Source organism: Theobroma cacao, chromosome 4, assembly GCF_053813885.1.
Source record: "Theobroma cacao isolate CCN51 chromosome 4, ASM5381388v1, whole genome shotgun sequence".
In the NCBI taxonomy this organism is placed as follows: domain Eukaryota; kingdom Viridiplantae; phylum Streptophyta; class Magnoliopsida; order Malvales; family Malvaceae; genus Theobroma; species Theobroma cacao.
Window position 1 is genome coordinate 38,344,673 of NC_142642.1, and position 205,136 is coordinate 38,549,808.

Genomic DNA, 205,136 nt, shown 5'->3' on the forward strand with positions numbered 1-205,136 from the left:
ATGCTCAGCATCTAGCGACTTTTCTTACCTATAACATGAAATAACATGATCATGCTGTATATAAACTGCCACAATGGATAAGCAATAAAGACCACAACTTCCCCATCAAATATTGCTCTCATTAAAATGCCTCTTGTCCCTTGAAATGACATAAGGAAGCATATCGCCTTATTGGCATTTGCTGTAAAAGAAAACCAAACGTTCACTGCAATCAAGGAAATGCTAGCATGTAAAACACAACAACAGATAGACTCCAGATAATTCACACTAACCAACACATTGGACAATAAACATAACTTTCATATGGACCACAACAGTCTTCCTCATCCCATTTAAAACTGATGCTAAAATCCGGGATTGGTAGCAAAAATCCAAAATCCCCATATCAAGTGACAGGTGTAATGATGTAAGATCCAGGGAGGTAGCATCCCCATCATTAACAATTTCTCTAGATTTTAACAATGCTTTTATTCAAAACTGCTGCTCTTACAAAAACATTACATAAATGATGAACGCATTCATGTGAGGCACGAGTATGCCAATGCCTTCTCCTCACTGAGCTCTTCACCAGTCAAGTCCAACTTCTTCCTTGAGAATTCATCAATTGCCAGCCCTAAGACAATAAATGAACAGAAAAAAATAATTAAACTGTTCTACTTCAAATATTCTTGAAGAAAAAGTTTGCAAATGAGCAATCACTGTTACGCATAGATACCAGAACTACTTCAAACTTCCTAAGCAAATTGAAGCCGAGGATAAAAAGTATAACCACAATAAAATTTCAACTAAAAGGGGACACTACACGTCAGCAACAAGTGATGGTATGTTTCTGTAAAATTAATGAAAGGAACACAGCTTTTTCTTCCCTTTGGGGGTTTGGAAGGTGTTGGAGGGAGGGGCAGGCACAGGCAAAGTGAGTTACATGATTAGAAACATGAAAAATCCATATCTAGTTATTCTTATCGGTTAAACCATGCTGACATAAGGCTATGCTTAATTAGCACAATTAACACAACATAATGGGATCACGTTTTGCTGTTTTCTGACCTTGCACAATTTTCCATTCTCCATTTTTACAAGTTACTGGGAAGGAATAAATGAGCCCAGCTGGTACATTATATGAACCATCAGAGTACACTCCCATGGATACCCATGTGCCCTACAGGTGCAACCAAATGAAGCAAAAAAATGAGATCATGACCATATAAAATATCATTGATCAACGTATTTACAACATTACCAACCTCTGGCGTTCCGAGGACCCAATCACGTATATGATCACAAGCCGCACTGGCAGCAGAAAGTGCACTTGAGAGTTTCCTAGCTTTGATGATTGCAGCACCACGTTGTTGGACAGTGGTTATGAATTCTCCATTCAACCTTTAATAAACGAATAATTTCAAAACAACGCTTCAAAATCTCAGTTCATATAAATCTATTACATCAGCTAATTGTTTATGGTATCATTTTCTTTACCATGCATCATCTTTTACAAGCTCACGAACAGGCTTTTCCCCAGATGGAGTCTTAACAGTTGCATGATTGACATCAGGGTACTGAGTTGATGAATGATTACCCCAGATAATCACATTTTTAACATCACAAACTTGGACATTTAGTCTCTCCGAGATTTGACCCAATGCCCTGTTATGGTCCAGCCTTGTCAAACAGGTAATGTTATTGGCAGGGATTGAAGGTGCAAATTCCTTCAGGATCAATGCATTGGTGTTTGCAGGGTTAGCAACAACCAGAACCTGAAACAAACAGGGAGTACATGAAATCTTAACCTATAAACTGAGCAACGTTTGAGGGCCACTAAGAAACTTCCAAGTTCTCATGACAAGAAATATATGTCATTGTATAATGGATAGAATGCAAATTAGTTCATTTAAAACAACTTTATGATGTTACAAAAACATTTGACTGTCCAATCATGCCAAATCTGCAACAAATCACAAAATTCAAAATACGCTTCAAAGGCATACAAGAAAATAAAGTTTACAAATTTCAACAAATCATATTGCTCCTATCTACAACAGGTAAATGGTAGAAAAAAAATGGCATTTTAACAATATTCACATATTTTATGCATGAAAAGTAAATAAAGTTAAAAATGGAAATAGAAAAATCTCATTCGCAGGTGATCAAAATGCTAGAACTTTCAATTTGAAATCAGTTTTATTTCACCTTGCAGTTTGGAGCTGCATGCTGTTCCAAGGCAGAAGCCTGGGACTTGTAAATTGACACATTCTTTGACATAACATCTTTCCTTTCCATTCCTTCCTTCCTTGGGAAACCACCAACCATGACTGCGATGTTGACCCTGGTGCATGCTTCAACAACATCAGTTGTAGCAACAACACCTGTCAAAAAAATTTTTTTTTGGTTACAGCCCATAACTATATAACAAATTCATACAAATTTCGAAAGCAGTATTCATAATAAACCTCGACAGCATCATCCAATATTTAAACAACATGATAATGAACATATACCTTTTAGAAGAGGGAAAGCAGCATCCACCAACTCCATTTTGACTCCATTCAAAGCCTCTGCTGCAGGTGGGATATCAAGCATGTGAAGGATCACAGGCTGGTCAGCACCCAACATGACTCCCCTAGCAATCATGGGCACCAGAGCATACCCAATTTGTCCTGCAAATACCAAAACAACATGTTTCTAATAAATCTTTTGGGAAAACAAAAATGAGAACATTTTGCATAAAATTTACTGTTTATGATCTAAGCAAGTCATATATACATGTATCAAACTAGCATAAAAAGCGTATACTCTTTAAAAAGTTCAAACTTTTAACATATAATCTTCCTCGAGTACTAGTTTAGCTACTAAACTTAGATCCACGTTAAAATAAATTACTTTTGACTAATTCTAGGTTTAGATCAATCATTTCTAATCCAAACAAAAATCAGTCCAATCGCAACCTCCGAAATAAAAAAGTTAAATCTAGATCATGAATAACTAGATCTGAAAAAAGAGACCTGATTTAGCCAATAAACTTTACTAGATCTGAAGAAGATTGAATTCGAGCTAAGAAATGTTAAGAAACGAATCCGATTGGTGGATATCTAACAGTACCTGCAGCTCCAGTAACGAGGACGCGAACTGGTTCCTTTTCCATTGACGGAGATCGATGAGAAACAACGACGATGTCGTTCGGAGAGAGTGAGCTGAAGATTTTGAGTCGAGGGACAAGGAAGGATAAGAAAACGCGAAGAATCAGATATATTTATGGGCCAAGGAAGTGATATTGCCAGGGAAATGGTGATAATAACAAGGGGTGTTTCGGGGATTGCCCGAGGCTTTAAGACGCCGTCGTTTTGAAGGAGAGAATATATGCCGTCGAGATGCGGACAACTTTGTGGAGCTGCGTGGGTCGTGTCATGTGACGACAAGTATCATGCCTGGGGTGCATCAACTTTCAATATCTAAGTTAATGATTTTTTTAAAACAAAAAGTTGGTTAGGCCTAACGTTGTGGCTTTAAGCTGAGCTGATGTTGTACCAAACGGTCCAACGAAATTGTAGTCCACAACTGTCAAATACTCAGTCAGATATTTTTAACTTTAAATTAATTTTTTTAATTTAAAGTTTTTTTATATAATAAAAAAATTTTGATGGTATAAATGTTAAATGATCCGATAAATGAGTAAAATTAACGTAATTTTTTTTAAAAAAATTTATATTATCTACGTACAATAATATTACACTGAATAAAGTTTCGTGGGCTTTTTGTCTGCAGATGCAATTACTCTTATACAGTTAATGGGCTGAGCCCAGTAAAAACCCGACATAAGTTTTGGCCCACGTTAGGGTTGGGCTATGCCCAAACTAGACTTGGACGCCAGTAGGCTGGAGCCCCTGGATTCGAGTTAAGAGTCGGCTAAGGATTTATTTCTTTTTTTTGTTGGTTTATTTAAAAACTATAAATACAGAAAATCAATCATAAAGGATAACCGGCAAATCCATTATCCTTTTTCTTCGATTAGGGTTTACTGAGCGCCAGATCTACGAGAGTTTTCCGATTGAATTTGTGAAATTTCATCCTAAAAATCACTAATTTCTGCTCAGCTTTTCTCGATTCAACCATGGCTACCGCATCAGGTATGTTTTTTTTTTCTATCTCCCCCAAATTTCTCGTTTCTGCTTGTTTCGATACCCTAAAAGAAAAAAGATCTTTAACTATAATTGGTCTGATTAATTATTTTGGAATGTCAGTTGCATTTAAATCAAGGGAGGATCATCGGAAACAGCTAGAATTAGAAGAAGCTCGAAAAGCGGGGCTTGCACCGGCTGAAGTCGATGAGGATGGAAAAGAAATTAACCCTCATATTCCTCAGTATATGTCATCGGCACCTTGGTATCTTAATGCTGAAAGACCAAGTTTGAAGCATCAAAGGAAATGGAAATCTGATCCCAATTACACGAAATCTTGGTATGATAGAGGTGCAAAAATATTTCAGGCAGATAAATATCGAAAAGGTGCTTGCGAAAAGTAAGTGAACCTTTTGTTTCTTTTGCTTTGTGTGTTAATGTAGTTTTAAACGGAATTAAGATTTTAGACAAAGCATATGTGGAAATTATTTCTGTTATAGTATGATTGATCAATTTTATTAATTTGGAGTGGAAAGGAATTAGAGTTCTAATTGATAGAGATGAATTCTTGGCTAAAGTGAACCTGAAATTGTATGTTCAAAAATCTCTTGCAGTATGAGTTAGTGCTAATTTGGTGCCTCCTATTGTTTCTTTGAAGCTTCCTGCTTACTTGACAAGAATAGGGTCACATTTTAAATGGTCCCTTCTGTAGTTTTGTGTTAAGTGTAAATTTGGAAGTTCAAATAGATGTTTAGTTATCCTGGTATTTAATTTCTCATGTAGGGAACTATTTGTTTATGATTAAGCTTGTGAGGTTCCAAGATTAAATTCAGTTAGACATGTTTATAGCTAACTGGATAGGTCTAGACTCCAGTGATAGGGTTTTTAAATGCCACATCAGGCATTAGCTGGGTTGTGCTAACTAGATAGAAATTCCCATTATTGCTTTCAAATGCAAAGGGTGCTATGAAGCTTTTTAACTGATCATGTAGGAAATTGGAGCTTCATATAGTGCTTATGTCCTCTGAAACTGTTATATGGGAATAAGTAGTTTAAATAACTGTACTAGTTTATTTCACCTTTTCCCTCATACTTTAAACTGTCATAACACCATAATTCATGGTTAATGTGTTTTTTTAATTGCTTGTTGTAGCTGTGGAGCAATGACACATGATTCAAAGGCATGCATGGAGAGGCCTCGTAAGAAAGGAGCAAAATGGACAAGCATGCACATCGCACCTGATGAAAAGATAGAGACCTTTGAACTGGATTATGATGGCAAGCGAGATCGATGGAATGGTTATGATGCATCCACATATGCCCGTGTCATTGAAAGATATGAGGCAAGGGATGAGGCTAGAAGGAAGTATCTGAAAGAACAACAGCTGAAAAAGTTGGAGGAGAAAAATAGTAAAAACAATGGGGAGGAAGAGGTTAGTGATGAAGATGATGATGATGATGCTCTGAAGGTTGATGAAGCTAAGGTTGATGAGAGCAAACAGATGGACTTTGCTAAAGTCGAGAAGCGTGTTCGTACCACGGGTGGAGGGAGCACGGGTACTGTCAGGTACATCTATTATTACCAACCCTCAGCCTTATGTTTCTTTTTTCCTGCTTAAATTATTTGTTAAGGAACTCAATTTCTTATCTGCTATATAAAACAATCATTCTTACTTCATATTTGCCTTTATCTTTTTTAGGAATTTGCGTATTCGGGAAGACACAGCGAAATATCTTTTGAATCTTGATGTTAATTCGGCTTATTATGATCCTAAAACTCGATCTATGCGTGAAGATCCTCTTCCTGATGCTGACCCTAATGAGAAGTTCTATGGAGTGAGTGTCTTGCAACTTTTTTTTTCCTTTGATTGCTGTCATAATATGCCTTAAAGTTAATTACATTACGTGATTCTGACTTGTTCTTTTGTTAAATTTGTTACTTTGCAGGGTGATAATCAATATAGAATGAGTGGGCAAGCTTTGGAGTTCAAGCAGCTCAATATTCATGCGTGGGAAGCATTTGATAAAGGTCAAGATATTCACATGCAAGCTGCTCCATCTCAAGCTGAACTCCTGTTCAGGAATTATAAGGTCATCAAGGAGAAGTTGAAATCAAAGACTAAAGATACCATCATGGAGAAGTATGGCAATGCAGCAACTGAAGAAGAGATACCAATGGAGCTCCTCTTGGGACAAAGTGAGAGGCAAGTTGAATATGATCGTGCTGGCAGAGTTATAAAGGGAATGGTACGTATGAAACAAACTTTCAGCTTATTCTAGTTAGGTTTTGGTTTTCCCCTTCCGTTGCTTCCATTGGTGAAGATTTCTTGGACAAAATTCCAAGCTTCTTAACTCTAACACTCCGTCTGTTTCACTGAAAATGAACTTCCGGAAGTTGTTTCCTACATTTTCCTATGTTTTCCAAGGAAAACAACTTGATGATCAACTGAAATTGAGAAATTGTCTTCCTTTTTTCCATAATCTGGAAGACAATATCCTTTGGTAACCCAACATATCCCGACTCATTCGTCACATGAGAGATCCATTCACCCAAACCTGCCGCTGCCCGTACCATCACTGGCAACCACCAACTGCCATCCTTCCCATCACTGGAAGCCACCAACTGCCATCCTTCTCTATTTTTCCTTGCTCAATTTTCCTCTTCTTTTTCCATCTTCACCAAACACAGAAATTTTTCAATAACCAAGGGCCTAATGAAATCTATTAAGTTCTTGTTTCTAGGTTTTATCTAGTTATGTGATAGTACGATTTTAGTTTTAATATATGTTTTAATTTAAAAAAGCTCTTTATTCTGCTTTCTAATAGTTCTATATTTTTTTCCCCCTTCAAACTTTTTCTGTAGGAAACATTGCTTCCAAAAAGCAAGTATGAAGAAGATGTTTTCATTAATAACCACACAAGTGTTTGGGGTTCGTGGTGGAAGGATCACCAGTGGGGCTACAAATGTTGTAAGCAAACAATTCGGAATAGTTACTGTACTGGTGCGGCTGGAATTGAGGCTGCAGAAGCAGCAACAGACTTGATGAAGGCTAATATTGCACGTAAAGCAGCCTCAGAAGGTAGGTGCTGCATAGTGTTTACGTGGATAATTCAAATTAATGCTTCAAGTTGCACTTGTTCTTTTAGTGATGATCTTTAAGCTCATATCATATTGTTGGAAGTAATTTCGGTTCTCTAAATTCCTTTAAGAGAAGTCTATATGGTGATGCCACTGTCTTCTTTGTATCCCTGAACAACTGCTTTCCTCTTTCAAGTTCAACTTGAAAGATGGTGCTATTTTTAATATCATATTTTTGGCTCCAAGTTTAGCACCTGCTGTTTTGTATTTAATCCTTACATCTCTATTCTAATTGGAATGCCAACTTGAATGCAGATGCTCCTGCTCCTGCAGAGGAGAAGAAACTTGCTACCTGGGGAACTGATGTTCCTGACGACCTTGTTCTTGACGAAAAACTTCTCACCGAGGCTCTTAAGAAGGTAAATGTGGTGGGAGAATGGTAATTCTTCCCAGCTGTGTACCCAAAAGATAGGGAAACCTTGTGTGAATACTAAATTGAATTTGGAAGGATATTTCAGGAATATGATTTACATATCCGCTTATTGTTTATGCATGTTTTGACTGGCAGGAGGATGAGAGGAGGAGAGAGGAGAAGGATGAAAGAAAACGCAAGTATAACGTCAGATGGAATGACGAGGTAAATGGTCTATTATCAAATGAAATTTTCCAGATATTTTCTGTCTCTTTTAGTTTAAGTTAAAATTTTGTATATTTGTAGGTATATTTTGCCCTGTTATTAAATCTTGTGATTTCTTTTGTAGGTTACTGCAGAAGATATGGAGGCATATAGAATGAAAAAGATACACCATGATGATCCCATGAAGGATTTCCTAAACTAGTGTGTTATCTTTTAGATATGTATATAAACTAGAGTGTTGCCCGTGCAATGTGTTGGGGGATTATCTTTTTTTTTTTTTTTCCCGATATTGCTTGAAACTTTGTAGAACAATTTTGTTAATAAATGTAAGAAATTAATATCAAGCTTGTAACTCTCCTTGTCGCCTCTTTCAATTCATAGCAAATTTGAGGAGCTTCGTTTTTGGTCATGGCTTTCCCTGTTTGGATCAAATACGTGATTTCTTTCTGTCATCTTTTGGTCTCTCTATCCATTATATGAATCGATTTCTTCTCAGAGATGTACTGGGGTTGCATCTCCTGATTTAGCTGAGTTGGAGTTGAATCCCCTCCGGAAAGGCTAATTTATCATGTTATCGTACTTGGAAATGAATCTTTGGATCTCTGTGGAGCAATCTGTTTGTTGTAGCATTGCCTGGCATGATTATGTATAAATTCACCAAATCATTGATCTAAAGTTATGGCATCCTTTCTATTTGAGGCTGATTTCAGGATGTTACTGATAATATCTTGGTTTCATGGCGGAGCACCTTATGGATGGTTTTGGAGTCTCATGCTGCTTTCTAATCCATTGTGGAAGGTCTACTAAAAAGAAACCGTTGTTGGGTATTTCGAAATGTGAAAGTCAAAAGAAATTCCAAATTTCACTCTAAACTGTCAATTTGGGTCAATTGGGGTTTATTTGATTTTTTATTTTTATTTTTTATTTTTGTATTTAATATGATTTTTTGTTTAAAAACAGAAGAAGAAACCGATCGGCTAAACTCACAACACCCAAATCATGCAAATATTAAAAAAAGAAGAGAGCGAGTTCGAAGGGCAGACCCGGAACATGATAACCATATGTAGACACAACAGAAGAAATTTAAACACTACAATAAAGTGGGAAAAACGTAGAAAAAAGAACAAACAAAAACAGATCAATAATTTCATGAAATAAACAGAAAAAATAAAACTCAGATGTAAGCAAAACTAAAAAACAGAAAAGGAATCGAGCTAGTTAATTGATGGATGCATGATCTTTACGCTAAAATAATAAAGTTGGAATCCCTTTTTTCAATTAAAAAAAACCAAAAATTATATCATCTTAACAGATGAAAATGAAACAACAAAAAGAAAATCATCAAAGGAAAGCAACAAGAGCAAATAAACTAAAACCAAAGCAGCAGCCAAAGACGCGAAAAAAGGAAACGAAGAAAACCAAGAGGAGAAATGAATAGAGAGGCAGAAGAACTGAAGGAAAGAGAAGAGAAATCTATTGATTAAAATTCAGAAACTTGTTAAGCCCGAAACAAGGAGACGCTAGCCAAAGCTCCAACCAGGCGTCCCAGCAGAAATGCAAAGTGGTAACTTTGTGGCAAGCTGAGTTACATATGGTATATTGTATATGTCAGTTTTGATCTACTTCAACTATTGCATATCCTTTTTAATATCATGTAAATAAAATCATCCAAAATGCACACTATCTACATGCACAGTTCTTGGTGCGGCTGTATTGGTCATTGTGGTGAGTGATGTTGTAAAGGGTATTTGATCTCTGTGTTGTCGACCATGGTGTTTTGGTTGCCTGTTGTTTCATTTAATTCGTACACGATCATTTTTGTTGATCGGGCTTGCGATGGAGTAAACGTGGTTGATGAGTTTGGCTCCAAGTCAGAGCCTTGAAATGCAAATATTTCGTGCACCACACTCTACATGCGCGCAAAATATTACATGGTAACCTCCAAATATTGGTGAATTCAAATTTAACGTTGACGGTTCTGACCAGAAGTAAAACAGGACCTGCGGGGTGCAGAGGTATTGTTCAGGACTCATGAGGGTATGTAGTTTGTATTTTGTTTGGACAACTAGGTGCACAGGACTCTAATTATGCGGAGATAATGGCCATTACATAGGCTCTGTGCATGCACCCCTCTTCACCCTATGCTGGTAAGCACCGACTTGTCATTGAGATTGACTCCATTGTGGCAACTACTTGGGTTGAGAAAGTGAATCATAGACCCTGGAATCTTAGGCATGTTTTAATGAGATAGACACACTTCGGGCTGCCCTGGGAGGATGGGTTATCCAGCACACTCTTCGTGAGGGGAACTCGTTTGTAGACATGCTTGCCAAATATGGTATCGACTGTGAGACAATGTTTACAACATGGTGGTAGCTTGTTTAGCCGCTTTGCTTTGATACGTGCATTCTTTTTTCCATATGATCACTTATTGCAAGCTTAGTCTATAATTGTGGTTTATGTATTACCAGCCTTTTGTAATGCCTTGTTTTGTGTTGCTGGTGTAATTGTACGAATGTGCTCTAATTGTATCTTCTCCTGCAATTTTACTGCATCATTACTGCCTTGAGCAGTTCAGATGTACTTCTACTGCCTAGGCCAATTTATTTAATGAAATCACCTTATTGGTTGAAAAAAAAATGAGGAGAATGAAGCACGAAGCTACGATATAAGCTATGATGCATATAATCGAAAAGAATATTCGAATCTTATTTGTTGAATAGATGATTATATATTTAGTATTGAGTTAAATGCTCGGATTTAGAAGGCATGATATCAAATGCTGAAGAAAACATGACTGGTACAAGCATAGATGTTTCATTTATTTATCAGAAAATGCACAACCAAACATTTATTGTATCACTCCAAAGGAAAAGAATGGAAAAACAAAATCAGACATCCCTGTATGAGTAGGAAAGAACAGGAATACAAATCTGCAGAAAATTTTCACACAATTTTCCAATCTATACAATGATCAAAACCCATTTAGTATAAAACAGAAACTCTGTCCACTCATAAAATAAAAGGAAGAGAAAAAAAAAAAAAAAAAAAGGGAATCAGTAACCAAAACCTGCAAAGCTCCAATGTATATATCACTTTCATGTTTTGCATTTAAAAAGAAGAAAACATGAAAGCTAAAAAAGATGAAAATGGATTCATGCACTTCTGGCCAACATCTCCTGGAAATCAAGATCACTCCTTTCCTTCTCAAGCTTTCTGTCTTCATGAAACTTGCCTATGAACTCGTCTGCTCTTTCATCCACTCCCCTTAGATGGGGTGATCTCGCTACAATAGCATTCCATGCATCTTCAATACGATGAACACTGCTCTCGTCTTCTTTGCCTTTGCTTCGCAAAGCCTTGTCACCGACCACTTCATTTCGTCTGCTCGACTCCGCCTGTGGTTCAACATGCTTTGCTTGCATTGACATAGGCTCTGCATAGAGCTGGTCTATATATATAACCTTACGGTTCTTGTGAAGCTGGTTTTGGTAGTGTTGGTAATGGTAGAGGTGGTTGTATTCATACCGGCGAGGACGGCTGGAGGAATACTTTGAAAGAAAGCGTTTCCTGAGAGGTGCAAAGAGACGAAGCGAGCAGAACTCAAGGAAACGATGACTTGCTGCTTTGATGGAACTTGGGACGTGGAAGTTGTGGAGTTTCGATCTGACTTTGTTCGTGAAACTCCTCCAGGCCTTTCTGGCTGGTTTCAGCTTCTTTGTTAGGTTCAAAGGAGGCATCAGAAATGTTAGGTTGTTTTGTTCAGCAATTAAGGCGTCTTTGAAAGGTGAGGCTGACCGAGTTTTTCTGAACTTGAAAGAAGATTTATAAATGAAGACTTTTGCACAGGCAGGCAATCAATGTACCATGGAAGAAGCTTTGATTCTCCTTTTCCTCTATTTGGGTGGCGTGAAATGTCCTCTCTTTTGCTTTATATTTGCTGGAATGCCACTTTTCAAGTGTGGGAGCCAAAGGAATTGAGTTGGCTTACGTTTCTTTAGAATGGCATAGCAGCAATTGTAGCCAAAATGAATGTATTTTCTTGGTCAATCAGTCTTTGAACTTTCGGCAAATTTGGAGGCCAGACTTGGGAGGGCAACCTTGGGTCCTAAGTTTTGTGTGAATATTGGTTGAAAGCGATCTCTTTCAAAACCGCACCAATTCTTTACTTGTTTAGTGGAATGCCACTTTAAATTGGGATGGTTTGTGGGCTCCAGTTTTCGTGGAGTAAGAGGATAATGACTGCATGTGATTGGTGATTGACTCTGAGGTTAGAGTTAGACGAACTATACCAGAGTAAAAAAAGATCGGAATCTCCTATATTGTTTGAAAAAGTAAAGGAAATTCATAGGTTGTCAAGCCAAAAGGCCATGATTTTTTCCCACAACCCTTTTCTCTTCTTCACAAATCTTATTGCAAGTTTACACTATCAAGGTAAGAAGTTGGATTCATGGTTGTAAACCATAGTCAACAAGAAATTCTTCCTAGCTGACACTTTATCAGATATGTATGGATTCTATGGAAATAGAGCAATAGAAAAGGTGAGCCTAGAGCTAACCGACTCACTTTGTGAAGTTTCCCCCTGCTGGAAGCATCATGATCATTTGTTTGATTTGATAATCATTGTTAATCTTTTTGTGAATTCATGGTAAATGATGGTAAATAAGTAATTTTAATATTTAATTTGTTTATTTAATATTTAACATATTTTTAATTTTATTTTATTTAGATGATAAGTAAATATAAGTTAAGAATTTACTTTTTTTATATTTCAAGAAAGTCTAACGTAGATTTCTTAGACTTTAAGAAAGTTTAAGATAAAATATTTTTTTTATTTTAATTTAATTTACTTGCACTCTAATTTTAGGTCAAGTAAGATTAGGTTATTATAATTATAGTATATTTAGGTTTAATTTTTAGATAACATATTTTTTTGAATTATTAAATACTATTATTTTTTTTTTAATTTGAGTGTAAGATTTTGCATTTGAAACTTAATTATTAATTTTAAAAACTCTATTGAGTATTAATTTTTATTTTCACATTAACTCACTGTGTTAGTAAAAAAAGAAAGATAAGATTGTTTAATTAGAAAATTTAAAAAGTTATTAGCACCAACCATTCTTCATTTCTTTTTTTCAACCACTAATGCAAACAATTAGAGTAAAAAGATCTCCACAATCTTGCTGCTGTAAGCCATTATTCCAATCAACAGACAACACCCTGGGCGGCCAACAGTCTGCCTTGCTGTGGTAGGTTTTTATTTGGTAACAGCACAAAGGCCCACCAACTCATTAATTAGATAAGGAAAGGGACAAGACAAAGCCAGATATTCCGGTTGGACTTAATGAATTTTTCCATGCAGTTTTTTCCAGGACCTGTGGATTAGATAAGCTCCTTCCTTGACCCTGTTAGCTTTTGGATGACCACTGCAAACTTTGATTAGTAAGTTTATTTGTTTATAATTAACGAAAATGACCCACCATGGCAGTTGTTGACCCCAATCCATCAGGTTCAGTTCTGTACTCAAGCAGCCTGCATTCAATCAGATAAGGAGCTAGTACTGGAGTTTAGCTACAAGGACCTTTTTCTTGTGATAAAAATGGCATCCAAAAATACTATGGGGGGGGGGGGGGGGGGGGGGGGGGAGCCTGTAAGGTCAACTGTTTATCAAAAAGGAAGAGCGAATCTTGTTGAAATGGAGCAATACAGGCTCGAACTTTGACACTGATAAAGACCTTCCATGTCCCAACCATGTGTGATGTCTGCTGTGCTAATTTCATTTGTTTATTTGGGTCCCTCTATGGCTCTCCACAACTTTGTTATGAATGGTAAGGGGGACTTGGGACTTGCCTTTCCAACTTGTAAAGATTGCAAATAACTTGTCGCTTTTGCTAAGGAAAGCATCACTCATTCTCATTCAAGCTTTGCTTTACAGCTCATGGAAAAATCTTTGTAAGTTATGATCATTCTGGTACAGTGGTACCATAGCAATAGAATCCTAAAGCTGAAACTCGTATCTAGCTAGCTAGATGACCCCTTTCCCACCCTTTCCTTCTAGGATTGGAAACCTCTTCAGTTTTAATCCTATGTCCACTTAGAAATTTAATTGGTTTATTTGATAATTTTTTTTGAGATTATTTCATCCTTTAATTTATTTTTTTCTTTTCTAATCAAGATATTTTTCTTTATCTTTTGATGAACGAAATTAAAAAAAAAAAAGTAAATAAAAAAATACACAAAATAAAGTATCAAATATAGACGACATTGATCTATATTTTTTGTACCACAACCTCAGAAAATGAAATTAGACATTCAACTTAAGTCCTTCCAATCCCAATTTCCATACCTTATGCTGCAGTGTTTGTTTGATTTGGACTTTGCTATGTACCGCAGCAGGAGAAACATGTTCTTGCAATTTTATAATGTCAAAAAACAAAATTTTTGGGCCATAACCCATAAGTGATCCTTCACTAGTTTCAATTGTAAATCCATGGAGCGATTGTGGGCTGGGCTTTAAGCGGGGTTCAGTGCTGGTCCAAAATTGAGTTTGGACTGTTTATTAGGTAGTATTTTTTTTATAAAAAAAAAGCGCCTATTTCTATTATTTGTTTCTTTAAAAATTGGTATAAAAATTAAATAAATGTAAATAATTAAAAATTAAAATTATATTTGATTAAAAAGAATTAATAATTTTAGATAACACTGATTTCGAGAGAGTAAAATGAGTATTTGTTATTCATGAAATAAAACTTTTAGTTTCTAAAATTTTCCAAGAATATTAGCATGTAGTTTTGTACCTAGATGCAACTTCTAATTTTTTTTTTTTAATTTTAAGAGTAAAAATAATTAATAAAAGTATAATAATCAAATAAACCTAACCTTTTCAAATCATGTTATTTTTTATATTTTTAATTAATTAAAAATTTTTTCTTTAAAAAATAAATTATAAAAAAATAAAATTTACACTATACTCTCTAAACACGAAAATCATACATCAATCATTAAATCAAATATAATCTTCCAGTTGAAGTCACTCTTGAAATATTGCCCTGCAAAGTTGAGTTATCCGTCATGCATGACGTTGGTTTCTTCTCAGGATTGAGTCATGCATGACCTAATAAACTTCTACTTAGACTAGTCTCAAAAGTGGATAAGTCTCCTTAGGAGCTTTGATGCGACATCGATTGGTTGCCGGCCTGTGGCCAAGTTCCATTTTGTCAAAAAAGTGCCAATGTTCCATCACGGTATTCAATTTGTATAATGGGAATGGCTTATATAAATACAAAAAACCAGCTAGGAGCCTGTAAACAAGAGCAAGAAATTCTTATGGCAACCGAAGAGGTGAAACTTTTGGGATTCTGGGTTAGCCCATTTGTGTTTAGGGTCGAATGGGCACTGAAAATCAAGGGTGTTAAGTACGAGTACATCGAAGAAGATATCTTTAATAAGAGCACCTTGCTTATGGAATTGAACCCAGTTCGTAAGAAGGTCCCGGTGCTGGTTCATGATGGGAAAGTGATTGCAGAATCCTTTGTTATTCTTGAGTATATTGATGAAACATGGAAGCAAAATCCATTGCTGCCTCAAGATCCTTACCAAAGAGCACTGGCTAGATTTTGGGCTAAATTTGCTGAAGAGAAGGTACCAATTACTTTTAACATTATTGTTATATTAATCTTGGCATATATAAGAATTTCTTTTTCTTTTTCTTTTTGTCTTTCTGTCAATTTTAATACATTTATTTGCATGGAAATATAGATTTTGGAAGGTGCCTGGAATGCTTTGTGCTCCCAAGGAGAGGAAAAGCAAAAGGCTTTGCGACAAACCATAGAAGCCATGGAGAAAATAGAGGGAGAACTTGAAGGGAAGCAGCAGTTCTTTGGAGGGGAGAGCGTTGGGTATTTGGACATTATATTGGGTTGGATCTCTTACTGGCTTCCAGTATGGGAAGAAGTTGGATCCATGGAAATTCTGAACCCAATCAAATTTCCAGCCATCACTGCCTGGATCAACAGGTTCCTGAATCATCCAGTGATCAAAGACAAACTACCACCAACCGATAAGATGCTTGTTTATTTCCACCAGCGCAGCGAAGCATAAGCTTCTACATCTCAAGGGTGGATTAGTGTTTAACTAATCCTCTTGTCAAATGTTATATGTTTTGTAGTTTAATAAAATCTCTTGCTTTGAAAAGAGATTTTGAAGGGTGATAAATATTAGGATGTGATTTTGTAACTAGATGCACCTTCTAATTTTTTTTATTTTTGTACTTTTAAGAGTAATAAAAGTATAATACTCAAATAAGCCTAACCTTTTCAAATTTATGTTGTTCTTTTATTTTTAATTAATTAATTGGGACGAGAAATCCTTTTTTTTTATTTGGAAAATAAGAATTTGAATTTTATTCTTTTTAGGTATGAAAATCATACATCAATCTCCAAATCTTGACTTAAATGTGAGATTCCTTCTACAGAATAGACTTTCCTGTTGGCATTATTCTTGATATTTTTCCCTGTAAGTTGCTCATCAGTCATGCATGACGTTGGTTTGTCCTTTATTGACTCATGCATAAGCTACTAAACTACTACTATAAATTGTATTAGACTTAGTCTCAGAGTGAATAGGCTTCCTTTGATTATTTTGGATTTTAGCCACTCATATTCAAATGAAACTTTTACAAAATAATGCCATAGGTAACGGATTTCAAACAAATGTCAGGAAGTTGTGATTTGGATTTTACCGACCCATTCTAGATTTCACCATTGTAGATTAAAAAAAAAAATATATATATATATATATATAGACAAGGAGCTTTGATGCCACATTGATTGATTGCTGCCACTGGGCAAGTGCCATTTGTCAAAAAATGCCATGTCCCATCGTCGTATTCAATTTGTATACTAGCAATGGTATGGATAAATGCAAGTACCAGTGAGGAGCTTGTAACCAAAATCAAGAAATTCTTATGGCAACCGAAGAGGTGAAGCTCTTGGGGTTCTGGGTTAGCCCACCTGTGTTTAGGGTCAAATGGGCGTTGGAAATCAAGGGTGTTAAGTACGAGTACATAGAAGAAGACATCTTTAATAAGAGCACCTTGCTCATGGAACTGAACCCAGTTCATAAGAAGGTCCCGGTGCTGGTTCATGATGGGAAAGCGATTGCAGAATCCTTTGTTATTCTTGAATATATTGATGAAACATGGAAGCAAAATCCATTGCTGCCTCAAGATCCTTACCAAAGAGCACTGGCTAGATTTTGGGCTAAATTTGCTGAAGAGAAGGTACCAATTACTTCTAGCATTATTGTTTTTATTAATCTTTTTTGTTTTCTTCATCTCAATTTTAACACATTTATTTGCATCGAAATATAGATTTTGAGAGGTGCATGGAATGCTTTGTGCTCCCAAGGAGAAGAAAAGCAAAAGGCTTTGGAACAAACCATAGAAGCCATGGAGAAAATAGAGGGAGAACTTGAAGGGAAGGAGCAGTTCTTTGGAGGGGAGAGCGTTGGGTATTTGGACATTATATTGGGTTGGATCTCTTACTGCCTTCCAGTATGGGAAGAAGTTGGATCCATGCAAATTCTGAACCCACTTAAATTTCCAGCCATCACTGCCTGGATCAATAGGTTCCTGAATCATCCAGTGGTCAAAGACAAACTACCACCAACTGATAAGATGCTTGTTTATTTCCACCAGCGCAGCAAAGCATTAGCTTCTACATCTCATGGGTGATTGGGGTTTAACTAATCCTGTTGCCCAATGTTATATGTTTTGTAGGCTTCTGGATTATGATTTTGTTGTTTAATAAAATCTCTTGCTTTCAAAAAGAGCGTTTGAAGAGTAATAAATACGAGTAGCTGTTGAAGAAGCTGTGCACAACAAGTATTTGATGAAATGCTCAGCTTGCTAAACCAGAAACAGAGCAGAGAATGGAAAAAACAAAAAGTACGTTACTTGTCCTTGCATTGAGGTTCTTTTATACAAAGCAAATGACATGATTAGTCATTGGTTTAGTTACTTAACATATAATACTTACAAATTTCCATAAAACTGGGAACGAGCTAAGCTAACGTATCAAAAAGGCTTTAGAAATCCATTTCAGCAGGTCTGGCATGAAGTATGGCAGTGCAGAAAAGTATCCCATGCCGTCTTCAGTGCTTTAACACAAAAAATGAAAAAAAGAAACTTTTTGCACCAAGGGAGTTCGTCATTAGATCGGTAGAGCCTTGACTTCAACAGTAACAAACTGTAATGATGTTGTCATTGAAGTTGCTGGGTTTGGTTCTATTTATAGCAGAATGTTCTCTCTTTGATCTTCTGAATATGTGAACTCCACTTTCATCCTAAGAAAAATGGAACCTAGGGATCTACAAACTAAAACAACTTGGATGGCTTTAAAGATCCGGTCGGCATGGTGGTTCAAAGCAAAAGTGCCTCATTTTATTTTCATTTTTGATGACTTTGTCACCAATCCTACTTGTGCTTGTCATCAGTAAAACTCCAAGAACAGGATAAAAAAGGCCACATGATCTCCCCCTTCTCCTGGCTAATTCAGATTTAACGTGGATGGCTGGGAATCTAGACCTGCTAGTATTGTAGGGTGCTACTGATCAGGATGGAAATGTTCAAGGTTAGTACTCAAAATCCACTGGTAGTGCAGATTCTAACCGCGTTGAGTTGCTTGCACTTCTACTTGTCTAATTCACATCTTTTTTCTTTTGAAAGTTCAATATGTATTAAAATCTGAAGAACATCAAGCTAATTCACATCTTTTGATTATTGAAAGTGATTCCCTTAATGCTGTTCTTTGAGCAACAGATCTTTCTGCTGCCTTGGCGATTGCAGAACTTTTCTAACCATGTTGTTTTATTAAGAAATCAAATTGGTCAGGTTGATATACTTTATCATGTACCTAGAGAGAGCAATTCAATGGCAGATAAGTTTTCAAAGGCAGATTAATACGTATCAAGAATTTGGTAGCTTGGGTTTGAGTCTAGAATTGTTTTATTTACTTGATGTAGCCACAGTTTGATGTTTCAATTCTTATGCTGACTGCTTTTCTGGGATGGTATTCTGTAGCAAGTACTCACTTCTCGGTGAATTGTTTGATTATGTTGTCAAGGTGCTTGGTGAATGCTTCTTAGAAACTCTTTGCTGCTTCTTGCAATTTGATGATCTTTGTGGGCTTTTGATGAAGCTGCAGGCTGTTATTTTCTTATTTAATCATTTAAGGATTTATGTTTTGGATAATTTGTAAGGATTGGATTGCCAACTTAGGTTTTGTTGGCCTATCATTTTGTTGAAGTTTGTACTTGAACTTGTCATTAATAAAACTTCTTATTCCATAAAAACAAGGTACAGAATTATTCCAGTCTTCAACTTCATGCCCACTAGGGCTTTTTATTCTTTATTTTAAACTTTAAATAACATCCAAAAACAGGGTAGCCTCCCTGAAGCTTTAATCACTCTGGTGCTGTGACCTAGAAAAGGGGCAAAACAGAGAGATCTCCTGCCTACTCTCTTAATCTCCTTGCATCCTCCCTGGAGATATTATAAGAGTTCGCCAACACACCTAGTGGCATGGCCTCGAAAGCTGAGAAACATCCAGCAATCTGGCTGATCTGCGCGTTGGCTTCTTCAACACCGCAATCCATTCCAATCCAATCCTTGAATGCCTGCCTTCTTCAACACCGCAAAGTTTTGGGGTACAACTATCATCTGACCCTCTTCAACCTGGTCATCAAATACGGTGTCCCCATTTTCTCTCACAATTTGGAACCGGCCATTACCTCTAGTAATGTGAACAATGCTGTGTGCATTAACGTTCCAGTAAGGAGCGTAGAAAGCATTCTGTGCAGTCATTTTAAACAATGATCATTAATCTTTTAAAGTCAAGGAAGAAAAGCCTTGTCCAGTTGTCCTGGAAGGTTTAAACTCAGAATTCAATATGCAACACTAGTATAAAATAGTCCTTACCCTGTAAAGGACTCCTTTCTCAGCACTGAGTTGGAGGTATTGGAGGATAGGGAGGCTATAGCTGTTTACTGTGGAGATGCGTCCGCCGCGAGGGTTGAATATATCAGCGAGTGATGGATTATTAACCTCATTGTGCAGAATGTTTCCTGTAAGTGTTGGAACTTCCTCTACCTTTCTTCCTTGTCGTCCTTGTTCTCTTTTTTCTCTTCTTTGTCCTCTCTCCTGTTCTTGTTCTTGTTCTTGCCCTTCTTCTTCCTCTTCATTTCCTTCTTGTCTCTGTTCTTCCTCTTCGCTCTGTGGGCTTACAACATCAAACTCAAGCTGACATTTGACAATGGCTCCCCTGTTATCTTTTTGATTCTGCAGCTTTCTTACTAGCTTGGAGTCAATGCTGAAAACCTGTGCCAGGATCTGCTCCTCAAAGCCATTGAAGATATTGTTTCCACTGCTCTCTCCCTGTTCGTGTTCCTGTTACTGGCCTCTGGCGTCGGCCTTGGCTTTGGCTCTGGTATCTGCTTTGACTCTGACTCTGACCTCCCCTTACTAATTCTTCTTGTGGGTTCCCAGCAAGGAAGAATTTCTAAACACAAAAATCAGATAAAAAGTTTACAAAAATGTTCAAGAAATTACAACATGAAGTCGGATACATAAGCTAGCGGGTGGTTTTTGTTTCTTACCCTGAAGTTTAGATCAAGCTGGTTGGCCGCATTGGCAACGTCAACAAGTGAGACCAAAACGAGCGGGGATTCCCCATTGTTGTAATCCAGTGTGCTACTCCAGCCCGTAAGGCAATGACCTCACCCTCCTTGATCTGTCGAATCCTTTGATGCTGATCATTGTAGCTCTGTTGCCTATCCAGTTGAGATTGTGACTGCTCTGATCCTGATTGGTAAGTCTCAGGACAACCTGGGAAGACCGCTCCTCGAATACCCCTTCCTGCATTAACCACAACATAACAGAACTAACGATCCATTTTCATGTTCAAAGAAAAATATGTCCTTGCTAAAATTCATAATTGATAAAGAACATGCCTTGAACTACATAAATTAGTTGAGGAGCATTGTTGAATGCAGGCAAGAGGAGGCCTCTACGCTGGGTTTTATGTGGAATGGCTGCAACACCTGGCACACTGGAATTGGTTCTCGTTTTGGTCCCGGAACTCAGTGACGCCAGCCTCTGACCTGTACCTGTATTTGGGCTCGACAGCGTTCACGTTCTGGATTTGGCATTCAGTTCGGAAGCGCGGCTGGCGCTGCTGAGGCTGGCTTTGAATGTAGGCCGGTAAAACTGAGCAGAACAGACACTGAAAAGAAGAAGAAAACAAAGGCTAAGAGAGAACAAAGATGAGTAAGCCAAACGGCATGAAGCGAATGGTGAGTGAAACTTTGCCTTGCTGAATGATGAAGACACTAACAGAAGGCTGGAATTTACAGGGGAAAAAAAAGTAGATTTAGCTTTGGGACGTGACGAAGGGTTTGGTGAAATAATTTGGTATTTAATGCATGCCAAGTTGGCCTTATATCAAATCTCGTGGCTGCAAGACCCTAACTTGTTTACACATCAACAAGTACTCTGTTTCATACTTTTGTTACGTGATGATCATGCTCAAGAAAAGGCATAAAACTTGGTTTGTTTTGTACTGGGAAGATGTATCTAGCTTCGTCTGTGGACCTGATTTGGAAGCAGAGAGAATGTCAGTAAATTATCCTAGAAAAGAATTTTTGCAGAGCATTTTGTTCTTGGTAATACATTGTTAATTCCATCGTTTCATCAGTTTATAGATTAATTTGATGGCGATGACCAAACGCCACTAACACATAGATAGGGGGGTAAAAGAAAAAAGAAAAGGTTGAATAAGCAAAGGGGATATAGAGAATAAATTTATATATGAAATTGCAAAAAAGTTTTCATGAGTTTGGAATCCTTTGGTGGAATAATTTGGTTTTTTATGCATGTAATTTTGTTCATAGGTACGTACAATTTTTTTGTTTCATAAAATAGTCTAAATTATTTCACAAGTTGTAACTATGAATCTAAACGTGATTGGATGTAATATTAGTTTAGTGAATTTAATTTTTGTATAATAATTTACAAAAATTAAATTAAATTTGTACATTTTTTAAATTTGTAATGTCGGTTTAATCATTAATTGTATTAAAATTTTGTATTTGATTGATGTTGAATTTGATGGTGTGAACTAATTGCATAATTTTTTATTACTGCATAAAAATTACAATTTTATGAAGAGTTATAGCCTTTGGATATTACTAATGCAAATATGTATTACACACAAGTAATATTATCTCTGATTATCTTGGTGTGGTTTAAGAATCATTGTCGCCCAAATCAAGCCTTTCCCTGAGAAGGAGCCTTGCCTCTTCCCTCGGGATACCATATGAAGCCATCCAGCACTGCCTCAGGCAAAGGCCTTGATAGCCGGGGCATTGCAGCATCAGCCTGCCACGTTCTTGACTGCTATCCACTTTGTTCCTTGGACGATTATGGTGGTTGCTTTAAACGGTTCTTTAAGTACCTTGAATTTTGTTCTGTTTAGATTTTAGCTGGCGATTTGAGACTGCAATGAGCTCAGACTCACCGTCATTGTAAGCCCAGTCCGGTAATCCACTGGTAAGGCATAGATATCACCCACCTGGAGTCGTTGAATGACTTCAAACTTCTGATGATGCTGGCCCTTTTGTTGTCCATTCTGGGACTGTGATTCTGCACAACTTGGGAAAATCGTTCCAAATTGCTCACAATTCACAATAATATGAAGCAATGAACGTGTAGCAGCCATGAACCTCATAAACTAGCTTATGAGAATTGGCGAATGAAGGCAACAGAAGGCCTTTGCTGTGAATTGTATAGCGGTGGGCAACAACACTACAAAGGCATATGTATGAGAATCAGCCAGGCTTTCTAATGCATATATTTATCTATATCGATGGAGATTAGATTTTTAGACAGAAAATTTGGTTTTATTTAACTCAGCTCGCTTACAAAACTTACATTGTTACGCACGTATAAATACATGCAAGTTACAGAAACTAAACTTCCATGCCCCCACAAAGGCTTTTTTTTTAAAAATTTTTTTCTGATTCCAGATTTTACACTCTGAATTTTATTATTACTGCAGCTACATCCTCTACGAGAGCTAGCTTATTTCATTTACTGCTGTGACTCCTTCCTAGGGCTAAACAGAGACACCTCCTGCCTGTTCTGCTTCAGCCTCATCGCATCCTCCCTTGAGATACCAAACGAGCTCGCCAGCACGTCCACCGGTATTGACCTGAAAACTGAGACACGACCAGCAAACTGGCTAATCATGGGATTGGCGTTTGTCTTGAATGCTGTCCGCTCGAATCCTTGCCTGCCTGCCTTCTTCACCACAGCGTGATTCTGGGGTACGATGATTACCTGACCCTCCTCAACCTGGTCATCGAATATAGCGTTTCCATTTTCTGCTACAACTTGAATCCTTCCACTGCCCCTGGTGACGCATTGGTGTTCCAGTGAGGAGCGTAGAAAGCATTCTGCACATTTTAATGGAAAAGCAAAATCATTAATTATATAGATAGTAGTATTCTTTCAGATTATTAGTTATTAAGAGTTAGAGTTTTACCTGTTTTCTGAAATATATAGTCAATGACTCATGTTACCTTGTAAAGGACCCCTCTCTCAGCGCTGAGTTGGAGGAATTGGAGGACGGGGAGGTTATAGCTGTTAACCGTGGTGATGCGTCCAGCTCGAGGGTTAAAGACATCAGCAAAGGGAGAATCAGTCCAGTGTCTTAGCCTCATTGTGCAGAATGTTTCCTCTAAGCCGTTGCATGATCGACTCCCTCCCTTTCGTCCTTGTCGTCCTTCTTGTTTCCTGTTGCCTCGACGTTGCTCTCTTCTTTCTCTTCTTTGTCCTCTCTCTTCTTGTCCCTCTTCTTCTTCTTCTTCTTCGCTTTCACTTCCTCGTTGCCTCTGCTCTTCCTCTACACTTTGTGGGCTCGCAAACCGAAACTCATGCGCGACTTTAACGATGGCTCCCCTGTTATCTTTTTCATTCTGTATCTTCCTTGCTAGCCTCGTGTCAATTCCGAAAACCTCTGCCAAGAGCTGCTCTTTAAAGGCACTTAAGAGATTATTTCCACCGCTCTCTTGCTGCTCTTCCTCCTGGCCTCTCCGGCTTCGGCCTTGGCTTTGACTCTGACCTCCAGTTACTAACCCTTCTGGGGAGTTACCAGCAAGGAAGAATTTCCACATAAAAAAATCAAATAGAATTTTATAAAATGATCAAAAAGTTAAAAAATAAGAAATCAAATTATGCCACTGTTTTTAATTTTTTAACCTAAAGTTTTGATCGAGCTGGTTGGCCGTATTGCCAACATCAACAAGCGAGACCAAGACAAGCTGAGACGGTCCATTGTTGAAAATCCAGTGAACTACTCCAGCTGGCAAGGCAAGGATATCACCCGTCTTCAACCGTCTGATCTTCTGGTGCTGATCCCAGGAACTCTGTTGCTTATCTCCTCCATGCTGTGACTGCTGTGATTGTGATTGGTACGTCTCAGGACAACCTGGGAAAACCGTCCCTTGAATAGCCTGGCCTGTCTGTATTGAACATAGCAAACATGTTAGCAACATAACAAAGTAAAATACAGTAAAGTAGCAGAATTGTATAAGAAACAATATAGTAGACCTGAAACAACATAGATAAGCTGAGGAGCATTGGTAAATGAAGGTAATAAAAGGCCTTTGCGGTTGAATTTATGGCGAAGGAAGGCAACAGCAGCACACTGGAATTGTTCTTCATTTTGATCCCAGAACTCAGTGAGACCAGCCTCTGACTTATAACGGTACTTAGGTTCAAGAGCATTCAAGTTCTGGAGTTGGCATTGGTTTTTGTAGCGTTACCGAGGCTGCTGCTGCTTTTGTTGGCTCTGGCGTCGATTAGTGACTAGACCTATCTAAGCAAAGCAGCCCTGGAAGAAAACAAGAAAGCAAAAGCTAAGAGAGAGCAAAGAAGAGTAATTAGCCATAGAGAGGGAAAGCGAATAAAGACTTTAAATTTGATTTGGTGAAGAATGGAGCTGATTGTGGTTGGTATTTATAGAGGGAAAAGTGGGGTTAGGGTTTGGGACGTGGCGAAGGGCTTTGGTGAGTGTCTTGGTTTACATGCATGCGTAAGTGCCTTCACATGCTTGCATGGCTGACGATGGCCTAACTCGTTTACACATAGTTTGGTTCTCTTGGCAACGTGGTGTTGATCTCTGAGAAAGTGAAAAGAGTTCAGGTGGTCTGTTACTGTTCGTGCTTTTGGAGTATTTCTTCGATGCCTTCGAGATGCATGAAGTTCAATGAAGCTACGGCTTAATGAGCTTGATGGGATTATTTGACAGAGCCGAAGTCTCATAACTTGGTAATGGTTTTTCTGATAACTGATGAACGTTTAAAGTGAAGTAAATATCTGGCTTCGCTGTCATGATGTCCCATACATGTGTTGTGAGAACAGAAATCTTCTATAAAACCATGTAATTCCATAGAATCTTTAAGTCAAAAAGGGATTATTTTATTTTTTTCAGAAAAAAAAAATGGCTCATGGGTAAGTTCAGGCTCTTTGGTCCACGTTTCTCATATCAGGAGCCAGGGATAAGAATAAAATATAAATAAAAATGCTTTCCACTTTAAAACTGAACAGGACAGTTACTACACGTTTGATTACAAAAATAAAATAAAATTACTATTATGTGTAAATAGAATAAAGTAATAATAGAATAGAATAATTATTATTTTATTTGATATTATGAATGAAATAGAGCAGAAATTGCTATTATGACTTATTGCAGTATCTGATTGGTAGAAATAAGATTGAAATAAGAAAGGAATAAGTGATAAAAGGACAAATATACCCTTGATCATATTAACATTTATTTTCATTAAAAAATAAAATTATCCTTATTATCATTTAAATACACATTTATCCCAAAAGGTAATTATCCATCATAATTATATTTTATCTTAATTACTAAAAATAATTATAACTTACTCACATATTTTTATAAATAGATAATTATTTTAAAATATAATTTAATTATATTATATTTTATCCATCATAATCAATTAAATTTGTGTATAAATGTTTATTTTTAGTCAATTCTTCACATATTATGAATCATTTACACTTGTGTTAGAAAAAATATTGGAGAAGAAATATTTGAAAAAAAATGAAAAAAACTAGTAGAAATAGAAAATCATGTTTTTTGATATATTAAATAAATGTTTGTCTTTGAAATTAAAAAGATAATCTTCCATTTTTTTCTAAAAAAAAAAGTAAGTTATGTCTTTGGATATATAAAATAGAAAATCATATCTTTGAAAATAGAAAGATGGCCTTCAATTTGTTCCTAAAAAATATATAAATTATGTCTTTTAATAGATTAAATACAAATTCCTATTACCTTTTAAAAAAAATCATTTATTTGAACCCAACATGCAGTAAAATAGGGTAAAAATTACTATTATGATTTATTTTAATATTTAATTGGTGAGAATAACTTTGAAATAATCTAAAAATAAATGATAAAATGATGAAATTATCTTTTTTTATAATAAAATTTATTTTCATCAAAAACAAAAATAGATTCTATTTTCATTAGATATCAATAATTTATTATTAAATTATTAATATAAATTATTAATATTTTGAATTTATTATTAAATTATTGAATAATTTATTATTAAATTAGTTGGATTTTTAATTTTAACAATTTGAATCATTTTTGTCTATTTGTATTTTTCATGTCTTAACCTTTTAATTTACATTTTCATTAAACATCAATAATTTATATTGAATTAGTTATACAATTTTTACTTTCATTATTTTAGTATTTTTCTCTATTTGTATTTTTTATTTTTTAATCTTTTAATTTCTATTTTCATTAAAAATTAAAAATTTATTAATTGATATGTTTTTATTTTTTTCATTTTTTATTTTTTTCTCATATTTCCTTTCTCTCTTCAGACGTTGGAGAGCTAATTTGGCGTTGACCTTGGCTATATCTAGCCATTGAAGCACCGATCTAGCCACTGAAGCCACCACAGCGGAGGACGACAGCGGTTGTGGAGGAGGATGGTTGCAAACTTGCTGAGAGAGAGGGGAAGACCCACAGTTGAGATAGTGGCTGAGAGAGAGGAAGAAGACCGATTGAGAGAGGAGGGAAGATAGGGGAAAATCGACTGAGAGATAAGATGAAGACAGGGGAAGGTCGACTGAGAGAGGAGATGCTTTTCGGGGGAAGGGCGGCTGAAAGTGCTGAGGAAGATGAGGGAAAGAGAAAGAGAAAGAGAAAAAAAATTAAGTTTTATATGGAACAGAGTCGTGATATTATGAATCAATTAAGGGTATTTTAATCAAATGATATTTTTAACTTATAGCATGTTTGGTTGGGGGAATAGCTAAGCCATTCCCCTTTTATTCTCAAGGAATTTTGATTCATTGGTTTGGTTGAAAAATGATATAAGAAATAGCCATTCCATAGGAATGGCTATTCTCCAAAATCCTTTAAAATCAAGGAATAGTTAATATCACCATTCCTCATGGTATTAGCTATTCCATTATTGAGGAATAAATTCAAAATTTGATAAAGACAAAAAATACCCCTTACAAGTTTGAAAAATTATAACTTCATTTATATAAAATATTATTTTTCTCTCTCTCCTGTTTCTCTCCCTTGATTCCAACTTTTAATAAAATATTAATATTTTAAAATGTTAATATTAAATTATAAATAAAATATTAATATTTAAATTATCAATTAGTAATAAAATAAATTATAAATTATTCCTATTTAAAAACAAAATATATTAAAAATAAATAAACATAATATCATTTGAATTATATAAACAATATTAATAATTAAATCATCAATTATTAATATTTTAAATAAATTACCAATTATTAATATTTAAAAAATAAAATAAAATAAAATAAAAAATTAATCATAATAATATTTAAATTAAATAAAATATTAATATTTAAATTATCTATTATTAATATTTTAAATAAATAATCAATTATTAATTTTCAAAAATAAAATAAAATAAAATAATTGATCATAATAATATTTAAATTATAAATAAATATTAATATTGAAATTATCAATTATTAATATTTTAAAAATAAAAAAAAATAAAATAAAAATTAATCATAATAAATATTTAAATTAAATTAAATATTAATATTTAAATTATTAATTATTAATATTTTAATTAAATTCTAGATTATTAATTTTTAAAAAATCTAATAAAAATTAAATGTCATATAAATAATAAAGGATGTTTTTGTCTTTTTATTTTCTATTTTTTTCTTATTCCAAAATTATTGTTACCAATCAAACACTACAATAAGTTATAATAATTATTCCTGTCTTATTCCCTTTGTCATACCAAATTAAGTAATAACTATTCTATTCTATTCTCACTTCATTCTATTCTCACATAATAACCATTCTATTTCATTCTTATCTATTTCACTAACCAAATGTACCATTATTTCTTAATCACGAAATAGAAAATACTAATGGGGGCTGATATTAGTCATTCCCACTCCAAAGACAAGAATGAGGAATTTCTATTCCTCACCTTGTTTGACAACCAAACAAGGGATGAGGAATGGCATGGGAATAGAAGGGGAATAGTTATACCAAACGTGCTGTTAATGTTTAGATAAGGCCAAAGGGCATAGGAGGCGCCACCTATTCAAGCTTCGGACACGATGGCCTCCCCTTCACCCTTCTCTTCAGCCACTCCATTTCTTTGCTACAACAACAGCAAACTTTCCTCCGTTCCCTCTTTTTCCTTCCTTAGTTATTCACGCCAGGCGGTACAACATTTATCCAATGCTAAAAGAAAGCGGCTTTGGCTCAGGAGGAGCTGTTTTAAGTCACCCATCAGTGCCAAAGTCGCCCAAAAAAGCCCCTTGCAGTATAGGAAGCTTGGTGATTCTGATCTTCAAATCAGTGAAATCACTTTGGGAACTGTGAGAGCCTAGCTTTCTTGTTAATGGGTATTTTTTATTTTGCTCAAAGAATTGTTTTCTTTTTTTTTTCTTCTCTTGTTTTGTTGGTTTTGAATTGTTGGTCTTTTTTTTTTTATGGAAGTAATTAATGTGAATAGAAAGACATTTTTTGCCCTCTAAAACCTTCGGCATTTGCAAGTATAAATGTGTCTAAAGGGCTCCCTGCTTGAAAGGAGGAAAATTGATAGAATCAGTAGCCAAAGAATGCCCCTTGTTAATTTGGGAAATTATATTATGGAATGCTTAAAGAATGCCCTTGTTTTATTCTTATAATTGCATATGGTCGATTCTTTGTCTCCCAATTCATGTGATTATCTCTAATTATGCAAGCTTATATTGCTTCAGATGACATTTGGAGAACAAAATACAGAGAAAGAAGCTCATGAAATGCTCAGTTATGCCTTTGAAAATGGCATCAATGCTCTTGACACTGCAGAGACTGTAAGTTATTTTCTCGTAGAAATGTAACAAAAGCACAGTAACGCAATGCAGAATCAATTGAGATGATGCATAAACACGTCCAAATGAAGTGCATTCTTCATGCTACTAAAGTTTCATCTGCAATATCTAACCTCCCCTGTTTTGTTCAAGAAATGTCAGAAAAATATTCAGGAAATCTCTTTTGTTGTCCCCTGTAGGGGCATGTCTGACTACATAGTCTATATGGGAAATGCTCTTAAACATTTTGAAGATTTAGTTTGATGTAGTTGGTTTGCCTACATGGGCTATATTTTTCCAGTGCAAGTCTCAGAGCGAGTTCTCTCAGATTTCTTTACTCAACTGCAGTGACATTAACTCTCTCCCTCCATCCCTCCCGCCTGCTCTTTTGATTTCTCAGTACCCAATTCCCATGCGGAAGGAGACAAATGGAAGAACGGATCTCTACATTGCTAGCTGGCTGAAGTCTCAGCCCCGTGATAAGGTATCTTTTGTGTTACTGATGACTTACTGATATATTGCAGGTTTTCCTGCTTTAGTTTTCTGTTAACCAAAATTTTCCTCATTAAAGAAAAAGATACATACATACATACATACATACATACATATAAATATAAATATTATATATATATATATATTTATCTAGAGAGAGAGAGAGAGAGAGAGAGAGAAGAGGTTGCATGATATATCTTTTTCCTATGCTTTGTAGGATATTTGTGATAGATTTTAATGAAAATTTTAAATCTTCAGCTTCAACTTCTTTAGGTGCTCAAAAGGTATACTTGTCATTCCAAATGCTTTCCCAGAAAGCTGACATTGCAAAGGTGGAGATAGCATCTGATTTTACAGCTAAACTTTCTTAAGAGGATAATATTTAAATTAAACCTGTTAATATGCTATTTGAAATAGAATGTCATAGAATATTGCTAAGATTTACATTTTAGTTCTTGAGATGGTTTTTCCTTTATGAATTCTGTACAAAAGGTGTACCAGCAACAATGAGACTTCTGAATGGTAATATTTTTCATTGATTTCTTAGTGAACTTTTTTAAAATTTTCGAGATAAGCAAATATTCAAAATACTCTTGGATTCATGTGTCCTTAATGAATCACTCAATTGTTGTTAATAAATGCATGTTTCTACTTTCTAGTGGCGTAAATAAATGATCTCACCTAAGTTGATTCTCTTTCCTCTCAGCTTTAGTAATTGATTTCTGAGTATTGGTTTCTATGTGCATATTTACAGAGGTTTTGAACATTTTCCAAGAAGGTGATGTTGCAATGTACATTGCATATTGTATGCTGAATAGTTTACATGCTTTCAAATTGATATTTATTATGATCCCCCATTATTTACAGGTTATTTTGGCAACAAAAGTAAGTGGCTATTCAGAGAGATCAACTTATCTGCGTGACAATGCAAAAGTTTTACGGGTTGATGCTGCTAATATTAGAGAAAGTGTAGAGAAAAGCCTTAAGCGCCTCAACACCGATTACATTGATTTATTGCAAATTCATTGGTAAGATTGCTGTTTTTCAAAGTGCATCAATTATAGTAGGTTCTCTGCCTTTTTCTTTTCTTTTTTTTATTTTTATAAAACCATACACCATTTTTCACCTTTCTATCTTTTAAAAAGGCTACAGGCTGAATGGTTATACTTCTCATTCTTTAAACTGCCGATTCTGGGTGAAGTCAGGAATCTGGAGGCATTCACTGACTTTGCACTGTAGGCTATGTCTTATCTCCAGCATAACTTCTTGATTTCCTTTTCCTTCTGAATTGGTTCGTGTCTACTTTTTTGTCTGCCTTTTTCTCCAGTAATAGGTAAGAGAAATATAATTAATATAAGCTCACTAATGAATCTATATTTTATTTAAGAAGCTATGTGTTTCTCTGACTGATCATGTTGTCAAATTTTCTCTAACTAATGGTTTCTGAGGTTAATATTCTATTTCAACATTCAATCAGGCCAGATCGCTATGTGCCACTGTTCGGTGAGTATTTTTATAACTATTCAAAATGGAGACCAAGCATACCATTTGTGGAGCAACTTGAGGCTTTTCAAGAACTTATTGATGAAGGGAAGGTAATGCTTTCCTAAACTAAGTTAGATATATATTTAAATCTTCTTTGAGCTGACTATTTATCATCATATAAAACAGCATAGGAGTTAACCAGAGTGCTGCTAAAACATCAATTAGCTTTTTGTGTTCTGAATATGAAAATCTAGCTTTGTAGTGAATATCAATTGATAGCTGCTTTATCCCTACTAGAAAAATAGTTGTGTTAGGGTGTCTGGATATGCTTAGTAACTGTAAGAAGAACAATAAACTGCACAAGCTTGGCATTCTGAAATATTTGATCTTTTGTCTTCCATAAACTTACAGTTGCTTGATGATGTGACATATACTCTATGATTGGTATGGATGCTTTTCAATTTTAGGTACGCTATATCGGAGTTTCCAATGAGACTGCGTATGGAGTGATGGAGTTTGTTCATGCAGCTAAAGTCGAAGGACTACCAAAGATCGTTAGTATCCAAAACAGCTACAGTCTGCTGGTTAGGCGTTTTGAGGGTAAAGCTCATCCTGAAATTATATAAGCAAAAATCTAAAAGGAACATATAGTTACTCCGAACAGAGTTTTGAATTCTGGAACATGTATTTCTCCCCTTTTAATATTCCTTCCAGTATCTGGTTGTCCATTGGGCTATGCAATGCTTCTTTAATCATTCTTCAGCATGCACCTTCCTTCTACACTTGGATCCATGTTCAAGCGTTTTAATCATTCATCAGGCTTGCATGTGAGGAATAGTTCATCTGGTTTGCATGTGAGGAGGCATGTTAGAACTTAAATATAATAGTTGGGCCATTTCCTATCAGCTTAAGCTCTTAGAACATTGGTTATTCAACTTAATATGGTATTAGAACAGGCACTGCGCTTGTTCGTTAGCCCTTTTCATCATAGGTTTGTTATGCCTACATGTGTGAGGAGAAGTATTGAAGTGGTGACATAAAAAATCCCACATTGATTAAGTTGAGGGTAAGCTGGACACTTTAAAATAACAAAAGTTTCTCCACCTATCATCAATTGGTTTTAGGTTCAATCCTCATCTTAAAATTTAACAACTCCTATCTTATATTTTTCTTTACATAGATATTTCTAGACTTAAAAAGACCGCCTTCAACTACCTACAACTGCTTGACATCTTGTTATGAAACACCCTTCAATCAAGTCAGTTCTGGCAATGCTTAATCTTGATGCTCCTTCAGGGACTCCGTTTGAGCATTGCTTGTTTATAAAAATTTTTAACTTTGTGTTTTTGCAGTTGACTTGATTGAAGTTTGCCATCCAAACAATTGCAATATCGGCTTACTTTCATATTCTCCACTGGGCGGTGGAACACTTAGTGGAAAATATTTAGATATCAATTCTGAAGCTGCAAAGAAAGGAAGGCTGAACCTTTTCCCTGGCTACATGGAAAGATATAACAAGTCAATTTCCAAGGTATGTTGATGGCAGGAATGCGGCGAATAATATATGGATACATTATAGAAAACTTAAACCAAATTTTAGTAGCATGTCTGATGGCAGATAAATAGACCCACTAAGGATCTAGAGCTTTCTGGACGTTATTGCTTTCACCTTCATCTGTTTATACTCATGAGCATCGGACGTTCAGTTACTATATTTGGAAGGAAAAATCAAAATGCATAACCACATAAATGCAAGTCTTGATGACACATTTTGCTATTTTGGTTGGAATTTCAGGAAGCAACAATACAATATATCGAGACAGCCAAAAAGCATGGATTAACTCCAGTTCAACTTGCACTTGGATTTGTGCGAGATCGTCCATTTATGACCAGTTCAATCATTGGGGCAACCTCGGTCGACCAACTGAAGGAAGACATTGATGCTTTTCTGACAACTGAGCGGCCTTTGCTACCAGAAGTAATGGAAGATATTGAAGCAGTCTTCAAAAGATACAAAGATCCTGCCATTCTTTGAGAGTACTAAGTTGAAAACATGCCATTCATTCATATTGTTGCTTCATCCAACTCTTTTGCCATAGATATGCACATTCTTTACAATTGCTATGTATTTATTCATTTGTTTTTCTAGGGAAAGAAGCTACATGCATATACGACAGACAACCAGGGATATTATCATATTTTATATAAAAAAATATTGAAATAAGAAAATTAAAACTAGAGTTTAGGTTTGGCTACGTGGCAATGAAGAGAAAAAGAAAAAAAAGAAGTTAAATTAGTTGGGAGGTGAAGGTGGCAGCAGAAAGAGAAGCGCGCCAATGTCTCGCCTCTAACTGCTTTTGAGCTGCAAACCTCCCTATACACAACATTCCACCGCTTACTTTCCTCTCATTTCGCCTCTTCTCTCTCTCTCTCACATTACAGATCAAAGAAACATTCATCAAACCAATAACAAAGTAAAAACAATTTCATTGCAGGATCAAATCAAACAACCCCATTTTTACAGTAAATCAATGGCTCATCTTTTTTGAGTTTCGAAGTGTGGGTTTTTTTTTTTTTTTTTCTATTTGATCCAAAAATAAGGAACTGGTGTTTTCTTTGTTCTTTTTTAAGGAAAAGATATTTGCTTTTGATGACGAGTTGTTTTGGGATTTGGTGAATGTTGGGAAAGTCATATATTTCCTTTTGATTGTTAATGAGAGGCCAAAGCAGAAATCATATGCATCTATGAAGACAAGAGCAAGGGAGTCGCCGTTTCACCACCTGATGCTTGAGCGTCTTCTTCTTTGGCGGTTTCCTTTCAGTTTTTTTAAATGGAATGGCAGATCCTGTTAGTTATGGCAATTCTGAGCGTGACATTGAGCAAGTAATTACTTCCCTTTTTCTTCTCTTTTTTTTTTTTTTTTTGTTTTTGTTGTTGTTGTTGTTGTTGTTGTTGGAGATATGAAAGACGTCTAAGAGGAAGAGGATTGGTACCTTCGACCTTAACTTTTTATAAAGAAGGGTTATTTAAAACGGTCAAGCCTCGCCTGAGTTGTTTTCTTTTCCTTTTCTTGCAATTAGTTAACTTTTATTCTGTCTGGGTTTCAAAAAAGTGAAGGGTAGAAATGAAGGTTTCAGTTATTGGTATTTATGCTGTTTTTTTGAGGTCCATAAAGAAAGGAGAAGGAGAAAAGGAGTTAGACATGTGATAGAAATTGTAATCCCTTTCATAAATTTGCCATGTGGTTTGCTGTAAGTCGGTAAAATGGGGCTGTTTTCTTGAACAATAAGGCTATTGATGACACTCAGATTCATGTAATTATGAGTTTACTTATGACTATTTGTTCAACGAGCAGAAAATCTTAGATGAAAGCAGGGGAGGATTCTGAAATAAGCAAAATGAGAACAAAAGCTTATATTAATTCTGATTTAGCTAAGGGATAGTAATCCGATAATTAATTAGTATGATGTTGGCAAATTTTTCTTTTTGGTTTTCCTTTTTTAAGAAGAAAGATTCTTAATTATACATTATAGAATAGGATCATAGAGATACTGGTTCCTGTAGAGTCTGAAAATCTAGCAAATTTATATATGGGTTTGACCATGTGAAGATTGGTAGCTACAAAGTCAGAGTCCCTAGTTTGCTCGTTTACTACTCAAAAGAAAAAGTTTGGGATTTCACGTATGAATGAGGTGAAAAATAAGAGACTGAGAGCAACAAGTTAAAAGAAACAAAGGGATGGAATAAATCCCCTGGAAATGATCAAGAATATGATGCCGAGTGACACATTTTCTTTATCTGTGGAACTGCCTCAATCTGTTGCCCCTGCCTGGAGCATCTGCATCTTCATGTCTTCCATGATCCTCATTCTCTTAATGTATAGCAAAATCTAAAAACATAAAATAATTTTGAGGGCTGGTTGAAAGTAGCCCTTTCGAAATCCCAAAGTGAAACACATTTACTGTTAGTCGTATAGAAAAAACATTCCTGTTTCACTCATGCAGACTGCAGATTTTGGCATTATTTTTTTCTTGGTTTCATTTATGTCTAAGATTTGGATCTCTTTGTCTCTTATTTGTTTTGTAATTTCTTCCCCTTTGTTTTGAAGGCACTTATTACTTTGAAAAAGGGTACTCAGCTTATCAAGTACAGCCGTAAAGGAAAACCCAAGTTTCGTGCATTTAGACTTTCTCCGGTGAGTTATTTTCTGTCAATTTCAAAATCTTCAATTTTATTTCATAGCAATGTACTTTTTCAGCCTTTTTCCCACATCAATATATTGGTTTAACAGCATTACACTTTAAAAAAGTAAGTAAATAAGCAAGAAACATATGTTAGAAGTACATTTATGTAGTCCTTAATAAATGCATGTGCATGTGAATTCTCTTCTATTTCCTATTTTTAATTTTCTATCTGGCATGCTGTTATTAGTAGAAAAATATATGCAGTTCTCCCTCTCAGTAATCTTAAGTGCATATATGATTTCAATTTTAGCTGTATTAACAGGATGAAACAACACTGATATGGTTATCACATGGAGAAGAAAGGAATCTGAAATTATCTTCTGTTTCTCGTATCATTCCTGGACAACGAACTGTAAGCCTTATGTCTGCATTTCAGTTTTCCAGTTAATGAAAAATGTTGCAGTTTAATTAGCCTTCTTTTCTATGTTATGCCACTAAGATTTCCATGCAAAAAAAAAAAAAAAAGGAAATAACTAACCACTGTTTGCGAACTGCTACAGGCTGTTTTTAGAAGATATTTGCGCCCAGAAAAGGAGTACTTGTCTTTTTCACTTCTATACAATAACGGTGAAAGATCTCTCGACCTGGTTAGTACTACTTAACAGTTAATTCTGCTATATATTTATATTCAGCTGAATGGTAAATTTGAATCCAGTGATTACCATTGTCTACCTCCATAGATCTGCAAGGACAAAGTTGAGGCAGAAGTGTGGTTTGCAGGGCTCAAGGCATTGATTGGACAGAATCGTAATAGACGAACCAAGAGTGATTTCAGTGATGTGAGTTTTCCATTCTACCTATGTGCACTAAGTTGGCTGACTGAAGCAGTATTTGTTGGAAAATCCACTTAGAAAATAACGCAATTGTGGCTTGAGAATTTAGGAGAGACTGGCTCTACCAAAGTACTAATTCATTAGTTAGATCACTAACTTGGGAATATGGCAGCAAACATTTTGACTCTTACCAATTTAAAGTGTAACAATCTACATGACATATTTCAAGGTATGAATTAATAAGGACATCAAATCGAATTTGATAGTCTTTTGAATGATACACACAGTGTGAGCATCCATTATTACATGAATTCAGGGAATGCATGCAATATATTGTTGCCTATGCTTTAGATTGAAATCTTTTCTTGCTAACTTCCATGTCTTTATGTCAGCTACAAGGAGATTTCTTTCTAAATGGCCGCCCATTTAGTGCAGCTCTAGAGTTCAACAATAGTATTGCCCATGGTAGGGTGTCTATAGATTTCGGAAGCTCAGATGTGGGGTCAGAACGTGCAAGTATGCAGTTGAGAACTAGTGCTGGAGATGGTTTTCGAATTAGTGTTTCAAGCACTCCTAGCTGTTCAAGTGGTGGATCTGGTCCAGATGACATAGAATCATTAGGTGATGTTTACGTATGGGGAGAAGTTTGGTCTGATGGAGTTCCACCAGATGGGTCCGTAAGTTCAGTCCCTACAAAAATTGATGTGCTAACTCCTAAGCCCTTAGAATCAAATGTAGTTCTTGATGTTCATCAGATAGCTTGTGGCGCAAGACATATTGCTCTTGTAACAAAGCAAGGTGAAGTTTTCACCTGGGGTGAGGAATCTGGTGGGAGACTCGGTCATGGAATTGAAAAAGACTTTAGCCACCCCCGACTCGTTGAGTTCCTGGCAGTCAATAATGTGGATTTTGTTGCATGTGGAGAGTACCATACCTGTGTTGTATCCACAGCTGGTGATTTATTCACTTGGGGTGATGGTACTCATAATGCTGGACTCCTTGGTCATGGAACTGACGTTAGCCACTGGATTCCAAAAAGAGTTTCTGGTGCATTAGAAGGACTGCAAGTCTTATCTATCGCCTGTGGCACATGGCATTCAGCTCTGGCAACTTCTAATGGGAAGCTATTTACATTTGGTGATGGAAAATTCGGTGTTTTGGGCCATGGAGATCGAGAAAGTCTTACATATCCAAAAGAAGTCCAAATGTTGAATGGACTAAAGACTATTAAAGTTGCATGTGGCGTATGGCATACGGCAGCTATTGTAGAGGTTATAGGCCATTCAGGTGTTAACGTTTCATCAAGAAAGTTGTTTACCTGGGGTGATGGTGACAAACACCGGCTAGGTCATGGAAGTAAGGAAACTTATCTACTTCCAACCTGCGTCTCTTCACTAATTGACTACAATTTCCACCAGATAGCTTGCGGACATACTATGACTATTGCACTTACTACATCAGGTCATGTCTTTACTATGGGTGGTACTGCATATGGTCAACTAGGCAACCCAAGTGCTGATGGAAAGTTACCATGCCTGGTACAAGAAAGACTGGTAGGTGAATTTGTTGAAGAAATTTCTTGTGGAGCATATCATGTTGCTGTCCTGACATCAAGAAGTGAAGTGTTCACTTGGGGAAGAGGTGCCAATGGAAGACTGGGACATGGTGACACAGAAGATAGGAGAACTCCAACATTGGTTGAAGCATTGAAGGATAGGCATGTCAAAAATATATCATGTGGCTCAAATTTCACTTCCAGTATATGCATCCATAAATGGGTCTCTGGTGCTGACCAGTCAGTTTGCTCTGGCTGCCGACAGGCCTTTGGTTTCACTAGAAAGAGGCACAATTGTTATAATTGTGGGCTGGTGCACTGCCATGCTTGCAGTTCCAAGAAAGCATTGAAAGCAGCATTGGCTCCAACGCCAGGCAAACCTCATCGCGTTTGTGATGCTTGCTATGCAAAACTTAAAGCTGCTGAAGCTGGTAATACTTCAAGTTTGAATAGAAAAGTTGCTGGTCTCCGCCCCTCATTAGATGGCAGGGAAAGAATGGATAGGGGAGAGATAAGGTCTTCTAGGCTTTTGCTCTCTCCTACCACAGAACCAGCTAAATACCTTGAGATCAGGTCAGGAAAACCTGGGGCCAGATATGATTCTCCTTCTCTTGTCCAAGCTTCGCAAGTTCCATCACTTTTACAGCTTAAAGATATTGCTTTTCCAAGTTCACTCACTGTTATTCAAAATGCCTTTAAACCTGCTACTCCTCCACCAACGCCACCACCTCAGTCCCCCATCAACTCAAGATCTAGTTCACCGTACTCAAGGAGACCAAGCCCTCCACGCTCTGTCACATCTACATTTTCAAGGAATTTTATTGAAAGCCTAAGGAAGTCAAATGACCTTTTGAAACAAGAAGTGGCAAAATTGCAAAATCAAGTACTAGTGATATACCTTTTTGTTATCTCATTATGATCATTACTACACTGCTAGTGTTAACCTTGCAACCTTCCATCAAAAATAACTTTTCTCTTCTTTTGAGCAATTACAGATGAAAGGTTTGAAGCAGAAATGTGATTCACAAGACACGGAGATGCAGAAACTACAAAAAAATGCTGAAGAATCTGCTTCATATGCTGCAGCAGAATCATTCAAGTGTAAAGAGGCCAAGGAAGTTTTGAAATCCATCACAGATCAGGTATAGTTTAGTTCACTTAAAATTTCCACTAGATATAAACCACTGCTCGATTTAAATCCTAATCACACCATCTACAACCTACTGATAATACAAATCAAAATTCTTCTACAGTTGAAGGAAATAACAGAGACGTTACCTCCTGAGATTTTGGAAAGCGAAACCTTTAGAGCTATGCATACTCAAGCTGAAGCATTCTTACACTCGCATGGAACATCTGAAGCTGCTGCTTCTTTGCCAGCCAGCTTGGAGTCTTCACATGTGCAAGACCAGAGGGTGGAAGATAATGTAGACACTGCTGCGACTGTCCCATCTAATGATAGTGGAAGTTCTATTACAAGAGAGGCAGCACCTCAACAAAGCTCACAAATAGAATCAAGTTCGTTAGAGGCTGCACCTCAACAAATCTCACAAATAGAATCAAGTTCGTCAGAGGCTGCACCTCAACAAAGCTCACAAATAGAATCAAGGTCGTCAGAGGCTTCAGCAATTAGAGGTGGAGGAGAAAATGAGCTTACTGAGCAATTCGAACCTGGAGTTTACATCACCTTCTTTTATGACCCAAATGGTGGCAAGGTCTTCGGACGAGTTAGATTCAGGTACTTCACTAAATGGTTGATTCTACTGAAATTCCACATGCCAATTCATGCATGGATCAGCAGAGAATTAATTTTTCTTGTGATCCCTGGAGAATGAATAAGATTCAAGACCATATTCTTCATCCTTTGGACAGAACAACTCCATTTGACTAATTCTGTTTTTTTCATGTGATGATGGGTCCCACATTAGACAATTTAGCTAGACTGAAACGGTGTCACAATGAGAAGAGGATAGCATAGTTGTTAGACAATTAGAATGGCTGGTCATCAATCTTAGTAGCTTCAGTTTTGTACAATCACTTCAAGAATAATTAATTAAGCTCTGTACATCATGGGGCAAGTTATAGAATGTATGTACTGTAAAATATAATTAAGAATTAAGATTTAATTATATAAATTAAATTATATATTATATAAATATTATAATATATTTAATACGATAATATGATTAAAATATAATCAAATAGAATGAAATAATTAAAAAAATGATATAATTATTGTGTTGTATCAATGTTAGATGTTTTGTTTACAATCTCACTGCAGGAAAACAGGATCAGAGATAGGAATAGATACAGAATGCTTACACAGCATACATGCATACACACATACAGGCACACATACATGCATAGACACAAACATACACGCACAAAGAATGCACCATGGACACGTATACATGCCTGGATAACCAGATTCCCCTGACGATCCTTTCTACTTCTGAAAACCTAAGACCAACTAGCATTTATTGTACAAGACTTGCATTGAGATTGGTCAGTGACTTGCATGAAGAGCTCTTAATCTCAATGCCTTTAATTGACTCCAACATTTTTGCAGTAAACGGAGGTTTGCTGCGCATCAGGCAGAAGAGTGGTGGGTCAGAAATAAAGATAGGGTGCAATTGAGGTATATTATGCAGGTAACAAGACCAGCTTCAGCCGCGTCATCCCTTACTCCACCACAACCTCCACGGCCACCATCTCCAACACCTGCTGATGAAACCAATGAGGAAGCTTCCCCTCCTGAAACTTAGTGATTTGGCAATGTAGAGTAGAAAAAGATCATGCAGCTACTATGACAGCAGCATTTTGATCAACAATCAAGCACGGGATGTATTTTGTTTTTAGAAAGGGTTAGGTTTGGATGTTTTATCCAGGAAAGTAGGATACAAAAATTCTGCATCACTTTGCCTCAACAAGGCATAGAAACAACTCCATGCTCCAGACATGATGACTCCATAGGTGTTTACTTTAGAGGCAGAAAGAAGTACATATAACTCTTCGTATTCATTCTTCATTTCTTATCTGTTGTCTTCTAAAATCTTTCTAGTGAGACATTTTAGCTGTTCAGTATATAAAATTTTTAATTTGACATTAGTGAAGTCACTTTTTCCTAATTTTTTTTTCTTAAATTAAAGTATTGAACAGTTTTTGTTATACTCAAACACATAATTACTTATACATACATATATATATATATATATATATATATGTACACTTTTATGTAACCGTCATCTTACGTTTATTTAGATTAAAGGTTAATAAACTTAACTTTCAGATTTTTCTTTCAAATTCCATAGAAAAATAGAAAATCTAATGAGTATAACAAATAAAAGGGTTAATTGGGACAGTGAAAGAAGAGACTATACACAAAGTAAAATATCGTTACCACTCATAGAAAAATTATTTGGGGTGGTGGGAATCTTAAGATCAATTATTTAACATATCAAACCATGTTTGTATCCATTAATTATTTGGTGGGTTGATGATTCTAATACCAAATATTTGGTTGAGAAAATTTGTTTTGCAATATTTGCATTAAAGCACTTCACAAATTTATGGCCATCCAAGTTGTTCACGTCGCTTTGATAACTTGCCAACTACATTTGCTAGCCGAACTAACCATAGTTATTACATCTATCAAGAAATTGACTCAATCTAGACTTTTTGTTTATAGTGAGGAAAAAAAAAGAAATATTTAGATTTTGTTTAGGATTTTTTTCTTGTTAAAAAATAAAATTAACTTTTTTTTTAAAAAAAGAACCTGTATATGTAAGTAGGGATCCAATGAGAGGATAACACGTGGCAAAAACTTTGTCGTTAAGGAACCGCGCTCCCGGCCTTTAGTACACGTCAATTCAGTTTCCTGCGCAATGACTTAGCGAAAAAATAAATACAAAAGTCATAATAATTAAAAAGACTAAAAAATATTTTAATTTTATTCCTCTGACTTTCGAAATTCTCCTCTGCTAAGAAACCTTGATTTGAAGCTGCTTTTCAATCTCTCGATCCTGGCTTTGGATTTTTTTCCTTTTCATTTTCCGGGAAATAGTTTTTCCTGGAAAAAATAGAAAACGCAGAGTCCAATTTTCCATCGTACCAAACGGAAGCTTTTTCTGAATGGGGCAACAACAATCGAAAGGCGAGTTGCTATACAATCAAGTGAATTACGGCAACACTGAAGGGATCAAAGCTCTTTGCCGTGAAGGCGCAGGCCTTGAGGTACCAACTAATTAATTCTGATTTTTTTTTGTTATTTAAAAACTGATTAAATTAGGTCTTAATCGATTTTTTTTGGTTATGGATTGGCAGTGGATTGATAGAGAAGGGAAAACGCCGTTGATTTTAGCGTGCTTGAATCCGGAGCTTTTTAATGTGGCCAAAACTTTGATCGAACTCGGTGCCAACGTTAACGCTTATCGTCCAGGTTTGTTTTTTTAATTCATTTCTCTAGGGAATTTAATTAATTTTTGTTTTTTTATGAAATTAAATTTTGAGTCTTGCTTCTAACAAATAAATTTAACCTTTTTTAATCACTCCCGGAAGCAGAGATGTATGATATTGAAGAAACCTTCTTTATTTCATTTTTGCATTTGAAATTTTTGCTGGTAATTTTCTCATGGTTGTTAATAGCCCGGTTTAAAAAGGATGACATTTTGGTAAAGTAAAGGAGCTTTGGAGGCTTTACCAGAAACGAATAGAATATTAACTGATTTTATTTTTGGTGTAATTTGTGTTTAGGTCGGCATGCTGGGACTCCCTTGCACCATGCAGCAAAGAGGGGCCTCCAAAATACAGTCAAAGTACTTCTTTCACATGGAGGTTATTCGTCTTATCCATTTCTGTAATGCTATGCGAAACCAAGTTATTAGTTGTTACAGGACGAATATGTTTGATTTGAACTGTGTGGATTAGTCTTATTAAGTGACTTGTTCAAATTTTCAGCAAACCCGTTGGCGCTGAATGATGATTGTCAAACACCTCTAGATGTTGCTAGGGTGAAAGGACATGTCAATGTTGTGCGGGCAATTGAGGTATAAATGGAAGTTTATTTCTTATATTCTATATTTTTATGACATTCTCAAAACTTTGACATTTATCATGTATACTAAGTGCTGCCTGAACTGAGATTTTTTTGCCCTCTGATGCTGTGCAGGACCACATATGCTTATTCTCTGGTTGGATGCGGGAGTTTTACGGGCCAGGATTTATTGAAATGTTTGCTCCTCAATTGGTTTCAAGAAAAGTGTGGGTATTATTATTTGGGATACTTTTTAATTTTGATTTTTTTTGCTTGTTTGCTTCCTTATGCCATAGAAGCAATATGCCTGGATAGTTTCTTTAATGAAAATCTTGATTTTTTATCAATCAGTAGCATTCTTTTTTCAAGCAAATTGGTGTATCTTCTCATTAATGTACTTCTTGCAGTTGGGTGGCTGTTTTACCAACTGGTTCCCGTAACCAAACAAAGCCTTTCAAGTTGGAGCTGGCCATATATTCCAGTTTGCAGGTATTGCAACTATAATTTATCTCTCCTTTTTTAATCTAGAGCAATACAGGTTCTAAGAGTGCAAAAAGAGGTGAATTGAGCCAAATATCTTCTCAGCTAAATCAGAATTCTGCCTTTGTCAACCTGAATTGAAGCTCAAATGATAGCTGAAATAAGTCAAAAATCCACAAGCTTGGCTTTAATTAGCCTGAATTTGATCATCAAGTTAGCATTGGCTTTCTTAAATAATGAATTTTACTTACTCTTGATTACCAATGTGTTAGATGTTAAATATGTATATAGGCTGCAAGCTAATAGTTGAGGTCCTTTTCTACCACTTGTTTGGGTAATGGGCTAATGAACAGGATGCCCAACCACGAACAATTATTCCATTGTGGAGAGCTAATTTGGAGGAGCCAAAGCTTAACCAACCTGATCCTTCGGTGGCAATCCTTGATAACAGCACCAGTAATTTCTCTTGCTAATATATCTAGTTGTCAATCTTTTTTGGCTATGTTTTGGAATTTGAAATCAGATGGGTTTCTTAGTTTCCATATTTTGATTGATTTTATCTTCATGCATAGTCTCAAGACGCGGGAGGCGGAGGCGAAGTATTTACACCTCCCGAGAGGCGAGGTGTAAACCTGGAATAATAGCTAGACTTAAGCATGGTAATTATCAGTTATTTACAACTATATAGAAAACCCTGAAATTGAATGAAGTTGCACGTAAAATGATAAATCCAAAGTTCTTTAATATTAGAAATTAGTAGGACTTTAATTGCTGCTTTACCATACTCCAGCCTCCGTTATGTTGTGCTAATAAGTAGGTGAAAACTGGTTACTCACTTTGATGCTTGGATACTACCAATAAGTATTTGTTTCAGTTTTTGGATGATAATGTATATTTTCTTTGTTACAATTCACATCACTGTGTTCTGGTTCTTTTCCAGAAACACGCATTAAACTTGCACCTGAATATGAAAATGACAGACAGAAGCTTCAGTGGTTTTGTGATGCATGCAAAGGAATCCCACAGGTACTACTCACCCTCTATATTCAGATGTTTCATTTCTGCTTCTTGTTTGTAGAGCCATGCAGAACTTATAGCACTGTAACTACAGGAGCAAGTTATTGTCAATCAGAAGTGAATTCTTTTATCATCACAATTATATTTCCTCTAGTTTTTTTACAATAATACTATGAATTTCCTGTTAAAAATTTTTGGGTCTTCGAAAAGAAGTTACTGTAGCTAAGTGAAGATGGAATCAGTACACGATGGAGTTTATGTTTTTGAATCTGTTTGCTTGAGGGAATTGAACTGTTTCTCAGAAGCAAATTAGGATAAGTGTGAACAGAATTTTTTATTGAAACTACACAAACATTCTATAAGGTATATGAGATGTAGACTTTTGTTTTTGGGTTGTGAGGGTTTTGGGTTCCAGAGTTTATGCAGTAACAAGTAAAACCTCAGTGTAGTTGTTCATTTACCCAACTTTTAGAAATATGAAACTTTTGGTGTCTAATATTTCTGGCACGGTAAATGTCCAGTCAATTTTCAGTCTTTCACATTAAAACTCCATGTAATTGGAATATGTAGGCAACAGGTCCTGCATTTCTGCATAATTCTCAGCCTCCGGCTGCTCAGGCAACTGCCCCACAAGATGCAGAGGATTTAGAATTAGCAATGGCAATCAGTGCCTCTATCCAGTCAGCTATTGCGGAGACACCCAATTTCAATTTGCATTCTGGCAATGAGGCTGGTTCATCCACCAGTTGGAGTAGCTCTGTAAGTGCTAGCAATCACAGTGGTTCAGTAGCAGCGATGGCATCTACTCCTTCAAAAGCAAGCATCAGTGAATGGTCAATGACTGAACCTGGCTCTGGTAGCAATTCAACTGAGGGCACCGGGATCCATAATAATAACATTTCTGCTGTCCATAAGACAGTGCAAACCTCAGATTCAGTCCCATCAGCTCCACCAGCTGCGAATGAGATCATAGAAGATGATCCAATTCAATATCCATCAATTGATTCCAGTCCGATTGATATGTCTTTCAGTCCTATTGATATGTCTTCCTCAAATATTGAAAGCGTACCTGCAAGTGCAGATCAAACAAAAGAAGACGAAGTTCCTTCTTCATGTGTGATATGTTTGGATGCTCCATCTGAGGCAGCTTGCGTCCCTTGTGGCCATGTTGCCGGATGCATGTCTTGTTTGAATGAGATCAAAGCCAAGAAATGGGGTTGCCCTGTATGTCGTACCAAGATTGAGCAGGTTATAAGGCTCTATCGTGTTTGAATTTCACATCTGAATTACTTGTGTAAAGCTCTAAAGGTTTTCTCTGATTTCTGCACCTCGAATAAGTTTGTTTCCTTTTGGAGTTTACTAGTTTGTAAACCTGCCCATCCGGCTATTTATTTTTGTAAAATTATATAATCAAAAGTTACTTTAAAAAAATTCATTTCATGTATGTTTGCAATAAAAAGAAAATTATGAATAGATCCCAACTCGAAATTAACTTGAAATTCCAATTTCATGACCAACATAATGATCTAACAAGACCCTTTCAATTATCATCTCTATCTAGTGCAAGTAGCTGTGGATTATGTGGAGTTGAGGAACAGTGGGAGATTGAGCCACTTCTGAAAAGAGTAAAGAAGAAATTAAAAGGCAAACTGTAACTTGATGCGAACGTGACCTATTGCCACCACTGGCATCGTGGAGAGTTGGCAGAAGCTAGTTAGGCGCTTAGTCGGCATACTTTTTACACTTCGCATGTACTCAAAACATCCAAAAAAAAAAATGAGCAAGGCTCCTTTGCAAGACATCCTTTGTCATGTTGGCTAGCTCTTTGATTTACTCCAGAAAGTGGACGGTCATGACTCATGTTTCCTTAATTGAGTGTGATCTACTTATCAGCCATTCATATTGTTTAAAGCATTCCACTGATGTTGGTTAAGGATAAACCAAGATGGGGCCCCTCTCACTGTTTCCATGCACTTTATGCCTTACTCATGTCTTTTAATCATCAAGGTGCAGAATTCCCTGTTTCGGATGACTCCTGGGAGGCCTATAACAACCAATTGGGATTGATGAAATTGGGTTCAAAACCCGTCAAAAGCGCTCGGCTTCATCTTTCTTTCATCTGTTTGCTGTTCACTTGGGATCGGGCAACTATTTAGGCTTCCAAGTTGCGTTTCATAATGACAAATTGCATGACATAGTCACATGTCGTGTAAGTTCTCCTGAGTCGAATCCGGAGACCCTGCTTGGTCTCTCTCTACCTGGTACGAGCTTAAAGGGCAGACTGAGAGGCTACAGGACTAGTTTCGGTGATCTTCCCTCCATATGTTCTACTGCTAGAATCCAAATGCAAATGCATAGTTGTTAGAATGTGTAAAAACCAAAAAACTTTGGCCTAATCCTATAAATCATATTGGCCTGACTGACCATGCTGAACGTCAAGAACAAAACCTGCTTGACCTTTTCCCCTCCTAATTAGATGTTGAAAGGAAGCTAAACTGCTGACAACTACTTATTAATTGAATCAACCCAAAACTCTTTTGCAATGGCAAAATGCTTTCCACCTCATTGTTTCAATAGATATCCTCGCCTCTCTTGTCACATGCAAAGAGCAAAGGAAGTAAAAGGGCATTTAAATCTTTGATAACTCTCCCAATCTTCCTCACACAGAACCTGTCCTTAATTTGTACTAAACCCAAAAAAAAGTTGGAAAGCAACTTCAAATTACTATAGGATATCCATATTTTGCACATCCAAGGCTTATAATAGCTTTTGACTACACTTCAAAGCAAGTGGCTCTCTTGGAATTAATACAAACAGAGAAAGAAACAACACGTACATGAATGGTACAAGCCAGTACTGTTTGTTTTGTTATTACTTGGTCAGTAGGCAAGCCAATGTTTGGGAGGTAAATGGTTCTTTGACATGTTATTGCAAGAAGAAGCCAAGAATCATACAAACAATAGGAGCAAGAAAAAATTGTCCTCGACATTGAAGGCAGACATAAAGTTGAAAGATGTAGGGGGAAATGTCATTCTTAAGTATAAGAGAGTATATAACTTTTCCCCCCCCAAGGAAAAAATTTTCATCTTCTTCTAATTGTGAAATTGTTAATAATCTGGGAAAAGATTCCCATTAACTTGGGATGATTAACGCCCGTACGATTTTATTTTTTTTTTTAAATTTTCTCTTCACATTTTTGAGTGCTCCAATGGGCACTTTTTTGGTGCACTTCCTTTGAATTCATGTCCACCACCCCCACCAAATGAAGCTCATACTTATGTTTTAAAATAATTTGAATAAGGTTTTAATTGGGTTCTAAAGCAAAGCTTTTCGGAACATAATATCTTCCCCATTGGAAAAAGATTGAAAGATAAGATATCTCTCAATTCTACTTTGCTTTTTGCTAAGAAAAAGAAAAGGGGAAGCTAATTCGGGTAGGCTTTGGCCCCTTTGCCCGCTTCCCGGATCTTTTTTTTTTTTTTTTTTGATCTCTCCAGCTAGTGAATAATCCTTGGGGTTAAAAGGACTAATCTAACCATGTTTGTGCCATATACGAATAACACGAATGGATCAAGACATTGATTAGCATATATTTAAAGATATTCCATTGGTTCCTTTTAGATTAGTAAAGAAGGGAAATGAAGAATACGAATTTTTTGCAGTCCATGTTCACTAACATCTTCTTGTCTCCAATGGATTAATCCTACTTTATATTGAAATGTAGTCTTAATTTACTCATTAGTTTGAATAATTCAACTGTAGACTCGATGCAGCATTACAATTCGATCTCAACATGGATTTTATAAAAAGTTTAGAAATGATCTTAAATAATTGAGGAATAAGGAGCAATTGAAGATACTATATATGATAAGAGGAGGATATGATCACTCAAAGGGAAATTTGTATAAGATAAGATATATATATATATATTATTAATTTTTATTTTCAAAAAAGAAATTAATATGTCTCACATTTATATAAAGTTTGCACAGTAAACAAACATGTAGCCTTTTGCTTAGTGTTAGTGGCATACTGCATTACTTATTATAAATAGGACTAGTTAAAAAGTACAGGAAGAAGAGCTTTTGATGCATTGGTTGTAGTTTTCACTTCTTTTTACCAAATCATTGGGCATGTGAAAACACTCACAGGAGTTATAGGGTGAGTGATACAGAACTATATATATATATTCTCACTTTAAAAGAGATAGGTATCTAACCATTAAGCAATTAAGCTAATGGTTCGAGTAACCAAAAAGAAAATGGGTCAAGTTGATACTTAAAAGGCTAGCTATTAATAGGATGCTGATTGATTTGTTCTTGTGATAGAAGTGGCCTTGGTTGAAGCAAGGAACAAGCAAAAAATGGACCGGCAAAGCATTCCTTTGACAAGTTGACAAAAATGCAAAGTTCGAACTATGCCTTACAGGCCAAAAGTGGCGACCACGAATCTAGGCATCAAATCTGCACTTGTTCGCGGGCCAATAACTGTACTTTCCATCTCCTTCAACTGTAACAGGGCGCAATTGGATAAACTCCTTGCTACTGGGAAAAAAGGAATAATGTTTAAGAATAACCAGGTTTTGCAGTAAGCAGGCACTTAGCAACATATATGAGAAAGGGAATTGCAAAATTTCTTTGCTACAATCCAATCTTTGATGAATGAGTGCAAGTCTTTTTCATTCTGCCATTGCTTATAGCTGTGTTTCAAAATCTCAATCAAAGGTATACATACCCTTTGGAGCAATCAACCATGTTTATAATGTTGGCGGAAAACCCTTTTGCAGGTGTGGAAATGGACAGCTTTCCCTGATCAAACATGTTGATGATTGTGATATTGACCATTGAAATTTCAGGCGACAGTTCCCTTTGGGACATTCTCCAACCCAGATTGCGTATTTAGAATACATTATAGGGTCTTTGAACAATGGGTTTTTGATGGCAGTGATTGTCGAATAATTGGTCGATATATATATATATATATAATTAATTTTCATTTTCTAGAATATATATATATATATATATATATAATACGTAGTAAAGTCAGAAAAAGAAATACAATATTGACAATTAGGAATAAAGTCTTTTCCCATTATAATTGAGTGAGTTACCTTTCTCACCAAAACAATGGTAGCTTAAACTTTGAAATGGATCATTATTGCGTGGGATGTGCTAACAGCTAAGGAAGCAGCACACAGCCCACATAAAACACACAAGTATTTTCTTTCTTTTAAAGTAGAAAAAGGGAATGGGGAAAATGAACTTCTCCCTCTTCCTCACTATTTCTTTAGTTCTTGATCACCATGTATTTATCATTGCCTCCTATCCCTGTCACATAGCATGAAAATTCACATGCATATATTTATAGTTAAACACAAATTAAGACTAAAGGTTAGCAAATAGGGAGCGTGCATCTTTCTCTGGAGAGAGGGCATGTCGAAATGTATTTGAGTCATTTCTATTTGGGCCATTCCATCATTTTCCACCTTTTGCTCTTTCTGCCAAGAGTTGTTACTGTAATATGCTTAAATTTTTTTTGTTTCTTTCTTTCTTCAAACAAAAGCTCCAGGTCTGCTGCAGCAGCCTCAGCTTGTTCCTTTAGGTAAAGACCAAAAGGTTCGTTGTCAAGGACATGGCAAAGTGGAAAAATTGCAAATTTCCCAAATCGGTTTTGGTCCATTAGATCAAGCAGTCTAATGGCAGCCAAATCTTGGGATTGTTTTTTTGCTAACCCTAGGGCTCAAAGCATTGCCCTCATGAACTGTTTGTGAGGAACTGTGCTTGATGGACTGATGCTTTCAGGTGATGCAAGTTATACCTCAAATGAAGTCAGTGAAGGGCAATGCGGTCATTTGGGAAAAGGTGCTGTCAATCAATGGAAAAAGGGTGAAGAAACAAAATCATGTTATTCCCTCATATTTTTAACCCAATAGCTTTATCCTGTCTCCATCCATCACCTTTCTCTCTCATCCTTCCCTTACTGTTAAAACCTCTTTCCATTTCCATAAAAGCCCTAGACAAAGTTTTTTCCACTTACCCATTTACCATTGCCTGTTCTCTGTGATGTTAAAACTTTTGCAGCAAGGGAACTGAGAGTTTGCTTCCCCTTTTTTCAGGGAAAACAAAATTAAAAATAAACAGAAAAACACTTATATCTGCCAAAACACCACCCTCAAATGTTTTTTCTTTTTTTCAGAAAACAAAGTCAGGAAAAGGAAAAGCCCACCACATAGACATCATAAGCCTTTCAAGTTTTCTAGGATTGATCAAACAAAGATTCAAAGAAACCTCAAAGAAAAGAAAGGGACTAGACCCAGCTTGCCCCTATATACTATTCTTTTTTCCTCTTCCTATATATTTAGCCTCATCATCATCTTCTTCAAACTCCAACCCCTCTCTCTCTCTCTCTCTCTCTCTCTCTGATCATGGCATTATTGAGTCCCAGGTGAAATCCACCTGTTATCAAACACTTTTTGGCTCTGTCTGTCATTCTTCATCAACCTCAATCCCCACAATCAAATAATAAATATTGGATTCCTAGACCTGTAAGCTTATCAGTCACTGTTCATCTTCCCCTACTAATCAAAGTTCCATCTCCCTTAATTTGCTTTCTTTTTCTGTCTTTCTCATCCCTCTTTGTTTCTCAGTTACTCTTCCCCTTGTTTTGTTTTCCCCTTTTTGTTCCACTCCTGCTCTTCAAGCTGCCTAAAACCCTTGATTAAAGCAAGTAAAAAGGATCACCATATCCATTAGTTTCCCTATGGATTCTCTTCAGGGCTTTGAAACCTCGACTGCAAACCCTTCCACTACTTTAACCCCAAATTTCCCTACAAACCTTTCCATCACCACCGTGACCACCACCGCAACCACCATCAACACAAGCCCTTCTGCAGCCACCTCCTCCTCCCCTTCCTCCTCTTCCTCCACTTCTCCATCCACTCTTAGCCGCTATGAAAACCAGAAGCGCCGTGACTGGAATACTTTTGGCCAATACCTCCGCAACCACCGCCCCCCTCTCTCTCTCTCCCGCTGCAGCGGGGCCCACGTCCTGGAATTCCTCCGCTACCTTGACCAGTTCGGGAAAACCAAAGTCCACACTCAACTTTGCCCTTTCTTTGGTCATCCTAACCCTCCAGCTCCATGCCCCTGCCCGCTCCGCCAAGCTTGGGGAAGCCTCGATGCTCTCATCGGACGCCTCCGAGCCGCCTTTGAGGAACACGGAGGCAAGCCTGAAGCAAACCCTTTTGGGGCTAGAGCCGTTAGGCTTTACCTACGTGAGGTTCGTGATTCACAGGCTAAAGCCAGAGGCATAAGTTATGAGAAGAAGAAAAGAAAGCGACCACCTCAAGCTCCACCTCTTCCACCTCCTAATGGAAATCAAAATCAGTAAGAAAATCTTCGAAAAAGAAAAGACGTGATCAACGAGCTGCATGGGAAAAGAACATGGTTTTTCCAATGTTTCTTCTTCGGTTCATCTTTTTTTATTATTTATGTTATCCTATCTAATTAGTATAATCTGCAATATCGGATGCTATATATTGTCTTAAAAGTCTTTTCCTTTATGTTATTATGTCAGGTACTGCACCTTCCAGTAATGGATATTACGCTACATCTTTATTAGTATTTTTTTTTATCTTTGATTAAAACAGTAGTTGTTTTTACTAATAGTCGTCGCAGTAGCAGCGGTGTATCTACTATTTGTAGTTAAAATCTATGTGACTTAACACCCATTTGTCATTGATATGTACTTTGATAAGCCATTTGTGACAAGTAATAGATTTGTAGATCAAGTTGTGTGTCTTTTCTTGAATGGTAAAAACTGTATTTTCTTTTAATTTTATTAATTCTTTTTTATTTTTTACAAAAGTTTTTATAGTATGGCCAATGGGGTATTTGGCAAATCAAATCAAGCACTAAAAAGGGTGTGCAAAGAACCATGTGTCAGGTGAGTAAAAGAAGAATTCCTGTTTTAGTATCATCTATGTTCATCGTTTTTCTTCTTTTCTTTTTTTTTTCCTTTCCTTTGCTTGTTGCTGTTGCTTTTCTTCTCGTTTGACAGAGATTACTGCTTGAATGGATATAAGAGTGGAAGACAAGACTAAGCCAAGCAGCATCAAACACTTCAAACAGTTAACTAAACAGTAGTATACATGTTAGGCTTTTTAGAGTTTATGGAGGTTTCAAGTTTTCAACAGCTAATTAAAATCTCATTAGTCCACTCATGTCCAGGGAAAGAAGTTGCTGCATGCTGGAAGTAGGTTAAGGTAACCTTTCACATATCAAGCTCCAATAATGGGGATAGGTCTTTGTCTTGAATAGTCTATGGCAAGTTGCCTGATTTAGATATTGGGCAAATCCATCTCCCACTTCTCCATTCTGTCAAATCTGTTCCCCCAAGGGGAGATATTTATTTATTAAGTGGAAGTCCACCGTCACATGAACCCTAACAAACAGTGAAATCTTGTTAGTTCTTCACTGAATGCAACATGATTTGATATAAATTTTTGAGAAGGAGACAACAACTGTCTAATTGTAGATTATCATATCTGGAATCACACAAATGTTGAATAAGTATATAGCTACCGCCACTAGGATTAGGTTAAAGATATTAGTCTGATATGACAGGTAACAGACTCATCATAATAAGCCTAGTTTTCCTTCTATATATCAACTCTCCACACTTAAGTTCTAACCAATGCAGTGCACTATACTGGCTGCCTATTATGCAAATTATTGCTTGCTTGATTGCCTTTTTTTTTTTTTTTTGTTTCTTGAAGGGCACAAGATTGTAGTAATATCGAATAGGCGTACAGCAGAAACATCTTAGGGAAGAGGGGCAGAATTCGCTAAGGAATTGCCACCTCTTCTTATTCATCCTATACCACAAACAACAGCACAGCTTAAAAACATACCAAAACAAAGGCATTGCCACGAGACCAGATAAAACAACCACACCAGATGAACATTTTGAATTCTCATTGCTTGATTGCTTATATCTTTGTTTTCTCATTGGTGCTCGGTTTCCATGAAACCATAAAGGCATCTATGTGAAGGAAAAGTTCATCTTTGAAACATGCTTTTGTTTTGGGTTTTATTCATGCATCTTAGAGATAAAGGCTAATGGCATCAAGTGTAGACGATGCTAGAGATGTTATTTTGATCTGTTTTCTATAATGAATACCAATTTTTCTGTCTAGCTAGGTTTTCTTGGAGTACATTGAGGTATGTCCATTTGAATCAAGGGTTTCATAACTACAAGAATAAAGTAAGAAAGAGTGGCATCTTTTGATGACAAAATAAAATTATTTTATGATGCCATGGGATTATATATTAGTCTTTCACAGTTGGTTTACTATACCTATCAATAATATTAATTTGAACCTTTATTACAAAAGGCTATTATTTTACCACACATGGTCATCATTAATATAGGATATATTTAAGATTCTGCTGGGACCAACGTTGATACTGGACTTTGCTTTTTGTATTTTCTGGTGCATTTAGAGAATAAACCCAGCATTATAAGTAAAAATCATTGAAATTCTTGGATGCAAAGGTATTACTAGTGTTGCTTGTGCAATGGTTAATTATACTCATTCGGGATGATGCTTATCATGTTAAAGGTGAATGAGGATTATGATGATTTTGGGTCTCTACCTATCTACAATCTTTTTCACTTGTGATGAAACAATGGGGTGTGTTGGGGTGGGGGGTGTTTCCCTTTAATATGATGAAGAAATCCATTATCCTATTGCAGTTATATAAGATAAGGAGCCTTCCCAACATGGAATGAATTTAGACCCAATTAGGTATATGATCAATTCTTGATATATGTTTCTTGTCACCTCGGTCTAAAATTACATGAGACATATATATATATATATATATATATATATATATATATATATATATATATATATATACATATTCAAGGATTAGTAGTTGACAAGGTCTCAAAACGACATCAAGTTTTAATATCAATTTTTTATTTCTTTCAAAATAATATCTCATTAATGAGGTGTCAAGATTTGATAACTTAATAGTATATAGAAACTATACACTGTCAATACGTCAAATATTTTTTCTATATTCAATTGGCCTAGATTAAATTAAGAGTGCATTACCCTATTGAAAAATTTGATTTTTAGGTCTCTTTCTTGTTTAATTGATAAAAGTATTAGTAACTATTGTCTTGTTGGTGGAATGAGAAGACTCGAAGCCAAGTAATCACAATTGTTTGCTTCAGTCTTGTGGTTCAAATGATCAAATTCCTTGGATTCAATAGTCTTCCACACCCCTTGAAATGATGGAAATGCATGCCTTTGTATGTATATATATTCCATTTCGAGCCTAATTAAGTTCAATGACTTTGAACTATATATATAAGAAAAAAAAAAGCAAACTTTCAAGATGTTCCAAGTATAATATTCAGGTGTCTCGTAATCGAGCTTATACTTATTCTTAGTCAAGTCAAATAACTATCGATTTTAACCTTAATTGCTATGTAATTTCTAGACTTATCCCTTGCGGTTCAATCTAGCTCTGATGGTTTTTGGCTTTATCAATGATGTAATAGGTTGATATAAAGAAAAAGACATCAAGAGAGAGACATAGTTCTTAGATATATAGGCAGCTTGTAAAAGTGAGCAAAATCATTTCAAATTGAAAAAAATAGATCAAATCGAAGTGAGTTTAATTTTTTTTATTCAATTAGAATAGTTTTCGGGGTGATTAGTTAGTTGGGGTGTTTGGTTTAGCATTTGGTTGGAAAAATTCTTACAAGAAACATGTTTTTTAAATTGATTTTACGGTTTTTTTTATTCGCTTTGGGGTTTGATGAATCGATTTTAAGGTTTTTTAAATTGGTTTTAGAGTTTGATGAATTATTTAGGATTTTTTTTTATGCTGGAAGTTCTTGCAAGGCTCAACTACCCTGTAAATGTTTTATTGATAATAGTAAAAAAGAAATACAATAAGAAAGGGGACTGAATTCTTATCTTCATAATTACATGAGTAAAAAAAGATAGAGTTCCTAATACAGGGATTACCATCTTTGTAATTATTTCTGGTGCAAAGGATAAGTAATTGACCTGTGTACAAGGATCTAGGTAAATTTTAGAAAAATTAATAATACAAATAAAGATAAGAATAAAAAAGAGGAATATTACTTTTTTACATTTATTTAAATCTAACATTCAATAAATCAACTTTATCTAAGCGCAAGATACCTCGTAGTTTCCCAAAAGCCACAGAGAAAACTTGTAGATTTTGATGCTTGTGCCCAAGGTTAGCTAATAAATCAGCCGCCTGATTACTTTCTCAGAGAATATGAGACAACCAATAAGAGAAATGAGAAACAGTTTTTGAATAGAGGCCAAAAGATACCTGCTATCATGCGAACCACGATATCCCTCCTTAAGCATTTGGATCACCACCATAGCATCCATCTCAAATCATATCAGTGAAATACCATAATCATGGCATAAAGCCAGTCCTTTATATAATGCTAATAATTTTGCATGAGTAGAATTTTTTGCTCCAAAATTTTCAGAAAACTCAAATATCAATGAACCTGTATGATCCCACAGAACTCCCCCACCTGCTGCATTCTAAAAATTATGTTTAAAACTACCATCAACATTTAGCTTAGACTCACCTGTCAATTGTTTTTGCCAAGAGACTATTTTTGGTGGAGATGGTGAATCCTTCTTGAAATCCAATCCTCACACTTGAGCAATCTACAAGTCTCCCTTCCATTGCCATTTTTGTAATTGCTTCCCATGAAACGGCTGGTGAATGAGCTTCAAAATTTGCCACATCACTCTACTGGAGTACATCCCTAGGTTTTTATGTTCCGCATCATTTCTTTCAACTCATAGAAACCACAATATGAATAAAAGCATTAATGTGCATATGTGTCCCTGTTTAGTGTGAATCAATTTAGGGTTTAATCAATTGATTTTAGGATTTGGGAAATCAAGTTTAGGGTTTCTCGAGTTGATTTTAAGGTTTAATGAATCGATTCTAGTGTTTGGTGAACTAGTTTTAGAGTTTCTTGAATCGATTTTAAGGTTTCGTGAATCGAGTTTAGGATTTTCAATCTAGATTTAGGATTTCTATTGAGCTAGGTTTAGGGTTTTTGGTGAACCGAGTTGAAGGGTTTCAAAAAATCAAATTTGGGGGGTTTTAGAAAAAGAAAAAACGAGTTTCAAGGTTTTTGAGTTTAAGTCGGGTGTTGTGAGCTAGTTTATAAATTTAGGATTAACAAGAACAAAAAACATAAACGGCATATAAAGAAATTAAAAAAAAATCACAACAAAAGAAAAGCATGACAAATTAAAACAGCAATAATAAAATAATGAAATATGAAATGTTCTTTTACAATTATCTAAAACAACAAAAATGGAACAAAAAAATCTAAAAAAAAAAATAAAAAAGCACAAAAAGAAAACAAAAAGAATTAAAACCCAAGCATAAAAAAATCTAGTATTTATAAGCATTATTTTAAAATTTGATAAAATATTGTAAAAGAATTGTTGTAGTTTGTTTTGTAAAACCGGCTAAAGTAGTTCGGTTCTCAATAAGTACGTTCAATTAAATATATTAATTCAGTTTGATTCAGTTCTATCATAAAAGTAAGTTCGGTTTTTTCAATTTTCAAAATTTTAACATCGAACCGATCGTTTACACACCCTTAATTGCTTGTAGTCTTTGAAAATCACCAAATTTCCAACTTATTATTGAAGTGTCTATATAAAAATAGTGTTAAGAACATAAATTTAGAGTGTTGTTAATCTAATTATCATTTGATTCTTCATGAACTCAAACCCTGAAAGCTTGAAGAGTCATGATTGGCTTGAATGTTGACCCAAGGTGTTTATACCAAGACCGAATTAACTTTGAATTAAGCATTAAAGATTATAGATTAAACAAGTAGGTAGATCACAGGCAATATTCTTATACATATACAAGACTTAATTACTAAGACATTTGCTTATGATTTGGAGATCGAACTCTGGATATACATAAAAATTTGCAAAGCTCAATGTAATATTGACCACGTTTTCAAGTAATTTGCAACGTTTTGGATAATGTTACATATAGATATCATGCACAAATTCAACCAGAGCTTGCTTTGGAATTGGAAGGATTTCTTTTGTTCTTCCTGCCACTTTTACACACACATATATATATATGGCGCTTCTTTCCGTAAATTTACCATGGATTTTCGCAGCTTTGCTCCATTTCTTGAATCCATCATGGTGCATATACAAGGAACATTCCAATTTCCAAGTTAAGCCAAAGGAATGAAGAGAATGGGTACTGGGAGGAGTAATTAATTAATCAAAGAGGAAAATTAAGAGGGTTAGCTAGCTAGTTTACCTAGCTTGGTAGGGAGTAGGAAACAGATGGGTTGTTCCCAGATTCACAAGACAGCTAAAGTTGAAGTTTGGTAATGCAAGCAAGAATTATAAATTGGAATCCAATTCATTGAACCTAATATTTGGCGACGGGTCCCATTTGGAGGACTTCTTTTGGCAAGACAGCGACACTTTCGAAAATCCTACAAATGCATGGGGAAGACGCCAATTTGATACAGTTAATGAATTGTACTATATCTATTATATTCAAAGGAATTTCTTCCAAAGTAGAATGACGGATTGACATTAACGGCCACTCAAAAGTTGAAAGGCATATCATTCATCCATTCATGCTTGATTTACATTATTCTGCAACTTGATTTTAATTTCTTCAGAATCCTTTTGTAAAATTATCTTTACTTTTTTTATTTTGACACGTTTTTGGATATGCCATTAGTCCTCTTTTTTTTTTTTTTCTATTTTCCTTATGAAAAATAAAAAAAACTATCCTATATCAAGAATCTATGAAATAAATTTTGAACTTATAAATAAGAGTTTATTCTTATAAATATATCTTTTGGATTGAAAGTACGGATCATGATAAGCGATATTAAAATTTACTCAACAGAATTATGGATTTAACATCAATAATAAATAAAATGAGTTTTGAACCTCACTTAACAGACATATTTTTAGATTGAAAGTGTGGATAGTAAAATTCAGACTTAATAAATTAATTTATTCTTTTCATTACTATATCTATTTATTAAATAATGTAATAAATATATCTATAAAAGGTTTTTTTTTATATATATCTTTAACTCTATTTGAAAATAAAAGAAATTATATGCGTAAACATACATTCTTTTCATTCTTCCATTTAATATACTAATATATTACCATCATCATTGAAATCATACATAGTATTGCATTAGTAAATCTTGGCAACTATATTAAAACTTAGTCTTGATCCTTTGGATAACGAGTCAAGGTGTAAGATTGAACTCCTTCCATCTCTTAATCTCATCCAATATTGAAAAATTGCACAAGAAAACATTTTCGTTGTTATCTATATACTTATCATCTTTCTTGATAGTCAATTAAACAAATTCAACATCACCACCAACTCTCAATATTGTCCTACCCTTTTGACAGGACCAGTATTCAGTTCCTGTTTTCAATCTCTTACCACTTACCACAGTCACTTTCATGAATTTTCACATTGACCCAATAAATTTTTTTTTTCTTTTGTTAGATAAATAGGGAACAAAAATCCCAAAGCATAGGCTTTCGTTGGGAAAGTTTTCACCTAAAGTCAGTGGGAGTATAAGCCTTCGAGAATGTGATGAAAAGTGAAAACAGACCCATTAATCCCACATATTGAGACAAACAGGGATTTACCCTTGGCAAGTAAATTCGTGACTGCACAAACCCTTAGGTTTATACTTCATCCTGGATCCATTTTATCACCAAATTAATCATGATATGCAGATGAGTTCTCTCTTTCATTAACTTGGGTTTTTTTTGTTCTCTCTTTCTTCTGTGTATCTTTTCCCTGTTAAAATAAGCTTCAAAACTGAGAAGAACAGTGAGTGCAATCAGCAATGCCAGTTTAAGAGAAAACATCTTTGACATAAAGAATCTTAAAATATATATATATATATTCCCAAAAATGAAAAGGGGGCGAGAATTATGCATCCCCCTCCAGTCGCTCCCAGTTGACAAATAGAAACAGCTCCCCCACTGTTACAGTTTTTACCCTACTGCCTACTGTGGCCCCTCTCCGCGGCCCTCGCACGTGCTATCCTGTCATTCATGTCCCCCTTACCCCGCTCCAAAGATCATGCCCTTTCATCCAGTTGATAACATGATCTCGTCTCTGATTTTGCCACGTGGATGAACGACGGCCCCTGACGCATTTGCCCCTCTTGATGATGTTTGGGCCATGAGTAACATGAAAGTTTGTCAACTTGTCGTGTCCAAGTCAGTAAGTTTCTGATGTACAGCAGTACTACTCTTTTGAAACAGTCCCTGGTTTTTCTTTAGCAGCATGTTACCAATCTCCATAACAAGGGCTAATTGACAGTATTGGATTGTCTCAAAATAATTAATTTTGGCTTCTACTTACCCACAGTTTGTCAAGACTGATTTCGGTAGATCAAAGAATCTCTGTAATGTAAGGTTGAGAGAGTACTTGCCTTCTACAATGTAGCTCAAAGAGCCCCTTTATATAGTAAAAGACTATGATTTCTCTCCCCTTCAGCTATATATCAAGGAGGAAAAAGGGTAACATAAAACTCAAATGGTGGAACATGGTTGCTAGGACAAAGATTCATTGATCTATTCAAATTATAGATTAGTGGTACATTCACATGGAAGGGAATGCAAAACCCTATTATCTTATTCAAAATGTGTCTAGAGTGCTTAGTTTGAATTACTTTTTGGTTGTTAAATAGATTACTTCTATCTAATCATAAAGAAAAAAGTATTTAAAAAATAATGGAAGGAAACCAGACAATCTATATACCAACAAGAGACTTGACATCCTATGTTAGAAAAAAGAAAGGTCTTTTTTTTTTTTTTTTTCTAATTTGGTACTATTCAATTTCCACAAGTTTTCCACTTGCTTTTAGAGACTGATTTTTCTGTCTCTTGTCTCTTTTGGCATCACCTCTAATTTAAAGACTATTAGCTGAAAATAAATATTTGAGATGTTAAAAAAATAAGGGTATGTTTTCTATCATGTGATCATATGTCATTAACGAACGAAAAATTCTCTATCCATTTGGTCTCGCGTTCGGTATTCTTTTTATAATTTTATGTCACATGTCTAGTAAATTTTTTATAATAGAATTTAGGGTTTAGAGTTTTTATTTTAATATAATATAAGATTAGACATGTGATATAGAATTATGAAAAAAAAATTAAGTGTAGAGAGAAGGATTTTTATTTGTGGTTAACTACTTAAGTTTAACATTATAAATTAAGGGTGGGATAAGATTAATTTGGATAAACATCTTGATTTGGATTAGTATTAGCTAGTTCATAAAAATAATAAAAGTCACTAATTATTTTGTTAGTCTGGGATTGGAAGCCCAAAAAGAAAAACCGAGACAAAGGCCCCAAATTTTGCACAAGGCCTGGACTTGGGCTAAACTTCACCATCTAGAACAAATGAACTATTCATTTGTGAACCGTGGCTCTCATAGCTAAAGACCCTAATAGCCCATTTAAAATAAAGCTATGAAGCTTCAAATGATCTTGGATGTATCAAACTCTTAAGGCATCAAATTCGTGTAAATACGTTTATAATCCGTATGAAATAAACTAACATAGATAATTATGAATTTAATTTTTTCTGAAGAATGAAAATAAGATTATTTACATTTTCAGCATTATCATTTTTGTAATCTTTTTTCCATTAATTTAAATTTATTTATGATTACAAAATAACTTACAAAAATGACATCTCAAATTATAATTTTTATTTCTCATTTCGATCAATGGAATAAACCAAAAACTATAAAGTAAGTGGAATATGGTACGGAATTGAACTACAGGACATAATGTGAATTAATTACTTATAATTAATAGTACTAAAGAATTCAATTAATGCAAGTCCTTCACCAATATGTTAGGGGGTAGCTGCTCTAACCCTACGCAAGAATCCCAAAATGTACGTACGTAATATACATCCCTATCAACCGATTTGTCTTGGGTATCATCTATCGTTGCCTTTCATTTTGTCAGACTAGTTTTGAAAGAAACTTTTTTGGTTTGGGGTGAAGAAGAAAAAGGCAAAATATTATTTCAACACTCACATGAGTCAAAAGATGGTATAAATCCAATAACCAATGAAGCAAAATTTGTCCAAAAAAAAAAAAAAACCCCTAACATCACATCATGTAGAGTCCCATAAAGTATAAAATGGGGCCTAACTCGACCATATATACATTCATGAATCAAAGGATTTGAGGAATGTTAGCTACACTTACTTGGGCATAGCAGATTTTCTACATTCTTTCATTGCATGCAGTGACTCCTGAACCCCTCTTCCATATGAGAAACTATGATAAGTTTATCATAAACACTGGCAACAGTGATGTGATTGAGACTAGAGTGTGAATATACAATCATGGATGGATCCAGAACTGAAAAATGAAGTGATGGTAGGTGCATATGCATTTACACAAGAGCCATGAGTGGAGGAAATGAATAAACTATACACTTATTTAATGTTTAACCGACTTGCCATATGTAAACGCAATCTTCTTGTTGCTTTCCTTGCCTTCATTTTTTATTAGGTGGTTTCCAAGGATGGCATATGGCAGCCAAGTAACTAAGCAAAAGCATTGAATGGGAATGGGAATGGGAAAACTGTGCTTTCACAGGACGGGGGCTGTTATTGTGATTTAAAAAAAGGGGCAGCAACTTTCAACTTGCAACTTGCTGAATACATAAGGTGGGGGCCAGTTTCATATAATAATAATTAAGGATGTGACTATGGGCAAATTTTTGATGATGATGACCCAAGTTGGGATGCTAGCTTGGAAATTCAGCAACTATAATCCATCAACACCGACATAATTTATTAACATCCTAACCTGTATTTAATAATAATAATTCTGATTTTATCATGATTTTTTTAATTTTTTCCCTATAATACATATAAGGTGTGCTGTGATCTATAATTCAAGTCCAAGACTTAACCAAAACTTTAATTTTGGTTTTTTTATAACTTGGTAACTTTCATTTCTATTTTCATTAAAACCAACATGTCAAAATCAGTAGCAAGCAAAGAGAAATTGATTAAGTTGTAATGGGATAGCATGCTTGTTGCCTTGGTTTGACACCCTTTTTAGTTGGCTTTGGGGATGTTTCCTTCTTTAGTTTTCACATCTTAACTATGGTTTAACTCAGTAATTTATATATGGATTAATTTCTACTAATGAATTTTTACTTCAACACTATGTATTTTTGACCAATTGAAAACCCAAATTCGCACATGATCTCAAGAAGTTAAAAAAAGGGAGTTAACAAACATGGCAAGTGGTGTATGCTTGTTTCTTGCTTTGCTTGTTGTGTGGATGTTAAATGTTAGCATTAAATCTAGTAAAATTATTAATATAAATCCATGAAGGGCTTGTCTTTGATATCATTGTTCATTGAATATCAGATTTGTTTAATTAATTTTATCTTCCCTATCTCTTATGATTCCCAAACACGACATTAATCTTAACCAAATTCTTTAAAAAAAAAATAAAACATTAACCAAGTCATTTTCCCTTTTTTTTTTTGACAGCATCAAGCGCAAATCCTATTCTGGACAGATAGATCCATACATAGATCCTTTAACAACCTTAGAAAGATAACAGTGCCCTTCATATACACACACACACACGCACACTCTCTCTCTTTCTCTCACAGGTATAGTACCTCCTCAATCCTTCCCTTCTTTCTCTCTCTCTTTAAAAATAGCAAACCTGAAAGGGAAAGAAAAATAAAAAAGGCAGATTCTTGAGATCTAATCCCTCTCTCTTTGTTGCTTTGTTTTGGTTCTTCATTTAGGGAGATAACCCACAGCATCTTTTTCTGAGATCTCAACTAGAGTTGCCCAGTTCGTTTTCTTTCTTTTTGATTGAAACCCAGTAAGCTTTTGTTCCTTTTTGAGCTTGTTTTTGCGAATACGTTTCTGGGTTTTCATTGAAATTTCGTTTCTTGCTTTTTGATGGGGGGTCTGATTTATGAGTTTTGCTTGCTGTTGCTGTAGTTTTAATGGGTCAATCTCAATTTTCTATCTTTACTTCAAGAATGTTAGGTTTTTTGGTTCCTTTGGAATCAAAGTTTGATTCTTGATGGTTGAATTTGATAGTTTTGATGCTTTTTCTTAATGCAAAAATGTAGATTTGGTCGAGTTTTTTACTCTGATCTGTTGGTTTAGTTCATTAGAGTTACTAAGTAGCTGTCGCTCTCATGATTACCATTGTTTCAATTCAGGGGAAAAGGAGCATTAGTTGCTTGCTTTTTAGTGCTTTTTCATGGATCAATCCTTTTCATTGCTTGGTTGTCAATCCACCGCTTACAACTATAGAGAGTTAGCACCATTTAGCATTGTTCCTTCCTTTTTTTTTTCTTTTCCTTTTTCTTAATTATGAATAATGAGTTTTTACCTATCGATTATGACTATTAATATGGATCTGAATCTGCTACTCAAGTTTAAAGCTTGGTTTTGAACTTTGTTACTGAATCTTCTGCAACACAATGTTTTGAGCCAATGGTAATGGATTGGTGCTCATTCACCAGATTAATTAGGCAATCCTTAGCAGTGTTAAGGAGTTCTTTTTCTTAGTAAAAGGTGTTTGATGTCTCATTTATATTATTATATTTCCCATTTTGAACTGGTTAGATTTGAAGCTAGTCGGTTGAGACTTTTAGACTCCTTAATGGTTTCCCTTACTAGTATAGTTATTTTTTATTTATAGTGTCCGCAACGTCTAATTAAGCTTGCTTTGTTCATTGGTTGCTGGCTTTGCTGCTGTTTTTTTGCACCATGTTACTGATTAATTGATTATTTAAAGTAATAGTATATGATCTTTCAAACTTGAATTTCAAAATTTTATTCTAAAGGGGTCGGTCATACAGGAAGCAACTTCTTTAACTTGTGTGCATGACTCTTGTGCTGAAGAGAATCACCTGATGGTTTCTTACTTGTCTGTTTACAGGTTTGAAGTCTACGGTGTTTCTTTTTGACAAGTTTTGAAGTGATTTTCACCAGTCATTCAATTGATTAGAGCCTGATGGTAGCAACAAAACAGATTTATTTTGAAAAGAAAATTTGATGTGAGATAGATTTTGGATAAGGGGATCCTTATTGTGACAATTTAGTGCTTAATTGAATTCTCTTTGTGGAGAATCTTATAACTAAAGAAGGATGAGGGGAAGATCTGATGGAGGCCAAAAGAAGCGTTTAATCATCGCTCTCTGTGTTGTGGCAATTTTTCTTGGTTTTCTCTATGCATATTATGGATCTATTTTCGGATCTTCAAGCCGTGGTGCTGCAGCTCTAGAATATGGCAGCAGATCTTTGAGAAAACTTGGATCATCTTATTTGGGTGGAGATGATGACGCTGATGGCAAGCAATATGAAGGAGAAGAAGATGCCATACCGAAAACTTTCCCTGTAAGTTTTTTTACTGCTGAAGCATGTCTAAGCACCTTCCTCCGTTCATCTATCTACCCCTCAGGCCCTCCTTCATTTTCCCCTTTGCTTCTTGTCTTGGTTAGTTGCCATGGCATTTAATTTCTCTGCTTATGCCTTTGAAGGTCTGTGACGATCGACATTCAGAAATCATTCCCTGCTTAGACAGGAATTTAATATACCAAATGAGATTAAAGCTGGACTTGTCTTTGATGGAGCACTATGAACGTCACTGCCCCCCTCCTGAAAGGAGATACAATTGCTTGATTCCTCCTCCTCCAGGATACAAGGTATGGAATCCCATAAGCTGAGCAATCAGAACATTGTTACTGTATATTTGTTATTGCGATGGTCATTATCAGATTTATCATATATTGACCTCTTTTAACTCATGTGAAATTACAGATCCCCATTAAGTGGCCTCAAAGCAGAGATGAAGTATGGAAGGCGAACATTCCCCATACTCACCTTGCGCATGAAAAGTCTGACCAGAACTGGATGGTTGTAAAAGGTGAAAAGATTGTATTTCCAGGGGGAGGCACCCATTTTCACTATGGAGCTGACAAGTATATTGCTTCAATTGCAAATGTAAGATGGCCGATGCCTATTGATTTTGGCCCAAAAGAAAATATTTTGGAACATGATCAATGATCTTGAATTCCTATTATAGAATGGTCTTATGCGTATGTCTATTTGTGTTTTCTGCATCATGTTTTGATTCCTTCTTTCTTTTATTGGAATCAATTCTTCAAATATAATGGCCCTTATTAATACTTCCCAAACCTATGAAAGAAGCAATGACATTTCTATGATTTTGAATGGGCAGATGCTCAACTTTTCGAACAACAATTTAAATAATGAAGGAAGACTTCGAACGGTTCTTGATGTTGGCTGTGGTGTTGCAAGTTTTGGAGCATATCTTCTTTCTTCTGATCTTATAACAATGTCTTTAGCGCCCAATGATGTGCATCAAAATCAAATCCAGTTTGCCCTGGAAAGAGGAATTCCCGCATATCTTGGTGTTCTGGGAACCAAGAGGCTCCCTTACCCAAGCAGATCATTTGAACTTGCTCATTGTTCTCGCTGTAGGATTGATTGGCTTCAAAGGGATGGGATTCTTCTTCTTGAGTTAGATAGGTTGCTTAGACCTGGGGGCTATTTTGCCTACTCATCTCCAGAAGCTTATGCACAAGATGAAGAAGATCTCAGAATATGGAAAGAGATGAGTGCCCTTGTGGGACGTATGTGTTGGAGAATAGCTGCAAAGAGGAACCAAACTGTCATTTGGCAAAAACCTTTAACAAATGATTGTTATATGGAACGAGAACCTGGTACCAGTCCCCCCCTCTGCCACTCTGATGATGATCCAGATGCAGTTTGGGGTGTGCCAATGGAAGCTTGCATCACTCCTTATTCTGACCGTGAGTATATTTCTTTTTCAATTTTACTAGCATTAAAGTCTTTTCCCCCCTCCTTCAGTTGATATTTTCTTCCTTTTTTATTTATTATTATTTTCTTTTGGAGGATGCTGATGCTTAAATGCAACTTTGAAAATTGTCTCTCGAACTTTGTTTTTGATTATTTTGGAAGTTGAGTTTAGCTCTTTATTTTACAGCATTTTCATAGTTAGATTTTATTTCTGAAGTGATAAAACTGATCCACTGATGGTTTTGATATGTCTTACTTCCACTGATATGTTGCTTACCTACTTTAGTAAACATGAACTGGTTTTTTTATGACTGCACATCATAAGTGGTAAGGCTTACATCAAATTGTGATGAGCTGAAATCTTGATTTATTGATTATGTAGTTGAGTTTCTTAACAGTAAGTTTGCTTGGGTTTTAGCTTAAGGGGTAAAGGGAGAAGGATGGGAATCTTACCAATAAAAAGGGATATTGTCTTGAATTTTGGGAATTAGTGGTCTCTGCTTCCATTTTAGTTGAATAGTTTTTCTTCTGCTTGAGTTATGTGGTATCTAGTGCATTCCTTCTGCTCATTTTATTCTTGCTGAATATTTGTCAATTATATGATCTAATTGTTGCTGAAATACATGTGACTAGAAGCTATGCTATATTTTGCAATGGAAAACTACAGAGATTCTTTTAGTTGATGGCTTTAAAGGGTTAAAGCTTTAAAGTTTATTAAAGTTTATCTTAACTAAAACTTCTCTTTGTTTCTATCAGATGACCAGAAAGCCAAGGGGAGTGGATTGGCTCCTTGGCCAGCCAGATTGACATCTCCACCTCCCAGGCTTGCTGACTTTGGTTATTCAAGCGAAATGTTTGAGAAAGACACGGTAAGGCAGCATTATTCATCGATGCCTTTATTTATGGTTTCTTGTGCTTATAATGTGATTTATGCGGCAATGACTTACAGTATAGACACTAATATAGCTTTTGATATTCCCCAGGAAACATGGCGCCAGCGGGTAGAGAGTTATTGGAATCTCTTGAGTCCAAAGATTGAGGCAGACACTTTGAGAAATTTGATGGACATGAAAGCAAACATGGGATCATTTGCAGCTGCTTTGAAAGGCAAGAATGTTTGGGTGATGAATGTTGTCCCTGAGGATGGACCAAACACAATTAAGCTGATATATGACAGAGGCCTGATTGGCACTACTCATAACTGGTATGCACTAATTAACTTAGAAAATTTGCATAATTAATTGGGAAATATGTAATTTATTTTTCTTTTCTGTTAAGGGCCATAATTTTGTACCTACATGTCATGTCTCCTGTTTTTGCATACTGTACAACCATTCGTCTCTTTAGAATGAGGTAGAGAGGGAGAGAAATTATTGTCAGTGAAAGGACTACAAGGTGTCTCTGGTGAAATGGAACCTTTAACAAAACACAGCTATTTCCCCATTTTTTTTTAATAAATTAATGTCACCTGTCTGGCCTTTTCTTAAGAAAAAAAATGCAGTGATGCTTTTCCCTTTTCATCTCATAAAGGTCTTTTCCTTATGGCTGGTTAAATAGTGAAATGAATGTTGAACATAGAATGTAAAATTTGCATTAACTGGGTTAATTATTTTTGCAGGTGTGAATCCTTTTCCACATACCCTCGAACTTACGATTTACTCCATGCTTGGACTGTCTTCTCTGATATTGAGAGGAAAGGCTGCAGTGCTGAGGATTTGTTACTTGAGATGGATCGCATTCTCAGACCAAATGGTTTTGTAATCATCCGGGACAAACAACCAGTGATCGATTACATAAGGAAGTACTTATCAGCTTTGCACTGGGAAGCAGTAGCAACAGCTGATTCCAGTTCAGATGCAGATCATGAAGGGGACGACGTTGTGTTTATTGTCCAAAAGAAGATGTGGCTGACAAGTGAAAGCCTCAGGAATTCTGAATAGAAATATTTCAGCCTCACGATTTCCCCATTCTCTCCCAGTATCTTCTGCAGCTCCCAAGGGATTAAGAAGCTCTCCCGAATTAGTGATGCAGTAAACAATTTCATTTTGTAGCATTAAGCAATGCTTCACATTATTTTTTTTTGTTTAGCCCTTTTTTCTTGTAATGAATTACTTGACAAGCCATAAACTGGTCACCATCTATAGGCTATTCATCAAAATTTTTTTATCCCTCGCTTTTGGTAGTTGTCCAAAGCTACTTCAGCTTATGACTAATAATCAAATACAAAAATATGTAATGCTGAAGTGCATAAGCACTGTGGCTTTTAACTTCCCATGTTATTCCATAAATGAAATATCTTCTCTGGTTAGGCTACCTTTGGACCCTTGGTCGCTATCACTGGCAACGAACATGGACTTATGGGTTTGGGATGGGCTGTCATGAACAAACTCGGGCTTGGGACAAAAGGGGTGGTGAAGGATGGGATTTGGTGTCTGGGATGATATTAGTCAAACGGATGCGATAACTTTCGTGCCTGACGAATCTATCACCAGCTGTTTCTTTCTAGTAGCTAGCCTGTAATAGCAGAGATTCGTCTTGAAGATTTACACTGATTGCTTGAGTGGGGACGTTTAACGTACTTCACAAGTTTGACTAGCAACATTTCTAGCTATTGTTTTCCTCTCACAACTGTGACGCTACTCGTCTCTTTGCCTTGTCTTTTGGGGCCCCCTTTACCTATTGGACAGACTAGCAAATGCTAGGAATCCCCACTTTTCTGGCCTATAAAATCTAGAGAAGGAAATATAACAGTTAAAAAGCTAGACCAAGTTCATTGACCAGGAAGCAGGAAGGATGTGAATGTTCCCTGGATTAGATTCCATCAGTTCTCCCTAAAATTTTCCAACATTTGACGTGAATGCACACGCTTTCATGCATTCACAATGACTCAACAAATCAACCCATTCTTCAAATTTTCAGGCAGTAACTTGTTATTCATCGTTGAAAGAAAAACCAACCAGTCAAGAAGAGGATCTCGGTATAGCTTACCTAAATAAGGGAGTTGAATTTAATAACTTATTATTGCCTAACTGTCGAGCAAACCACATATCCTTAACGTTCCATAAATACTATGAAGCCATGAGCACATGCATTGTCCTAATTTTTCCTACTGTAAGAAGTGGGGATATGTTCCCTTGCCATAGCCATTTGCCATTGCCTCCCAACATCTCCTCCAAGTTCCCAATCCCTGTGTCAGTTCCCATTGGCCATGGTCTCCAAAACCCAACCACCTCATCTATATGTGCCAGCACCTATCATGTTAGTAGACTTGGATATCCCCTTTCAATGGGGACATATATACAGGACCCTTTCATGAACCTCATGACTGTCTGTAATAACAAATTGTTGTTTCTCTTGTTCTACCTTTTTGTTTTCTTGTTCCCTGGGACCAGTGGCCTAGTGGCGTGTTTTTCTTCTTCGTTTCTTCTTTTTCCCCCCTTGTTGCCAAATGTCACAAAACCTAAGAGCACCCATTGTTTCTTCATGTGTCCCTCTTGTTTTCTTGCCACTTGGTAAGGAATAGAGGCTTACGTCTAGAATGCATGCAATATTTGAAGTCCAGTACCTGACACATTAATGATAGTTAGAAGTAGTGGTGCTATTTTTTTTCATTGACTTCAATTTTGCAAATATTAGATGAAATGATACTTGAGGTCAAAGACAAAAAGTTTTCAGATTAGGACTTGAACCCCAGCCTAAAACCCCTACTCTTCTACTCTTACAAAAAATTGGTTTCTTTTGAAAATCCAACACCTCTTCATGACATGATAAATGCTCAACCTAAACTTTGGTTTTTCTACAAATTTCCTCTAAGGGAAGGTAAATGTACAGGATCCAACTTCCATTGTCTCTTCAATCTCGTTCAAATCATGTAAAAAATATGTGAAATTCTTTTCTAAAAGCTTCCTTTAGTAATCGTAAAATAATTTTTTGGAGAAGATGTTTTTAGTGAAAGGTATTCAAAATAGATTTTTGCTAACCAAATTATCATAAACAGAACTTAAATATTGATGGTATTTCATTAATAGGACCTTATAGTCTTATATATAAAATACATGTAATTGAATAGTGGGTTCAATTTTATCATCATATCCTCCTTTAGGCTTTAGCTAATTCATGGGTAGCAATGAGACCCACTTCAAAGCCTAAATATCAAGATTAATGGACATTGTTTAATTTCAAGCAAATAAATGCTCTAGCCATGAAGGGGGGGGGGGTGCACAAGCAAATGGCAATTTATGATGTACAAATAAAGTAATCCGGTGGGGGCATTGGGACAAATTAATGTCTATAGCTTTCACATAAACATAAAACCTTTTCCTCTTTATTTTGAATTTGGTGCCTACCCAAATGCCTTAATAACATACTGGTCCCCAATATGATGCCCTCCTTCTAAGGGAACCCACACCATGCTCATTGCTGATCAACTTGCCACTGGCCCATTGCTTTGCCTTTGCTTTTCCAAGTCTTATCCTTGGTTTAGAAGAGTTTATTGATTCATTTTGTGGAGGGAAAAGAGCATAGAATTACCTTTCAAGCAAAGATCAATTTGTTCGTGCTTTCCTTAAGAAGAAGAAGTAATAAGAAATCTAATAATAATCTCATAAACCCAATTTTATCATAGTACCCATTGAGGCAAATTTTGATTATAATACTTAGAATATTTTCCAAGATATAAATGTCATTTGAATTCAAATATTTAGGGAAAAATGGGAATTAATTATAATTTATATGCCTATATCTCATGCCAAAATCAATCCATTTACTGTTAAATTAAACCATATGGGACCATTGGCTTTAATCAAAGTGAAATGTAAGCCTAGTTTGAACCTCACCTACTGATGAGAAATTACAAAAAGAAATAAAAAGAAACTTCTTTCTCTCTCTCTCTCTCTCTCTACCATGCACTCATTGGAATCATTCATACTATGTTAGGTTCATACTGAAATGCCTTAGTTTTGAGGGCATTTGACATGAAAGGAAATTAAGACAGAGCATAAATGTCTTACACTAGAAGAGAAAAGGGCCAAAAGGAAAAGAGAGAGAGGGAAAAGGTAAATGAAATTGTAAAGCTTTTGCATATATGGCTTTCCAACTAGGATTGCTTCCATATTTTCCAACCCTAAAATATAATATTAAAACCCTAAAGGCAACATCATCAAAAAGTCAAAGTAGTTTTCCATAAAGTTAAAACAACTCTGACTTTCTTGAATAAGAACAAAAAAAAAAGAAAAAAGAAGATAGTAATAAAGTTTTTGAATACTAAATTCAATCATTCAAGTCCTACATATATTGCATTTATGTGTATCCATAAACAGTATTCACTTGTACTTCCAGAAAGACATCAACTTTTTTTTTAATAATAATAAAGTAATGGAAGAAAAGAATTGGAATTCAGGGTTTGAAAGTGATGGGTTATGTCATTATTTTGTTTGAGTATAAGCATCATCCAATCTAATCCTTTGATCCTCCCTTTGACACACTCTTCCCATGATATAGTTGGCTGTACTCCAACAAACACCTCCCAACCCACTACCAAATTTGCTTCTTATTTAGCCAAAAAACATCCAACATATCTTTGTCTCGCTCTCTCTCCATTGCACCACCCACCTTAATGGCTGATAGTAATAAGTCTTTCAAGTTGTGCATTTAGGTTAAAGATTATCATAAAAGTAGAGGAGGAGGAGGAGGAGGAGGAGGAGGAAGAAGAAGAAGAAAAAGAAGAAGAAGAAGAAGAGAACGCGTCAAGTGGTACCTATCCATTTACGCGTGTTCATTCTTTTTCAATTACGATGCTGACCCTTGACTAGGCACTTGTTACACTTTGGTTCACCAAAACAATGAATTTCTTTTTAATCATTTCGTAAGATTTAAAACCTTGCCTCGCACACAAAAATGATTTTAGATTAAAATTAGTCGATTTCATTTATTCGGCTTCTTTAAGATATAATAAAGTTTATCTTAATTTAGCAATAAGATATGAATATGCTGTCTTATAATTTATTTAGTGACGAAAAACGGTTAAAATTAATCTATTCAACTAAATTCCTCATTGATTTTGTCGAAGAAAAAGGTGTAGGGACCCAAAATGTGATGTCAATGGATTGTTGTATAGGGAGTGATGACTGCCATGTGCGGGTCAATGGGTCAGATTGCTGTGTTCCCTCTAATGGAAGAACGGGGGTTGAGGTGAGAAGTGGTGCCTGCGGCAACTGGGAAGGGCATACCGACACAGGGTGAGGGTCACGTGTCAAGCAGGGCCTCTGTGTTTAAGGCGGACATCAAGGCTTTGAATGTGTTCTAAACAAAAAATAAATAAGTCATTGTTTGGGCAATTATTCTTGACAGTTCTGTAATCAAATTATTTGGAAGTGGTCCAGCTCATCTCTCTATACGCTCCCATGATCTTTCCTTGTTACTTCAACAAATTACCTCTAATTCCCTTGTAACTCAATCCTCTCTTTTGTCAACCCCCAAAATTCTTGCACTTCTTAATTACAACTTCGTGAAAGATTTTTTTTTTATTACTATTAAATAAAAATAGGATTCGTTAGAGAAATCATATAAGGATGTCAATGAGTATCTTATAATCGAACACCTTATATTATATTATCCGATTCGAGTAAAAAAAATTAAAATATCGTTTAAGTAAGATTCGGATGATAAAATTATTACTCGTCGTGAGTTTGGGTAGAACTCGAACAATAGTCTTAAGATACCCACTAAATCACATGTGTACAAGTAATAAATAATACATCTCATTTACTTTCTTTTTTTTGGGACAATAGTTTTCACTAAAATAAAAATTTTATCTTAAGACTTGTTATTGAATTACTTATTTTATAGATTAATTTGAAAATTTTTAATTTTATGATAAAACATTTTAATTTAATATTTTTTTTGTGGTGTGTCATTAATTGGTGCATAAGGGTTAATGTGAAGGGATAATGAATAAATTAAACTAAGTAAGAGGGAAAAAAAGGAGAAGAAAAAAAAGTTGAAAGGAGGTATGAGAATGAAATTGTCCAATGTCAGACTTTTTTTGACAAATGCAATCAATATGGAAAAGGGTCCTACATGGTCCACATCAGCCATGAGCATAGAGCAGCAAACTTAACCCAACATCATTTTAATATCCAATTAATTAAATTATAATTTACAAAGAAACTATCCCTGTTTTCTTGACAGTGATCCCAATAAATAAATAAATAAATTAATTAATTAATAAATCCAAACAGATAAAAAAACAATTATTGATTAAATAAAAAATAAATCTAAAAGAGAAAAAAACAGAAACTGAAGGGTAAGAAGAGAGAGAGAGACAGAGAAAAAAAACCCAGACATAACTGAGATAGTCTTAAAAGACTTTAAATATATGTAAATATAAATATAAATATAAAATAAAAAGCAACTCAAAGCAAAGGCAAAGGCAAAGGCAAAGGCAAAGCTTCCAACTTTTCAAAAGCCTAAACAAATCGTAACAAAATGGGGCTTCAATTTCGTCATCGTCGCCTCAATCTTCTCTTCTGTCCGCGTCCTCTTTCCCTCTAGGGTTTTCTTCACTCTTCTCTACAGTTCGTACGCTGCTGTTTGTTTTTTTTTTTGGTTTTTCTTTTTTATTTCTCTCTCTTGCCCCAATCGAACTCTCCGGAAATCAATCTGCCCATCGGGTTCAGTTTCTCCTGTGCGTTCTATTTAATTACTACAATTCATTTTATTTTCTCTCTCTGTCTTTTTATTTTTTTTGATTTGAGGGGTTTTGATTTTTTTTTTGTTTTTTTATTTTTGGAGTTTTAGTTCTGAGACTGAGTTGAGATTACGATTTTACTCTACCTGTTTGGTACGTGAGAAAAAGTTGGAAAATTGAAAGGAAAAGTTTTCAGTGACTTTTCGGGAAGTTCAGTGTTTTAGATCGTTTCTGCCTGCTCAATTATTGCTTTTGATTCTCGGATATGTGATTTTCGGTTCTTAGATTCGGTTTAGTCTCAGATTTTGAGTGTTCTGTTTGGTTGGTGAGAAAATGTAGTAAAAAGTTGGAATTTTTAATGTTAGGTATTCTTAACTCTTTCTCCAACAATATCCGAGTTGAATTGCTTTGAATTTTATTGATTGACTGAATGCTGACTTTAGATTTTTTTGGAATTAGGTCTATTCTTTTGGTACGGTTTGTTTGTTAGGTAAGGATCCCAGCATCATTGTATTTTATGTTCTGAATTGATTATAAAAGTGTTGGGAGATTAAGAATGTTTTTATTTGTTCTATAAGTGTTTTAGATTGGTCACTGTGAATCAATGGAACACTGATTTGGCTGGTCTTTTCTTTGGTTTGTTCTTAGTTAGGAATTGGGTTTTGAGTTGGGGTTTCATTTGCTGTTGGGTTGCTTGGAAAATATAGGAAGAACCATGTTGGTTGGTAAGAATTGTGCATAACTTAGTTGGCTAACACTCGCATGTTGCAACTAATTAAGCTAACCATTGTAATTGAATGTTTGGTGAGACATTACTCACCCTCAGTGGATTATGAGGTTTCTGATAATTGGCATGTTCTGTCCAATGATCAGATTAGTGTTTGTTTGTGTGTCAAATCCTTTGACAGCTGATACCAACCTAAAATTGTGTTTTAAAAGTTACTTGGTTTTCCTCTTTTCTGTTTTTGAAATCTTAGCCCTCATTCTAAGCTAATGTACTGTTATTTTACTCTTTTTCATTGCAGAATGTGTTTGTTTGATATTTGTGTAAACAGTGATGTGCTAAAGTGAGCAAGTTTTTTTCTGGAAGAATAAGATAGTTGATAACAAGTTTACCCCTCAGTATAGCAAGCTAAAATGTACATTTAGGAGTGTGGGTTCAGAAGGGTTGTATTTATCAAGTAAATCAATGGAAACTGCAAGGTGTTGGTTTAACAAGTTGAAATCAAAAGATAAGTTAAGGCCTTCAAAAAAGAAAGAAGCTGCAGGTAATGCAAAGGAGGGATCAAAACCACCAACAAGTGAAGAGGCACCATCAAATGTCACCAAACAGAGGGTAGCGGCTGCAAAGCAGTATATTGAAAACCATTACAAGAAGCAGATGAAAAGCCTGCAGGAAAGAAAGGAGCGGTATGATTGAAATTCTTCCAGTCATGGCAATTATTTATTGCCATGTAGTAGTTACTGTTATGGTTACATAACTATGGTACTGCAAGCAGTGTAACTGTGCTATATATTGTAGACTGACAATTTGGAAGAATCATATCATCTTGAGATGCTTAATAGTAAGTTTTGTTTTGAAGAATAGGGATGACAGTTTTTGGGTAATTATGATTTTCTGCAGACGTGATATTCTAGAAAAGAAGTTGGCTGATGCTGAAGTTTCTGAAGAAGAACAAAACAACTTGCTGAAGTATTTGGAGAAGAAGGAAACAGAATACATGCGCCTTCAGAGGCATAAGATGGGTGCTGATGATTTTGAACCATTGACCATGATAGGCAAGGGTGCATTTGGAGAGGTATTTATATCTTTGTCACATTGTACATCATCACATAGACTACTGTAGTTGCACGTTTGCTAGTTACTGATACTTTTGAATATTTTTCACTATGGTTTTAATCTCTCTTGGGGTTTACCTTCATTCTTTGTTTGTTTTCCAACTCTTGAACAATTTGATCAATTTATTAATTGGCTTTCACTTTTCCCCCATTACCACCCCCCCCCCCCCCCCCCCCTTCCAAAAGAAAGAATTTTGCCTTATTCACTACTTGTCATCACAGGTTAGAGTCTGTAGGGAGAAGGCAACTGGTCATGTATATGCCATGAAGAAGCTTAAGAAGTCAGAGATGCTTCGCAGAGGCCAGGTTCACAATTTAAAGCTTGCTATATGATTTCCTCAATATGTTTTGGGATGCTAATTTGTTAGTTTGCATTTTAATGTTCAGGTTGAACATGTGAAAGCTGAGAGGAATCTACTTGCAGAGGTTGACAGTAATTGTATTGTTAAACTATATTGCTCTTTCCAAGATGAAGAGTATCTATATCTAATTATGGAATATTTACCTGGGGGAGATATGATGACTTTACTGATGCGGAAGGATACATTAACTGAAGATGAGGCTAGGTTTTATGTTGGAGAAACTGTCCTGGCAATTGAATCTATCCACAAACATAATTATATTCATCGGTGAGTTGAAATGACATTAAACCTTCATATGCTTTTATATAATGGTCTTCCTGAGTTTGCACTAAAGGGTACACCCATTCTGTGTCACATGTTGCAGAGACATCAAGCCTGACAACCTGCTACTTGATAGAAATGGTCATATGAAATTATCAGATTTTGGATTATGTAAACCGTTAGATTGCAGTAATCTCCAGGAAAAGGATTTTTCTATGGCAAACAATCTCAGTGGGGCTCTTCAAAGTGATGGACGGCCTGCAGCACCAAAACGAACACAACAAGAGCAATTGCAGCACTGGCAGAGGAACAGAAGGATGCTTGTAAGTTTTTGGCTACTATGTATGTAATGCAACATTTCTCATTGTTATTAGTGATGGTTCTATTGAGTTTACAGAGCAAGAAGTTCTGGACTTGTTTCTCCTTTATTTTACATAATTCAGGCGTTCTTTGATTTTGTCAAGCTTGCAAGGCTTATGGCTTATAGCTGTTAGTTGCCTTAGATATTCTAGAAAGACCACAAGCTCACATCTTTTTCCTGCTAAGCTCATTTTGGAAAGCTTGCTTTGCTTTGCAAATTAATATTTTCTTAAACATTCAAATATTGTAATATTTCAGGCTTACTCTACGGTTGGTACACCTGACTATATTGCCCCAGAGGTTTTGCTGAAGAAAGGATATGGAATGGAATGTGATTGGTTTGTATATTAAACATGTTTTTCTTGTTTGTAATTTATTTTTTGTGAGATATGTTATAATGGTATTGTTGGATACTTTTCTAGGTGGTCTCTTGGTGCTATCATGTATGAAATGCTTGTCGGATATCCACCCTTTTATTCAGATGAGCCGATGTCAACTTGTCGGAAGGTAAGTTTTTACCATTTTATTATTATGCTGTCGTGATTTGTGATAATATTTTTATTTTATCTTTCCGCATTTACATCTGAACATTGTTTGTCATTAGCTTCTATGTTGTGACTCTTTATTTTGCTTCTTATTTTCTTGTTAGCGATGATAAGTATTGTCCCTTTTTCAATATTTTCCAGATAGTAAATTGGAGAACGCACTTAAAATTTCCAGAAGAAGCGAAACTATCTCCAGAAGCAAAAGATCTTATCAGTAAACTTTTATGTAATGTTGAGCAGAGGCTTGGCACAAAAGGCGCCAATGAAATTAAGGTGTTGTGTGGTGTGTTCTGTTCTAGATTCTTTGATTCACTTTTAAAAGAGAATGCAAATTACTAAAATAACTGGCTGTATCTGTTGTTTCCAGGCTCACCCATGGTTTAAAGGTATTGAATGGGACAAATTATATCAAATGAAAGCAGCTTTTATTCCTGAAGTCAATGATGAGTTGGACACGCAAAATTTTGAGAAGTTTGAAGAGGTAGATTATTGTTACTGTGTCTATAAATATGAAATAACCTGTTTAGAAGTATTCTTATTTCTTCCCTCTTTCATGCACCAGGCTGACAACCAAATTCCTAGTGCAGCAAAATCAGGTCCATGGAGAAAGGTTAGTGCGAGTACATATAATTTCAACTAAAATGTTTGAACTTCAAGAACTTGACTAGTTAGTATCTTACAAAATTTTTATATACTTTAAACTCCTGCTACTACCATTCACTAGGACTGGCTCCGTTCCTACCTATGTAACATGGAATTTAGTAAGGGTAATTGCTGATAAATGATGTTTCCATTGCTCACTTTTAGAACATAATTTTGGGTTTTTCCCTTTGATACAGATGCTTTCATCCAAGGATATAAACTTTGTGGGTTACACTTACAAGAACTTTGAAATTGTAAATGATAATCAATTACCTGGCATTGGTATATTGCTTCCTTCCTCTATTTATATTTTCTTGCCTTATGTTCCCTTTGTTTTCCATGTCTGTAGTTTATCTCGGTACTTTTCAAAGTACTTTAAATATAATAGTGAAGAACATTGATGCGTGTTTTTCTTTACTGATCTCTCTTCTCTTTCTAACCTAGCAAATATCTTTGTATTTGACCAGTTCTTATTTAATTCCATTGTGCAGCTGAATTGAAGAAGAAGAGCTCAAAACCCAAGAGACCCTCCATCAAATCCCTTTTTGGTAAGATATTATCACTAATATTAAAATTTTTGGTGGGTTACAACAGTTTGTAGCATGGTTGTTCACTTGTGCTAATCGTGGTGTATATTTTGCAGAGGATGAGTCAGCTGCCGCTGCCAGTCAACCTGTTCAAGGGAGCTTCTTAAACCTCTTGCCTCCGCAAATAGAAGCCCCGGAAAATCATTCCAGAAAGTGACCTCATCATGTGCCATGGGCTCAGATATCCAAAGCTAAAAGAGCTTACTGTTCTCTGGTGAATTTGCTTTGCCGCATCTTACATTTTCAGATTTTCAGTGAGTTTTAGGGGCAAAGCCCCAAAACAAGTGGTTTGAGATATCAGATTGGCTCTAGAGTCAGCTAGGAGATTGTTTCTTTTGTAAAATAATATCTGAAAGTAAATATTCTTTCATATTTGTTTTGTGTATTTTTCCCCCACATTTTATGTCAAGCAGAGAGAAGTTCCTGTACGATAATCCCATCGTTGTTTTTCCATGTAATTATTGCATCTTTTGCAATTCACTTGAAAATGGCTAAATCTTTTTCTGGCGTTTATATAACCTACAGGTTTTAGGAACTTAGGTCTTCAACCAAGACAACAATCACTTTGTCCACGTTGTTTCCTGTTACTCCTATTGTTAATGTCACCAACAGCGAATTTCAGTCAGAAATATGCTTTGAGGAAAAGTCGTCTTACGTCTTTCCCAATCCCCACCAAGTGATACATGCCGCTCTGTAACAGGGAGTTTAGTAATGCCGTTTGAGGGATTTTTTGAGATTCTATCCGTACAAGCTGCATGTAGCAACATGGACCATTTCTCCTGGGGAATGGAAATTAGACACAACATCAAAAACCATGTTTTAACTAAGGATCACAGTCGGCAGACACATGATGCTGTCAAACATATCGTAACATAACATAGTTGGTGTCAAATCCAAGCCCAAATGATCACTACACCAGGCTGTAACCCTCCTCTTTTTTTGGTCAGAAACCACCAAACCAGGATCTAATCCACACATATTACAGATAACCTCTGAATAGAAGTGGGAGAATGCTTCAAAGGATGCCAGGAAAAAGGGTGGTGGGACGATTGGAGAGGAGAGAATAGGAGTTAGGGGAGAGGCATCTCCGTAACAAATTACAAATAATAACAGTTTCTTTTCATCATAAATTGAATTCAAGGAGAACATATGAACGACATAGATTTACCAACAACAGAACCAAGACTGACTATTTACAAACAAAATTTTGATTTCATTTTATTCTGAACTATCATCATATGGACAGTAAAAATTTCCCTATTCTGCAACTGCCCCTACACAATTAAGGCACCTGGTATTCTAAGCTAGAAGCTCCTCGTAGAAAGCTCTTGACATTCCCATCCGGAATCCCTGTAACTAAATACTACTGTCTGAATATGGCCTGCAGGAGTATATGCATACAATTGTGCCACAAATAACACTAGTTTGAGCAAAAACCATTGATTAATACACAGGACCAAGGAAGCACTGCCACCTTCTCTTGTAGACCTCTGAAAAAGCAAAAGAATAACCAGAAGTGATTTCCTTGAACAGACTATGCTAAAGAGATAGTAGCAATAGACTCATAGGAACATCTTCAAGCATCTAGAAATGATCTGTTTCTTTAACAACATACTCATTCATAAGGATTATTTTAGTAACAGAGACCCCCCAATATGAATCATCTAGATATGCAGTTTGTAATGCATCATTCTGCATCCTTTTCACAAATTAAAAAGTTTAAAAAAAATAAAGGACTGTGAAAGAAAACAACCTCATTTGTATGCATTTACAACAACAGCACCTCTCCAGAACATACCTAACTACTTTCAAAAGGGAGCCTCAAATGATTCATCCCAGATATCTCCACTTCCATTTGAAGCATCCTCAACATCTTCTTCCATGGAAAGCCTAATATATTCTCTATGTGCAAAGCGATCCCACTCTGTCAGTGTTGGATTTTCACGCTCCTAAGACAAATATATCTTGTAATCAGCACCTCATGAAGAAAAGTTCCTCATAATGATGTTAATGTTCAAAGTTAAAACATGCATTTACCTGACGAATAAGAAAAGGATCACGACTTTCAAAAGCAATAAATTTATTGAGATTGAAAAGAATGTTGAAAACATTTCCAGAAAGTTTGCAGCCTTTCAAGTCACGTAGAGTGATGTAGCCCTCATTCTGTAATCAACCAATCATGTATTAGCACTAGTAGTGCAGAAATATGTATGTCAACTTGCAATCAAAAAGACAAAGATGAGTCATCAGTAGAGAATCCAGGAATGACCTCTGGTCCAATCATGTCAACAATTTGGCACAATATATCCTCAAAGAGCACAGGTTCTTGGGCCATGCACTCCATCCTGCGTAACTGCTCCTCATAAAAAAATTGCATTTCAGTTGGTGTGAGCACCCCATTTCCATCCAAATCAATGCATTTAAACCTGAAACAAACAATCTCTCTAGTCAGGTAACATTGTCTTTATTGATAATACATAAAATGAGGCTAGTTAGAAAATGCAGCAAAATTTTATCAAACAACCTCATGCTCATAATCGAAGAGGTTGCAACATTTTAAGTAGATTAACACTGCTATAGAACTATGAAGAACAACAATACAAAGAATTGCCAATAAATAACAACAGAGATTGACAACACATGGTTCCTTAGTTTCTTGCAGTACTTCATCATTGCATTAACATTTAAAACTGGTAAGGGATCATCAGCAAAGAAAGTTTTTCATGTGCCTCAACTAAAGAAAAGGGGATGAAATATACCAGTATTCCAGACCAGGTTCTGAAGATTTATCTTCCTCTGACAGTATAAAGTAAACAAAATCTTCATAACCCATTTTCCCCTCAACCTTACTTCTAAATTTCCTTGGAATCTGAAAGACCAAAAAGATTATTATCTTTCTTTGTTCTTTGATATAGACGGAAAACTTCCCACTCAAAGCTGAACTGATAGTAGTAACATATAGAAAATAGTGTGGCACAAATGCAAACCTGAGAAAAAATTCTATCAACAATCCGGTACGTAAGAGCATGGTTACCATATCTGATAAGGTTTTCGTTATCGATCAAAAAATCATGGTCGGTGTCGAGCTCCCAAAACTTGCAGTATATTACATAAAAGTGTTCATAAGAGAAGTACCTGCAATAAGAAAAGAATTAGAGTAAAATGTTAATTTATCAAGTTATAGAGAACAAAAAACAAAATGATGAATGTGAACATAGGTTCTCAGAAACCATATTAATATCATAAAAAACTTCACAAAAATTGCATGCTGTCAGCTGACTGATTTACCTTAAAACCTTGTTAATATCTTCTTCATCATCCACATGCTGCAGTGCAGCAATTAGGTTCCCCCGCTTCAACTCCCGGAGGGTAAGCCGACCAGTTCCCGATCTATTTATATAGTAAAATATTCTATATACAACTGTTTCAGCTGTAAAATACAAAAGAAGTTGAAACATGTAAGAGCACAACTATATCAGGTTACTACCTCACAAGAATCAGAACTTGACATTGACAGCACAGTCCAAACCTAAAAGTTATAATTTACTTCTGAGGCAGGTGGCAGTACGCTAAGTAATATTGTAATAATGCCATTGTTAAGGTACACCTAGCACCAAATGCTAGAACTAAGTTACATTTAGTCACTACTATATATTGAATGTACAAAACCACAAATGTAGTAAGCCAATTATCAGATAAATTTGGGGCCTGTTTGACATGTGTGAAGCATGGATTCTAGACAGAAATAAATGCTCTAATTTGAAATGAATTGAAAAAGATATTCGTTCAAATGATAGTAATCATACCATATCTTTCCTGAAATTCTGGGGTGTTTTGTAAAAACTCCAGCCCTGGATGAGATGCCAAAAGTTCGTGTAAAACAGGTTTGAAATCATCCTGCATTCAATACCAATTAATTAAAGAAGGCACAAAACCTTATTACTTCTGCAACCACAATTTCCCCCCTTCAACAGTTAGTTTTAATGAGGCACGTCAATGTGCATTTATATAATCATATTTCTTTCTTTCCTTCTTGTTTCATAGAGATGTACAATCATATTCAAGTAATATTCATTGAAGAAGCTGAATATTACCTGAGTAAGGTATCTGCGATCAGGTTGCTTAAGAATTGTATACATTCGGGTTGCTAAATCCATTGTTAACATGTTGCCTCCAATCCAATAATCGACAAATTGATCCCTAAAATTCATTACAGCATACATAAGCACACATCTATTATAACTTGTTTAATTTAAAAACAGATGTTAAACCATCTAGGACCTTACAATTTCATAGTTCAATTATAACTGATTATGTTTCATAGACAAATCAAGTCTCAGATAGCAAAACAAGGGCATAAAACATACATAATAAAATTATCTGCAAGTTTGCAAGAGGATCAGACTGTTCATTGACACCAAAAACTACTCAAGCTTTCTTTAGCATAAAGGACAAACAAGAGCCAGTAATAAACCCTCCTAAACCCTAACCAAGAGTCCAATGAATCTGGTTGGTCATATTAAAATCTACAGTGCAGTTCTAAACCTCTACTCAAACCATTGCATTATTAAAACTTCTGAACCAAGTCAATCAAAATCCATTAAGGGAATTTCCTGTAATTAGACCAGTACTTCCATCCAATCCTTCTCTATACTGCCAATCACAGCCTTTCTTAAAGTACAGTAAAAGACTAACCCAAAAAGAGATATAGACCACAGAGACCCCTACATGGTCAAGGCCTCAAGGGTCATAAAGCACTACTTCATGCTATTCCCGATTCCAGAGCAAGAAATCCCTAGTAAAAGTGGGGATTGCAAGGGAGTGAAACACCACAAAAACCTTGTGGATTTAATTGGTGTTGCCACCAACGCTTTGTTTTTAACAGCATTATTTGTAGCAGGTCCTTCATCTATTATTATCCATGACCATGAATAAGTAGTTCTGGTCCAACATAGATTTCTTCAGAAACAATACCACTACACATCATGAAACTATAAATTCAAAGGTGCACTCATACATACCTTGTCACAATACCACTGTTGTTGACATCAATTTTTCTAAACAGAGTGGTGGACAAAACTGACGGTAGTTTGCAAATATCTTTTGTTATCGCCTTAAACTCTGCCATGCAAGAAACAGTACATTTAACAACAGCAAAAACCAAGAAAACATAAAAATAGAACCTGACTAAGACCCCTTAAGTGTTTTCTCACCATGAATGTGCAATCCCAAACGACCATAAAAGTACTGATCAATCACAAACAAACACTGCTCTTTCAATTCATTTGGAGGCGGACGGCCATTTTTAAAATAAAACTACAAAAACAACAACATTTTTTTTAGAATTCTATTATCAGAAGGCGTTATATTCAACTAAAACATTTGTAAAATTTATGGGCTAAGTTCACTTTATACCGGTGGTATGACTTCACGAACTGGCTCGCTAACTATTTTGAGAGGCGAACCTAAAGAAGAAGGGCCAGACCGCTGTTTGCCAATACGAGGAGAACCAGAAGTACTACGCGGTGAAAGCGGAGGAGTACTTGCAGCAGGAAACATGGAAGGCAATAAATTGGTTGTAGAACCGGTCAAATTCCCCGTGGCATTCAACGACGACGTCCCCGTTCTCGCATCAGTAAGCAAATTCTTAACCTAATTAATTTTTTTAAAAAAAAGGGCAAAATAAAAGGTTAAAAATAGAAACTTAAATGAAAAAGGAAGATTACTGATTGGTAAGAAGCGTTACCAGGCGACCAGTTTCCGGGAGGGAAAGCCAGAGGGAAAACAGTTCTTCTGCGAGAAAGGGATTGGATTTGAGAGCTAACGGGGAGAGCTCCGGGAGCTGAAGTGAATCAGGGTCAAGAGATGCCACGTCACCTACCGCCTCCACTTCCATGATTCTTCTCGAATTTTTTCCTGAATTCAATCCCCCCCTAACAACAAAAATTTCGGTTTTTGAATAATAATAACAAGTGAAAATCAAAAACCCTAGATCACCACGCTCAATAGAGAGGAAAAGATTTAAGCTTTATTTTGAGTGTTGGAAATGGATTGAGCGAGGAACAGTTTCAGCGTATCTTGCCCGGAGAAAAGAAGTGAATTTTTATTTTCTAATCTTTTTGGGGGAATTATTGTTATTATTATTATTATTGTTATTTTGTCTGTTGGGATGAGAAACCGAAGAGCTTTTGAGATAGTTGTTGTTTTGAGTTTCAGCGGAGAAAACAGGGACGAAAAGGAAGAGGCTTTGCTTTTACAATGGCAAAGTGCCTGCTTGTTATGCTTTTCCTTTTCTTCTCTGCCATGGACTTTTACGTGGCATTGCCACGTCATAATCTAACATGTGCCCCCATTATTATTATTATTATTGTATTTATGGGCTTAATTAATTGTTCATGTATTTATATAATTTCATTCATGTGAATGAATCCCATTAATCCAATCAAAGTAGAAGAAGCAAGGGATCATTGTTTGGATGCCATCAAATCCGCACATTTTCAATGTGAAAACAAAGCTATGGTCAACTATTGATGCCCATTGCCATGCATCCATTGTTGTTGTCTTTTAAAAGAGAATTCCCCCTTATTGCCCTTTTACTTTGAGATTATAACTAAGCTAGGCCTCAATGGCTATTAAAATGATGGTAAAGGTTAGTAAAACAAAGCCTTTTGTCACTTTCAAAGTAAAGTGGAGAGAGAAAGGTTTAAAAGCAGTGATTATCATGTTATGGTCACTACAATATTGTAATGCTAAAATCAGAAACATCATTCATGTTTTACAGATACTGGCAACATAAAATGCGAAAAGATATAAACAGAGTAAGCCAGATCACATAAAGCCAGAAAGTCTTTGCCATAATAGACTTCTAGGCATAGTTCTCTTCTTTTGCTTCTGAAAGAAAGAAATATTAAGTGTTTATTAGAGCTAGAATGTTGGAAACATATGAACAATTCCCTAAAGTGAGATCATTTATCTCTTTCTTTAATGAGTCTAGGACTCTAGAGGCATCATAATGGCAAGAATACCTGACGAGGTACAAGAGGAATGAGTCGAAAAGTTTTCCTGAGGATGAACTTCTTCATGAGATTGTTGTGGATGGAACCCAAATGGACACAGATATACAGAGTGACTGTTTGTAAATACCATTATAGTTGCTAAGATCTCCATCAGAGACTAGAATAGGGAAATTAAGCCCTCAACACAAGCAAATCCTCCCTAACAGATGCATATGCCATTTATTTCCTTTTCCCACTCCCAATTGTCAAGAGCTCAAAGCTCCTGAGGGCATCATCACGACCACCTCTTGTGGCTGCAGTACGAGTAAAAGTTGATGATTTTGATTCAAACCCAGGTTGGACCCTCTGAGTTGTTGACAGGCGACCACTGCTTGAGACCAATCTGCTAGACCTGTTCTCGCTAGGCTCCCCAGAAGAGCTAGGCCGACTGCTTGATACCACAGCCCTCTTTGAAGTACTACCATTTCTTGAGGAGGAGCGACCCTTTTCTGAATCAGGTTGCTGAAAGAGAGAAGTTTTTTTGAAAAAAATCATAACTTCTGTGGCAAATAGCTAAGGCATCCAAACTTCAATTTCCTTGATAGAAAGTGAAGTTCAATGGCAAACAATACATGAAATGTACAGAAAAAATCCAGAAGCAAGGTAGCTAACCACATCCTTCGATGATGGCACATCATCTGAAGATCTGTATCTAGACTGATCACCATGCAAACCATTCCGTCGACCAAGTACCCCAACCGCACCTGAGAACCTTTCTCTTATCTCTTGGCCAACTAGAGGAAAGAAAGATATATGCTGAGCATTAAAAGTTGGTTTATTTATGGAAATCAAGATCAAGAACACGGCAAGTCAGGTTGTTCAGATCCGAAATTCTCAATTACAATGTTTATGTTAAAAAATTTGTCACCAGCTAAATTATCAAAATATATTCTGAAACCACTTTGAAAAGGAACAGACCTGACGGCCTTTCTGTTCTGTCAGCAGATACACCAGGGGGATTTAAACCTGGCTTTGGGCTTGGCTGTTGAGGAATGACAAGAAACATGATATAAGAATCTCAATGAAGATATAAAATTACTATTTCCAAGAAAGTCAAGGCCAACAAATTAAAGATCACTGACCCGTGCTCTTGAGCTAGAGCCAACCTGTGGATATCTCAGGATGGTCCAATCAAATACGTAGTCAAACTGATAACCTGCATCAGTTGGTAGTCAAAATCAATTAATATCGGAGTTCAATCAAGCAGATTCCAAGATAAAAGATCTTCTGCAAGCAGATTCAATCAAGCAGATGATGAACTAATGGGAAGTCTGATTCAGTTTTCAAAATTAAACAAATTATAAGGGTGAGCAATATTTGAACAGCGAGACTTAAAGTAACAAGTTAACCTTCTCGAATAAAAAGGTCTCTAAACAGCCTTTTCAGGTACGAATAATCTGGTCGGTCTTCAAACCGTAGTGATCGGCAATAATGAAAGTACGATGTGAACTCAGAAGGATATGATTTGCAAAGGACCTGAAATGGCATATTACTTGTCACACACACATTCAGTATTCAATTGCTAGAACATGCAGAGATTTAGCAGGAAATAAGATTCAGCTTCTGATTAACCAACTTTTCCTAGTTTGGTCTCAAATATATGTACAATAGAATTTCCTGGTATTTACAGATTGTAGAAGCAACAAATGGTACCTCTATGGGGGTAAGCATCTTCTTTTCACTAATCTTGTCATACTTCTGCTTTTTGGTGCCAGCTTTCAGGCCCTGCCATGGAAGGCTGAGACAGAGAAAAAAACTAGGTTAAAAAAATGTGACTCAACATTTAAAAGGTTTGTGAACTAAGCAACCCCGTTGTGTGTTCAACCAACCTTCCCCTGAGGAAGTACATAAGCACATAACCAAGAGATTCCAGATCATCCCTCCTGCTTTGCTCTGCAATGTAGAGCACAGTTGGATCAAATATAAAGCCAAAATAATCCACAGCAACAGGTGTTTGCTGAAAGTAAAACCCATATAAATATTAGATGCAGTTAAGTACACGCACCGACTCCAAGGTGAGTGTTAACACTTGCATATCGAGCTGTTCCTGTAAGATTCTTATTTTCCCTATATGAAGAAATGGATAACTTAAATGAGTGTCCATGGCTAGTGAAAAAGGCTTACAAGAAGAGAAAGTAGTACAATATGACACCAGTGTGGCACATACAGAATGATTTGTCACTAGAGAATTACGCATGCGAAATAGGAGCAATCCGTATTGGAAGAATTAATAATTGATGACTCAAGCTAAAAGCAGAATTAAATATCAAATTTTTCTCAAAATGATTAATGATAAACCCTAATTGTTTATGAGGCAGCCTAAGTCTAGAAATCCCCAACTTGAACGCATTAGGTATGCAGATGAGTGGCAAACATAACTAATGAAAATTTTAACCATCTCATGTTCTTCTAAGCCATATAGCCTTGCTATGGGAACTCATGATCAAATCTGTTATCAGGAGAATTAAGTCATGCTTAGGGTTATAAGTTAGGACCAATAGATGGACAATTTAAAAGAGGAAATATCAAATTCTACAAATATAAACATCAAAAGTTGTTACCTGTATGGTATGTGCTTGTATGTTTGAAGATCCCTATACTTTTTTGCAAGGCCATAATCAATTATGTATACCTGCATTGAAAAGGGGGAAACAATTGAATTAAGCAACACATACTAGCTCATCCTGTTTAATGAGAGACTCAAAAGGTACTCTTATGTCTAACTGAATTTCAGTCAAGGAAAATATAAATATTTCAAATGCAATACAATATAGTGTGAAAATCTCATCAACATAATCTCATGCCTCACCAGCTATTTATAAATCCAAAAAACGCTTGCACAAATATACATGGGCAATAAACAGAAAAACGCACCTGATTTGCTTTGCGCCCTAAACCCATCAAAAAGTTATCAGGCTTTATATCACGGTGAAGAAAACCACGAGAGTGCATATACTCAACTCTATTTATCTGGAACAACAACAAAAGAACAAGCATTAGTAAGGCAGCCAACTGATCAGATTAAAGTTCCCTGACAAAAGTAGCATACTTACTAACTGATCTGCAAGCATCAAAACTGTTTTTAAAGAAAACTTCCGATTGCAATAGTTGAACAAGTCTTCGAGGCTTGGTCCAAGAAGATCAATAACCATAACATTGTATTCACCCTCAACTCCAAACCATTTTAGATGGGGAATACCCACTGCACATGTAAAAGAAAGTAAGATAAACATTATTCACTGGGTCCAACTTACCAGAATAAAGACAAATGGAGAGAGTGAAAGAAACAAAACTTACTCCCTCCTTGAAGAAGCATGTACAGCTTCGACTCATAGTGAAGTTGGGGATGCTTTGTCTTAACAGATTCCTGAGCAAACAAGAGGAGTACTTATCGGGAAGAAGTAGGAGATTCAAAATTTCAATCACCAATATAATGAAAGTCAATTAAAATATCCAATGGCAAAAGAAACAATAGAAGTGTAACTACAATCTAACAACTGAACAGTTGAAGAAATTTTATAAGAACTTGAGCAGATCACCCAAAACTCAGCTCAAATAAATCGAGCTTTACTTTTTCTTACATATCCAGTGATCAACCAATACAATCTAGCAAAAACACAGAAAAGAAACAAAATCTCCCCCCCCCCCCCCCCCCCCCCCCCAACCACACTCACACAAAAATAAAGTTGGGGTAAAAACAGTAAAAAGCCAAACATTACCAGCTTAACCGCCACTTCCTCTCCACTTTGTACATTAACTCCTGCAAATCCAGAACACAAAATCAACAAAACAGCCGAAAGGAAAAAAGAAAACAAAAATAAAAAGTCATAATCGTAATACCTAAATAAAGTTCACCAAACGACCCACTTCCGATCTTTCGACCAAGCTTGAATTTTCCACCAATAATATGCTCCATGATCTAATCTCACTCAAAAACAAAAAAACTGCCCCTCCCCTCTTATTTCACTTTATTAATATTGGAAAACTTGACTTTCAACAGGGAAAATGGCTCAAAACCCTTCTCTTCAAACTAACTCTCAGATCCACCAAAATTCTTATCTACCAACTCCAAAATCAAAACTCAGATTCTAAAAACCTTATAAAGCCCTCCAAACACTCGGAAAAAAAATTTATAAACCCTATTAGTGACTAAAGGGCTAAAAAACGGAGAAACTTGATTGAAAATCTACGGGATACCCATTGATCAGTGAACCAAAACAAGCGTTTTGGGATCATCAAGCTGCATTCTCTAGGTGGGAAAAAGGTAAAGAGAAAAAGTTGGGTCTTTTTTCTAAGAGATAAAACTTAGGAGTATTAAAGAAAAAAAAGGGTATATTTTGATTGCCCCATAAAAAGGGGAAAATGGAAAAAGAATCTAAAAGGAACGAATTTATCGGCAAGGATTTGGGTGATGATCTATGGATCTGGGTTAAGGACACGGATTTAATTTTCTCGGGAAAAAATATTCATTTGAAGGAAAGAAAAAAGCAATACCCTTTTATTTGGATGAGAGAGAGAGAGAGAGAGAGAGAGAGAGAGAGAGAAAACCGGATGATTGAAGAACAGAAAGGTGGCTGATGATATTATGGAGAATTTTCTATATTTTTAATTTTTTTTCTACGAAAATTATTATTATTATTATTATTTTGAGTAGGATTAAGTTTATGATGATTGAGAGAGAGAGAGAGAGAGAGAGAGAGAGAGGGGGCCGTCTTTTACTGTTTCATTGTCTCATTTGTGGTACTAATAGACAATTTCAACATGGAAGATAGGGAAAAAATGTTTATTAAGATAATAAAAAAAGTAAACCTTGTTGGGTTGGGTTTTATAGGTGTCTGCCTTGTTAGGTTTCGATAATATTTTTTTTTTGTAGCCATTAAATATAGTTTAGAGTTCATTATCACATGTGGTGTATCACTTTTTGATTTCTTGGTAAATAAATTTCAGATGTTGCTTCAAATTTTTCTGAGAGATGTATTTTATCCTTATCATTTTATTTCAAAGCAAAGAAAGTTTCATGATTTTCCATTACAATTACCCAAATTGAACTTCTTCTTTTTTGATTTATTTACTATATAGTTTCCAATAACATAGCAATTTAGCAAATTTGGGATTATTTTTGTTTGTAAAAAGTGTGACAATTGATTTTGGGTTTGCCATGATCACATCTAGGCTTTATATATATATATATATATATATATAGAGAGAGAGAGAGAGAGAGAGAGAGAACAAAGGAAGTAATCAAATATGGGAATGCAATGCAATGGTGGCAGGACAGGGGCAGGCTGGCAGGGGATTGGGTAATTGGTAAGGAGTTAAAATTGTCAATCGGCCTTCACATCTGCCTCCCCAACCTCTGTAAGAGCAGACACCTTGTAACAAATATTCTTTTCTTCTTTTTTCCTCTTTGAGTGAAAATGTCTGAAGAGTCTCTCGGTAAATATATCTACAAGGCCAAAAGATGCAGAATTTTCAGACTGATTTTTGGCATAAAAATCCAAGGCAGCTTTTGTCAGTGGGGTGCATATTTGCATGTCAAAAAATATGCAGTGTAGCTTTCATTTGTTCACAAACAGATAAATGGTTGGTAACTGAATTGACCTAAAATTTGTTTATTAAAGTTCTGTGGTCCAAATTCCACCAATTTGTCTGCCTTAACCCTTCCAGTGTGCATGCTGAGCAATTGGGGTAGACTAGGATCCAAGTAAACATATATCACTAAATACCAGGTTGAGTTTGGGCCATCTACCTATCGAAGGGCCACAAAATTTTTAGTGTTATTTTCTAACAATTAAGGCAACATGCCAATGTCCAAATTAAATTAAAAACAAAATAAAGTAAAATAGAAATGTGTGATCAAAGCTGTGGTGTAATAGGAGTTAACTCTGTTAATTGGTTCATTAAAATTTGGGGGATAATGTGAGGAGAATGAGTCAGTGCTATCAAAAAGATAAACATCTGAAATGTAGGTGAATTGAATTATTTGGGAAATGCAGCAAATGTCCTTCATTTGGTATTAAAGATGAAATGACAAAACTAAGGCAAGCCAGCCTTTTTCTTTTGTGGAACACAAAGAGACAAATTAGAGTATTAGACATTTGATTGGATTGAAAGCTGTAGTCTTATCACCAAAGAACAAAAAGATTTAAGGATGTAACAGCTCTAACGCCACTCCATCTTCCCAGCAATTTGAGCCTTGTATTTCTATATAGAAAGAATTGGGATCTAAAGCTTAGGTTGTTTGCTTGAAGACTAAGACAAGCAAATTTTACTAGAGAAAGAGAAATCAAGCCATTGAATGATTGATATACTATTTATAGCTGTAGGGCAAAATAAAAAGAAAAAAAAAAGAGAAAGAAATCCTAATATGAAACCTCGTTTCTAAAGAAAAAGTGTGATTGCCAATAAAGATGACCTAATGGCACATTGAAGCTTCTCATGCTATTGGATACTTACTTTTTTATCATCCCGAAAGTTGAAACTTCAACAACAGTGTTAAGTAATTGATTAGATGGATTAGCTAATGTCTGATTTTGATACAAGGCCAGCCATATTATCCAATATATCCATTTATTATTGACTCCGGTGCAATCAGAATACCCCCAAAATGGCTTAGTCTTCCTAATACTTTCAGCTGAACCACATGTCTCAACCAATTTTGGTTGACCACTCCCTCTTGGAAATTGTCCTAATCCCCTGCTCCATTCCTTTGATTCTTCAATTGTCGTTTTGCATTGAACCTGCAAAGTTCAAACCAACAAGAGTTTCCTCACAAGGAATATTTAAGTGGTAAAAGTCATACAGGAATTTGTTTACTCGGGAATACATACTAACCATTTGCCTTTTAATAGTTTAGAATAAAAGCTTGTGTTTCCAAAAACAAAGTGGCTTTGGTACTTGGGAATTTGCTCATTTTAAGAAGGGGGTTTGGGTACAGGAAATTAGCTCTTGTAAGCACCAAAATGAAAAATGTCAACAGGAATACAACCTAAAAGCTGCATTAAAAACAACATAAAGATTCATTGAAAAGGTATATGTAATATTCAAGTAGCAAGGTACACCAAAGTTAAGCCTCATCAACTCTGGATAAGGCAGTAAACCCTTTTTCTCACAAAAAGTTAATCCTAATAATCTTAGCCTAATCAGCAGAGACTAAGAGCATACACTTCCTAACATATCATTTCAATCATCTTCTCTTTCATGCGGCAGACCACATGGCACAAGCATTTTCTGCACATATAGATCACAAAGAATTCAAGGAGAGAGCAGTTTTACAGCGAACAATTCCAGCCACATGCTGTATACTAAATGAACAAAAGGAATAGAACAAATACAATAAACATCTATCTCTAAATATTCAAAGATACATTATCAAACAAAAGGATAAGATGAAAGTTGCTATGCCAACCCACTAACTCAGATTGAATCAAGTTTTATAGTTCATCATCAAACAAAATATACTATTACACTCAGATACCAAACTTAATATGGAATGGAAACTCCAGATCATTGCCCGAAAAAGGACTGAACTGATTATTCAGGACGCCTAATGAATGCATGCATGTGTATCCCACCTAGAACAGCCACTAGTAAGTCCAACAAGAATCTAAGACTCTCATCTAGGACGTGGCACACAAGGTTCCTAAGTAAGGGTAACTAGTGAAGGAGCAATTGTGACATCCACTTGCAAGATGTGCAATCTTCTCTACAGGCAACACAAAGTGTACAGAACTAACTCAGCACAAACAAAACACTATCCCAGCTTCCCAACTGTTAGCAGTTAGCAACATGAATCAAAGCCATACCATTTCGCTTCACATTATAGGCAAACTCTCAAACTCATTGAATCATATGCACTTTCCACATATTCCTCCGATCCTCCTATCCTCTTACCACCTAGATATTTGGACCAAATAATTCCCTTTCAAGTCACAAAATACTGGTCTTTTACAACACAACACAAAGTCTAACCAATTCAATACCCCAACAACTATTCAAAATCCCAAGAAAAAAGAAAGGAGAAGCAACTAAAACAACCCATGTTCCATTCAAATTCAAAAACCCCATAAAAGATAACCAAAAACCCAAAACTATAAACAATCAAGCAAGAACATGAAGTATTTATATAGCTCACAAAGACCCCATACCAGATACCCAATTAATTAAACAAAAAAAGGAGAATTTTTCTTTAAAATTTCTTTTACCTGCATGAAATTGTAGCGTTCTCTTCCAATGGATTCATTTTCAGCCACGGCAAAATAAGCCAATATTGGGCAATGCCCAATGTAAGAGGCATAGCTATCTCTTTGGATATTCACTGCCCATTCACTGCACACCAAATTCAACAAATCCAAAAGTAAAAAAAAAAAAAAAAAAAACTTTGAATTCTTAATATTATACTTTAGGGTTTAGGGAAGATTTAATTAAAAGATTAGGTTTTTACCTGCATTTCCTTTCTTTTGCTTTTGATAATAGCAAGAACCAGCGAAGAAGAAAGGATTGTTAATTTAATTTAACACCTACATGGCGTCGTTTCCAATCGCAAATATCGGTAAACAAAAACGACGCCGTTTAAAGAAACAGAAAAGGAGGACTGAAAGGAAGGCATTGGGCTGATGTATAAGGCCGGAGACGAAGTGCTGGATCAGGCCCAAATTGTTTTACTTTGAGTTGCAAGTCTCATTTTATTATGAAACTGATCGAACCATGACTATAATTAATTTAACGAATGAAAAATTGCATTGGTGTTTTCATCCACAATCTAGCCTTCCAATATCTATAATTCAACTACATGTTATAATTAAATGTTTTAAAGAGGAAAGCTTGAAACAATTTATATTAAAATTTTAATTTAATCTCAATTATTTATGTGCAATATATAAATTTAATTATGATATATGCGATGATTATTCATATCCTTAATATCTACAATTAGGTAATAAAGAGTAAATAGAAGTAAAGTTGTGGTAGGTAGAAAATAATTGAATGTACAACAAGGATACAGCTTAATTTTTAAAACAATTGTCTACTTGGCCTAGAGGGAGGTCCTTGCCTAAAATGGAATAAGCATATACATGAAAAAGTAATTAATTACATGTCTAATTTGTTGATTGATATGATTAAAATTGGTAATGACAGTAAGACAGCCTAAAAAGGTTTATTATATTTAGGAATGCAAGCGAATTCTTTGAATTTGTTCATATTATCAATATAATTATCATAATGTCAGTATTTAAGTTTTCTTTTCATCAATGGAAAGATATCTTAGAATAGATAGTGTGCATTTATAAGAAATTAATGATATGACTAAGGGAAGAAAAAGTTGGGAGACTTAATAAATATTTTTAGAGCATACAAACCAAAATAATGGGTTTTCATAGGAATATTCAAACCTAATAATAATTTGAACCTTTTTATGTGAGAAAACAGGTAATATCATATATAGTGGAAGTGTTATTATTAACTTTCTTTTTAAAGCCCTTGACAATGATAATTCTTGAGCCTGCGCATTAGTTTCTTCAATAAAAGCACCACCTCACATTCCAAATATGCAGTCTAGCATTAGTTTCCTTCCCTTTTTGGCTTTCTTAGTTGTGCAATTGGGATTTTATGATGTCATATATTAGTCAAAATTAAATCAATAAAATATTTTTTTCATGAACTTGAAAGGGAACCTTAAAATGGTAACCTATTCTTTTTACCTATATATATCGACTGATACGTAGCCAAAATGCCATAGCTACTGATCTTGCTCTTGATCTCTTTCCCTCCTTATTTCTCTCTTTCCTTTTTGAAAGGTTACAAGTTTTCTACCACAGCCATGGCTGGTTATGGTTGGAACTCAAGGAATGCAAACATGCATGGGCTTCACCATGCAAGGCTTGAGAGTGATACTAACCTAATTGCTTGCCGAATTTGTGGTGGATTTTTCAGGGGTGTGAAAGCTTTATTTGATCACATCGAGGAGCGTCACCTATTATTTGATGAGATTGCTGCAAGAAGGCAGCTTTTACTAAGCCAGTTACCGTCCACCCAAAGTACCCCCGTTACCAACCATTTCAACCAAAATCTTATGCTACCTATAGCAAGGAACCCTTTTCCCATTGGAACCGATACTGGATACCCTGATCTGCAATGGGCTGCCGCCCCATCACATGTTTGTCTGGGGTCTAGGAACAATCACATGCCGGTGATTCAAACACAGAAGCCAACAACTTATGGTGGTGCGAACCAAATGATGGTGCCAAGGCCTCCAAATCAGTGCTTCACCAGGCCCTTTCTGAACCAGTTGGAGGCAAACTTGATAATAGAAGGAATGTCAACATTTGTAGATAGGGAAATGACTGCTAAATTTGAAGATCAACAAGGGTTGGATCTGACCTTGAAACTTGGAAGGGCAGATCAGGACTAGGGTTCCTTTGATTTCTTTATAGACTAAGCTATCTAAATTATGATGTTTGTTCTTATGATGTTTTTACTATTGCTATTTGTCTTGGTTGCCATAGAGTTATTTAGTATGTTAATCTTAATTTGATGTTGTATTTGGATTGGCTTTAGATATTTATGAAATTGTAATGAGAATTTATCTTTTTTCATATTGGAGAATGAATTTGTAAGGTTGATTATATATTAATATATATTCAATCCTATGAATTTCGCGCGAAAATTTAAAATACTATCAACGGTTCTTTTTTTATAAATTTAAAATCATATTAATTATGATTTTAAAAATTATTTACTTTTATTGTCGAAGTAATTTATCAATTAAGTTTATTTACCATAATGATCATTAATTATTACGTGGGGAGAGAAAGAGATCGGATATATCAAAATTTGATGTGAAAACTCAAAAAATTTTCTTTTAAAATATACTTTTTTTTGCAATAATCATCTATTGCGCACAAAATTAAATTGTTATGAACAACCTTTTTACAAATTTAAAATAAAATTGAATATGTTACAAAAATTAATTTCTGATCTAAATAGCTATCAATGGCTTTTTTATAAATTTAAAATGAAATTGATTATTTTATAAGAAATTAATGATTTATCTAATTAATTTTTCTTTTTCTAAAGATTATATTAACATGTTATACAACTTCTTCATTCCTCTATTTATTTTACTCAAGTGCTTTTATTATATTGTATTATGAAAAGTTGATTTTCATCATATGAAAGTACTTTTTCACACCAAAGCTATATATGTTACCATGTATATAAATTTTTCTTAATCGTCTTAAGAACCTACGTGAGAGAAGAAAAATTTACCATAAATAATGTGAAAATTTGCTATATATGTTACAATATATGTATATTCTTCTTTAATCATCTTATGAACTTACGAAAGAAAGGAAAAATCTACTACATCATGCAAAAATCTACTATATATGTTACCTTGTATATACATTCTTTCTTAATCATCTTATGAACCTATATGCACAAGGAAAAATTTACTATAAATTATGTGAGCATTTACTATAAATTATGTGAGCATCTACTATAAATTATACTGATTGAATTTCGTCATTCTCGTCCCAGAGTCTTTATACAAATTTCGTTCGACTCTTATTCTCGTTTTCATATTACTCCTTATATTACTCCTTAGAAATGCTTGGCTCTAGTTGAAACTTGAAGAATGGTGGTTTCAACCAAAATTTACCAACTCCCTTAAGCATAATACAAAAGCGATATGTATTATGTGATAAAATCCTCTATGGCTATGGCTTTGATGCTCTCATTAACCATTATGTTTCTTATATAAATGTTAGCTTATGAAAGGAGGACAATCAATATTCACCACAATGGGAGGAATTATCCTCTCATTCCCTTAATGCAAAATTTCATTCTACCTCCACCTCATTTAATTCCTTCATCCTTCCAGTTGAGAAACAATTTGCTAGATCAACATCAAGCACATGATCCAAGAACCTATGCTTTAAGGCACTGTATAGCCTCACAATCTATCAACTCCTAGCACTCAGAACTTATGCCCCTAGTGTTGCCTTGATATTGGTATCATGCTCACTCTTCCTGCTCAACAAATGGAAAATCGAAACCCCACAGATGACAATATGTTGGCTCCCCTACTGTGGGAACCAACAACTTGCCCTTTTTTTTGATTGATTTGTCCATTGATGAGGATGATGGCAACACAAATTGTTCTAATGGTGACTTAAACATTGACTTGATCTTTGAGAAAACCATTATCTTGATGAAGAGCATTACAGACTTCATCTTTCAATTATAATAGGATTACTAGTTGTTGTTGTTGTTTTGTTTCTTTTGACATGGCAATTGTCTTTCATTATTCGGTCTGGCTAAGAATTGGACCAAGAAGATAAATAATGCTAAGGTTAATATTAACCTGCTATAGACCAAGAATTGGAGTGTCACCCATATCCCTAGGAGTGCTAATGACATGGTCGATAACCTCGCAAAATCTGGTATCCTTGATCAGCATGATTTTCATGGTTATTGGTTAGATGCAACTCATGAAAAGCCTTGTTTCTGTTTATTGTTTGTGGCTATCGTTTGTGAACCCCTCACTGCCTTTTTGTTATGCAGTTGGAGAAGGACTTTCGCTCTCTTTTTGGCATCAGCTGGATGCTCTGTATAGACTCATTGAGGCCATTGGTTCCCCTTATGGTCCTCCTTTTATCAAATCATAGCTATTGCATTAAAAAAAATAACTAATTAATTATTTGGGTTCATAGCTAATAATTAGTTTCTTATTTCCATATATATAAATAGGATAATACATGATAAAATAATTAATTACATGTTTAATTGCTGAATGTTCAGATTAATATTGGAAATGACAGTATAGCAGCCTAAAAAGGTTTATTATAATTACGAATGCAAGCAAATTATTTGAATTGTTCAAATCATCAATATTATGATAAATCAAAATCAGACATTCTTTTCATCAATGGAAAGATATCTTGGAATAGATAGTATACCTAAAAAATTTGATGATATGAATAAAGAAAGTAAAAATTTTTAGAACAAACAAACCAGAAATAATGGGTTTCCATAGGAATATTCAAACATAATAATATCTAAACCTTTTTTCTTTGGAAATACAGGGAAAGATATCAAACACTTAGCCAATTGTACATCAAACCCAAGCCAAAACATCTCAGACAAAATAACACAGCTGCACAAAATCTCAACAAACAACGAAAACAAAAACACAAAGAATCATCCTCATATGCTTAGAAAACAATCAAAACTCTGCCATGATCCACCTAAGGTCCAACACGCAATCATCCCAACTATGATCCAGCAGCATAGTTGAGGGCCACATTCCTCGCCACAACAAATTAGTCAGAACAAAAAACATGTGGCAGCATTACATAGCATCCACTCAAAGACAAACAAAATGCGCCACCTCAAGCATGATAGACACCAAGAGATTCACTTATCCTAGATATATAATCACAGATTCACTTATCTTGAGCCTAGGCATTAGATTCTCCAATAAAAGCACCATCCCAAATTCTAAATATGCAACCATTGATTGGTTTCATTCCCTTTTTGGCTTTATCATATCAGCTAGAATTAATTAAAAAAATAAATGCGTGAACTTAATGGAAACCCTTAAAATGGTAACATACTAACATGTTCTTTTTACCTATATATAAATCGACTGAAATGTAGCCAAAATGCTATCCCTACTCATCTTACTCCTGATCTTTCTCCCACCTCATTTCTCCCTTTCTTTTTGAAAGGTTACAAGTTTTCTGCCAAACACCATGGCTGGTTATGGTTGGAACTCAAGGCATGCAAACATGCATGGGCTTCACCATGAAAGGCTATATCCTGATACTAAACTATTTGCTTGTCGAGTTTGCGGTGATATTCTCATGGGCAAGAAAGCTCTATTTGATCATGTCGAGCTCCACCTATTATTTGATGAGAGTGCTGCAATTAGGCAAGTTTTACTGAGCCACTTGTGGTCTGCCCAGAGCATCCTCTTTACCAACCATTTCAACAAAAATTCTATGTTACCTATAGAAACATGCCCTTTTTCTATTGGAACCTATATTGGATACCCTGATCTGCAGTGGGCTACTGTCCCATCACCTATTTGTTTTGGGTCTAGGTACAACCACATGCCACCGATCCAGACACAGCAGCCAACAACTTATGGTGGTGCAATTCAAATATGGGTGCCAGAGCCTCGAAATCAGTGCTTCACCAAGCTTTTTCTGAACCAGTTGGAGAAACCTTGCTAGATGAAAGAATGGCGACGATCCTTGATAGGGAAATTGTTGCTAAATTCAAATATCAACAAATGTTGGATGTGAACTTGAAACTTGGAAGGGAAGATCAGGACTTGTGTTCTTTCGATTTCTTTATAAACTATGCTATCTAGGCTATAATGTTTGTTCTTATAATGTTTTTACTATTGCTATTTGTCATGGTCACCACACAATTATTTAGTATGTTAATCTTTAATTTGATGGTGTACTTGTATTGGCTTCAAATATCTATAAAATTGCAATGAGAATTCACCATTTGTCATATTGGAGCCTGATTTTCATAAGGTTATTATATTATGTACATATATTTACTCATAAATTTAGCACGAAAATTTAAATTGCTACCAACGGTTATTTTTCATAAATTTAAAAATATATTAATTATGACATTAAAAATTAATTACTACTATTGTTTAAGTAATTTGTCAATTAAGTAGTTGATGTTGTTTACTTTATGATCATTAAGGATACATCAAAATTTGATGAGAAAATATAAAAAATTTTCTTTTGAAATAAAACTTTCTACCATATGCATGAACTTGCGCGCAAAATTTAATTACCATCAACGGCTTTATAATTTTAAAATGAAATTGATTATTTCATAAAAATTAGTTACTTATCTAATTAATTTTTTAATAAAAGTGATTGATTTTATTTGTTATATGATCACGTCATCATTTTGTGTAAAGAGAGAGACGGGATATACATCAAATCTTATGTGAAAAATTCATGAATCTTTCTTTTTTTAAGAAAAAAAATCTCTCAATCATATGTATGAGTATCCTATCTCATTCAAGTTCTAAGTTGTCAAGCTTTTAAGGAGTATCCTTTAATAAATTTAGATGAAAAAAAAAAAGAATTAACAGTGATCGAATCATTATCTTTCCAAAATGATGTGTAAGGAGCCAGGTATTAGGTGTACAATGCATTATGAATAATATTATTCGTTGGCTCTTAAAACGGAATGATCCAAGTTCTTGAAAACATAAGGCTTCTATATATAGTCTTTGCTTGTTTCCATTTTTTGAACCTATTTATAATAAAATCATTTTTTATTTCTAAAAAAATGGAGAGTAACGAACAAAAGATTGAAACATAGAATCGATTTATACCGGCATGGCCCATTCCAACATATTTAGCTTGAAGATGTTTGAGCTGAGAATTTATGTTAAACCTATCACTTGCCTGAGAGAAAAAAAGAATTGTTAATGTTATAATTAAATGTTTTTCTCGAAAGAATTTATATTAATTTTTAAATTAATCTCAATTATGTATATTGGATATACAAGTTAATGATATATGTGATTATTGTTCAAATCCTTAATATTTACAATTTGATAATAAAGATTAGATAGAAGTAAGTTTGTTATTCATAAATGTGGTAGGTAGAATATAAATGTACAACAAGGATACAGCTTATTTTTAAAAAAATTGTTTAATTGGCTTAGAGTGAGGTCCCTGCCTAAAATGGAATAAGCATATATAAGAAAAATAATTAATTACATGTCTAATTTGCTGAATGTTATGATTAATATTGGTAGTGACAGTAAAGTAGCCTAAAAAGTTTTATTATAATTAGGAATGCAAGTAAATTCTTGGAATTTGTTCAAATCATCAATAATCATAATTTCAGCATCAAGCTTTCTTTTCATCAATGGAAAGATAACTCAGAATAGATAATATGAATAAGAAAATTAATAATATGACTAAGGAAAGAAAAGTTGGGAAACTTAATAAATATTTTTAGACCATACAAACCAGAAATAATGGGTTTTCATAAGAATATTTGAACCTAACAATAATATGAACCTTTTTATTTGAGAAAAACAGGTAATATCATAGTGGGAATGTTATTACTAACTTTCTTTTTAATGCCCTTGACAATGATAAATCTTGAGCCTACGCATTCTTTTCTTCAATACAAGCACCACCTCACATTCTAAATATGCAGTCTAACATTAGTTTCCTTCCCTTTTTGGCTTTTTTACCTGTGCAATTGGGCTTTATGATGTCATATATTAGTTAGAATTAAATCAATAAAATATTTTTTGCATGAACTTGAAGGCGAACCCTTAAAAGATGGTAACTTATTCTTTTTACCTATATATATATCGACTGATACATAGCCAAAATGCCATACCCACTCATCCTGCTTTCGATCTCTTCTCCCTCCCCATTTCTCCCTTTCTTTTTTGAAAGGCTCTGCCAAAACCATGGCTAGTTATGGTTGGAACTCGAGGCATGCAAACACGCATGGGCTTCACCATGCGAGGCTAAAGAGTGACACTGACCTAATTGCTTGCCGAATTTGTGGTAGAATTCTCAGGGGAGTGAAGGCTCTATTTGATCACATTGAGCATCATCTATTTCTTGATGAGACTGCTACAAAAAGACAGCTTTTTCTAAGCCACTTGCCGTCCGCCCAAAGTACCTCCTTTACCAACCATGTCAACCAAAATCCTATGTTACCTACAGAAAGAAGCCATTTTCCCATTGAAATCAATGCTGGATACCCTGATCTGCTGTGGGCTGCTACCCCATCGCATGTTTGTTTTGGGTCTTGGAACAACCACATGCCACTGATTCAGACACAGAAACCAACAGCCTATGGTGGTGCAACCCAAATGATGGTGCCAAAGCCTCAAAATCAGTGCTTCACCAGGCCCTTTCTGAACCAGTTGGAGGCAACCTTGCCAATGGAAGGAATGTCAACGTTAGTAAATAGGGAAACGACTGCTAAATTCGAAGATCAACAGGTGTTGGATGTGACCTTGAAACTTGGAAGGGCAGATCAGGACTAGGGTCCTTTCATTTCTTTAGAGACTATGCTATCTAAACTATGATGTTTGTTCTTATAATGTTTTGGATTTTTACTATTGCTATTTGTCTTGGTTGTCATAGAGTTATGCTATTTTTATCAATTTTGCAAATTGCACTAATGAGAGAAAAAAATTTACAACTATAAACATCTTTCCAACAGCATTCTTCTGTTGTTGAAAGTCATCAGTTCGAAAAAATATTACTCATGAAGGGAGCTCAAGACCCCTCTTGGCTGTTATATTAACCAGAGGTAAACAAATAGTTAGATGCATACATATAACAACAAAAGAATGGGCAGAAAAGAAATTAAAATGAAAAATAGAGAAGGAACTTGTTACTTTCCATTAGGATGAACATTCTTATGGAAAGGCCAAAGATTTACCAGACGCTCAAGCACCGATGCATTTTTGGCAAAGTAGCCTGAAAATCCGGCTGGGGTGGATGGAGGAGGGAAGTCTTCTGCTGGCATTGCAAATGGGCGAATCATCTTTTCCATTTTCTCTAATGTAAGGTAGGATCCCACTTCTTGCGGCCTTTATGGACCCATTATTGGCAGTGTGTGCTCCTGGTGCTGTGAAATCGTTCATCTCCAGTGGTGATAAATCTGCACCACGGCTGAACGTCAACTGAATACGGAGCCTTCTTGGGTCTTCCAAAGCTACCTCTGTGTTCTCAAACATCTTTATCACAACGTAACTCATGTAGTCCAGCTCCTTCGTTTTATACAAACGCTCCAAAGCTGTCTGGCAAACGAGACTAGCTTCTCCCTGAAGAGATTCATCCAGGGTACTGTAACGAAGTACATTCATGAGAGAGTGGATATGAGCTTCTGATGTGAAGTAAAGGCGTGTTCGCACATTGGCGCTCAGGTGTCTTGACATTTGCATACTTTGGGTCCAAATGGTATTTGGTCTCTTTATCATCACCATCATCATCTTCATCCATTGACATTTCATTTGTGATGCTAGATCTTCTTGTGTCATTAGTCTTGGTGAAAAGCTTTGGTGGAAAATCTTTATCTTCCTTTTCAATCTTGGTTGATTTTGAGCATTTGTCTTGATTACTCTTTAACTCAGCAGCATTAAGAGCTTCCTCATGAGCATTCCTCAGATCAATCAAAATTTTACCCAACAAACGGCGGGTAATCTTAGAACTAAATTTTAGCTTTAGATATAACCTATTCAATTGCAATGAGAATTTATCTTTTTATATATATTAGAGAATGAATTTGTAAGGATATTTTTTATATATAGAATTAGAGATTTCGTGCGAAAATTTAAAATACTATCAATAGTTTTTTTTATAAATTTAAAATTATATTAATTATTATATTAAAAATTAATTATTTTTATTGTTGAAGTAAATTATCAATCAAGTTTATTTACCCTAAGATTACTCATTATTATGTGGGGGAGAGAGAGAGAGGATACATCAAAATTGGATGAGAAAACTCAAAAAATTTTCTTTTAAAATAAATTTTTTTACTATATGCATGAACTATCTATTGCACACAAAATTAAATTGTCATCAACGACTTCTTTACAAATTTAAAATGAAATTGAATATGTCACAAAAATTTAATTACTGATTTAAATAACTATCAACAGCTTCTTTATAAATTTAAAATGACATTGATTATTTTATAAGAAATTAATGATTTATCTAATTAATTTTTCTATTTTTAAGGATTATGTTAACCTGTTATACAACTTCTTCGTTCCTTTACTTATTTTATTCAATTGCTATTTTTCTTATACAAAAAAAAAAAACTAATTAATTATTAAGTTTAATAACTAACTCCACATTTATATTTAGAGCATGCATGAAAATCCATAATATAAAAATGAAATTTTTTTTCTTATTATAAACATTCCACTCCGTAGGTAATTTTAATTAGATTATATTATGAAAAGTTGATTTTCATTGGATAAAGACATTTTCACAATAAGATCACAATAAGGTTATAATGTTATCATGTATGTAAATTTTCTTTAATCATCTTAATAACCTACATGAGAAAAGAAAAATCTATCATAAATTATGTAGAAATTTGCTATATATATATATATATTACAATGTATGTATATTCTTCTTTAATGTCTTAAGAACCTGTGTGAGAAAGGAAAAATCTACTATAAATCATATAAAAATCCACTACAAATGTTACTTTGTATATACATTCTTCCTTAATCGTTTTATGAACTTATATGTGTAAGGAAAAATTTACTATAAATTATGCGGTCACTTACTATAAATTATACTAATGGACTCTCTTCATTATTGTCCCAAAATCTTTATACAAATTTTTTTCAACTCTTATTATCGTTTTCATATTGCTCCTTAGAAATGTTTGGCTCTAGTTGGAACTTGAGAATGGTGATTTCATCCAAAATTTACCAACTCCCTTAAGCAAAAGACAAAAACGTTGTGTATTATGTGATGAAGTCCTCTATGGCTTTGATGCACTCGTAAACCATTACTTTTCTCATATAAATGATAGCTTATGACGGGCGAACAGTCAATATTGGCCACAATGGGAGGAATTATCCTCTCATTCCCTTGGTGCAAAATTTCTATCCACCTCCACCTGGTTTAATTCCTTCATCCTTCTAGTTGAGAAACAATTTGCTAGATCAACATTAGGCACATCCAAGAAACTATGCTTGAAGGCGTTGTATAGCCTCATAATCTATCAAGTGATAGCACTTAGCACCTATGCCCCTCGTGTCACCTTGCTATTGGTATCATGCTCATTCCTTTTGCTCAACAAATGGAAAATCAAAACCCTACTGGTGGCAACACGTTGGCTCCCCTGCTTTGGAATCCAACAACTTGCCCTTTTTGTGATTGATCTGTCTATTGATGAGGGTGATGGAAATACAAATTGCTCTAATGATAACTTAAGCACTGATTTGAGTCTTTGAGAAAACCGTTATCTTGATGAAGGGCATTACAGACTTCAGCTTTCAATTGTAATAGGATTACTAGTTGATGTTGTTGTTTTGTTCCATTTGGCAAGGCAATTGTCTTTTTATTATTCAGTCTGGCTAAGATTTGGACCAAGAAGATAAACAATGCTAAGGTTAATATTAACCTATTATGCAACTTTTTTCTTCCTCTACTTATATGTTCAGTTGCTTTTTTTTATACAAAAAGAAAATAACTAATTAAATGTTAGGGTTCATAGCTAATAATTAATTACTTATTTCCATATATAAATCGAAGAATACATGATAAAATAATTAATTACATGTTTAATTTACTGAATGTTTTGATTAATATTGGAAATGACAGTATAGCAGTCTAAAAAGTTTTATTATAATTAGGAATGCAAGCAAATTCTTTGAATTGTTCAAATAATCAATATTATCATTAGTCAAAGTCATACATTCTTTTCATCAGTGGAAAGATATCTTAGAATAGATAGTATACATAAGAAATTTAATGATATGAAAAAGGAAAACAAAAGTTGGGAAACTTAATAAAAATTTTTAGAACATACAAATCAGAAATAATGGGCTTCCATAGGAATATTCAAACCCAACAATATCTAAACCTTTTTCTTTTGGAAATACAGGTAATATCTTAGTACAAACACTTAGCAAATTATACATCAAACCCAGGCCAAAAAATCTCTGACAAAATAGCACAACTGCACAAAATCTCAACAAACAACAAATACAAAACACCAAGAATCATCTTCATACGCTTAGAAAACAATCAAAACTCTGTCATGATCCACCTAAGGCCCAACACGCAATCATCCCAACAATGCATGTCATTTCCAAGCACAGAAAACATATCTTAGATATATAACCACAGATTCACTTATCTTGAGCCTGGGCATTAGACTCTTCAATAAAAACACCACCCAAATTCTAAATATGCAGCCATTGATTGGTTTCATTCCCTTTTTGGCTTTCTCATGTCATCTAGAATTAACCAAAAAAATAAATGCATGAACTTAATAGGAACCCTTAAAATGGTAACATGTTCTTTTTACCTATATATAAATAGACTGAAATGCAGCCCAACATGCTATCCCTACTCATCCTACTCTTGATCTCTTCTCCCACCCCATTTCTCCCTTTCTTTTTGAAAGGTTACAAGTTTTCTGCCAAAGACCATGGCTGGTTATGGTTGGAACTCGAGGCATGCGAACATGCATAGGCTTCACCATGAAAGGCTATATCGTGATACTAACCTTTTTGCTTGTCGAGTTTGTGGTGATATTCTCATGGGCAAGGAAGCTCTATTTGATCATGTCGAGCTTCACCTATTACTTGATGAGAGTGCTGCAATTAGGCAGATTTTACTGAGCCATTTGTGGTCTGCCCAGAGTATGCTTTTTACCAACCATTTCAGCCAAAATCTTATGCTACCTACTGAAACAGGCCCTTTTTCCATTAGAACTTATACTGGATACCCTGATCTGCAATGGGCTGCTGCCCCATCGCCTGTTTGTTTTGGGTCTAGGAACGACCACACGCTACTGATCCAGACACAGCAGCCAACAGCTTATGGTGGTGCAATGCCTCGAAATCAGTGCTTCAGCAGGCCCTTTCTGAACCAGTTGGAGAGAACATTGCTAGATATAAGAGTGGCGACGATCATGGATAGGGAAACTGCTACTAAATTCATAGATCAACAAATGTTGGATGTGAACTTGAAACTTGGAAGGGAAGATCAAGACTAGGGTTCTTTTGATTTCTTTATAGAATATGCTATCTAGGCTATGATGTTTTTACTGTTGCTATTTGCCGTGTTCACCACACAGTTATTTAGTATGTTTTTTTTTTTTAAAGATAGTTATTTAGTATGTTAATCTTTAATTTGATATTGTATAGTTATTTAGTATGTTAATCTTTAATTTGATATTGTACTTGGATTGGCTTTAGATAATTATAAAATTGCAATGAAAATTTATCATTTGTCGTATTGGAATATGATTTTTATAAAGTTATTGTATTATGTATATTTATTCACATTTAGATTTCATGCGAAAATTTAAATTGCTATTAACGATTTTTTTTTTTTATAAATTTAAAATTATATTTTTTTTAAATCGAAGAATTTCATTAAGTGGGAAAAAGTTCCCAGCAAAAACAGAGGGATTTTTAGCCTATATGTTTCATAAACAAGACGTATTGGCTCAAAATCAACCTCTGGTAGTACAAAAGAAAGCAAAATCATCCCTTGCTATCCAAGTATACACAGATCCTTTAATAAATTTAGTTGCAAAAAAAGAATTAATGGTGGTCATATCATTAGCTTTCCAGAGATGACGTGTAGAGAGCTAGTTATTAGATGTACAATGCATTATGAATAATATATATATATATATATATTTTTTTTTTTTTTGAAAGGTGTATTGTCTATCATTCATAACTGGAGTAACAAAAGCATTAACCTCTAGAGAAATTAAAAAAAAAATTCTGTGGCAATTTCAAGTCTATACACACAAGACCTTGAGCATACCAACCCAAATTGTCTTTGTGGAGATGCACCGGCGAGGACAAATCCCACCCAATATTCACACCACCTAAATTCATCCTAGTACCGTCCACCTGTACCAATACAAGGAGCAAATTAAAAGCAAACAGAGACAAAAATCATCCCCCTTCCCAGAGAAGGTGGGAAACACAGCCCTTGCAAAACAGAGCCAAGAACAAATATTAAAACCATCCTTCTTTCAATCAAAAAGGCCCACACCCTTCGTTTCTCAGCCTCGTAGACACACAAACCAAACATTGCCGCAAAGTCTCCCTTGACAAGACATTCTAAAGACAGAGTTAGTTAATTTTTATTTAAAATTATCGATAAAAAAGAATAAAAGTTAAATATTTTTGAGATTAATATGTTAAATTTAATTAATTATCAAAAGATTTATAATAGATTATAATTTTATATAATATGTAAATAAAAAAAAGAAAACTTACAATAATTTTTTAAGAAAGTTATATCCAATTATGTTTTTTGAATTTAAATTTATCAATTATTAAATCTATACTGAAAAAATTAATAATATTTTTTTAATATAAATAACTAAATTATATACAAAGAAACGTATTATTTATTTTGTTTCAAAGTTTTATTTTTACAATTTTATAGTTGAAAAAGATTAAAAAAAATACACTCAACATTCAATATTTTCTTTTTTTTTTACTGGAAGCGAGACTTTTTGTGTTGTGTCTAGTCTCTGTTATGAGCAAGATTTGTAGGGTGGTTTGAGTCCTTTATGCAGTGGGAATATAGAATAAAGACTACAAGCCGCCTCTTTGCCTTGGCCAAGGGCTTTGAATGAATTATTACTTTTCAAAAAAAAATTCAATATCTTTATTTTTTTATTTAAATTTAAAATATTAAATACAAAACTATAATACATAAAATATAAATAGTTAAATATGATATACAAAGTTTCACCCAATAATTAATATATAAATAATTAAATAATATAAATAAAAAGAAGAAGATAAAAAAAAAACTTTACCTCTTCTTAATTTCACATTATAGTAGTAAGTGGTTTCCGTCCTTCTTTTTTCAAACTCTTAAGTTAAAATTTTTTTTTTTTAAAAAATGAAGTGTGGTTTAGTGGTGAATTACAGAAAAAAAGTAAAAAATAAAAATAAAAGGACAAAAGAGCAGAAAAAGAGGAGATTCATTTATCCTTCTATCAATTAATTTCTTAACTTTCAAAAAAAAAAAGAAAAAAAAAAAGAGAGAAAAAGATGTGGAGTAATTTAAATAAGGATAAAGTCAAGATTTGTGGAGTCATTTTATTATTATTTATTTATATTAATTATTAAATAAAAAATTATTTTGAGAGGCATTAAAAGAATATAACAAATAAAAATTTTCAAAAATTTTGAAAAATCATTAAAATATATAATATAATAAATGAAAATTTTCAAAAAATTTTATGGGGGCTGCATTACCCTCCGCCCTTGCACCAACCCTACCGTAGAGAACATGAACATCCATTATCAAAAAGAAAACAAAATAGACACAAGTTCATGAAAATATAAAGCTTACACACATGTACATATATATATATATATATATATATACATATATACATATAAATTACGTAAAAATTCGTTATATATGTTACCATATATGTACATTTTTCCTTAATCATCTTATGAACTGTTATGAGAGGAAAATTTCACTCTAAATTATGCCGATTAACTTTCCTCATTCTTATCCCAGAGTATTTCTACAAATTTCTTTCAACTCTTAATCTCGAATCCATATTGCTCCATAGCTTTGTCTAGTAGGAACTTTGAGAATGGTGGTTTCAACCAAAATTTACCAGCTCCTTTAGGCATAATACAAAGACCATGTGTATTATGTGATGAAGTACCCTATGACTTTGATGTTCTCATAAACCATTATGTCTCTCGCATGTTAGCTTATGAAGGGTTGCCAGTTAGCATTCACCACAACGGGAGGAATCGTCCTTTCATTCCCTTTGTGCAAAGTTTCATTTTTCCTCCACCTTGTTTAATTCCTTCATCCTTCCAATTGAGAAACTATTTGCTAGCACAAAACTGGGCACATCCAAGAAACTATGCTTTAAGGCATCATTTGACCTCACAATCTCGAGTTCGAGCACTCGAAAACTATGCACTTCATGTTGTCCCTTTTGTTGCATTGGTAAGGATCAGATCAAGCTCCGTAATCGATCCACAATGGTGGTTGCATAATGCAATTATGGAAAATCTGCAAAGGGAAAATCAACTCCGTGCTCTTCTTATCCAGCGAAGGAGATATCATAACCTACGAAGGAGAAACCTTAATCAAAGAGAGGAAAATCAAATCCTTGCTAATGGAATCATGCTCGCTCCTCTTGCTCAACAAAGGGACAATCGTAATGGAAACCTTGTTGATGGCATCGTGCTCGCTCTTCCTACTCAACAAAGGGATAATCGAAACCCTATTGATGGCATCGTGCTCGCTCATCCTACTCTGGTGAACCAACAATTTGTCCAAGATGTGATTGATCTAACTGTTGATGAGGACAATGGCAACACAGATCGTTCTGGCGATGACTTGAACTTGGATTTGAATCTCTAAGAAAATCATTATCTTGATGCAGGGCGTTAAAGACTTCAGCTTTCAATTATAATAGGATTCCTAATTATTGTCGTTGATTTTTTTTTCTTCTTACATTGCAATTGTCTTTTTATTATTTAGTTTGTCTAGTCTACCTTATTTCATCGTCGTTTCATTAATTTGTTGTTATTGTTGGTCATGGTTTGCATTTTTCTGTTCTTTTGTTTCGTGGTGTCCCATTGTATGTAAATAAGTTCATTATGATTAATGAATCCTTTTGTTCCCCAAAATTTTATTTTGGCTTGTTAATTATTTCATGAGATCTGATAAGGATATTTTTTCACACAGATACTTATAAATGGTAAGCGTAGTAACAAAATCCTACTTTTTACAAAAGATTAATATATAAGAGAATTAAAAAAGAAAGAAACGTTATATCTAACATCATACTGATTTTGTCAACCATAAAAAGCTTATTCTTATCGACGAAAAAAATGACAGCTGTATGTAACGAAATGGTAATTAATTTAGGTTATCTTTTTCTTTTTACTTGATCCGACCAAATTAGTAGGGTTATTCTTCTTTGAATTGTTTGTAATTGATGAAATATTGTTCACTAAAGTTGATAAATTGTTTTAAATTGATTTTTATTTTTCCTTGTAAATTGTGTAAAGTCGATTTACCTTTAAATTATCTTTTGGGTTCAAGTCTAGTGCCTACACTAAATTGTTGCTTAATGAATGGTCTAATTTCCATAACATATAGCATAACACTTGAAAATTTTCTCAATTATTTAAAAAATTTTAAATAAAATTTTTTATTACATTTAATCAAATACTTATATTTTTATTTTGAATTAAATAAATCTTTAAAAATAATGTTTGACTAATGTTATTAATTAAAATATACTGATTACTTTTATATCACGTGACATGTTGATATATTATAATGAATGACGATGTGATATAATAACATAATCATATTATATTTCTTACTTTCTACGTCATTATCATGTCAACGTTTTGTAAGTATAAAATGATAAATGATATTTTAACTAATAATCATTAGTCAACCGTTAATTATAATGACTTATTTGACACTAATTAAACGTAATAAAAAAATATTTTTTTAAAAAAATTTTTCTAAATAATTTAAAAAATTTTCAAACATTATGCCTATTAAACAATAATACCAAACATCAAACATCTTACATGTGCTAATTTCTTTTCTTTTTATTTATAGTAAATATAAAAAAATGAGAAGAATAATTATGAGTGTATTCCCATGAAACTGATGAACTTTAAATAATATAATAGAATCCATAGGCTTCACCATTTGGAAAATCCTAATTTTCTGATGGATCAAACGTTTCCCCTTGTCAGTGAATTTCGTGATATCTTTCAAAGACATTTTAATTTAGAATTTTCCCTGAAACATCTGAACTAGAATCATGGCTATCCACACAAAAATGTTGGTCTGACTTTCTTCTCATAAAAATTCTTCATGATAGACTTATTTTTAACTAAATAAATAAATAAATTTCTGAAGAGCTGAGGCATCTGGTTTCTTCTGCTCTTTGGGAAAAATATAGTTTAAGTTTCTATCCATGGGGACCTCGCTGCTAAACCAGATTAAGAAACAGGCTTCATTTTTCCTTCAAGAAAAATACAAAGATGCAAGGATGGCCTTAACTGATGTGACTGCTGCAGAACTGTAAGTTCCCATTCTTTTTCTTTTTCCAATGATCAAGTAATTGATCGTCATTTTACTTTGACATAACGCAAATTCATAGAAGATGCAGTGATGGTGTAACCCATTAAGAAAAACAATATTTAATTAACATCATAAGGAGAAAATAAGCTAATAAACTATATTTATCATGTTCTTTAATTTCATACAATAAGTAACATTAGTTTGGTCATTATTTTATGATCCTCTTATGAAGATTGGCTGAAGAAGCAACAAATACTGATCCATGGGGCCCTGATGCTAGAACAATGACTAAGATATCCGAGGCATCATTTTACATAGATGATTATTGGAGAATCGTTTTCGTTCTTCACAAAAGGTAATGAATCCAACATTTCGACAATAAAAAAGAGAAACCAAATTTTATTTTCTCATGATTCTAGTACAATCTTGGAAAAATGAACTCATCACGATCATATTCTTGATTAAAAACAATCCTTCTGCAGGTTGGATAGCATTGACTGGAAGCATTGGAGACAATCATACAAATCGCTGATTCTCCTTGAGTTCTTACTAACTCATGGCCCTGCAGAATTTGCTGAGGAATTTCAACGTAACAGTGATGTTATTGAAGAGCTGGGAAGATTTAGATATGTAGATGAGAAGGGGTAATTAATCTTCTTCTTCTTCTTTTTGAGGTTCCCCACATTTATCTATTCAATATGCTAAATATTTTGTATGTTGCTGTTCTTCTTTGTGTTAGGTTCAATTGGGGTCTTAACATGCAAAAAAGATCAGATAAGGTGCTAGAGCTACTAGGAGGAGGAGATACGCTTAGAGAAGCAAGGCTGAAAGCCCTCAAAATAACGAAAGAAATCCAGGGATTTGGTAGCACAACAACTTCTCCTTCCTCAGCATCTTCTTCCTCATATTCATCAAGAGCTTCATCTTTTGGCTCATATTCTTCCACATGGAATGACATAAGTGAGCTAGACAAATTTGAAACCCAAATATTGCCTACAAAAGAACCTGTACAACACTATTCTGAAGGAGGAATCCAAGAGGAGAAGACTCCTGAATTCCCCTCAGAAAATGAAAATTTTAGCAGGCTGCATCTTTGGGATTGTCCTCCAATTCAAGAAAAAGGGTCCTTGTTGGAATCTGAAGGGGAAGAAGATGAAAAATCAGATGGTTTTATCAGTGGAATATGCTCAAAACTTGTTGGTAATAGTCCTTCAAAAAGAGCTACGGGTCAGAAAGTGGCACTCATCAGGAGCATTTCTGATGCTGGAAAGGTTACTAAAAATAGGTTTGGTCGCCAGTATTCTTTGAGACTTTGATCAAGTCATGTGAGAAGAAAAAGTAGAGGATATGTGCTTCTTTGATAAATTCTAGTATACTTCGTTGTATATAACAAGTTTTACCACACAGAAATTTAACTTGTAAGTAACAAATACCCTAATAATGCTTGTGATATAAGTATCATTTTGCCAGGCAGAATGAATTAGATATATATTTTGAATAAGTTTAATTATGAGTCTTGAAAGTATATATTAGCCCAATGCTTGTAGAAATAGCCACTTGATATTTCTATTTTTTTTTTGGGTGTTACTATGTTTTCCCCATTTTTTTAATAATCAATTTATCTATATGCAGGATATAGAACAAATTAAGGCAATTACAAAAGGATAATGTCTTGGAAGGAAAACAACCAAATTGTAGATTCAAATTATTAGACAAAAATATATAAATAAATAAAATGAAAAGAAGATTTCCTTATTCCCTTCTCCAATGTAACTAATGATATTTTTTTTTCCTTATTGACTTTGTAGGAACAATTGAGTAATACCATTGTTGTCCTTATAATTAATAACCTCATAATTGAGCTGTATCAAACAACCATGTTCCTTAAAGGACTACTACCTTAATGTCAAAAATTAATACCAACTTTTATTTGTCTTTTTGTGTTTTAAATACTTATGCTTGCTAGCAAGCTTATGTCTCATATCATTATGCCCTTCAAAAGTTCGATACTTACAAGTTACAGACATAAAACAAGCTTCCCAATTCAATGGTTAAACTTTTTCTCTCTTCTTTACTGCATGCCAGCCTCTTTTGTCATCCCTTTTTTCTCCTATTTGCTGCTCTCCTTCATTTCCTCTGAAAGTTGACAACTACCATCTAGCTACTTTCCAACTCACCTACAGCTACAAAGCTGGAATTTAATTAATATTCATAACCAAAATTGACAAATAAATTGCAATATAAAGTTCCTACACAAATTTGGGAGGCAACTTTTGCCAAGCATCCAATAATTTCTTGACATGCAAGTCTTATAGATGAACTGTTTCTGTTCATAGAGTCAGCCAAAATAATTATTGCTCTCCATCCAGAAATACCAGCTACATCTTAGAGCTAATATTATATATATGTGTGTGTAGTTTTGTTTACTGGGTCACATTTTCCTTATCAAAATATGCTTCATAACCAGGTCTTTGTCTATTTTATCTGCTTGGTGATAAGGAGGCCTTAATTTATTTTCATTTGCAACATTTATTCCAAGTGGGTCATAAGGGATTGTCATTTGTTCTCTTTTTTCCTTTGACATGTTAAGAGAACTAATTTTTAATTGCCATTCTATATTTTAATTAGGTTTTTGTTTATGTTCTTGTTGGATTCCACAAAAACATTTGCAATATCTGTTCTGTATAAATTTCCTTTTTGGAAAATTCTTTTGGGGGAATTATATCCACAATTCTTCAATGGAGAATTTGGACAAAGGTTAGGTGATTATATATTCTTGTTGAATTCCATAAAAGCATAGCAAAGACAGTGCATATGATTGCAGGTATGAGCTATGTTGTGTTTGTATATGGATTTTCTTTTCTATTTTTTTAATTTTGCCTTTGTTCTGGAATATGAATCATATCCCCTTGTATTACCATAATGGACAAAGGTAGGTGGTAGAGGCCAGATAATAAACCAGCCAGTCCTCCTTTTTGAAATCTAATCTTCTCTTATTTCTATGGTAGGTTAGAATCTCATAATCCTTCCATTAAGATTTTGAGAATCCCTCCAGGATGTCATGCCATTTTCAATAGAGCGCTTCTAAAATAGAGAATTTCATATTGGATTTCAAGGCATTTTAAAGAATAAAAAATAAACCTGACAAGATAAAATGTGAATGAAAATCTTCTACTTCACTTTATGTCTCTAAATAAAAATAAAAGATCTTTATTCTCTAAAATATGTGCTAATGGTAGTTCGAGTCAATTAGGAAGGGACAATCTAAGCATGTTGGTTAAGAAATATGCTACATCATGATAAGCTAGCAACCTCATTAAATAAAAATGAAAAATTTTAAAAGTTTTAAAAATAATAATTTGAATAATTTGGATATGAATATAAATGACATAATGTTTGAAAAAGTTCAAAAACCATTTCTGAAATTTTAAATAAATTTTTATTTTTTTATTAAATTCAATCAAGCTATTACACTTTTATTTTGAGTCAAATAGACTTTTATAATTAGCGATTAATTAATTATTATTAGTTAAAATGTCACTTGTCATATTTATATCTACATGACATTAACGTGAGTGATGAAAAATATCATATAATTATGTCATCACATCATTATCTATTATGACATGTCATGATAAAATAACAAGTGATAATTTAATTGACTAATAACAGTTAATCAACTATTTGTCATAAGAGTTTATTTAATTCAAAAAAATATAAGAGTTTGATTAAACATAATAAAAATAAAAAGTTTAATTGAATTTTCTTAAATTATTTATGAATATTCTTTAAATATTATACTAATAAAAATTCTTTGTCTTTAAAATTTATATTATTTACATTCACTATCATTTTCTTCTTTCTTCACATTTTTTTTTAATTTGGACCGTTTAGCATAGATTAATTGGTTCCACAACTTTCCATGCAACTGTTAATTGTTTGTAGACATTTGTGACAATGTTCTGCCTTCCATGAAATACATATATACTCCAATTCTTCTAAATTTTCCAAAGGACTAAAGGAATATATATATATATATATATATAAACATTGGGGAAAGAGAATGGGTCAGAACAAGTGAACCAACTACCCACAACCAAAGGACAAAATTGGAGCTGTGTTTAATGCAAAATTGGGGAGAATCAGGCCTTTTCTTTGTCTAGGGGTTGGAGCACATTTGGACCTACATATATAAAACTTAAAAATTAATTTAGTTATTAGTATTTTTCATTATAAATTGGACATTAGCATAATGACTTAATTCAAAGTAGACAGGAGAGGATAATGATAGAGACTACAAAGAACATGTCCCCCACGAAATACCCTTTTATTTTCATTTTAGTTTTTTTAATTAGTTTTATTTTTAGATAAATATGCATTACTTGCCAATTAATAATAAACTAAACAAAAGGTAATTTGATGCCTGTTTGGGGCCAGGGGAACATCACAAATGATGCTGTTAGAAATTTCTATAATTCATAGCTTTATACATTGAATGTGCCCAACTTAAAGTATTGGGGGTTTTAAGTTTATGGAAGGATTATTTTAAAGAATCTTTCAATTTTGTCTTTATATCAAACTTAGGTTTTGATTTTGGCACTTCATCACATGTTGACATCACATTTCATAACCAAATCCAATCCTTTATTTTTAATCATAAAAAATTAATAAATTGTAATTTTATCGATATATGACAATAGGAAGATTTTAAATTATCATTTATAATACATTAAATTTCAACATGTACTGTGAGATTACGAGATTTAGAAAATAGAATTGCCAAAAAAAAGACTATCATTTTATGAATTTAAAAAATGACAAACCCATATCCCTAATTTTCATCGATAAATCTAAACCAATCCTAAATGAAAAAAAAGACATACCCATTATTATTTTTTTGTTCATATATAAATAGAAAGATGTTAGAAAAGGAAAGGTGAAGATGACCATACGTAAAAAGGGTTGCATTTGTGTGACATCTTTAGGAGATGATGGTTGATAATAGAACAAAAAGGAAAAGAAATAACAATAATAAACAAAGAAACAAGAGAAGGAACATGAGTGAGAGATGGGGATATCTTGTTAATTTTCGTTTTCATCCACAAGTAAGAGAATCCTTCACCTAATCTTCTTCTTCCTTAAGTGAAAAACTTGTTTGTTTAGGCATATGTTCGTAACACACGTGAAGATCTAGCAAAGGTATGAAAAAGGAGGCCCCAAGACAAGATTATGAGCAAAAAGAAACACCCAAAGTAATGTAAACATTGCAATGGCAATGTAATGAAAACAATGTTGAAGAAATCAATGGATTAGGAAAATAGAAGGAAACAATTTGGAAAAGTGAGGGCATCTATGTAAAACCACTAATAATCCCATTGACAAAATCTTCCATGAGGGCTTTTCCTTCATCATGTTATCCCAATCATTGATTGGGCAAAAGAACCTTTTCCTCATCATGGTCCAGATTCCCCCTCACTAGGAAAGATTTGGGAATTGTGATTGGCTTAAGCCTTTCGAATTATGATGGCATTGCCACTATTATCTTGGACTTTCTATACCTCATTAGCCTTTTTGCATTCACACCAATAATTTTCTCACACTATCTTTGCCATACACATATCACATGAATATGAATTTGTATGGAGGAAATTATCACTTTTAGAATACCATCACCACCTTTGTAGAAAAAAGATAAGATTCTTTTGCATCATTGTAATAAAACGATGAGAGACACAATCTTTTATTTCATTTGATAATTTATTTCATTCACGATTAAAATTTATTTATTTAATAATTTATATTTTTATATTCTCAAATAAAAAATTTTGATCGGTTGATAGAATTGTTTAGAAAAAAAAAATAGTATATTAGTACTAAAATCAAACAGCCATCAAAATTAGCATGAACCCACTACTTAAAACCTCATTAGTAAGCCTAATAAAAAAAATAAAAAACTCATTAGTAGGAGTGGCATTCAACGTTACCGTTGACAAAAAGCAGAAGGTTATTACCGTTAATTTACCTATTTAATGATATTTTGGACAGTATAATATTTGTCCTTTTCGCTTCAGCATCTACCCATACTTGTCGTCAACTTTACTTAAGTTTCTAATTATACCCCTCAACGTCTCCTTTATTTTGCCCCAACAAAAGTTTTCTGACCGAAGCGGTATCAAGTAAGTAAATGTTGGTTTTTCTTCAGTTTTCACTTTCTCAGTTGAATGGCATCCTAAGACTTCAACAAAACAGCCTTTGGATCCTCTGGCTCTCTCTCTCTCTCTCTCTAAAAAGAGACCCTTTTTTTTTTCACTTTCTCTCTCTAAAAACTTCTCTGTGTCGCTGAGAACTTACCCTTTTCTTGGGGCCTTTCTGATTCTCTGCAAAACTTTTTTCTGTTACTAAACTGAGCTATCTTTAGAACCCAAATGTCAAAATTTTTTCTTTTTTGAAGATTTTTGTGATAAATTGTAAGCTTTTAGATTGATAACAAAGTCATTTCACCTTCAAAGATCTGTCTTTTGAGGGGGTAACAATGAAGTCTTCAACTCGGCTTGACTCAGTTGTGTTCCAACTCACACCAACTCGAACCAGGTAACAATTTCCCTTGATTGGTAGCCAATACTTAGCTTGATAGAGGTATTAAGCATGAGTCTATTTTTACTATTTGAATAAATATTATTTTCTTATTTTTTTGATAGAGGTATGTTTTATCAGTTTGAAATGTTAGCAGTAGTCCTTACTGGGTGTGCATTGGTATATGTTTAAGATTTTGAATTCAGCATAAATAATGGATGTGTTCATATATAACCTTTGTAGATATATTTTAATATGTTCTTCTTTACTTTCATCAGGTGTGATTTGGTGATATCTGCAAATGGAAAGACAGAGAAAATAGCTTCAGGTTTGCTTAACCCATTTCTTGCCCACTTGAAGACTGCACAAGAGCAGGTGGCCAAGGGGGGTTATTCAATTATCCTTCAACCAGAACCTAGCATTGATGCAACTTGGTTCACAAAAGGAACAGTGGAAAGGTTTGTAATTCTATTTGGTGCTTCTTTCTTACTGGGATTATTTGCCATATCATGAAGATTGGATGAGCCTCACCTGTTTTTTTAACAAAAGGCTATTTAGTTGTTATTCCAGTAAGAAATTGGCATTGGAGCACTGCTTTTGTGCTATGATGGTTGAGTCTGTCATATCTATCAATCATGTTGAAGAAAATGGCTCTAAGATAAATCTTTTCTTTCCCCTTTAAATTGGCATGAGAAGCTAATCTGTTTTGGCCTTTTCAGGTTTGTTCGATTTGTGAGTACTCCAGAGATCTTGGAAAGGGTGTATACCGTTGAGTCTGAGATTTTGCAAATTGAAGAGGCTATTGCAATTCAAAGTAACAACAATATAGGATTGAGTGCTGTAAGTAAAATCTTTTGGAAGTCTATCATATGTATACCATAGAGATTAATTATACTTGTTCTTTTTTTGACAGGTAGAAGATCATCAAGTAAAACCTTTGGAAAGCATAGAAGGTACTCTTAATCATTTTTAGCCTATATTCTTCACTTCTAACTTCATCTGAATTAGTTCCATTTTTAATGTAATTATGGATGGAGTGGTGGATTAAAAAGTCATATTTCATATTTTCTAGTCATCTTGTATCTATGTTCCTTTTTCCATTCCAGAGTTACTGTCATGCTAAGAAAGGTTGTTAGTGCAGTATCATGCTTGTTCACATCTTTCATTCCACAATTCTTTCATGAGTAGTTCTGAAATTTTTTGCTTTCATTTTTAACTTTGTATTGGTTCTTGCATCACACCTGATGGCTTTGGACAGGCAGCAGGGTTACACCAGATTCCAATGAGGAGAAAGCCATTGTCCTCTACACAGTGAGTATCCACTAGATAAATCTTATCATATATTAAATCTTTTCATAAATTTTTTTAACTTTTTTTTTTTAACATTCTGGCAGCCTGGTGCACAGCCATCTGAAGCGAATGGGTCTGCTGTGCAGGAAGGAAATTCTAAGTATGTTACAGTTTTGGTTGCACGAATATTTTTTAATTGAGGATAATGAATTGCATAATATTAGTAGTTTTTAGTGATCACTGCAAATTTTGCATAGTTTGATATTTATTTTCCATCTATCTGGTTTCCTAGAAAAGCTTAAATTAGAAAGAAAATTAGGGATGTCATGAATCCAAAAACCTTATAATGGTAGATATTATCACAGTTCAGCATGTAAAATATCAAGTGGAAGTGCCTTGAATTTCATACTGATCTGACAGACAAGATAAATAACTTTTTCATGTTCCTGGGGTTGCTTAACCTTCCAACTGTATAAGGTGTACGTAATTGAACTTGGCTAACTCGACTTTTGGGCTACTTAAGCTCAAGCTTGAATGAACAGTGAAAGAGTCGAGCCTGAGTATTCTTGGAGTCTATCCCAAGTAGCATGCGAGTAGGCTTGACATGGTTACACCCTTGTCTGAGAGGATCTTCTTTGGGGGACCACAGGGGAATTTTGGGGGAATACAGAAAACATGGCGCTTTTGGGGAGAGGATGTGGAAGAGAGGCATATTAGATTCTTTACAATTTACTACAATGTTTTGCATAACTTTCTGTTGACTTTTTCTCTCTTTCACTACATGTATACTGAAATTGTTTATAGTTAAGGGGTAAGAATTCAAAAAGTGATTAAAATGTTTGTAGTTAATTAGATAACCACTCAAGACAGCCGAACATTTTATGCTTTGCTGTAAAAGAGGAAAAAGGTGAAAAGAATGAGACAAGTGGCACGTTATGTCATGTTAACAGTGAAGAACAGAGTGTTGAATATCATGTCTTTTTGTATGTTTAATTTGTTGGAATGATCTTAAGACCATACGTACATATTGTTTTTACTTTATACTAGAGTTCAACTTTTGAAAGTTCTGGAGACACGGAAGACAGTGCTGCAGAAAGAGCAAGGTATGGCCTTTGCACGTGCTGTAGCTGCTGGTTTTGACATTGATCACATGGCTCCTTTGATGTCATTTGCTGAAAGTTTTGGAGCCTCTCGTTTGAGGTAAGTGGAATTCGTGGCAACTTAGTTCCATGCATCCATGTATTCATATGGGTGCTCACATTCTCATATATTGATTGCTTGTTTTTCCTAGCTCAAAATTAATTGAGTTTAAGATTAAGTTTTCCACTGTGAGACCCATGAAAGAGTAATTTGTGCACCTTTGAATAGTCTCTTGATTAAGTTCTTTATTTCATTGCAGAGATGCTTGTGTAAAATTTACTGAATTATGGAAAAGAAAGCATGAAACCGGCCAGTGGCTTGAAATTGAAGCAGCTGAAGCAATGTCTAGTCGATCTGATTTCTCTGCTATGAATGCATCTGGCATTGTGCTTTCCAATATGATCAATAAGCAGAAAGGGCTCAAGGAAGCATGGCTTGAAATTTCAGAAAATAATGGAAAAGCTGGGGTTGAGTCAAGTACAGGTATGGGTTTTAGATATGTCCTCTAGATAAAATGTTAGTTGATCCTCTCTTCTATATAATGGGACACATTGCTCTGATATTCTCTTAGTAACTCATCAATTTCCTTCTTGAAGTAGAGGGATATTAATTTATTTTATTTTATTTTTGTATCCTATGGGTCACAGGTTACTTTAGTATTATTGCTATTTTCATAGAATGTTACATATTTCTCTCTGCTGTTGACTTGTTGATATTTCTGTCAGTATGTTCAGTAAATACGTGCATAAATGTTTTCTCTGTCTGGCTATTGCTTGATTTTTGTTCTTGTTTATAATTCTTATAATTTGGTTGGGTTATTTAACAAGAGGTAAGTTTTTCCCTGTCCAATTTTCCACCCACACCATTTGCTTGGGCTTGATCCCAGGACTTGCAAACTCTCACCATCATCAGCCACTTGTGTCATTACTTTGCTGGTTACTAGAAAGTTATCTAAGTTGGAATGTCCCTGTTGTGACATTCATCCATTTGCTTTTCAGACCGCATTTGTATGCTTGACATTTCATGCTTCCTACATTCTCCAAATTATGAATTGAAAAGTAAATAAAATTTATTGATTTGGCCAGATGAGAGGCCTCCAATGGATCAACAAACCCCTGGCCGTCAAGAATATTACCAAGCCCAGTTTCCCATGTTTCCTCCCTGGCCTATCCATTCTCCACCAGGTGGTATGCCAACCTTTCAAGGATATCCTATGCAAGGCATGCCCTACTACCCAAGTTATCCAGGAAGTCCATTTTTTCAGCAGCCTTATCCATCAATGGAGGATCCAAGACTAAATGCTGGTCAAAGAATACAGAAACGGCATTCAATGGAAAGCAGAGATAGCCATACTGGATCAGAAACTTGGGAGATGGAGAGAGCAAAATCTCAAGATGATGAGGAGTTGGACAATGAAACTTCAGTAAGTCCAAAATCAAGAAAGAAGAGTAGTAGGTCAGGTAAAAAGCAGTCAGGAATGGTGGTCATTCGGAACATCAATTATATCACTTCAAAGAGGCAAGATTCTTCAGGTAGTGATTTGCAGTCACATTCTGGCTCTGAAGTGGAAGAGGAAGATGGAGATTCGGAGCATAAGAACTCTCTGAGATCCTCGAAGGGGAAAGGAAGTCGCACAAAGTCTGTTGATGCATTGAATTCATTTGATAGGGAAGAAACAGTTCCTGGGAAGGAGACAGATGGGGGACACTGGCAAGCATTTCAAAATTATTTACTTAGAGATGCTGAAGAAGAAGAACGTAGAAGTGATCAAGGTATGTTTTCAGTGGAAAAGGAGGTTCGAGGAAAGAGAAGACCAAATAGATTGGGTGAAGACCCTTTACTTTTTGGTGGACGAGAAATGGGTCAATTTGAAGAAGGGAATACAACTGACATGGATAAAATTAGTGCAAGTGGCTCTCGCATGCCTCTGGCATCAAATGATCAGTCTTTGATTTCTAGAAGAACCGGTCACTCTGCTGATGGTAGGATTTTCATGGATGGTCAGATGGATTTATATACTAAAGAAATAGATGGTAGGAGGGTGTATAGGAGGAACTTAAATGATGATTTTATAATAGATAGGCAGCAGAATCAGTCAGATTTTACAAATTCTCCATCAGATGCATTGGCTGTTAACGGGTTTGAACGTTCATCCAACAGTTTGGAAAGAGGATCATCAAATAATATAGATGATTCCTACATAGTTCCATTCAGGTCAACTTCAGTGACTGAAGTTGGAACTGATGATCGAAATGCTATCAATATGGATTCTGAGTTCTCCTTGTCACTTCAGAAAGCAGAAAATATATCTAGTAAGGTTGGAAGTCAGGTCAACTATGAACCAGATGATTTAAGTTTGATGCCTGAACGTGGAGCAGAAATGGGGTCAATCGGTTATGATCCTGCTTTGGATTATGAAATGCAGGTTCATGCTGAAGATGGTAATTCAATGAATAAGAAAAATAAAGAGGGCATGCAGGGTTCTAAAAAGTCAGACAAGGACCGAAAATCAAAACTAATTGCTGATACTTCAGATAGAAAGAAGGCTGTAGGGCCTATAAGAAAAGGAAAGCCTTCAAAACTGAGTCCTTTGGACGAAGCAAAAGCCCGGGCTGAGAGGCTAAGAACCTATAAAGCTGATCTTCAGAAAATGAAGAAGGAGAAGGTACGCTTTGGTGCAAACTGAATACTTTGAATGCTTATAGTACAACCACAGCTCTCTTTACCAGCCAGCTTATGTGGTTTATGAAATAGATTCTTTATTTGTTAATTCATTTTTTTAACACTTTTTCAGGAAGAGGCAGAGATTAGACGACTCGAAGCGTTGAAGATAGAGAGACAAAAGAGAATTGCTGCTAGAGTCAGTTCTATCCCTGCTCAGTCATCAGTGCCATTGCAAAGCAGGAAACAACTGCCATCAAAACTTTCCCCAAGCTCTCGTAAGGGATCAAAGTTTACTGATGCTGAGCCTGGATCATCATCCCCACTACGAAGATCCATCAGGACTGCTTCTGTGGGATCAACTGATTCTCACAAACCCTCCAAACCCAGCAAATTGAACAATGGAGCCCACTCCAGTGGAAATAGATTAAGCCAGTCAGTTTCATCACTGCCTGAGCCGAAGAAAGACATCGGCGGTGTAACTCCTGATGCAAAAGCATCTATGGCAAGGATTAGGAGATTATCAGAGCCAAAAACAAGTAGCAGCCCGCATGTTTCTTCAGTGAAGTCACGGAACTCTGAACCATCATCAAAAACAAAAGTATCAGGCGGGCCTGAAAGCAAAAAAATATCAGCAATTATAAACCATGATAAAAGCAAGATTGCTTCTCTTCCAGAACTCAAAACTAGAACAACTAAAGCACCTGATGTTACCCACAGCAAATCAGGAGGAAATGAAATGACACAGAAGGTGAATGGAAGTACTTCTACTGCCAAGGTTACTGAACCAAATAGGAACAAGGACAAAGTTTCAGTTCATATTGATGGGGATGACAATACAGTAATTGAGAAAACTGTTGTGATGCTTGAATGTGAGAAACCCTCCATTCCCCCAGTAAATTCCTTGGAAGGAACTACAGCAGTACAGAAGGAACATGATGGCATCTTTAAAATAGGGAGGCAAACTGAGATGGTGTCAGATTATGCTGCCATTCGTGCACCAGTTTCTCCAGTGAATGTTGATGCACTTGATAAAGAACCCAAGATACAACAAAGACCACAAGCTTATGAGGTAAGGTTTTTAAGAAGTTCATTGACAAGGCACAACTCTTTTTTAATTGATGTAGACTGGAGATTTGTAGTTCTATATACAAATCATCAGTTGGTGATATATTTCTTATTATCATTGTTGCAAGGTCACGCCACTTAATTATATTTCTTCCTCAACACAACTTATAAATATATTGATAATTCAAACGTTTTAAGTCATCTTTTATCATTTAATCACAGCAAACACTTGTAGAAGACTCGCCATCCTTGTAGAGAGCTCATCAAAAACTTGTTCTCAATCTACTTCCATTGTGATGTCAGTTCGATGCCAAATTGTTGAAACAATCTGTTTTAATGAATTTTCTTTTTCATCTTAACCAGAGAATAAATATTATGTGCCTCTGAACGTGAGTCTTCTTGACAATATGATGTACAAATTTCCAGGTTCAGAAGGGAAGTGTGAGTAACATTGAGAAGGAATCATCAAAATTTAAGAGCTCAAGTGTTTCTGAAAAACCTTATCAAGCCCCTTTTGCTCGGGTCTCTTCTTTGGAAGATCCATGTACTGAAATTTCAGAGTATGGCAGAGCACCTCCAACTAGCATGCAGGCTGCAGCAATGGAGTCAGAGAATGTTAGAGCTCATGTAGTTGATTCTAAAAACTTGAAACTAGAGAAGATTCCTGAATTTTGGGATAAGCCTCAGGTAAAGGAGTCATCCAAAGGGTTTCGACGGCTGTTGAAGTTTGGAAGAAAGAATCATAGCTCAGCTACAAGCGAACGTAATATTGAATCAGATAGTGTCAGTGTTAATGGTTCTGAGGCTGATGAGTTGGCTGCAAACACTGCGTCTTCTAGTGAAGGTAGTTGCCTTGTGTTTCATCCCTTGTGCACTTTGATGGATAGTGATATACAAAATGCATGACTTCTTTCAAATTCTGATAAACTATTTGTTAATGATTCTGCTTAAAAGAACATACCATTTGAAATTAGTATTATTTGGAACGAATGAGTTATTTGCACTTTAGTTTTTTGGAATTGTTGTCCAACATATTTGATAAGCTGCAAGGCGAGTCATGAGCTCCTCTTGCAAATCTGTTTTCTAATATACTTAGATTGTTTAAAAGTTGTCAGCCTTACTAAATTTCTTTTTGTTTTATTTTTTGATAGGTAAAAGGCAACTACATAAGAAGGATAAGTGAGTCAGATATTGGATCAAAATTCACTGTGAAAATGTCATGACATATGGGCTTTAGGTTTTATTTAAAGTTTTTTAATTTTTTGAATCCAATGCAATTATAGAAAATCATTTTGACACTAGGTGGGTTAGGATTTGGTCTAAGAGGATAATTTCCATCGAGTTCTGTGGGTGGGTGTCTTATTAGGTGCATGGGAGAATGTTTGGTTCCAGTATGAAGCTCTGAAACTGGGTATTTTATCATCAAAATATAAATGCTTCGGGTTGGTTTATTCGGTTTGAGCACTGACAATTGTCAATTACAAATTGGCTGTTGCCAATTAGTCAGTATCTACATGTGCTAAGACTGATCAATTTACTTGCAAATCCAAAATTGCAATGCTAGAATACTGAGTTTTGGTCATCTGATGTTTTTATTCTAGCTTAGTTGATATTTGGTCCTGAAGCTGACTAATTTTCTGGTTGTTGTCAGTTCATATGTTGAAGAATCTGATCTCTCAGGATGAGACCCTGACAGCCGGCAATACTCCACAAAAGTGTAAGTAGTTGCTGCTCCTTGTACCATATTTATTCTTTGATTTCTTTTCTCCCCCAATGTTTACAAGTATTAGTATTTTACATCATTAAGGTGGATAATCTGACATGAAGCACTTTATTTATAATCATGCAGCTTCTCGCACTTTTTCCTTGTTGTCTCCATTCAGAAGCAAGACTAGTGAAAAGAAGTTGACAGCTTGACGATGAAGGTGAAGTGGCAAAGCTTGTCTTCTTTTCTGTGGATTTGGCTGTGAATTGTTACATATATATTTTTAATTTATTTTTCCTTGCTGCTACGTGAAAAAATAGGTATCATTAAAAATATTTTTGTCAAAAAGTTCTTTCTGGAGCCACTCTCATTGGTTAATGTTCTTCAGCTGAATTGGTTTGTAGCAACATCTCCACATGATTATATATACTTTTTTTTTTTTTGATATCCATGGAGTTTTGCTATTGTTTACTGTAAATGATAGTTCTTGAGTCTCACAAGGATGAGAGTTTTGCCCACCAACCAAACGAAACCACCCACTTAAACAAAGAATTCACTTTTATTTTATCCCCTACATTTGTAATAACTATGGAGAGGTCAATTCATTGGTTTGATTATGTATTGTTGGTGTAGAACAGTAGAAGTTTCTTATTCTTATATGCGAGGTTCACTTTTGGGGTCTATGGAGGTTTATTTTGTTTGATAAGAGATAGAGTGTATCTTATCTGCTGCTATTATCAGATTGTTGCCATTTCCATTTTATAACCATGCAAGATCAACACAACAAAAAAAAAAAAAAAAAAAACGCCTCACTTGCAATTCAAGGGTTCATTGATACATAAACATATGGCAAACTCAAGATAAAAACACAATACCACTAATCAAAACGGATGACGACGCAAGATATACTGTTCTTGCTCATTCTTGATAAAGCCTCCTTTGTTAGCCACTCAGCAGCTTCTTGTGGATCCCCAAGATGCCTGATAAGATTCACTGCTTCTTGATTTTTCATCACCTGGAACAAATTGATGACAGCAAATTGTATGATGATGAATTGAAAGTAGAATGGACAATTGTATGATGTTTTTGGTGCTGTTATTGGGATAAACTAATGAGGTTAATGATATTATTGCTAGTTCAGGGATAGGAAGTGTGGAAGTATAACAACTGACATGCAGTTTCTTCTTTCTGGTGCCAGGAATGAGAGGCAGTTTAAGCTTGAAACACAATGGGCAAATGCCATAAATCTTTCACTTTCTTTTGTATCTTTTTATGTTTAATGGAGCATGGAAAAACGCATATCTTACCTCCCATATTCCATTGCTTGCTATGATGATGAATTCAGTCTCAGCATCGACCTTTTCAGCCCCAACAAGAAGTTCTGAGCTTTTACCGTGCCTTATCGCTGCTGCATTAGTTGAGTCGCATACTAGCATGCGTACTTTAGGCACAAACATGGGACCCAGCATCAGATAATGTCATTCACAAAAATGTATAAAGATATCCAAAAACACAGTCCCCACACCCAAAAGTAAAAAAAGAAAGAAAAAAGAATCAAGAAGCACAGTTTTTGCAGAATTTTAAGGGAGGTGATGAAGGATTCTAGGAAGATAGCTATCAGAAATTGGATTTGTTTTTGTGATACCTCACATCATTTCATCATATCTTATATGAATACAATTGTTAAAATTTATATAATAATTCAAGTCTATTATTGTTAATAACTTGAATTTAAATTTTTAAAAATAACGTGATTTAAGTTGAAAAGTTATCTAATAGATAACGTTTCGAAAAGTTTGATTCTAAGATTTATGTGAGGAACAAACTGTTCAATACCTGGAAATAGTCTGCGAGTCCAATGTCTTCTGGCTCCAGAATGGCGCTTGCTACTCAGCTGATGAGCCACACCATCTCTACATATAACAGCTCGGTAGCCACCCAGGTTGGCTGTTACAAGCTTTTCTCCATTGATTAGCATCACAGACGCTGAGCCAGCTCGCAGTGTCTCATCTTCTTTCTGTGCCTCTCTGACCTTTGCTCTTGCGCCAAGATATGCTCTTCTCATTGTCTCTTTGCTCTTTCTATGTACTTGAGACTGCAAGGCACATTGTGACATAAGGCCAGTACTGTACAATTCATAATAGTCATCATTTTTTTTTCCATGCCAGTAAAATTCGATGTTTGGTAATGAACTGGAGTACCTCTTTAGGCTTCTTATCAAAGAAATGAGATTGTATGTACTTGGTAATTCCATCCCCAATCCGAGCATCAAAAACTCCAAAGAACCACAACTCAAGCTCCTCAATTTGCTCTCTCTGTACCACAACCGAATCAAAGTCCGAATCATCCGAACTGCCTCTGAGTGACTTATGATCCACAACATGATAGCCATGAGAGATTGGCATCATCCAAGAAGGCTTCTTTTTAATCCCATTCTCCCTTTTCTTGCTCCCACCATCTCCTACCCGAAAGCGTCTCAGCCTAAATGCCTGCCCCATCAAGCCAAACACATCAAGAAAAGCCAGTGGTTGTTATATGAAAACTGCTTGATAAAAGAGGCTATGTTGTGAGTTACTAGCTCAAAAGATGGTAACCTTTTATATCCTTATCAAACAAATCTGAGTTTTAATCTTAGAGACACTTCATTTCTCTTTTCCTACGTTTTAAAATGTGTTAGAGTGTGCATCACTGCACAAACTCATACAGAGGTGATGAAGAAATAAACCCAAAGAAAGATACCCTTTAACCAAAGACTTTAATTTCTTTCTTCAAGAATAGATATGATCATCAAAGAATGGAAACTATAGACCAAAATAAAGAAAGAAGTTGTTAGCCTTGGCGTTACCTTAAGCTTAAGGCGGAGATCTTTTAGTCCCATGTGTATCCTTTGAAATCTGACCAAAAAAACTTGAGGAGTACTGTTTTAATGGCAAGAAGATGATCACATAGAAAAGAAAGCATTGAATATTTTCAAATGGAGAAAATGAGAGAGAGAGAGAGAGTGGGAAATGGGGTGGGGGGACTTTAACTTGTTAAGGGAGGGTAGGTTTTAAAGTTTGTTTGATAGGAGGAGGGATGTTTTTGAAGTCAATAGGGAGTCTAAAGCTGTTGAGATTATTATGTCTGAAATTTAGGTTAAAGCTTTAAATGAGAAAATTTATTGGCTTTGATTGTATCTGTTGATGAAATTTACTCATGTAACGGTCGTTTTCTATGCTCTGCCCTTTTCTTTTCTCTTGTGAGAAAAGGCAGGTGATACTAATCCCTCTGTGTGACTCTTTCTTAGTAGAAAAATAGATAAGAAGACAAGAAAATTAAGCCTTCTCGGTTGGGTAGATAAACCAAATTATCCACTGCTAAAATTTTGACATCAAACAAATCTTACTGTATTCATCTTCATTCATGTTCTCTTTTCACATACAAGGAATTTCATTTACTTCAATAAATCTTGCATGTTTCAACTTTGAACCAGCGATTAAAGGTTCTTAAGAACATAACTCATCACTTGTTTCCTTGATTGATCCTGTTGGATATGCTGGCAAGGTTTTTAGAGAAAAATATAACCTTCGGACCAACCAAGTTCTTATTACCCTTAGTAGAAGTTCTGGTGAACAATTTATTTGAAATTATTAGCCATAATTATTCATGCTTTTAGCTTTACCTATCTTGAGTTCAAGTCAATGAATGAGAAGCAAAGCAGCATGAAAGAGAACGCAATATTTTGTCATGGGTCATGCCTTGATGCCCCTGGATGGCCCTTTACGCCAAAAATGCAAGAAAGTTACACTTTAACTGCTGAAATAAACAGTGGTTATAGGGTCCAAGGGAAGTTGGTGTGCAACCATTCCAGAAGAAAACTAAAGCCAGCATGACAAAATCAATCGTAGATAATTTAGGTTGCAGATAAATCCAATTCAATCCCATTGTTAGTTTTGAAGCTGAGATTGATATTAAATGATCTGATGCATCCACTGCTGCAGTACCATGTCCAGTTTCTGCATTGATAATCTATTAACTCATTGTTCTGATACACAGAAACACTTCTGATCTGGTCTATTATTCACTTTGAACTTTGACCCACAACTAAACACATTCGGAGGTCATCAGAGATACCAGATGGAAAACATTCTACTTTCCAGTCAGGAATTCATGTTTCCACATTTTACTCTCAGTCTCCTGGACCTTAGGCTCAGGACTGCTTACCATAGTTTCTTTGCCCTTTGTGTGTAGACTGGAAAATTCAGAAATTTTGGGGAGAAATGTGAAAGCTCAGATAAATTAACAAGAATTTCATGAATATGTGGCAAATTCAGGCAATTGAAGACCCTTTTTACCCCCTCTTCTCCGCTTGGTTCAAATCAATACAAACATTCTAACCATGACTTTGAATCAACCAAGGTTTCAGAGAAGCCTAACCAACCAATCACTCCTCTTCAGCCATTTGTTTCTAGAAGCAATGGTTAAAAAATTTGAGGGTGATTTCAATATCTTTGACAAATTCTAGTCTTCAGTCTGCTGCTTGATCATTGGCCAAGAAGCCTTTTGTTCTCAAAATTATTTGTCTGTTCTTCTGCGGAAAAGACAAAGTGATTAACATTTTCCACACGTTACAGTCCACATTTCCAGTGCGATGGAACATCACTGATCCAGATTTTGATTAGTGAAGGACCATGCCAGAAGGAAAAACAAAATATCTAGAAACACAATTAAGTTAACTTGTCAGGTCATATGTAAATTCACGTGTTATGATCTTGATTAACTCTTCAAAGACTTAAATTATTAATTAAATTATTTTATTTCATTCTCTATCAAAATTAAAAGAAATTTAAGACCTTCTATTGTAAAATAACAAAACTAAAAGTAAGGTAAAATACACTTTAACATCTGTCAATTTTAGTTATAATTTCATGTAAATTCATTAATTTTCAAAATATATAATTCGTTTCAAAAGAATATTTTCATTAAACATGTAAATTCATATATTAATTATTTATTAATATTTTTATTAATTTAATAATTTAATAATATTAGAAAGATAATTTTACTCTATATTACTTTACTTCAGTCAATCAATCACCCCGTAACTAAATTTAATCAAAAAATATCAAATACAATCAGATCACACTTTCTCTTAAGAATCATCGATCAGGGAGCACCAGATAAGGAGCGTGGCGTTTTCTAGATTTGTTGCTCTATTGGGGTGATTGGTTTGAATAACGGAGCATTGTCAATTCATCTAAAAAAAAATTAAAATATTTTACATTCGAGTATTAAAGATTTTTACATTATTAAGTAAAGTGTTTATTTTGAAAATTATTAAACTCGTATGTAATTACGATGAAAAGATTTGTTCTATTTTACCTTAAAGTAAAATACTGTAATAACAAAGACTGCCGTAAAAAGTTAAAGGTAAAATAAGGATTATTTTCCTTAAACCTCTCTAAAACCTTCTTCCCTTCACGGTGGAGGTTGGAAACAGGAGACATTTCCCAAAATGCCAATTTCTCGGCTCCTTCTTCCAAAACATGGAGGACCAAATTTCCATGCCAGAGGTAAGAACCCATTTGGGAAAAACATGTTTTTTTTTTCCTTTTTAATAGTAGTTTTGTCAAACATTTTCTGGGTTTTCACTAACAGCAAGGAACCGGTGATAAATTATTCCAGGGCTTACACAATCAACAAAATGGTGTTCTTTTTCTTCTTCTTCTTCCAGTAGTGGGTCTAAGAAATCTTCTTTTTTGAAAGGATTAAAGCCAGCAAAGGAGGGCACAGCAGTTGATAAAGAATCAAAGAAGTGAGCTTTTCTGTTTTTACTTTCTTTTGGGTGATATACTGATAGAATTCTTTTAATTGAAGTTTAGATGAATGAAATGTTACTTTGTTAATCTGGTTCAGGATGTTACTAGCCAAGAGCAAGAGCATTGATAGTTTTCTCCACCCACACGCCCGGTGGCAGTGGAAGAAGAAAGGGCCGGGGGGTAGAGGATGCACCTATATGTACCCTTCTTGTTTTCTGTTTATTGTTTGTTTATTTATTTTTTTCTGTGTGCATTGTAAATAACACTTTCTCAGCTTAGTGAATGAAATCGTGTTCACAATCAGTTGATATGGCTTGTTTAAGTGGTCACTGATACCATTTTGTTCTACAACTGCTCTATGCAGAGAAAGAACGTCATGGGTGAAAGGAATTCTAACAAACATAAAGCAAACGATCCTTGGAAGTTCTCAATTTCAGGAACCCATTCTAAGGGAAACATCAGATTCTGAAGTTGACATGACAGCTTCTGAAGTTACCATGACACTAAATTTCTTGAGTCGCAAAATGTGCTTCAGTTGCCGGAAGTCACAATGACTTATCCTGGTGGCACAGAGGGTGTTTCAACCTGTTTGACAACCAATGCAGTTGGGAAAAATGCTTTTGAGGGTGCAGTTGTAACTGCAACTTCTGAGGTTAGTAAAATGCATAACAATTCTGATAATGCTGGACTTAATGACATTCAAAGTATAGCTCAGTCTTCAGAAGCTGTAATAATTTCTCATGGCAATGAAAGCAATAAATTAAGAACTTTAGCCTCTGATGCAATGGTGGAAGACTCTTCAGTGAAGATTGATCAATCAGGAAAGCTTTCAGATAATTTTGATAAAAAGCTGAAAAATTGGTCAAGCAATTTGAAGAGGCAATGTCAGATGTACTTGTTGAGTGTGACAAGGAACAAAGTCAATGTGCTAAGGATTTATATGACTTGACACTAGAGCTGACTAACGAAAAACATAAAACATTGTCTGATGGTATAAATGACTCATCTTCATTTGAAAATATGAACCATCTACTGGGAAGAGAACTGCAACTTTTGTTCAAAGGCCAAATGCAAGCACTAATTCAGGCGAAAAGTGTACGGTGTCTGGTTCTTTAAGTGCCAAGGTGAATGTCTTAAATAATCTAATGTCAGAAGAAATGGCTGGTAAGTTGCATGATACTCTAGCACCAACTGAATTTTGAACAGGGAAGGAAGTAGAGAAGGAACTAGAAATCCAGGGCTTAATTGAAAGGATCAAGGGGCTATTTGGAGAACAGTCAACTATTAAGTCTAGGGAAAGTACTATCTCCTATGTAACAGATCAACTCAGCAATGGAGAGTTCCTTCAAAATGTCCAGAACCAGGCTAACTTGCAGAAGTCTGATGTTGAAAGAAGAAAGACATCTTTGAAACAACATCATATGAGCAGTGAAACTAAAATATCACTTGACAAGAAAGAAGAGTCATGTATTCCTACAGAGTCCATAAGTGAGAGGGAGGAGGGTAGCAGTTTAAATTTACCCAACTCTGATCATGTAAAATCAGGACCAAACTATCCCGTGCCTCCTTCAATTAGCAGAGAAGAGCTTAATAGCAGTTCACCTATGCGTTCCACCAAAGAAGGATCTAAGGAAAACATGGTACTGGACAGATTTTTAACCCAAAATATTGAGAAGCACAGTATCCTTGCAGCTTTCTGTGATTGCTGGCCAATTGTGAATGTAGAGGAAGTTTCCCTTACTAAACAGAGCATGTTCAAAGATTTTGTGGTGCATTTTGAGGTCAGTTCTTTGATTTTATTCAGAAATTCCTTGCTCCCCCTACAAGAGGAAAAAAAAATTGAAAAGGTTCTAAGTGCCTTTCTTTTACTTTATTTTCTTTTTTATCATATTTATCAATACAAATGTCCTGGGCATCAGGAAAAATGCAAGAGCTAAACTGAACCAAGGTCTAATCCCTAACTAGTAGTGGTGAGCCAGATGAAGTATATATAGAACTTTTTACTTTATGAAGCATTCAATTTTGTCCATTTAGAATCTTAACTATCTATTCTGGCTTTATTGCAGACAAGGGAAGGTTACCAAAATACTCTCAAGAAAACTGACCTGATGGTTCTGAATGCAGAAGCCTTTGTGGAGGCATCTTCTTCAGAAGACATGGATGATGCAATTTCCATTCCTGATCTGATTGGCGATCCTGATGCTCCAGTTGCACTAGTGAAGAATCCTACAAAAACAGTTAAAGTCAAACAACTGTCTGAGGATATAAGCTCACAACAGCTAAAGGAAGCTCTTGCTTTCTGTCAATCTGGCATCTCCAGCTTTTACTTGGGTTCCACAAGTTCTGTTTTATACGTGGAGTTTGAGGTGAAACGCTTGTCCCTTTACTGTTGGTGTCTAGGAATTGTAGTGTATCTTCAGGTTCTGTTAAGGGTTTGTGCATCTTCATTTTTGTGTTTAAATACCTATTTATGAAGTCTCACTTGCCAGACAGAAGATGCCAAAGAGGGCACTTGCAGAACATTCCATACTTGTATCAGGAAAGGAGCTGCCAATCCTCAGGATTGATGCACCAAGGACAACAGTAGTAAGAATATCAAACGTTAAGCTTAAGAGCAAAGTCTGGAAAATATGCAATTCTTTTGGACAAGTCAAGTATATGGCAGAAAGAGCTAAGGGCATCGTTGATGTGCATTTCGTTCTTGCTGAATGGCCTAACGTGCTGAATATTGTAATAGGTATGTTTAATATTTAAACTGTTATAAATAATCAACCAAAGCATTATTCTAATACATGGTAGCATAAGTAATCAACCAAAGCATTCTTCTAATACATGCTTGTGCTGCATATACATCCGGTTTGAATGGAATGGTAGTGAATAAAAACCGGTGGCTTGTCCAGCCAGCTCCTATCTTTCCCCCTGCAATTCTCCGGGCCCTTTGGAGTCAACCAGAAGAAAGGAGACATGTGAAGTCCGTAATGTGCAACTTATTGAGAAAACTTGAGAAGCCTATTCATACCACTGAGTTGAGTCAGTTGACTGACCTTGCTGCCAAGTATTATGGCAAAGAATTTTAATTAATGCAATTAGCAAATTTTGATCTGGTAGCATCAAGCATGAAAGCAGGGTGGGAGCATTTTATATCATACTTGAGTTTCATCTTTACGGCACTTCAGATACATGGATCAACGTTAACCCATTACTTTCAACTGGATTTATTCAACAAACGATGTAAATGAAATATATTGCCCATTATCTTGCAAACTGCTGCTTAATTGATCTCTATCCTAAATTCAACTGTTCCTATTCCGTTTCTGCTGGAATGATGCAACTTTTTTCATGGACCAGATTCCAGTATGATTCATTGATGCTCGAGCACAGATTCTAACGGCTCAACAGATATCATGGACGCAAGCCGCAACCCGCAACGTGCCATGGCTGTATTTATATCCTTGATCCAGGGGAAGACTCTTTAACGACATCAGCACGATGGTATTGACAAGGAAAACAAATACAAGCATACTTTAAAAGCCATGTTTAAGCTAATGGGGGGGAGCCAAGCCTATACATACCCAAACCTTAATATTTTACACAAACCTTAATCTATTCTCTCTTCTTCGTTTGATTCACACTTTTAAATTATAATACGTTGTCTACAACATTAATACTTTTCAATTCTTATAATGAAAATGACTTTGTTTTTCTGGGGGTTAGAGTAACATTGGTCAAGTACAATGTCCTATCTTCTCTTTGGGTCTTAGTCGAAACAAGCATTTTGCTAGCCATAGACTTACTTCTACTGCAGCCAATATAGGTACCAGAAGTTTGAAAAGAAAACTGAAACAAGCAACCACATTTCACAAGCAATATCTCGCAATAAACTCACTACAAAAACCTGTCATATAGCAAAGAAAGTGCCTCAACTGATAGTAATACTGACATAATAGATAAACAGACAAAATACCATTCCAAAAGAACAACTTGCAAAATATTGATGACAAAACTAGCAAAAATCCATAATTCAGTATCACTTCAAGATTAATTCTCCTTTTTCAGCTTAGCAAACTCTTGCCTGATGACTCCAGCCCTCTGCAAAATCACATCATATCCTGTTAGCTTTGGTCAAAGTTTCAAGAAGGCTTTTGGATATTGAGAAAATCAACTGACATAAAACAGGTAAACACTAGACACATTAGCGTTGCCACAAACTGACCTTGATCTTAGCCAACATAAGCTTGAACCGATCAAAGTCATTCAGAGATGCCCTCCTCTTCTGGACAATCAGTTTTCTACCCCATGAGCTATTCTCCCACTTGTTTTTAACATCTGCCATCAGATAAAAACAATTAGAAGGGATAACATAACATAGAGAAACAACATTTAAATGCCAGTGAGAATTATTATCCTTACCAGCTTTCTCCATTGCTTCAATTAATGTCTTCTTCTTTGGAACGCGAGGAATGTCAATCGTGATATCAGTCAACGTAAGCCTCTTGAAGTTCATTTGGCCCCTGACCATATCTGGTGCATCAACTAGAGCCTGCGATGCCAAGCCACAAGCAAAAGTTTAACTCAAATTGTACAAAACATCTGCGGACATTATATATCCAACTTCAACTAAACTCATGATTATAGCTTTCTATACAGCCACTGAACTCCACATATATCCATTTACTAACTCAATATTGTCCCATGGAATAAATATATACCATAACTAAGATCAACAAATGCCAAGAAAAAATACATTAACACCCATAGGCATAATCTACATCATCTGGTTATATTGCTCTAACTCTTCAATTTCTCATAGTACCCATGTTTCAGACATATTTGACACCTCAAAATGGACATAAGTATAGGATTAGACATGTCTGGACACAAATATCAAGGACACTCATTCCAGTCTCCGGGCAACATATGATTAGACAATAACTCCATAATTTCATGCGACTAAAATGCCAACACAACACAATGCAGACTCCTTTCTCCATTGAAGTTGGAAAGTTATTAACACGTTTAATTCTAGATTAACTCAACAAGAAAAACACAAAGAACCTATTTTCAATCAATCTCAATAGGAAGAAAACAGCTAAATTCTACAATTAATCTAATCACTAACTCATCCGAAAACCAAATTAAATCCCATTACAGTAAGCTAAACAAAAACTCATTTTTCCCCTTTAACATATAAATTTACGCTAAAGCCATGTTATATTCATTAACAAGAATAAAAATTAGTCGCTTTTCCATCACCATAAATCAAATAAATAAATAATTTCGATTAAAATTCACTGATATTAAATCTGAACAAATTAAAAATAAAAACGTACTCTGTTCTGGTCAACGACGTCGACGATGACAACGAGCTTGCCATAGTCTTTACCGTAGTTAACGAGTGCCACTCTCCCGATCTCAACGTACCTCTTGAACGGCTACAAGAAATAAAACAAAAACAAAAAAAAAATCAAAACCCAGATTGAAGATTAAAGAAAATGAAAGCGATGGCGTTTAGATATTGAAGAAAGACTCACCATGTTTGCTGTCAGTGTGTGAGTGTGTCGGGGCTAACAAAGAGAGGCAGGCGGAGGAGGAAATGAAAGAGGGTCTCAGAATTAGGGTTTCATTATCTGGTGGTTTTATAGGCTGTTGATAGCCGTTCGATCTAGGTTATCTTTTATTCTTTATGTATTATTTTGGGGAGGATGGGCTTGCTGGGTTTTAGTAATGGGTTGGGCTTTAAGTTGTAAAGGAGGTTTGGATCTAATTTTCGGCTTTTGGGTTTGCAGCTTTTTTGGCCCATTAGCTTTTGGGTCTACCATTTCACAATTTGTAAAGGTGTATCAAAGTAATATTGTGGGAACGTAGCATTTCATTGCAATTTTATTTTCCAGTGAAGTGCTTGGCAATTTCCACAACCACAACTTTTGATCCTTGACGAATGAGGAGTTAGTGCTTCGTCAACAGCGACTAATGAACCTGGAAAGAAAATGCTTAGCGTTTCCAAGAGGGAACTGGCAAAGCACTAGTAACATCTTTGATCATAACTCGTCTGCAACTTTGCAAGTTGCAATAAACAGTTGTGTCAAACTTCCAGGTTCCCCGTTCCACTTTCAAAGAATTGTCTCCATCCCATAATTTCAGCTATGGAAGCGGAATTTTTTATGGACTTGGAAGATCGAATGGCAGTTAGCCATGGTTCTCTAATGAGTTATCCGAGTTTTGTTCTCCTGATTTCTACAATTATTCTTTTTAGCCTTTCCTTCAGCACTGCACAATCAAATGGCTGCTCTAAAAGGGGAGAATACTCTGCTAACAGTACATATAGCAGAAATCTCAATCTCATACTTTCCGTTCTGCCCTCCAATGCTTCAGAAAATGGAGGTTTTTATAATACTAGCACTGGCCAAGGTTCCGACGAAGTTTATGCTCTAGCCCTTTGTAGAGGAGACCTTGCCTCGGGGAGTTGTTTTGATTGCATCAACTCCTCCAGTGAAGGTATTAAAAAGCAGTGTCCGAATCAGAAAGAAGCCATTTTTTGGGGTCCTGGCATAACATCATCTGAATGTATGTTAAGGTATTCAAACCGCAACATTTGAATGTATGGAAGTAACTCCTTCCATCCCGGTGCCTAATCCGAATGACATCTCAGCAAACCTGGAGCAATTCAATGAGACGCTTTATAAGTTAATGGGAGTTCTCCTGACTGAAGCTTCCTCTGGTTCAACTTTAAAGTTTGCTGCTGGAGACATGAACTTCACAAGCTCAGAAAAAATATACGGGTTAGTGCAATGTACCCCAGATATTTCAAAGAGCGATTGCAGAATTTGCTTGCAAGGGGCGATAGGCGAGCTTTCAGAATGCTGTGGCAGAAAGCAAGGAGCGAGAATTCTTAGGCCTAGCTGCATTGCTTGGTTTGAGTTGAATTTATTTTATGATTCTAATACAATTGACGCTCCATCTCTATCCCCACCTGGTCCATCAACATCAGCTGATAGTGTCCCTCCTGTAATTACAAATAATAGAGGTCTGTGTATATTTTTGCAATGTTCCAAGTTTCATTGTGTTGGATAGGAATTACTGGAGAGGATATTAGGATATCTCATTTATTCCTCGCTATGAAGCAGCTATGAAGCATGATGGCTGTGTGAAATTGGGGCAATTCCCTCCTCAGGGAGATGTCAACTGCACCTTGGATTGATTGAAAATACTGCATTTAATTTCTATTTATCGTGAAACAATTTTGCTTTGCAGAAAGTAGCAGGACTACATCTCGAACCACTGTAATCATTGTTGTGTCTATTGTCATTTTACTGGCACTTGTTGTCATAGTCTCCATTTTATGTGGCATTTTGTACAAGTGGAAAGCAAAGTTGAATCGAGATGGTAAGGGAAGTGTGTTTTAGCTTTATTCTTTTTCCTGACATTGGTTTAGCTCTCTAGTATGGCTTTTAACCTGTCTTGAGATGTTATCAGTTAATTGTTGCTCTCTATCGGTTTTCAGTTTTGCTGCTCTAGTTGGGCAGCTTTGTTCTTATGCTAGGTTAATTCTTGCTTTTCCGATAACTGAAAATTTCAATTTTCCACAAAAAGAAAAACGATTCCTGGTATGAAGAACAATGGTTTTTGTTTGACTTTATAAACTATATTAAGTGTCCAGCTTCTTATAAGTCTGATTTAACTGGAATGATTGGATTTCATAGTTATGGTATTAATTTGATAGAAGCCTGATTTCCCTTATATGAACTCCAACTTAAGCTGTCTTGGAATACAACAGGAAAGAAATCAGGACTTTACCTTTTTTTTCCCTGGTAAAAACAAAAAGGAATAAATTAGGATTGATGCATTTGGAGAACTAGATAGCATAATTAATCTAGTTCAACTCTGGGAAATATTCGCCTATGATCTTTATGTTGATTCATAATCGTATATAAATTTCTTGCTTATGGTGCAGATGACAGTGCAATCAGAAGATTGGAATCCTTGCAGTTCAGCTTAACTGCAGTAAAAACAGCAACCAATGACTTCCATGATGCCGATAGGCTAGGACAAGGTGGATTTGGTTCAGTTTACAAGGTAACCAGAGGCATTTTGATCATTATATATATTTGTATAATCTGGTGTTATTGTAATGAAATTGCATAGACCCGTAATGCAAATTGCAGTTTGTTCATATGCAAAGCTATGACAGGTTTCTGATCAACTTGGCAGTTTCTATAAGTAAACATATTGAGAAATAGTTAACAAATTGTCTTATCTTAACCGTTTGTAAAACAGAAGTAACTTATTTACTTCAAACATTTGAGAATCAAGATGCTTTCCTCATATCATGCTGTCCTGATCTACATTTACTACGTTACGCCTGCAGGGAATGCTGCAAAATGGACAAGAAATTGCTGTCAAGAGACTATCTAGGCATTCTTCTCAAGGCGAACTTGAATTCAAGAATGAGATTTTGCTGGTAGCTAAGCTTCAACACAGGAATCTTGTTCGCCTAATGGGTTTTTGCTTGGAAGGGACAGAAAGGATCCTTGTTTATGAGTTTGTTAGCAATGGGAGCCTGGATCAATACATATTTGGTACAGCTTTATACCACATGCATTAGTACTGAAAACTTTATCAGAATCGACATCTTAGTCAGTTGTTTGTGCAGATTCAATTAAGCGTGGCCAATTAAATTGGGAAATGTGTTACAAAAAAATCATATGTGGCATTGCTCGAGGGATTCTTTATCTTCATGAAGATTCTTGCCTCAGGATTATCCATCGTGATCTGAAAGCAAGCAACGTCTTGCTTGATGAAGAAATGAATCCTAAAATTTCAGATTTTGGCATGGCAAGACTTTTTGCTGTGAATCAGATTCAAGGCAATACCACTAGAACTGTGGGAACTTAGTAAGTACAACTATCACATTATTGGTTATACTTGATGCAACTGGAGTAGTTATACAGTTTACTAACAAGAGTGAAAATTGACAGTTTGCACACCAGAAAGTTAAATCTGTTAGCAATCAATTGAATTTGTTCTTTCTGATCATCTAGTGGCTATATGGCTCCGGAGTATGCATTACATGGTCAATTCTCTGTTAAGTCGGATGTCTTCAGTTTTGGTATTCTACTTCTGGAGATTGTGAGTGGCAAGAAAAACAGTTGGATGAACGATTCAGGGGAGCTAGAGCACCTTCCAAGCTATGTATGTTTGTTCCTCACTCCCTCCTGATAAGGTCTGGCTTCCTTTCTAACTGGCATATTTTAATGCTCAATTCATCAAATTGCAGGCATGGAAAAATTGGAGAGAAGGAACAGCTGAAAATCTGATTGACCCAACACTTAGGAGGAGCTCAAGAAGCATAATAATGAGATGCATCCATGTAGGGTTATTATGTATTCAGGAACATGCAGCCAAAAGACCTACCATGGCTTCAGTTGTTTTAATGCTTAATAGCAACTCCTTGAGTCTCCCACCGCCCATGCAGCCTGCATTTCTTATGTATGGTAGCATGGAGACTAGCCTGCTCTCATCACAGCAGAGTTCAGGGTCCAGTCAGTCAGGACAATCCACAGACAGACATGCCACACCATATTTCCCATTAAACTAAACTTGCTTTTTATGACAAGGAACTACCTAAGTCTAAGCAAACACAAGAAAGGAAATTTGTAACTTGAAGATTATATTTTTCAGTTTGAAGATCAGGTTTTTTATTGCTATCAATGAGAACATAACAAGTCCTAAAGTTCAGCCTGTTTTTCTTCTTTAGATTTGTTATTTTCAGTTTGCTTTGAATATTATCTCCACTCACAACATAAAAATTAATTTATGAGTGATCAGGGTTATCTGCAATTTTCACTGGAACAATTGTCTTGAAACTCATTAACTGGGATATCTTGGCCATGAATCCGTACTATCAGAAAATAGCCTTTACTATCTGATTCGAATAATTGGATTCCAAATCAATATGAATTGAGAGCACAATGACTTTATCTGATCGATAAGACTACATACTATAACTACAAAGTAAATATCAGAAGATCCCTCCTAGATTTTTGTACAGAACCACTAGATGGAATCAGATTCTGGGGGTTGGAATGATTTCAATATAAAAACTTGATGAACAAAATGGGCTTACACTTTGACCCCGGCTAATTTTTAAAACTCTAATTGAAGCACTTTGAATCTTGCCGAAAGTTTTTTAACTAAGCTGTTAAGTGACAGCTTTTCACCATGAAAATGGTTTGAGTATTATGACATGGTAATCACCCAAAATTCCACGCTATCTAAATTCTCAGAATCTCTGATTGATCGAAACAAGTAAAAATCAACAAGTTGCAGGACGTCAACACTAACATGAAAGGCAAGGAAGATTAAATCATATTTAGCATAAGATTCCCGAACTAAGATTGATGTAAAGAACTCAGTCATTTCACCCAAATAATCATTAGTCGGTTTCATCTTATCGTATCTTAAAAGAATTTATCTAATCTTCATCTTTTACTCTTCAAGCCAGCTATTTTAGTATTTTGTTAGGCCTTCTGTCTGGTTTTTCCTTTTGGATTTATGTTATCTGACATTCTTTTACTGTTCTTGACTTGCTTCCAATATAAAAAGTAAAATGTTCTCTAAAGCTGGACCTGAAGTCATTTGCTTTTAATGGTTAAATTTTCATGGTTGCATCAGAATAGCATCTGGTCTTCCTTTAGACGCTTTAAACATAATGATCAGATGAGAATGTGAGAAAAGAGAAGCCTTGAGAATTTTCAAACATTTCATATGGAACCTTTGAATGTTATATGATTATCGCTAGCAATGGTCCTGGAGAAATATATTCCAACTATAACTTGCATTATCTCATGTGGGAAAAGAGCCACCAAGTCTATAACTTTGAACTTTGCAATCGACCACAGACAGGAAACGGTGAAGGGGGCATGTATGGACGATGGAGCTGTGTTCAGTTGCAATGGGAAAGCATCTACAAAGAAAGAAAGTAACATTTGTTTTCCCTTTGCGTGCAAAACGTGTTTTCTCATCCTAGCATTTTCGTTTATTTGACATTGGTAGGCTAAGGGGGGTGGACCGACAGAGAATTATAGACCTATTTTCAGCTTAAACAGAAATGTTTTAGTTAAATAAATTATTATTATTATTATTATTATTTTCACTAGGATGATCAATCAGATGATGCTTGATAGCTAGGGATCATCAGCAATGCCCAAAATTAAAATGCTGCAAGTGCTATTGCATAATCATTCTGCTGCCCAGTGCATTATGACAACATTGCCTATGCACAAATAAGGCCTGGCTTGGATGGCAATGGGATTTAGTGGCAGACAAAATTTGCTTTCAGTCTAGGTAGAAAACATGTCCAATTCACTTATGCCCCACATCACAACTTTTCTTTTGCAATTCCCACTCTTTTTGGTTAGCTTTTTTTTTTCTCCAAATATTTCTATAATTCACTCCAATTTTAGTCCTTTAGTTCTGTCAGTTGCTTGATCGTTTGTAGGAAAAGGCCTGAACACCTAAAATGAAGGCACAGAGTTGGACCACTGAATTCTACATCCAACATCCTCATGCAATGCAGATATGCTTCCTGGTGGGTTGTTTACATAACAGAGATGTTAAACCCTGGAGTTGAGTTTGGTTGCCAAATCTCAATCTGCCTTTCGTTTGGATAATAAAAGATGATTAAACGGGAATATTCTTTACTAATTTCAGGTAGTGTGAAGTTGGCCATTTTGCATCGTGGGGCTGCAAGGAATCTCTTGTATAAACCATGAATGAGGCATTTGCTCCACTTTCTGACCTTTCCTTTTCAAATTTTAATTGCAAAATGATATAAACAATGCTTAAGAGACATTGTACGGGAACCGCCCCTTGGACGCTATAAAGCTCCCTCTACTTAACCATAAGACGCATTAAAGAAGTGAAGCAAGCATGGGAGAAGAGAAAGAGAATGCAGAAGGGAGGGTGGTTGACATTAGTCTGAAGGATCTCTCCAAAAGGCTTGAGGAATTTGCCAGGGCCAGAGACTGGGAGAAGTACCACAGTCCTAGGAATCTACTTCTTGCTATGGTAATCATCATTACCACTCAAATTTCATTTAGCAGACACCAGCTAAAAACAATGTTAACGCTGTTTCATACATGAATTAGTTCCCCATGTCTGTCTTTGCATAATGCTTGACTATCTTTCAATCTGCTGGGATCATGGTTAATGAGTATAGCTACAAACAAAAAGTGGACTGGACCACTATATTTACTTTGAAAATCTTCCTTTCTGCTATTTTTGCTCCCTTTTCCTACCCCAAATGGTTGTTCTGATAAAAGGTTAAAGTTATCAAAATTATCTCTTTAAGAAGTTGAATTCTCTACATAAACCAGCAGCCTATCTCTTTTCTCTGGAAACATACTTGTCTAGTTATCTCATCTCTTACCTCTTAGGTTTGTATAAATACCTGTTCAGCTGCTGAATAATTTTGAAATTTTGATAAGTTCAACCTTTTACCTTAACAAAGGTACCCCTTTCTTCCCAATCTAGGTAGTCATGCATTAGGCCATTACCCAATCTGTACATGAATGTAGCCAGATGTTCAAGCCTTCCGCGCACTTGAAACACCAGAACAATATTGTCACAGTTGTTTTATCTTGTCCATCACCTAGAAACAACTCAAAGCACATAGCATTTTATTGTTAGTGACACCGGGAACATGTCTGGTTCTGGAATGGCTCATAACCACACCTTGTAGTAGAATGCTAACTTCTTCCAATTATGCAGTAACATTAAGCATTTTTTCCATTTCCAACATGTACAGATATGTACCAGCAAGCTCATAAAAGTCTCTTTAATCCATTTTTGCTAGTAAAAATTCTCAAATTATTCGTACGAATCAGCCCTGTGTGATACCTTCTTTTTTAGAAAAGAAAAAAAAAAAGTGAAGATGCTATATTGTCTTTTCCATGTTGAAATGTATACTTGAAGACAATGACAAAGATAATAAAATTTGCAGATGTCATAAGGTTCTACCATCTTTTTTTTTTTTTGTTGATTTCCTTTTCTTTTTTCCAATTATTGATGTGTAGGTTGGAGAAGTAGGAGAGCTATCAGAAATATTCCAGTGGAGAGGAGAGGTGGACAAGGGCTTGCCAAATTGGCAGCAATCAGATAAAGAGCATCTTGGAGAAGAACTTTCTGATGTGCTGTTATACCTCATTAGGCTGTCTGATATATGTGGCATTGATTTAGGGGATGCTGCTACCAAAAAACTTGTTAAAAATGCTATCAAATACCCAGCCAAGGTCTTGTGAGGCAACCCTTTTTTAGCCTGAAAAATTTTTGTTGTGTTCAGCTTTAAAAGGCAATCTGATGCCATCCTTAGCTTGAGATAACTTAGAATAAACTGTCCTCTTTCCTCTCTGTCTTTAGGCCCTCATCTGTTACTTACTATACTACCTCATTTTCCTTTTCAATGGCTACTTTCAATGCTTTACATTTGTACTCCTATGGCTATGACTACAAACATGGGTTCCAAAAGCTAAATCACTTGCCACAGTCAAATCAAAAGAATAATACTACTTAATATAAAATCATAATAATAAAAGATTTAATTTTCATGATAATTAAAAGGTTTAATTAACTTTATGGATGAGTAAGGATTGGTCTGGCCTAGTTCTTCAAGGGTTAGATCAGAAAGAGGCCCAACCTTAGCCAATCCTAGCCTAGGCCCAACAATATCTTTTGTTCCTACTCGTAGCCCCACCATATAATTGTTCATGGCCCATCCGGACCATTGCCAATGGGACCCAACCAAAAGGGTAAATCTATCCAAGTGGACAAAGCCACGTGTACACGCTGAAACGTGCAGATGTGCGCTAGCGGACCGACATGTACAGCCCAGTTTAAGTTCGAGCCTTCAACTTAAATTCACTTAAAAAGAAAATCAGCTGAAAGCTTCTCTTTACAATATCTCAACAGAATCAGATTCTAAAGAAGAAAATTTTTTTCTTCAGGTTCGTTTCTATTTTTCTCGTACTCGAATCAGAATCCAAAACCCACATTTTAAAATCTTTTACTTCTTCAGAATTCTCCATTTTTCTCTTGTTTTTCAGTGTCAAGAGAACAAACGAAGGCTCCTGGTATTATCTCTCTCTTTCTTTTATTATGTTTTTTTAATGGATCTGATCGAAATTCACTTTTTTTGATACGATCATTTGTATTACATATATGATTTTGAACTTGGGTTTTGATTTTTTGACTAAAAAGATTAAACTTTTAGTGATTTGAGCTATAAAAGTGGCTTCTTTTTATTGGATCTTGAAGGAGTTGAATTTAAGGGGATGATCTTAATTGTTGGGATTTTAATCGGATCGTTTCAGTGATAAAAAGTGAAAGCTTTTGAGCAATGGAAGGAACAGTGTTTACTCCTTCTTTAGAAGGAATGCAGCATATCAAATCTCCCCAAGGGGAAATGCTTACGAAGCCTTTCCTGGAAGTCTGCAAATTGGTTTTGCCAGTCATAGGTTTGTTTTTTCTATACCTTTTGTTATGTTAAGGTTTTCTGATCATCGATCACTTTTTTATTTTAAGGTTGTTAGATTAGTTCACTTTTAGCGTCTAATTTAAGTTCAATCTTCGTGGAAATCTTTCTTCATTAGTGGACCACTTAACTCTCTGGCTGCGACTTTGTGAGATTTGCAAAAGATTGTAAGATTGAAATGCTGATGGTTGTGTCCAAGATATGGATTTCGAAATGCTCTTTGATGATAAAAATTAAGCTTGTTTATTGTCATTGAAGTTGGACAACCATGTGCTAACAGACAAATGCTTGATAATTTAGCCCGCAAACTTTTGGTAGGAGTGTCTAAGATTGTATTTCAAAGCAGATCTGATTAATTTGTGTGCTTGTGTGATAGACGGTGAGAGGCTGGGATTATTTGGATGCCCACAGTTTTTAAGGCCTGGCATTATGCAGGGCATTACTGGCTTTCTTTCTTGATGGGTACAGTGTTGATACTTGATAGACAGGGAAAATTTATAACCTATGTTGTTACTTTTGTAGATAAGTTTGGAACTGCTATGACCCTTGTAAAGAGTGATATTGGCGGTAACATATCGGTAAGATGTTTATTATCGAGCAACTTTCATGTATGGTATATGATCAGGTTTACTTAGTTTTCCTTGTCCTAGCAGATGCCTTATGTTAATTTCCTGCAATAATTGTGTATGAACTTTTGAGATGGTCATCATGAGCTAGTTTCCTTATTCTGCCCCTTAAGTTTGAAGGCATTTTAACACCATGGAGATCTTTTTAATCAAAAAAATTGATCTTTTTAAATGAAAAGAAATTTCATTCTTAAAAAGTGTTACTTTCAACTCTTAAACTACTGTGTTCTGTGGATTCTGTTTCCAGAGGTTGGAAAAAAAATACCAATCTGATACCACTAAATACAACTACTTGTACAATATGGTGAAAGAAGAGGTTGAATGTAAAACAGTGAAAGGATCATCTAGTTGTACCAATGGTCTTCTTTGGTTGACAAGGTAAAAATATTGCCAATAGGTAAATTGCAGCAAATATCTCTCTCTCTCTCTCTCTGCGTATGTTTCATTGCCTGCTACTTGCAATTTTTAATTTTTAAATTTGATTGTTTTCAGAGCAATGGATTTCCTTGTAGAATTGTTCCGCAACTTACTTGCACATCCAGATTGGACAATGGCAGAAGCTTGTACAGACTCCTATGGCAAGACCCTGAAAAAATTTCATGGCTGGATTGCTAGTTCAAGTTTCACAGTAAACATTTTTATCCCCTCTTGATTAAATTTTTATTGATTGCTCTATCTCTTTCCTGATAATAATCCATGAACTGTAGATGTTAGACTTTGATGTTTTGAACTATAATATATTTGAACATTTCTTTATTTTATACCAACATTCTCTAATCTGTTGTCCTTGACGCATCTTTCTTGTGCATGTATGAAGCCAAAGACTGAGAACATTTATTTAATTTTTCTACATATTGATAGCGAAAGAGTTGTAATGAAGACATTGTGTCTTCCTAGAAACAATAGCACTGAGGAGTTTTAAATACCAAATATAGATTTCATAGTCCTCTCTTTTATTCGAACAAAGTACTTTTTTATCCTAAATTAGTTGACACATTTTATGTCTATGTTCCTTTTATGAATGGAACTGGTTGTATGGTTATGGTACTTCTTAAGATTGTTTAACTGAAGGAATGTTGGATTACAGGTTGCTATGAAGCTGGCTCCAGATAGGAAGAAGTTCATGGAAGTGATAGCTGGCTCGGGAGATGTTAATGCTGACATGGAGAAATTTTGTTCTTCTTTCTCTCCATTTCTTGAGGAGAATCACAAGTTTCTGGTAAGAAGCTTCCTAAGGGATGAATGCTTGGTTTCCTATGCCACCATTGAACTGTCTATTTCTGTGACCAGCTGTACTTTGACCCTGAGAGTTAAATCATATAGTGTGGATAAGGTTGAAGGGAGAAACTTTTCATGTTTTATTAGCAAATAATGACTTAAATAATCATATCTTACAGTTTTTACTGCTTGTAGTTTGTTTTACCTCTGCTCTGTTGATAAGGTGTAAACTAGTCTTGCCACTTGTCCAATGTTTACTGCAAAAAAACACCAAAAATAATTATAAAACAATTATATATATATATATATATATGAATAAAGGAACCCAAAAATATTAAATTTGAGAACATTGACAACCACATTGAAAGGATGGAAGTTTGTAGATAATGGGCTATAATGAGAGAGTCAAAGTTCAACCTGCTTAAGGAAAAAGTTTCCTTCAACTTTGATTACCTTGACTTTAGCATGGTTGTTTCACATTGTAAAAATGATTTTTTTTTTTCTCTTTATTACACATCATAACCATCTCGCATTGTAAAAATTAACTAACCAAATTTATTCTGTTGATGCAGGCTAACTTTGGTTTGGATGATATGAAGGCTTGATGACAGAAGCTGTTTATTCACAAGTGGAGAAAAGGCTTCTATTTACTTCTATTTCTAACTTTTTCGATCTTGCCTTCAGCTTTTAAAGCTTCGTATTATTTAAATAATTAACGACTTTAAACCTTTACCAGTTGTTACCCTTGTTTCAATCTCTTTCAATCCAATAGTACTTATTTTTGGTTACTGAAGAATGTTGTGGTTATCACTCTGGGTCTATTTAAATACTTTTCAAAAAATATTTTCAGGACTTATATTTGTTTGGACGGAAAATTTATTTCAAATGTAAAATATTTTACGAATCAATGAAAAAAATAGTCATTGAATATGAAAAATGTCTTATGAGAGGCGAAAAACATTTTTTAGAGAAAATAAAAAACTCTTATATTAAATTTAAGAATATAGATTTAATGAATATTAATATTTAATTTAAAATATTAAAAGATTAAAAATATATTAATATTTAATTTTATTTTTATATTTTAAAATATTAATATTTAAATTATTCAATATTATTAAAATTAATAAAATTAATAAAATTATTTAATGTAATTAAATTTTTTATTTATAAATTGAATAAAATTTATATATAATAATAATAATAATAATAAATATTTCAATGATTTTTATTTGATGAATACATATAATTATAAGTTTCGATATTTTACATAATCGATAAATATTGATATCTTTATAATGAATTAGGATGATATTCGTAGTTATGTTATGAAAAAAATCACCGGAAATATAAATTATGTTGAAGTGGATTTCAGTTTGATATGTTCAAAAGAATTTGTAAGGAAAGCTATATTGTATTAGTCAACTACATGAATGTATAGTTTTGCTGATAGAATAAAAGATAAACTGGTATTAATTGAAAATAGTTCTTTATTTTTATTTTAACCACTAAAAGTTACTCTTAGATATATGGTTTTAAAACAGCAAAAGAAGATAATAATCATGTTAAACATCCAGCAATTTTTTTCATTAAAAATATATTATTCAAATAAAATGAATAACATTTGTAATTTGGAGGTTTTTATTTTTATTAAATAATATATATTTAACTTTCTAGATGCAAGACTTGTAGAATATAAACTGTTATACAAATATGTCTAACTATGGCGACAATTTGCTCTTCCTTTTACCATATACATTTGTTTCCATTTCTTTGGTTTCTATTGTTGTGCTATATTGTATTATTGAATTGCATAAATATATGATTATTGTTGGTAGAAGAAAGGATAAATTAATATTAATTGAAGATAATTATTTGCTTGGGTTTCAATTATCGAAAACTTGCACCTAATTATAAAATAATACTTATCCAAATAAAACAATAATCCTATAAAAAATTGTTAGATGTATAATAAAATATTAAGAAATGAGAGAGTACCTAACTTGTACTATTGATAAATTAAGATAAACAATTGTAGAATATTGGACAACTGTATATTGTAAAGATCCTATCAATATTAAATAATTATTAATATCTAGTAGTATCTGTCTTTTATATATAAAATGAATGGTTAAAGGTTGTCAAATTTAGTTGATTTGTTTCTTCAATAATGACTGTGTGCTATGTATATTAAAAAATGAGTAGATCTTCTTAACTTTTTTACTTTGTTCAATGAATTGGATGGGTATTTGTTGAAATTTAAACATTAATGTATAAAAGAGATGTCTAAATACTATGGATTTAAATTCATGCAGAATTAGAGGATATAAATAGAAAATAATATTAAATTACAATTGATAAATATTAAATAAATTTATCCTCTAAGCATTAAAAATTAAAGACTATTGTTTTCAAGTATTTTTTACTGAAATAAATGAAAGTAAAAAAAAACCTTTAAATATAAAAAACAACGCAGTTTTGACATAAAGTATACAAAAAAAATTAATTCAATTGAGAATGATAACTAATTAACCTAATCAATTATCCTACTTAAAACACTATTTGTCCAAAGAAAACAATAATCTTATCAAAGATTATTAGATGTATAATAAAATATTAAGAAATGAGAGAATATATAACCTATACTATTGACAGATTAAGATAAATAATTGTAGAATATAGGTAATAGTATAATGTAAAGATCCTATCAATATAAAATAATTACTAATTTATAGTAGTATCTGTCTTTTATATATAAAATGCATGACTAAAGGTTATCAAATTTAGTTGATTTGTTTATTCAATGATGACTTATGTATATTGTGAAATAAGTAGACATTCTTGATTTTTTTTTTATTTTATTCAATGAATTGGATGGATATTTATTAGAATTTAAACATTCATGTATAAAAGAAATGTCTAAATACTATATATTCAGGTTCATCGGAATATAAATATATAGATAAAAAATAATGTTAAATTGTAATTGATAAATATTAAATGAATCTATCATCTAAACATTAAAAGTTAAAAATTATTATTTTCAAGTATTTTTTATAAAAATAAATAAAAATAGAAAAACCCTTCAAATGTAAAAAATAACGTAATTTTGACATAAGATGTAAAAAAATTAATTCAATTAAGAATAATAAATGTCAATCAATTGACCTAATCAGTTATTCTATTTTTATATATATTATAGATATACATAAATATAGATTTTGAATGTCTTACACAATTGATAAATATTAATATTTTTATAGTATTATGGTAAAAAGTGATAAGATCGAAATTTTTTTGAAAATTAAAACTTAGTTTAATTATAAATTGGTATTGTATAAGAGTTAAAGGATTATATTGCATTAATCATTAAATAAAATACTCAGCTACAAGCATACTTAATTGGTATTTATAAACAACTGTTAACCAGATCTAAACAACTTAATTGCTATAAATTATTTTGCATCCAATGGAAGATAATTTATCTAAGTAAAGCACTGATATCTATAAACAGCCGTTAATTGAATCCAAACAACTTAAGTGCTATAAATTATTTTGCATCCAAAAGAAGATAATTTATCCAAAAAAAGCATTGGAGTCCATACAAAGCACATGATGAAAGTACTACTAGCAATAGGAAAGCACAAATAGTCCACACCCACATAGATGCAAACAAGGTGTGAGGCAGCTAGCAAGATTTATTACCAAGTTGACAAGTCATGCATCCATTTGGCTTCCACTATTTCAATGTTATGGGTCAACAACAATAAAAGGCATATAACCCAACAAATATGATTTTACACGTTAGAAAAAGTCTGACTGAGGCAAAAGGCATAAATTTAATCAATGGTTTGAAACTTCGTAGTTGAAGATAAGGTAATAGAATTGATAGAAAAATTTATAAACTATAGAATAACTAATAAAAGGAACTCATACTGAGAAATAAAAAAAATTCAAAAATAAAAAACACAGTCATGGGAGACTTTAAGCCCATATGTTTAGAACGAGAATCTAAAATGTTCAAATCTACACCTATAAACATCCAAACTCAACCAACCCATGTGTCAATCAATTAGAGCTCCACACGTCATAATACTATCACTTCACGTGATACAAAGATAAGGCACTTATCTCTTTTTATATATAATTATAGTTACGCGGTTAAATGATTTAAAAAAATATTATTATTGACTTTATTGATTTTTATTTTGATCTCAAATTAATGAAAATTAAATGACACAATTGCTTTGTAATCAACTCTTATTTATCATCTTAGGACTCAAATAACTCCACTAGTGATGACGAAAAATATTTTTTATGTGATGATCCAAGTAGTAGAAATGTTTTCGATAATTTATTCAAATAATAAAAAATATTAAATTTTTTATAAAATATTTTACATTAAAAAAATTTGTTCTCAATAAATTATTTCTCAATTATCAAATGAATCCTCACTACCAATGAGTTATTTTGTCCATTCTTAAATGCATGTAGTGAACTACCATTATATTTCTCATCTGGGTGATTGCCACAACCTTTAAGCTGTTGTGTAAGAATGGAGCTGTGAGAAACAGATCCATTTCCTCATTAATGATCATTCTAGTTTCTACATATATTCTTTTATATATATATATATATATATAAACAAATTAAAAAAAAATGAAAAGGATGACAAAGAAGAGCGGTGCCATTGCCATTCATGGCTTAACCGCTTTTCCCTCGCGTTCATTATTAAAAGGCGGTTATAAAAGAGACAAAGCCAAAAATAGGCAATGCCTCGCTGGGGGAATGGTGGGATTTTGAGCTTAACCTCCCTGGATTTTCCATCTGAAAATTCGGTCAGCTACTGGTTCTCCATTGACCTCACAACGCGTAGCTCTACCCTGCCGCCAAACAAAACTTCTCCTTCCTTTCACTTCCATACTTTGAGACTTCCCCATTTCACTGTCTCCCTCTCTTTTTACTTGATTGGGAAAAGCTTTGCAATCACAATCAAGATTGAAGGAGCTAACCCCTCCTCTTTCTTTTTTTGGTTTTTGGATATTTCTCAAGTAAAAGGGGATTCCATATTGTAAGAGCTTGGCACATACATGGCATCATTTTTGTTCTGATTTAGAGGTTTGCTTTTAAATTTGTCAATCTTCAATTTATTTTTTAATGTATCACAATATATACATGTATGAATTAAAATATGAGACTTTGAAATTTTTCGAATATAATATATAAATGTTAAAATGTATAAGATTTGAATCTGAAACTTTTCAGAGTTTCAATTCTTACTTTCATGGATGAAGGAATGTTTTGATGTGTATCACAGAAATTCAAGATATCTGAAGAAGAAGAAGAAGAAGAGTTCTTTCATCCTCAGCCTGATGCAGTTTTTCTTTTCTTTGTGAACAAGTATATATCAACAATTTTTTGAACTAATTTTGTTTAACATGATTTTGTTATTTTAGTAATGTTTCATGGCGTGACACAAAATTTTGCATTGCAAATTCACCTCCTCTTTCTTTTATGTACCCAAACAGATTGTGGATTCTATTCTTGCTTTCGTTTTACTTCACCTCTGCCAGAACAAGCATATCTTCCACCTTGGGGAGGAAGATTTCATACGCACATTGCCAAACGATCCACCACTATTGCCAGCAAAAATGAAGGGTCTTCTAAGAGGTTTCAGATACATCTCCCACATGTTTGGTGAGTACCCTGTTTCTCCGGCTATGCATATTTCTCAGGAAAATGATGTTTGATCTTTGACTGTTTAGTATAAGCTTTGGGAAACTATGAAGCATATGTTTTCAGCATTACGGAAGCCATTGACAATTTTGCAGATGAAAAAGAACCAGAGATGCAAATAGGGCTTCCCACAGATGTAAAGCATGTTGCCCATATTGGTATGGATGGTCCTTCTGCCAATAAGCCGAGCTGGGTATGATATGTCCAACTTTGTTTTCCTTTGCATTACCATTACCATGTTAATAGCCATGGATAGTTTTATATGTTCTTCTTGTGTTGGCCAAGCTTGTTTAAGAACACCTTTAAGATATTGCTCAAGAGGAAACCATAATCGGCAAGCATATATATATATATATATATATATATTTTATATGTAAAGTCAGAGAATAAGACAATTAGCTGGTTTATTTTTCTAAAACCATGCAGATGACAGAGTTCAATTCTGCTCCGGAGCTCTCAGCAGTGCCTATAAATAGTAATCGACAAGTGAGGCCTTCGGAAGCAGGTTTGTTCCTTTTCTGTTTTTCACTAATCATGCTCTTACAACTCCGAAAATGGCTGATTTATAGCCTTCTGTATGGTTAATGAAAACCCAAGACATTTGTTGTCAACGCAATCATATCATTTCGTCCTCCCGCCGAGGAGAAACCAGAATGAAATTCATCAGCAACAAAGTAGAGCTGTTTATTGTTATGGTTACTGGTTTCCCTCAATAGATATAATGGTATGTCATTGTTCCTGCAGGAAATCATGACTCTTCATTGCCACCTCTTGGCAATGAGAGGCAAAAGAAGTCAAGGCGCAAACCATCAATAGGCAATGGCTCGCCTATAGGTTCCCCAAAAGTCAGCGAGAAGCATTCTAGGCGCCAGCGTTCGTCAAACCTTTCAATGGATTCCCCTGGTCGAGATTCACCATGCCATGGAAGGCGGCACCAGAACTCAAGTCGTAGCATTGAATCATCTTCGCAAGAGCAGACTGACATCCCAAAAAAATCTCGACGAAAGAAATCAAAGGGATCATTGGGTGGATCTTCAGGATCATCAAGATCAAAAGATCAAAATTCTTTGCCTGATATCGTTGAGCTTGGACCTTGAGGAGATGGAAACCTAAGAGGATTAGAGTAATTTGTACATTAGAGGTTTAAGCGCCACTGCTGCATCGAAACGTTATTCCCATGGAATTTCTTCTTCGTCTATTGTTGTTCTCTCCAACCTTTTTTCTTGTAGCTTTAAGCTTGCATGGTTTCATGGCTTCATAGCTCTTGCTGACCATGCCACATGCTCTGCAAGAGCTAAGAAAACACAGGCATAGAGTACGGAATTTGAATCTTGGGAAATTTTTCTTATGACTACTTGAAAAATCAAAAAGATGCATTTGGATGAAGTTTTAACTTTGTATTTCAAACCTACCATTGATGAAAGCCTCTGCCATCATTGTCATTGCCAATCGTTAGAGCTGCATAACTTTGAAACTTCAAAGCGGCACTTCCCAAAGAATCCAAAAAGAAAGAATATGAACTGCTAAGCTGATTCCATTCCATTCTTAGCGGCAGATAATGTTCTTGGATAGTGTTTACTCTCAGAAGAAGTCAAGACAATGGAAATCTTCAGTCCTTTTAAACATGCAAAGACAATTAGATTTCAGGATGTGGTTAATTTCTGCTTCTATTTCCTTCATCAGATTGTTTCATGTCGATTTCAGAAATTCAAGTTCATAAGCACTATGCATCCCAAAAAGAAAAACATTAGAACAATCAAGCCAACCATTCTAACTAGCTAATTTTGTTCAAGACTAAAGAATGAATAACAAATACCATCCAGAAAGACAAAAGCAGACTTAGAACCTAAATTTTCACAATCGAATACCAGTCCGATATATTATGCTTTGGTCCAAATAGCTAGATTCACATTTGCATTCATGGTGTTCAATAGACAATAGCCAATGTGGTGTCCCTGCCAATCCCGTAGTGTTCCAAAGAAAAGTCATCGCACAATGCTGCCTCTTTATACAGTACTTCCTTCACTCGAACTCCATTTTTCAATTGTATCATTTCCTTCACACTACGAATAGTGGTGAAGTGAAATATATAGCCACTAATTTCCCTTACTTTCATATGGACAATGGTTGATGAGGGTGCAAAAACCATACAGAGAGTGCAGTGCTTCTGGATGCTGTAACTGGCCAGATCACGTCCTTCTTCTAGTCGTTTTCCAGCAAATATAATACTCTGAAGATGAACAGGAATCTTCAGCTTCTGAAAAATCTTGTCCTTCACATCTTTGACGGTAGCACTCTGCTGTACATCAAGAGTTAAGGTTCTACCACTCCAGGTTCTAACAAAAATCTGAAATAGTGGATGCAACATCTCTAGGGTAGACTCTTCTTTGATGTCATAACACGCCAAGGTTTTGGAATCCTCAAGCTGCTGTCCTAAATAGAACAAAGTGCCAACTGAGGCACCCAACATGCTCCTGACTATTGCTTTGACATCAGCCACAGTAAATGTAACCTTAACTTTGAGTTTCACAACTTCTCCAGTTAGTGCTTTCACATAAATTGACAGCACATCCTTTTGGCAAAGAACAAGATGAAGGGTTGACTCATTCTTTACATTGAGATAGCTCAGAGTCCTATCCTCTTCAAGTAGTTTGCCTTCATAGACAAGCGAGAACCGATCCGATTCAATCCCCTCTGTCACCTGGATCAGTGACTTGATACTTTGGACAGTTTCATTAGCCCTTGCTTCCACCAGAATGGTCCTCTGTTCTGATGGTATTTTGACAAATAATTTCACTCCAATAAAATCCTGGAGGACTAGATGGAGAGTGGAGTTCCTCATAATACCATGATCAACTAGCCTTTCACCATCCTTGAGCAGTTGACCAGCATAGAAAAGATCCTGAATATTGTCAGAAATGATTCCCTTCTCAAGTAATAATGCTTTGAAATTTTTTACAGTTTCAGTTGGTTTAACTTTGCAGGCCACTGTTTTCATGAGCTTCAAGTAAACAGTTATCTGTAAACAAAGACAACAAAAAATAAGCAACACTAAAGCATATATTGCTGGATAGACTCAACCTTGAGTATCCTTCTGTGAACAGAAAAGAAACATTTTCTGCTACCTTTTCCACAAAGGAAATCTTTGGCTAGATTGGCACTTAAGCTGCAGTTAAAAGTTTCATCTTCCACATATGCAGTGTATAGACAAGATTATATGACCAACTAGTATTAATGTACAAAATTTTCAAGGAGAGATAATGAGAGAACAACAAAAGAGCCCCCCTCCCCTAGCAGATCCCACCAGAATCACCATTTTTCCATTAGAAATGCCAAAATACTCTCTAGGGAACCAAAAAGAAAGCAAGTATCCCTTCAATAATTCCTCTCTAGGTTTTCAAAACAATTGTCTTTCTCATTCTCGCCTTCGCAGTTTCATCATATCTATACCTTCCTCTAATACAAATGACTGTATGACACCAATACAAACAATCATAAAACCCATCAACCAAAGGCATCTTAGCATAAACCATGGTATCATCTCATCTAAAACACTCAAAGATCAATACTTTAGTATACAGGTATTTCCATACCATAAAATTCACAATATACAGCCAGCACCAGATTATTTCAACAAGAGAAACAGAAAAAGAAAAAGGTTTGCAGAACAAGATCAACCTTTTATATTTTCAGAAAAAAATTATACAACTAAATGAACTTCAATTGAACAAAACATACCCAGAACAGCTAAATTTAAATTGAGTCTTTCCATTCAATTCTCTTGTACAAGAAAAAAAAAAGATCGTTTTTCTTTTAAAAGAAGGAATAGAAAAAATACCTCTTCATCTGAGGACTCAAAGTGGGGTCTTCGAGCTCTTGATGATTCCATGGAGATTCACTGATCAAAACCCAACCTCTGATTCAGACTAAAAAACAAAATTTTAACAGAATTAAGAAAACAGAAGACAGAGAGTGTGCCTCTGAACTGCCGGAAGCGCAAGTCAACAAACATATAGGAAGTAGGAACTCCTTGCACTTTAAGGAAAGAGTTAAGGAAATCTTTTATTTATTTTTATTTATTTATATTCAGGAGTTAAACACTAAAAACATTTTTAAAATGACCATTTTGTTCTACCAGATTCTAGGTATTTACAAAAATTGTTTTATTATGTTAATAAAATTTTCAATAAATAAGAGAAATATTTAATAAGTTATTTATTTCCATATAAATCCGATCAAAATTCAATTTCAATAAGAAAAATTCTAATTATTTAATTAGTTACTGATTTACATATTTAATTCCAAACCCATGAACAAACAGAGTTGATTCTCTCTGAATATTGTAAAAAGCAAGTGTCTCACTATCCTTCAGAGGTTTCCCACCATAAGAAAAATACCTATAATTATAGGGTATATGAATCTTGTGTGAGATTCTGGTTTTTACATCAGCAATGGTATCAAATTGGTTCACATAAACAGTCACAGTTGTTCCACACCATGTCATTACAAATATCTGATACTCAGCTGGCACCATCTTCCTTAATGTCATAATAGGCCAAGGTCCTGAAATTCTCCAGCCGGATTCCTGAATGAATAATAAAATCCCAGTTTTCAACAGAGAAATGCACCATACCCTCAACTATTCTCTTCACATCGAGGACAGTAAGCAGAAACTTGACTTCAAGTTTTATTATATCTTTGCTTGGTGTCTCCAGGGACAATGGAAGGACATCCTGAGGAGTAGAAACCATTTGGAGTCACTTTCCGAGGTATGTTGAGTGAGGCTAAAGTCCTGTTATCTTCCAGGAGTTTACCTGCATGGTAAAGAGAGTACTGCTTTCCCTGGATCGACTCTTTGGCAAGAGCTATGGATTTGATCTTCTGAATTGTATCAGAACTCTTCACTTTCACGGCCATGATTTTATCATCTGAAGGTACTTTGACATATAACCGTATCTTAACTGTGGGGAACAGAATGGACGGTAGAGTCCTTGTTAATGGCACAATCCAGAGCAGTTCACCCGTGAAAAAGAATCCCTGATCATTCTCAAGGTTCCCTTTCTTCTCGCGTACCTTTGCTTTGAGATTTCCAATCGTTTCAGGTATCTTCACCTGAATGGATGTTGGTTTCATTATCTTCAGGCAAATATTTATCTGATGGAGAAAATCGTTGGCGGTATTTGACCGAGATAAAGTCGGAGGTAGGAGAAAATAGTTTGGAGACTTGATTCAATCACTTGCACTCCAATTATCGATCCCAAGGGGTATTTATAAGTACAATAAGTGACTCTTAACATCTAGCTATATGAACCATAATTTATAAAAGATACATGAATCACACCAGTCCATGAACAATCATATGCTAAGTATCTACACACACAATGAATTTAGAAAAACCGAAAGATTAATGAACTTGAAGCGTAGAAAAGTGCAGATTACTTATTTCAACAGATAATGAAAGGAACACTGATGACAGAAATGGAAGGAGAGGGAGAGACATTGGGAAACAGAATTCTTAACAAACTTGAAATCTATTTGATTTATCTGTCTTATTTTTTAGATTTTATTGTATTAAGTTATAATTCAGCAAGAGCAAAAATCTTTACTGCTATCTTTTCTGTCATTTTTATAGGCTCTGATTACCTTTTGTATTATTACTTTGTTGTTAATTTAAACAAATAAAAAGAGAATCTCGAGCTCTGTCTGACTTTTTTTCTTCAGCAAACAAACCAGAAGTAACACTTCATAATATTATACATATTTTGTTACACTTCAGCAAACAAATCAGAAGAAACACTTGATGAATATTATACATATTTTGTTACAGAGGGTTCAAATATCAACATAACTAAAGATATCAGGAAGAGTACATATGAATATATACTCGTTCTGTCATTCGACATTTATTTTTTCAACTGAACAGAAATATCCTAGTTTCTTCGAACGGTGATAAAGGGAGTGGAATTGAGGTGAGGCGATAGCTTAGGTGATAAATCATCACCTTGTAGCGAGAAGCGATTGCTTGGGGTGAGTGGAAGCTTGTTTTCCAGGGGACTCAATGGGAGATGATTTATTATCTGGACTCCCTTTGCTGGACGTAAGCAAGCAAGATGACCATTGTTGCATATTGGCAGTTTGCTAGCCCTTATAGTTGCTTCATTCTCTTTTGGCACTGGTGCCCCAGTTGGATCCTGCACATGCCAAAATATGTGTAATCATATGTACTTTAGAAGTTCAAAGACAGTATTATGGATTGAGTTTTCACAATGACATACCCCAAGCACTAGAAAAGTGAAAGCTTGATTGTCTGCACCAAGATGGATGTCAATCAACTTCCGGAGATCAGCAAGTGTTGCATCCTTTACAACCTTCAATGCTGTGATAAACTTTCCAGGATTTTCCTTAGATGCCTCCCATTTCACAAAGACTTCAATCTGGGCATCAGTACAGTCATTGGAGGGGTTTTGGTTCTCCTTCAAAGATGCTGTCATTAGAGAAGCTGGACTTTGCCCCACAACTTCCAAATATACATTCTGAACTGGTGAGTTTTCCTTGTTCAGTCTTTTCACAACAGCATCATCTGAAGCAATCATTACTGGGGACCAGTGAGGATCAATGTTTTCAGGCATTGCTTTGGCAGGTGTTGGAGTTTTCATTTGTTGAGAAAGCTCTCTTTGGTTCCCACAAAGAGTAAAAATGTTTTGGATCCTTAATCGTCTGGAAGAGGCTGTATCTTTTGATTCATTAGTCAATCCAGAGTCCGACCATTTAGGCGTTGATTCAAATTTCTGAGGAGATGAATCCAACGATAATGAATTGAAATCATCTCCAAGAGTACACCTATTAACTACCCCACTTGAGCACACCCTCTTTTCCTCTACTATTATTTTCTCCACTACTTCATCTTCTATGTTCTCTTTGTGTTCCTCCTCTTCTTCTACTTCTTCTTCCTCATAAACAGTGCTCAGGCATGCTTTTGAACCAAACTGCAGTGCAAAACTATTATGATTTGCAGCCTGAGGATGATTCAGATACCCTTGAATGCTACTACTTTCAGATTGATTGACAGTATGTTTCACATCACGAATAGATGGTTCTGAATCACCCATGTCTAGGTCCATTGACTTTACCATCCCTGGGACCTCATCACCGTAAATCCCAATTAGCCTTTTGGCAAAGCTGCTTCCATCATCCAACTCCTTAGCCTCATTCTCCTCAAAATTTCCTTCCCTTGAATGGCATAACTCAAACTCAATTTCCTGCAACCGCCTTCTTAGCATCTCAACTTCTTCTTGCTGTTGCAATATTCTTTCTTCCATTCTTCTCCTTTCCATTTCAACAAATTCCTCAGCCATTCGCCTGCATTCATCTAGTTTCTTCTCCAACTCAAGTTTTAGTATCTGTGTACGCTCATTTACCTTTGAGTTGATATCTTCTTCAGTTACCCCAGAACCCTTCCCTTGCAGAAGTGCTCGTAGCGCTGCGACTTCTTCTTCTTTTTGCAAGAGCTCTTTATGTGCCTCATTTCTCTCTCTCTCTCTCATCTTGTTCTCCATCTGTAGTTTATATATAAACTGGTCCATAGCTGCTAGCCTGGATCCTAAAATAACTGCAGATGAAGAATCTTCATTTTTGTCCTTGATCGGTGTATGAGGACCACGAACAATACATTTTGCTTTTGCTCCATATTCAAGGGTACAAATTGTCTTGTGTATCTCCTTGGGATCTGGACTTGCACAAAGTATCATTAAAATCTTTGACTGATCATCCTCAAAAGAATCCTGGGGAAACAAAAACAAGCGCATGCAGCCTATGAGACAAACTTAAAGAAACTTTGTGAACCACCATTAATGACAACACTGGGAATGGAACTTACCTGGAGCAACATTGTCAACTTACTATCTCTGAAGGGCACATGAGAATCTCCATTTGCAATGGATTCAACAACTCTCTTCAAAGCTATGTTTCCCTGGTTTATCTTTGCTGTCTGCAATTCTCAGTGCATACACAGTAAATTAGAAACCTTTAATGGAAAATGCCTAAGATATCCTGGATATTAGTTTATTAGGGAATAATCAAGTACAATATGAACAACATATACTCAAAGAAACAAGAAAAGCCTAAGGGATTTACCTGCATTTTTGCCTCAAATCCAACTTGACCTGCTTGATCAATATTTTCAGAACCTGCCATGTCCACAAGCATCAGCCTTCCTCCAACCGTTGGAACATCAAGGATTATCTGTGCGGATTGAAACAGATGTTAATTTTTCAACTAGCAACAAGATTTAAGACAGGTTACTTTACAATTAAAGATGTAGAAAAATCATACCATGCAGTGACTTCGAGAACTTCTGTCATTGCAGAGAGTGCTTTTGACAATTCTTCTCTTTTCTACTTTCTGGATCTCTTTTGAAATCTTTCCAGCTTCACTTCCAGATATGAAAGTTGCATTCTTAGCTTTCTTTCCCATCACTTCTAGTTTCACCTGCAAATACAGAACAAAACAAAATTTGATAAGATGAAGATGGTGATGGTGAGAAGAAGGAAAAAGCAGCTCTCCAAGAATTATCATGGAATATTCATAGCAAGAACAGTAGACTTACAACATTGATGACACTAGCCTAAGATTATTGATGACATGAATTGGTTTTGGCTCATATCATCCTAATGTCATTTTTATTGCAAAATAAGCTAATGAAGCTGTGTGAGTATTACTAGCAATAATTTGATAAATTAACAGATAATTTAACAATTTGTATAGCACAATCAAAACATTCAAACCCATTTTTCCAATTAAAACAAGACTTAATCTGGCAAAAAATCGTCGTCCTATGAAGCCAAACAATCTAACTACTGGCTTTAGCAGAATTACACAAATTCATTTGTGAGAAATTTATAAATAGAAAAATCACATCCCTTCTTCTCAATGGACCATAAAAATCAAACAACAAGAACATTAAAAAGAATGCAAAAATCAAATGTAAAAACATCAACTTAAAGTCCTAAATGATCCCTTTAAAAGTGAATCAAATCGCCAATAACAACCATAAATTAAACAAAAGAGTCATCAAGAAACCGAATCATAAGAAGGCTTTAACATAAGATTTACCTTAGATCCACTGCCACCTTTAGGCCATCCAATTCCAAAGCCACCCCCACCATTACTTGACAAAAGATCATAAATTTCCTCATTATAGATCTCCAAAACAGTAACTTGAACAAAAGTTCCAACTCCCAATCTTTCCCCATCCCCTCCACTCTGTTCCTCCCCATGCACTCCCAATATATCTTTCAATGACCTATAAACTATCCCAGGCTGCTTTGAACACCCAAACATAGTATGACTCTTCCCTGAACCGGTTGGTCCATACATCATAATAGTACACTTGGCTCCCATTTTCACCCCATTGATTCTTGACTCAATGAACTTCTTGTAAAAAGTATCAAGATCTTCTTCCTCAGAAGAAGAAATCCCATCCAGGGAAAAATCCCGGTAGCCGATATCAGCACGGACACGGAGGGTCTGGTTATCAGGATTGATTTGGAGAAATGAGATGGGGTTTTTATCTTTCTGGTCACCAGGGTAGTTCCTTATTCTGCCGATGACTTCTACAGGGTGTTCCCCTGGTGGGTTTTCTCTGGCTAATGAGTTTGGGTTGGGTGATGGGTGCGGATTGGTTCTTGTTGATGAGAAGTTTAGACGATGCTTCGATTGGGGTGTTCTCATCTGGGTTTGGCCTTGTTTTGAAGAAGAAGATGGGGTTGGAGCCATTTTTTCGGTTTTCTTTTTCTTGGTTGAAGAAGAAGAAGAAGATTAAAGTTTTGATGTGAAGAAGAAGAAAGTAAATGCAGAGAGAGAGAGAGAGAGAGATGATCTGAGGAGTTCTCGAGAAGGAAAGAAATTGAAAATGGAGGTTTTTCAGGGGTTTTGACATTTGAAGTTTAAAATACAAAAGTAGCCGTTACAGGTTCCAACGTCTATTTTCTGGGGTGGATGATGGATCGGACCTTTTCAGCTGAAGATCACGATTCTCTTTTTCTCGTGACCTCAAATGGGTCAAAACTGGGCCTATAAAACAAGTGCGGTCCAATTTCAACATCACATTGTCGTAGCCCAACCCAGTTCGGTGTGTTTGGACAGATGTTCAGTGTTCACTTCACAACCAAAGTTGCTGCTGCTCAATCAGCATTAACAAGTCAATAAAGTTCTTCTCCTTGTCTACTATTGTGAAAGGTGACAGTTTTATGTGTAGATCGTTCGTCGGGAAGCCATTATAACCTAATGCTTGTCTATCTTAGAATTTCCTGTCCTGGTTCCTCTTGGTCATGGAAAGCAAGCTTCATCTTTAATACAAATGAGTATGTAACTCCTCAACTCTCTCAGATAAAAGGCAGGCCCTTTTAGGAGTGGTTGCGGATTATACTTCAATCATAATTTCAGACCTCTCCTCTTTGGCTACTGCGTAACGACGCCATGCAAGTAATGAAATCAGCAGAATAGAACTTTACAGTTGTCAATGGTTAGTCTATTACTAGTTCAGTATTTTTCGACCAATGTAACAAAATAAGATAGCAGAAGATGTGGATACACAAGAGAAGCTTGATTTGGGATGATGATATAGGAAATGCAGATCGTGCTATAACTAATTATGAGATGACAAAAACCCTGAGCTCGCCTCTGTCTCCTCTGGTGATTCGGGTATCGGAATCAACAAATGTAACTTCGAATTCACCACTCCCTGTATTAGATGGAGGCCTCAAAGCATCTGGAATCCGAGGTAATTCCAAGGGTGGAAGTTGTGATAAGTTGCCTTTTGTTTTCACACTTGTCTTTTCAAATGTTATTTTGATATTTGCAGATCCTATTCGCATTAGAGGAGAAGCTTTTTATCAGCATGTTTGTTATCTAAATCACAAGAAAAGAGTAACATGCAGCAAAAATAACAAAAACCAAAAATAGGAGAAACAAGCAATACCGAGTACCAACCTAGGAGTTCAAATTTGTGGGCTAAGGTGGCTGTCACTTCAAGTGGAGGTAGGGGCCATGGGGCTCCCAGTTCAAGTTCCACAATATTATCAAAATCTTTGCTTAAGACATCAATTCTCTGAAAGACCTGAATATAAAACAAATCTTGAATCTTTAGGCTACAAGCAGAATATATCTGTTTAACAGATTTTTTGAAAGATGTGAAAAAACTAATATCCCCCAGTCTTAAAATTAGTGCTGGGGATTTTGTGGTTGGTCAGTTTATACATTAGTGCCATATTTTCTGGTTAAGTACTCAAGGACTGTGATGTGGTAGAGTCCCAAAGCAAAGCAACCATAACAAAATCAGAATTGTTGCACACCTGGCCAAGAGTTATGGGGAGTAGCCTTCCAGTGGGAGGTCCAGGACGACTCCCACCTAGGGTCCGAGATGAGAATGCACTGCTATATATCAGTTTCCATCTCCCTTGCAGCTTATCGAGATCACTAGATAAGTCCACCGGTCCTGCAACTGCTTCAAGCTCCTTGGAAGCAGCATCTGCCTTTTGAATATCATCTTCACTTGCAGCAAGGCCTCTATTCAGCCCAGAAACAATACTCTGCATCCAATCAGCCCATATGTATTAACATACTGCATTAACACATAATTAACTCTATTTAGCCCCCTCCCTTCTCTCCTCCCCTGACAAAAAGAAAAGGCAAAATAATTGGAACTAAGAAACAAACAAAGATTGAGATGTCTGCATAGGTGCTTTCTTATCCCAATAGGATTTGAGATAGAAAAATACTAGCATTCACTTGGTCTGAACTTACTGGAAAACTGTGTCTATGTTTTCAGGAAAGATTTGGGTCAAAGACATCATAAATTTAAGAGGAATGAGCTCATTAGCATCCCAGATCTCCTAGACAAACCAGACATCTCAAAGAATGACAGCATAGAAAAAACATTTTGCTCCACCTCCACCTCAATTTTATAAGTTTCATAATGAACCAATACATCTTACATGCAACAAGGAAATCAATCACATATGTATTTCAAATCCTCCCTTTTCTTTGGGTGCTATTTTATCCTGATCAGTACACCAAAACAAATGCCATATCTTGAGGCATAATCATTTTGATTTATTCTTATGGTCTACATTTCTTATGGATACTTCTATATGCTGATGGCAACCTTGTCTGCCCTATCACTATCTAAAAAGATTAGGGAACTTATGAATTACAGTATAAAAATCCCAAATTTCCGAATCCTCTTAATCTATCAATTGCAATGAATCAACATCTAATAAAAAATTCAAGCCTTCCCACCTTCCGGAAATTAAAAAGAAATTACGCAGTATAGAAGCAAAGTTTTTTAATTCCATAGAATTGGTATATTAAACTGGAATTAATTTCATGTCCTACTTTCCAAGCATCCATTCTGGGAAAAAAAAATAGTAACAAATTCACACATCCATTGGTTTAATTCAACAAGTTAGCCTAGACTGAAGTTGAATTAAAAAAAAATGAAACTTATAACTTTTTATATGAAAAGAAAATCAGAGAACGGAACACTCTTGGATAACCCTTTTAAGTATGAGGGAGTTCCCACTTCACAAAGTTATCAGCAAAAACACATAATTAAGCAAGAAAGAGCAAAATCCAGCAAAAACCCAGAAATAGGTTGTGAAAATTATTACCAAACTTACCAGTAATTTAAGCTTCAAAGAAGCAATGAGTTCACTTTTAGCATTTTCACTGGGAGGAGGTGGTGGGTCAAGAACATTGACCTCATCAAGAGCTGACTTCAAAACAAAGCTTCTCTTCCTCTCAGGACGCCGGTCAACTTTAACGAGAAAAGGAAATCCTTTTTGTTGGAGATTGAGAGAGTTGCTAGTGGAGGAAGAAGAAACGATAGAAGTCGGGGTTTGAAGGATAGAACTTAAAGAAGCCATGGCTTCTGGTTCTGCCTGCTTTGCCTCCCCTGTTTTAAAGCTGTGCAAGAGAAACTTTGTTTTGTTCTGTTTTGTCCTGTAATTTTCAAGTTTTGAGAGTGTTGTTGTCGAATCTTCCACTCCTGTTAGAGAATCCAAAATCAAAATCTATGGCTTGTATGGTTTGACAGGTGCATGGCCACAGGTAATTCGAAGTAGATCAAGCAAGAATAAAGAATTCTTATTTATAACAAAATAAGTAAATTTGTTCATGGGCTACGGCCCAGAGGTGAAGCTAAATTTGCAAGAGAGAGAAAAAATAGAGCAAGATCAAATGGCAAAGATACCCTCCGATAGTCCAACCCTCCCAAAAATTTTCAAACTTTAAAATTCACATTCATTTCCCGCCCAAAACCCACACAATCTTTAAACTCAGAAACTTTGCTTCAATTCCCATTTTTCGCCGTTTCCATATTAACTTCTCGTTAATTTATTTAATCGCATAAAAATGTCAGCGTCGTCGGTTCGCCGGCAGAGAGACTTAAGTCACTTAACCACCGGCAATCAAAAACCGCCGAAAACCCTTACTCCAATCTCCAATCCGACCCTCAGAAAATCATCTTCCGGCAAAGAAAACCCAAGGCCCAGCAGTCTTTCTCGGGCTTCCGTGGTGGTCCAGAAGCCCTTGATCCGGCCAGTTCCACATGTCCAGAAGTCGGCGGCGGTGCTTGGTGGCTCTGACAGTGAAGACCGGGTGCGGTGGTCCACGTCATCGGCGCCAAGAGGTAGGAGTCAGAGCCCATCTGAATTTATTAGGGTTTTTTCTGATTTGAAGAAAGACAGGATCTCAATTGATAGGGAAAAGAAGGGTTTTAGGGATTTGAGAGTTAAAGGTTGCAAAGAAAATGGTGCGTTTAGGGAGAATTTGGTAATGAAAGTGAAGGAAAATGAGAAGAAATTAAACGGGGTTAGAGTTTTGGATGGAAATTGTAAAAAAGATGTTAAATTTAGCTCTGATTTGGGAAAACCAAATGGGGGTTTTGGGGCTTTAGTTGAAAAGGGTGTTTCAGATTTTGGTTCAGAACTTGAAGCTTGCGATAGGATTGATGAGAAATGTGATGCAAAGTTTCTAAAAGAGAAGTCTTTGAGTGGTGGAAAGGGTTTGGAGGTTTCGAAAGAGAAGGACTTGAGTGTACAGGAGAGTGGATGCAGTGGGGTAGGTATTAAATACCCAAGCAAGCTTCATGAAAAGCTTGCTTTTCTAGAAGGGAAGGTGAAGAGAATTGCAACAGATATTAAGAGGACTAAGGAGATGCTTGACATGAATAATCCGGATGCATCAAAGCTGATACTTTCAGATATTCAGGACAAGATTTCAGGCATTGAGAAGGCTATGAGTCATGTTGTGACTGATTCGAATGGTAAAACAAGTGTTTCAAAAGGTTCTGGAGATGAAGATGTGAGTACGAAAGGAGTTGAGAGGAGTCAGAGTAAGCAGGTTGGTAACGTTAAAATTTCAGTTAAAGAATTGAATAGCGAGGAGTTGGAGGCTAGATTGTTTCCTCATCACAAGTTGATTAGAAATCGTACATCATTGAAGGAATCATCAGGGGGCTTCCAAGGTCAGGAACCCTCTAATGCTTTAGACCCCAGTAGCGAATTAAAGGAGGAAAAGAAGTTATTGAGTCCCATTGAGGATAATCCAATAGCTCTGGAGTTCTTGGCTTCACTCAATAAGGAGCAAATTATAGTCACCACAAGGAATGAACAGGTTAGTTTGGAGAATTCTGATACTCAGGAGATGGATGGTGATGGTGCTTCAGGAGCACAAGGGTCTTTGAACATATTTAATGTGAAGCATGGTGTAGAGTTAAATCTTGAATCAGATGAAAGACTTGAGGAATTTGAAGATCAGGAGAACAGGCCAACTGCTGTTACTGGTGAGGAGACTGAAGATACTAACATTTATCAGCTAAATGAAATTGGCCACAAGACTTCAACTGGAGGATGGTTTGTGTCAGAAGGAGAGGCAGTTCTTCTTGCTCATGATGATGGGTCATGCTCCTTTTATGACATTGCTAACTGTGAGGTATACTTTTTTGTTCCAGTTTGAAGTTGTCTTTTTATTCATATCCTTTAATCAACTAGCAGACTTGTCTGATATCTGTCTCTGTTGTTTCATGATAGTGAACCACGTATCATTTTGTATTATGTCATCTCTGTTTGATGATTTGCATTCCATTATGTGTTTCAGTTGTGTTCTTTTCCAATTGAAATGTTGAAATAAAATAAGTTATATTTCTGATTATTTGAATGTCTCTATTGCTTGCTTTATTCTGTTTTCCAGAAAATTGGATGGATTTAATCTTGGAATTGAATAATTATTGAGTTTGTTGAAGCATTGATTTGGAAATTATATGACCAAAATGTTCTCTTACAAATTCGTTGATTAATTTTTTTTTTCTTTTTCAACTCTATATCATGTGAGTATGTTGATGAATACATGGAGTCATAGACACACGACTGAACTTACAACATCTTAAAATGATAGTCCATCGTAATTTCAGGAGAAGGCAGTATACAAGCCTCCAGCAGGTGTCTCACCTAACATATGGAGAGATTGTTGGATTATCCGTGCTCCTAGTGCGGATGGTTGCTCAGGGAGATATGTTGTGGCTGCATCTGCTGGGAATTCATTAGAATCAGGATTCTGCTCATGGGATTTCTATACCAAAGATGTGCGAGCTTTCCACATTGAGTGTGGGGAAACAGCTTCGAGAACGGTACTTGGTCCCTTACCAAATAACACTTTGTATAGAAGAAATACACTTTGCAATAGTTTATCACCAGAAACTCAGCAGTGGTGGTATAAACCATGTGGCCCTCTTATCATCTCAACTGCAAGCTCTCAGAAGGTTGTCAAAGTATATGACGTCCGTGATGGTGAGGAAATAATGAAGTGGGAGGTGCAGAAGCCTGTATCAACAATGGATTATTCAAGTCCACTGCAGTGGAGAAACAGAGGAAAGGTAGTCATAGCAGAAGCAGAAATGATTTCTGTCTGGGATGTGAACTCTCTACATCCTCAGCCATTGCTATCTGTCTCTTCATCTGGTCGAAAAATATCGGCTCTTCATGTAAATAACACTGATGCTGAGATAGGTGGAGGAGTTAGGCAAAGGTTAGAACTTTATCCTATGTTTTTGTTTGATTATCTCAAATTATTTTCCATTGGCTGTTTTCTAGTTTCTCAACAGAATATTTCTTGTGGATCTATTTTTTCTTTTATTGATGTTAACAAATTTAAATTATCATTCACTATTTTACTAATCTCACATAAATTTTGTTGCTTATAATTTGCGATTGCTTAATGTAATGTTGCCTTGCATATGCCTCTTTATCATATCATGTAAGAAGAAAAGAAAGCACAGAAAAATTCCTATTTAGGTCCTAATGTTGAAAAATCTGAATTGCAGAGTAAGTTCCTCAGAAGCTGAAGGAAATGATGGTGTATTCTGCACTCCTGATTCTATTAATGTCTTGGATTTTCGCCACCCATCTGGTATAGGTGCGAAAATAGCAAAAGTTGGTGTTAATGTGCAGTCAGTTTTCTCTCGAGGGGATTCGATCTTTCTTGGATGCACAAATGTGAGATCATCAGGAAAAAAGCAGGGCTGTTCTCAAGTGCAACAGTTCTCATTGCGCAAACAAAGGCTGTTGAATACTTATTCTTTGCCTGAATCGAATGTTCACTCCCATTATTCAGCCATAACACAGGTCTGGGGAAATTCAAACCTTGTCATGGGTGTCTGTGGGCTGGGGCTTTTCGTCTTTGATGCTTTGAAGGATGACGGGCTGCAGCCTTTCATTTATGATTATGGCAACGCTCAAGATGTCAGAGAGATTGTTGGGCCAGATGACTTGTATTCCCCTTCTTTCGACTACTTGGCATCTCGTGTTCTCTTGATATCCAGAGATCGCCCTGCACTATGGAGGCACTTGTCATGAATATGATAGATGCTGGAAAAATGTCACTGTAATTTATCAAGAAACCAGCAGCATAACTATGTTCTTGATGTTTATGTTTGGCTTTTCGTGGCTTGTTATGTAGAACATATAAAAAACTTCTGTTATTTATTGATTGCAGAGGTGTTTCAGTTAGAAAACTGGGTGAGTAGAGCATGATGCAACTTTCCATGTTCTTATGTATTTGGAAGAGTAAAGAAGTTTGATCAATGTGAATATGTGATCATAAATGTTTAAGAAAATGAAAATCTTTTGAGGATTTTGAAGTCCAAATGATATTGATGTGCTAGAATTCTCTTTATTAGTGTCTTGATTAAGTGTGAAGCATGATTTGCTCAAAAAAATCTTGCAAGGTTTAGAAAGTGTTAAGACCAGAGGCTCTGATGATTCTAAATTATCCAAGTTTCTTGATTCTGGCCCCGTATTAATGGAGGTTGATGCATCGGAACTTTATGAGGATTAATAAAGACATTACTTAGCTACAATACCAATCATCCCTTTAGGTAAAACTGGAACCTTGACAATTGACAAAGAATTATAACAACCTTAACTAAAATCTGAAACATATATTTTAATCTGCTTGAAAGGAAGCATTAATCTTCCAGCTGCTTAAGAATCTTCAGCATTTGACAGATTCAGAAACTTCAGCTTCACAATCGTCATTAACTCAGCTAGCTGACAAACCGCAATGTTAGTTTAGACTAGAGCCATCCAAACTTGTACTAGCCATTTGATACCAAGGCAATGATGAGCAAACTATTTGATCTCCAGGTCCCACAGAGCACATGACTGTTGCTGAAGCAAACTACTTTTCAACATATCCTTTTGGCCCAAATCCCTGTTAAAACAAATTCAGAAATGTTAGATTCTCGATATCTGTGCATTCCACTTTCATCAATTTCTCCCACTTCAGTGTACTGGAGGCTGCAGCTATCTCAGCTTTGCCAAGGTGGTAATGAAATATCCATAGCAAATTCAATGAATATTAATTCTGTGTCTCTTTAACTTAAATGTATTGTATTTTGTGGTTTATTCAGGTGACACCATAGTCATAGGCTGTGAGTTTTAGATAAAAATCCTGAAACACTAGGTTTTTTGCTGAATGCTGTTCAATAAGTGGTTTAAAAAGGCTAAGATATAGGCAAGGAGAAGTTTAAAGAAGAGACTAATCTACTATCCAGTCACTTCCAACCCTGTATATTCCCTCACCGGCATCACATGTTTATAACCATAACTAGTGCTAAATGCTGTCAGCCTCGGATAATACAACTGCAACACTATTTGGTTGGAGATTTATGTTCGACTAGGACAAGTAACCACTCCATCATAAAATGCTCATGTTGGGTGGTCCTAGACCATCCTTATTCATGCCATTGCAATTAGATAATCCAATTATGGCTGTGCATAGGTAGCAATTGGATTACTTGGATCCGCTCTGGGATGGGCCAGCTTGGGTTATAAATTTGTTGGGTACGTTTGAGTTAATCTGATTAGTATAACAAGTAAACCCATATCTTATTTTGTACTCCAAACAAATTGGGTTTCACCCATTTTGAAAGCAGTTGAAGAATTATAGCTTTTGCGTTTAGGTTCTATCACTTCATCATGAAAGAATTTTTTTTTTTTGGAGTGAAATATGATTTTGTTAAATTGAATTACATCTAACATATAAATATATAAAGGGACAATCACTAATAGTTTAAAAAATCTTCCCTTTACATGGTTAAAGAGTCTTATTAAAAATCTCTTTATGAAAAAACCATGAAAGATAAAAACCATGAATAAAGAAAAAGAATACCCTTTGAATCATATAATTATTGAGATTACAATATCCATATAATTATTGGGATTACAATATCCATCCTCAACCTAACCACCTTCAAATGAACTTTTAGTCTTCCTAATGATAACAAGTTGAATATCATCAGGCATGTGAGATAAATCAAACCAAGCCACCGCTTCCTCACTCATGTCTTTTGCCCTTTTAGCCAACAAATGTGCCACTTCATTACCCTCTCTTGGACAATGGAGAATAGCATCACAATCAATGCTCACCATTAGATTAAGGCAATCTTCTATAATATGGCCCAAGACACCCGACAAGTGTCTTCTTTTAATCCAATCAACCACCACCTTGCAATCCATTTCACTCTCCTTAATCATAATATTCTCCCTTTGGCAGCAACTTAGAGACCAAACTAAGGCAGCTAATTCAGCTTCCTCCACCGTTTGACCCGTGAGCATTCTTCTCGTGCTAGCTAATTCGACCTCCCCTGATACATTACGAACAACAAAGCCAGCTCCCAGCCACCTTTCACTTGTTATCTCAAATATACTTGCATCCACTTTCAGTTTTCTTTCTCTTGGTGCTTCCCATTTACATGTTCTATGTTGTTGAGAGTTCGTCCTCCTTGTGCTTACCCCATTAACAGACCTGTATTAATCTATCAAATTGCCAGCTAACTCTATTACTTGTACCGGCTCATAACTCTTGTTCCTGAAAATCTTCGTGTTGCGTGCTTTCCACAAACCCTATAGGACACTCACAATTTCTTGTTACTCTATCATGTGGAATAAATGAAATATCCAATCTTGCACATTAGAGAGCATCACCTCTAATTGCCTAAAAGCCCATTTCGAAATTAACCATTTTGCTTAATTTGTAACAATTTAATTGATTTTCTTTTCAAAATTTTCGATATTGTCCGTGTCATGGATAATATTAAATCTAAAAATATATTTATAAGATAGTAATCCATTACTGCTTAATTTCTTTGATGAGTATTATCGTCACCAACCGACATTTGTATCCCATCAAATTGATTGAATAAGATGTTTCATTATTTGTTTTTTTTTTTTCCATTTCTAACTTTAAAAAACACATTTTACACTATCCAAATATAGAATTTATGATATTAATTTTCAATAAAATTATATTAAAACAGAGTGTTAGTATCAATCAAGATTTTTGCCGTACGAATTTGTATATAAACAGAAATCAGAGAGAAGGCTAATCGGTTGAAATAAATGAATGACAATGCCATTTATCTACATTTCGAAAAACCCATTAAAGACTACCTTTTAATATATATATATATATATATATATATATATATATATGATAAATTTGAATATATTTTGAAGTTTCTTCCAAATTTAATTAGATGTCTTTTTCTAATAATTAACAATGTATGGACCATAGTTTTTATGAGCAATGAATTCCAATTGATCAATTGGCTCTTAATGTAATTATTAAGGAAGTTCTTAAAACGACAAATCACGTATTGTAATTAATATTATTTAAGTTTTTAAAGTGATGGAACAAAATTTTTTTATTGTATTTAATAATTAGCTCTCATGCAATAAAATATGATCAAAGTAGCACGTAAGTCCACTGGGGCGGAGCTAACCAATTTTTATTGGGAAGGCCAAAGGTTAAGAAAAATAAAAGTTAAAATTTTTTAAAACTAATATATTGAACTTAACGACCATTAATAATCAAAAGATTTATAATAGACAGTAATTTTATATAACATGTAAATCAAAAGAAACAAAAAGAAAAAACTTATAATAGTGTTTTAGGAAAGTTTTGTTTGACGATGATAATATCTTTTTTCATATAAACAACTATATTATTTGTAAGAAAGTTATCATCTATTTTATTTTGAAGTTTAGTCTTTCTCAATATAAACGACTAAAAAATTAATGTAGTCAATATACAATATTCTTATTTTATTATATTTAAGTTTATAATACTAAATATTAAACTATAATGCATAAAATATAAATAGTTAAATACGATATATAGAATTAATAATTTTTTTTTATACTCAAGATAATTTCCTTTCAACAAAATATAAAATGTAAAGCACATTAAAAACATATACTCAAGATAATTTTTTCTTATATAATTAGGATTAATAAAAAATAATATATTGGTGAAATTTTAAACAATAACTAATAATACAACACTAGAACTTATATTTGATAATTACATATACAATAATTTTTTAATTTTTAAAAATTAAAATCATTAAAAATAAAATCCACATAACAGAAAAAAATCATAACAAGTAAGAGATACAACCTATATAACAAAAAAAAAAAAGAATATAGTTGATGATTCGTAAAAATTTAAAAAAAAATCTATAAAAACTTAAAATATATGAGCAAATAGAATAGAATTGAAAAAAATAAATATAAATAGAAAAAATTAAATAAAACTTTATCTCTTTATAATTTCACAATACAAGGATAGAAAAGAAAAGAGAGAAAGATGAGTGGAGAAACTTAAAAAGTAAAAAAAAAATTTAAGAATTTGAGTAAAACTAAATGGGACTTGTAAGGTCATTTTATTATTTTTTTAATTATATTAATTATTTAATAAAAAAATTATTAAAAAAATATAATATATAAAAAATTTCAAAAAATTTGAGAGGGCCATGGCCCCCTCATTACAAAGGGACGCTCCGCCCTGTAAGTCCATATATTATAAAATTTTCATCAATTTAATTTTTTAACAAAATTTGGTTAATTTAGTCTTATATTTTGAAATTTTGTATAATTGAGTCCTTCTGCCTAATTAGTTAATTTTATTTTGGTATTTTGATATTATCTGTAAAATAAATGAAAAAAAAAAGTTGCTCATATGCATATTATGTAATAAATTTTAAAATCAATTCAAATTAAAATCTTAATAAAGGAACTTATTTTTTATTGACACGTAATTCGCGACATTCTATTCTAACACTCTCATTGCATTAGCTATTTCACTTAGGAGATCAAACCAGTTGATCCTTAAGTATGGTGGATCAAATCACCCAATCCACCGATTTAAGGGTGAGCAAGATTAATTCAGATTAATTACTCATTCAAATTAAATGTGATTTGAGTAAAACGATTTGCTTTAATTGGTTCATTGGATTAATTAGTCTAAAATATTTAGTTCAATTATTTTTTTGTTCGGTTTTTTATTTTAAAATTTTTGGACCAATCTACCCAAAAAACTAAGCTAGTTTTATATATCTATATATATGTATTAATATATATACTATTTTAATATATTAAGAAGAATTGATAGTAAACTTAACTAATAATATACTTAAAATATATTACGATATTTTATGTACATACACAAATTATAATTATAGCAATTTAATATTAGTTATTTATAATTATTTATAAATATGTATTAATATGATATTACAAGTTATATATTTTAAATGATATAACTTATATGTTAATATTATAATATATGATAGTAAATATCCTACATATTAATATGTTATAATTATCACACTTTAGTAATGTTTTGTAATACAAAATGTTATGAATATATATAATTATATTATATATACATATATTTAATTTATATATAAACATTACTATAATTTATAATAAACTTTATTTATATGGTTATACTTAATAACTTTATTAGCTATCACTTTATATTTTATAATATATTATTTATAATTAGTTATTATTATATAAACTTTGATATAAAATATTATAACATATAAGTTATGTCATTAATTTCATATATATATATATAATAAAGTCATATTATATATATATATATATTTAATTTATACATAAGCATTACTATAACTTATAATAGATTTTATTTATATGATTACACTTAATAACTTTATTAGTTATCATCTTAGATTTTATAACATATTATTTATAATTAGTTATTATTTATACAAACTTTGATATAAAACATTTTAACATATAATTTGTATTATTAATTTTATATATATAATAAAATAATATATTATATATACATATATTTAATTTATACATAAGTAAAACTATAACTTATAATAAACTTCATTAATATGATTACACTTAAAAAGTTTATTAGCTATCACCTTAGATTTTATAGCATATTGTTTATGATTAGTTATTATTTATACAAACTTTAATATAAACATTATAACATATAAGTTATATAATTAATTTCATATATATATAATTATGGATAAAGTTTATAAGTTTTAATATTATAATTTGTAAAAAATTATGGTAAAATTTTGGTCCATTGGTCCACAACCGAATCAACCAAACCAATTCTATATTTGATCGGTTTGATCTTCCTGTATATTTGGTTAGTTTTGGTTGGTTTTTTAAAAATAACTGATCCGTTTGATTTTTAAGTATGATGGACCAAACCACCCTATCCATCCATTTGCATATTCCTAATTTTAAGCATTAAAAAAAAGAATTTACCTTAGTCTCACCTTACCTCAACTATGGTATTTTTCATAAGAGTTCCACATTTGAAGAGTTAAAAAATAAGTTTCAATACGCACCCGAGTATTTAACTCATTGGTTGGTGCATGCTCCTCCTACTTAAAAAGTAAGGTTCGAATTCCCCTCCTCCAATTATAAAAAAAAAAAAAAGTTTTCAATACTGAATGTCACGAGTCTACACTTTCAACCCAAAAAGCATATCTATCAACTTGAGGAAGACTCTTACTTTAAACTAAATACTCATATTGTCTCATACTGATACGAAATTTATGACATTATTATAATTGAGATATAAATTTTATAATATTAATTTTAAAAAAATCATGAATCGTATCTTTAGATCATATTTATTTATTAATTAAGTCTCAAGTATTAAAATATTATTATCGAGGAAGATCTTAAAATGATGAACCCCACCTTTGGATTGCATTTAACAATTAGGTATTGAACATTAAAATATTTTATTTTAGATAATATTCGGAATTATGGATCCTTGTCTCTCCATCTTTGGCACCATTTTCCAAACGGAGAAGTGCCACAAAGGGTTGCGGATAAGTATTAGATAGTTGCATAAATTAGTAAGACATGGAACTTAGATTATTGAAATGGAATAATCTAAGAGGCAATTAGGGTGTTTAATTATAACAAGATTAAAGAGCAATCAATATCTAATACAAGCAATTAAGCACAAAATCAAAAGCAAAAGAATATGAAAGGCTCAATCAATCAATCAAAGCTATGGATGGAAGTTGAGCTTCTCCTAACCCACGAGAAAAGCTATAATAAAGTAATTAAGTTGTCATTATCAAATTGAGTGTGCATGAAGTTGAGTTTCTAATTTTTCGTTAATATTGTGTTGTACATATTTTTTGGGGGTTTAATTCGCATGAATTTTCAATTGATAGGGGAACATTATCAAGTCAAAATCTTCCTTAACTACCCAAATTTATTCCTGGCTGTACAAGTACAAAAGCAACCAAGCATTTTCATGTGGTTGAGAAAAGAGTACAACAAATGAAAGAGATCTGTTGGATTCGTATCCCGACCATCCATTTAGAGCCAGCTATAAAGTCACCGAAATCCTTGTTTTAGGTCTCAATTTTTCATAAATTTTATAAATTTTATAATAATATAATTAATTATATTATAAAATATATAAAAATTAAGATAATTAATAAAAATATATGTATATTCTTTCGCTTTTCAAATGAAATGTCTGACGAGTATTTTTTTTCTTTCACTTTTCACATTTTATTAATTCTTAACTATTTATCTCATTTTCAATAAAAAAAAGATAAAAATCAAAATAATTAATAAAAGGACATATTTTTTTGATTTAATGTCTAATAAATCTCTATTTTTTAACGTTTATCAATTCTTACAATATTGTTAATTCTCAACTATTTCTTTTTATTTTCAATTAACTAATGGTAATATGTATAATGGATCTTCAATTAACAGTAAAATTTTTTTTCTTAATCTCAATAACAATACCTCATTTGAATATTTAGGCACTTTAGGCCTTTAAAGTTATTGAGTGGTCTCTACATATACTTCACATGCTACAAATTCGGATATGATTGGACCATCACAACCACCTTTTTCACCTCAGATTCTCACCTGAAAATTCATTTGATAAATTCATTTTGATTATTTTCATCAAACCCAAATTTTATTTTTCATTTTTTCTTTAATTTAATAAATCACCAATTTTCTCTTCAAATGTAAGAAGATGTATACATTCTCCTTGTCTTTCCAACATTTTATTTTGTTTAAAATAGGGCTTTTGAGCCTTTGAGTGATAGTGCATGTTTATTCTTTTCAAATCTAAAAGATAAATTTATGCAAGAGAAGTACTTTTAATTTTAAGAAAGGAGACTGTGGTTTTATAATATAGGATAGAGCTACACTTATTTGTATAAAATTGGATTCCAAATGTACCAAAATGTAATATTTAAGATGAAGAATGAGAGAATCTAGAGTTATAAATGCTATAACATGTATGCAGATAATAAGATTTGATTTGTTTCTTGTATAATATTTGCATGTTTCGTCCATTATTGATGAAATAAATAAATAAATATATTTTTTATAGGTAAAGAAATCGAGCAAATTATTTGGGAATTATATGGATTAGATATGTTCATTGTTTCCCATTAGTCAACTATAGTAGTGTCTTTTCTTTTAATTTGGAACTCTTAAAGCAAGAGAAAAAATAACAATAATTAATTATGAGTTTGTTTATCTTATTATATTCTACCGATGTGGTTGAAGGCCTTTAATTTTTTGTACGGACAGGGCCGACCCTTGGGTGAAGCAACCCAAGCAAGAGCTTTAGGTTCCCAATTTGAGAAGGCCAATTTAAAAAAAGATTTATAATTTTATAATAATTTTAATATAATTAATTATATTAAAAATATATAAAAATTAAAAAAATATAAAAGTAAAAAATAATTAATAAAATTATTTGTTCTTTCACTTTTTTAATTATGTGCCTAATAAATCTCAATTTTTTATTATTTCTTTATTTCTAAAATGCTATTAATTCTTAACTATATTCTCTTATTTTCAATAAACTAACAGTTATATGTATTTAATCATTTCCAACAACTATTTTTTTCTTACTTATTTCTTTTATTTTCAATCAACGTATTTAATGATTTCCAACAACTATTTTTTTTCCTATATATAAAACTAATTATTTTTTTCAATATATAATATCTATTTTTGAAATCTTCTTTTCTCATATGCTTTTTCTTTCTTTAACTTCAATTTTTCTTCAAAGAATATACAACAAGTCTGTTTTTTTATTATCTTCATAAAGCTGTGAGCTTCATTTGAAAGAATATTGCCTTAATGTTGAATGTTCTTTAAAGTATAACAACTATTCTGATTTTGATGGTTTAGATTTATTTTCAAACTTAAAAATATTAAAAAAAATTATATAAGAAGAAAACAGTCTAATTGATATATTTAATCATATAAGAAGACTCGATTCTTTTCCAAATGCATATATTGCTTTTAAAATAATGTTAACAATTCCAGTAAGTGTTGCTTCAAAATAAAGAAGTTTTTCAAAACTAAAATTAATAAAATCTTATTTAAAATCAACAATATCTCAAGAAAGATTAAATAGATTAACTATATTATCAATTGAAAAAAAAATATTAAAAGAACTTGATTATAAAAGTTTAATTAAAAATTTTACATCTCAAAAAGCTAAAAAAAAAAAATTTTAATAATTTTTTTTAATTTTAATAAAAAAAGTCTCATTTGAATATTTCGTTTTAAGTTTTTGAACTTATTGGATCACCTTGCGTGTACGAAAATGGTGAAACTCAAGAAAAATAAAATTTATATGAAAATATTTCTTTAATATCTCCTCATCAATATTCTAGCATACATCTCTCTCTCAGTAGAGACTCTTGTCCCTTTTCTGTGTGGTTAGAGCGAGAAACCCTCATTAAATGAAGCTCACTGCAACGGAAAATGGTGCGTACCACATGATCCACACCCCAAGACAATGGACGACAAAGGGCAAAATTTATATTTATATAAATATAATTCACATTTTACTTTTTTTTTTAAAAGGAAATTTCAATTTTATTTTGGATTCTCAAGCAAGTAACTTTGGGGGTGTGAAACATTTCTTCATTGAATTTGGTGACAAAATGAATGTAATCTAAATGTTGACAATAAGGTATATGTCTTGTGATCATAGATACTATCAATTACATTTTAAATTTATAAATGGTCTAGAAACGAAAATTTACCTTTTTTGTATTGTCTTAGACTAAGGTTTATTATATTATTATTATATATATATATATATATATGTATATATATATATGTATGTGTGTATATATTTAGAGTAATTTACTTTGTTAACAACTCTAGGTTGGCTTGTGATCAACGGCCTTGAGAAATAGACCAAGTTGATCATTTAGTAAGGGTGGTTATATTAATCTTTCAATAATTTATTTTTCCTTATTGTTTGTGAGGTCACTGTCTGAAAAAACTATATGTACCCTGGCAGGCACTTAACATGAAAAAGGCGACGTGCACTGACCAAATCGGCCTTAAGCCCCACTATTGATAATTTGCTGATTGCATGTATGAATTCTTAACTGTGGTCCGGGAATCGACAACATGATTGGTAAGGGCTGCTATTTTGTTTTGTTTTTCATACGAATGGAAAGTAGTTTTGCAGAGAGGGATTTCCAGTTTTGTGTATTTATTTATACATAAGAAAAGTAACCGTCGCAAAGGCAATTAATAAACCATTAAATCAAATCTGGCCATTGATGTTTGGCCATTGATGTTTGGTAGCAATGGCATAAATGATCTCACTGAATACGAAAGTAACCGACCAGGGCTCATTGCAGGCCATAAGGAGTGGTACCCTGGTTATCCCCCTGGAGAATTGCAGAAAAAATGGGTGAAATTCTAACCAAACCCATAGAAATAGGTAACGATAGAAACAAACTGGGGATCATTCCAGAGTGATCTTCAGGGATGAAGGAGAGGAGACCGATATAGATTAGGAATTACTTGCACAACTATCTAACTGGCAAAGTAGTTAAAGCCAACTTGGCATACGTGCTATTAATATTTCCGCAAGGCACTTAAGGATCGGGTACAAGTTAACAGCAGGCACAGATAGGTTCCCTGTGAGACCGAAGTAGTTCCCCTGCTGCTTTTGCTGCTTAGTAAAATTCCCCAAAGGAAAAGGTTTGCATTTAAAGTATTTGAACTAATAGGGTGGTTATGATGTTTAGTGGTTAGAGAAGATTTTTATTTATTTATTATATACATTTTTGTTGTAGTGGAGCATTCTTAATGTGGTCCTTGAAAGTGGCACGCAGGCTAACGCTTTAATGCTTTGCCACAAGAAAGATGGTCTGGTTTTATTTTATAAAAGAAGTCTCATTTTCATACTACAGTTAAGCTTTTCTCTTTGAAATTATACATCCAAATACTACCCTCCACGTTTCCACTATATGTATATGCAGGGTCTAGAACATAAAGCAAAAGAACAAACAAGAAGTCGTAAAGGGAAGAGAATCATAGTGTTATCTCCATTCAACAAAGAGAAAGAGGAGGGGGGGAGAAATGGGAGAAGGTCAGTGTCAGCAGCCCTTGTTGAATGGAGAGAGGAGAGACAGAGGAAAGCGAAGATACGCTCATGGGTTATCTTCAGCTGAGGTACAGACACTGGCTAGCATCGGTGAAGCTGTATTCCCTTCTTTGAAACCAAATTCTGATTTTGAAGGGAAGCAAAACCAGCCAAGAAAGGCTGTGCAGTCCTTCCTGGAAGCTTCAGCCTCTGAATCCCCAATTCCAGACGAGGTAAAAGGACATTCGCTTTGCTCCTTAGCCCTCGTTTTTAACCGTACTCATGCCACATGCACAGGCATGTATTCGTGCACACACCTGGATAAACATGTGAATATGCATATGGCTTGTTCTGGTTTTTGCGTTGGTTCGATTCGTCACCGCAAATTATGATTAGTAGACTTGGGCAAATTCAATTGTTTGATCTCAAGAAGTCAAAACCTTATGCTTTTTATGCAATTCTCTCATGCATTTATATGTTGCTACAAAACAGATAAATGGTAGTGTTTATATGTATAGTTTTATATATGGTTTCTCAAGTTTAAGTACAATTTTACTGAAGTGATGTTGATAGTAATTTAGACAATACAAAGCTATTCCATTAGTTTTATTTCAACTTTCAAAAAATTTAAGTACCCTTTTCTAGAAGGGTACTTTTGTTTTTCTTTGACAGTTTAAAAGGAGTTGGAATTTGATCTGATTTCAACCTCTGTAATCTGAGAGAGCAGGTTGCACAGTTACTGGTCAAAAGAACATTCATGGAAACTCGGATCTTGTTGAGGGTTGTACTCCTGTTACTGTCCACCAGGCTGGGAACCTTGTTACTCTGTGGATCCCTTTGTCTGGGTGATAAATGGCCCTACATCAATTACTTCTCATGCATGCCGTTGGAGAACAGAGAAAAGGTTCTGCAAATGTGGTTTAAGAGCTGGCTTTTCACTCTTGTCAGGATTGCCTTCATCTACTTGAAAGTTGCCTGCCTCTACGTTTTTTTCTCTCGGGTAACCAATGCTTCCCCCCTTGACCTTCTCTATTAATTTTCTTTGTCTCATGTTTGGATCCAACAACGAGGGAACCACTGTTCTTTTCCCATTTGGAGTCCTTTTTTCGATGGTAAATACGGGTAAATTTCCTCCTAAAACAGGTACCAATCATTTAGGCTAAACCTTCAATATATCATAAAACATTTTCATTGTTTTTATGGCTGCTGCCACTGTGGTGATGTAATTAGACATGCGTCCTATGAATGTAAAGTGGGCTAAATTAATGTACAGGAAAATTAGGTGAAGTCATTAAAAATCTTGCTGGAATGGACCAGAAACTACCCATAATTAAGATGCATGATGTTGAGCTTGAGGCTGAGAGAGGGAAAAGGAAAAAGAAAATAACATAAGAAAGGATGAATATATAGTAGTTGACTTTGTCGTCCATTGTCCAATTCTAGTTAAGATATAATTTTCTTAGGTAAAGACCCAATTTCATCACGAAACCATACATTAATCTGATTTAATTCTTGTATTTTCCCTCTTATGATTGACAAACTATCAAATCATATTCAGACTTTTAGACATCTAGAATTATAATTAGAAATATAATTATCTATTAATTTAATTATAATTTGCTCAAGTTTCCATGCATGAACTTTTCAAACTTTGAATATTCTATTTTGATGGGTAAGTTGACAAACGCAAGAGATTTGACAAATCATTTTCTTTAACATATTATATACTTGTTATACAGCCAATTATTTAATTTAAATAATTGAGTCATAATCTTGTTCTTGCTTCCAATTAACGTGAAATCCTTTTACGCAATGTATGGAAGAAGAGGATAAATATTTTGGATCATATATATCTTCCATTTGATGACATAGATAAGAGAAATTAATTATTAGGAGAAGAATTTTAATGATATGTCGAACCTTAATATTTTAGGCCTATTCTTAATGTGGTAGGAATTAGGGTTTAGGCCCATAATTTATGCAATTACTTCTGAATATGTAAAGATAATTAAATAAATGATCAATAATTCACATTAATTAATTTCTCTTGGGTCTAAATCCTACTCAATTGAAGTTCAAACACGTCTTTTTTCACTTTCATTCTGGAGTACATAATCCAATTCAAAGATAGAAAGTAATGTTTAGTCATTGGTTGTGAAGGGTTTGTGTCAACAATCATCAAAATAGGAAACAAAACAAGAAAGTAATTATAGAGTACAAGAAAGGATGACATGAAAGCAGCAAAGCAGACCTTGACTATGCTGATGCTTGGGAATCTTTGAACACATCATTGGCACATTGAATGTCTGACTAAATCCTACTTCTCATGTTAACCATTTTGATCTGCAGGTAGGTGAAAATAATGATAACCCAGCTTGGGAAGCTATTGGGTATCAGGTAGACAATGTTGAGAACTCGAAGCAAGTAAGCAAGGAGAGGCCTCTTCAGAAAGGAATGATTGAGACAATGCACGAAAAGGACTCAACCCTTCTCCAATCCCTAACACAGAAAGGCCTCCAAGTTACAGAAGATACCGAAAGAAACGTCTACAAGATCAAATGTGATGCTGTGATTGTTGGCTCTGGATGTGGTGGTGGTGTTGCAGCCGCAATACTGGCCAGTTCTGGCTTGAAAGTTGTCGTCCTAGAGAAGGGGAGCTATTTTGCTCCGTCAGATTATTCCCCCTTTGAAGGCCCCTCAATGGATCAATTATATGAATCAGGTGGAATCCTTCCAAGTATTGACGGACAGATGCTAATTCTTGCGGGCTCCACAGTGGGTGGTGGCTCAGCTATCAACTGGTCAGCAAGCATCAAAACACCAAAATCCATACTTCAAGAATGGGCTGAGGACTGTCAACTCCCACTTTTTGGGAGCCCTGAATATCTTTCAGCCATGGACAATGTTTGCGAGAGAATTGGTGTCACTGAAAATTGTAAAGAGGAGGGATTTCAGAATCAAATACTTCGGAAAGGGTGTAAAAATCTTGGTCTTGAAGTTGAGAATGTGCCACGGAATTCCTCAGAGAGCCATTACTGTGGATCTTGTGGGTTTGGTTGCAGAAGAGGAGACAAGAAAGGGACTGATCGTACATGGCTAGTAGATGCTGTTAGTAATGGTGCAGTGATTTTAACAGGATGCAAGGCCGAGAAATTCATATTAGAGAAAAACAAGATCTGCAGTAAAAGGAAATTGAAATGCTTGGGAGTAATTGCAAAAACTTCAAACAAAAATATCACCAAGAAACTGCATATAGAAGCCAAAGTAACAATATCAGCATGTGGTGCTCTTTTCACACCCCTTTTAATGCATTCTAGTGGGTTGAAGAATCGGAATATTGGTCGAAACCTTCATCTCCACCCTGTCCTAATGGCCTGGGGTTACTTTCCTGACTCGGATTCAGAGTTCAAGGGGAAAGTATATGAGGGTGGAATAATCACTTCAGTGCATAAGGTGGTAGCAGCAGACAACAAAGTGCGAGCCATCATAGAAACTCCTTCGCTAGGGCCAGCTCAATATGCTGCTTTATGCCCTTGGGAGTCTGGTCTTGACATGAAAAGAAGGATGCTAAATTTTTCCAGAACTGCTCATATGATAACAATTATAAGGGATCAGGGATCTGGAAAAGTTCATGCAGGGGGACGGGTAACCTACAAGTTTGATGCATTAGACAGACAAAATATGCAATCTGGTTTGAGACAGGCATTGAGGATTTTAGTAGCTGCTGGAGCAGTTGAGGTAGGCACCCATCGTAGTGATGGGCAGAGCATCAGATGTAAAGGGATAAGCAATAAGGAGTTAGAGGAGTTTCTAGAATCAGTTTCTCCAGTAGAAGGCCCAATGTTCCCTGCAGAAAAATGGGTCACCCACACTAGTGCTCATCAGATGGGCAGCTGTAGGATGGGGATTAATGAAAAAGAAGGTGCAGTTGATGAGAATGGAGAGAGCTGGGAAGCAGAAGGATTATTTGTTTGCGATGCAAGTGTTCTTCCTGGTGCTATTGGTGTGAATCCCATGATTACTGTCCAGTCCACTGCTTATTGCCTTTCAAAGAGAATAGCAGAGTCTTTAAGACAAAAACTAGTCTTCTGAAGTTTATGAATCCTTCGTCAACAGCCTGAAGATTGACGATAAATGTATTTTATAAGTTTATATGCTTGCATTTTACTGAAGAATAAGAAACAGAGAGGATGGTAAAGTCTGTAAAACTTGCTCATATAGTGACAACAGAAAGGGATTTGATTTTCTTATTAGTTTCCACCGTCTCATAGAATTTCTGACTTTAGGTTTTTTAAGCTTTCAGTAGCATAGTTTATAGCAAGATTCACGAATTGATATATTTACCTTTTATTTGTCAAAATGTTATAACAATTTAAAGCATCCAGAGAGAGGGCAAGGAAAAGTTTTTGGAGATGGAGGGAACAGCTCAGATGCATACAGAGAACATCAATGCTAGGTTGCAGCGGGCACCTTTTTTTTTTTTTTTTTTCCAATCAAAATGGGAGATATAATTGCAACTCAACCGTGGAGGATGGGGGTTGCAGCAGGCACCTATAGAAATAGTTACTTTCACCATGGTTGAGGTGCAAGCTGGCTGGAGTAAAGGGTAGAGAATCATGCAAATAAGGAGTTTATCACAAGGAATTCAAGGAGGTTTTCCATCTAGCCTCCAACAGGATGTCCAGGGATATAGCCTAACATAGAGAATGTTTCATTTAAGAACAAATAGCCTATGACACTCTTGATAGCAATTACGCTAACTAATCTAAACCCATAAACAATAAATTCTGCTATAGAAATTCCAGCTTTCAGGATCCTAAAGATCTTTACATATAGCCAGCATATAAATCAGAAGACAACTGTTAAATTGTAACAAAACAATTCCAGTAAATAAGATCCTCTAAATCACTGCAAATCTATGATAGCAACATATAATTCTTGAACATCTACGAATAACACAATGGTTAAAATCTACAAATAAATGTTTCCACCTTTTTAATTCATGTAATTCACTTGCGGGGAACAAAACAAAGAAAAACTATTGAATTAAATTGAATCATATAGTTTAAGGGGCAGAGATATCAGAAAATTTTCCAAACAGTTTCTTTTGCAGGATAATGAATAGAGAAAAACAGAGGGGGGGGCGGGGGATCTAAAAGGTTATATTTTGGTGAGTCAGAACTCAGAACTAGTATGTTTCACCTGATTTTGCATCTGGGTTCCAACTCTAACCGCCGCATTTGGAGACAGCTGGGCAGAGCTGAAAGCAGAGGACCTCGACACGGGTTTTCCTTATATCTTTTTCAATTTTAAATTTTATTGAAAAATATTAGCCAGGCTGCATGGGATAAGGACAGCTCAAGGTGGGTATTAATTACCTTACTCTTTCAATACCCTGATGTTTACAACATAGAAACAACTATGCATGAAACTGCTCTTATTACTGCATATTTTTGTGCATTCATTAAGGAATGAGATAATAATTTGATTAACAATAATTTGGAAAGCTGTACAAATTGGTTCAATTAGAAAATTTATGGTGCTTGATGTTGGATTGGAGCACTTGCTTCATACATCAATCGTTCCCATCATTATACAGACTGACTAATATACATTTCAAGCTTCAAAACACATATTAAAAGTTCATTCTTCATTATCCAACAGAGAATAGAGGGAAAAAAATGCCTTTGGCTATTCACTAAGAGATCAGATTGATTCAGATATCAGCAAATCCAAGTTAGAATACCATATTCAAAGTGGATAAGATTAATTTCCATTTGATGCTGGTTTTCTTTCACTTGGAGCTCTACGATTTGCATTGGATTTGTGCTTGATGGTTGATGATGAGGGAGGAGATCTTCCACACTGTTTAAACAGAATGTGGATCCCTGGAATCTTTTAGTATATGGTGACACGAACTGCCGAAGGTATCAGTTGCCCTCTGTGTCAGCTTGTCAGGGACTTCCTCAATTTAACGATCTGATCAGCCGTCAGAGTCTGTCTCACGGAATGGCAATGGAACAGCCTTTACTGCCCGGTACTTGCCAACATTGTTTAGATGTTCATTCTCCAACCTGATCAGTAACAGTTTCTCAAGTATTAGAAGACTTCATTTAAGAACATATAGCTTGTTTTTGAAAGTGGGATAGAAAATTACCTGTAAAAATTCCAATGCCCTCGTCGGATGACCTCTAGGGAAGCCAAGAAGAAGTCTAGCAAATGTGTCTGAACTGGATTGATGCGAAACCGCATGATGCTCTCTACCCAAGCAATTCTTAGAACAACATTCAAGGCCTACAATAAAAGATTTGTGTTATTAAGAACTTTTATGGAAAAAGATATTCTGGAAAAGTGGTACTAAAATTGACTCGGTAAGGGATAACTCACAATGGACAGGTAGTAAACGCTCTTGTTCTTTAGAATTAGTTCATCTCTAAGCCAAGGGTTTTTGGACTTAGGATTAAGTAGCCCCCAATCCTTAACGAAATCCCAATATAATTGGTAAACTGTGGCCACAACTTGAGTCACCAAGACTAGAGCAAACCAGAAGTGGTTGCTCTGTGTAGCATATGTTAGCCTGGCACCAGCTGCCACCATGGCCGAAACATACTTCCCCATGTTAGCCAAGTGGTCCAGGTCATATTCGTCAAACCATCTTCTTGCACACTTGAAAGTAAATTGGAAAAAAGGGTGTTAGTTGGGCAAGAATAATTGAAAAAACTAAGAAACTGATGCAATGCAATGTGTTGACTGCTAGTTGTGCAACTCCATGGAAATCAACAAATAAATGCGAGGGGTTCCTTGAAGTCTTACCTGCATGGCACGCCAATAATATGGCAAAAACGAGATGACATAAGCAAGCTGTCTGTACATCTTTCCGTTTTTGCATGTTGCATATTGGTGGGTTTTGATACTTCCGGCAAGAAAATAGCAGGCTGTTGATTCCAAGTGTCTTAGCAGTGGAATCTGTAATACAAAAGAGATAATGTTTGATGATGAAATGTAATTGGTTAGAAGAGAAAATGAAACTGATAATTCTGTAATGACTGCTAAATCTGTTCTGTCTTAGTGTAAATTGATTGCCATCAAAATAGTTACCTGACTAGTAAGTTGGTCAGCCATGAAAAAGTCCACCATCAAGACCTGAGTCCGTGTAAAATAAGCCAAAGCAACAAAATGCTCAGTTGCAGTTTCTGAAACTTCATGCAAATTAAACCAATTCTAATGGCTATAAGTATGCAATTATATGTACCTTATAAAATGGAGAGCATATTATGTTACGTATTATACGAAGGAAGCAGTAGCGAGTTGGCTTATAGAAGATGTCAAATGGGCATACCAGGAGGGCAACGAAAATCTGAAAATCAGTAAAAAGTCATGCTTCAGTTTTCTTAACAAAATAATTATGAGCATGGAAAAGCCAGTGGGGTTGCAGTTTAACCAACCAGGAGGAGAATTCCAGGAATAGTGTCAACATGAGTTGGAGAAAAGCCACCGGCCCTTAATAGGAGGTGGATGACCATAGCCCCAACCACAGAAGTCATGAAAGTGGTACAAATGAGGAATGCATCTCTATATTTAAGGGCTGTGCTTGGTGCAAACTCAAAAATGAAGTTGTAGTTTATTCTTGTGTTCTTCCACATGAACAAGTTGCACCCATAACAAAACAAGTGCAAGCTTAACAATGCAAATACACTGCACAAAAGTGAAAATTTCCAATTAATAACTACAACCAATCTTGATATCCCATAACTAATAATAGTAAAATCAGACTTGATATTCATTTCAGTAGGCTTGGCTCTAGGGTCTGTTCTGTTGCACAACCCCTTTGTACATTTAATTTCTGGTTAATCAATTGATTATATACATGTGGTAATTGAAACTACATGAAAAGTTAAAATGGTAAAAATTATAGAGAGGCAAATGTAATAAGAGCACCTGAAAACAGGGTAGACAGTTTCCATGTAAGCTGTCCCTGTGCTCGGTGAGAATATACCAGACAAGTGTGCCAATATTATATACACACTGAACAGTGACACAAAACAACCTGTAAACAATCCTGCAACACACAAAAGTAAAAAAGGAGGAAATTCAGTGAACCAGTGACCAAATAAAAATTTCTTGAATGTCAGCCTCACTGCTTTTTGGGCCCCAGGCGCCTATTATATTATTGATAAATCATATTACCGACCATCATTTAGTTCCATTTAAAGGTTCTGTGACTGACAATTTTGTGTTTGATAGAGGATTAAAGTAATGGTTATCTTGGCCTGTTGGCCAACTGACTAATCACATCATTCAAGCTGAATTTTACAGTATAAAGTGATGATGTTATTGTCATTAGGAAAAAAAAGCAATGATGCTCTTCATAGAATGTCAGTATTATAATTTATCAGTCATTGGACCGAAATGACAGTGCTTATAGACTTTGTCACCTGGAGTATTTTGCAGCTCATTGTTTCTTTTCTGCAAACAGTATAAATCAAATGTTTAAGTGCATTAAGGCACTTCACAACCAACTAAGCATAAATATGATTTTTAAATTGGAAAATGCAGTGGTAAACCCATTTTTCCGATTTCATGGAGAGAGAAAAGAGAAGTTACCAACAAAAAAGGTGACCATGTGAGAATCTTTCTGCTGCTGTGGTTTCAAGAACTTCATTGCCTTTTTCCTGTCATTGCTGGCGAAGTGCTTTGTGAATATGGACTCCACTTCATCCATTAGTCTAACAACCTTACCACACCAAATATAAATTCATGATTATGACTTTTAGAAACCATATACATATATCTGATCCCATTCTCCAATAATCTCACAAAAAGGTAAGAAATAGCAGTAAATGAGACTTCAATATCATTATCATAAGTAAAGTTACTCACTAAATTAATAAAGCAATAATACGAGTGGTCTGATTACACAATCCATGGTCCAAACTTTTTTCTGCTCAAAATATTAGGTAGTGGAAAAGGACGCTTTTTTATGTTATGCACATTACCATATTATGACCAAGCGATTGTTTTTTATTCATTCAATTGTCGTACTAAAGAAGGCATCTCCATCTTACCTTATCAGAGCTAATGAAATGGGATCTCTTCACTGCTTTCAAATAACTTGCTGATGCTTGTTGGTTTGATACCTGTTCACATGAGAAATACACCATTTCACTTTCCTAGCTAACAGCACCAACTAAAGTACCTGCTATAGATGTTGGTGGGATCAGAGGATTAATGCAGCATTAAGTTAATTATAGTTACCATAAGGTCGGTTTTCAACAATATGTCCTTCATTAATTTATCTTGAATTCTCAAAAAGTTCATGATATAGAATGAACTTATATTGCTCATCAGAAGAATGAATTCCTTAATATATGAAATCACGGGTAATAAGGCAGATAGGTTACCACTTTACCTTGTCAAACTTCTTGAGTATCTTAGTGAAAGCCACCACATTCAGTGAGCTGCCAAAAATGGTTCATTTATGTTAGAATCTGATCAACACAGAAGCATCATCTTTCTGGCAACTATTAAAAAGGCCCCACAACCTATACCAAATTCACTAATCAAAATTTTCTTGTCTGAGTTCCTCCTTATGGTTTAAATGTTGGGATTTTCATACCAAAGAAAGCACTTATATTGGACCGTCTAGCCGACCTTTGTCAAATGGTTCAGAAAATTTTAGATATTGAAATCTCAGTTAGACCATACAGGCCTTTGCGTGCATGACCTTGTAACAGTCGACAAGTTGTGCTCCATGAAAAAAATTTGGACTACATTTCAGAGAAACAGCCAAGTTCTAGCCATCACTATCACCAAGCTGTACTTGTCAAAGCAAAAAAGAAGCCTTACGTGTGTTAAGTTAATTGCCATGCAGCTCTACCCTTCTACCTTTTCTTTCTTTTTCAGTTATGACAGCTGACAAAACCCATTCAATTTGAAGTTTTGGACTAATCCCTTGTTACCAATCAATTTTCAAGTTATAAAGTTATGTTCTATCTTGGCCAAGGCTCTTATTTTTAAAAAAATTTGTATTCAACACATATTTAATATATATAATTAAATATATTTGTGTCGTATACGTGTTCATACAACACTGATACGAATCCAAGTAACATAAATTAAGGAGCACGTATATATAACATATAGTGAAAACCTGTAAGTTTTGAGCAGACCAAGGCCCCTGTAGAGCTCCACAAATGCACTCCTAATCATCTTTTCAGCGCATTGGATCTTCTTCCTATTAATGAAATCTGTTGGACCTTCTTTCTTGGGGTTGTTGACTAAATCTTCCCAGAGCATGGATGTAACAGCTGTGATGGTGCGAGTCGGTGTGGTGGCTGGGATGTCAATCCTCATGGCCATCTTTGGCATCCCTTTCTTTGTCTTGGCCCTCGTTGCTGAATTGATGAAATTCACACCATTCCTCTCCAACGCTGCGATCACCTCATCTGTTTGCGAGGTTTCTGTTGAACTATCATTCAATTCTGCGGGGCTCTCTGCATTAATTTACCCTAATTAGAACATGCATGAAGATCATATTAAGCAAAAAAATTGCTGATTTACAGAAGCTATGAGCTAAATATATTCTTCTTTCTTTTAGTGTATGATTTGTATTCCATATATGTTTCTCCAAAAGCGACCAACCAGAGAAAAAGGGTTCTTCTTAAGAATATGAATTTTGTACGAAACTTAGTCTATCAGATAGGCAGTTGTATTATTGAGACCAAAAACCTTTATCGTCTCATAGACAGCATGAACATTGCTGTATGCCAAGGATTTTTCAACTTTTTTTCATTTCCCTTTTATGCTAATCTTTTTTGCATACACTATTTATAGGTCCCACTGCTTTCTATTTTGTTTTGTTTGGCTAGAGTTAATTAATGTAAGATTCAGGGCTTGCTTAAAGCAAGGCAGGCACATGACAAGTTGATTCACAATTTATTTACAATTAGCCTCATGCCACTTCAGTATATGACTTAACTTAAACTCGTTATGCAAATACTTGAGTTAAATTCGAGCAATTATATGTTATATTTAACTCGATACAGAATTAAAATTTTGTACATGACCTGTGAGGGTATAATCCACAACGAAATCAGATCTTAGGAAATGAGACATGAATTAATAGATATATCTTTTTCGTGGCCAGAGTTGAAGAAGTTCAGGTGAGATAGGCAAAAAATAAGATACGCAACAAAGCAGACAATTGGAGACAATCAGACAAATTTTCCCAGCATTCCCATTACAGAGTTCTGGAAATAATTTCTGTGGACCATCGCCCATAAATTTAGCAGAAAAGCAATATTTATTGCTTCAGTTTGTCCATATCTCTCACACATTGGACAAGTTGGTTTACCTACTTGGACCCCCTGGAAAAAGTTTTCCATGCATTTCCAATGATCTTCTGACATGGACTGCTGCATATCCACCGCAGTCAAAAATCGTAAGATCAAGTTCCCAATTGGGACCAAACAATGATTTTGCTATTAAATTTCTCTTCGTTTTATAATTTCTAGACTTTTGATGATTAATGTTGGGGAAATTCGTTACAATTCATCAGCTTTCCTACTTTTTTTTTCTTCAGGTTTATGTTATAAAATTGAGCTAGGCAGTTGACAATGGACTTGCCAATTTGCCAGAACCAACCAAGCACCAAACTAGTGCAAGAAGCAACCATATCATGCCACGTTAGATCAATGTTCTATAAACAAAATAATATTATTATATTGCCCTGGAGCTCACAAAATTGAAAACGACTTGTTAACATAAAAGCAGGTTAGCAAGGGAAGTCCAGTCCAAGTTCACATTTCGGAGATATCAGGAAAGCAAAACAAACAAACCAACTCTCTGACCTGAGAAATCAGAATTGCGGGGAGAAGATGACCATGAACGTGCAATGATCCCTGCATTCGGCTTCCGCCGGCGGTCGGTGAGGATCTGCTTGAGGTCTAGCAGGATTTGAAGTTGCTTGTTGAGAATCTCTCCTCTCTCAAGAAACTCACTCTCTTTAGCCTTGTAAAATTGGTTCACCTTGTTTAACTGTTCGTCCAAGCTTTCGAAAAATTCCTTCACCTGGAAAACCAAACCAAACCAAAAATAGAAAAATGGGGCCTCCATTTCATTCCAAGTTTTACTGTTTTGTTTGCATAGAGAATTGTAAATACCTCATCTTCTTCAGAAAACAGTTGGACAAGCTCAGTTTGATAGAGTACTTCTTCTTCATCAGAACCATCCTCCATGGTTTTACTCCTTACCTACACCGTGAAACTAAAAATCAGAAGAGATATTAATTCAACAACCTTCCCTCATATTTGGTGTCTTTTTCACTGATTTTTTGGGTATAAGTTGTTGGTTTTGTTCCTCTTGTTCACGATAGATTCGTGACATTAGCACCTGCAACCGTTTCGTATTTGGTTTCGTGACAAAATGAGAAACTCCCAACAACAAAAAATATAAAGTACCCCATAAATCATGAACAACAACACTGTACTCCACTGTATCTTCACGCATACAGCCAACATTATACTAAAAATATCCAAGAATGTAGAGAGCAAGAGTTTTCCAGAAAAGAAAAAAGGCATGCTTTCCAAGAAATTAAGAGGTGACAAAGTTTGCTAAAAACGACAAAAATTATAACAATTCAATCAACCATCGTCTAGTATAAGTTAACTATAAAGTTGATTAAATCATGTACACAAAGAGGCATACGGTACAAAAGGGTTGCAGTAACTTTGCTTTTATTTATCAACTTTTGATCACGTGGGGCGTTGACATGGGACCCATTGATCGGACGGTGAGAAATGGAGCAAAAGAAATCGTTTTCATATGAATAGGAGAGAAAAAACAAACCTCACCTGAGATTTTGTGAAGGAAAAAGCAAATAAGAATATGGTACGTGGGCAACAAAAGTAAAAGACTAGAAAGGACGAGGAACGAAGTTCAAGGATAACAGCGGAAAGCAGAAGAAGAGAGAAAATCGGAGAATCAGTTTAGAAACTAGGCCCTCCCCCCAGAAAACAGTAAGTATTGGAAAGCCCGAAAATGACTTCCCCATCCTTTCAACACTAGATAAAAATTCACAACTTTATGTCAAAATCATTGAAGAAATGCAAACATGATTAGTACCCATTTGCCCAAACACCCTAAAAGGTGCAACAAACATGAGAAGAAGGAAATTTTGATTGATGTTTTCTGTCATAGTTGTGCTTACCTGAATGATCTCAGTATTGTTATTGGAGCTGACGAACTTGGTTGAGAGTTTCATGGCGATGAAACGAATGGGGTCAAAAATGGACCGGCCAAAGTCATGGCTTAGGTCAGGTGGAGGTTGTCTTTTTTTTCTAGAGAGCTTGATCTTCTTTATGTGTTTCTTGAGTTGCCTGTAGTTAACAAAGGCATCTTTCCATTCTGGTATTAGTTGAGCTTCAAGCTCCTTTGAGAACTTCACCATTGTTTTTCTTCTTCCTCTTCTCTTATTGAATTTTCTTCTTCTTTCTATGAGGAGAAAAACAAGAGTTGATGGAGGTGGGGAGTGGGAGAAAGAAAAGGAAACGAGAGAGAGAGCTTAGCGGGGTTTGAGAGGGATTAGTGAGGTTTATATATAGAGAAAAAGAGAGAGAAAAAGAGAAAGAAAGAGAGAGAGAGAGACGTGTGGAGAAGGGGAGAGTTTGCTTGTTGTTAATGGAAATTAAAATCCTTTTTCTTACATAATATTTACACTATCACAAAAAGGGAGAAAAAATAAAAGGAGATAGAACTAATAATAGAAACATATAATTGAAAATTTGGGCTTATAGAGTTATCTTTTAGTGGATAGCTGGTTTTATGGGGTTATATCTTGAATGTTAATGTAATTGTTTGAAAACCTGTGAACATAAGCAGGAAAAAGCAAGGAAGAAAGAAACTCCACCACCCCCACAAAGTTTACAGAGAGAAATAGGTTTTCTAGTCTCAAAAAGTAAAAGGAAAATTTCGGCACATTAAACACATATAAGAAAAAAGAAAAAGATTTTGTGGAGCACATTGTTGGTTGAAGAATTTAATAATGGACAGTGTTGAGATTGGGTAAAATCTCAGAATTACAATGGACATAGGTCAACATTGATGCCACTGGCCATCTAGCTGCCACTAAGTTTTGTTCCCGTCATTCAAAACCTTTTTTATAGTCTCGACACACAATATTGTAATTTGCACAATTATATAATCTATATTTTATTTTAACATAATGTGGAATGCAAGAGAAAGAACCGCACACTTCGATAGCCCGCCCCTCAGATGATCACACATGGACGGCCCGTGCCAGTCGTGCACCTTATAGCGCCGCAATAGAGGGCAGTACGCAAGATAATAGCGCATCAATGGACCTCGACAAGGAGGCCCGCATCGTAGAAGACATTGCAAGCACAAGCTACATGCCAAAAGCCCTTGTGCGAGAGCGTCACACGCCCTGAGGGCCACGAGCCACTCGGACGCATGAAGAGTTCGAATTCAAGTAAGACTGCTTGCATAGGGTAGTTTTAATAGAGTTAGAATTCTCTTTTATTTATTTTACTTGCATTAGGACTTTAAGTTAGTCATATTTTATTTAAGAATAGAATCTTTAATTTATTCAAATCTCTTATTAACTACTCTAATTGTACTAAACAACTAAAATTAGAGTTTGATTAGAATTAAGAAAAAGCTATGTTATAATAGCACTCTTGCGGAACTAAAAGGCAATAGAGTCAAACTGTTCAAGTAGTCAATTCAAGCATTTAAGTTATTTGGTTAGGATCTTGCGAAACTAAAAGGCAATAGAGTCAAACTGTTCAAGTAGTCAATTCCAGCATTTAAGTTATTTGGTTAGGATCTTAATTATTTGTTTTTCTCTTGAGAATAATATAATTTTTTTTCTTAAATTCTCTTTCTTCAAGTTTCACTTTTGCATTAGTGTACAAATATTTAAAGATAGGCTTGCTTAGTCTTTCATACACAAGTCTAAGCACTATACAAATCTTAGCTAAAGTTTCAAGCCTGTGACAAGTGGCATCAAGGCTAGGCGGGGCTCGAGTGGTATTAAACCTAGGTTAGGCAAGACAAGCCCCATCTTTCTAAGGTAAAGATGGTATCAAAGCTAGGTTAGTTTTAGAAGGAAAGCTAAGTTAGTCAAGCTCAACTTTGTTTGGAAAGCTAAGGTTGGCTAAGCCAAAATAAATTTAAGGAAGTCTCAAATTTTCAAGGAAGTAGGTTTTAGAGTAAGATTTAACAACTCTAAGGGCCAAGGAAAAGTAAAAATTTAATCCAAATCGAAATCATGAAATGTGGGAAAAGAAAAAAAAGAATAGAAAGGAGAATAGCATCAATTAGTGACCAGGTCACATCCTACTTGAACACCTTGGTTCAAGATAGTGTGAACATTACAAACATGAAAATTGTGAGTGCACATGCTATGGATCATTACGAGTCTGAAGACATCTTGCAAGCACTAGATAACTATATATTTTGCCTTGAGACAAGTATCAACAGAAAGATGTGGAGCAACCTCGAATACGTCGAGGACAACATTGAGTAGTTGGGGTCCAATAATGATGAGCTTCACAAAGGATGACACAACATGATGGATTCACTAATTCGCCATGATGTAAGGCTAGATGAATTAATGGCAACAACAATGATAATTGACAGAGGTTGATAGAGGTCTCGAACAGAGGATGATGTATTTAGTTAACAAATATTAGGAAGCTGCACAATTTGACTTCTAAATTAGGCAATTTGACCAACAGAACTTTGGTATTGGATTGACGACCAAGGTGTCAAGTTCAAACCTCTTGTGTCCTATGTGTGTTGCAAATAGAGATGCCATGCACATAAAAGTTGTACATTTGGACATTACATGGGCGCACCAAAAAGGATTCACAAGCTAACTGTGAGCCAAACATTCGCACGGGGAAGACATATCCTTACTTAAAAGTGTTCCCAAAATAGCCAAAAAGGGCTACTTCAATCGAGCCCACGAGTATCATGGGGAACCCACTAAAGACTTGCGGTAGAGAAAAGTGACGAGGTGAAGGCATTGTCTAGATCAAGTGAGAGAGAATGTCATGATCCTCAAAACTGTGATACACCTAGCCCATAGGGATAGTCGGGCTAGTCGCACATGGCGATGCCACACAACCCCAAAACGACCATACGAGTCAAAAGATGACATGGCTAAAAGGCTCATCAATGATGCTTATCAAGTCATGGGCAATCGGGGATTTCTAGACATCCTCAATATCCGAGTTGTCGAGCTGCACCAACCCTTGGGGTAAATCAACAAGCCTGACCCACTAGCACAACACGTCAAGCCTTCGCACAAGCAGTAAAAGCATAAGAAGATTGCACAACATAAGGATGCAACATACATGCAAGAAGTATGGAAGCACACTTCGATAGCTCGCTCGCCGGATGATCATGCTGAGATGGCTTGCACAAATTGCACACCTCATGGACCTGTGATAAGAGGCAACGCATAAGATAATTAGGACGCCAACAGGGAGACCCGCATTGTAGAAGACCTCGCATGCACAAGTTGCATGTTAGAAAGCCTTGTGCATGAGTGTTGCACACCCAAGGGTTACAAGCCTCTTAAACGCACACCATCGAGGCTCAGAATTGTTGCACCAAGGAGTTGGACAAAAATTTAGGCCAGACACAAAAGTGCCATTCGAACCAAGCCAACTCAAGAAAACGCACACTAGCCGCCCGACTACATAAGATGTTTGCATGAAGAACTCAAATTCAAGTTCGACTGCTCGCATAGGGTAGTTTTAATAGGGTTAAAATTCTCTTTTATTTATTTTACTTGCACTAAGACTTTAGGCTAGTTATGTTCTATTTAAGAATAAAGCCCTATTTTATTTAAATCTCTTGTTAACTATTTGTACTAAACAATTAGAAGTAGAGTTTGATTAGGATTAAGGAAAAATTATATTATAAAAGCAGGTCAAAAGGTAATAGAGTCAAATTGCCCAAGTAGTCAAATCAAGCATTCAAGGTATTTTCTTAGGATTTTAAATATTTATTTTTCTTTTTAGAATAATATAATTATTTTCTCCTAAATTGTCTTTCTTCAAGTTTTGTTTCCGTATTATTGTACAAATACTTAGGATAAGCTTGCTTAAGTTTTCATACACAAGTTTAATATACAAGTTTAAGCGTCAAAGGGATCTTGACAAAAGTTTCAAGTCCATGACAGTTTGCTTGTTGATAATGGAAATTAAAATCCTTTTTCTTACATAATATTTTTGCTATATAAAAAAAGACAAAAAACTGAAAATAGATAATACTAATAATAGAAATATATAATTGAAAATTTGGGTTTATAGAGTTATCTTTTAGTGGCTAGCTGGTTTTATGGAGTTACATCTTGAATGTTAATGTAATTGTATGAAAACTTGGGTTCTGACCTATGAAAATAAGCAGGAAAAAAGCAAGGAAGAAAGAAACTCCCCCACATATAAGAATTTAATAATGAACAGTATATTTAAGTATTTGATTCATCAATTAGTGTATGATTTCTTGTTTACAAAATAAAGTTCAAATCCTCTTCCCTCAAATTTTTTTTTAAAAAAATTAATAATGGACAGTGTTAAAATTAGGTAAAAGCTCAAAATTACGATGCACATAGGTCAACATTGATGCCACTGGCCATCTAGCTGCCACTAAGTTTTGTTCTCATTATTCAGAACCTTTTTTATAGTCTCAACACACATATTGTAATTTGCACAACTATATAATTTATATTTTATTTTAGCATAATGTGGAATGCAAGAGAAAGGAGAGATAATTACCTTTATCCATATGATTCAACCAATGGAAAGTACACAGTTTTTTTTTTTTTTTTTTTGTTTCTAGGGGAGGAAATTTCAAGCATACTACTTCTGAATGTGAATAACCAAAGTGTATAATGCAATTTGGACTTTGCCCATTTTAATGAGATTAAAATTTAATTAATGGGCACATTTATAGCTGAAAAATTTTAGATAATCCTGAGAAAACGACATGACCAGGTGGGACTGCTAGCTCCTTCTATACAAAAAGAAGTGTTACGTCCAAGGGCCTATGCTTCTAGGCCTGAACAATATTTTCCGTTTCATTAATTCTGCATCTAATACACAATTCTCTACGAATCTCTAATCATTAATTATTTCAAATTATGTTATATTGCATAATTATGATGTAAGCTTTTCGTAAAAATAATATGTAATTGATTTACAAATGCAGGATTAAGATAAGAATTTTGTTAGCAAGTTACTATTGTAGAACATTTACTCCTAATGTTTTAAAATGTATCATATTACTTATCAATTATTATATTTAATATTAAAATATTATTATGGTGCCACTGTAATCTTGAGTGTCCTTGAGTTTTTTTATCAATATCGATATTAAGATATAACTGTAATATCAATGAATCTGTAATAAGTTTGTTTATGACAGTAAACTCGAATAAACATTTGTTTTACTATTAATAATTAATCATTTGTTTTATATTTTTATAAAAAATAAAAAAAATTCTCAGGATTTATATATTTTTATGAGATGCAAGGGATTTTGCTTCTATCTAAAACAAATCCAAATAAAGGAAAACGTTATCTAGTGAAGATATAACGAAATCCCATCAAATAAATGCCTTTTTTGACTAGCATTAATTATTGGACTTAGACAATTTAAAAACAATCAAGCTACAATTATATCCATAAAAAGAAAAGATATACACGAAACGGGAAATCACAAAGAGTTCTGTATGGAACAGCTTCTGTCAAACTCAGGTGAAAAAAAAAGAAATTAAAGGTGACCACTTTATTCATGAATCATTTGGATTATAATTATACTTTTTCTGACAAATTCTTTAACGGTTTGATCGTTCATTAGTGCCATCTTAGGTTATTACTGGTTTAATCACTCTACATAAATGCATTAAAATAAATTTTATCAAATGGCAACAACATATTAAAAAGTGCTTAAAGACACTGATTAGCAAAATATCATTTACTTTTCAATGATAATTTGCCGTCCAATTAATTCCTTTATGGCAGATTCGGAGGGAACACTGAATTGAATTCACAATTATTGACAAAGCTATCATGATCGCATGCATTGCCAGTTCGAATATATGCTGTGTTTTGGTTGTTCAATTTTGTAGGTCACTGATTTGCTCTTCTTTTATGTGACACTAAGTGCGCCAATACAGAAATTGGCCTCTGTGAAGATTGAACCTTTCTCTGCCTCTTTGATGTATTATTGTTTAACAACATAAAGATTTGTTTCATGCAGTTGGTTTCTGGATTTGGTTTGGCATAAATTTAGATAGACAGTGCCTTCATGTTGCAAAGTGGAGTTCTCACATCAGAGTTATCTGTGAGAGATTTTTTATTTCCCAAGGACTGATTCTGAGAGAAAACTATGAAATGAAGAAGAAAGAAACTCTGGGTATGAAATGGATTTTACTTTGTTAAAATACTTTCTAAAACAAGTAGCATGGCATCACCAATTGAATTGAGAGAAAAGTTACGGTTTTGTTTATACATATATATATATATATATATATATATATTTGTTTTCATTCTTCTTTTCCAATTAAAGTGATCAACGTTATCATCAAGATGACTAGACGTTTCATATTGTACGCAGTACTTGAAATTAGAATATGATTAAGAGAAATTTTTTGTTAATTAAAAAAATTGGAATCGTAAAAATTGATCTTAACATCCACACGTAGGAATATCAATTTCATAAACAGTTGGTCAGAATCTTAAAAAATATGGAGATTGTTTGAATGCATGAGATTACAAGGAAAAGGACGGTTACCTGTAAGAGCTGTTAGAATATTATTGATTCAGAGCTATATCATTTTCAAGCTCTTCCACTGGGGATCCACAAGGGATCATGCTTTAGTGTAAGGTATCGAAGCAGAGAATATTCCAAATAAAGAAAATGGGAATTAAGGGATTGATAAATGGGGCGGGGAAAATCAAGTTCTTAAAGTTGGGACCTCATGTCTTGCACGACTCCCCATTATCATTGCTTTGCCTTCTGCATTGCTAACTCATCTTCCACGACCCACAGCGGCCCCCAACATCACTCTGTTAATTAAGCTTCATCCTTGGGTATGCAGGTGGGTTCCCTTTTGCTACAGTTCTGCAGAAAAAGAAAAAAAGTAGAGCTGGATATGTCATTCTTTGTTGCTTAGAAAGGGGGGGAGAAAAGGGTTGAATTCAAGCATTCTTCTTTGCATCCAGGCCATACAATATTTCCTGGTCAATTGGTTTTTCTACTTGAGGGGATATATCACTTTTCAAAGGGAGTATGTGCTTGTCCAATTTTAGGGTATATTTCTAAGTAGATATAGCTCTGCTTCTAAAATGTAACAATACTTTCTAAGCAATTCTATTGACAAATTTGAATAAATAGTTCCTTTTAATTATGCATAATTTGACATATCTTCTATCCAGGCATCTCACTTGGAATAGAAAACACCCATATCTCCAAATTGGTACTCAAGTTCAAGCTCTACAAGAATATGAAAATTTTCTTTAAGCTTTTGTGTAACAAAAAGAATGAAAGAATGAAAGGAAAAAAAAAATTGAACCAGATACTTTGCCTTGAGGGAAGCAGATGCCACCAACATATGATTATGAAGTGTGATATGAACTAATAAATTCATGAAAAACCCAATGAACGTCAAGAAAATTGGCATCCACGCGGAGTTAATTACAAAGATTAATAACTAATTGGGTCCAATTAGGATCTTCTCACTCTTACATACACTAAAATTCACAATCTGAAGTAAAGGCAAGTAGAAAATTACTAGAAAATATATATAAGTAGTGGGAGGCCTCGATATCCCTTTCCTTGGGTGCCTTCCAAACACGTGTATAGATTCTTTGCCAGAATATACACTTCCTCTCCAACTGATCCAACCAAGGAACCTCTAGAGAGGATCTGCTACCTGCATAAATAAGAACTGTTTGTACAGTAAACAGAAAGGGAGGGGAAGTCAAATAAGTGGGATTTGCTGATGATGAATTATTGTGGGAGCCAAATTTACCAACACTTTTTCCTTTGAGTGTTGCATGACGTATGAAGCCATGTTCCCTTTTTGTGTTCCCCCACTAAGACAAAGTCACAACCCAACAAATAAAAGATTATTAGCTTAATGGGATTTGTGAATTGGACCTCCCCTTTATTTTTAGTTTTAATTAAGCTTTGTACTCTTTGCCCATCATTGGAGTGTAGCACAAAGATCTCACTAATGGGGATATAGTGCTAGGATCAGCCTTTCAAGTTTAGAAGTCATTGTTTGGGACATTTTTTCTTAACCTTTTTACTTACACCAAGGTTGGATAAGGAAGGGATCTAATGGGGGTACTGTACTTTGGGTACCATGTGGATTAAGAGCAATTAGCTTTGATGCTAAAAAGTGTCCCTGAGTTTGAAAGGAATTATAGGACTCCTTGCCCCCCCTAGGAGAAGCCCCAACAAGGGCAGCATGGGGGTCAATTATATATAATTAAAGGAGTGCCCTTCCAATTGGGGATATAAGATCTTACATTATATAAATATTTATGGCCCTATTCATGCTTTAAGAGTCAGAAGGGTGAGAAGGGTTGTAGTTAACACCTTGCACCAAATATAACCTAAAGAGCAAAGGAACAAAAAACAAAATCAATTTTTTCTGTTTTGCTCTGCAGGGGTACTCTTAACAATGTGTTCACTTTCCACCCAGGGATGAGGAAAGAAAGATTTTAACATTATTTTGAATGAGAAGAAAGGACTTTCTAGGTCATATTTCCATTGAAGTGAACTTTATTTTTTTTTTCACCAAGAAAAAAAAAGAAATTAATGGTTATCCCACTAATGCTCTTATCTGACTTTTCTTTTATATTATTTTCTTGCTATGGTGGTGCCC

General features: G+C 34.8%; 29 protein-coding genes and 4 pseudogenes across 40 annotated transcripts; 18 read left to right on the forward strand and 15 right to left on the reverse strand.

Moving 5' to 3' along the window:
• Positions 1-261: 261 nt before the first annotated feature.
• Positions 262-3,257, reverse strand: LOC18603218 (malate dehydrogenase). Its single transcript, XM_007035053.3, has 7 exons — positions 3,097-3,257; positions 2,496-2,654; positions 2,188-2,363; positions 1,477-1,754; positions 1,245-1,380; positions 1,048-1,159; positions 262-613 (listed from the first exon to the last, which is right to left on the reverse strand). Exons 1-7 carry the CDS (start codon positions 3,137-3,139, stop codon positions 519-521), a joined length of 999 nt encoding a protein of 332 aa, XP_007035115.3. The 5' UTR covers positions 3,140-3,257; the 3' UTR covers positions 262-518.
• A 698-nt stretch (positions 3,258-3,955) lies between these two features.
• Positions 3,956-8,172, forward strand: LOC18603219 (pre-mRNA-splicing factor SLU7). Its single transcript, XM_007035054.3, has 9 exons — positions 3,956-4,121; positions 4,236-4,512; positions 5,266-5,679; positions 5,813-5,948; positions 6,060-6,359; positions 6,976-7,192; positions 7,507-7,610; positions 7,760-7,828; positions 7,953-8,172. The coding sequence occupies exons 1-9, from the start codon at positions 4,106-4,108 to the stop codon at positions 8,028-8,030; spliced, it is 1,611 nt and encodes a 536-aa protein (XP_007035116.1). The 5' UTR covers positions 3,956-4,105; the 3' UTR covers positions 8,031-8,172.
• A 2,590-nt stretch (positions 8,173-10,762) lies between these two features.
• Positions 10,763-11,759, reverse strand: LOC18603220 (cotton fiber protein). Its single transcript, XM_018119245.2, has one exon. It carries the CDS (start codon positions 11,566-11,568, stop codon positions 10,984-10,986), a length of 585 nt encoding a protein of 194 aa, XP_017974734.2. The 5' UTR covers positions 11,569-11,759; the 3' UTR covers positions 10,763-10,983.
• A 3,225-nt stretch (positions 11,760-14,984) lies between these two features.
• LOC18603221 (glutathione transferase GST 23-like) lies at positions 14,985-16,151 on the forward strand. The gene is made up of 2 exons (XM_007035058.3): positions 14,985-15,472; positions 15,590-16,151. The coding sequence occupies exons 1-2, from the start codon at positions 15,092-15,094 to the stop codon at positions 15,929-15,931; spliced, it is 723 nt and encodes a 240-aa protein (XP_007035120.2). The 5' UTR covers positions 14,985-15,091; the 3' UTR covers positions 15,932-16,151.
• Positions 16,152-16,499: 348 nt separating this feature from the next.
• LOC18603222 (putative glutathione S-transferase) lies at positions 16,500-17,659 on the forward strand. The gene is made up of 2 exons (XM_018120148.2): positions 16,500-17,111; positions 17,202-17,659. Exons 1-2 carry the CDS (start codon positions 16,797-16,799, stop codon positions 17,562-17,564), a joined length of 678 nt encoding a protein of 225 aa, XP_017975637.2. The 5' UTR covers positions 16,500-16,796; the 3' UTR covers positions 17,565-17,659.
• A 1,605-nt stretch (positions 17,660-19,264) lies between these two features.
• Positions 19,265-22,605, reverse strand: LOC18603224 (legumin B-like; annotated as a pseudogene).
• Positions 22,606-22,895: 290 nt separating this feature from the next.
• Positions 22,896-24,976, reverse strand: LOC18603226 (legumin B-like; annotated as a pseudogene). The gene is made up of 4 exons (XR_016025871.1): positions 24,498-24,976; positions 24,148-24,405; positions 23,468-24,057; positions 22,896-23,341 (listed from the first exon to the last, which is right to left on the reverse strand). The product of XR_016025871.1 is annotated as a legumin B-like (transcript).
• A 3,534-nt stretch (positions 24,977-28,510) lies between these two features.
• LOC18603227 (NAD(P)-linked oxidoreductase superfamily protein) lies at positions 28,511-33,470 on the forward strand. Its single transcript, XM_018119818.2, has 8 exons — positions 28,511-28,835; positions 29,220-29,315; positions 29,713-29,796; positions 30,672-30,832; positions 31,282-31,399; positions 31,757-31,889; positions 32,642-32,820; positions 33,085-33,470. The coding sequence occupies exons 1-8, from the start codon at positions 28,572-28,574 to the stop codon at positions 33,322-33,324; spliced, it is 1,275 nt and encodes a 424-aa protein (XP_017975307.2). The 5' UTR covers positions 28,511-28,571; the 3' UTR covers positions 33,325-33,470.
• Positions 33,471-33,685: 215 nt separating this feature from the next.
• On the forward strand, positions 33,686-40,990 carry LOC18603228 (PH, RCC1 and FYVE domains-containing protein 1-like). The gene is made up of 9 exons (XM_007035069.3): positions 33,686-34,173; positions 35,399-35,485; positions 35,797-35,886; positions 36,035-36,121; positions 36,215-36,313; positions 36,700-38,745; positions 38,858-39,004; positions 39,116-39,600; positions 40,432-40,990. The coding sequence occupies exons 1-9, from the start codon at positions 34,126-34,128 to the stop codon at positions 40,625-40,627; spliced, it is 3,285 nt and encodes a 1,094-aa protein (XP_007035131.3). The 5' UTR covers positions 33,686-34,125; the 3' UTR covers positions 40,628-40,990.
• A 793-nt stretch (positions 40,991-41,783) lies between these two features.
• Positions 41,784-45,831, forward strand: LOC18603229 (putative E3 ubiquitin-protein ligase XBAT35). Of its 2 annotated transcripts, XM_018119462.2 has the most exons (10): positions 41,784-42,095; positions 42,186-42,300; positions 42,615-42,695; positions 42,819-42,907; positions 43,030-43,121; positions 43,302-43,383; positions 43,728-43,830; positions 43,947-44,033; positions 44,315-44,400; positions 44,962-45,831. In XM_018119462.2, the coding sequence occupies exons 1-10, from the start codon at positions 41,994-41,996 to the stop codon at positions 45,661-45,663; spliced, it is 1,539 nt and encodes a 512-aa protein (XP_017974951.1). In that variant the 5' UTR covers positions 41,784-41,993; the 3' UTR covers positions 45,664-45,831. The 2 variants fall into 2 exon arrangements, with proteins under 2 accessions (XP_017974951.1, XP_007035133.1); XM_007035071.3 differs by lacking the exon at positions 43,947-44,033.
• A 4,695-nt stretch (positions 45,832-50,526) lies between these two features.
• Positions 50,527-51,785, forward strand: LSH4 (LIGHT-DEPENDENT SHORT HYPOCOTYLS-like protein (DUF640)). The gene has a single exon (XM_018119463.2). It carries the CDS (start codon positions 51,151-51,153, stop codon positions 51,778-51,780), a length of 630 nt encoding a protein of 209 aa, XP_017974952.1. The 5' UTR covers positions 50,527-51,150; the 3' UTR covers positions 51,781-51,785.
• An 11,311-nt stretch (positions 51,786-63,096) lies between these two features.
• LOC18603231 (putative methyltransferase PMT3) lies at positions 63,097-68,543 on the forward strand. 3 transcript variants are annotated; one of them, XM_018119459.2, is made up of 9 exons: positions 63,161-63,178; positions 63,320-63,399; positions 64,474-64,931; positions 65,075-65,239; positions 65,355-65,537; positions 65,776-66,370; positions 67,134-67,246; positions 67,361-67,581; positions 67,996-68,543. In XM_018119459.2, the coding sequence occupies exons 3-9, from the start codon at positions 64,683-64,685 to the stop codon at positions 68,315-68,317; spliced, it is 1,848 nt and encodes a 615-aa protein (XP_017974948.2). In that variant the 5' UTR covers positions 63,161-63,178; positions 63,320-63,399; positions 64,474-64,682; the 3' UTR covers positions 68,318-68,543. The 3 variants fall into 3 exon arrangements, with proteins under 3 accessions (XP_017974950.2, XP_017974948.2, XP_017974949.2); XM_018119461.2 differs by lacking the exon at positions 63,320-63,399 and having other exon boundaries at positions 63,097-63,178; XM_018119460.2 differs by lacking the exons at positions 63,161-63,178; positions 63,320-63,399 and adding an exon at positions 63,882-64,028.
• A 5,234-nt stretch (positions 68,544-73,777) lies between these two features.
• Positions 73,778-79,118, forward strand: LOC18603232 (AGC (cAMP-dependent, cGMP-dependent and protein kinase C) kinase family protein). Of its 2 annotated transcripts, none has more exons than XM_007035075.3 (14): positions 73,778-74,061; positions 75,090-75,474; positions 75,689-75,863; positions 76,126-76,209; positions 76,291-76,532; positions 76,630-76,849; positions 77,145-77,224; positions 77,309-77,393; positions 77,573-77,704; positions 77,799-77,912; positions 77,994-78,041; positions 78,271-78,355; positions 78,565-78,621; positions 78,717-79,118. In XM_007035075.3, the coding sequence occupies exons 2-14, from the start codon at positions 75,254-75,256 to the stop codon at positions 78,815-78,817; spliced, it is 1,644 nt and encodes a 547-aa protein (XP_007035137.3). In that variant the 5' UTR covers positions 73,778-74,061; positions 75,090-75,253; the 3' UTR covers positions 78,818-79,118. The 2 variants fall into 2 exon arrangements, with proteins under 2 accessions (XP_007035137.3, XP_017975511.2); XM_018120022.2 differs by lacking the exon at positions 73,778-74,061 and adding an exon at positions 74,524-74,554.
• A 639-nt stretch (positions 79,119-79,757) lies between these two features.
• On the reverse strand, positions 79,758-84,945 carry LOC18603233 (serine/threonine protein phosphatase 2A regulatory subunit B''beta-like). Of its 2 annotated transcripts, XM_007035078.3 has the most exons (13): positions 84,407-84,945; positions 84,076-84,312; positions 83,874-83,976; positions 83,682-83,781; positions 82,755-82,860; positions 82,467-82,557; positions 81,949-82,090; positions 81,648-81,795; positions 81,420-81,529; positions 80,930-81,086; positions 80,698-80,823; positions 80,459-80,609; positions 79,758-80,150 (listed from the first exon to the last, which is right to left on the reverse strand). In XM_007035078.3, exons 1-12 carry the CDS (start codon positions 84,554-84,556, stop codon positions 80,469-80,471), a joined length of 1,611 nt encoding a protein of 536 aa, XP_007035140.3. In that variant the 5' UTR covers positions 84,557-84,945; the 3' UTR covers positions 79,758-80,150; positions 80,459-80,468. The 2 variants fall into 2 exon arrangements, 1 of the variants encoding a protein (XP_007035140.3); XR_016026001.1 differs by lacking the exons at positions 83,874-83,976; positions 84,076-84,312; positions 84,407-84,945 and having other exon boundaries at positions 80,414-80,609; positions 83,682-83,799.
• A 465-nt stretch (positions 84,946-85,410) lies between these two features.
• LOC18603234 (casein kinase 1-like protein 10) lies at positions 85,411-90,271 on the reverse strand. The gene is made up of 14 exons (XM_018119972.2): positions 89,556-90,271; positions 89,435-89,475; positions 89,013-89,082; positions 88,769-88,917; positions 88,590-88,685; positions 88,277-88,347; positions 87,721-87,782; positions 87,545-87,608; positions 87,369-87,453; positions 87,065-87,191; positions 86,798-86,871; positions 86,634-86,697; positions 86,328-86,449; positions 85,411-86,177 (listed from the first exon to the last, which is right to left on the reverse strand). The coding sequence occupies exons 1-14, from the start codon at positions 89,629-89,631 to the stop codon at positions 85,896-85,898; spliced, it is 1,383 nt and encodes a 460-aa protein (XP_017975461.1). The 5' UTR covers positions 89,632-90,271; the 3' UTR covers positions 85,411-85,895.
• Positions 90,272-92,715: 2,444 nt separating this feature from the next.
• LOC18603235 (Splicing factor 3B subunit 5/RDS3 complex subunit 10) lies at positions 92,716-102,194 on the reverse strand. The gene is made up of 4 exons (XM_088805797.1): positions 102,120-102,194; positions 101,058-101,164; positions 93,920-94,043; positions 92,716-92,945 (listed from the first exon to the last, which is right to left on the reverse strand). The coding sequence occupies exons 1-4, from the start codon at positions 102,192-102,194 to the stop codon at positions 92,898-92,900; spliced, it is 354 nt and encodes a 117-aa protein (XP_088661923.1). The 3' UTR covers positions 92,716-92,897.
• A 939-nt stretch (positions 102,195-103,133) lies between these two features.
• On the reverse strand, positions 103,134-105,485 carry LOC148763383 (inositol hexakisphosphate and diphosphoinositol-pentakisphosphate kinase VIP2 pseudogene; annotated as a pseudogene).
• A 6,965-nt stretch (positions 105,486-112,450) lies between these two features.
• On the forward strand, positions 112,451-114,031 carry LOC18603242 (ENTH/VHS family protein). The gene is made up of 4 exons (XM_007035090.3): positions 112,451-112,567; positions 112,800-112,922; positions 113,050-113,211; positions 113,307-114,031. Exons 1-4 carry the CDS (start codon positions 112,461-112,463, stop codon positions 113,881-113,883), a joined length of 969 nt encoding a protein of 322 aa, XP_007035152.3. The 5' UTR covers positions 112,451-112,460; the 3' UTR covers positions 113,884-114,031.
• A 4,719-nt stretch (positions 114,032-118,750) lies between these two features.
• On the forward strand, positions 118,751-127,685 carry LOC18603243 (COP1-interacting protein-like protein). Of its 3 annotated transcripts, XM_007035094.3 has the most exons (13): positions 118,759-119,158; positions 119,419-119,598; positions 119,860-119,980; positions 120,054-120,093; positions 120,399-120,451; positions 120,535-120,590; positions 121,478-121,630; positions 121,830-122,053; positions 122,656-124,235; positions 124,365-125,303; positions 125,726-126,143; positions 126,951-127,016; positions 127,149-127,685. In XM_007035094.3, exons 1-13 carry the CDS (start codon positions 119,100-119,102, stop codon positions 127,214-127,216), a joined length of 3,957 nt encoding a protein of 1,318 aa, XP_007035156.3. In that variant the 5' UTR covers positions 118,759-119,099; the 3' UTR covers positions 127,217-127,685. The 3 variants fall into 3 exon arrangements, with proteins under 3 accessions (XP_017975201.2, XP_007035158.3, XP_007035156.3); XM_018119712.2 differs by lacking the exons at positions 126,951-127,016; positions 127,149-127,685 and adding an exon at positions 125,522-125,597 and having other exon boundaries at positions 118,751-119,158; positions 125,726-125,866; XM_007035096.3 differs by lacking the exons at positions 126,951-127,016; positions 127,149-127,685 and having other exon boundaries at positions 118,751-119,158; positions 125,663-125,803.
• Positions 127,686-127,795: 110 nt separating this feature from the next.
• On the reverse strand, positions 127,796-130,118 carry LOC18603244 (Protein phosphatase 2C family protein). The gene is made up of 5 exons (XM_007035098.3): positions 129,850-130,118; positions 129,206-129,493; positions 128,841-129,099; positions 128,312-128,445; positions 127,796-128,019 (listed from the first exon to the last, which is right to left on the reverse strand). Exons 1-5 carry the CDS (start codon positions 129,880-129,882, stop codon positions 127,882-127,884), a joined length of 852 nt encoding a protein of 283 aa, XP_007035160.3. The 5' UTR covers positions 129,883-130,118; the 3' UTR covers positions 127,796-127,881.
• A 2,223-nt stretch (positions 130,119-132,341) lies between these two features.
• On the forward strand, positions 132,342-136,047 carry LOC18603245 (RNA-binding (RRM/RBD/RNP motifs) family protein). The gene is given in 12 exon segments (XM_088805798.1): positions 132,342-132,381; positions 132,473-132,556; positions 132,669-132,798; positions 132,900-133,001; positions 133,167-133,303; positions 133,306-133,659; positions 133,662-133,832; positions 133,835-134,583; positions 134,869-135,168; positions 135,292-135,305; positions 135,307-135,534; positions 135,654-136,047. Coding segments are annotated over 12 exon segments (2,535 nt in total). The 3' UTR covers positions 135,880-136,047.
• A 579-nt stretch (positions 136,048-136,626) lies between these two features.
• Positions 136,627-138,473, reverse strand: LOC18603248 (large ribosomal subunit protein eL14y-like). The gene is made up of 5 exons (XM_007035102.3): positions 138,334-138,473; positions 138,133-138,234; positions 137,213-137,342; positions 137,016-137,128; positions 136,627-136,891 (listed from the first exon to the last, which is right to left on the reverse strand). Exons 1-5 carry the CDS (start codon positions 138,334-138,336, stop codon positions 136,841-136,843), a joined length of 399 nt encoding a protein of 132 aa, XP_007035164.1. The 5' UTR covers positions 138,337-138,473; the 3' UTR covers positions 136,627-136,840.
• Positions 138,474-138,693: 220 nt separating this feature from the next.
• On the forward strand, positions 138,694-142,537 carry LOC18603249 (cysteine-rich receptor-like protein kinase 15; annotated as a pseudogene). The gene is made up of 7 exons (XR_016025887.1): positions 138,694-139,826; positions 140,054-140,185; positions 140,754-140,875; positions 141,168-141,378; positions 141,453-141,693; positions 141,841-141,991; positions 142,077-142,537. The product of XR_016025887.1 is annotated as a cysteine-rich receptor-like protein kinase 15 (transcript).
• Positions 142,538-144,691: 2,154 nt separating this feature from the next.
• Positions 144,692-146,209, forward strand: LOC18603250 (uncharacterized). Its single transcript, XM_007035104.3, has 2 exons — positions 144,692-144,868; positions 145,876-146,209. Exons 1-2 carry the CDS (start codon positions 144,731-144,733, stop codon positions 146,098-146,100), a joined length of 363 nt encoding a protein of 120 aa, XP_007035166.1. The 5' UTR covers positions 144,692-144,730; the 3' UTR covers positions 146,101-146,209.
• A 449-nt stretch (positions 146,210-146,658) lies between these two features.
• GLTP1 (glycolipid transfer protein 1) lies at positions 146,659-149,961 on the forward strand. 3 transcript variants are annotated; one of them, XM_018119516.2, is made up of 8 exons: positions 146,726-146,802; positions 146,902-146,928; positions 147,169-147,312; positions 147,852-147,907; positions 148,203-148,333; positions 148,448-148,583; positions 149,043-149,174; positions 149,746-149,961. In XM_018119516.2, exons 3-8 carry the CDS (start codon positions 147,195-147,197, stop codon positions 149,776-149,778), a joined length of 606 nt encoding a protein of 201 aa, XP_017975005.2. In that variant the 5' UTR covers positions 146,726-146,802; positions 146,902-146,928; positions 147,169-147,194; the 3' UTR covers positions 149,779-149,961. The 3 variants fall into 3 exon arrangements, with proteins under 3 accessions (XP_007035169.3, XP_017975005.2, XP_017975006.2); XM_007035107.3 differs by lacking the exon at positions 146,902-146,928 and having other exon boundaries at positions 146,659-146,802; XM_018119517.2 differs by having other exon boundaries at positions 146,735-146,928; positions 147,113-147,312.
• Positions 149,962-153,836: 3,875 nt separating this feature from the next.
• Positions 153,837-156,107, forward strand: LOC18603252 (CRIB domain-containing protein RIC5-like). Its single transcript, XM_018120164.2, has 6 exons — positions 153,837-154,291; positions 154,491-154,573; positions 154,702-154,870; positions 155,005-155,102; positions 155,336-155,414; positions 155,654-156,107. The coding sequence occupies exons 3-6, from the start codon at positions 154,825-154,827 to the stop codon at positions 156,004-156,006; spliced, it is 576 nt and encodes a 191-aa protein (XP_017975653.2). The 5' UTR covers positions 153,837-154,291; positions 154,491-154,573; positions 154,702-154,824; the 3' UTR covers positions 156,007-156,107.
• Positions 156,108-156,656: 549 nt separating this feature from the next.
• Positions 156,657-158,946, reverse strand: LOC18603253 (uncharacterized). Its single transcript, XM_088805848.1, has 3 exons — positions 158,888-158,946; positions 158,748-158,807; positions 156,657-157,928 (listed from the first exon to the last, which is right to left on the reverse strand). Exons 2-3 carry the CDS (start codon positions 158,796-158,798, stop codon positions 156,837-156,839), a joined length of 1,143 nt encoding a protein of 380 aa, XP_088661974.1. The 5' UTR covers positions 158,799-158,807; positions 158,888-158,946; the 3' UTR covers positions 156,657-156,836.
• A 483-nt stretch (positions 158,947-159,429) lies between these two features.
• Positions 159,430-160,042, reverse strand: LOC18603254 (polyubiquitin-like). The gene is made up of 2 exons (XM_018119121.2): positions 159,724-160,042; positions 159,430-159,494 (listed from the first exon to the last, which is right to left on the reverse strand). Exons 1-2 carry the CDS (start codon positions 160,040-160,042, stop codon positions 159,430-159,432), a joined length of 384 nt encoding a protein of 127 aa, XP_017974610.2.
• A 594-nt stretch (positions 160,043-160,636) lies between these two features.
• Positions 160,637-165,259, reverse strand: LOC18603255 (P-loop containing nucleoside triphosphate hydrolases superfamily protein). Its single transcript, XM_007035116.3, has 6 exons — positions 164,021-165,259; positions 163,241-163,396; positions 163,043-163,150; positions 162,786-162,896; positions 161,185-162,690; positions 160,637-161,100 (listed from the first exon to the last, which is right to left on the reverse strand). The coding sequence occupies exons 1-6, from the start codon at positions 164,681-164,683 to the stop codon at positions 160,840-160,842; spliced, it is 2,805 nt and encodes a 934-aa protein (XP_007035178.3). The 5' UTR covers positions 164,684-165,259; the 3' UTR covers positions 160,637-160,839.
• Positions 165,260-165,415: 156 nt separating this feature from the next.
• On the reverse strand, positions 165,416-168,003 carry FIB4 (Plastid-lipid associated protein PAP / fibrillin family protein). The gene is made up of 4 exons (XM_007035117.3): positions 167,587-168,003; positions 166,261-166,497; positions 165,899-166,025; positions 165,416-165,773 (listed from the first exon to the last, which is right to left on the reverse strand). The coding sequence occupies exons 1-4, from the start codon at positions 167,830-167,832 to the stop codon at positions 165,559-165,561; spliced, it is 825 nt and encodes a 274-aa protein (XP_007035179.1). The 5' UTR covers positions 167,833-168,003; the 3' UTR covers positions 165,416-165,558.
• Positions 168,004-168,126: 123 nt separating this feature from the next.
• Positions 168,127-172,110, forward strand: LOC18603257 (Transducin/WD40 repeat-like superfamily protein). Its single transcript, XM_018120065.2, has 3 exons — positions 168,127-169,900; positions 170,379-170,992; positions 171,288-172,110. Exons 1-3 carry the CDS (start codon positions 168,320-168,322, stop codon positions 171,817-171,819), a joined length of 2,727 nt encoding a protein of 908 aa, XP_017975554.2. The 5' UTR covers positions 168,127-168,319; the 3' UTR covers positions 171,820-172,110.
• A 10,938-nt stretch (positions 172,111-183,048) lies between these two features.
• Positions 183,049-187,461, forward strand: FAO3 (fatty alcohol oxidase 3). Its single transcript, XM_018119882.2, has 3 exons — positions 183,049-183,441; positions 183,936-184,208; positions 185,558-187,461. The coding sequence occupies exons 1-3, from the start codon at positions 183,205-183,207 to the stop codon at positions 187,298-187,300; spliced, it is 2,253 nt and encodes a 750-aa protein (XP_017975371.2). The 5' UTR covers positions 183,049-183,204; the 3' UTR covers positions 187,301-187,461.
• A 1,290-nt stretch (positions 187,462-188,751) lies between these two features.
• Positions 188,752-196,777, reverse strand: PHO1 (phosphate 1). Its single transcript, XM_018118842.2, has 15 exons — positions 196,416-196,777; positions 195,370-195,459; positions 195,058-195,277; positions 193,359-193,701; positions 192,618-192,666; positions 192,274-192,345; positions 191,813-191,942; positions 191,147-191,267; positions 190,654-190,903; positions 190,461-190,565; positions 190,307-190,351; positions 190,022-190,174; positions 189,596-189,874; positions 189,366-189,502; positions 188,752-189,282 (listed from the first exon to the last, which is right to left on the reverse strand). The coding sequence occupies exons 1-15, from the start codon at positions 196,653-196,655 to the stop codon at positions 189,192-189,194; spliced, it is 2,325 nt and encodes a 774-aa protein (XP_017974331.2). The 5' UTR covers positions 196,656-196,777; the 3' UTR covers positions 188,752-189,191.
• Between the last annotated feature and the right edge of the window lie 8,359 nt (positions 196,778-205,136).

Bases quoted from the DNA above. Each gene is read 5' to 3' on its own strand.
- LOC18603231 (XM_018119461.2), top strand. From the start codon at position 64,683: ATGAGGGGAAGATCTGATGGAGGCCAAAAGAAGCGTTTAATCATCGCT. The intron at 65,240-65,354 runs GTATGGAATCCC...GTGAAATTACAG, and splicing joins CTCCTCCTCCAGGATACAAG to ATCCCCATTAAGTGGCCTCA. The intron at 66,371-67,133 runs GTGAGTATATTT...TGTTTCTATCAG, and splicing joins CATCACTCCTTATTCTGACC to ATGACCAGAAAGCCAAGGGG.
- LOC18603232 (XM_007035075.3), top strand. From the start codon at position 75,254: ATGGAAACTGCAAGGTGTTGGTTTAACAAGTTGAAATCAAAAGATAAG. The intron at 77,705-77,798 runs GTGTTGTGTGGT...TGTTGTTTCCAG, and splicing joins AAGGCGCCAATGAAATTAAG to GCTCACCCATGGTTTAAAGG. The intron at 78,356-78,564 runs GTATATTGCTTC...TCCATTGTGCAG, and splicing joins TAATCAATTACCTGGCATTG to CTGAATTGAAGAAGAAGAGC.
- LOC18603233 (XM_007035078.3), bottom strand. From the start codon at position 84,556: ATGGAAGTGGAGGCGGTAGGTGACGTGGCATCTCTTGACCCTGATTCA. The intron at 81,796-81,948 runs GTAAATCAGTCA...TTCTTATTGCAG, and splicing joins GATATTAACAAGGTTTTAAG to GTACTTCTCTTATGAACACT. The intron at 80,610-80,697 runs GTAAATGCATGT...TATTTGTCTTAG, and splicing joins ATCCTTTTCTTATTCGTCAG to GAGCGTGAAAATCCAACACT.
- LOC18603243 (XM_007035094.3), top strand. From the start codon at position 119,100: ATGAAGTCTTCAACTCGGCTTGACTCAGTTGTGTTCCAACTCACACCA. The intron at 119,159-119,418 runs GTAACAATTTCC...TACTTTCATCAG, and splicing joins CTCACACCAACTCGAACCAG to GTGTGATTTGGTGATATCTG. The intron at 125,304-125,725 runs GTAAGGTTTTTA...ACAAATTTCCAG, and splicing joins AAAGACCACAAGCTTATGAG to GTTCAGAAGGGAAGTGTGAG.
- LOC18603242 (XM_007035090.3), top strand. From the start codon at position 112,461: ATGGGGACCTCGCTGCTAAACCAGATTAAGAAACAGGCTTCATTTTTC. The intron at 112,568-112,799 runs GTAAGTTCCCAT...CCTCTTATGAAG, and splicing joins GATGTGACTGCTGCAGAACT to ATTGGCTGAAGAAGCAACAA. The intron at 112,923-113,049 runs GTAATGAATCCA...ATCCTTCTGCAG, and splicing joins GTTTTCGTTCTTCACAAAAG to GTTGGATAGCATTGACTGGA.
- LSH4 (XM_018119463.2), top strand. From the start codon at position 51,151: ATGGATTCTCTTCAGGGCTTTGAAACCTCGACTGCAAACCCTTCCACT.
- LOC18603257 (XM_018120065.2), top strand. From the start codon at position 168,320: ATGTCAGCGTCGTCGGTTCGCCGGCAGAGAGACTTAAGTCACTTAACC. The intron at 169,901-170,378 runs GTATACTTTTTT...TCGTAATTTCAG, and splicing joins ATGACATTGCTAACTGTGAG to GAGAAGGCAGTATACAAGCC. The intron at 170,993-171,287 runs GTTAGAACTTTA...TCTGAATTGCAG, and splicing joins GGTGGAGGAGTTAGGCAAAG to AGTAAGTTCCTCAGAAGCTG.
- LOC18603255 (XM_007035116.3), bottom strand. From the start codon at position 164,683: ATGGCTCCAACCCCATCTTCTTCTTCAAAACAAGGCCAAACCCAGATG. The intron at 163,151-163,240 runs GTATGATTTTTC...CAATCCGCACAG, and splicing joins GTTCTCGAAGTCACTGCATG to ATAATCCTTGATGTTCCAAC. The intron at 162,897-163,042 runs GTAAATCCCTTA...TGAGAATTGCAG, and splicing joins GATTTGAGGCAAAAATGCAG to ACAGCAAAGATAAACCAGGG.
- LOC18603221 (XM_007035058.3), top strand. From the start codon at position 15,092: ATGGGAATGGCTTATATAAATACAAAAAACCAGCTAGGAGCCTGTAAA. The intron at 15,473-15,589 runs GTACCAATTACT...ATGGAAATATAG, and splicing joins CTAAATTTGCTGAAGAGAAG to ATTTTGGAAGGTGCCTGGAA.
- PHO1 (XM_018118842.2), bottom strand. From the start codon at position 196,655: ATGGTGAAGTTCTCAAAGGAGCTTGAAGCTCAACTAATACCAGAATGG. The intron at 191,268-191,812 runs GTAACTTCTCTT...TGTGTGTTGCAG, and splicing joins CATGGTCACCTTTTTTGTTG to GATTGTTTACAGGTTGTTTT. The intron at 189,875-190,021 runs GTAAGACTTCAA...TTTACTTTCAAG, and splicing joins ATTATTGGCGTGCCATGCAG to TGTGCAAGAAGATGGTTTGA.
- LOC18603248 (XM_007035102.3), bottom strand. The intron at 137,343-138,132 runs GTACGTTTTTAT...TTGGCATCGCAG, and splicing joins ACGTCGTTGACCAGAACAGA to GCTCTAGTTGATGCACCAGA. The intron at 136,892-137,015 runs GTCAGTTTGTGG...GTGATTTTGCAG, and splicing joins TTATGTTGGCTAAGATCAAG to AGGGCTGGAGTCATCAGGCA.
- LOC18603234 (XM_018119972.2), bottom strand. From the start codon at position 89,631: ATGGAGCATATTATTGGTGGAAAATTCAAGCTTGGTCGAAAGATCGGA. The intron at 89,083-89,434 runs GTAATGTTTGGC...TTGTTTGCTCAG, and splicing joins AGGAAGTGGCGGTTAAGCTG to GAATCTGTTAAGACAAAGCA. The intron at 86,178-86,327 runs GTTAGCTACCTT...TCTCTCTTTCAG, and splicing joins TGCCATCATCGAAGGATGTG to CAACCTGATTCAGAAAAGGG.
- LOC18603220 (XM_018119245.2), bottom strand. From the start codon at position 11,568: ATGCCTCCTTTGAACCTAACAAAGAAGCTGAAACCAGCCAGAAAGGCC.
- FIB4 (XM_007035117.3), bottom strand. From the start codon at position 167,832: ATGGCTTCTTTAAGTTCTATCCTTCAAACCCCGACTTCTATCGTTTCT. The intron at 166,498-167,586 runs GTAAGTTTGGTA...GATTGGATGCAG, and splicing joins CTTTGAAGCTTAAATTACTG to AGTATTGTTTCTGGGCTGAA. The intron at 166,026-166,260 runs GTGTGCAACAAT...TTTTATATTCAG, and splicing joins TCCCCATAACTCTTGGCCAG to GTCTTTCAGAGAATTGATGT.
- LOC18603227 (XM_018119818.2), top strand. From the start codon at position 28,572: ATGGCCTCCCCTTCACCCTTCTCTTCAGCCACTCCATTTCTTTGCTAC. The intron at 29,797-30,671 runs GTATCTTTTGTG...CATTATTTACAG, and splicing joins AGTCTCAGCCCCGTGATAAG to GTTATTTTGGCAACAAAAGT. The intron at 30,833-31,281 runs GTAAGATTGCTG...ACATTCAATCAG, and splicing joins GATTTATTGCAAATTCATTG to GCCAGATCGCTATGTGCCAC.
- LOC18603219 (XM_007035054.3), top strand. The intron at 5,680-5,812 runs GTACATCTATTA...TATCTTTTTTAG, and splicing joins GGGAGCACGGGTACTGTCAG to GAATTTGCGTATTCGGGAAG. The intron at 6,360-6,975 runs GTACGTATGAAA...CTTTTTCTGTAG, and splicing joins GCAGAGTTATAAAGGGAATG to GAAACATTGCTTCCAAAAAG.
- LOC18603222 (XM_018120148.2), top strand. From the start codon at position 16,797: ATGGCAACCGAAGAGGTGAAGCTCTTGGGGTTCTGGGTTAGCCCACCT. The intron at 17,112-17,201 runs GTACCAATTACT...ATCGAAATATAG, and splicing joins CTAAATTTGCTGAAGAGAAG to ATTTTGAGAGGTGCATGGAA.
- LOC18603253 (XM_088805848.1), bottom strand. From the start codon at position 158,798: ATGGAATCATCAAGAGCTCGAAGACCCCACTTTGAGTCCTCAGATGAA. The intron at 157,929-158,747 runs GTATTTTTTCTA...CTTTGTTTACAG, and splicing joins TTGAGTCCTCAGATGAAGAG to ATAACTGTTTACTTGAAGCT.
- LOC18603235 (XM_088805797.1), bottom strand. From the start codon at position 102,194: ATGGTTTTGGCAGAGCCTTTCAAAAAAGAAAGGGAGAAATGGGGAGGG. The intron at 94,044-101,057 runs GTTACTCTCCAT...TTTGGTGTGCAG, and splicing joins TATGTTTCAATCTTTTGTTC to TGAATGGGCAGTGAATATCC. The intron at 92,946-93,919 runs GTAAAAGAAATT...CTATATGTGCAG, and splicing joins AACGCTACAATTTCATGCAG to AAAATGCTTGTGCCATGTGG.
- LOC18603244 (XM_007035098.3), bottom strand. From the start codon at position 129,882: ATGGGACTAAAAGATCTCCGCCTTAAGCTTAAG. The intron at 129,100-129,205 runs GTACTCCAGTTC...TGTGCCTTGCAG, and splicing joins TTGATAAGAAGCCTAAAGAG to TCTCAAGTACATAGAAAGAG. The intron at 128,446-128,840 runs GTATTGAACAGT...TTGTGCCTAAAG, and splicing joins GACTCGCAGACTATTTCCAG to TACGCATGCTAGTATGCGAC.
- LOC18603250 (XM_007035104.3), top strand. From the start codon at position 144,731: ATGGGAGAAGAGAAAGAGAATGCAGAAGGGAGGGTGGTTGACATTAGT. The intron at 144,869-145,875 runs GTAATCATCATT...ATTGATGTGTAG, and splicing joins GGAATCTACTTCTTGCTATG to GTTGGAGAAGTAGGAGAGCT.
- LOC18603229 (XM_018119462.2), top strand. From the start codon at position 41,994: ATGGGGCAACAACAATCGAAAGGCGAGTTGCTATACAATCAAGTGAAT. The intron at 42,301-42,614 runs GTTTGTTTTTTT...ATTTGTGTTTAG, and splicing joins CGTTAACGCTTATCGTCCAG to GTCGGCATGCTGGGACTCCC. The intron at 44,034-44,314 runs GTAATTATCAGT...GTTCTTTTCCAG, and splicing joins AATAGCTAGACTTAAGCATG to AAACACGCATTAAACTTGCA.
- LOC18603254 (XM_018119121.2), bottom strand. From the start codon at position 160,042: ATGAAACCAACATCCATTCAGGTGAAGATACCTGAAACGATTGGAAAT. The intron at 159,495-159,723 runs GTAAACTCCTGG...TTATTCATTCAG, and splicing joins GTACTCTCTTTACCATGCAG to GAATCCGGCTGGAGAATTTC.
- LOC18603252 (XM_018120164.2), top strand. From the start codon at position 154,825: ATGAAGGGTCTTCTAAGAGGTTTCAGATACATCTCCCACATGTTTG. The intron at 155,103-155,335 runs GTATGATATGTC...AAAACCATGCAG, and splicing joins CTGCCAATAAGCCGAGCTGG to ATGACAGAGTTCAATTCTGC. The intron at 155,415-155,653 runs GTTTGTTCCTTT...TTGTTCCTGCAG, and splicing joins AGTGAGGCCTTCGGAAGCAG to GAAATCATGACTCTTCATTG.
- GLTP1 (XM_007035107.3), top strand. From the start codon at position 147,195: ATGGAAGGAACAGTGTTTACTCCTTCTTTAGAAGGAATGCAGCATATC. The intron at 147,908-148,202 runs GTAAGATGTTTA...TTCTGTTTCCAG, and splicing joins ATATTGGCGGTAACATATCG to AGGTTGGAAAAAAAATACCA. The intron at 148,334-148,447 runs GTAAAAATATTG...GATTGTTTTCAG, and splicing joins GGTCTTCTTTGGTTGACAAG to AGCAATGGATTTCCTTGTAG.
- LOC18603218 (XM_007035053.3), bottom strand. From the start codon at position 3,139: ATGGAAAAGGAACCAGTTCGCGTCCTCGTTACTGGAGCTGCAG. The intron at 1,755-2,187 runs GTGAAATAAAAC...TGTTTGTTTCAG, and splicing joins ATGCAGCTCCAAACTGCAAG to GTTCTGGTTGTTGCTAACCC. The intron at 1,160-1,244 runs GTTGGTAATGTT...TTGCACCTGTAG, and splicing joins GGGTCCTCGGAACGCCAGAG to GGCACATGGGTATCCATGGG.
- FAO3 (XM_018119882.2), top strand. From the start codon at position 183,205: ATGGGAGAAGGTCAGTGTCAGCAGCCCTTGTTGAATGGAGAGAGGAGA. The intron at 183,442-183,935 runs GTAAAAGGACAT...CTGAGAGAGCAG, and splicing joins AATCCCCAATTCCAGACGAG to GTTGCACAGTTACTGGTCAA. The intron at 184,209-185,557 runs GTAACCAATGCT...TTTGATCTGCAG, and splicing joins TCTACGTTTTTTTCTCTCGG to GTAGGTGAAAATAATGATAA.
- LOC18603228 (XM_007035069.3), top strand. From the start codon at position 34,126: ATGGCAGATCCTGTTAGTTATGGCAATTCTGAGCGTGACATTGAGCAA. The intron at 34,174-35,398 runs GTAATTACTTCC...TTTGTTTTGAAG, and splicing joins CTGAGCGTGACATTGAGCAA to GCACTTATTACTTTGAAAAA. The intron at 35,887-36,034 runs GTAAGCCTTATG...GAACTGCTACAG, and splicing joins TCATTCCTGGACAACGAACT to GCTGTTTTTAGAAGATATTT.